Below are 288,358 nucleotides of genomic sequence, written 5' to 3'. Positions count from 1 at the left end.
GTTTTGTCACGTTTAGCAGGTCTGTAAAGGGCTCTGTGGTTTATCACAGCTCTCTAAATATTAGAAATGTGTTGAGTTACTCTTAGAATGTACAGAACATGAGCCCAGAAGAAGTTGCTGCATTTAGACACCAGCAGCATGGGGTGTGTTTGGCTCTGTGTGGATCATTAACTTGAGACTGCACATATCCTAAAGAAAGCAATCACTGCATTTATTTATTTGGCTTTGATAGGGGGGAGGAAGAACTCTAAACACAGACTCTTGGTCTGATGAACTTTGCTGGAGAGGACTCCATGGGTTGCTAGCTCAATTTTGGCTGGGAGCTGGAATGAGACCGTTGTAACAATAAAATCCATCACCATCCTGTATAAAGGAATGAGCTTGAGAACAGGGTCAGCAAATATGATATTTCCATGTTTCTACTAGAAGTCAGTGGGAAATATGAAGCTGGCTGAGATTATTTTCTGTTCAGCTACTCAATTTAGATCATAACTCCCATACAGTGCAGTCACAAAAGTGTTCATCCAATTAAACTGAATCACAGTTACACTTTTTTGTCATTAAAACCATCAATCCTTTACACTGATTTGTCAAAATTTTGTTTCTCAAAGAATTAAATATTAAAGTCAAAGCACTTTTTACTTTTTACTCTTTTTGGTAACAACTTCTAATCAAAATATCATTTGTAAGATCCTGGAGAAAACAAAGGTACTCTTTTTCTCTCTGTAAACACACAAATTGTCAGTGTCTTTCTTAAACATACACAGAATACAAACAAGATTTTACAATACCAACTAAAGAGGCTTTGGTTTTAGAGTAATTAAACAAGAGTGCTTAATCTATTTACTAGTCTTCATTTTTTACTAATCAGTCTTATACGTTTTAAAATGACTGATTTTGACAATTCTGTTGATCAACTCCCAAAATACTCCAATCCATTAATTTCATTACTCTAAAAGATCTATGCCTTTTGTGAATAATCAGTTAAAAATGTTTCCAGTGAACAAAGGTACCAGAAGATAATTTTAATATTGTTTATTTATTAGTCTTAACATATTTAGCTTGCCTACAGTAAAAGGCAAGCTAAATATGTTAAGAGTAATACAGTAAGAGCATGACCCAGAAAAGCTCTTCCAACTTTCTGATTCCTCATTTCCCAAGCAAGTAGCTGAATCCTTTATTCCCAACAGAATCCCTCTACTCTCTGCATGCAGCCATTGGTAATAGGCTCTTGTGTCATGTTTTCAATTTTCCACTAGATTTCTACTTTAATATTTTGATATGAAGCTTAGAAATAGTTAAAAGGGACAAACAAACATTTGACTTACACTTCTTCAAGTTGTAATCCTGGAGAAAGTGGCATTTCAGAATCATGACTCCACAATTCATGTTTCTGCCACAAAAATGAAAAGGAGAAAAAAGTAAATAATCTGTTTGATTATCTTTGTATTATCATTATTTATTTCCATTCAGAGTACCAGGGGAAATAATCTGATTCCACAACTATATCAAAACCACAACTATATCACATTCCAGCTCATGTGAAATAAATGTCTTGGACGTCAATCACTTATGGAAATAATGAACAAGTATTATTATTGGGTAGGTTCATGTTAGCAGAAATGGAAATCAGCTTCTATAACCTGAGAGAAAGGAGGCAAATACAAAGAAAATCAGAATTTCTGTCAAAATTGAGAATTTTTACAGATTCCATACAAATACAACAGCATTTTATTCAGAAGGACATGCAAAATACATTTATGTTTTTGAAAGAGGACATAGAAAATCAGATCAGGTCATCAAATGAAAGTAGGAGCTTGTCCAGCTCACATTGTTAATAAAGGTTTTGGTGGTTGGAACAAGGACTGAAATGGTACAATCAAGCACAAGGCTATCACATATCATGCCTATGGTTCCTTGGCTGAGCTGTGTAGAAATTCAGCATGGCTGCTGTAAAGAGGCATCAAGGAATTATACAAAACTCCTCTATCATGCATGGCTTTGGCTATTGTTAATCAACCCTTATTTTAAAGTGCACTAAAATTTCCTAAATCAATTCACCATTCATCTTAAAAATCCAGACAACTAATGGAGTCCGACTTCCAGACAAAATCTTGCATGACATGTGATTGTAGTCAGAGTGAATAGCGCTTTGTCTGGACATTTCTGGGCTCCAAGTTACTATTTGGATGGAATGAAAGGCTGTAAACCAACCAAAAAGCAAGAGTTCAGTCAAGTAGGAAAGAGGTCTGCTCTCAGAAGAGCAGATTTGTGTTGGGATACACTGTTTTCCACATCACAGTGTCTCATTTGTGTTTCTCTCTGAGACCAGTTACTCTAGCTGCTCCTATTTTATTCACTGATTCCTGTTGACCCTATCTGGCCCTGCATGCTGGATTTCTCAATTACAACCTTAGTCACTTCTCATAAGATAGTTGAGTATTTTGGTTTTGCTCTTAACAAAGATTCCCCAAAGCCACTGACTCCATTATCTGTTTCATTTCCACATAACCAGGACAGCTTTTGTGTATGACTAGTGTTTTGTGCCCTTTTTTCTTTACACTAACCTCAACTGGCTGCTGAGGAAAACGAGCAGAATGTGGTCTCATATGTGCATCCTCTAAAAATCTGAAAGATTAAAAGTTCAGTGAGAAACAGTTATAATTCAAGTCGTGTTTGAAACCAAAATGGTGTAACTTTTAGCATTGATGTCAGCACCTGTGTAAGCCTCTCTCTTTGCTGTTGATACCTGCTGATTTAATTGATAGTCTGCCCAGGGAGGAGCTCCTTTTTCTGGAAGGAGGATTGTAATACCTATATTTTACAAGAAAAGGTAGATGTGATGTCTTCAAGGGTAAAACACTGCTTCTTTTCTGTAAAGTAAATTTCATGTTTGTCAAGGAGTTCCCCAGAGTAGGCTCTATGAACAGAGCTTTGAAATGCCTTCCTCCTGTTGTGACTGCCCAAAGGCATGTGAGGCTGCAGGAGGGGTGAAGGAGATGATCTGTGGGCACTAGGACTGTGAACTGGTGTGAGACAAAGCACACAGAGCAGGATTTGGGACAGCCTTCCTTGCAGCAGGAGCCAGCCTCAGAGTCCTTGAAGTGAACTTCTGACATGATACAGAGAGGGGCTGCTCTCTCTTTGTCCTGGGATAGTTGCTCTGACCAGACAGGGGGTGACCATTTTCCAACGGTGCTCAGTTGATCCGAAAGTTAAAGAACAAAACTGACAGAAAAATTACATGAGAATTTGCTACAGACACTATTTCCAACAAAGTAGCTCACACAGGAACAATTTTAAGAACCTGTTTTCAAACGGCTCAATTGTTTTTAAGAAGTTTCACTGACTTGATCAGTTCTGGGAACCACAGTTGGTGATTAGTCTGTAAAGCCATCCTCCCACTGTGCTTGAGCTAATTAACCAGTCCTTTACCTAGTTTCCTTTCCCTTCCTTCTCTTTACTAAGCTGAGGTTTCTAATAACGAGTAGATTTCGGAAAATACAGAAATCTCATTTTCCTTGCCACGGCTGACAGAAGGAGAACAGGAGATTTTTTCTTCCTGGGGCATTGTGTATTATTGCCTATGGAACTGATGACTCAATGGCAGTCTCACAGTCCTCCTTCAATGGTATCCTCTGTTCTCTCTCCTTGTGTGCCTGTGCAGGTGTGAGCACGGCATCATCTCATGAGTTTGGAGTCAACCAGAGCCACTGCTTTCCTCACAAATACCCCAGGTGAAACTGTGATCTATTGCTATTCATCTCACTGGGAGAAAGATTTTACAAAACAAAATAATGCATGTTTGAACTGGATGATGTTTGTAAACAATATCATTGGAAATCTTATGGTAAACCCACTATGATTCTCACATTATAGAAAGCCTAACAACCTAAATATAGTCTGCTGAGGAATTTCTGCCTGAGAGAGACACTGGACTATGGTAGATGAAATGTTTTGCAATAATTTGTTGAGATGAAGTCCACTGGCAGAATTTGGTGAAGAACATGTTTACTCACATTAATATGGGGTTGTCCAGTTTCTGGTCTCTGGCAGAATATATAGAAGCAGGATTAATTATTTTAGGGTCTTGGTTTTACCAATAACTAATGTTCTAAAATTCAGGGAATACTGTAAAACAACACAAAGTATGGGAATACACAGAAAAATATTGGAATATCATTCTCTTGAAAACACTGTGTTCTCTTGAACACATTTTAGTCACATACACACAGCATAACATGGATACCTGTCACTGCAGGCCATGTAGGGACAGAAACAATTCAGTGGGAGGACAGGTGCTAGGCGGCAAAACTGAGAGCCAAATATTATCTCTGCTTGACTGGACTATAAAAAGCCACACTGAACAAACCTGCACATAACTGCTGTGCTACAGGCACTCCCCATACCACAGAGCACAGCTAACTAAGGGGAAAATGGGCTTTTTCATGTGGCTCAATGCCACCTCTGTGACAGGTCTTACGCTGTCAGAACATCACATACCTTCTGCTGGTTTGGAGAAATACTTCTGCACTTGACTGGTGAGGCAGGAAGGTCACATACAAGATCCTTCTTGTATTTATCAAGGGTTTGAATTAGTCTGTCTCTTTTCTGCTGGTCCTTGTCTGTACATGTAAATATGAAAATACAGTCTGTTCCTGTTAAGTCAATGATCAGGTCATAGAGTATCACTCTTCATTATTATTTTTGAACACTAAAGACTATTCTGTCTCCTCCTCCAAGTAGCAATCAGAGAAGGCAATCATTTTACCTTTTACAGTTGGCTCTTGCTGCTTCTATGCTCAGCATGGATCTGAATTTGAAATCAGTGTGAGCCAGGACTCCTTTACATCCCTCACAAAGTCAGTAATGAGCTACTGGAGGGATAAAAGAGCATGGTAACATTTTGTTCCCACCCTGTGCATCCTTTCCCCTATCTTAGACAGAAGCTGAGACAGGTCAAAACAGAAGAGCTGAGACATTTGAGTAAGGATTCAAGTCTACATACTAAGAGCTGAGTTACCAAAGTCAGGCTGCACTGTGGTCTGTGCAGGCACAATCCCAGCAAAGTCCTCATTCTGCACTGGTCAGACTCAGCCTGAGAAGAGCAGGGTGACCCTCTTGTTAGACCCTCACACACAAAATGAACAGAAACAGACTCAGCCCTTTGGTACTGGCACAGAAGCTGTGGATGACCCACATCTGAAGTGTCCAAGGCCAGGTTGGGTGGGGCTCTGAGCACCTGATCTAATGCAAGGTGTCCCTGGCAATGGCAGGGGGATTGGAACCAGAGCATCTTTAAGATGTCTGTCAACCCAAACCATTAGGTGATTTCATGACCTTCCGATCTTCCTGAAAATATGCAAGTGAGAGTGGAAATAAGAACACTTATTCTTATAATCATTACTGCTATATAGCATATTATAGAATTTAATATGTAATATATTATATATTAAGCATTATAAAATAATAAGAAGAAAATACAGAGGTTGGAAGTACATATGAGTTACCCAAGACTATAGAAGCCCACAGGGGCATATTTATGTATACTGCAAAGCTTCTCACAACTCACCATCCTTTGACAGAACCTTACTTTTAACCATGCAAACAGGAATGATGCACAACCAAAATTTTCAACTCTTTACCTGCTGTGTTCCTTCCATGCACAGTTCTGAGAGAAAGTATATGTTGATGGGCAATAATACATTTCTTCTTGTAGAGATATGTTTAAAAAATACCCTCCCCCCACTCCAGTTCTAGCTGAAACTAGGTACTCACACAAAATATCGATAAAGTGGGGTTCACTGAGGTCCTGGCACATGGTAGCACAAGCCAATACTGCCAGGCAAGCCAGCAAAGAAATGTGTTCTGCTCCCTCCCCCTTGGGTGCAGCTGCAGAGGCTACTTATAATTCTAGATATAATTCTAGAGAGCTGATAAGGCTTCAGGAGGGCTGGTGAAATGTGGCTTCTGTAGTGCGATGATGCTTTAATTAATAATGACTTATTCCTGTCAAAATTCACAACTGGTTCATGATTAGCCCAGGGTGCCCTTACATTGCTGCTGAGGCAAGAGACTAAAACTTGTCCTCACAATATGTTGCAATATTTTTGCCAGTGAAAATCAACAGCTCCTCCTCTGAAGGGGTGTAATTGCAGGCCATCTCACTAATAATGTCACAGAATAACATCTGAAACCTGGCAAAGCAGCATTTACTAAATATTTTTTTTTAAGGGGGAGATGCAGGAACCTGTATTTAGTATTGCAAATTTCTGAATTAATAGGAGGGTTACTGGGGAGGGTTAGCCTCCCAGTACTATTTATTTTGGAAAAGAAACAGCTGAATCTTACTTAAAAACAAAATAAAACACTTATATGCTTCTCTAAATGGGTGGTTCCTCCAAAGTTTATGAGGGGTCTTATATGGGGCACACCATCCCACAGTCAAAGCTGGGTCCTTTTCATTGAAAAAACCAAATTTCACAGACAGCTAAAACTAATACATAGTCTCCTGTGACATGTAATCTGGCTTTCCAGTCTTGCATAGACATGAATTCATAGCATCATCCTATTAAGAAAAACATGTTGACAATGCTAAATCCTATTTGGATGACCGGGAAGCAGGATTATACAACTCACTGGAACAAATAACAAAATGTACTTGCTCAATCGTGCTCATGCAGAGATTAACACCATCCTCATTTATCTCGGTTTTCATGGGCTCAATCAGAGGAACTCCCCCCACTCTGATTAAAGACTTTGCATTCTGCAGTCATGGGAAGATAGCAGGCAAGGCAGCTTGTGTGGTGTCTGTGCAACAATGCCACCAGTCAGGGTGCCGGGTTTCTTTCCGGACTGTGCCAGTGGCTTGGGAGGCCTCAGGAAAAAGTGACATCCGTGCCACTCCTCCCTTCTGTCTGGGCACAGGTGAGGCAGGACAACTGAGCCTTCAGCAAGCCTTGACAAGGGCAAGAAAATAAAATGTTCCAGGTCAAAAAGCCACAGGTTTTAAACAGCTTTTGTCTAGTATTTCACTGATATTTTGACTATAAATATGGGTTATAAACATGCCACATGGCAGCAAGCCTATTCAAATACATCCTATTCCAGTGCATTATAGTTTTATGTTTTGAGGAATTAGCAAAAGCTCCTGGGCAGAAAGACTCATAACAACTCTCCCTCGCCTTTCCTGATAGTTTCATGTGCTGGATTTTGTATGTGCCACAGCCAGGTGAGGCTGACTGAGGGGGCCTGCAGCAGATCCTGGTTTGCTGACATGTCTGCCAAGGGATTTACTTGCCTAAACACTTTCCAGCCCTGCTCTCCAGTTTCTCTGTAGGAGAAAACAACCACCTGCCCTGTATGCTTTTCTCCAAATGCTTTTTAAAAACAGCAATGACCAAGAAAAAAATAGAAAATAGCATGCAAACTTTGCTTGATGCTTGGGGCTTCTTTTTCTTTTAGAAAAGCAAAAATAAGCCTTCCCTTGCCTTCTGATCTCATGTCTTAGCTGAAGAGTTTAAGAACTACCTGAACTGCTTCCCAGGGAATAGAGTCATGTAGTGTGGCCAGCGCAGGAGTTATTTAGGCAAATGTATTCAACAGCCTTTCTCTTAAGCTCATTTGCTTGTTAATTTATTGTCCTGCCTACTGTGGCAGGCATTAATTTATCAGTGCTAGAGAACAATTTCACTGGTACTTGTACTGGTATCTATACTTGTCAACATGACAAAGCCAGAGAAAATAAAAGGGATTTGGTTGTAATCTGGTCCCTGTAAACCACAGGAAGATCTGATGCTCAAGGTCCCACTGTTTTCATGGCAGTTCTTGTTGCTCGCCGTTTGATGAAACACCTTGTCTTTCCTTTGCTGCTGTGTGGAAATCCTGTGTACAAAATGAGTGGGCGCTAACTTACCTCATATAGTAGAAGTAGCTTAGCTGATAATATTGGCTGATCTGAAGGAAATAAAAAAAATCTGAGTGGTTTTTGGTTTTTTTTTTTTTAAATCCAGCGCCTTTTAGGTCTGCTTAACTTACATAGGAAGATACTTACTATCTTACATAGGAAGAAGGGTTGTTAAACACCTTAGATTGCATGCACAGCTGCCTCTTAAAATAGAAGATTATTTTTGGGTCTAAGGCAGAACATTATGGCCCAAGTATGAGCATGGGATATAAAACCAGAAGAGGCTTCCCTGAAGTTGTTTATCAGATGTTACAAAACTCAGTGATTATAGTTAGAAATAGAATCCACACCTTGGCTCGTGCCTTCATTCTTGACTCAGAGTGGGAGTTCTTGTTTAATTCCTATCAAGAGTTTTAAAACAGTTGGCTGGTGTTTAATTCCTAATGACTTTAAAAAACCAGGGAAGTTTCCAAGGACTGTGGGGAAAAGAGAAAAGCAAGAGTGGTAAATGAACTCCAGGCTAGTATCAGTCCTGAGCATAACAACTGAAAGGCTGTTACATGGCTCATTTGAAGTAAGTTATGTGAGCAGCACCAGCCAAAAAGGTTAAACACAGAACCATGCTAACTAGATAAGAAAAAAACAGATTTTGATTGTGGTTGCATGAGATAAAGGTGTTTGTTTAAAAGACTTCTGTAAGCTCCCTGGCTTTGTTCTGTATGTTCAGCATGGCATTTTGACTCAGAAATTAGAACAAAATTACAGGTGTTTCCAAAATGGTGAATTGGGAGATCTGAAAATGTAATTAGCAGGTGTTTCTAAAGCAAGGATCACTTTTGATATTGTAATATTAAATTATTTCTTTCATTTATCTGAAAGAAAACATAAAATCATTTTTCATAAAGCTTGAATAACTACAGTTTGGGAACTCATGAATAATGAAGGGGTGGTTTACTGTAACAAAGTGATGTGCATTGCTCAGATGTAGGTAAGCAGCATACTTTTCAGCATGGATAATGGAACATCTCCACTGTGAAAAGGCAGGCTCTTACCTAAAGAAGGAAAGTCTTATCTGGGAATCAGTGTCACTGAAAAAAACATCCATAATTTCTTCTAGACAGCTACCTGCAATTTGCCACAGCAACAGTGGAGCCAAAATTAGTGTAATACCACTGGCTGTAAGGAGTGGAAACCTCATGTCTAAGTACAGGAAGCCTTCACTTCTTCTTCCTCAACAGTTGTTGCTAGAATTATACATCCTACTTTAAAACCTTACTACTCAAAAAGCATTTACACATTGGGAAGGATACAGAAAAGATCCATAAGTACAACAAACTCTGGAAAACACTCTCCAAAGAGTCAAATTTAAGGAGCTGAATGTTTTAATTTGTGCAAAAGGATGGTTAAGAAGTAACTTTATTCCTGCTTAGGATTACTTATAAACAGAACAGAAATGAAACAGTACAAATGCATCCTAAAGGACAGGTGTGTGTTCCTCATTGCAAGGTGAGTTAGCCTTTGGAACACTTTAATGAGAAGTGGGATGTAAATAAACAAGGTTTGGACATCTGAACCCTTTCCCCACAACTCTCAGAAATAACAATGAATGCAGAGAAGATTTAGGGAAAAAATAGGCTATATTACCCCAATAGTTTATTCTTGCTGTGTTTGTGAAACTCAGAGATATGTATCAGTCATCACAGATCACCTATCAACTTTTCCAAAACCTCATTTTTTCTCAATTTTTGCTGCTATTTATAATTGATGTAATATTAGATTTTGGCTAGCACAATACACAGGGATAAAAGGAGAGTAACTCATGAAGTTCACATCTATGGGCCAGGTGCTGTGGTCTGCACTGCTAACAGTTTGTCTGGTGGGGGAACTGTTTATTTTGTTTGGCATTTCAGTGCAAAGAAGACCATTTGTTTCGCAGAAACCAGTGGTAAGTGAGGCTCAAATACTTAGATTTGATTCCAGAGGCTCTTTTCTATGCTAGCTGTCCTTACAAAAAGCCTATGTTGGCACATTAAGCTACAGGACACGGATGTTCTTTAAGCCCCAAGGTTTGGTTCAGCATAAATTGTTTTGATCAATATTTAAATGCTGCAATGCTATCAGGTGAGTAGACACCACCAATTTTAAAGGGAAGGAACACTTTTAAAACATCTCTGAATACTAGATAAAGCAAAAAACCATTTCTAAGTGACACTGCCCATTGTTCTTTGCCACATTGTTTTCTAAGCATGTGCCAAATTTTGCACCTTTTACTACTGTGAGTGCTCATGTTGACATTAACAGGAATTTCCCCAGGAGGAAGGCAAAAAGTAATCATCTTTCTCCTTTGGCAGCAAAAGGCAAAGTCAGTGCACTGTGGCTGTGACAAGACTCCTGTTCTCTACATCCTCCAATAGCTCCCACTATGATCTTCCACCCTTTTTCAAAGCACCCCTTTCAACAGCACAGAGTCTGGAATTGATGGGAAGGAGGGATTGGTGATTAAAACAATATAGTAGGACTTGGAAAACGATCCCTTAATTCCCAGCACCAGAGTGATCACAGGTATGTTAATTAATCTCTGGTGTCTTAATTTGTTCCTTGTAAATGAGCATGATAACACTCATCTACTCTGCTCCAGCTGGTGCATCGTTTTGGGCAGATACTCCCAGAAGATGATCTTGGAGTGTGCAGTGGTACTGTGAGGGAACTCAATTCCCAAATGGAGTTGCCTGCATAGTGTAGGATTTGCAGTGTGACAAGGGGAGTTTATGAACTAGACAAGTTGTTTAATCATGGATAACAGCTGAATGACACAGTAGTCATACACTCGATAATACCTTCATTGCAGCTCTCTTGTGAGGGTGGTATATGTATTTATTTTTTACAGACTACAAAATTTTGTATTAAAAACCAGCTCACTAGCATTCCATAAACCTGTAATGATAGAAAATTGATGTTTGCCTATATAAACACATTAATTTTCACTGATTACCAAATGATTTGTTCAATTGCCCAAGATTAATGACAACTGAGCTTCCTCATCTGTAAGGATAAAATTATGTTTATATAGTTAACTGTATACTCTGTTAACAGAAACTGTGAATAAAATTCCAGAATTTTGTATGTCTTTGAACCATTAGGAGAAACAGCTTGTTCTTTTGCACAATTGTTATGGGCTTGAAAATCACAAAGCAACTTCATTTTTAACTGGCTAAAACCTGAATGGAAATTGTTATTTTGACTAATGTCTGTCTCATGCAGAGAATTATAAAGGGAAAAACACAGATTATAAAAAGACCAGTATGTGCCACATCTAACCACTTAAATACTCTGCTGGTGCATGGAAAAAAAAATTCCTCTTAAAGAAAGCTATTATTCCTTTTTCCAATAACTAAAGCATATGTTTCTGTACACATTTTTTTTGTGTATGTTTGGGTTTCATATTTATAAAAATGACTCACAGCATATAAAGCAATTATATGATCAGCACTTCCCAAAAGGTGAACAAGAAGCAGTCACATGGCTTCATGTACTTACATAAAATATTACTTGTAATTCCTTTTGGGTAAATGTATATCCTGTACTCTTAATAGTCTAGGGAATTGTGTAAAACATACAGTGGTCTGAAAAGCTCATCTTGCCATCATTGGTACTTGACCTTGACTTGGTAATCAAACTGTAGCTTAACAGAGAGGAGAAGGAATGTCTTTGTGTTAAGACCAAGGTTGTGGACCCTGGAAGTGTGCTCAGAGAGGCAGATTTATCTTGGGTCTTCCTTCAGGAGATTCTTTATCTTGGTGGAGTGACATGACCACTTCCAAGCACACCTTCTCCATGCTTTCCTCTTTGCTGGACTGATACCCAGTACTCTCCTAATGGAAGCAGAGCAGATTCTACAAATCTAGGATAAAAAAATACATGAGAGCAGCCCTTGGTAGACAAGCTCTCATTCCTGGAGTGGGAGAATAGGAAGAGCATTAGGGTAGGGTGCCTCAGACCACTGCACTTCCCCGTATTGATGGACTCGGTGGAGTCAAAGGGCTGAGCTTTGCTAAGAGATTTTCAGAACTGCAGGATTAACTAATGATTTGGGTGGCTCATTCTCCTGTAGGAGTTGTGGGTTACCTTTATGGATCTCCTGTTTAGGGCTGCTTTGATTAATCTTTCATGAGCGTTTTTTCCTAGTTTTCTGCCAGCTCCTCTGGGACAGCCTCATATGTACATCAGCCAAGGTTTCTGCTCCCCTTACTGAGGTGATCAGCCTCAGGAGATCTGACTCAAACCTGGACTTCCTGAATCTGGGGCAGAACATCATTGTAACATGGAAATGATGGTTAGAAGAGATTTCATGGTCAAAAAAATGTTATTCAACTGCTCAATTATTAATTATTAATCCCTAATAACTGAAAAATTTAACGGATGTTCTGGATGCCACAGCTAAGTTTAAGTCTCAGGCTCAGAGCTGTATAAATAAATAAAGCACTGATTTCAAACAAAATTACACTGGATTTTCTCCTTTGTTCAGATAGAAACAATGCCTCATAACATTTTTTTTTTGCCCCAGAACTTTCACATTTCCATTGGAACATGAATTCTTCTTTTTGAACCCTGAGACACTCTTCTGAAACCTTGTCACTGGTGCCTTCAGCAGCACACCTTATCCCCTTTCCATACTCATTAGATGTTCTTTCTAGGAAGTGTGCCTTCTGCTGAGAGTAAGAAATGTAAACATCCTCCTACATAGACACTTGGAATGGCCAAGGAATTCCTGTTTTCACAGTAGTTTCATAAATCATGCTGTTCTCATGACTCTTAAAACACCTCTGTATAATTTTATCTCCACAAGAACACTTGTGATGATGAACTGTATCTCTCATATCCCTGATCTCTGCTGCATCTCCAGATAATATACCTATTCTTAAGGCATGAGACAGACACATGTTTTTTCATTCTTTAAGGGGAGCTGAAAAATGTCCCATAATTTTTAGCATAAGAACACTGGAGATGCAGTTTTACAGCTACAACAAAGCCAGCTCTGTGTTGGAGAAAAGTGACTACTCAGGAAACTTATCTTAACTGTATCTCCCTAACTTTTGTCAAAAGTGTGTGCAATTTCAAGAGCATTTTGGATGTTAACTTAATATTAAAGAGATACAACTATTATTTCACCATTATTTCACTATTATTTCATCCAGTGATACAAATTGTGGGAATGGTTCAAAGCTTTGCCAGAGGAGGTTCAGACTGGACATCAAGAAACATTTATTTCTCAAGAGAGTGGTCAAACACTGGAACAGACTTCCCAGAGAGGTGTTTGGTGCCCCAAACTCATCAGTGTTTAAGAGGCATTGGAATAATCTCTTATTAACAGGTTTTAACTTTTGGTCAGCCCTGCATTGGTCCGGCAGTTGGACTGGATGATCATTGTAGGTCCCTTCCAGCTGAACATTCTATTCTATTCTATTCTATTCTATTCTATTCTATTCTATTCTATTCTATTCTATTCTATTCTCACAAATTGATCAAAGCTGGCATTGCTGTTCCTTACACGTCATACTTAAAGGTCATTAGAAGAATTTTTTATGTGAAAAACATCAGCTAATTCAACGGCAGCCTTGCCCACTGCAACGTTATTCGCTTCATGAAATCTAGAAGTGCAGAAAGCCCAATGAAGCAAAAAATTTAAAACAGTGTCCTTTTAAAGCTTAGAACTGAAAATCCAAAATGTACTTGAACACATTCAGGAGAAAGTCCTATCCACTGCACATCTCTCACTTTGTACTGTTCTGAATCCACAGTGCAACACTACAGATGCCTTGTGAAATGGTGCAATTTATTTATAGGAAATATTAGCAAATTCTGTACAGTGTTTTATCTGCTGTGCATTTATTCTCAAAAATGAAACAAAGTGTTGCACTCTGTATTTTCTTCTCAGAACTAATCTTTGTAGCTGTTTCAGCCTTTCTCTTTAGTTTTACAGATTTTTGTATGTCTCCATCACTACCAAGTGACCTGATTTTTCTTTTCAGCCTATCACTGAAATGTGTGGTATCCAACACAGATCAACACATTTGGAAAAATCCAACACAGTTCCAGTTCACACATTTGGAAAATGAGGTTGTATCTAACTGAGTGTATGGACTGAGAACAGATAAAAAATTACATGGATTCAGAATGTGTACCTGTCAAAGTTCTAATAAATGTCAAGGTTTTAAAAGCACTCCACATTTAGTAACCAGCAAAAGTAATAGTGGGAGAGGGTTGTGGGAGAAAATTGTACATGAAAAGAAAAAAAATGCTGTAATCTTGTACTAAGCAGAAAATTAGTTCTGTCCTTCCATTATTCTAGTAGGCTGGCAAAACAGACTTAATTTATTTTGTTTATGCAAATGATATTTGATTATGCAAATAATAAACAGAAGCCTATTTTTGTAGGCATAAAGTAATGATTTGCACATCAACCCCAAAAGCAGCAACTGTACCTCCACCGTGCCACTGCCCTACTTAATGCTTCAGAACACAGAAGTTCTGATGCACATTTTTATTGTGACTTCTAAACTTTGAGTTTTATTCCTTGAGGAATAAATTTTTTTTGGTGAGGCAGACATTTCTGCAGCTAACCTGTCAGAAAAAGGACTTAGCTCATATATAGTATCTTTTAGTGAAATAAATATTAAACAACACAGGTGATTTGCATTTCCCCAGTGGGCTACTGACAAAAATTATATTGAGCCCTCAGTTTTGCTGACTGGAGTATCATGTTGTGGCTCCCATGACCATCAGACACCTTGTACCCAGTGTGGGCTTCTAAATTAACAAAAACTGCACAAACCAATTTGATTCTGCTTAGCTCTGTAAGATGAGTATCTTCCTAAGAAAGCATTTTAAGAAACACAGATAATGTTTCCCTCTGATACATCATCTAGGAACACTTGTTATTGTGGCAAACCCAGCTGAACAAACTCTATGTCCTCTTGATATTCTCAAGGAGATGAGATTGTACTCCTCATGCACTTCTATGTCAGGATCACTTCTCTGTCAACCTAATGTTCTCAGAAAATTTTCCATGGCATTTCTTTCTATTATTAGAGCACTGTTTAATAATTATTAAAGTGATTAATATAAAATACTAATGTTAAAATTATTATATAATAGCTCTGAAAAAAAATAAAGGAAAACACTGCTGAGCATGAGGAGCTAGAAAACAAAGTTAAGCAAGTTTTGATTGTAATGTGTTATGATCTTGAACTCGTTCTCTTGCTCTTGTCTAATGAGGATTTCATATGATACATTTTTCTGACTCTTTGTGGGCAAGGGTTATGTTTGCCTTCTTGACTTGTGAGTATCTTGCTGGGACAACTGCATCTCACCACTGCCTCCGAGCTGTCTCTGCTTCCGAGTGCGTTACTCCCTGCTCAGAGCAGGTCTCGGATACATGGCTCCCACCCTGCCTGCACTCTGGGGAAACTGGAGCTTCCATTTCCCCAGCTTTTAGAATTTCATTTTAAAACAGGAGGGGTCTGTGTAGGAAGTGTGTGTCTTGCCTTCTATGTAACTATCAGAGAAAGAGAAGATAGAATAGAGATAAGAAGAATATGCATCACAACCTGGTGAATGAGGCAAAACAAACGCATTCCAAAGTGAAGGGAAATGTATGAACGGGTTCCTTTTCATCAATCTTCCTTCCTATCAAAAAGGGAAGGGCAGGAGAGGCTCTGCCTTGTCACTGGGTCCTGCAGGCTTCAGCCAAGAGGTGGCGTTAAGGTGCAGTGCGACGTTCCCTCGCCAAACCCCCATTTATCCCTCAAAACCTGCTTCAGCGGTCGTGTGCCCGGTGTCCACAGACGCACGGAGCAGCTAGGGGAATGAAAAATGAAGCGTGGAATAGCAAGGAATTCAAAGGGCCAGTGGCCTGAATTTGGACTGGAAAACTAAGGAAATTTATAACTCCAACATCCCTGCTTGCAGTAGTTGCGTCAGCAAGTGCCACACTCTGCAGGTTATCTTGTATCTGTGCAAACAGGAACCAAGTGCTAGGTACAATTAAGTTAGATACTAGATTAGATACCAGATACTATTGTCTTAACCCTGATGATGCGTATTTTTGGCACATATATGCCTTTTCAGAACACCTTTATCATAAAAGAAGACAAGTGTTTCCAAACCAAACAAATGGAGGCAGACCTATTTTCAAAACAAACCGAAATAAAACTACTCACATTTAACACTGGTATGCAAACTCTTTGGTGCAGATGAATCAACAGCAGCTGTATTAACAAAAAGTAGGTTCAGTCCAATGAAACACTGACATCACAAATAATCATAGCAAAATGGGTAGAGATGAAACTGATAATGTTTTGAATTACCTATGGGAATATAGTACCAGACTGCATAATATTAGCATTATTAATAAATAATGCAGATCTATTGACCACCAAATCCTTATTTTTCCCTACTGATGAACATAATTTTTTTCTATTATCTTTGTCCTTGGTCAGTTCTCAAACTCTGGCATAGATTAAATGCTGTGAAATTAGTTGAGTTAGACCAAATACAGCTGCAATGATACTGTTTGGGGATTTGATTCCTTGTCTCTATCTGCATAAAAGCATTAGATAAGTACCTCATCAGTGCTGTTACTGGTTCAGTATCAAATATGGATCTGATTCTTGTGGCCTTCACCCATGTCTACTTAGGTATAGAAATTAGAGTCAGCGTGACTACATTTATTAACCTTCCTTTTGATTAACAATTTAAGAAAAACTGTATTAATTTTGTATTGGCATTTACTGCTACCCAGAAAATCTATATTTAATGGACAAGTATGCAGCTGCTATCAGAGAGGGGAAACTGCCAACTGATGCTCCAAGATGTGATTAAAGATGTCCTGAGGCTCAGGGTCACCAGTCTTCCTAGCAAAAGGAGCTATTTCATTGCACAATTACAGACAATTTGCACACCACATTTTCTGCTATGTGGTAATTTGATTTTCATTGTAAAAGATTAAATGGAGTAAGCTTCGAGGAATCAAGAATTCCTCAGCCTTCATTAAGTCCTGTGTCCATACAGGAGATGTTAAGGATGGTAATGGAGCTCTATGTCAAATTGCATATCCCTGGATATAACTGAGGTACATGAGGAAATAGTATTTTTGACTGCAGAGGAAAAAGCAATCTCCTAGAAGCTCAATATTCCAGTTGCATTTGAAGGACACTGGTTTAATTTCCATCTTTTACTTTTGTGATTACTGCCAAATGTCAAAGCAAATTGTAGTTTGTACGAGTGCTCATTTTGGACATGTGGGGCTGGCCACTGTCTGGAGCCAAACAAGTTGTAGTTTAAAAAGCAGATGCATTTTAAAAAGATTGGAGAATATTTGGAAGGATATTGGAGAAGGCCTTTATACCCTGACCAGATTTTTCAAAGGAACAAAATTCTATAATCTCTTGTAAAGCTGTACAGAGCAGGTGGCAAATCAGTATTTCACAGCATCAGGTATGTACAGAAGAGAACCTTGATATCCTTGCAATATTGCAGTTTCTGATATGTATGCAAAAGTTAGCTCTACAAGTAAAATCTGTGTGATTCATGAAGCACTATAATAAGTAAAATAAGTGTTTTAAGATTAAAGGCTCCAAATCTGACTTTTGAGAATTGTAAATTCAGATTGTGAAACACCTAAGAATTAGAAATTCTAGCCACTGGAAATTTTGATTAGCACCTACTGTGAGAAGCTGTCTCCAGATTGACTGAATTCTGCTGCAGAGGAGCAGGACTGACATTTGAAAAAAGAATTGAAACCTGCTTGGGAACAAAGCACTTGGTTCCTTTTATACTAAGAATATCTTTTGTGTAGTTTCTTCTGAGCTATAAGAATGTAATTGACAAAAAGGCTGCAAAACACCTCTGTTGCTTTCCTTTTATTTTTTGACCTTCACTCCCTCATTTAGACTTCACCAGTTGAGAATAAAATTTCAATTATATATGGCAGTGTTTGCTGCTCCTAATTAGTCCTGATCCTTCTGTATATTTATCAGTAAAGCTCCAGGAGGTGAATTCTAGAGTTCCTAGAGTTCACTGTTCCTGTGACATTAGCCATGAAAAAGTGAAAGTCACTTGTGTACAAAAGCACACAGCAGCAATCCAGCCTCCACTTCCTAATACGAGTGGGATGGTCATGAACTGTAGCATGGTGGAGGTCATGAAACTTTCAAAGAGCGATTGCAACTCCACAATGAAAAGATGCACTGTATTTGAGCAAGGCTGTTCAAGATAAAGCTTTTGGCACTGCAAATTTACAAAAGGATTGGTCTACTGGCAAAAAAAACCAAAAAACCAACAAAAAAACCACCACCCCACAGCAGCAATCTCATCTATTGTTCAACAGTTTTGTGTTATTATAAAGCTCACTGCATGAGATCAGTGAATTTTTTGGCCAGAAAGCCTTTGGAGCCCAAGGGCTGGAAGTCTTGCAGGAACATAATTACAGCTATGGCTACTCAACTCCATGTGTTTCATCTGCACCTGAAGCACCTGGAGGTTTACACAGCTCCAGACAATTGACAGAGGACATTTTTTTTTAAATTTCTGAATTTTCTTTCTAGTCGTTTGTGGCTATTTGCAATACTGAGAGCGTGTGAAGAGCCCTCAGGCGCATGACTACATGTGGTTAGTGGAACTTCCCTCTAGGTTACCTGGGACTGATACTGTAGCTTTCTACACATCAAAAGCTGCAACCCCACTGTTACTTTTCAGTGGTTTCTCCCAGTTAAACAAATACCTGCCCTAGTTCCCATTTTACCTTTCCTGTTAGTCCACTGCCATATACACCTAAACAGAAACTATGAGTAAAATAATACGGGGGAATTAGATAATATTCCTCTTCCTAACATGAACTTGTCATTTCATGGAAGAGTTTCTCACCATAGACCTTACATCTTTCAGCAGTCAGAAATCTCCCAAGACAAGGTTACAGTTCCAATTGAATGTTCCACATATCTCTTAGGGTACATCATTTTATGCCTCACTTTTAAATCCTCCTACTCCTGTTGAGTTAGTGACAGAGAGAGGGAGGAAAGAAAGGGGAAGAAATTCAGCAGCCAGCCAAAAATAGGGGCAACCAACATATCCTTGACTCTGATTTCACCTTTTACCTACATAGATATTATCATAATTAAAGACTCTACACACATTCAGCAGACATCAATTTCTTGAAACAAGCAGCCATGTGGTCTTGAATGATGTACTGACGGAGAGCTTGCAGGAAGGTTCAGGAGAAAAAGCTGCAAGAGGAAAAAAATCTAAGTTTATTGAGTGGAACAAGCAATGTCTCAGGTAATAATAGTTCTGAAAACACTTAATATTTATCCTCTCCTGCTTGCAACAACATCAAGTCAGTATTCACTCTTTTATTTCAAAAAGTAAGAATAGCACAGAATGTAACACAGAATGAACAAGTGGCAGATTATTCCCAGTTTTCATGGTTTTGAGTGCCTGAGAATTATGGCTTGCAATAAGTAGTGCATGAGCCTTTGATATTGTTGAACTCTGGAGAATAACAGAGGATCTCATTGTTTAATATCAGATAAAATAAAAAGCATTTGCCTTCTGAAAGACTTAATACTAGAGAACATTAAATATCAGTAGAGAGCATTAACACTATTTTTAATGTTAATAGTGTTATTAGATAACATTACAAAGTACTGAAAAAATGCACATTGATATCTCTCCTCTTGGTGACACCAGACCTAACTTGAGCACTTTGTAGTGAGGTAAATGGACTGGATACAGACAGGGACAGAAGCAGGGCCAGAAGAGGAACAAGATCATGGAACTGAATTGTGTTATACACAGTCTGACCATGACACCACTCTGAATCTCTAATTCACCAGACTTCTCAGATTCATAAAAATTTGTCTCTGTGTCTGACCTAAGCTCATTAACCCAGAAAAATGAAGTTAAGAAGAAGATAAATATTTACTTATATTTTTTAACTTGTCAGTGTGGCTAAGATAGTTCATTTTCTTTCAATCTGCTTCCAAACAAAAAAATATTTCTTTCTCAAAACCCCCTGAATTCCTGACAGGATTTGTGGATGGAAAATTACCAGCATATAGTATTAAAAAATCAACAAAATACTGGAGATCAAAAACCTAATGTGCCTGACTTTCCATCTACAGACCCAGAATGACCCTTACACTGAGATAATCAGCCCATCCAACCCTATCCAGATTTGGTTTTCTGAGCCAACAAAATAAATGATTGTTCAAGTCCCCAGTGTACAATTTAAGCTAATAACTTTGTTTCATAGCTTTTATTGTGTTTTGAAGGAATAGGAGACTTCGGGTGGAGAGTCTGGGAATCAATCCTTCTAATCTCAGTTTGGCTGCATCCTTGCTGTGTTGCTTTTTCTTATCTCTTGCCTACCAAAGTGAGCCAGCAATACAAACTGCTTTTCACTGCCAAGGAGCTGAATAAATTCAATTTATGGTGTCATCTTTTCAACAAACACCATAAGAAAGAGCTGGACAGGATGCCTTATGCTGGATTGCTGCTCCGCTTAGTATTATTCCCTGATGTATTCCTGCAAGTGATTCTAAGTCTACCAGAAGGGCATTGACATGAAGACTTGGTTTCAACAGCTGGTCCAGGAGCAGCAGCACATCCCAGCACGACCAGCTGAAGAGAGATGCTGTTCAGCTCCAGGACCCATTCTGATGGTGCAGGGAACACACAGGCACGGCCAGAGTGGTTCCACCAGCACACAAGCAGGTGCAGAGACATCAGCAGAAATGCTGACTCCATGTTTTCTTTGAAAACGGAGAACCTGGTGCAGCATTCTGGGAAAACTGCATTTGCCTCTTGTCTCAATTAAATTGAGCATGGTAGTACAGGCACCGCAGTGGAATCTGATGCCTGAAGCAGACAAATACAAAGCTGAAAAACCTTCTTATGTGAGCCTTTACACGTCCAATTTTATACAGGGAAATCACTCGTGCGTCAATGCCATAATAAAGAAATAAAATAGCTAAAATCAGTACTATTATGTTTTAAAGCTCTTATGTGCTGGACACCTGGATTGTTCACTCCAAAACTTCTAAAAATATTTTTTTTCATTAATTTTGCCAGCTGTGCTGCAACCTCCTGCTGGCATAAACAGCTGGAACAAGCTCTTCAGTAACATCCAGCACCATCCCTAGCTGGTTTAAAGTGGGGTGGCTCTCCTGAGTTCAAGGAATGGCAAAGCCCTAAATCACAGCAGCTAGAGGCTCTTGTCACTAAGGGAATGGAAAGAGTATTTTGGTAAATGCTCCAAATCTTTTCCTGATTGGCAGTGACAAGCTGATTTCAATATATTCAGTGAAAAAGTACAGCAGAAGAATGAAGTGATAATCTAAAAAAATATCCAAAGATTAAAAAGGGAGGGAAAATCCATTTATAAAAAGAACATTCGTCTCAAAATGAATAACTGCCCCAAATTTGAAATGCTAAACATATACAAGGCACTAGTAGTTTAATCTAATTTTTGTCTTTCATAAAATCTAACTCTATGCTGCGTCCAGAAAATTACTGACATTGTGCAATAAGCAACATTGTGGTTATTCCTATGTAAGGAAAGGGATAAAAAATCAAATTCCTTTCTTCACCAGAGACTTTCTGTTGAACTTTGGCAAGTTATTTTGTGTTTTTATGTCTCAATCTCTCTGAAGAGGACAAGAAAAAGCACATCCCTTTCTCAAAGAAAAGGCTTTAAGGGTAAAAACAATGAAATGGGCAGACTTAGGAGTTTCCAACTAAGTATTTCCCACCGTTACAGAGGGCCATCTTATTTGAGCTCCCTGGAAAGTTTACACTTTCAAACAATTTTTTCTTATGTTTTCTTTGAGCAACTTCAAATTGAAGGAAATGAGAAATTGAAATCTACTGGGAATTTTAAGTAGCCCTGTTAAGAGGCTCTGTTGATGGTGCAAACACACGTCAAGTCAAATTGAAACAGCCCTTTTGTGTGCTGTAAAGACAGGCAATGTTCTTAAGCCCAGTTTTGAATAGAATCCAAGTTCTGGATTTTCTGCTGCCTTACACAGATCTCATTTGCTGCAACATTCAGCAAATTGCTTGATCCAAGTTTTCAGCATTTCAGAGTTTCAACCTTTTCAATATATGAGCACAGATCTATCTACAGAAAGTTGCCTGCTTCTGAAAATCTTTCCAAACTCAGAGGACTACTGTACTTCCAATACATTTATATTTTGTTTCTACATATGAGGAAAGACCTCCAGGAAACCAGGACCCAAGAATGAATAATAAAGAACAGTGACAAGCCTCTCAACAGTGACTCTTTTTTATTTCCAACTTCATAATGACTTTCCTAGCAATTTATTATAGCTCTGGATGTGTACTTGTGTGATGACTAATTTACCTAGTTTCCACTGATTGAATTGCAAGAGATTACCTCTGCTGATCATGTCTGGAGAATACATCATGTCTAGAGGTATAATGTCATACCATAAATCCAGTCGTAGCAGTGTTAAAGTTCGACTGATACACAATGACAGTGATAAAACATGTCTTTTGCATGTACTGGAAACCAAGAATAGGCTTTTGAAAAACACAGGAGGTGACTTTGCCTCTCACCAGACTGCTGATTCAAAGCCACTGCTTTTTGCTTCTTACTGGGGTAGAAGTCTGTTCTCTGTAACATGTCAATTATTTTACTCTTTAAAGACTGATATAACTGCAGACCTGCTATACTGAAAGGAGCTCATACCACTGTTAACTGTTAAGTCCTACAACTAGGAATATGGACTTGGAGGAGGTGCAGTGGAACAGCATTTCTGAGAAGGGAAATTTAAGGCAGAAAAGCTTTCCAGCAGCTCTTCCACAGGTGCTTGGCAAACATCCTGAACAGGAATGCTGTTTGTCTAAATTAAGACAGTGAGATATAGAGCAGATACTAGAAGGACTTATCTACTTTACATTATTTCAATAATAAAATATGTATTTTTAATAGTGTCATAGTATTTAAGCTGTTATTCCAAAATTGGAGCACTTAGTCACTTTTCAAGTAATAATGGGAATACTTACAGCTACTTTTGAGACTGATGTGTCCTCTGAAAAGTCCCATTAAGGGGTATGTAGGCACCATGGTTATCTGGAACCCTTGGCAAGGAAGGAAGATGTACTGGTTATGTGTTAATGAAAACATTAAGAATTTGGATTATCTTTCTGCAGGTCCTAATGGGGATTACTGAGCAATCATCTTCTGGCCAGAATGTCACATTGCAACTGATACAGTTATGGAAAGGCTGGAACTTTGGAATTTACTTTCCCTGCCAGATTTCTTCTGTTTGGTTTAATCCCTCTCAGTTAATAGGACCCTTTAGACCAGATCCTTTGAGAGGAAATTCTCTGTTACAACAGCATTAGCAGGGCAATTTTCTACAGGCCACAGAAATGAGCCATGGCATTGTGCAAAGGTCACATATTTCACAATCTGAAAGATCATCTCTGCTAAACATCTTCAAGGAAAAAGAAGGAGCAGCTCAGTCTGGTAGGGTGCTGCATGTGCCCAAGGGAAGCAGTGGGGAAAAAGCAGAGCATTGAAGATTTTCTACAGATACTCCACAAAATAGTATAGGCTCACATCATGGAAGCCAGACCTAGAAAAGCCAGACCCAGCACAGCAAAGAAAGCAAACAAGTCCCTGCTCATTTTGCTTTAAGGATGAGTTGCAAGAACACAAATTCTACATACACAGAATTCTACCTAGTTTATGAAGAAATCTTGCACTGCTGACAAATTAATTTATCTCAGACAAGTAACAGGGTAAATTTTACAGCTAACAGGTGAAATTCAGCAGCTGAAAGGGCCAAGTCTCAATTTCCAAAATCACATACGTACACAGAGGTCAGACTGACACAGACTCATAGGAAATCCAGAGGATTTCAGTCACTACCTGCCCAGTGGTATGGTTTTCAACCCAATGATGTTTCTAACTCCCATTACAATCAAGGAAAAGCTGGTACCTTAATTCGCAAGTCTGATCATGGAGACTAAACTTCAGTCCTCATTTTTAACTTACTTTCATCCTAGTGAAACTATTTGTCTATATGTAAAAGTTCCAGCAATAATTTTAGCCCTAATTTAAATAGACTGTCTTCAGTTTAAAGACTGATTTTGATTCATCTTAAACCTACTCCTTGTTAATGTGAAGCAAGCCAGTAGCACTGCAATGTGCATACATAATCTTCTCCACAAGATAAATCTTATCACTTTAAACCCACACATGAAATTCCATGCTTCTTAAGCAGATAAGTCAACTGGCATTCAGGAACCTGGTGCTCAGTAACTTTATACTCCAAAGGGTTGTCTGGCAGCAGAAGTTGTTTAATTGTGAACTTGGATTTGCCTGATTTGATTTGACAGTTGTAAAGGAAATATCTCCTGAGAGATGATCCTGAATGTCAAAGGACACACCAAGTGTCATCAGAACTGGAAAAATCAATACCATTCTTTCTTTGGTTTCAAGGCAACGTTGTAATTTGGGGGAGGAACCAGGGGTGTCTGTTTCTTAAACAATGAAACCTTTTATTTTGTCCTCATATACATATTTCAGAATAACTTTTGGTTTCAAAGGCATTGCTGCAAGTTCACAAACCATATGTTTACACCTTGAAGAAAATCTAAGGGCAGAGGATTTAATCAGGTTTTAGACCTTTATTGATGACACCTGAGAACCTGGCCATTTCTTTCTGAGAGTGCACTTTCAACTGGTTCTGAAATTCAGGCCCCACACTGGGAGCTTAGTTTTTAACAAAATCACCTGTCTGGAATGGCCTTCTTAAAGATAAAAGGATGCAGGCAACAGAGAGCATTAGGCAGAGAAAACAAAGAGGAAAGATTTCTGAGAAAACAAAGGCTGGAAAGAAAGATTTTGAGCAGTGCTTTTTTTTCTTTTTTTTTTCTTTTTTTTTTCCTTTTTTATTTTTTCTATCAGATTCTCTGCCACCTTAGACATAAAATAAAAATGCTATTATATAAATGGGAGCAGAGTAAACTTAATTACTTTTCCTCTGTGCTCATATTTCTAATTGTCATGGGTCCCTAAGTTAATAAAATCATCAAAAGGTCAGGGGTTTTTTTTTGGTCTTTTGAAAACATCCTTCTGTAGTCACAACAGGATATGGGCAAAGGAAGTTACTGCTCTCAAATCCAAGGTAACACATCAAAATATTTGGGTTTTTTTAATGCTATTTGTTTAGTTGTATTCCTTAAGTATTTTTAGTAACGTTTTGGAAAATAGTGGAACTTAATCATGGCTTCATATATACTCGCTAAAGATTTAAAAACAAATTAGTCCAGCTACATCTCATGTATTACTACTAATAATTTTGATTCTTTATTTTGAAATATAAATTATCTCTGGCTTAATATTTTACCTCTTTTGACTTTCTTTTTAATGTCAAACATCTTTGAAAAGCATGAAAGACAGAAGGATATTATATTGAAAAGAGGTCTTATCCATGTCCAACTTTAGAACAAAGTAATTCTTTATCTTCTTGTGTCCAATCCTACCACTTCAGCTCAACAACGACTCTACAAATATTTGAAGCAGAAAAACATCAGTGGGAAACTGCTCTGAGTGAGGACAGATAAAATGGAAGAAGCATGTATCAAAAATTGTAACTCTTTGGCAAAAGTACATTTGATTTAATAAGTGCATGCTACATGTAACCCATGATTCAGGCACTAAAAAGATGTGATGGAACAAAGTCACAGTAATGGCAGACCTTTAATTAACCAGTCCCTTGCAGGAGCATTTTCAGCAGTTGACTCATAGCAGAATGTTACTGCTGTTGTTTGAAATCTGGTGACTTCCTGAAGTCTCAATCAGATCGCTGTCCCAGGCTCCGTACAAACAGTCAGGCACTCATTAACAGACCCAAGAAGTTTATAACTGAAGTTTGCAAACAAGATAAATAGCAGTTCGGGGGAAGAAAAAGTATTGTCTTTGTTGTGGAGGCTGAAAAAGCTGGCTTTGTTCATTATAACGAGAGGAAGAGATTTAATGGAAAAGAAACACAACTTGATTTTCTGAGTATCAGATCTGTGAATAAACCTCAGGACATCTACTTTTAACTTTGTCAAAATATGCAGAATTTTCATTCTAATGAGAAGAAACACTGCATAGATTCTGTAGCTGCAGCCGTGTTTGATTTAGGGAGCCCTACAGTCTCCACGGAATGGTGTGTTTCCCAATAGAAAGCCATGAAAAAAGGAAATATTTTTGGCAACAAGTATTTTGAAAACTGATCAGATGATAGTTCAGGTTCTGAAGATCCATTGGGATGGTCAACACCACGCATGCAGGCAGAGCAAAGCCAAGGTGATGCCACTGGCAATACCCTCCAGTTAAGTGCAAGATCAGACCTTAGATGATGAACAGCCTTTTCCAGAGCAAAACGTCTGATAGTGTAACAAGGGAACTGTCTGGCAGATCTTCTGAATGTGAAAGGCTCAGCCTCTTAACAACAGTTATTTGTCAATGTTCCTTACAAGCCAAAGTCCTGTGGGCTTTACACACAGACTTTGTAAAACCATGCCTTAGCACTATCTTCAAAATAGTTCAGCACCTATTCAGATGCTATTATTTCTGCCTTTTCTTAGAATGAAAAGAAGTAGTCTGCAGCATTTGAAACGATGGTGTTAATTTTTGTGAAGTTTTTAATTCAAGCCATAGCAGACTGAGAGAGAGCAAAGCTTCTCCCTCACCTCTGCTTAAAATCAGGTACAGCAACAGAAAATGATGTGTTTTGGGATAGTTTCGGAATGGAGGAATTATTTAATCCATCATGACCACCTCTGTTAAATCTGCTTAAGACACAGTAGGGAATCTATACCACACACTCAATACTTACTTACCCAACTATAAATTAAGCCCTGATCTTTGCAGTCATTAGGTGAGGGAACAAGACCCAGATATAGCAGGGGCTCATTTCTATTTAATGATTTGTTTTGTTGTCAACACAGTCTCTTCAATTTCTTTGTGTTTTCTGCATTTCAGTAGCACCTTAATCTGTCTCCCTACAGAAACACTGCAGCAGTAACTTTCATCTGTGCCAAACTGCTCTAATTTTACTGGATTATAATAAACCAGTGTAATTGGTTAGCATTATACTTTGCTATTTTACATCCATGCACAGTTCTTTCAAGAGAAGACACAGACTGTAAATTATATATAAAAAATAAGGTCTTTTTATAGCAGACAGATGCTAAAATGCTTTACCTATTGGTTTGTATTCTATAGCAATCATACCTATTGAATATAAAGCACAGCACACCTAAAAAAGTGACAGTAAAAGTGCTGAATGGAAGTTAGAAGAAAAAGAGATGCTTTTTTTTTCACATTTTCAATAATTACAATGCACAGATAAGAAATTACCTTGCTATTGGTATTCACAGAAAACATAAGACCAAATCTTTTTGAACGTATTAAATAATCTACAATGAAATAGATTCAAACTTACAGCTAAGCATTTGCTGCTGTGAGAGGATCATTCTCCAGAACCAAGGGATTTGATTCCGAAGCTTTGTACTTTCCTCCAGTAAGCTGCTGAGCAGCATCAGCTCCTGGATTTGAGGGCTCTGTGTGTTGAAAAATTTGGCTCTCAGTACAAAAGTTAGTGACAAGTGCAGTTTTTAAGAAGGTTCCAAACATCAGTCTAGTCTCCTGTGCTATTATTCTCTATTGACAAAATATCTTCTTTCACATAGTGGTACTTTAGGATTCATCTCCACATACTACAGTGGGCTAGAAATTTGGGTATATATGAGGTCATTCCCACTGATGAGAATGTGCAAAGTTTAGAATAGTTCTGAAACAGAAACAGATTTGATCACATCCATTAAGCAATGGTATTTGTGCTTGAAATCAGGGTTTTCTATTGATAGAGAAAGGGTAAAAAGGAGTGGACCTTTACCCACAGGGATATACTCTCACCTGAGTCTATACTCTCACCCTGCAGGATAAAGAATGACTCCTATTGGGCTTCTCATGGGCCAGAGCTCATCTGCAAATTGTTATCACTTACACAGCATCCAAATGAAGGAACTTGACAGCAAGGAGCCTATTCATTAATATATAAACTGTATTTGATGAAGCACAAATTACATGATTGCCTGATGCGCTACAGAGCTACAATGTCTAAGATTTGCATTTGGCATTCAGGCCTGACCAATACACATGCATTATTTTTCAGCATCCTAAAACCCACATTAATTTCCTAGTGGACTGGGATTAGTCTGGTTCCATCTAGGCTTCTGCAGGTCTCAATACCTGCAGAAGCCTGGATCCCTTGTCAGGCATCAGCTATGGAAGCAGCATTTACAAACTTTATCCAGACATTAAAACAAACCCAGCTTGACTATTATCTGTGCAGGACTTTAAAGCTGATCCAAAGATTTCCAGAAAAATAGGATTTTTTGTTGCACTGTTTGTTGGTTTGTCAAAACATAAATATTCTTGCAGAGAAAGAAGAGGGTTTCTCTAAAGTCATAACTATGCTCTGCAAGGAATCCTGCCAGCTGCAGGGGATCAGAGGCTCCCAAGACTGTCACACCACATGGTCTCTCCTCTGTTGGGTGCACAGCCAGTCCAACATTTGTTGTTTCCAGGCCCACCAGCTTTGTGGAAGTAGCAGGACCATCCTCTCTTGTGTACCCCAAAACTACATGTGGCCTTCCTGCTGAGCAGCATGAAACCTTTGAGAGATCAGCTTATGCCCAATCTCTGAGTCTTGAAGCCCTGAGAGACCCTCCCCTGGGCTTCTTGGGACTCACTCTGATACAAATTGCTAAAAAATGTGAAAATTTGAAAGCTCTGGAACCTGGAAATCGAGACAGACCCTCCAGATTCAACCAATTAAAAAAGAAAAAAGAATGTAAAGGCACAAGCAGAGGGGTTCTAATATTTATTCTAATAAGGCACCATTTATTTTTCTTAGTTTTGGAACTTCCTGTGGAACAGTCCTGTCACTCATCTGCCTCTACTAAAGCTTATCATACTTGTAGGGGATGAACAGGGTGATATTTGTATATTGTGGTATTTATTTATCTGATATCATAAACCACATGATTAACTGTTAAGAGCTGGAGGCACATTAAGCAACTGTGACAGTTACATAAGTGATACCCTAGCAAGCCCCTTGAAGATGTGCATGAACCCAAACCCAGGCCACCCTCCCACTGATCATGAGATCCAATTTTAGCAGCGTGCCTGTCAGCTGCAAGGCCCCTCAACAGAGCAAAGACACTCCTTTTCAAATGCCTTTGCTGTCACTGGGTGGTATCCACCCAGCTACAGAGAAAACATGGAGAAGCAATGAGAGGCAGATGAAAGCAAGAAAGATCAAGGCAGTCCTTCATCAAATTTCTTTGATGTGTGAGGGAGGTGCTACAGTTTGGGTGTCTATACACCAGAAAAATAAGAGCAGGAGGCAAATAATAAGAAAACCATAAAAGCATGTGGAAAAATTATTACTCTGCTCTTTCTTTTCTATCTCTTGTCATTAGCAAAAGAGAACATGGTGATGCATATTAGGAGGATGTCTTTCTTTTTCTAAGTGCTCAGACATTTTCAACCCTGCATGTCATTTCTGCATACAGATCAATTATTTCTTCTCATCCAGGACAGATACATAATTTCCTAGTAATGCTTTCAAGATTCTGAAATAAATAGAAAGAGCACCTTAATTGTATCAGTCCTTTTATCTCAATTAAACATCTGTGGGCTGCTCAAGTACTGATTAGCCTCTACTCTCACCCTGCAGGATAAAGAATGACTCCTATTGGGCTTCTCTTGGGCCAGAGCTCATCTGCAAATTGTTATCATTTACACAGCATCCAAATGAAGGAACTTGACAGCAAGGAGCCTATTCATTAATATATAAACTGTATTTGATGAAGCACAAATTACATGATTGCCCAAGAAAGTAACTGAGCCACCTCTCAAGTTCACAGCCATGCTGTGGAAGCTCATGGATTTCAGTGTAACACAGTCAAGTACTTATTTTAATAGAGGCAGGAACACTTTTTTGGGTTTCTAAAATAAGCACAATATAAGTGAAACACTTCACATTTATCAACAAGAAAAATGGCCCCTTCCTGGGCAGGTAAAATCAAGATATAAATAAATTTATGCTGTCTCCGCTGAGGGATATGAACTTGCAGCTGGCACTTCGCTTCAGTTATTTTAGACTCCTTTGAAAATTCAAGTCCTGAAATCACATGTACCCCCATCTCCCCCATTTCTTCCAAAAATCTGTTTTTCTTCTTAGCAGAGAGAATGTTGACTTGAGAACAGTGACTGCAATACAGTCTGTCCCTTCTAGCAATGCCCAAGACTCACCTTGGACATGGTCTAGACCTTGGAGTATCCCTTTCTCTACTGCCTGAGAGGTTTGTGGCAGCATCCAGCCAAGGATGTGCAGCCTACTCCATCAGCATGCTCTGCTCTCCCCCAGAGCAAGCAAATGTTTTCTCTCTATTCCCTGTGAAGAAGGTCGAGTGCTGTGGCAATGGAAATTTCCTTGAGCTTCAAATTGCTATGAAGGGTTTTGCTGTTGTGACTGTGCAGCAATGTACTGTCTGTCAGATTTTAGGAATGTGTTTATAATTAGTGCCTAACTTAAAGAATCAAAGACCATGATGTGTGCCTTTTCCCCTTCCAATCTGTTTTGTCTAGCTAAACCAGAGGTTTAATGTTTCTCAGTGCAATGGCTGTCCTTCACTCTGTGCAGACATGTGCCTCACAAAATGATCTTGATCTGCCACATGTAAGCCCTAGCCCAGCACAGCCAGCAAGTCACGAGAAACAATTTAAGTACAAATAAGCACTGAAACATGAGATGGTGCAGTTGGAAAACCCTGAGGTTTATGTGTACATCACACTGGTCAGCCAAAGATTGAAGGCCATTTCCCCCCAAAAGGCTGAGAAAGGAAAAAGGGAAAGTATTGTGTTCTTGTCGTGTTCTTTGCCTTTCCCAGACATCTACTTATGGCCAGTACTGGAGACGTATCTGACCAAATGAACTTCTGGTCAGGCCACACTGGTAAAGTGTTTTGTCACTTTACAGCCATCCTATAAATGACATTATTTACAGTGTAAGTTATAAATGAGAAAAAGCTATTCAGACTAAGTTTCTTCTGTCATTATAGCTTGGCTGATAACTCGTCTTCATTGTTTTAACCAATATAAAGTCACGAGCTGCATCAGAGCCATTGACCTACAAGCAGAAGAAACCTCACATCTAGTAGTCTTGTATGTTTTATTTACTAGTTGCTCTCCTTCTGCCTATAAAGGCTGAAACTGGAAATAATGCCCAGTAGGAAAAAAAACCTACCACAGAACAGAGCAAATTCATTGTTAATTAACAGGCCTTCATACAACTTATTCCATTAATTTTATCCTAGTGTTTACAGGCCAAGTATGGCAGGACATGTGCGAACTACATTAATTTAGAATTAAGAATGTACCTTAAAAAAGAAATTAAATCAAAAGGTTGAAAGGGAGCACAGAAAGAAATATTTAACTAGAGCAGCTGGTAATTGCTGTCTCTTCTCCCTTGAGTTTTAGATTTTTTTCCATTACTTGACTGGATTTCCTCTGCTCATGCACATGCTTTGACTTTTTCTACATGACATGACATTGGAATGTTACTGCCTGACAAAGCAAGAAATTTTGAAGCCAACTTCTGTTCTATACAGTGACAAATTGCTGAATTTTCCTTCTTTTTGTCAGGTATAAAGCATTGTAAGATAAAACCAGTGTTCAGAACAGTTGCCAAAACTACAATATTGCATGAATGAAATACATCAATAAGTCTATCATTTATTTTGTTAGGATTTCAACAGGAAAATAATTTCATCCCTTTAAATTGTCGTGCTGTTTAGTATTATAGTATTATTTCTATTTTCCATTTTTCAACCTCCAGAACTGTAAACCATCCCTGATGTGCCATGTGGTAGGTCAAAGGTGACCATCTTGAACATAAGATCTTCACAAGGAGCTGCAGTTCCCATTTGAAACCTGCTGGCTCACAGCAGTGAGCTACAAGTTTCTGCAGTTCACAGAGGTACTACGGCCTCTTCCTGCAGCAGCTGCACCAGATAGAAATAACAGACTGACGGCTCAAGAGGGGAAAGAAAAAACCGGGAACTCCTTATTTTCTTTATGTCACATCAGGGGCCTGCTGTGCACTTGGCAGGGTGTCCAGGAAGCTCAGTCCAGCGCCTTTGGTGCTGGTGAGGCATAAGCAGTGTCAGGTGTCACAAAGCAAAGTCACCCTCAGCCACAAGTTTGGCCACAGCAGTGACACTGGAGGGTGAGCACTGGCAACTCCAGCAAACTGGAAATTTCTTCAGAATATGCAAAAAGCTCCTGGTGGCCAAAAGCCAATAAAACAGCTCTGCTCCATCGAGTCATAAAGCCTCTAGCACAAGGATAGCAGGAACAGTGATGCTTCTGTTCCTAAATGCCAAGGAAAAAAACCCATATCAGGCTGCATGAAGCACGATTCAGGGGATAACTGCAGAGCCAGTACAAGGCACTAAGGGTACAAGCACTGCCTGTTCAAGAAGCTGAGCTTTCTGTGACATATGTCAATAAAATAATGTTCCTTTGCATCAGAACTGCAGTCCATCTAGTTCAGCACCCTACCACCAGGATACTGCCTTTGAAGTACCTGAAAAAACCCCTTCAGCAAGTGAATACATAACTCAGTCTGTTCTTGTCCTCATACTACATCTTCTAACACCAGAAGTTACCTTCTGAATACAAGAAGAGATTAATTATTCTTCCCAGTAAATCTATCAGAATTTGTTATGGAGTAGTTGATACATCAGTTTGTGTCATCTTTAAACACAATTAAAAGGATGAGAAAAAAGAAGGCAACATTTATCAATACATTTTTTGTACAAGCAAACACTTCTGCAGCTGCCTTGAAAGAGTTTCAATTCCTCTGAACTGGCAAGTAGTATTAACTTAGCAGTTTAAAATTTTCCAAATACTCCTGTGAACTGTATACTGTGACACTTCAACTAATGAGGCCAAATTAACAACTTCAAAGTTTTAAATTAAATAACTAAAGACAGCCACTGGTGTCTAAATGTGCTGAGATAAAATTAAACCCGTGATTTACAGACAAATTATCTAAAGATGCACTGTCACAAATTTAATGTGGAATTGAAAGACAGGGGAAAATATATTATCAGCTATTACTGATAAACTCAGCCAAGGCTGAGACCAGCAAAGTTTTGGGAGAATAATAGGTGGTAAAGTTATCATCATATGTTTGTGAGATTTGGACTTAATCAGCTCTTGCAGGTTGAAAAGGATGGTATTTTTATATGTCTTTACTGAGTGACAAACATCAAAACTTGCAATAGGAATTCACTTCCCATGCAGAATGGGGCCAGAGTTGTTAATTACTAAAAGAGTTAAGAGTTTCTCATTATCCCAATGGATCAGGCTGCCAGCATCAGCCAGATCTCGAAGTGTCTATTTGCCTAGCTGTACCTGTATATTCCTTGGTGTGTCTTAAAAAAGATCTTTGGACTCTGCATTTTTGGGCAGCTACAGCTCTTCATGTATGAATGAGCATGTCTCTACAACTTCATAACCATTTCATTTACTTAGATTGGAACTTCTTTATATTGTTGCAATTTCTTAATATTTTCATATTATGCTAGTCTGGAAGAATCAGGACATCTTTTTTGCATATTTTTATTTCTTTATAATTAATTTAGAAAAAAACAGTAGGGAGAAAAAACACCTCATAAAACCTGTTTCCCATTTTTATCCTTTACAAGTGGCCCAATAAAGAACTTAAAAAATTTATAATGATTGTAAATGGCCAAGTGCATTTTACTTGAAATCACAATTGTAAATTTGGTTCCTACTCCAGCCCCCACTAAAGTCCACAATGATGCTGACATTGACTTCAATAAAGTCACAATTTGATCCTCTAGAAGCTGAGTAGTGTTTCCAAGCAGAAGGTATGAAGAAATGTGAAAGCAACAGAGACCACACCTCTATCTTGTATTCCAAAACTGTGTACTCAAGTAGCTTCTTCAAATAACATGAGGGCTTGGCTGTAGCTCTGTTGACTGCTAAAGACTTAACAAAATGAACTCTTCAAAATGTGCAGCTGTACTGGACCTTTGCAACTAAATTAATTTTCTGAAAAAAGGCACTTTCTGCTATCAGATAATTAAAAAAAAACCCACAAAACCAACCAAAGTATCTGATTACAATGAATCCCTATGAAGAAGGTCTGAGTATCTTCACATGCATGAACATTTGCAAGGTGGTGCTGACTGACTGCTACAGCAAAATGCTGGCTGGCTTCATCATGGAGATCAGCTCTTTTTCTCAGTAAATGACCTACAGTGGTGTGGGAAAATTTTTCTGATTCTTATGTGCTCTCTTATCTTCTCAAATGGTGCAAGGCACAGGTTAGATCCGAAAGCAAGAGAGCATTCAGTAGGAGAGAACAGCATTGTTTAAAACTGCAGCACTATAAAGCTAACAGGCTTTACTGGCATGGGATTTTTATTTCTTTTTATTATTATTTTCACTGTGCAAGCAAGAGCATTCCTGTTAGAAGGCGAAATTAGTTAACAGAGCAAGATCATACAGCGTAGTAGGGGAGCCCTGCTGTTGCTTGCAGAAAGAACGTCAGCAGTGGAAGGAGGAGGTATTAAATGCAATTCCCTGCTGCTCGCTCTCTCAAGGCACCGGCAGCTCTCCACTGGAGGCCTGCTGGCTGCAATCAAAGCTTGCCCTGAGAGACCTTCACCACAAAGCCAGAAGCACCAGCAAACATGCCAGACTAGAAAGCTCTTATAAAATTGTAGCACGGTCCTGGAAGCCTTACGTGAAGGAGAATCCTCAGTTCTGCTTTTTCTGAGCGAGGCTCTATAGGATTTCACAGAGCACTGGAAGTGGGAAGGGACCTCTGGATGTTTTTTGATCCAGCCTTTGCTCAGGCAGGGCCGCCCAGAGCAGGAGGCCCAGAGCCGTGCCCGGGCGGTTCCAGTGTCTCCTAGGAGGGTGGACAGCTCACCGGGCAGCTGTGCCTGTGCTCTGTCAGCCTCACAGCGGGCAGGCATTCCCGGTGCTCGTTCGGGGAGTGCCCGCTGTGTCCCCGGGCTGCCCATGCTGTCACTGGGCTCCTCTTGGAAGGGCTCCGCTCCCGGCCCGCGCCCCCCGCTGCCCTCCCGCAGGCCGAGAGAGGCAGGGGAGGAGGGAAGGAGGTAGGGAAGGAGGAGGGAGCCCGCCGAGGTACCCCGGCTCCGCACAGCAGCACCCGCGGATCCGCCCGGGGAGGAGCGCCGTGCCCTGCCCCGGTCGTGCCCGCCCCTGCTCCCTGCCCCGCGGTCATCCTCGCCCTCGCATCCATCCATCCATCCATCCATCCATCCATCCATCCATCCATCCATCCATCCATCCATCCATCCATCCATCCATCCATCCATCCATCCATCCATCCATCCATCCTTCCTCCCTGGCCTCCCCTTCCCCTCGGGGCCCTTCCCTCGGGCGCTCCCCTCCCGCAGCAGCAGCAGCAGCAGCCGGAGCAGCGTTGGCGGGGGCACTCCGGAGCCTCTCCAGGCGCTGCTATTTATAGCTCAGCCGCGCTATTTTTAGAGGCGAGCGCGGTTCTGGCTCGGCAGCCGGGGCTGGCGAAGCGTGTGCGGCTGGGGCGGCGCGGCCCGCAGCGCTGGAACACGGGCGGCCGGCCGCAGGGACACACGGCAGGGACCGCCTGGCACAGTGAACATGGAACCCCTCCAGCGCGGGGTTCGGCCTCTGGGGAGCCCCAGAGGGCACCTGCACCAAAATTCTGAGGTGCATGCAAAGCCAAAGTGCCCAGAAGAGCAATATTGGAGGCCAGCAGGCCCTGGGAGGGCTGTGCCTCAGTGCCTTTCTGAACCGGGCATCTCTTTGAAGGTGGCACAAAACAACTAGGCCTGAAAGCAGGAATGCTGCCCACACATCTGATGTTCAGAGTGATGTTAATGATGTAAAGAGCTGTTGGTTGAGATGAACACTTGAAGCATAAGTATCAGTCGTAAAAGTGCTTAGTTATCAATATTCGGTCTTTGGAGCTATCTTAGAAGCAGGCATTGTGGGAGTTCCTTTGCTGTTTTGAGAGCGTGCTCTCACCCTGAAGGGTATGTCCTCTCTTTGCTTGGTACGTTAAATTCACATTAAACTTAAAGGGAGCCACGTGTGTGTAATGAACCAGCGTATAGCCCAGGGCACACACTCTCTATCACTGGCCTCCATTATCTGCATTAAGTGACCAGAGGATAAATTAGACCTCATGTCAGCACTACCTTGATATTTCCTGCAGTTTTTAAAAATGTGTTTTTTCAGAACTCTGCGTCCACTCCCTGTCAGATCATGCAGCTCCCCAGGAAGCTGTTGAGAAGCTGTGTGGCAGTGCAGAGCTGGAACCGAAGAAACCTCAGTGGAAGAATACAGGTCATACGATTAGGCAAAAACTTTATACTGAAGGAAAGCATAGGCTCATGTAAATATGAAGCAAATTCTTCATGGGATTGCTAGCAGGGATAAAATCAAGCATTTTCAGAGCCCAGATAGTGTTTTAGCACTTCAACTTAAGGAGTATTTTAATTAACTCTTACTTATTGTGCCTGAGCCACTGCAGAGGAGCAGCTTTGTTTTAGCCAGTGGGTTTCACCCACTATGGAATAAGAGATGAGGAAGGGCACTCTGAGTAGAACATACTGATCATTGATGCCCCTTGTGTATACCTAAAGAAGTTTAAACATCAATACCGTGCTCCAGAAAAGAGTATAAGTTGTAGTACATAAACTGTTGCAGTGCCTTGCCAATTTTTATGTAGAGAGTGACCTACCTGCTGTTCCAGAGTCATCTTAGAAGTCCCCTCTCAGAAAGCCATCTTCAGCCTAAGTGGCATATAGGGCAAGAATGGATCTAGAAGGAAGCAGTAGTTGTACAGCAGAGAGGTTAAACTTCCAGCTTCAAAGAATCGTTCAATCTTTTCAGTCACTTCTAAAAACATGCCCAGGTGGCAAGTGGAAGACATACTCTCTATGTAGAAGTCTCCAGATTAATTAAATTGGGCAACTAAACATTTTTATATGCTAACTTCTTGTCTTCTAGCAGATCACCACAAGTCAGAAATGTTCTGAAGAGCAAGCTATGTTTTAAATTTCACCTAGGCAGTTAATTTGCATAGAAATAACTGAGTAGTCCTTTAATTATCCCATAGTTCTGTTGAAGATAGACAAGAGCTATAGCTCATACTCTCTCAGTTATGTTGGTGTAGCAAGAATGTCAAGTAGTTAGAAAAAAAGCATTTTTGTTATTGAAGTCAGGACACGCATGTCTGGATTCACACAGGGAACAGATGTCACAAGTAAGAAGACACCATCTATCCACACTCGCCGTTTGGGGTTGAACCAGGAGAAAGTTGTGTACATCACACGCCTGCAATGAAGAAAAGTTTCTCTTAATGTGCTGTTTCTTTTACAACCAAGACTAGGCTCAAAACACCTGCTTTTCTCCCACCAGTCACTGTTTTGATTAAAGAGGAGGAAAACCAAAACAAACATCTTATGTAGAAGATACAGAGCTGTTTTGAAGAGCTTCCTTTACAAGCGCTCCCCTTGAGACCCTGTCTCTCTCATAGAGTGGATCTCCAGTCTGAGCTACCTTTCTCTGTGAACAGGTATGTTTGTGTGCTTTTATTGCCTTTTCATGTAGGGCAGGTCTGTGGCTTGTATCTAATTGGCATATCTTATGCTGGCACTCTTGAAAATGAAAAAAAAAGGTTACTTGAAAGAAAACTATTAAAGAAATTCAGAATGCTGCAAGAGAGAAAGATCATCAAACAGCAAATTGCTGTTTATCCTCATAAAGAGAAAATAAGCTGTCTGCAGTTCTTCCTTTTCTTTAATTAGACTTAGCAGCTTCTCTTCGTCCTGACCATGAGAGAGTTTTGCTCACAGCCTTACTTTTGTTAAACTCAGTAACAAGATTTTTTTGAAGACCTGATTTTGCAAGAATAAGGCAGTCTCAGTCTTACTTTAAATAACTTCTGATTTGATATGTTTCTGGACAATGTTTGTCTCATACCTAAAGAAAGAAATATAACTCTTTCAAAGTGATTTGGTCAAGTTATACTCAGTGTTTGGGTTTGCAAACATTTAAGATTAAGCAACTTTTTTATTTTAATTCACAAGTGGGAATAAGAAGCTTTGAACTTTAAACTTGATTATTGTGACATGTCAGTTATGTTGTTATTTTCAGTTTTTCTGATACAATTTGGTCAGGAGACAACATAAAATGAGTAATAATAAATATTGGTCTGGTCCTGTAACCTTTTATTTGAGTGAGTAATAACACTGAGACTGGAGGGACTGCTACTTCTACAGGTAGAAGAACAGTGATGGGAACATTTTGTTTCTTAAAGATTTAATTTAATAAAGTACAAGAAGGATGTATAAAAATTTGGTGTTGCTGGACTTTTCAAGAGGCACAGCAACTAAACAAACAGCTGAATGATGTAGCAGCAGCAGGAGACCTGCTAATGCAAATACTTAGTGGTGTGACTCATAGAAAACAAGCTGAAAGAAAAACATTAACCAGCTTGCCCTTTCTCCCTCTGTCCTTCCCTCCCTCCTTCCCTCCTATCTTCTTCCCTCATCTTCTATCTTAAAAGCACAAGCAGATCAACACCACAGAATTTTTCCCTACTTGCGGGTTGTATATCCAAAAGAATTGGTAGGGAAGGCAAAAGTGTGATATCATTCCATTTTAAATTGTAAACCAATCTATGCCAGTCTCCCTCTTGCTGAATCCCCAAAAGAGGTCTGAAGAGCTTTTCTATCTGTTTTACTGCATTTGTTAGTGACCATCTCGGTGGATAGGACTAATCCAAACATGGAGAACAGTCCTGGAGTAAAAAAAAGCCATCAAGTCTAAGACTTCAAATGAAGTGGTGCTGCAAAATCTCTAGAACCTAATTTTCAGAACCATAACTATCAGACATAACTGTATAATCCCAACCTTCAGCAGTCTTAATCCATCTGGGGTTTTCATGTGAATTAATATTATCCTTTGTTTCTCTGCTTTCTTTCTCTCTGTGTTTCTTTCGGTGGATACTGTTAAAAGCTGGGTGTACTGTGATATGTTTGGAGTTTTCTCTGCAGTTGTCTGTGGCTTTATTATTTTATACTTTCTTTCCAGGAAGCTGTAGTCACATGAGTTTAACCAACATACCTCTCTCACATTGCAAAGTGGTCACATTAGCACAGGGTCACGTTTGAGTCAATGTGAGATTCAAATTATTAGAATTGAAAAGTATTTATTGATTGTAGCTGCCATATTCAATTATCACTCAGGGAGGAGACCATTCTCTTAAGGGGCTCCCTAAAGCACAGGTCTTACTTCTTTAGAGAAATTACCAACTGTCAATACTGTGAACATCAGGAAAGATTGTGCATATTGCAATGCCAAGCACACCATAAAGACTGCAGAATTAAGATGCTGCTGAGATTTTTTCCAGCATCTGTTTTTTTTAATATGGAATGTAAAAAAATCTGCATTCTCACTCACCACCAAGCTCAGCTGATGGGTACTTAGAAATGCACTTACATCTGCTCATTTTTCTCCAGATTACATTTTAATGACACAGTTATAAGTTACTCTTGGTTTTGCTGAAATTTAAAAAGTAAAATCTATCCTTACTGTTTCTCATCTAATATATAAATAGCCTGATTTGTCTCTTGGAAAACTGAATTCTCACAGAAATAAACTGGTAGAGGAACAAGTTTCTAAAATACATATTTCCAACCACTGGGAGGAAGTCTATCTTATTAGTATATTTATCATTAATCTGCAGTAATGATCCAGAAACTCAAACCAGCAGGAAGGATAAAAATATAAAGGCAAGCCTTAAATAACCTGTTGACAGAGAAGATTTAGAAGTAAATTTAACCTCCATCTCAGCTACAGTGACCACTTGCCACTCTGGTTTTGCATAGCATTTTATTCTGTGCTTTTTACTGGTTCATCAAATATCTGTAGAGCAGACACTGTGTCTTGAGCCTTCAAAGAAAGCTCCACAGCTGAATTCAGCACCATGAGAGAAGGCAGGATTTGGGAATGGTGCAAGAAGTCTATTCCCTCAGCCTGTTTGAGAGTACACCATCAGTACCTTCAGATCGTGATATGGATTTTGTAGGTATGGCTGGTTGATTCTACAGGTCCTGAAGTCATGGAGCTAATTAGGCATTACATTGATGAAGTTCCTCAGCCTGGATGAACCCATCCACGAGCCATATGGAGCACTGCAGGAATTCTGTGTCTGGAGTGACACTCAAGATAGAAATGTTCAGTCTGATGAAGGAGAGTGTCTTGAGGCCATGTGTCAAGTTAGGCTTGGAGTGGAGGAGTTAATCTCTTCACCTGAGACTCTGCTGAGTATTGCTTTTCTGTGTTTGCTGCAGAAGATGCATCTGCACAGCAAAAGGAAAGATGAACACAGATTCAGTCTGTTTTAAAAAAATCCAAGATCAAATATAGGTTTGCAGACTGAGCTTCATTTTTCCAAAATAAAACTCATAATCCAGTGATTCCAAGCCCTTCACATTCAAAGGAAAAACAATATAACTGCTGACGGATGTGCATGATATTTAATTTATGGTATTAGTAAGAATTCAAATTATTACTGTCGTTGTTAGTAATGCAATTATTTCATTAACAAGTTTAAAAATAATTAGATGAATTTGTTTTATAATATTTTTAACATATCTCAGTCTGGATGTAGATGGATGATCTTTGTCGAAATGCAGGGATATCTGCTGAAATATTTAATATTTGTTAAAAGGGCACATTCCATGGCATTGCCATGTCATGTGTTACCTTGGCTGTAACATTATATTGCCTAAATCACTATGAAAGCACAGTTCAATGCATTGTGCAAGAGACCTGGTGACTGCTTCCCAGCAATGATGAGAATGAGTTATGAGCCTCTCTGCTTCTTCCTAAAATAACAGGGAATGAATTTCATGTGGGCAAACACTTGACTCATTCTTCTTGGAACTGATAGCTTACCACACAGGACTTGGAGGCTGCTCAGTGAACCAGTCCACGGTTCACAGGAAGAAGAAGCCTCCAGAGGAGCTCAGACACTCAAAGAATAGCATTCTTGGCCAAAAATAACTCTGAGCACTGAAAACAAATTGGAAAAAAAGTGTTGGTCTACTTGTAAATCTGTTGCAGCAACATGTACCTCCAGTCATATTTGAGAGATGAATGGTACATCCATCTTTGTCTCTTCGCTCTTCTGTTTCCACCCAAAGCTCCTTCCCAACCTGACCAGCACTACATAGGATACACATAGGCTTGTGACCATGAGTCACAGGATCTGTGTCAGCTGCTGCTGGTGAAGACCCTGGTGCAAGATGTGAAGGTAAGAACGGCTGCCTTGGGGCAATTGCAATGATACAGAGATATCTGCACAGGGGCTGAGGACAGGCTGGAACTGTAGCAATGGCAGTATGAGAGAGGGACAGTCCCACATGGGATGCTGTGCAAGCAGGATGGATAGGCATCATTCTTGGAGTGTCCTGAATGAATGTGCAAAGGATGGAATGCACCACATTGTGTTGGGGGTTTCAGCAACGTTTCGTATGGATGTGTGTGAACGTGGGTGTTGGGGTGAGATGTACCCAGAATAGCAGAATCAATACATCTCTCCTATCTGTTCACACCCGCTGGTGAACTGCAGGTCACCTTTCCTCCTGTATCCTTCACAGATGCTCTCTGGCTTGCTTTGGGGTCTGTAGCAGACTGTGAGGAATGGCATGGCCAAGTTTTTGAGTCTATGTGTTTTGTCTTGACTGACAGACTTCTGCAGACACTTTGGCACAAAGTAGAAAATGGCTCACTGACAGCAGAAGGAATATGTCCTTCTTGGAGATGTGAATTCTTGCTTGGATGGAGGAGCTGCTGTGTACTGCCAGCCAGCATTCTTGCTGAATGTTAAGTTTCCAAATTAAAAAAATGATTTAACTGTACACAAGGCAATATGTGCTATGAAATGCTGCAGTGCCATTAATCTTTAGGGACTATTGTGTAGATAGGGAACCAAGCCCAAACCTACCTACGTACCTTCTTTCCTGCATTTGTGTTCACTTCATTACTCCCTGTGTAACCACTCCTTCGTGGCAGTAATAAAACATTCATTCCTTGATCACGAGTTTAAATAGGGGGATAAAGAGAGTGATCAACCCGACAAGATCAGGGAAAAGGGTCTGGAAATGCTTGGTGATAGTAGGAAGGAGAAAAATGGGTCATTTTACAAAGTGTGGTCACTCCTCATTCCCTTGCCTCTGAAAATATATAATTCCAGTACTGGTATCAGGGAAAATGTAATCTTTGCTATCCCTGGGAAAATTTCAGGTATGTCTGCTCCAAGAAGTATACTTGACATCCTTGTTTCTATGCGGACAAATCAGCCTTCATTCCAGAAATGGCACGCGTCTCCAAGGACAGAATAACTTTTCTCTTCCAGAGTACTCCTGGCCTGAGGCTCATCATTGTAAGCTGTCTACAACTGAGGTTTCTCTGCACTGGGAAATTATATTCATGTTGGAACAGGAATGCAGGAAATTAATGTGGTAACAAACACTGTGCTAAACACAACCATCTATATTTGGACACTCCTTTGTGCTAAATCCTGCCTACCTATACAGGAAGCTATAAAAGGATCTTGAAGTGGACACAATTATAAGAATCACAGCTTTTAAACAATACATGGAATATACTAATTTGAAAGACGAGTTTAAACATAACTTGCTGGTGTAAAGAGAGCATAAAAAAGTAATCTAAAGGAGTCTTATCATTGTCTAAATTGGTCATAGCAGCTTCATGCTGAAGTTGCGTTTGTACTGGATAACAGAGATAAGTAAAATAAAAAACCCTGTGAATATCTTTAGAGACTCAATGAGGATCATGTTTTTATTTTAGTATGCTGGAAGAAATATGATTGACATGGTTGTGTTCTCCTGAAGACACACGTGTCAAAAAAACCTAGGAAGCATCCAACACCATTTGCCCATTCTTGCAGAGGGTTAAGTGGTATCATTTCAAAGTGGCAGGCCCAGATTGACATGAAAATCCTATTTGTTAAATGTCTTTTAGGACCAAACTGCCTCTGTTCTATTCAGTTGCTGGTTTTGTTTGGACCTGTGCATTACTAGGAGTGCTCCCTGTTAAAATTTGTTAGTTTTGAACAAAGATAGGTTTCTCTTGCCATATGTAAGTACATGTAATGGGTTTGAACAAATCATAATAAGACTGGAAACATTAGACAGTAACTACTTAATCCTGCAATGATTTTGTTAATCCTGTCTTTGTTGCAAAGGTAGTAAAAGTAATTGAAATGTTAATCTAGAATATTTACTAGGGCATTATGTCTACTCTGAATTCAATTCATGTTGCAGTGCTGTGGGTTGAAGACAGAATCACTATTAGAAAAAATATTATATTCTTGGATCTCTGCACTTTTGACTTAAGGGATTGAGCTGCATTAATTGTACTTGTTTTCTGCCCACAGGGTGTGAAGTGATGATCAAACAGTTGGCAAGCCTTATATGGCTTTGATATTGTTGTATCCTAACAACAATGAATCTGCAAAAGTGGGAATTTCTCCAGAAGTCAGCCTATAGGGTAACTATTTTTGCAGGCAGTGTAGTGCAGGTGTAAAAAAGCTAGTGAGGGTGTGACCTTGGGGAGTTCTATACTTGGTGTGTTCGGATTCAGATCATGGGTTTTGTTGAGCTTGGATAGTTACACAAAATGTTTTTAAAATTAAGGGATATACATAGTACAAGGTGGCAAATGCTGGTGTTATTTTAAGTCTGTTTTCATGCAACATAGAAAGTGACACAGCGTTTTGGATATTGTCCTGCAAAGAAAAGCCAAGAAATTCTGTTTCTAAATCCTGATACTGACACTTACTCATAGCCAGAAAAAATGAGGTAGCTCCTGAGGCACAGTTACCCTACTTTTTCTGGAGGATTGCAAATTCCCCTGTAGTTACTGTATTTTCAAAATGTAGAAACAATTCTTGTATTATGAAGGTTAAACAGATTGTATATAACAAATTGCATTGAAGACTGAGTATTGAAGAAATTACATACTTTTAAATAGGGCTCAGTATTTAATAACCTATCAGATATCTGGCTCCTGCTCCCTCTCCCTTGCAACAATTTTGCAATTTGTTTTAATGACAGTAGAATGACCTCCAGAGTTTCTACAGTTTTCATCCACATTGTATTTGAAGACTGCAATGTCTGTTCTAAATGATTCTTTGTGTTGTCTTCAATTCCAGCTCCATGTAGCACTTTTAGTCCTGTGATGATTCAGGAGACAAAACAGCTACTTAACCCATAAGATCCCTTACCATTTGAGATATTTTATCGTGTATCCAAATTCCAACATTTTGTCAGATGCAGATTTTCTCTACTTTCATTGCTCATTATCCACTATTCAAAAAGAAAGCCAGTGGTTCCATCAGCTGAGTACTTCAGTGATCAAAGTGAAATCATGACAAATAAACAGAATAAGAAAAGCATAATTGTACAATTGCAGGCAGAAGAATCAAGCCTGCAACCACTTACTCTATTTGGACTGGAGAGAACTATTGTTTTATAAGAATAATTTCCTGGCTATGGGAAAATAAAATTTCTGGCATATCTCTTAATCTGAAAATGTAGGGGATTTTAGAGCTGCATCTGAAATTTTTGGTTAAGACCCAGCTCTGGGGAAAGAAGAAGTGTTGATGAAGTAAGTCATGGTAAAATGATGACAGATAAGTCTGTGAGATAAAAGGTGTGATAAATCTGTGAGGGTCTGCCAAGTGAGATGATTTTTGTTTATGCTGTTCTGGTAATCTGTTCTGTGTGTATATGTGTGTCAATTCTCAGAGAGGTGCTCAGGTGCTGAGCTGCCTGTCTCATTAGTCTGGGTGGAAATGGGGGTTACTGGAAGTTGCACCAGTTCCCCTATGCTTATGGGAGTAGGCAATGCTGTATGCCACTCTTACACATCCTTGACCTGATGGCTTCACTTCAGGAGAGGGGAACAGCAGGGGTGGCCTCAGGTACTTGTAGCCTGGTCCTGAGCCTCTGGCCTCGTGCCATTGGCATTTTGGGGGATTTGTAGCTCTTGCTCACTCTTGTCTACTCCCCAGCTCATTCCAAACAGCATGGTTGGATTCTGGCTTTACACTCTTGCACAAGAGTTTTTCTCAAACCTCAGCTGTTGGGAGAATGAAGAGAGAACATGGTCCAGGTTTCTTAACATGCCAGAGCCCCACACATGAGGTAGGCAGAACATTATGTCACCATAGCCTTGCTGATGGACACAGTCTATGCAGGGTATATCTCTCCTCCCAGTGCAGACATCCAGATACATTTTAGTGGGAATTACTCACTGTTGCCACAGAAACTTATAGGGCTATGATAGTACTTGAAAATTCAGGGTTGCTCAAACCTCTGGAACAGAATTTGGTCTGTATTAAGTAAATAGTATTGACTTTAGAATCTGTTGTTGACTTCCAGTTAAATCAACAATTATGAATGAGAAACAATTAAATACATTGCTTGCTAACTGCACAGAAGATGCATGTGTTCTATTACATCTCATTCTGTTATTTTTGTCCTTTGGTTAATAAATATAATAAACATGCCCAACCTAAATACATTACTGCAGGATGCTAATATACTGAGGATATTGAACATAATAGTTGTCCTGGAGAAATTGTCCAACAGAACAAATAAGAAAGTACACAAACAATTTTATATGATTTGATGTGATTATTCTGTCTTAAATTTCTAAGGACAAAAATTATCACTTTAATTACTTTCTCAGAAGTCCTAAATAGCAAGATAGAGGAACAAAGGATAACCACCAGAGTCATAGACCAGTAACAGACTTAGACCATCTATACTGAATTTCACTCCAGTTTATTTTAAAGAGTTGATTGTGCAGCATATGCATACCTAAGGGAGTCTTACCTAAGAGAAGTAAAAATAGTAATGAATAACATATTAGTGCTTTATAAAGGTATATATTCATGACCGTAATTTATCTGACCTTGGTCAAGCTTTGTTTATGTCAGCTTTGTTTATGTTATCTCATCTTTTATGAAAAATGTATTTTCTGAGAAATAAATTATTTCAGAGCAAGCCAGCTACATTTTTTCAGTGAAACAAACAAAATTCCCAGATTCAGAGCTTTCAAGCACACAAGAATGTTGAACTAATCCATCAGTATTATTTTGTGTTCTTTTGTAAAGGTTTCAACACTGTAATTTAAATCAGCAGGCTACCTGTTCAACATAATTTTCAGAGAGATTCCAGCTGAGCCCTGATCTGTAAAAGTATATACTTTAAAAAGGTTCTCATTTTTGTAGTGCAAGTACTCAAGGATTCAATGAAAGAGTGAAATCAAGGTGTGTGTGAAGACCTATTTTTAGTTTTGCATTTTCCATAGCTGGGTTGGTTACAAATAGGATGTGTGAACTCTGGAGTAAGAATTGAAATGCAGAGCACAACCATGTATTTCTTGAAATAGCACATGGTTAAATGGATATTGATACTTTTACTTCTGCATGAACAATGCTCCATGGATTTCTTCAATAAATAAATACCCCAGAAAATTGATGCTTTGAGCCTTCAGAGTCTTCACACATCCTTGCAAGACCAATGCAAGAAATCCACTTACCCTTTCTGTCATTTTTCTGTTATCAATCATGTAATTCATATCAAAGAAGTTGAATCAGAGCCTCTTATACATATACATGGAGCAGATAGCTCTGAAAACAGCTGCCTTGAAATACAAAGTTGTTCTTTGCAGGGAACAGCTCTAGTCTTGTCTGTGTTGAAGATATTCCCACATAAGTAGTATTTCCTGAGTTTTCCAGTGGTTTTCCTTAAACTTGACAGGCTCGGTTGGTTTGGGGTTTTAGGCTGTCATTGTGTTCCATTTCCAAAATGTGACTGAAAGAGGCCTGTGCTTTAATCTCCATGTGACTACTGGATTTATATGTTCCAAACACCCACCATCCCAACTTCATACATCTAAAATATATTCTATAGCTTCCTGCAAATCTCCATAGATGCTCACAAATATTAGTCATTTTGAGGAACAATGCTCTTTTCAATACCAACAACCATTATGTGCCAAATAACTTTGTGACTCCTTACCTGTGCACTTGTATTGGTAAAAAATTGTATCCTGCAGAATTGCAGAGCAGTGTGGATGAGTCCTTGTATGGCCTCATATCACTTTAAGTTTACTGCTTGAAGGCTGTGCATCAAAGCATTTTGTGCATCATTAGCTTGTTCCTTGCCAGATGATGTGGTACCCACAGAAATATTACCATCTGGTAACTTCTGCTTAAAGCAGCTGTTGTCAGAATATTCCAGAATTTTAATCAGTTTCTAGATTTCTACATGCCCAAGTCAAGATACCTTAGATCTCCCTGCAGGAGGAAGAGCTTCTTGGATGACAGAGCTGCACTGTAACTGCTGATCTCCTCCTTGAGCTGTATCCATGCACAAAAGGGCCACGTTCCAGGTGCAAGTCCTTAGATGACAATTGACTTGCTCTAGGATAACTTTCTATGGGAACATCTTCCAGGTCATACTGAAAGAACTAAGGACTACAGAATGCATGAGAACGAGAGTTGTCCACCAAATTGTGATGGTCTAAAAGTTGCTTTGTCTCTTGAGTTTTAAGGTAGGATACAACAGAAAGTATGCTGTTTATTTTTGTGTGATGCTTCTTAATGAATGTGCATTGATAAAAACAGCTACTTTTAGGTTTTGAGATATTTGGGTCAGATAAAAATAAAACACTGAAACAGCCTGGGCTAAAAAGGAAAGGAGTCTTCTATACAGCTTTCCAAATGGGAAAATCCTAAAGAGCAAATATTCAATGTGGGTTTTTTTTCACAGGGATCTATGTATAAGTTCAGAAGGACGCAGTAGTGGAAAGATATTGATCAAAAAACTGGCAAAAATAGGTCTTGGATTGCTAACATATAACAGTTGTGAAGTCTTATCCTCCATTTCCTTGAGTCACCAGAATGTTTACATTTTAGGACACAGGAATTACTTGTAGACATTTCTGTGTAATATAGTAGCAAGGATTAGTATTGATTTAGCTACAGACACTGGATGTAATTATTTGTTTACCAACACAAAAGTGGATTTTTGTCTGGTGAATTTTGTTTTCCAGGCAGTGGACTTTGGTCATTAAAGCATCATGTAATTAGTATGACCCATAGTTGTAACTGTAGAAAACAATTATGTGTTGCTGAAAATTATGATTCCTTAGAATTTTTGCAGGAGAGAAAACTGGGTGAATTACCACTATAACAGAGGGTAAAATGAAGTCCTCTATAGAAGAATTTCATTGTGATGGGATTGCTATGAAATAGCAGAATGTAGGTAAAAAGTCAGTGGGTACTTTCTTTAAAAGTTTAGCACAAAAGAGTTCAAATATAAATTCTCCCTCATCTGATTTTACTAGTTACCAAGACAAACAAACAACCAAAACCCTGCTCCCCACCCACCCTCCATAATTCTGTAATATTTTATTTCCCTGAACCTTAAAAATCTGTGTACTGTTGTTTTTCACATCCCCTTCTTATACTGGTCAAAAATTGTGTTCATGTTTGTCATGCAGCCCTTACAAAAACACCAGCTGCAAAGACTGGGCTACTCTTCTAGAAAGTGCAGATGCTAATGTTGTTCCTGGGGAATGCTCTGTGGAAGTGTTTTCCAGTCTAGACACTGGTGTATACAGATATTACAAATAGAGAGGAGAAGTGTTTTACTGTGGTTCTTATGTTCTGCAGATTCTCAAAGCTCTCCTTTCCTGCTGAATTCTTATTAAATTTTTTCCACATTTGTGGCAGCTGGAGTAGTGTGGGATTGATGTCCGTCTGTCCCCTGGAGTCCAGGAAAAGGTGAAGTACTTGCCTCAGCAATGCCACAGAGTTGCAGACAGGTGATTGGTGCCTTCTGCCATTGGCACTGCACGTTTTCTGCTGTTTGTGGAGAACTCCCTGCTCAGTTCTGGCAGAGTGGCTGGATACCCTTTCACCTGACACTGCCACTTCTCAGGTGATTAAGGGACTGTATCTCCTAGTTTTTCATAGTTATTGTCACTGGTTTACTTCATGTCAGAGCACAAGTCAAGAGCAAGCCACATTTTTTCTGTGTTAAATGGCTGCACAGAAATAGCGCAGGGGATTAATTTGGATGAATATGATGAAACCGAGTATATATGAGGACATATACTTCCTGCATTCCACTCACTCATGTTTAATGCATATTCTTTATTTTGTATGCATATCAGTCCAGGCAAGAGAGTGGGTTTCTGCAGAGCACTTTGTTTTTCCTTTTCCCTGGCTTCTCTGAAGGCAGAGACACGCTTGAGGCACCCACACTCTTTCATACATATCGACTGCTGTTCATCAATCAGAGAGCCACAGTCAGATCATCAAGGCACTTTGCAACCTTTGTCATGTGCAGTTGCTGGTGGCTTTTTTCCCCTTCCAGCATATAATTGTTCAGTCCCTACTTTATTATAGATTTAATAAGATGTTTTTCTCAACCATTCAAGTGCTGTAGTTAAAGTACAATTATAGCAATTATATTAAGGAAAGTTTTGAGCTGAAAAAATGTACAAAGACTTATTTTGAAATGAGGTAATATTAGCAACAAAAAATGACATGAAGCTTGGAATTTGACCAAGATACAGCAGATTAAAGAAGACTAGCTTTTGTACCGTGATATTTTTTGAAGATCATAGATGTGTTGAAAGAACTGGGAGTATCACAACAATGCTGATTTGGAAAAAAAAAAAAGGAATTAAATTGTTTTGTTCTCACACTTGACTAGATCAAGAGTGATTCCATTCAAGCAAATATAATTCTGCCAATAGAAAACCAAATGAAATAGGAGGAGAACTGACTTAGAGAATCCTTTGAAAGCATTATGCACAACTCAACTCCGACATTTTCTAATTACTCTCTTGAAAAAATCAAAAAATCAAAACAAAAATGACTTGTCTTTGTTTGCTTTTGTGGCCTAAACAACACAGGAAAGTGTAGATGACAAATGTAATTTCAGTATGAATTACATATATGCATGCACTCTACTGGTACAGAAATCATGGCACTTTGCAGGGCATTCTGTTGCCTCCTACTCCTCCAGTTTGACAGATTAAACTTCAGAATAAATAGTCATCAGGAAAAAGCCTGCAAAGCCATAGCATTTCATCTGTACTTGGCTTCTCTTAACAAAACTCTCCATAGGCAGAACACAAACAACAAGCTGTACATCTTGAGAACCATCTGATATGATGGTTGGTACACCAGCAGTGGTCTGCCTTGTGCATTCAGAACAGACCATGACAGTAGTCTGATTTTATCAAGCCTCCTTGTGCAACACTCATGTCTTTCTATGAGTTTTAGAGGTTGTAGGGACATATGACTTTCTGAATAATTTTTGACTATTGACTGATCAGGTCAGATATTCTGCTTTCTACAATGGCCATGACCTAACACTTTACACTTGCAAATAGGCACTACTCAGACGTTGCCAGTTTAAAGACAGAAAGAAACTTCTGTCTGCTTCTGTCACAGCTTCAAGAATTTAAATGAATTATCCATATTCCTTAATCAATAGCTAACATTCTTTTAAAGCCAGCTCCATGTACTGCCTGATCTTATGTACTTCTGTTATCACAACAAAATAATGTTATAGAAGAGTCTCTTCTTGTAAAGCAAAGAGGCATCTATTGTCTTTGAACTCCAAGTTAGAAAAATGTAAGTCCTTTTCTCCCCCTCTCTTATATAAGCATGATAATAAGATCTTAACTGCATGAATCTCAAAAATGAGAGAAGGAGAAACTGCAGCTTGCTCTGCAACACTACTGATGGAACTATTTCTGGTATGAAATTTTGTTCAGTTGTAAATCTGTGTTGGCTTGAGCCCTCAGCCACCAGCTATGGATTTAATCAATGTTTGGAGCTGGATGAATAATTCAGTATGATCTATTCTCTTTCAGCTTGTGAAATCCATCTTCAGGTTTCATCTCTCATGTATTTTTCCAGCTACTACCTGCATCCTTTGAAAGCTGTTCTTGTCTCCCTTTAGGATAATGGTTCAAATAACATGAACAGTCTCTCAAGTGCTGCAAGGACTTCTGCTTAAACAGCAACGAATAAAAAATGTTGTGCAAGAGCAAACCTGCAAAATGTAGCCCTGATGTTTTAGTCTGTGAGTTAAATGGGAACATAGGTGATCTAACATGGGTGAAGTCAATGGCACAGTTCCCATGGACTTGTAAAAGAGACTGGTTTCAGATTAGGTCCCAGTTCCTGCACATGAGAATGTGAAATTCAGAGCTGTGAACACAGTTTTGAAATGTGTTTTCCATGATCAGCTCTATGGAATGTCTTGTTGGTTTAAAGAAAGAGAATACAAAGATAACTGCAATTGTTGAATTGTAAAAATTTGTATGAATGCTTATTCAAACTCCTTTATATAAGTTTTATGCCAAAAAATTCAGGTTGGCATGATTGAAATATGACATTCTTACATTAAAGAGGTCAGATTAGGTTTTCTATTTTGAATAACCTGGTGTAAAATAATAACAGATGATTCATTTCCCCTTCCGGGAAAAAAAGCACGGCCGGACTTCGTAAATGCAATATAAACTTGGTGGAAAATGCTGAGATTTAGGGGTGGGGATAGTAATTTGCAAGTTTAGAATGTCTTTCCTGGAGAAGCTGTTCTATAGCAGTCCTATGCCTGGACCAAATGACCATCCTGCATCTGGTTGTCTTTGTATTTCGGGCTTCTGGTTTTGCTAGACCTTCACGGCATTATCTGTGTGAGTTGATGTACCTCATGTCTTTCATCCCCCATTAGTAGAAGCCAAGGTGCAGTACTCAATACAACTTCTTTCTAACAGCTAAGTAATGTTTCCTTCTTTTTTTTCCCCTGTTTCTATGTACATTCCACCCAGAACCCACTTTTTTCAGTGAACACTTTTAGCTATGACATCAAGAAAACAAACTTTTACATTTTTAAAACAATCAAGGTGTGACAGTTAATGGTATTATGCTGAAATAGGCATAATGTGGTGATATCATGGGCAGCAGTTTGATGTTCTTAATTATTAATTTTCATGCTTTTAGATGCTTGGATTTTTAATGTAATGTAATTGGTATCATTTTATCACACTGTTACATTTAGTGCCTTCAGCTGGATTTAGGGATATGTCTGATGATTTGTTTTTATCTTCTGGTAACTGGGAACATTCAGATGAAATGCAGAAACAACATGTAAAATGACAGGTTGGTGAGAAGAAAGGTCACAGATATAATTCCCACATCACAGGGAAGATATAGGCTAAACAAGGTTGTCAAACAGTTTTTCTCTTGCCACTTGTGTTGTGACAGAGCTGCTGCAAAGATTTCCAGCAATGTGGGAAGGAAAATTTATTTCTGTTGCAAAAGTTAATGGTTGAGGCTAAGACTGGAATTGGGTTAACTGCTCCTTGTCATGATTATAAGTGGTGGCAAGGAAATTGAGTTTGGTTACTTACATTGCCCTGTTGACTTATTCCTCAGCTTTCCCTGGGACAGTTGAAACCACCTTAGCTTATAAAGGATTTGGAAGGAACAAAAGGTGTGAAAGCTTCTGCAGTTTCCCTGTTCCTGTCTTTGACTTGCTTTTTCAAGTTGCTACAGTCCACACAGTGGAGAGTCCTCTCCTATATTCATCCTAGCCTGTATTTTTTCCCCTATCTGGTATGATTGTTGCTGGCCTTGAAATGTAAATTTATTTGTCTCCCACAGGAGTGGGAGAACACCTCTGTATCCCTGTAAGACTTTTTCTTGACTGTGGAACTAACACTACAGGAGGAAGTAGGAACAGGATCCATTTTTGGTATGACTCTTCCCTCACCTGGTGAATTGGCAAAGAGTAAATTCCTTTCCTCAAGCACACCAGTTAGCAGCGTGTCCCTGTATTGCTGCAGGAGGAAATGCATGCTTTCAACTATCCATGTGTAGAACCCAAATATCTGTAAGTCCATGGAAGAACCATACAGTTTCTTGTTATGAAGTACAGCAACTTTGGAGTCCCATGTCCTTTGGAATAGTTTGGGTACAGATTTAAACTGATTCACTTTTTAGCTGTGATTCTCTATGCTTTGTATAGAAATGGCTGGAAATATTTCTGTTTACTCCTTTTGCCTGCTAGTCAGGAGATAATATTATGTTTCAGATCATGACCTGAAAATATCTAATGCCCTTTGTTTCAGTGCAATGGAGAACACTTTGGCTTTCATGGATGCTAGTTTGGATTTAGCAGCTCAGTACTTATTCATCTTTCAGACCATTAAATCTGACATATGTACTCCATGGGAAATAGAAATAATTTTGTTCCTTGCGGTTATGAAATCGTTAGAATGGATGAGGTACATCTGTAATGGATGTCCATTAATATAATTATTGTATTTAATAGGCAACCTGCAGGCTTGGATTTTCTTAACGCTGTTACTGAGAGAATTACTAATACTGACCTTTTCAAAGGACCATGGAGCTTTTGCCTTCCTTCAGATGAAGGCAAAGGGAGATGTTCACAGCACCCCCACCATCTGAAATACACTGCCCAGCAGCACTGAAAGAGAAACATAGCTATTAGACAGGCTCCTGGTTCAACCCAGTTATGTGTTGATATTTCTTGGTAAGATTTTTCACCTCTCTACTATAGCAATGTAGATTTGAGACTTATATCAGAAGTTCTGAGTGGGTGGTGGGGATGTGAACAACTTAGGAAGCCAGTCTTGCTCCAGAGATGCTACTTGGATGGCAGTCAGACTCATCAGAAGGGCTCATTACAATTTCCTAATGTCACATTGCCATCATCCAACACAACAGCTTAATTGAATGTAAACGACATGTGTGAAATGTTTGACTGTCTGGCATCACCTATTTTATGTATAAATATTTAAATATTATCTTACGGGGTATTGTTTTTCTAACATGGAGCTCTGTTTTTCTAAGACAGAGCAGCCATCCATCTGCCTCAAATATACAAAAGCACACATTTTTTCTATAACTGAAATGTACTCTCATGTAATTGAAACAAAGTTTTAGTCAGTTTCTGAAAACTGACAGTAAATAACTCCATTCTCATGCTAGGGATATGGATTTATGCTGTCTCTGTCTAGTGATACAGTCTCACAGTCTTCAAATTAATCCTGGCTCCACAGATCTGCTGGGCATAGCAAGTAACTGCAGATCTAGCTGCAGACAGCATCCATCTGATTCTGTTCATCCAGCAGGAACAGAATCCAGCTTTCAAAATCTATCCTTGGCTGGGCTGAAATTGGGAGTTTGTGAGCATGTTTGAAGAGATCATCTGCTTAAGGGAAGGCTGTTTCTCTCTTCTTTGGAAGAGGATGATCTTACAAGAAAAAAAGAATGCAGTAAATAGTTGAAAGCTGTGCCAGATTAAAACAGGGCAGAATTGGATTGTTGGTTACCCAGATTTCTTTTTTCGTACTCCATTCTCTCCTCCAAATTGGCAGCTTTTTCATGAGCACTCATTCCTTCTCCTAACTGTTGGCTGAGGCCATATCTAAGGCTGCTGCAATAGCATTCATGATGAGTGTGCTTTTCTTAGAAACAGAAGTTGTCATACTCCTATCCTTTCCCCTAAAAGCCAAATACATTCTCATGCCACACTGTTCCATGCAAAATGGCTGAAATAGTTCATTTTTCCTTCCCAGACTTTAATGGCCAAAACATAAATATTAATTTACCAGCAATCTGGTGACTGCCATTAACTTACCTCATGGTACATAAATTTTTTCCATGGAGACATGGGGTGTCTTATTCTTGGGGGGAGCTCCAGCTTAGTAAGGTGAGTAGAATGATGTTAATTGTACAGTTTTCCTTATTTCGTTAGACTTCAACCTTTCTGAGTCATCTGTTGTTTCCTTTTTCCCTTGTGGAGTAATCAGTCTGTATTTTCCTTTGTTTTTCACTGAATTATGAAGTATTAATTGAACCTCCCCTTGGTTGCTTTTTTTTTGGTATCAATCGTTGCTTTTAAAACTCATTTTGTTTCTTAGTTTTTCTGATTCTGTTATTGTATTCTAATGCTATTTCCTCATATTCATTCTTGTGCTTTGTTTCCATATCCATCTTTTGAACTGTATCTTTCTTACATGTTTTGCATGATTTATAACCTTAAATATTAATAAATATTTAAATTAAGAAAGAGAAATTTTATTAAGATGATATTAATTTCTTCTGCACCTTTCATGACAAGTACATAAATCTGGATCTACTTCTACATTAAAAATAATCACATAAATACTTGCAGTCATTTGGATCTTTTAAATTATTGTCACACCGAGTGAAAATAAATTTCTCTTTATTTTGGGTTCATCACCTTTTGCTTTCACTGCAGCTGTGGTTTTGGGTCAGTATAATGTGTAATATGAAAACACAAAAAATTCCTATTGTTTAATAATACTTTTTTGCCAACAGGTGCATATAGATGTCTATGCCTTTAAAAATATGATTTTGCATCTAAAATCCACAATTTGGTTCCTGTGGATCTGTTCCTTATTCCTTAGATGAAAACAAAATCATCATTGCACATACTTTAATTATACCCGAAATAAATGGTGCTGATGCTACAGTTTTACCTGGGGTGCTACTGAAGGTGCATAGGTTCAAACCCTTATCCTCCAACAGCTTCAGCAGATCAGAATTTTTTAGGCATTGCATGACTTTTCTGTACTTGCAGTGTAAATGAGGAACTGAAGGATTATGCAGGAGCAATTTTTAACCTTAATTCTTCCAGGTCTGGCACAGTCAAAGTACCTTATTTTGTCCAATTATTTGTATTTCTGTAGTAGAATACAGTCAATATTTCCTCAGTGAAATGAAATTGTATACAGAAGCATTATTAGAGAACCTGTATATAGAGGACTGGTTATTTAGGGTCCATATGTCTTTGGCAGAGGACAAATTTTTATTTAGAAAATTAATTTACATTTCCAACTCTAAAGAGTTCTATGTGGGAATTTTCTAAAATGCTCTTTGTAATTGATTTCTAAAGGAATTCCATTCATCTCATAAGATTTGATAAGAAAAATACTTGCTTTGAATATTTTATTCATGACATAATAATATCACTCTTTGACTGGTGCAGTTTATCCCTATAAATGGCTTATCTGGTACAAATATATAAAACAATACACGTTTAGGAAAGTTGTATCTTCACAGGGCTGATGTCTTTATTTAAATAAGGAAAGCATTCGTCATTTCAATGAAGACAGTCACAGATTCAATAAAAGAGTGCACTCCTGGTTTATTTACCCACTCTTATTTAGGGCTTGCTTGCTGAAATGCTAAACTTGCACATTTCAAGGGTTAGCAGGTTTACAGCCTACCTGTGGGACAATTTTCAGGCATTGTGGCTGATGTGACAGGTAATAGCTAGAAGCTAATAGGCAGCAAACAACAGCTCACTAAAAGCTGATTACTGTAAGGCAGTATATGAGTCACACAAACTGTGAGTTTGGTTAAAATCAACACCTGCAAGTCCTGAAACTCAGCTGGTTTTGGTCAAGAGGAAAGGACCTAACTTCAGGTACCAGAGAGAGAGGAAGATGTTGATGTTTAGGAAGATGTTGAGGTCTGATTATTGAGTTTTCATCCTCTTGACAAGAACTAAATGTGCTCATGGGATGAAACTTTGAGGGAGTAACTTTCCCGTGTGCTCAGGTGTCTCTGTGCACTGGCTTTGTTCTGGGCTATGTTTGGAATTGGCTCATTTTCTCGGATACCAGGCACTGAGGCCAGTTACTCCAGATGATGAAGTGGATATCTTTAGCTTAGTAGTTTTAGTAACTGGATGGTGTGAATTGTCTTGTGGGACATTCAAGTGTTTCCTCTGTCTTTTTTTGATAAGTTTTCCATAGCTTAGGTGTGAGGAAAGCATTTGAACTTCGCTGAACTTTGTAAGCAGTAAAGTCTTTTACTACCTTCTTCAGAGAAGGGCAATTTGAGCAATTGGTTTTATTTGTTGCAATATGTCAACAGGTTTATACATCATGGTAGAAGGCAGAAACTTTGAATGCTTTCTGTCTTCTATTAGCTGATACAGCACAGTAAAAGCTTCTCTTGGACATTAGAGAAAATGGTTCTGGGATCAGTTCCAAGGTTGGGTGTAGGCACACAGTTTGTGCTCATTGGGAGTGAGACTGCAGCTGAACCTCTTTCCTAACGGGCTCCAGCTGTGAGCAGCAGGTGAGCAGCATTGAAAGCAATGAGACCTGGAGTGCCCATGTGTGCTGACTAACCACCAAAGGCAACAGAGGGCACACAGGTGCAATGCATGAGCATGAGGGGTGTAAAAGGCTGGGCTAAACAAGGAAGAGAGTGGATGCTTACAGCCTTCTGGTGTGGTATTATTTTGTAGGTAGGTGAAAAATTTTGTAATGTAGGTGTCTGAGGTCATACATCATGTTGCAAATTGTAGGATAGCTCATAATACGAACCGTGCAATGGGGAAGAAGGTAAGGGAGTAGAACTCTATTTTTAGGCTGATAGGGATTTTGAAGTTTATAATGAGTTCTCATTCTCAGAAGGTGAGGCTTTCTGTTTCAGAGTGGATGTAGATTGCTATTGGGATTAGGCTGATTAAGAAGGAGGTTTTGCCTGTGTTTGTAATTGTGTTGGGGGTGTTCTTGAGGTTGTTGGATAGAAGTGGAATAGGACTGGGGTGGAGAGGGTTACTAGGGTTAAGACTATGAATGTGTTTAGGACTAGTGAGACGACCATTACTTTCACTTGGGCTCTATATTGGTTGATGCTTTCTGAGATTGTATGATGATGCTGCGTGTATTGCAGCTGTCTCGGCTGTGACAGTGAGGTGTATTCTGCTGCTGTGCTCCAAAGCCTAGGTTGCTGTGTGTATGCATTGTGTGTGGTTGTGGTCTACCAGTCAAAACTGTGTGTTTTCATGTGCTGGAATTCTGCCAAGAGGAACTTGGAATTCATTCATGGAGTTTTTGATGGAAAAAGAGAGACAGGTAAACTGATTTTGAGGGGTCAAGAATGTTCTTGAACTCTACTGAAATGCATAATTTGGACTGTAGGGGAAATATATTCACAGCTGCAAATTGAAATTGCCACTGGAAAAAAATATAGATAAATGGACAAAATTGCAGAATAAATAAAAAAAAAAGGTAAAAGTCTTTTTATAAAGCAGATAAACTTAAGGAACCAATTTTTGTGTGTTTTCTAAACCTAATTTTCTCTATCTGAGGCGAAAATCTTCTGGACCATCTAAGTGTATTCTACAGATGAGATTAAAGAGATCCTGAAAAAATGTTTTTGGTGACAGGGTTGGAGAGAAAAGAGTAGGGAAAAGAAAGGGAGGAAATAGACTGTAAGGACAAGATTGAAATTAATATAGGATATATTACTAGCTGCAATATTTTTTTCTGTTTCTAGAAAATGCAAATTACTAAAATTGAAGATCCTGAAGAGACTTGATTTCAGAGTTATGGCTACATAGTCTTAGACTATGAATGAGATTTGCAGTATTTAATCAAAGAAAAGATAATTTCATCTGCCCTAATTCTCAGTGGAAAGCCCAGCAGAGATCCCATTCCCTTAGGAATTCCAAGAAAACTCATCAATTAGTCTCTTATTCATAGAGTCTAACTCTTCTCCTACTCTAGATTTACACGTGAAGATTTTCATTAACTGTCTCATATGAAGTGAATGTAATTCATACTTTCCTAATTATTGTCAGTCCCCAAGTGCAGGCACACATGATTTACAGGGAATTGTGGCATTTGCTCACAGAACTGAGATACACAATTTAGCAGAAATGACACCAGGCAATTTGTGTGCTTCTGTAATAACCAAATGATCAAAAACAACTTCAGTAAAGAGAATCGATCATCTGAAAGCATTTTCATAAACCTGCACCCAGACAAATGAGTTTGCCTGTAGAAAAAAAAAAGGCCAAACAATCAAAACAGAATCAGAGCAGAAACACATGTTATTTGGAAAATCTGTGATGATCATTTATGCTTTTAGGCTTGCTTTGACCACTTTTAGTGGTTCTTGCAGTTCTAAGAATTTTGTGGTTTTTTACCCAAAATTCCTTGGGCTTGATTTTTTGTGATATTGATTTTGGTTGGTTCTTAGGTGGTAGCACATACAGGTTTATTTTCACAGAGAGACTGAAGGGTGGATCAAAAGATTTGTATCACTTCAAATTAAATGGGAGCAGATGAGTATTGTCTATCAGAACAGTTGAGTTACTTACAGAGTAGATGAGATCCTCTACTATAAATGCCTAAAAGTAGCAAGTATTCTCTAATTTAAAGTTCTTACACTAGTGATTAGTAACAACATACAGATAAGTCTTGCTGCAAGGCAGATTTTCCTTGAATTTGCATGTCCATCTCCACCATAGCTGTCTGGCTCTTGGTAAGAACAAAGTTTCAAAGTCAACAAAAAATACTACTGTGTTGCTGTTTTGTTTGGTCTTTGTCAACTACAACTCATACTTCCAACTGCAAAAAAGATACAACAAAGAACAATCAAAGATGAAAAACAAAACTCTGGTGTTCTACGATGTTTGCCTGACTTCAGGGCTTTAAGCAAAATATCAGAGCTCCTAATAGGTGGGAAGTTGTAAAATTTAGGTGTGTGAAATGATTGCAGTATCTACCACAGAGACTCACACTTGGTGCTTCTCTCTATTAAGAAGTTCTATGAAAACCTTAAGGAATGACATCATATGACTGTGCATGAGCACAATGTTTTAATTCTATTGCTTGTGGTTCTGTTTCTGGAGTCTGGGTCCAGATTAGCAACCTGTGGAATTTATGAGAAAAAGTTCATTTTTCATTGAATAGGAGTGGGAATGAATTCTCTGTGATGCAGACTTCAGAAACAGGTGCTGTTGTTTTCTGATTGTATTATTTTGAGTCCATCTCTTGGCCAAAAAGACTTGGATATTAAAAAGTGGCTTGAAAATGAAGCATGCATAGTTGTTTGGCTACATTTTAGAATCCCAGAGGTCAAGCTAGACTTTCTTTTGCTGATGAAGATATTCCTTTGCTTGTGCCTGCATATATTTACAAATGGATTATATAGCATGTTTAAGAGAGAGAGCAAAGGTGATTACAGTCATTCTCTTAATCCCTTGTGACATTTTCAAGTATTTAAAATAATGTGTGAGAAGTTTAAGAATAAGGCTATATGACTGCCACATTATCATATTACTTAAAATGCTATTCTTTGTCTGCTTTGTTATGTGACTCTAGTGGCAATTATATTTTCACAAATATTGTGACTAACAGACCAGATTTTCTATGTAAGATTGCTCTGTGTTATGCTTTTCTAGAACATGGAATAATTGCAACACATTATTTTCTTTTAAGGAATTCAATGAAAATATAAGTAATATGCCTGAAATTAATGACATCTGAAATTGGCAAGTCTGTGGACAAGTGAAGGTAAGGACCTATATGAATCAGGATCCTTTTTCAAAATGTGTTTCTGACATATTTGTAATATTGCAGCACATGGGAGGGGATGGGAAAGATTGTTAGTCCCTTTTTCAAACCACTGACTCCTGTAAGTGTCCTGATCAGTAACTATTGATACTGTTGAGAAAAGATGCTTAACAGCCTATTTTGTGAATGCTCCTTAGGAAAATCATAAATAAGAAAAGGAATTGTAGCAATGCCCATCTTCCTTCAATAAACAATGAAACAAATTTTCTACTTGGAGTCACACCTGACATCCTGGGGATCTTTACCTTTAGCAACAATTAGACTGAATGCTGCATATGTTTCATGTGAATGATGCTTAAGGAAGGAAGAATTATTGGGAATGCTAGTTTTCATTTAGTAATTTAATTAAGGTATGTTCTTTCAAACCTTCTGGAACATTTCAGGTACAATTATTCAATTGTTTGAGACCCAAGTAATTTTTGTTCAGGTCTGTAGGCATTTCCTAACATGTTGTATCAGTGACCATCTGCAAAGTACTATGATGATTTACAACCTTATATAAATGCCATGTGTCCTAATTACTAACTTACCACTTTACCTTTATTTGTACATTTACTATTTTGGACAGGAAATACAGAGAGAGGCAATAACTGTGCTTCAAAAGAGAATATGTTATGAAGAGATGACTTGTTTAGAAAACTTCTTAAACACAGCAATAAAGAAAATGCTTTATCTTAGAACAAAAGCATGGTGACTCCAGAATATTGCATCACCAAATGAGGAACCCACAAGCAAGACATAACTTTTACTGTAAGTACTGCTATAAAGACAAATACATTGTTTAGTTAAGCTTTAACAGTTCTAATCAGTCTCCATTACAGATTTTCTGGACTTCACCTTCATTTTTTAATGACCATATATTCTTTCTGGAGTGTTTGTTCAACTCTGTCCTTGATTTCAAGATTTCATTCCCTTACCTGAAAGGAAGAATTTCCTTTCAGGAAAGGGAATGAAATCCAGCAATTTCAATGAGGAAATGAGGATCAATTGGGAAAGCTTTGGTCGATAGTCCTGCACTTCAGGTCATCCCTTTGGCTTTTCCGGTTTATCTGTCCTATTGGTTTTTTGTCTTTTTTTTTTTGAAGCCTCAGTTCTTCTGTTTAACATCTGTCTTGTTGTTTCCATTCCTTCCCATATTTTAGGGATTTCAATTTGAGTGATTTTGACAAGTTTTGGTCCTTCTCACTTCACCACATTTCATCTCAGTACCCTTAGTCACACCACTTCAATTTTCAGGGTGTTTCAATTTTAATTTTGAATTACCGTATCACCTTTCTGAAGTGCTTATTCAACTCTGTCTTCCCATTTCAAGATTTCATTCCCTGAAAAGGAAAGAAAATTCTTCCTTCCAGAAAAGGGAATGAAATCTTGTGATTTCGATGAGGATCAATTGGGCAAGCTTTGGTCTGTATTCCTACACTTCAGGTCTTCCTATTGGCTTTTTTGTTTATCTGTCCTATTGGTTTTTTTTTGTTTTTTTTTTTTTTATTTCTTTTTTTTTTTGTTTCTCATCTGTCTCTTTGTTTCCCTTTCTTCCCAGAGTTTAGGGATTTCAGCTGAATTAATTTTGGCAAGTTTTGGTCCTCACTTCACCACATTTCATCTCAATACCATTGGCTGTAGTCGCTTTCATGCCAAATTTTCTGGATTTTTCAATTTTATTTTTGAATGACCATATCTCTTCTCTGGAGTGTTTGTTAAACTCTGTCTTTTGATTTCAAGATTTCCTTCCCTTTCCTGGAAGGAAGGATTTCATTTCAGGGGAGGGAATGAAATCTTGAAATTTCGATGAGGCTCAATTGGGCAAGCTTTGGTCCATATTCCTGCACTTCAGGTCATCCCATTGGTTTTTACTGCTTATCTGTCCTACTGTCCTATCTTTTTTTTTTTTTTTTTTTTTAATTTCAATTCTTTTTGTTTCACATCTGTCTCTGTTTCCCTTTCTTTCCAGAATTTAGGGATTTCAGCTGGATTAATTTTGGCAAGTTTTGGTCCTTCTTGCTGCACCACATTTCATCCCTGAACCACTGGTTGTAGTTACTCAGTTTCAAATTTTCTGTATTTTTCAGTTTCCTTTTTGAATGACACTGTCCTTTTTGGACTGTTTGTTCAACTCTGTCCTCTGATTTCAATGTGGATGAATTGGTCAAGCTTTGGTACACATTCTTGGCCTTCAGGTCATCCCTTTGGCTTTTCTTATTTTCATGTTGTTTCTGTTTGGTTTTTAAAATATTTCAGTTTTTCTGTTTCCCTTCTGTCTATTTCTTTGCTTTTCTTCCCTGATTTTAAGGGTTTGAAATGGAAGAATTTTGGCATGTTTTTGGCTATTTCCCAATACCCAATTTCATCTCAGTAATTGTTGAGTAGATGTTGAACTATCTTTACGTGGTGAACTAGAATGCAGAACTAGATAACTAATTAAGAATTAAATTTTAGGAAATGCTGGAATGACATACATAGCCATTTTAAATAGGTGTGTCCTATTTTTGTTGATGGGTTTCCTTTGAAATGTCAGTTTTGTGGGAAGGTCTTTTTTGTCACTACCCTTGTGTATTTATTTTATGTTTCTTATATCTGCATGGTATTCAGGAAAATTAGACCAGTTATCCAATATATTGTTCTTGAGTGCTTACTTGAGAAGCTGGAGAGATCTGTAAATTTACCCTGATCACAAATATCACTTTTATACTGTGCGTATGCTACACGTAGCAGTGTGATGATTAATTTGAAGCTTGGAAATTAGGAAACTGATAGAGTGATCTTTTTCTAGAAAATGACACTTTAAACAATGCTTTCGTTTAAATGCCTTAATATTGAATAGTTACTATTGCAGGCAGATATTGGAAATCTGTGTTTTTATGTGGGAATTATCAGCAGGTATGTAAGTTTGGACAGCAAAGTTTTCTCAGGCCCTGAGGAAATCTCAGTCAAAATATGAGAAAGAATTAATGCTTCAGTGCTTAGACCACATGAAACAGGAAAATCTGTTTGCAGATTTGTCAGATAAGGGACAGTAATTTGTATTGTAGTTTCTGAATTAGAGATGAGTCTTATGAGCTACTAGAAGAAGGAGGTGGGTTCAGAATATTTCCCTTACTTTTCCAAGGATTTTTTTTTGCCTTTTTTCCTCCCCAAAAATTTAGAAAATGTCTGCTTCTTCCAGTGTAATGTAAGTGGGGTTTTTTGTAAGCAGGAATTTTCTCCTCCTGCTTGTCTTCAGTCCTCACACAAGGGTAAACACAATCTGGAGTAACAAATAGTCTTGGATTGGGCATAAAGAGCTTAGTACCTTCACAGTGGAACCTTTAGTGCTGTGCAACAGAACTCTATTTTCTGATGCAGTTCTGATGATTGCAGAGTTTGTGTCTTCTTTTGCATCACTGTCTGCTGTTCAAAATTTTTGCAAGTGAACTAGAATTTTTCTTTCTTTTGGATGTTTAATCATGCTGAAGTGATGCCTTCCAAAATACTTAACCCTCTTAACTGAAGGGTCACTTCTCCTTGAAATAATAGAACTGTAACCTTAGACTAATTTTACTGTGTTAATGTGTGTACCACAGAGATGGATATTCAGTTTGGAGTTACTGATTAAAAGGTCCCAGCCTGCTGGTGATTTCTCCTTATTACACTTCCTTTCCTCCACTGAGTTGTCAGTGATTATGTACTTTTCTCTAGATTTAGTTTAACCCTGCTTTCTCAAGCAATGTCAGAGGCTTAAGATAATTTGTTAATCATGAACATTAAAGCTGAAGAATGAGCTGTTTTACTTCTTTAGGAAGATAATGCACTCAGTCGTTCCTTTTTAAATACTGAAAACAGTTGTTTTCTATCAGGTTTTTTCCTATGATCAGTTTTTTTCCCCATGATTCTAGAAAGCATGGAAAACAGCTGAGGTAAGTTATACTGAAGTACCAAGATTGCTGTAGTATGCAAGTATAGCTGTTCCACTGCTTGAGGCACCGCTATAAAATCATGACAAATGAAGAATACATTTGCAAAGTCTAAAGGAGACCCTCAGGCAGGTTGAATGTAATTACATAGCTAGAATTCAAGTAAGGCCCCAGGACCACCTGGGAAGGAATGTGTTGCTCACTGTTAGTAGGGTGCCAGGCAGGAATTGTGTTTATTTACTAGATAGAGTAACCTACAGTGCAGCCATAATTTAGAATGATAGAGTACTAAAGAGAAAAACATACTGTGTGAGTAATTTTCAACCTAGTAATGAAGCATAATGGAATACAGCCATCATGCTGTATTATGCAATCTGCATTTTATAGAATGTGTGAATATAAATTCGCCTATTAGGAGAAATTGCACCAGCTTAATGTTCAAAACCAAAAAGTATTTTTCAAAAGTAAAGGGAAGGAAGTAGCACATCTGTCTTCTCTGAAATGGAAGTTTCATATAGGAGCTTGGATTAGTGGAACATAAACCTTTATCTTATGTGTGGAACTAAATCTATTTGAAAATATTGGAATATATCTCAAAAGAAAGTTGCTGCACCACAGGAATGTGGGAGTAAATACCATAAAACCCTTTAAACACTAAAAAGAAAGCATAATGCAAACAAGCCAACGGGATCAGATAGGATTTGAAGGTTGTGTGTAATGAACATTTAATATGTGTATATCCTTAGGATTATTGATGATTTTTTGGTATTTTCATGATAGTTGTTTCCAGAAAAGACATATTCTAAAATGAGAAACATGAAGCAAGAATAGAAATAAGGAAAAATCATAAACAGTCTTTCTCTGAGGATGGAGAAGCTGAGGTAAAAGTCTTTTAGGAGAATGGAAGGAAAAAATATTTCTGGTACTTCTAAATGCCTTAGAAATAGGTATTATGTTGTAAAGTGGAGGAGAAAGAATAAAAGACTGCCCCAGAACGGGGGTTGTCATTTTTCACCTTGCAAATATTTTTTAGAACATTCTAGATCATGCTCCAGCCAAATGAATGATGTTTTATTCCTGTAGCTTCTGTTTCATTGGCCTTCAACCCTTCTAGTTTTCTAGATTAGTTAAGGAGCTGCATCAATACATACAGCCATGCATTTGTCAGCCCCTGCAGTTGTACTTAGTTTTCAAAGATTATTTAAATTTATGTATGCTTACTTTGTGTGTTTGATGTTTCTCCTGGACCTTGGTGAGAATTCCACTTGGTCAAGATCTTGAATTTGGAAATATACCAGGGGCAGGAACAAGGGAAAGCTGAAAAATGTCTTGAAGAAGATAATGTGTCAGGATTTGGAAAAGATTGAGCAAAAAAACCAGATGGAAATTAATTCCCAATACTTGTCAAGTATGAAGTCAAAAAGATCTGCACTACTGACAAAGCATGTTTGAGGATTTGAGAGGCATCATGTTGAGATTAACCAGACTTTTCATACTTTTAATATGATTGATTGACATAGACAAAATAGATGGTAGTTTAACTTTCTTGTTTGTATAACCATTTCCCATCTAAACTAATCTGCAATTAAAAGAGTGGATTTACTTCCTATATCCACTTTTGGAAGAGAAAGGAATCACTCTCTGCTGGCAGGCAAATTGACATAACATTCAACACAGTATAATGCTGAAGTCTTCAGTATGATGTGGTAAGCCACAAAATAACATGAAGACAAATACATTTTTGGCTTCCTTCCACTGTTTTATTTATTACATCCTTCTTTATTTTTCACTGTTGGAGAGGAAAAAGAAGTACATGATTTAAAGTAGTTATGACCACTTTTAAGCAGTTTCAAGTTTTGAGACAATACTGTCTACATGAAACATTACTGTAAATGCATAGAGTTGTCCATCTATAATTTTCTGACTTACTCAAAGAGAACTTGTCTTTCTAAAGGGAGGTCAGAGCGAGCTGGGAGAAGGATATTTTTATTGCTGCAGTATTTCCTGTAAAGATAAAATGCATGTTCAAGGTGCAAAGCAATAAACTGTAGTCCAGGTTTCCACAGCACAATTTTGCTTGGATTTTTTTTCTGCTTCCTCTTTCATAGCCCCAAGAGTTTAGGCCAGGTGCTAAGAACTCTTTTCCTAACTGTTCTGCCAGCTCATGTTGGCTAATAAAACCCAAAAAGTTTGGGAAGGATCTGTTTCCTGTTGATATAAACAATCCAAAATTTTTGGGTGAAATTGTCCAATGTGATTTTTTTCAGAATAAGTACTGAGTAAAAATTGCCTGTGACTTTTGAGATTTTCCCTTCAAAATCTTTGCTGCATTAGCACTCTCCTAAACCAAAATCAGTGGTAACCAGCCTACCTTCAGTGTTCAGCTTCAGGTCCAGTGCTTTGGAAGGAGATGGAGTTTGGCTTTATTTGGCCACTGTTTGTTGTTTGAAATGGCATGAGCAGGACTGAGGGGACTGAGTGGATGCTCTGTTCTCCATAAATGACTGTAACTGAGATGGACAAAGCACTGCCCTGCAGGTGTGTGAGGATACAGTGTCAAAGCAAGGGGTTTTGGTGGTGGGAACAAGGTGTTCCAATGAACCAGCAGTGGCTGTGATGTTCCTTATAAATTCTCATCAGGCTGAACAAAGACATTGGACCACATGTCTGGGGGCTCCTGTACTTTGTTGTGCAGTCACCATAACTCCAGCACCCAGCCCATGTGTAGGCACAAAAGCTGTTGGCTCACTAGCTCTTAAATTCTACAGTAGACTTCCACAAGCCCTTGTATTTTGTATGGTACATTTCAATAATCTCTCAAGCCCCACAGCAACCTTCTCAAAGGTCCTGGCTCACAAGCCACCACATGCTGCCACAATCTCCCCACTCCCACAACAAACTTGAGTATGGAGCATGGGGTAGAACATGACGGCCGTGTGTGGCCCAGGCAAAGCAAAGGAGGAGAGAAATAAAAGAAAAGGGAGAAAGAACAAAGAATATCAGCAGTCCTTAGATCCAAAGTTGATCTTGCCGTGCGAATGGCCCAGAGCTGGGGATGTGAGGCAGAAGTGAAAGAGAGCAAGGGGGCCCAATCTCCTTTCTTTTTTGCACAGCTCGTATGCAGGCCAGGTAATTCATGCATTTTATTCACCTGTACAAAGCCAGCCCTTAGAGCCCTCCTCTAGGAAGTGAGTTGAGGGGGGTGGACTGAGCAAGGGCCTCAAGATGAGCAGTCTCAGGGCAGGGCACACCACCTCTGTGGGACCCCGACCTCCCATTACATCTTTCCTGGCACAACAGTCAGAAGGTTTGACCCAAAACACACTTATTTCTGGCTCTTTCCACAAGGTGGGTGGCCCAGACCAGTGGTGACAAGGCTGTGTACACCTAGTGCTCAGTCTGTATGCTCTGGAGAAAAAGAGAGAAGAATGGAGTGCTTATCTAGGCAAACTAATCTGTGCTGTCCAAAAGGGACAGAGCTTTCTGCAGGGAGCTCTTCAACTCCTGCCTCTGTCAAACCGCACCAAACTGACCTTTGTACAACTCTCTCACTTTTGACTCCTGTATACTTTCTGTGTTTAAAGTAAATCAATCCCACTTCAGTAAAATAGGAAAAAAATCTGGCAGAAAAAGTCTGGATTTTTTTACTTTAATATTTTTCTGGATCTTTACTTCCATCTTTTTTGCTGAAATGCTGATAATTTACAGAGCATCATTAACAGTAACCCTTTTTTCTTTATTAAGGTTTAGTGAAACCATCATTCCGAAAGGAAAACTGTATTTTAATTCTTGAAATAAATCCATTGCATTGCAGGGACACTGCAATCTAAATAATCAATAGTTTTTATTTTATTTTTTTAAAAAAGACTTATGTGTTCTATGTAACACTGAAAGAGGTTTTAATAATTGCAGTCTAAAATATGCTTCAACACACATCCTGCCAGAATCTGGGCTCAGAACAATAAAGACAGGCTGTTCTTACACATAAAAGCAAAATTCCTTTGCCAGTCAATAATATTTCAAGCAGAAATCCATTTTCATGACTACATTTACTTCAGAAAAGATATGAAATTAAAAAGAGAACTCAGGATGCACGAAACAGAAAAAAACATTGAATTGCCAACTAGTGAGCTTGAAACAACAAATTTTGCAAATTTCAAGTTAAAGTAAGTTTAAAAAAATCCCCAATATGTTTTTAAAAGAAAAAGAACATTGCTCCTTTACTCCACAATGTTTAAAATGCTATAACTAATGTTGAATTAAAAGGAAGATGTTTTTACCCCTACCTAGCATACATAATAAATACCAAGGTACATGGAGTACCTCTTTTTTCCTTGAATTAAAGCTAAGACTGCAGAGCTCCTTTATTTTCCTGAAAGAATAGTCCTTTTGTAGCAGACAACTTCACATTTTGTGGCCACAAAGTTGAATTTCCAGGCAGCTTTCTTGTTTTAAGTGTGGAGTCACATCTTCAATTCTGGCTTAGGAAATGGATCTACAAACAAGTGACAATGGCAAAAGTCTGCTTTGAAGTCTGCTTCCAGCAGGCAGGAAACTGTGCCCTGGAAATGTGTTCTCTGTGTAGGGCTGTGCTCTAGAAGTGTGTTGTCTATGTGTTCAAATGTGAGGCCACAGGGCTGGTAAATCTCTAGTGCCAGAAAGTGTAAACAGTAAAACCGAGTCCATGTAAAGTTGGTTCATATGCTCTGCCTGTTTTCAGTAAAAAATAGGATATTTTAAGTTTTGATTTTAAACAAATTATTTAATGCATTTATAGACCCACAAACATCACTTTCCAACTAATGGATACTCCTTTGAAATGTGCTAAAATTTGTCACAAAGAATCAAAAGTTGGTTTCATTGCTACAGGGAATTTGTGTTTTGAAACAATACCCAAAATAATTCTGATGCCTGGAAATTAGATATATGTTATAAAATGTTATCAAAACCTGGAGGTTTGGGTTTGGGGTCAAATTAAAGGCTCTTATCATCATTTGGAATGTCCTTGATAAAGGGATTTTCTGGGACATCAGTAGATCCCACACAACTTGTTTAAACATTAACCTGACTCTGTCAGATGAAGAATGCCTATTGCTGGTTACATGTAACAAAACCCCATAATTTCCATTTAATTTTGAGCTTGGCTATGAAGCAATTTAAAAGCCCCAAATATATCCTAACATCTCTTTGCATCTTGATTAAGTTTTTGTCCTAATCTTGGACTCTTCACAAGTTAAAACAGTGACTTATTTAAAAGCTTGATGGCTAAACTAGGAAAGTATTTTATTTACTTTGGAATCAGACTTCAGATTAAAATATAATGTTTTTTACTGATGGCATGTGGTGAGAAGAGAAGCCCAGAGAAGAACAACATTTTTTCCACAAAATAAATTGGTAGTTTTAGTTGTTGTTGTTGTATTGGGACAATGTATTGGACGCAAATAGATCAGCTGCAAAACAACTTAGGGAAGCTCATATGTTAATCTTATATGTTTATACTAAAAAAAAATGGTATGTGTAGGTTATTAAAGAGAAATATTATTTTGTCTCATTCTCTCCCTCACATATTTGAAGTAATATATGCTGTATCATATTATAAACTGTCTGTTAATACCAGAAAAAATTTTTTTTCTTAACAATCATTTGAATAATGGAGTGTTGCTAGCTGAACTGATTGTTTGAAAATTCATTGAGTTGCACAGTAATCACCAAATCTCCAGTTTTATTATCCTTTATGTCACTGAAAAATGCTTGCTGTTGTGTTGCTCTCTTTTCATTTTCATGATGCTCCAAACCAGAAATGTATCACTGTCTGAAAGGTTGTTGGTAGCTAATAGAGAAAGGCAAGTGAAAGGTCAAATCTCTTGCAAACTGGTGAAATTAATAACTTAAATCTAAATATAAACCACATTGCATGATCAGAGATATAGACTATATGCGTTGTAGTATGATTTATAAAATTAAGAATGTTATCATTAAGGATGCTTGGAACTATAGCAGTCATGAATAAGGCAAAATTCCCACTGACTTGGCTTTAGATGTGTGCTGGATTCTTGGTTGGTTGAGTTTTGGATTTCATCTGCTCTAATATCTCCTTCATTTGTTCCCACTCTGAACAAAAATACATGTACAAAACAAAAACTCACAGGGACACGTGCCTACATAATGATTTTGTCTTGCTAATATTGCCATTATTCCCTCAAATAGATCTTTCAATTTTCCCATCTCCCATTTGCTTTATATTTGCTCACAAAACAAGTTATCATATTGTGAGCACTCATGTACACAAGGGAAAGTTGGTAGAATGGTAAAACAAATGTTGGCACCACACTTGGTTTCCTCAGGCTTGTAACTCTACCTCTGAAGAACTCTCTGGAGGCTGCTGCAGGATCCCTTCAAAGTCTTGTTCTGCCTCAATTCCTTCATTGACAAGGATACATTCAGGGAAGGTAGAACCACCCCTGAAGTGGCAGGAGGGATGCAGGGCCTGTACCAGAGGTTGTGCAGGTTGATCTTTGTCACACAGAAGACAAGAGCTCAGATCATATCCCCAGCCATAAACACAAGGCCTGAGGTTGTGCAGCCTCAATAGCTCTGAGGGTTGAATCTTCACCCGCTTTGGGAGAGCTCTCATGAGTCAATGAGGCAGTAGCAACTGCTTGTACCTGTGAACCCATCCACGGGGCAGAACAGATCTGCCTTCACTCCAGTGTTCCTCTCATGTGAACAAGGCAGAGCCCTGAACTCATGGTCACATATTTGTATGAGATTATATTTGCTTATCGCAACACCACAGCTGCCCAAACTGCCTCTGGCCAGCTCTCCAGAAGAAAGGCAGGTAGATCAGCAGAGTCCATCTGAAACATGCATGTTACTGGCTGAGCCTTCTGATCTCTCCCAGAATAAGTATTTGCTTCTGAAGAAGTCTAGGCAGGCAGAAATGAAACACTGGAGCTGAACGCAATATTTTGAAAATCACTATTAACTTATATTACAAAATTTTTGTAAAGATGTACTTCCAGAGTAACTTTGGCTATTACAAAGAACAAAATAGAGTTTGCAGATTTAGGGATGTGATTCTGTCCCTCAACTACTCTCAGCTGAGACTCCACCTGGAGTGTTGCACCCAGTTCTGGGGTCCCCAGCATAGGAAGGACATGGACCTGTTGGAGCACGTCCAGAGGAGGCCACCAAGATGATAAGAGGGATGGGGCACCTGCAAGGAAAGTCTGAGAGAACTTGTTTTTTTCAGCCTGGAAAAGGCTTTGGAGTGACCTGATTACAACCTGCACCTGAAGGGCACCCACAAGAAAGATGACAGAGTCTTTTTACAGCAGTATGTAGAGACAGGAGAGGGAGGAATGGCTTCAAACTGAGAGAGAATAGGTTTAGATTACATGATAGGAAGAAATTCTTTATTATGAGGGTGGTGAGGCTCTGGCACTGGTTGCCCAGAGAAGCTGTGGATGCCCTGTCCCTAGAAGTGTTCAAGGCCAGGCTGGATGGGGCTCTGAGCAGCCTGGTCCAGTGGAAGGTGTCCTGCCCATGGCAGGGGGGTTGGAACTCTGTGGTCTTTAAGGTCCCTTCCAATGCAAACCATTCTATCATTCTATGAAGTGAATTCTACTACTACTAAACTTTTCCTGAGGCCTTTTGTAGGATGCTCTGGTGCTTCAGCTAAGACATTGACTACTTTCAAATGTTGTTGTAGTAATTTTAAGGAATTTTGAAAGCTATCAGTCATGAAGAGTATATAAAAACCCCACAATTTCATACATAATCTGAAGTGGAAAGGTGTACATATAGAAATAATGTGGTGAAGAATGATGAGCATTTTCGCAGTTTTGCCGCAACTGGGTATCTTCAGACCATCAGCAAACACGGGCAGGACACTCAGGAGATATCACATGCTACTGCTTCCCTTGTTCTTTGTATGTGCTGCTTGTAGTTGAGTCCTTTTTAAGCCTGTGAAGTTGCTACCTGAAGGGACAGCTGTGTCTTTACAGTGGTTCTGTGAGTTACTGAGAAAGGGCCACTCTCAGCCTGTGAAATAAAGGCCACAAAACCAAAGGAGAAAGTGACAATATTTATCCTTTTCAAGGTGGGGCAGAATTATTGCCTTTGCCAAAGTATATGATACAATAGTAAAATTAATTGTAAAACTCAATTGAGATCAGTGCTGAAGCTCAGTGAAACCAGTATTTCACTGCAGATGCTTAACAAGACAGTTCTGGGCTCTGCATATGAACTGTGATCCCATTTGCCTGTACAGCAAGTGTTCTGGGAATCTTGCTTACAACTGCTGCAAGAGCATTGGTCCTTTTGCTGAATGAATACAGCCTGATATTTAAAATCCAAAAGAAGGCGATATATAACCTCTGCCTTTTTGCCAAAGGTAATAAAAGATTAATTTAAGGAAAAAGGAATTTGTAGCAATCAGTACATTTCTGGTATTCATCAACAATACGTGATATATTAAAAAATGCATCTGAAAATCCTATTCTTTATATGAATAAGAAGAAAAAACTGTTTTAGCATAAGTAAAATCCTCAGTGAGAAGAAACCATATGTTATCCACTTTGCAAAATACACATCTTTGGTCTTTTATGTGCTTCATTCCATTAATCTTGCCTTTATGCAGCCTGTAAGGAGGCTGGGATACTTGTATTCAAGAATCTAATTCAGGTTTCTATTCAACTGAGATGAGTACCCAGCTGAAGGGGACAGCCCCATGAAAAGCTCACCCAGACTGCTATTGTGTGGTAAAAAGAAGGCACACAGATGAGGAATGAAGTCCTCTATAGTCTTCTATAAGTCACAGATGCTACTGCTTCCACAGAAAGCTGAACCCTTGTGCAAGGACAAGAACATCCCCTTCACAAGTATAAAGGCATGGAATAGGATGGCTTAAAAGATTGTATTTAAAACAGGTGGTTCTAAAATGTCTCTCAATAGAGATATAGTGACAGGAAAGGAAAATGCTTCTATATCTGGGAAATATTCTCATCAACAAGCTTTGCTAACGTATTTGGGATTCCTAGAAAAAACTCTCCAGAAATTCTGGGTTGAGGTGTGGGTGGAGAACAGCTTCTGCACAAAAACTCAAGTGTATTCAAAGGTATAGGCAGACAGAACTGTGGATGCTTCCAGCTGTATGACTGGAGAGAGTTGTGAACCAGCCTCTATGACAGATCTCCAGGCAAAAAATCACCAGCTCTTCAGCAGAGAGGAACTTAACCTTCCTTGCACAGGTTATGAATGGGGGAAAAGTCTATTGTTTTATTTACTTAACTCTCAAACATTCTTTCAAAATACTACAGCTAGGTAGGCTTTTATCTGGGAACCTCTGTTTTGGTTTCTCAAAAATGTATTTACTCATCTATTGGGCATTACTCACTATTGGGCACTGTGCGCTTTTAAGCAAACATTAAAATGGGCATCAGAAATCTGTTTCCTATAATCTGTGGGAAAAACGATGGGATGGGAACTTTGCTTTTACTGAGCATATTCAACCTTTCAGAGAGCCTTAGCCATGAACAGTTTTTCTGCATGGATGCAATTATACCCTGTACTTTAGCTATGGGTGTCTATTTGCATCTCTGCAGAGAGAGCACCTAGGGATTTACGACACTCATGAAAGATCAATGCCCTCATCCAGGTTGGTGGCAGACAGAGCAAGGCATCAGGAATGCACGTCTGGCAGAGTGGGAACAAGGCTCTGCTTCTATTCTTTGTTGCCTTGAGTTGGAGATGGTGAGAAGTTTTTTTGAGGTGTATTAAAATGTCTTTGATGACAGAAGCCAGTTCTTCAAGGAACTGACCACCTGACTACCTGCGCAGTCAGTGCACAAACTTCCTTCTTACTTTAGTGCCCGCAGTTGCCTTCCTTTTTTCCCCCTCTTCATCAGCATTGGCCTCTGATGCCCTTTGGTGAAAGAAGAAAAGGGTATTATTTATCCAAAGTGAGAAAAATAACTCTTAACAACAGAGAAAATGGAGATGAAAGAGTCCTGAAAAGAAAATATTTAGATAACCAAGCAACTTGCAGTCAGCCCATACCCACTTTCCTGATTCATTTTCCTTGCTCTATCCATAAACATCTATTTTGTTCCCTGTGGCTGCCCCAGAAAGGGTTTTCCATCTATTCCCAATGATTTTTTTTTCCATTTTCACACAGGACAAAGTACAACCTCTTCTGTATTTTACAAGCACATACTATAAAACCAGAAATATCTTGTAGCAGAAAGTAACCTTGCTAACATATGCAAATAGCAGAGAAGAATGTGAGGATGAGATTAGAAAGGGTAAAAATGGTTTAGTAATATGAAGAAGTAGCAAAAGCAGAAAAAGGGTGTTCCCTCTGCTTTTAAAATCTGTCTTTAAATTATTTACTTGGCACTTTGACAGCTCACAATTTAAATTATTTCATTCATCTTAATATTTAAACACAGTTTTTAATTATACTAGTAACTTGAGGCTACTTTTTAATTCAGCAATAGCTTCATCTTCTATTAATAAATGGCACATACCCTTGGCCTTGACACTTACTTGCTGTGAGTATTTCAGCTTTGGTAGAACATGCAGTTCAGGACACTGTTATTGCATCCTAAAGCTCAAATCTTCTTAAATTATCAGTACAGCATTTAACCCTGATGATAATAATTTAGCATAAAAATGTTCAGTCTTCACTGTAGTTCTTAATGCTACTGTTGCTAAAATTGCAGAAGATCAGAGAACAAGTACTTATAAAAAATCTTACTCTGAAAAATATTCTTCCAGATGATTTTTCTTCTCAGCCTGGAGAAGAGACAGTCTGGTACCTGAGAGCTGTGGGCTGGAAGAATGTTACATCTCTATGTGTGGCTGGCAGGGTTTGGGATGAAGGACTTGGGGTTTTTTTTGAGCTGCATGCCAGATGAACTCCCTTGCTGGGGTTGCAGCTCTTGTGTGGCACTGGGCTGCACTGGTTTGGAGGCTGCTGGGGAACAGGGCCATCCAGCCTAAACCCACCAGGGAACACTAAAAGATCTGGGGCTTGCTGAGCTATGTCTCTCCCCACAGCTCTCTGACGTCTGTGTGGTTCTGTGATGACCAGGGAATGTGATTTATGGGTTCAAGAAAGTTGACCATCTTTCCTCTGAGCCTCTGAGACCAAACTCCTGTTTTTGCAGGCAGCACGTCAGATAAATATTTTTCCTATAAATTGGCCACCCTCTATTTTACAATGTTAAGTTTTTGTTCTAATCCTCCTTATTGAGAGCTTGCTCCAAAAGTTGGCTCTTCTCTTGCTTTTTTGTGATTCCCAGCCAAAATTTATTCACAGAATAAATTCCAGTTTTGTTGCCAACATGGTTCCTTAGCTCAAAAAAGACTCTGTGATTGATCTACGCACAGCAATCAAAGCCTTCTCAGCACTCATCTTGCCAGACTAAGAGAGCTGAGCTCTTCCAGTTTCTTCTGACATGATTCATGTAGAAACCTTTATTGTTCCTCTTTGGATTAATTTTTGTGGATCACAAATGATTAGAATTAAGTGTATTTTCCCTCTGACACTTCACCAGGGCTGGCACACAGCACTCTGAAAGCACTTGCTGGCCAAACCTCACCTCCTATGTACTGTTGATACTAACAAAAATAATCAGTATGAGCAAAAGTGTGGATTTAACAGAACCTCTAATAAAATTGGTTAAATCAGGCTACAAGGGCTGAGATTATTATGTGGCATATCTTTGTATTTATACAGTGGCAACACGAGGATCAGGAACCAGGACACAGTGGCCCACATGGGCAGTGCTATTTGTAGGTCATCTGAAAGGATCAGTACCACAAATGTGTGATGTCTGGTGGCTTTTTGCTCAGGGAGTTGGCCACTTTGGGTTCTATTCACAATGTACTGAGTCTCCCCATCCACTTATTGGAGACTTACTGCCTCTGTAAAAATTTCTTTCCTGCCACCTGTAGCCACAAAGATTATCTTAGACTCAGGCTGAAGCAAGGATTTAAGCTCAGCTACACCCTGAATAGCCTAAGTCAGAAGTGTAACATTCCTTGTGCAATGTGTTGCTTTGAACCAGAACAGATCAACACCAAGAGGAAAAAGAGAAGCAGCAGCTTCCATTTCTTCCAAGCTCCAGTGTTAAATATTCTGCTAAATATTTGTTAGTTTACCTGTTAACCACTAGAAAGGTTCATCAGGGTTATAAAATCCAACCCAGGCACTTGCAGTGATTACCACTAAGAGCATGCTATGGTATCTGAAGAAGAAGCAGGAAAAATAACATACATTTGGTGTCAGAACAGCAAAAGAAAATGTGAGGGATGAAGGAGTTGGAATAGCAGGTAATGACTACAGCTATTGCCTCTGGATTTTTTATGAAGTTGATCAGACAGGGATTAAAGAAGTGGTTTTTGCCCTTCAAAAAGAAAAGTTTCTAAAGAGTGAGGTGGGAAAAAGCTAGCTACTCTTCTTTTTCCATTAACCTCAGGCCAGAGGCAGCAGATCTAATTTAATAACCTACAATTAAAGAAGAGCAGTCTAATTACCAGTTTGTGATAAAAAAACATGTCAGGAGAATCACACTCTTTGAAAGAATGAAACTCTGAGAGGATTAATTGCAAGTGAAATACCCCAAAGAGAAATTTATTTAATATTGTAAAAAAAACCCTGAATTTTGCTGTTTATGGGATCCTAATTTTGAGATCAGATTGCAGTAGGGAGATCAAAATTGAGAGAGAAATATGGAATGAAATTCTGACTCACATTTAGAAGCAGCTGTGTTAGTATGCCAGTCTGGAGAACACTTTTGCATGAGAATGCAAGTTTTCGAAAGAAAACAGGTGATGCTACAGATTAGGCTGACAAATCTTAGTTTAAAAAAAGGGTTGACAAAATAATTAAAAACCTCTTCAACGATTAACTTCTCATATGGAGCAAATTTCTAAGAAGTAATGTGAAAGTTTCAACTCGTCAGAACAAATGGGAACAAAGCAATGCCCAGCCTTTGATTGAGCTACTATTTTGCAAGAAACAAAGCTATCTATGGGAAGCTGTACCTAAAAGGAAAATAAGTAAAAGTATTCTGCACAGCAAAGAAGCTTTTCCCACGGAGATTGCATAGACTGAGCTCTATATGAGATGACTGAAATATGCCCTTGAACATGAGTGGTATTGTTGCTTACAAACTGGATATTGATACTCAGATCAATATGAAACTTTAAATCAATTTAGATACAGAGAAAAAAGCCCAGGTTGTACAGTGACAAAGTCAGTTCAATAACAGCTGTATACAAACTAAATGTAATTTCAAGGCCATGAAAACAGAATTTTACTTATTAAGAAAGATAGAAGCTGAAATATGTGTGGTGCTTCTTCTCCTAGGGAGAATGTATAAGCTAGAAAGCCAGAGGAATCTGGAGATAGAAAGAAAAACATATTTGAAAACTCTAAAATAAATTGCGATATAGGCAGCAAAGGAAAAATTAGGAGGGAAATTTCACATACACACACACAAAAAAGAAAATGAAAATTGTCATTATGGTTACAAAAGAACACTGAGAAAAATGTAGAATGGAAATTGTAAATATTTAAAGATGTGCATGATGAAAGAAATTTTCTATCCATGATGATGATATCCTTTATATGTTTTGGAGATATTAGAAACAAATGTCTGTTGCAAAGGAAAAAATGGCTCAGTTCTCTCAGAGAACTGAAATGAGGGAACATTTACACACAAAGAGATAAACCCCAAGCTGTCAAAGGAAATTCCTTATATAGTGCTCTCAAGTCACTGTTTTCTAGATCCCCTTGATAAAAATGGACATAACAGTAATTTTTCACCTCAAAGAATTAGTGAAACAGAGAGCACTTCACAATGTTTAGCATATATATGCTATTGTAATGAGGCCAGTGCACACATCTTAATACCTAAACTTGGTAGTCTGTACTAGGGAGAAAACTTATATTAAGGAATAAATTAATAACTCACTTTGAATACTTGGCATTCTAATTTAATATGTGACTGTGTTTTGGCTTGATTCATACACTGATTTTAAAAATGAAGGGTAAATGGTTTCTGTCCTAGTTCTGCTTTATCCAAACCCAAGATGCATACACTTTTTTCAGGCACAGTTTATATTAGTGTTTGCTTTTTGTACTTTCCTGCAGTGAGTATTTTCTAAGACCTGTGCTCTGCTGAACACCCATGGAAACTTCTTCAGTGGGCAGGTTTCTCCAGTGCCATGGTGTGTGTGAGTGCTTCCCGTTTCCTGGTGCTCAGAAGCAGGTGCAGGCTGACTGGCACTGCTGTACTGGGGCAAGACCCAGGGGTGCACCCATGCTTTGTCCCTGAATCCTGCAGACCCAGCTCCCATGGCAAGGGAAGCCCAGGCCCAGCTGGAGAATGAGCCGCAGCACGCTGCAGCTGGGCGTTGGTCTGCAGGATCTGTGCAGCAGGACCCTGGGGCGTGCCACGGCATGCAGGGCAGCCTCAGCACAGGCTCTGACACTCAGAATGTGAGAAACAACTGCTCCAACTTTCCAGGCTTCCTTTGAAGTCGATGGGAACTCGCCTGAGTAAGGTACACATGAAAATGGAATAGAAGCGTACGGTTTTGGCCTGTTAGGACATGGGTGTCAATAGAAAATACTTCATTGCTGAAATCATAAACAGCTTGCTAAATATTTGGGGCTTAAGAATACTCCACCCAACGGCTGGCTGATTAGAATGTTCACAGGGAGGTGAGCGTAGATCTCCTCTCCTGTCTCCTGAGTGGATATTTCAGCCACTGACTTGCACTAAGTGGTGATTTTGTTCTCTTCCTTTTTCCTCCATTTCTTTCCAGTTTTTACTCTGTCCTTGTTAAGCACTTAAAAAAAGCCCACCAAAACAACACCTGGAATTTGAAGTGTGGACACTTCCTCCCTTAAATCCCAAAGCCTGACAGGGTTTAGCGCCTTCCTTTCCTTGGTGTTGCTCAGTGCCTAGCTGCTAGCAGCTCCTGGAAGACCACTGTGAGTTCCTCTCGTGGGTGACTGACTTTCCCCACACAGGGGACACAGGAGCTCAGGAACTTTGGTCTGCATCTGCTGCGTTTAACTAAAACTAAATGCATCAGTGCAGAGCATGGTGACTCTTAAATTACTGTGTTGACTAAGCCTGAAGCCCAAAAGAGCTGAAGTGAAATCACAAGAGAAAATGACCATAAGAGAGAGATAATGACGGCTGATCTTATTTTAGTGATGTAAATAAAATGTGCTGCACCAATACACAGTAACTGATGAGATGTGAGTCTGGACTGGAAGAAAGACAGGGTCAGTTACCCCTGTCCTCCCTTATTGAAGACAACTAGACCATGTAATTCCTTTCACAAGCTGGTGATCCTCCAGCCTGACATTATACATTCTGTATAAGTAATAACTAGAGCTTATAGCTCGGGTGCAAGCGCAGTTACATGTAGATAAATATCTAGGTAAAACAGATGTCTTGTATGTGTAGTGGTATATTGAGCATGCATTGCAGTTAAGACATCAGTAATTGTTACATGCAGATTCAGTGTTACTTACTTTGAGAGAAACATGGCTGGCTTGGACTCTTGAAGTCTAAGTTGTGTTTTTCCATATATAGCTTCCTGTTAAATATTCTACACAGCAGCCACTATGCTTAGGTTCTTCCCTAAGTGGTCATTTTGAATGGCAAGCGGCTCAGCACTTATTGACAGGTTGCTTTCTTGTTTAAAAATAGAAGAATATGTGGATCCTTGTACACAGCAGGTAGCCAAGCAATAACGAAAGTGATTGATGATAAAAAGCTTGCTTTCTACTCTCCTGTCATCAACAACCTATTGGGATCAAGAGAACACTAGGATAGAAATTAATCTTCCTTGAGTTATTCTAAACAGTCAACTGATAGGAGAGTTCTTTGATCTCATTCAATTGAAATTGATTAATTCTGTTAATTACTCTGTTTGAACTGAGTTAGCAGGAATTTTCTGCGTTGCAGCATCCTTGATGGTTTGCCTTCTTGCATGCCAAACAAGAAAACTTGGTAAAGAATGTGAAAGCAGATGATGGCAACCTAGTGTTTGCTGACCTAGACTGATAATGACTAGCAGTGTTAATATCTGTAGAAATGATCAGATGTTATTTGTTCCTGTACTTTGATTTTTACTAAAACTGTCATTGTTTAAAATACATAAACAGTCCTTGGGGCAGGAACTCATGAATTCTTCTGCCAAGGAAATGCATAATCACTAAGGTAGGAATATTTTCTCTCTTTCTCCCTCTGTCCATTTCATACCTCATGAATCTTTAATCCCATAGGAAGAACTGGGATTACATTAGAGTTCTTTAATTCCTGCTGGACTATGGGATTGTTGTAAATCTAGGGTGTTCCCCCAAGTTTTATGCCATCTCCTTATTCCTGATGCCTGCTGGGAAGGTTCAGATTAACATTAATAGTGCAGGACTAACCTCTTACCTGGAATCTTTTTTTTTCTGGTTAGCAAACTGAATCTTATGAGCTAGAGGAGATATTTGGAGTGCTTGGAAATGTACAAATAGACTGATATACACTGAAGGATTTGCCACATACCGAGGACACGGCTGCTTCAGGTTTGTCAGCCATCCTGAAATCTGTTTTTGCTCTATCTAGCCTTCAGTCAAAAAGAAAACGAATTCATTGTGCTAAAATGTTATTATTAAAAAAAATTATCAGTGAGTATTTCTGGAGAGAGGTATGAGAAATGAAACAATAAAACATGTTGTAGGTACATCTTATTCTAGCTAAGCTTCAATGTGGTTTGTCTTTCCCATGTAGCTAGAAGGGACTTGAGCCAAAATAATTTCCAAAATACTTGCCACAGTTCTCTGGTGCTGGGATCCAGTTCTCTTGCATCCTGCCTGATACAGGTTAGTCTCTGCTCTGTAAAGATGCCTTTGGAGTGCCTTTCTGTGACACTGTAGCTCAGCTGGAAGTCAGCAGCTAATTGACTCTGAAGAAACCCTTTATGCAACAGGAAGGCAAAACATCCTGACAAGCTCAGTACTTGCTGTTGTAAGTAAGCAAACAGGTAAACAGGTCATTTACCTGTTTTCAGTAAAATTCTTTCTGCTGATGGCAAGGGAGGTGAAACTTGCTAAGCGCCCACGTGAGTGTATTGCTATTTATAAAACTCAAGTGTAAAACCTCTTGTGCACAAACATGTAAGTGAGAACAACAAATATAGCTCAGTAATATTTCCTAGAGATCAGATAAAATCACAGGGCAGTGCTCTGGAGTCCAGTAAAGAACTAGGATCAGTGATCTCTGAGTGTAACTTGCTTGAACTGGGCTTACTTGAACACTGGAATGATAGGCTCTGTACAGGGAGGTTAAAGATGTGGATTTAAATGCCTTCATGCAGAAGAAATGCCTTTATGCAGAATAAATAATTAGAGTTCTTTTTGCTTATCCTGAGAAAGCCTTGCAATCACTGCACTATTATGTAAAATCTGGAGACTTCTCTTCTGTTTATGTTTTCAGAGAAAGCAGTAACCATATCTACTGTTTGCATAAAGTTTGTTCTGCTTGCCTTCCAAACAAGCCAAGTGAAGAGCTATTTTCTGGACCAATTGGGCATAAGAATTGGGCATAATGCTGAGCAGCATGGTGGGAAGTGTGTTTGTGTCCAGAAGCAGAAAGCTTGTTCAAGAACACCAGTGGTGAAAACTGAGCCACACAGAAATGAAAATAAATTGCTTTCCTCGGGGATCACTATTTTGCTTCTAGACACCTCTGTCCACGTCAGATGTTACATCTTTCACCTGCAAAATGACATAAAACCTCCCAAAGTAGCTGACAAAAAGCTAACTCCAGAGCTGGAGGCAACACTTACATGCAATGAAGTACCATAATTAAGGGAGTTTGCCATGTTGAGGAGTCAGGGCTCCCAGTTTGAGTGTGCTGCTGGGAAGATCATTCCTGCCCTGCCATCAGAAGCTGGAAATACTTTTTTTGTTATGTTGCACAATCCTTTCCATGCAGGAACTGCCTCTGAATTCCCACATAGCTCCTTGTGTGGGGTTCTGCTCTGATGTACAGCAGATATATCTGAAATCCATCACGTGTGGATTGTATGTATTTTTATGGATTTGCTAGCAGGATGAAGGACCTGCTCCCTGTGACCCTGCAAGTTAGGAATAAGGGATGGGGTTTTTTCCCCACAAATATACTTTACTAGTTATAATATTGTGATCAGAGCTCACTTTTCAGAATATTCTAGGCAATTTTTATGAGTTAGTAAAAATCACCAGATCTTCTCTCTAAAATAAAGAAATTGCCAATAAGTGCCCAAGAATCTGGTGCAAATAGTCAGCCTGAGGCTTCTTTACTCACTGCTTTTCTTGTATGTCTTTCATTGAGATACTCTTACTGGATAAAGCCTTAGGTAAATTTTTTGAGTCATAATCCCCTTAATATCCGAAGCTGTTATGGGAGAGAACATGAAAAGCTAAGAAAGCAATAATTTCAGAAATTGGTTTCTTTATGGATTTTCTATTAACTTTTCCCTGGCAATCATGCTCATTAATTTGGTAGGCTCCCCTTTTTAACACACAACACACACAAAATCACAGAAAGTTTATATAAATTGTTATAGGGGGTCACTTACACTGTGTTTGTTGCCAATATAAATAATTTAGAAAAATAATTATTTTTATTGAAGAGTACATTTTACACTAACATAATGATTTTTTTACAATTTTACTCACCCTTTTTTGTGATGAGGCAATTAATCTTTTTGGGCAAATGATTACAAAAATATTAATCTGCTGAGAATTTTAGAAATAGAACAGCTTTTATGTCCAGGCTGCTAAAATGTAATGGAAATTTCATAATATTAATTTTAGCTGTTTTATGTGAAGGGATCATACAAAATAACTTTCTCACCAGGCCAAGCCCTAAGCGCATCTGGTTCTGTTTGGTGCCTGGGGTATTACATCTGGGGTATATTTATATTTGCTGTGCAAAGAGGAAAATATGGGCCAGTCTTGCCCTGTATTTTCTACCTATATTTTCCTTGGAGCCAGAGTCAAACTTTTAATGTTCCCTTTACCAAGAGAAAATAAAACATAAGACTGTACAAGCCCATGGCTGAGTTTCTTTGCATGCTTAACATCAGTGGCAGGACACAATAGAAACACCTTTCTTCCAGCAAAAGTACGTGGATTAGAAGCCACTTCAAAGCTGAAGAGGTGAGCATGAGTAGCCTGTTCTCCTGCCAACACAGTCCATAACTGCCAGTCAAAGATTAAACCACTAAGCCCTCAATTTCAAGATCACACTTTAAAGAAAATAGAAGGAAGTGCCTTCAAGGATGAAAGTGCTGAGCAATGCCAATGCATGATGCATCTGAATGGCAGGAATTTATGTTTCTTGCTGCCCAAATACCTTATGAGAACTGGGCTCTGCTCACCCAGCTTTCTGCCTGTATGGTGTTAGTGACATCTTTGTCACAGCAGAAAGAACAAGCACTAGAACAATCTACTGAATTAAAAAAAAAAAAAAAGAAAGAAAAGACTACCAAAAGTTATCTTTCTTTAAAATACTGTAGCATCCTTTCCAGACATACCTCTATATAGCTGAACATAGAGTTTGCCAAAAAATATTCTCTTGTGCATATTTGAAAATAATTCATGGATTTCATTACACTTTTATGCTTTTATGGCTAAAGCCAGATAGAGTAGAGTCTGGTGGTTTTAAAACATAGATACCTTATGTTCTCCTTTTTCATCACCTCATTTGTATTCTTTATTTCTGCTAGCAAGTTCTTTCATTACCCTGCATGATACTTATTTAGTATTGCCAGGGCTATTTTCCCTTGTTTTCTCTTTGTCTGTTTTGTTTTGTTTCTTCCAAATTTGATTTGTGAATTACTCGAAAAGAAAAGCACTAATGCTATTTTAGGTGATTTCCAGTGTCCCCTGTCTGTATTTTATTTTATTTTCAGATTGCTGTGTCATAACTCTGTGCCACTAATTCTAGAGTTCCCTAAAATGTGGATATAGTACTTTACAAATACAAAAAGTCCTCCTCTCCTCAAGGCATGATTTGAAAGTAAGCTTACTGACTCAAGGAAAATTCCCTTTACAGTCAGCACAAACTTCGGCAATTCTCATCAGGCCTGAGGTGTGCAGTCATACATATGTTTTTTTCTTTCAAAATATTCCCTGCTCTTTTCCAATCTGCAAAGACAATATGGAGATTAGGTTTCCATCTCATCTCATCCAGTAGCACCATGAAAATCAGTTGCATGGTTGCTACTATTGGGTGTGGACAGACATATATGAAATCTAGATATTCCCATTGTCAGCCTCCTTATTTGAAGAGACCACAATGGCAAAAATGGAAAACAAATTACAAACCAGTAATTTTGCAGAACATTTTGGTGATTACAGAAAAGCATTTTGTAATCATCCCAAGGCACTACTAGCTGTCCATCAAGGACATCAGTAATTCAAAGCAGTCGTAAGATTTTTCTGTGCATAAATAATCCATAATAATGGTGACATACGGCAATTCCCATTTATCATTGATGAAAATGGCACTGAAAGTTAGTTATAATCATTGCTTCTGAAGCACTCCAAGCATAATAGATTTGTGGAAACAAATATGAAAAAAACAGTGGCAGAACATGTGATAAATAAATCCCATTAGGTCTGATAATACGACACAGGCAGGGAGGAAACCCACTGGGAGATCTGCAAGTCAGTAAAGAAAAATACACATTCACAATATTAATTACAACAGTCAGTGCTTTACAGGTTCTAAAACAACTTCCCTCTTGCCGCAAGTGGATAGATAGATAAGGCTTGCTAGCAATGGAATGAATTAGAACGTAATTAAGACTGACAACTGAGCTGTATAAAAATAGATGAGCACATGTAAACATTTTTTCTAGTAATTGATGAGGTGAGAAACAATGGCTTTTCTGCTGAATAAATAATTTGTCACACTGTAGGACAGACGCTCCTGTAGGTGTAATAACTTGTTAGTGAGGTAGAACTCATTAATATTGTGTGGTGCAGTCGACACGCTGGAGGGAAGGGATGCCATCCAGAGGGACCCTGACATGCTTGGGAGGTGTCACTCAACATGAGCTGGAAATGTGCATCACAGCCCAGAAAGCCAACCAAATCCTGGGCTGCATCCAAGGGAACATGGCCAGCAGGTCAAAGGAGGTGATTCTCCCCCTCTGCTCTGCTCTGGTGAGTCCTCACCTGCAGTGCTGCATCCAGATCTGGGGACCCCAACATAAGAAGGACATAGAACAGCTGGAGCAAGTCCAGAGAGGTAATGAAGTTGAAAATAGGACTGGAGAACCTGCCCTACAAAGACAGGCTGAAAAATTTGGGGCTGTTCAGCTCAGAGACGAGAAGGCTGCACGGAGAGCTCATAGCAACCTTCCATTATCTGAGGGGCCCTACAGGGAAGCAGGAGAGGGACTCTTTGTCAGGAACTGCAGTGACAGGACAAGAGGGAAGGGGTATAACTTAGAAAGAGGGGAATTTTAATTTAGATATTAGGAAGAAATCCTTTACACTTGGGGTGGTGAGGCACTGGAACAGGTGGCCCAGACAGGTTGTGTATGCCAAACCCTGGAGCTGTTCAAGGCCAGGTTGGATACAGCTTTGAGCAACCTGGTCTAGTAGGAGGTGTCCCTGCTCATGGCAGGTGGGTTGGGACCAGATGGTCTTTAGGGTTGCTGCCAACACTTAACATTCTATGATTCTGTGATTTGCAATACATATTCTAGTTGCCCTATGTATGCTTAACTAATTTCAAAATGTGAATTAGATGAGATCACATATTTTTCAATGTGTCTGTTTTAGGGCTTTACCATTTTCAGAGGCAGAGGAGGGCTGAGTGCCACTCAGCTGCAAGTGTCTCCTGCCTATTGCCTTCTTCCCAGTGCTGGGAGGGTGTGTTTTCAGCATAGTCACTCAAGCAGCCTGGCATCCTTGCTGCTTGTGAAGAACATGGTCTGCCTTCTCCTTTGCTCCACAGAGAAGCAGGCTGTGTGCCATTAGTACCTCATTTAGTTTAAATTCCCATAGCAGGATACAGCTAATGGTTTATGGTGAAATACAGTGGCATGGCATGGCCTTAATGTCATAATTATCCATAAAGAACTGACAGAGATCTTTTAATGTCTCCAAAGAAGTCAAGGGACAAGTAATTTGTAAGTTCTGCTGAATAAGTAAAATGAACCTTAAAATTAACTTACTATGTAAGTCCAGCAGTGTTTCTGCAAATCTTTCTGCTAATAAAACCTAGCAGTAACAGAGGTTTATCCTTGACTTTAACTGGGTGTACAGTTTGGCCAAATTCTGAAGAGAGGCAGAGGTTTCCTGCTATTATGTGATGAGGAAGAGAGGATGCCGTGTTCAGGGGGTCCCAAAGCCTATAGCAATCCACTGTTTGATCAGAGGCACAGGTTCCCTGTGGCCAATCAATCAGGTGCCCACATGAATAAGCTGCTGTTGAAGTCAGCGAGGCCAATGTCCTCACTGGAACCCTTGTCGTAGCAGTCCCCTGGGAGTATAGAAATTCTCAGCAGCTAAATAAGTTTGAGGAAGGCTGGAACCTGTGGTGCCTCCCATTACACAGCTGCTTGAAGGAGAAGAGCATTTATTGCTCACCGAGGCGGGGGCTTAGCAGAAGCCTCTTGTTCTGGGTGCAAAGCAAGTGTTCTTCATGACCTCCCAGGGAGGGGATAGCTCCTGAATTAGGAAGAGGAAAAGAAAGTGTTACTGACAGGTAAGAGTACCTTTTACTTGAGACTTTCAAATTGGTCTTTATAGGGTAATACTTCTCTGGAATAACTGTTTCTCTGCAAGTGATCTTGTGTCCTATCAAAGCTATGTTTAGGTCATCTGCAGCTGTTATTGCCATGAATATGGGATTGCTGTGTCTATCATGCAACTTCAACTTCCTCTGCACGCTGCATGCCTGTCTCTTTTGGCTGAGCCTACTGTTAACATTTCAAAGAGTTGAGCAGCTTCCAGTACCCTCCGTCTGTGAGTATTGTGGTCATCCCAAATTATGCCAGTACATTTTTAGACAGCATTTGACAGTCCTGTACATTGTGAGTTTTTCTCATGTTAGCATGAAATACACAAACCTGCTTACACTTAATCTTAGAAAATTTTTTCCCAGTTTGTTCAGATAAATGTCTTTGGCTTAGCAGCAAATCCATTTGCTTGCAAGGCTGGAGCTCTGTGTTTTAGCCCCTTTTATTACTAAATTTTGTGTGTGTTGGTTAGTGGGAAGTTTTGTCAGCACTGCATTTAAGTGTGTTTGGTTAGCAAAGCTCAGGCCTGATGCGTCAAGCTGGTCGAATGTCAGTTCCAAATTTGAGGGCAAAGTGGTCACACACAATATTCAAACAATGTGTGGTATACATTGCAAAAAAAATATTGATGGGCACGACTCCATAGAGTAAAGGCTAGTGCTGTAAAAGGCCTCCAGAAAATAGGAGTTGCTGTACACAATGTTTTTTATTGTAGACTACAAAAAGAATGACTGGTTTTCTTGCTGAATTTGAAGATTGATGCTGTATGTGGAGCATTTATATCCCTGCTAGAAATGAGAATGCACAGCTCAAGTCCACTCAAAGTAAGTGTACAATGAGGATCCAGCTGAGGATTGCATCTGGGATCAAATAGGTGGAAAATATCAACCAACTGAACGTAGACATTGGAGATGTTTACTAGGTAATTATTGGAAATAACTGCTTTCCCAGAGATAGCTCTTCAGGTCTTAAGGTTAAGGCACCAATGCAGTCATTCCTGGAGCAGATCTCAAAATGGTTTCTTCCCATTGGGTGGAATCACTAAATTTAAGGCCTGCTCCAAACCCTCCCGAAGCTATTGGAAGGCTTCCCATGGATTTCAATTTGTAGGCAATAAATATGAGCCTTTTAAAGCTTTTAATAATAACTCCTTCACGCAAAGAAAAACAAAATCTCATTCCAAATATTTAGATTGCTAAAGAAAGGCATGTAGTATTTTCCACAGTATTTTATGGAGACACAGGTCAGCATGGAGGAAAATGTTCACGCCTGTTTTTCCATAGGATGTTCAAAGAAATCCTGCGAAATTACTCTTTTCCATGAGATAGGAACAGCCAGTGTTTACATAGGCTAATGATTAAGAAATCTGCTGGAAAGAACGGAGAAAATATTATTTTTTGGGGGGGACAGTATTTTATATTAAAAATATTCAGGTGTGAGAATCTTACATCTTTGAGAATTCCTTGAATGAGGGAGTATCAGCAGTCAGAAGCAGACGTTTCTTTTATGTTTGAGTATTAGGTCTATGTTGATGAAGCCAACCCTGTGACTGAAGATCTGCTTGCAAGGGGCTGTTGGATTGGGCCCAGAGGCTCTCAATACTCGACAAGTGCTCTGATGGTTCCCAGGGATGGGCAGCAATGAGCTACAGCTCGCTCTGAAATAGCAGGGGCAGCTTCCTGCCCTGCGCTGCATCTTCTGGAGACTTGTGGACACGCAGCGTGAGAGTGGTGTGATTGATGTTGCTGAAATGGGAGTCCTGAGGAACTCAATATTACACTCATTTGTATTATGTCACATTGATATGGAGAAGCGTTAAAATAAGTGACTTCTAAAGTGTTTGCTGATGGTGCTGCTGATTTAAGTGGGATTATAGCCCATTAAACACCCGATGTATGACTGTCTTTGGCCATTTTACAGATACAGCCTCTGGCTTTAAATGCTTGAGACTTATACCCATTTGTTACGGTGAGTAATTTTTTTAGACTTTTTAGAGAGTGGCTGTGGGAGCAGTTTTTGGTTTCTCTTGGTAAATCCTTTTCTAGGATTTGTCTTCATGCTCTTCACCTCAGTGTGAACAACTGACCCATGGATAGTGTCACAGGTGACAGACGACTGGGAAATAGGGGAGTTAGTCCACGGCAAAGATAGCAAGGATAATTTCAGGCTTTTTAGTGGCAGAAAGCACAGTTGAAGCAGCATTTCTGATGTATCTATCAGACAGAAATGGAAGAAGGCGGTGCGCAGGCGGCGCGTGCGATAGGAGAGCAGCTAGCATCCCTGCCTCCCAGATCCCACCTAGTTAACTCCTTGCAGCAGCACACCCGGGCTGCCGAGCACCGGGTTAAAGTCAGGCCGAGCCGGGGAGGACGGAACCGCCTGGCCCTTCAGCCCCGCGCCGTTCCCCGGCGAGGGCCGAGGTGTCCCCGCTTGTCCCCCCTCTCCTCCTAATTCGGTGACATTTCGGACAGTTCAAAAGTTCACGGGGAGTCTCGGGCGAGGCGACCGGGTTGTGGGGCCGGAGCGGGGACCGCCGGCAGGTCCAGCCTCGCCGGCGGGGTTGGCCGGTGCCTTCTCCTCCTCCCTCTGTCCCTCCCCTCTCCTCGCTTGTTTCCAGGCGAGACCTTGCTCTCCTGGAGAGAAGAGCAGGTACCGCTCTGCCTCCCCCGGCTCCCCTTCCACCTTCCCCCGGGCGCCCGGCAGCATCTGCCCAGCGGGCGGCGGGCGCGGAGGGGGCGCAGCCCCGGCGGGCCGGGAGCGGCGCGGAGCTGCTGCCCCCCCGCCGGCGGGGGGCGCGGAAGGGGCGCGGAAGGGCGGGGGGGGCGAGCAGCGGTGCGGCTTCTCGCCGCCCCACAAAAGGCACCGCCGGGCTCGGGCTGCTCCGCACGCCCGGCGCACCGGAGCGCGCACGGACACGCACACACACACACGGGCGCTCAGGCACGCACGGACACACGGACACACTCGCACGCACTCGCACACACGAAGCGCCGCGATGTGCGATGCGCGATGCGCGACGTGAGGCACCTCGCACGCCGCGGGGCCGGGGAGAGCCGGCGGGATCCGCGTTGCCAGCCCGCCCGCCCCTGCCGCTCCCTCTCCTCCAGACCCATCCATCAGCCTCTTCCTATCGGTCTGCTCCTGCCTTTCTTTTCTTTTCCTTTTTTTTTTTTTTGAATTTTTTTTTTTTGAATTTGCTCTAACTGTATCTATCCAAGCATAGAAAAAATGCCTGCCCGTGGAGCGAGGAGAGGGCACCGGGTCGGTAAATAAGAAGTGAGTACGAGCACAATGGCGTGCCTCCCCGCTCCCAGCCCTGCGGATGCTGCATGCGCCCCTGCTTCCCCCGCACCGGACACCGGGATGCTCCCCGCGGCGGCCCGGGGCTCCTTTGTACCTTGCCTGGCTCCTCTCCCCTCCCTTCCCGGCCCCGCTCCCGCCGCGCCCCGGCTCCGCCGCCGGCCGCCTCGCCCCCGCGCCGCTCCCCGCGGCGGAGCATCCCAGCTGGCGGCAGCTCCGCGGGGGCTACCGGGGCTGCACCCCGCGGGGGCGGCGGCGGCCCCGGCGCGTTGCACCGGCCGCGGGGCGGGGGCGGCGGAGCGGCGGTGCCGGTGCCCGCTCCTTTGTTCGCCGCCGGCGGCCGCGGCGGGTCGGCGCTGCTCCGGGCGGGCTCGGCGGCCCCGGCCGCGCCGAGAGCGCTCCCCGGCACCGGCCCTGGGGATCGGGAGGGCTCGGGGGCTGCCGCAGGAGAGGAGGCGGCGGCGGGAAAGGGGCTCCCCCGGCAAGGTGCGGGACGGGGGGGCCGTGCCCGAGCCGCCGGTGCCCGTGGGGCGGGGGCCGGAGCCGTGGGAGGCGTGACCGCGGCGCGCCTGGAGCGCCCGGCGCCCACCCCGCGGGATGCCAGGGGTGCCCCGGGTCCCCGCCCGGCCCCCCGGGGCTGCCGCTCTGCCCCTGAGCCCTTCTCCCGGAGCAGCGGCGTGTGCCCGAGCCCGGCGGGTTCCCGGGCGGCGACTCTGCCAAGTACCACCGCCTTCCCTGCAGGGACGCATCCCATCTCCGCCGTCCTGTGGGAGACTTTCCTCTCGATTTAGATCTGAGCTTTTCCCACCAGCGGGTGGAAGAGCTGTCGTGGCCATTTAAAATGTACTGGTCATTCAAAACAATTTAAATATAGCTTGTGTGGTTACTGCCGTGACCATCTTCCTGCAGGAGACCTTTATCTGGACTTGATGTGGAGGATTTTTTTTTAGTGCCCATGTAGTTACTGGTAGTCACATGAGTTATCCAAGTACTTGATTAACACACTCAGCCACTCTTTTCCTAACCCGGTGGGGTTTTTGTAGCTGTAAATAGAAGTACCTGCTGTAACAAATGCACGACTCTTCCAGTAAGCACACATGTGTTGTTTCGCTGTTTTCTGAAAGGTGTAATCAATAAACAATTAGCCTGTTAAGACCAGTATGATGAGCAATGTCTTATTTTTACGATTGTGTCTGGGGAGTTTAGAAGTGATCACACAGCTGTTCTCCGAGAGCATTTGTTGGAGCATAGGATAAAATAGCTGAAGGAGATGAGGTTTTGTATTTTCCTGATACTTCTGTAGTGCTGAGGTAGAACACAGCTGGAAGGCTGCTCAGCAGTGCTTGAGAGAACAGTGGACATAAAAAATCTCTGCAGCAAAATACTACCTTAGAGTAATTTAATGAAATGCAAGGATGTAGAGGAAGTATGCTTTTGGAAACTATTCCATATCATACGGTGACAGATGTAGAAAATGTTCCAAAAGTGCTTATACATGTAGGATGGACACTACTACTCAGAGCAACAGATCTGAGTAAGATTTGAGTTGTAAGGTGTTATGGGATTAAGAGAAAGATGAAGCAGTTTAAGAATTCCATTTAGAAGCAAGAGAATTTGTGTAATCTCTTGACAAGAAGTTTAGTTAGTGAAATCTGAGTGGCACTGTGAACATTAACTTTCTTTTTCTATTTTTGCCAGTGGCGGCACCTGACTTGCTGGATCCCAAATCGGCCACTCAGAACTCCAAACCAAGATTATCATTTTCCACCAAGCCTACCGTGCTCGCTTCACGGGAGGAAAACGATTCAGCCATTAATGTTATGAAATGGAAGACAGTGTCAACAATTTTTCTGGTGGTAGTCGTGTATTTAATAATTGGAGCAACAGTATTTAAAGCCCTGGAGCAGCCTCATGAGACCTCCCAGAGAACCACCATTGTGATTCAGAAGCAGACGTTTGTATCTCAGCATTCCTGTGTGAATGCAACAGAGCTTGATGAACTGATTCAGGTAATCCATACCAAACCCCTCATCACCTTGCCTTAGAGGAACAAATGATACATGGCAGTGCTGCAGTGATAAGGGGCAAACCTCTATTGGCAGGGCTCTGTATTGGCCGAGCGATGTAAAAAGTGTTAGACCAGAAGCTGAGCATTTGCATTTTCATGCAAAGCATCATGGTTGAAAAGCTATTGCTATTTTTAAGTCCAGTATGCTTGGTAGAGGGCCTTTTCACTGAAGCCTCCCATTATGCTAATTAAATGATTATTCATCAGCAATATATATAATTAATAGTTCAAAAAGGAATTGGTATATTGATTGTGCTTTACAAGTTCTGTCAATATTTGAAGTGCCTAATTCTGAGGAAGAAGCTACACCATCCATTGCCTTAAAGAACTCCTAATTTACTGTGATTTTATCAAGCTAGCGTTCCTTCCAGCTGTATGTTTCTTTATATTGATTTTGTTTTAAGTACAGGAAAGCACCATGGACTTCCTACTTTGATCTTAAATCTCAGTTTTCTCTGCTTCTTAAAGGCACATCCACAAATGATGTACATTGGTGTGTTCCTATTAACATGACTTTACCCTTGCAGGTCCCCTGCCTCAGAACCATGGTAGATACTTATTTGCAGTAGCACAGAACTAGATCTGGAGCCCCATAAATCCCCTTCCAACTTAACTCCCATGTTCTTATGAATATCCAGTGGCACTAGAGGGAATAGCAGAGGGCTGCCAAATCACATCTGTTCTGGGCATGGGACAATGAAATGGGAGACTCGAGTGAACAGTCAAGAGTTGGCAAGGATTGACTCCTTCCTTAGCAGTGGCCATGGGGCTATCTGACTCTACAGAGCCCTAGATGGGACAGGGAGAGCAGGAGAGGACGTTGGGCACCCAGACTGTGGCGAGCAGGAACTCTGGAGCATGCCAGATGCATGGGCAGAAAAAAATTCTGGAAGTGTTGTTTGTCAGCAGATATGGCTGGTTTTACCTCTCTAGACCAATCTGCATTGAGCATTAGCATGGACATGTTTTCTTTTTTCAGTTTTAAATATAGAGTTCTGATGTGCTGAGTTATTTTTATGGTACACTACTTCTGAATTTTAAAGGTAAGCTGGGAAAATGTCTTGTATTTTGTGATTTCTCCCCTGCCTTGTTGCTAAAACATATTCCAAAACTGCTACCCTTAAAATGCCTGTCAGACAGTTCCTCTCTCCACGAGTCCAATGAGGCATGCCTGAGGAGATGCTGCTGATAGTGATTTAGATGCTGTGTAATAACTGTGTTCCAGTGGTTTGACCAGCATAATGTGAGATAAGCTTTCAGAGAAATACACAAGCACATTCTGATGAAAAATAACTCTCTTAGCTACTATAAATATCCTCCTATGAAATTTTTAGGTCAGATACTGTACTTGTGAAGATAAGAAAAGAAATTTTGAAGCAATATTATCTTACATCATCTGTGAGATGGACCTTAAGGCAAAAACTGTTGAAGTTTGCTCTGGAGTAGATATTTTAGTATTTATGATTCTCTGCCCAGAAGCACAGATTGATAATAAAAAACCACTTCATCAGCATTCAACTTCCATTTGATGTTCTGCGTAAAATAAATGAGTTTCAGTACGACCATCAGAGAACAGATAACCATATCAGCATCAGCTTCCATCTCCACTAATGATCTTGCCACAACCAGAAAAACACAGGCGTGTGAAGCATGGGGAGGTGACACAGCCTCCCACAGCACATGAATGAGAGAGAATTGTGGAAAGAGTTTGCTCTGCTTGCTGGTGGGGTAAATGGAAAACTTAATTTGCCCTTGATCCCCTCTGCTTCTCTGTAAAGAGCACCATGATGTGGAGGTAGGAATGGGCTGTTCCACTCCTTCCACAGGAGCAGAGCTGGGGCACAGGGAGCATCTTTGGGTGCCTTGCTTTATGCAAAGTGTGAGTCAATGACATCAAGTCAATAACATTAAGGGTTGGGAAATTTTGTGTTCCCAAAGTAAAATGAAAAAGCAATGGTATAAGAGAGTCTCAAATTCATTTTTCCAGGTCTAGGCTACTATCTTACTCACTGGGCTTATATTTCTTCCCTAGTTGCCACTTTGCCACAAAAACTAAATTAGTGAAATTAATTTGTCTCCCTGGGATTGTGCCTGACTGCTATTACAATATAATGCAGTGTTTCTTCAGATTTTGTTGGATGTCTGTATGAATAAAAACAAATAGTGCGTGCAAGGAAAAAGTAAATGTTATTTAAGAATTCACTGAAAGCTATAAAACTGAAAATTAATATGTACTAGAGTAGAAGGGAGCTGGAATGATTAGTTTGTGTGAAGAAAATTACAGAGCTTATAGACTGTAATGTCTTCTTTAATCAAGAATTTACTTTGAGTCAAACTATAATGAAATTAATTGCAACTTTTCTTTTTGAACTTTGTGTTCTGGGAATCCAGATACTGTTTTGGTTCTTTCATGCTAGTCATTGCTGAAGTCATACCAAGCTTTTTCAATCTTCACAAACTTCTGATCTGGAGTTTAATCCTTACTCTGAAGCAGGCTTGACTACCCAAAAACTGCCCACAGGCAGTGCAATATGTGGTAGCTCATTCAGGTGAGCACCTCAGAGACCCTCGTTGGAGACAACAAATTCAGCTAAAAAAAAAAAAAAAAAGCACAAGTGGAATGACAGTCCAGTTTCCAGCACCACCCAGGAGCTGTGGAGTTTCCAGGACCTTGGCTAAAATCTTCCTTTTGTCACAAAGCTGTTTAAAACAGTGTTGTGTGTTTCTATATATACATATAGGATAGAGATTTTTCCCTTCCTGTTTACCCAACCTTATTTTATCTCACCAATCCCCAGAACCTGTCCTGCTACAACAATATATACTGTTGCCAACTCTTCAGCAGGCCCAGGTTTATTCCCTGGGTTTTGAATTCCTGAAACTTTGTATTGTCACATTGATTGTGTGGCTCCTCTGGGTGTACTAGGTGAGAATTATACTTTTACAGACATCATATATTTTATATAGATGTAAAATATGGGGCAACAGAGAGCTGCTATGCAGCCTAGAAAATGTGCAAAGGTATTGGAATAGAGTGCTTTGAGGATGGCAGTGGGGTAAATTCAGCTGCCTCAGAAAAAGGACCTGTGTTTTCCTCATAACTTTTCAGCCCCATCCAGCAGCTTTATTCCTGTGCTGACAAAAAAAACCCCCAAAAAACCGCATGATCTTTATGACTTCTTCTGTCTCAGACTTCCATGGTCCAGCATTGCAAATCTTTCAGTCTAAAGCACTTCAGTTGTTGCCTCACTGTCACAGAATATACCTGAAATAAACAACAGCAATGCACAACCTTGAGAGGTATATCCAGGTACATAACGTGATATTTTGTGAGCACTTCCATTTAGTACCATATTAAAAATGTGCACAAGTCATGCAGAGTATATCTGTACACCCAAGAGACCAGTTTTTCCAGGCAATTCCAGCTCCTTTTGCTGTAGCCTGAAGCCAGCATTAACAACAGCATTAAGTGGATCACTGGATGCTGTCCCCAGTGGTGCTGAGGTGGGCAGTGCACAGCACTCAGGGGTGGTATATCTAAATTTACAACTAGAGAAATACCCCAGGAGGGAGTGTAAAAGTACAAACACTACCTGGGTGAGTAATGAGAATACAACAGAGCAGCAAGCTGTGCATGGTTTGATGTTAGACTTCACTTTTAAAAAGTTGCAGTTGGAAGGTCTTGCAAGGATCTCATTTGGTAACGGATGAGAAAGCATTGGATTGGTTATTTGTGATATCTAATATATTATAAAACAGCAGAAAGGAATGTGGCCAGGTTCTTTCCTACTTTTTCTTCTTTTGGAGAAGAGTTCTCTACAATTCATCATGAATGGTGGTTTGGTTTCCCTGTCTGTGCCTGCTCTCAACTTGGCCCTGCCATGCAATGCAAAGTGACTGTCAGGTGACAGAATAAAAGAGTAAATGTAGTTTAGGCTGTGTGGATTTAATGAATGTGTGATGAAGTATATAAACCTGATCTTCATTTACACTAAGGATTTTTTATGTCTTGCATCCAACAATTTTTCTCTCTCCACTGAGCTTTTTGTTGATAGAAGCTGATAGAAACCTGGGAGTAATCCAGCTATACACACAAATAACAATAAGCATTAAAGAATGAAATAATTCTCTAACTGGAGCTCTTGTATCTAATTATTTCAATCTAATTCTGTTTTTCTTTAGTTTGTTGACTGTTTCCTATAGCAAGCTTGCCACTAAGCATTTAAAATGTTAGAGAAATCCTCCAAACTCAGATGCACAAAATGTAATGCTAATAACTTTGAAAAAATTCCTGCTATGTTTATGCACCTGTGAATGGTAGCAAATGGTAAAGACACCTTAGGTTATGTTCTGGTGGCACTCATGTCCTCATGCAGTGCTGTGCAGCCATGAGACACTTGTGTCTTCCTTCATGGCATCTCCTGGGGTTGTCTCTGGGAACAGGTGAGCCTGACTGAATTTGATGCTCAGCAATGTCACAAAATTGTCATTACTGTCATTTCATACACCTCATTCTTTCTAGAGGATCCCAAATATCCTATGGAGGAAATAAGGTGCATGAAAAAACAGTCAATTTGCTTTCTCCTTGCCCAGAACTCATGTTGTGCCTAGGACATAGGGATGTGGCCAATATTTTGTGTTGTGGGATGTCTTGGCAACTAGAAGCAACTGTTTGTCCCATTGCCAAAGAAAAAAGATTATTAGGAAAAAAAAGAGAAAAACTTTTTATGTAAATACCACCTAATTATATAGTACTCAGTAGTTATTTGTTCACATTGACCTTTTTAAACCAAAATGGAAAAAAAAAATTCCTTTTAATATCCAAGCAAGTTGTTTAATGCATTATAAAAAAATAGAAATAAGAAAAAATTTAGTTCTATTATTTTATATAATTAAAATGTCCCAGCAAGCTGGTGTGAATTATTATAATTATTTTAGTGAGTTAATTCTGAAAATTAATAAAGTGTTTTCAAGTAAAGGTACAATGGAACATAAGTTAATAATAGAATATCGTTAATTTCCTGTTCCTTTAGCAGAAATATCCTTCAAATATATTTATTCTGAAACCCTAACAAGTGGAAAAAATAGTCTTACACTAAAAAGCACAATCTTTTAATGTGTTCCAAGTGCTATGTGTGGTAATTCTTGTCTTTATAAAACCTTCATTTTGAAATCTGAACAAGTTTGCGGAGTGCTGCACCAAGCTGTCTCAGCAGTAATACTTTTGTGGAGTTTTAAATCCAGCCCCTTTCAGAGCATGTGGCTTCTTCTGAAAACTGAATTCCCACAAAAATGTGCTTGCATTTAAAATAAACAAACACACCAAAAGAATTAGTGAGCCACCAGGATGAGCTGAACTGACCTGGATCCCACAATCTGATCTCCCTGGGTTCTGTGCAGGCTTGTGGCTGGCATGGGGAGAGCAGCTCTCTGTGCAGGGATCCAGAGTTGTGTGCCATGCCTTTTTTCATCTCACATTTGTGTCGGCTGCACTGCCCCTTTTATTTCCATTCATCTCTTAGTTTATGAATGAAACCAAGAATGGGATTTTTAAAAAAAATCTCCCTTGAGGACAAATGCTTTTTTTTCCCCTTTATCTCTCTCGAGGGAAGCCTGACATAATTATGAATGACATGGGAGCAGTGTTTCTTTCTTCAAACTGGCATCACCAGAAAGCCATCATGGCTTCTTCTGGGATTAATTTCTTGTAAAAATATTTTACTTTAAAGTGTGCATTTGCTGCGTTTCCATTTTTATAGCTGAAGGTAGGTAACTACATTAAGTTGCACCTCCCTCAGTAACTGATTCTGTCTCTTTCACAGGCTTCTTTACAATTTGCCATGTAGCCACAAGAAAATTATATTTGCCTGAAAACAGTTTTTCCGGTATATATTTTTAATTTCAGTCAGATAAGCTCTTTGATCCCTGATTATATAGAAAACTGTTAAAATAAAGAAGTGTAAATCCTTTTTCTTCAAGTGATTATAGGGTATTTGAGTATGCTGTATAATTTTTTAAGATAGGAAAACACAGAGATGCAAAGATCTCGTTTTCAGACAAATACTACATTTACTTAGACAAGTTTAACATTTATTAACTAAATCTATTAAGCTTGAAACAAATTTTGTTAATTCTTTGAATCACAGCATTTGTAGATGTTTTCAGTCCTGTGAGGTGTAGCTTACAAGTACTCTAAGCAGGAACTTTTGAGATAATTTGAATGTATCAGTTTAAACCCTAAATATTCTTAGTCTCTCCTTTTGCAATTCCTTCTAGACTCTCCAAAAGAAAGCAGAAACTATCCCCTGTCATGATCCTAGCCTGGAAGCAGTGCTTATGCTTTGTAAAACTTACAGCCTTGAAAAGACAGATAGACCAGCATAGAAGAAATTGAGGCTGCATTCTATTTTATTTATTTATCTGAGGATCCAAAATAAGATTGCATCAGTTTTTTTAATGTGCCATCTGCATTTCAGTTATGAAGCTAATGAAAAATTGCAAATATCAGTAGCAGAGCTGCCTGTTGATGTTTTCAAAGCAATGAAAGAAGAAATGAAGGACTTCCAAAGCAGTTAAAACACGGGGCACAGGAGCTGTAGTTTGAGTTATTGTGCATGTGTCTGTCCTTGGTAACCTGTCTGCCCATCAGAGCACTTGGGCTTTATATACCCTGAGTGTCCTGGCAGTCCTAACTTGTACAGTAACATCCTGTGTCTCTTTTTCTCTTGCTGTGTCTGTGTCTCCTTTCTGCTTCACTCTGTCAGAAATAAATGTTCAAATGCACTTTGAACCCCTCCCCCTTCAGTTCTACCTGAATCTCCAGAGCAGAGAAATATTTATTAAATGAAAGATTTCTGTGAAAGACCTTTGACCACACCCTTAGCCAGACCTGTGCTTCACACAGACACCCACCTGCTGTGGCTGGGTGTGGATGTGTTGCAGCAGCCCCTGGACTGTGTGCACTCCTTGCTTAGGCTCCTGCTCTTCTCCCTCTTTTGGTTCTGTACTCAACTCCTGGAAGGAGGGATTTTGTTTTGGCCAAACTTTCTCTTACCGGGGAGCATTTTCTCCAGGGACAGGACAGCTCCCTAAGCCAAAAGGATTTTTTATAGTGGTTTTTATCCTTCATAAGCATTATTTGGGAGGAGAAAAACAAATAAATTCTAACTGCCCTTGTCACTTCTTTGTTCAAGCAGATTGGTCTCAAACTTTTATTGCTGTTTCCGGTGTTGAGACCCGTAAAGATTCCATTTCCTTCAGATGAACAGTTTTATGGACCCAGAACTTAGCTTAGCCTGATTGCATCTGAATGCCAGCTTTTGTCTTAGAAAGGGTGGCAGATATGACTCATTAGTAAGTCAGTTCTGCAGAACAGCTGTTTGCATAATTCTTCCAGTCTGTAATATCTAGGAGCAAAGAAAAACCTTCTTCTCTGAACGTGCTTGTGTAGATACATGCATATATATGTGTATGTACACACAGAGAATTTATACACATAGAAACCCATGGGGTTTGTGATGCATATTTATAATAGAAATGTTGTTCATTATGTTTCTGCATGTTTTTAGTTTAAGTAGCTGTGAAAGAGTGAAAAGAATCCTTCAGTACTTCAGTATGTGGGGTACTAGTCCCCAGTGTAGAACACACTTATATGTTATACAAACTGAAAAGAAAAACAAGAAGTCACAGAATTATAATACAAATATTATTGCAATCTCTTTCAACATCAAGGCCCAAAACCATGTGTTTTGAGGCTGAAGAGTTGTTTGTTAAGTGTTAAAAGCATCCTGGTGTGCCTTTGAACTGAGAACTAGGATTTCCATGGCTTGTAAACCAAAGCTGAAATAAAAACACAGGACTTGTGCAGTAGCTGGGCCATATGAGGTGCATCTTTACACTGTAAAGGGAGAGTGCCCTTGTCAAATGGCAGCAGAACTATAGCAGTGAAGGAAGAAATCCAGGCTGAGAAATGGTTTTCAGAAACTTTGAGGCACATCTGACTTTTTTTACACCACTTGTCAAATGGCTGCCAGGAAGCACAAGCTAACTCCTGACAAGCTGGGTAACGAAAGAAAGCACACTCTGGATCTCATCAGAAGCATAATTTGAGGTGATTCTATTTTAATCTGAAGTAGGAGAGCTGAGAGTAATGAACTGTTGTGTTACATCATTTCATATAAGTGAAGTGACTGGAAGATGGTACAAAAACATGTATTCAGAGCCTGGTGTGGAACAAGGAGATGAGCATTGGAGTGACTGGTTTGACACATACTTATTTCTGCCTGATTTCCATGTGAGACAACAGTTGACTACCAGAGGCCAGCCTTCATACTTTATAAACTCTCCCTATTTTCCCGTGTCTCTGCATCCACTTAGTGGATGTGGCTCTCTGGCCAGCAGGCTGCCTTTTCTCAGTCAATGCCATTGACTCCTTGCAGGGTCAGAGCACCAGAAGATGAAATCCCTGACCTAGAATTGTCTTCTGTTCTCAGAAAATGACTGTGCTGTTCAAAAGGCTGCTTTATCTCTTGTTTTGACAGAAGAAAAGCCACAGTATTCTATGTCTTAATCTGCAAAGTAAAGTTCAGCATGGCCTCTACAGAGAGATGCCTGCATGACCACAGGAATAACACAAAGCTGCAGAATGAATTTATTAGAAAGTGTTTCTAAATTATATAGGAAATGAAATGTTGACATTGAATTAAAATGTGATTTGTGTTCTCATGCTCCTTTTCCCCGTGTTCTGATTTCAAGCGAAAAATGTGTGGTGTGAAAATAATGTTAATGTGCTTTTGGAGCTCTGCTCATGCCTGGCCTGTCCACTCTGGGCTCAGTCATCTCTGCCTCTTTTCTCTGATACTCTGCTAAAGCTTGTTCCCAAAAGTGGCTGCAAAGCCAGCTAACTGGGATGTGTGGGTGTAGTGCAAGTGAGGACTTGGTCTCAGACACACTTCATGCCTATCCTAAGATACAGTACAGGGGAAGCCTAAGAATTCACCTAACTCAAAAATGGGAATTTTCTAAAATTTTAAAATGTGTCAAAATTTTATCTCGACTCTCTTCACTATCAAGAAAAAGGGCCTGTTTTTTTTCACCATTATAAAGATAATTAAAGAAGAAAAACACATTACTGTAAGTGTAACTTATATACTGTAATTTTAGAAAACATTGTGCATAGAGGCCTTGTTTGGGTGCCATGGGCTGGGTGACCCACCCTCTGCTCAGTCCTCACTCACCTCATATGAAACAAGTACTAGACAAAGACTCTGGAAGATTGTAAGACAAGTGAAATAGTCTGCATAGTTTATGAATTTAATCTGTCCACATTCCTGTTCTAATGCTGACCAATTCTGTAGTGTTGAAACAAGACTGATTTTTAAAACAATTTATTTTGTATATGGAAAAAATATTAGAAAAATTACCACTGAGGAGGTCAGTTAACTTTAATAATGGAAAATAATTTTTAGAAGTCAAGAAGTTCCCATGTTAAAATCACACAAAGTGTTTAAAGGCTGCAGCACATCATAACTGTACAGATTATAGAGTTTCCATGATTCTGCTTTTGGATTCAAAATGCACAGAGTTACTGTCACTAGTATTTCAGTTAGGAGAAACCAAAGGTATCAAGAAATTAGGGATGGAGGGAGAGAAGGAAGGAAGTGGCGGAAGGAAGTGGCGGAAGGAAGTGGCGGAAGGAAGGAAGGAAGTGGCGGAAGGAAGTGGCGGAAGGAAGTGGCGGAAGGAAGTGGCGGAAGGAAGTGGCGGAAGGAAGGAAGTGGCGGAAGGAAGGAAGTGGCGGAAGGAAGGAAGGAAGGAAGGAAGGAAGGAAGGAAGGAAGGAAGGAAGGAAGGAAGGAAGGAAGGAAGGAAGGAAGGAAGGAAGGAAGGAAGTGGCGGAAGGAAGGAAGTGGCGGAAGGAAGGAAGTGGCGGAAGGAAGGAAGGAAGGAAGGAAGGAAGTGGCGGAAGGAAGGAAGGAAGGAAGGAAGGAAGGAAGGAAGGAAGGAAGGAAGGAAGGAAGGAAGGAAGGAAGGAAGGAAGGAAGGAAGGAAGGAAGGAAGTGGCGGAAGGAAGGAAGGAAGAAAGGAATGAAGTGGCGAAAGGAAGGAAGGAAGTGGCGGAAGGAAGGAAGGAAGTGGCGGAAGGAAGGAAGTGGCGGAAGGAAGGAAGTGGCGGAAGGAAGGAAGGAAGTGGCGGAAGGAAGTGGCGGAAGGAAGTGGCGGAAGGAAGTGGCGGAAGGAAGTGGCGGAAGGAAGGAAGTGGCGGAAGGAAGTGGCGGAAGGAAGTGGCGGAAGGAAGTGGCGGAAGGAAGTGGCGGAAGGAAGGAAGGAAGGAAGGAAGGAAGGAAGGAAGGAAGGAAGGAAGGAAGGAAGGAAGGAAGGAAGGAAGGAAGGAAGGAAGGAAGTGGCGGAAGGAAGGAAGGAAGGAAGGAAGGAAGGAAGGAAGGAAGGAAGGAAGGAAGGAAGGAAGTGGCGGAAGGAAGGAAGTGGCGGAAGGAAGGAAGTGGCGGAAGGAAGTGGCGGAAGGAAGTGGCGGAAGGAAGTGGCGGAAGGAAGGAAGTGGCGGAAGGAAGGAAGGAAGGAAGGAAGGAAGGAAGGAAGGAAGGAAGTGGCGGAAGGAAGGAAGGAAGTGGCGGAAGGAAGGAAGGAAGTGGCGGAAGGAAGTGGCGGAAGGAAGTGGCGGAAGGAAGTGGCGGAAGGAAGTGGCGGAAGGAAGGAAGGAAGTGGCGGAAGGAAGGAAGGAAGGAAGGAAGGAAGGAAGGAAGGAAGGAAGGAAGTGGCGGAAGGAAGGAAGGAAGTGGCGGAAGGAAGGAAGGAAGTGGCGGAAGGAAGGAAGGAAGTGGCGGAAGGAAGTGGCGGAAGGAAGTGGCGGAAGGAAGTGGCGGAAGGAAGGAAGGAAGGAAGGAAGGAAGGAAGGAAGGAAGGAAGGAAGGAAGGAAGGAAGGAAGGAAGGAAGTGGCGGAAGGAAGTGGCGGAAGGAAGTGGCGGAAGGAAGTGGCGGAAGGAAGGAAGGAAGGAAGGAAGGAAGGAAGGAAGGAAGGAAGGAAGGAAGGAAGGAAGGAAGGAAGGAAGGAAGGAAGGAAGGAAGGAAGGAAGGAAGGAAGGAAGGAAGGAAGGAAGTCAAATTCATGACAAGTGAAGTTTGCAGTAGTAGTAAGACATCAGTCAACAAATAGGCTGAAGGACCATGAGTTAAGGTGGCAGACAGCTCTGACAGTGAATAACAAGCCTGTTATTTGAAGGCTAAGGCTGAGATCCTGTCCCTTAGTGAAGTCAGTGGAGCCCAGGTTTTCATTCAGTGCTAGAGAAGTGCTAATATCCAATCCCCCGGGTAGGTTTGTGTGGTGGACATGTCACAAAGATGCTGCCCTGAAATTATTGCCCTGAAATGCAAAAATGTTAGGAGTTATGCAATATATTATTTTCTTCTTAAATTTTTCTTGGGAATAGTCTTAGATGATGACCTTCTTATGATTGCTGACCAGACTAGTAAGAAGTCATCCTCTGATCCGAAGAACTGAAAATGCAGCCATCCTTCCTGAAAAAGCTGCAGGCAACATTCAAGACTTTATGAGACAGCAGTGTTGACCTCAGCAGACCAGTAACCTTGCCCACCTCTTGCCCCTGTTAGTCAGGAACATTCTCACAGATGACTCTGAAGGAATGAAATGCAGCAGCTTTGTTGGTATCTAGTCTAGCTTCTCCAAGCATGGTCACAGCCCAGAAGAAAGCATAACGTGTGTTTGGAAACAACAGCCCAGGGATGATGAAGGCATCATCTGGCCCTTTATGACTAAAACTATGCTGAAAACAATCGACAAATTTACAAATGTGAATCAGTAAATGTACAAAGAAAATCAATGAGAAATACTGGCAGTTAAAAAAAACCTCTTTAAAAAACTTATATATATAATTTTATTCTTAAATTATATGTGATGTACAACAGGTTTGTTTAAATAGGTGAATATATTATTTAATAAAAAAGAGTGTTCAGTTTGGAAAGAAAGAGGAAGCTGAGTGGTCTGTAAGATCATTAATTTCTTGAAGGAGACAGATCAGAAATTGCTATTCAAGTGTTCCTCATAACATAAGAACTTTAAAAATTATTTTGAAGTACATACAAACTCTCAAAAGGGAAATATGCTTTAAATGATCCACAAGTAATTTGAAGATCTTACTGCCACAGAACGACTTGGCTCCGAAAAATCAAATGAGCTCCAAAAGTAATTAGATAAATAAATGGCAAAGCAATTCACCCAAGCCAATCTGAACACCACGATGCAGATGCAGCCTCCTACTCAGAAAGTCCCTAAAAGTGTGCATAGTCAGAACTTAGGAGGCTGTGTGAAAAGGAAGCATCTCTGAAAGCAGCCCTGATTATTTTTCTGATTAGCAGTTGGATAAAATCAGAGACATAATAATAGTGGCTAATTGTCTTTTGAAGGCATCTGTTGTGCCTTGGGCACTTTTGGGTTAAACTGTATTTTTTTTTTTCCAGGAAAAATGTAGGTGTGGTAGATGAAGTCAGGAAATGCATAGCTGTAGTGGGTTGTTGAGCAGTTTAGATTGGAACACCTTTCATATAAAAGGCCTTGAGGTACATATGGCTTCAAAAATGTGCAGTGATGGTAAAAGCCCTGAATTTTACAAATCCATTTTACATCTGGATTTGTATAAAACTTGGTCTTGCTGGACTGTCTGAACAGGTGCATTGCTCGGGGAGCACCTTCATCCAGTACAAGAAACGGTAATGAAACAAGAATGGTTCCAAAATTGACATTGATCCAGTGCTATATGATAGAATGTTCTCACTGGAGAGTGCTCCCATGTGCAGGTACCAGGATTTGTGATGGCAGCTCTTAGTGCCCTGAAATGTAGCAGCACTCAGTGAGCCCTGTGCAGCACAGCACACTGATTCACCCTTCCTTGTAAATCAAAGGAATAGCTGTGTTGTGTAAATTATAAAATCAATTCAGCTGAGGGTTTTCACATGCCTCTTAGTCTGGTGTGTCCCTTCCCACATGGATGGAAACACCTGTCAGTGTCAATGCTGCTGCATTTGCTCCTGCCAAGCTGGACATCATGCACTAATGTGGAAGATTTATCCTTCCAACACAAAGGAGAATTAAACTCTCACCCCCCTCACTTTCCCCATGCTTACTCCTTCCTCAGTAGGATTGAAAATTCCACTTCTTTGATGTCTGTCTCTCTGTTATTTAAAAAAGAAAAGTTAAAAAAAAGAAGTTAAAAGTTTGTGTAAGGTACCCCAGCTGGTTTTCTGTTGACAGCCCTGGATGGTGGAAATGGTTTAGGTTTGGCAGGAGGATCCCTGTGGCTGCAGAGGTGCAGCAGTGGGATCAGAATGGTTCCTTTTGTGCATCTGAGCTTTGAAAGGGGCAAACTGGAAATGTTGGATTTAAGCTGGATTTCATGTTGGATTTAAGTCCCATAATAAAAAATAGATATCCTAGTTAATCCCACATTGTTACTTCATCATCTCTGTCCAGATCAAGTGACTTCTGTGGACAGTTGAGTAACGGAAGGGTTTTAATTTCCAAATAATCAATGTATTTTGGAACTGAAAAAATTCTTACTACTGTACAACACTGTTCCTCTGCAACAGACTGCCTGAAGGGAAGATGGCTCTGGTCTTTCCTGTCACTGAATATATTTATGTACCTAATTATTGTTGTACGTCTTGCCAAGCAGGAACTACTAGTCAGTTGAAATGCTCATTTTCACTTTGTGATATTGCTTCCTCTGTTTTTCTTTGGTTAGACACCAATTATCACAAGTATCATAATTAGAAATAAATCCTGTTTTAAAGTTTGAGAATTAAATGAAAACTTATACTTTTAAAAATATTTATCACAATTTTAAAAATACTTTTTCTTTAACTCAAATACCAGTGTATATCTGCAATTGTGATATAACAAAACAGGAATACATTTTGTAATAAGAATTCACAGTAGTTGAAACTGCTGAAAGAAGAAAAGGCCAATTTCTTGAGACTATGGATGTCACTAGTGGCAAGCTCGTTGATTTTATTAGTTAGGACTGAATTTTTCAAGAACATTTCTGAAATATATAGTTGCATAGAGATACATGTTTGATATTTGACTGAATTTTTGCTGCTATAGTGAAAGTTGTATAATTGTATGTGTGATTGCTTTAATTATTGAAATGTCTGTTTTATAAGAGTGTTTCATTCTTTGGAATTAATTTGATACAGAACAATGCATGGGCATTTTTTTCTTGGTGTTTAAAATGACTGTTTTTAAGAAGTCCATTTGCTTGCCTAACACAGCACAGGAACATTGTGGGAATCTCATTATAAATTTTGTCTAATGCATGTTTTCTTCACCAAATAGTTACAGCAGTAAAAATAATTGTGTTTGTCTTCTAACTAAGATAGAAATATCACAGATTTTTCATTCTCCCCAATGGTCTGGACTTTACAGCTGTTCTGAATTGCCTGGGGTGGTTGCTGAAGAATGAATTGTAGCCTGATGGAGTGAAAAAGCTCGAGTAAAGCAACACAGATCCTTTTCTGGTTTAGTGCGTGCATCAAATAAATTATTTAATCAATTTATTGTTTAATATATATATATATGAATACAATTGTTTCATGAATATTGACAAAATCTTTTTAAACTTGCAGCAAGTAGTGGCAGCAATAAATGCAGGAATCATACCTTTAGGAAACACATCTGCTCAGAACAGTCACTGGGACTTGGGAAGTTCCTTCTTCTTTGCTGGCACTGTTATTACCACCATAGGTAGGACACAGCTTATTATCTTTTTATATTCAATGAGCTGAAACTCTTGATTTCCAGTGTGTGCATATATCTGTTAATGGTAAATCTTCCAAATCTTCTGTCTTAAGTAGAGAGTTATTTTCTAGCTGCAGGGCCAGAAATAATAGCTGTCTGTAAAGGAGCCCTAGCTGAGTGATTTTTCTGTAGGAAAAAAATGTTGCTGTACATTTCTCTCAAGTAACTGGAAGAGGTTGTGGAAATATTTTCTGGGGAAAATTTGGTCAACTGTACAGTCACAAGTGTTAAATAGGGCATGATTTAAAGCACATGTGCATTAAACCATGACTGAGATGTATGGAATTAAAAGCCTGTATTCTCCCATTTGATGTTTTTACTTTATGTAAATTCTGAAAGAGTCACTGTCTCTCTGAGCAGGTGTAAAAAGAAACAGTGTTTGGTATTTAAGTTTCTTCCCTTTGACTATTGTACACATGGTATGGAGTTAAAAAAATTAATGTAGCTCATAGCTCACAAAAGGGTATTCACAAAGAGATGGAAATTTGGAGATGAAATCATGAGAAAAAAATCGAGAGTAATATATAAGGAATTGTAGCATCTTCACAATAATTATCATTACATAATATTTATATGCATATTGTGGTGGAAGAGGATGTTCTTTTCAAGTGTTGTCTGCACCTTTTTTCTTTCTTTATGTAGAAGTGCATAAATACCATATTTTTTGTGTGTTTGAGTATAAACATGTCTATATTTATTTGTATTAATATTGTGCCTATGTGATATTTTTCCACATCTAGAGTAACTGAAACACAGGTTTAGTGAAACCAGAGAAATTCTTACCTCCTTGATTTGCAGCAAACTTGCTGATTTTATAGTAGCACCTCCTCATGCTGATAAAAACCCTCAAGTATTGAAAAATCTAATTAAATTAAAGATTATAACCAAAAAGAGCAAGAACTTTGAAAGGACAGGTTTGTGATCAGTCTTATGTTATCCTCTTTGGGCAGAACTAAACTTTATGTTGTGAGCATCCCTGGTCCTATAGAAAATGCAGAATAGTTGTTTCACTTACTAACAAGGATAAAAGTTAACATATGAAACGTGTTCAAGGAATTAAAAAGTTCAAAAATTATTTTAAAGCAGTGGGACATTTTGTCTCACCATCTTTTTTTCTAAGTAAAACTAAGGATTTTATAAATCAAAACGTTTTCTGATTTAATTTACTGACCTGATTCTACCAAGCCATGTGTAAGTCCAATTTGGAAGAGAGCAGAGATCTGCAAAGGCATCCAGGCCTGTGATCCACTATTCCCAAGAGGAAAGATATCCCAATAGGAAATACATTTGAAAATTAATATTTCAGGTAGTTTCTGCAGACCAGAGTTGACAGAAGCAGGTCAAACTGGGCAACAGTAAATATTTGTTTCAAGTTTTGTGATAGCAGCCTGAGAAAAAAAAAAATGGGGAGAAAAAAGTCTCCCATAAAATATTTTGGCTTTGGAGTGTCTGGGTTTCTTTCATCATGGACCCTTTCTGGTGGGAAGCTCCCAGCCAATGGTACTTTTGAGCTTTTCTCAGGATCCATGGGAAGCAGGATTATATGGAAGCTGCAGTGTATTGGTGTTGTCTTTATGCTGTGACCCACCTCACCCCTGGCTCCCAGGGCTCGTGGTGTGACACGAGGTGGTGCTGGGGTGGAAAGCACTTGGAAAAGTGAATTACCTGGGAAAAGGGTGGTGAGTAGAACAGCTGGGTGTGCTTTCCCTTAATCTTTGGATTATTTTGTGCCAGCAAGTGATTTTGCGTTCAGAACAGTACCTTTGAGTATATGAGTAACTTTTTGAAAATGAAGGCATTCCTTCCAGCTAGAAGGCATATGGTAATAATAACTTGATTTCTCAAGAGAATCAAAATGTGGTTTATGAGCATCTCCAGAGAGCTGCCATAGGTTTCAGACAAACACTACAGATATTCTCTGTGGACAAAGACAGGTCTATGTGGATTCATAGAATAACTTTACAGAAATAATTTGTGAGACATTTGATAAATATGAATAAAATTTGTAAATATTACATCCTTTAGTCCGTATACCTTAAGAAGTACTTGCAGATGAGAAAAAGGATTACTAGCATTTAGAGACAATGATGGCTTTCCAGCAGGTTCTGTTGCAGCAGATTTTGTAGCTTTCCACACCACGTATTACTATTAATTTTACCATATCACTTAGCCCACACTCTTCCTGGTGATATGTAAGAATCTAAGACATTTAAATGGAACCAGTAGTCTATGAATAGAATTTCTCAAACCTTCCTTTAATGAAAGCAAAGCCTTTCCTTACTGGCAGTAGCACTTGCATCCCACAAATATTTGGTTTCTGGGGAGAGGATAATAAATAAAGCCTTTAGCATCTGCCTAAGCAATAAATAACTGCTTTGCAGTTACTGTTCTTGTTGTATCCCTGTAGTGAGCACTGATGTGAAAAATATTGGCTATCTGTGGCTGCTGGAGCAGACTAGAACCATCTTCTGGATCTGCTGTAGGTTTCTGAAAGGTTCCATTATGTCTCTAGAGTTCCAAAGCCAGCTCACACAAACAGAGGCAACACTTCAGAAAACGTGGCTTAGTATTTATGTAGCATTTTTTGAAATCTGTTATAATCCTTCATGCAACTCAGTAAATGTTACAGTGCCTAATACAAAATTAGCAAAATGAGGTTGAATAGAATATGATGTGATACTGCTACTAGATCTTTTCCAAAAAGTGGATTTAGTTGACAGTCTTAATCAAACAGTTTCACAAGGCTTTCTTTAGAACAGGTCCTTGGTTTTAGCTTTGCATTTACTACTGTGATGCATCACAGAACTTGTTTCAGGAAGCGTTATAGCTTTGGCTGGCTTAGTTGGATGGTTTTGCTTGTGAATATGTTTCCAGAACAAATATACCTCATCTCAACAAAGAGATGTGAAATTGCATGATTATTAGTCTGTGCATATGGAATGGTTTCAGACAGTCTCTTAGAGGGAAAAGGGTAACAGAGGTAAATAGGAATATGAAATTATCTATGAAGAATATTGTTGCATTGTTCCCTGGGATACTGTGCATGCTGCAAAGTACAAAAGAACCTCTTTTTGTCTACCTGAAAATGTCATTATCCAGTCAGTCCTTCTCCAAGACCACATGACCAAAGAAAAGAAAAAAGAGGGTTGAGGAGAAAAGCAAGAAAAATGGTAACTTAATCATAAAGCTGGAGATATCGCTGAGGAGGAAGGGAAAATAACCTGTATGCCCTTTTTTTTTTCCTTGCCTGTCTTTTTGTTCTGAGTTCATTGCTGGTAGTGTGCATGGTTTGTAACCTCTGGTTCATTTCCTTCAATAGGTAACTGAACTCAGAAATGGGCATACAGACACAACCTGTACACACCCCAATTTTCCCCAGATTTATGTTTTAGGGGTGAGGAAAGTTTTATATTGCAGCAGAGTAAAAAAACCAGACCCATCATTTTGAAGCTTGAGACTGTTTTTTCATTTTACTGTGTCCAGTAAGATGAAAAAACTAAGAAGACTTGTCAAGGCCTTGAGCTCAGCAAGTTGTTTTCCCAAATGTCTGGTGTCTCAGCACGTAAAAAATGCAGTGTCCTCTGTAATACAAGAAACTGCATTGTGAGAACCTCTGCTAGCCTGCTATGGATCTTCATCTAAAAGAGCTGCATTATTTCCACTCTTATTCCAGACAGCCTTATTCCAGTCATGATTTTTTCAAGCACTGCAAGGTAGGCATATGGGAAGAGTGTTCATTCAGGCTCCTGGAAGCTGGAGTGCCTTGGATGGCAGCTGAGAGCACGGTGGCAGTGCCAGCAGCCTCGCTGGTAGCTGTGGTTTGCCGGAGCGCATCCTTCCAAACAGAGCTCCTTCAGTACCTGAGCACTAGAGGATGCATCACAGCCCCATGGATGGCCAAATCCAACTGTTGCCAAAAACTGCCTCCAACAAATCCAAAAAGGAAGAGCACATCATTTCTTCTTGTCCTTTTCAAATGTCCCGGCAACTTTCGTTGCCACCAGCCCTTGACTTTTGAACCCAACATCTCGTGTTCCCTGGAAACTGAACCTCTTGAGAAGTTTACTTATGACTAATGTCTTTAATTTAGGGTCATGAAGTTAGCTATGGGAATATGGGCTTTTGGGGTCCAAAAGTGTAAGAACCATTATTAAAGTGTGCGAAAGAATATGAATACAAAAAAAAAAAAAAACCAACAACAAAAACCTAAAAAAAACCAATACCAGAAAAAACCCTAAAAAACCCCACCAAACCAAAAAACAAACAAACCAAAACAAACCACAAAAAGAAATAGAAAAAGAAAATAAATTTGTAAATATTTACATTTTAGGGAACTGATGTGAATAGCAAGTAGCTAAGATACTGAAAAATTGATTTATGTTTTTGACTAGAAATTTCAACCTGATTTGTCATTTTTAAAGCTGCAATTAGTTATGTAGCTGCAAATGCAATTTCACTTTAAGGAACCAATCCTTCTGTCATTTTCCCACTGGCTGGACAAAAGATTTGCTTGTGAAGGCAGGGTATTTTAGAAAGTCTTATTACATTGCTTTTTGATTTGAAACAATAATAAAATCCTGCTGCTAAAACTGTCCCTTCTGGCACCATTCCACTGCATTTTTGAAATACAAGGTAACAGAATAATGTGCTGACAACTAAAATATACAAAACACTTTCGACGTTACAAAAAGACAAATATTTTTTATAAGGAGATGTGTTACCTATTATGTCAGATAATCATAAAGCTAAAAATGTGCAAATGACATTGAAAAATTTCTTCTCCTAGTTCAGAAAAGTAAGAAACATTACATGCTTATCTTAGAACATTTACTTTTTTTATTTGTTTGTGCCACCAAAGAAGAAACAAGGATTTTGAGGATGAGCATAAAAGCTTCATTTTACAAGATTGCAGCTTATCAGAGTGTAAACACTGGGATTTCTGTTAATGTAATTGTAAGAGAAGAGAGAAGAAGCAAGCAAAAGAAAGTGAAGTGCTAATGCTGAGGTAATTGAGGAGGGGATTGGAGAAAAACTCCTGAAATTAAAAAAATATAAATACATTTGCCTGAAAAATATTCCTATATGTGATTTTTCTCCATCATGTCAGTAATTAAATCTGCATTTGTGTCCATTACTTAAATGAGCTTAACTCTTGATGGACATTTGAGTATAGGGCTTCCAAGGACCTGTTTCTTTCAGGGCTCCTCTACTAGAAATAATCTTCATCAAGGCCAGATGGAGTATCTCAGCCTCTACTGATAGCCTGGCTGCACAGGTCCAGGCTTCACAGAGCTTCTTCAGGAGTTTGTGTGTGGCAAGGCTGGGTATAAGACCAACTGCAGAGCAATGCAGGAAAAAAAAGTGGTTAAAATTTATGGTCTGTGAAAATGTGGTAGTAAGAGACATGCTACAGAGGTCACTGGGGAATGCTCCTTCCCTCTCTTGCTCTGCAGAGGACTCCCCTGAAAACTCCTGCTGCTCTCCTGAGAGCCACGTTGACTCTCAAAGTCTGTTAAACATGTGTATCTCATCTGATAAGATGTCAACAGAAAGAATTTTTAGGTTTAGAAAAAATCCCCCTGAGATCTCTTCAGAACTCATTCTTTCCTCCAGGTTAGTGTTGTGCTTACCTTCCTGTCCCTGTGCTGCTGTCCTTAATAGTTGTTGGAACTAAATTAGGGCTTTAGTCTCTCTTTGCTCCATTCTAATTTATTTCCTTTGCTTCTTTTGTTGCACTTTTGAAGAAGTGTCTGAATTTGACCCAGTTACTGGCTGTTGACAAATAGTGCTTCAATTGTGCTCTGGAGAGACCTGTTAGGGTTTGGCAACACAATCCTCCAAATATTTCATCTGAACTGAGCATACTCTCTCCCAGGGCAGTAGTGACTAAACAAGATTTCCTCTGTAATTATTTCTCCCAGGAAGAGTGAGTTGAAAGTGTATTACCACTATGCCCTCAATTTTCTCCTGCATTTGCTCAGGCAGTGGGAAAGAGAGCTTATCTGACTTGAATGCCAAAGAAATAATATGTGGGCTGGACAAGATACAGGAGCAATAATTAGGATAAGACTGCTGAGAGCTAGGGAACCTGGGACAGTGGTGGAGAAAGGACGATGTTGAAGAGCTGAAAGGAAATTATATTAGATGAAGAGCTCAGTTAGAGACATTGAGGGCTTGTATATCCCTCAATATCCCTTGTATATCCCTATATCTATTTGTATATAGAAAAATTGAATTAAATTGAATGAGCAAATCACAGAAAGCAAATTGAGCCTCACTGACCAAAATAACTGGGATTAAGAAAATACTGAAAATTGCCAAGGGTAGCTCTGAAATTGAAAAAGTGCAAGTTTATGGAATGACACACAGCTTTAATTATACAGAGAAGTGACTTTTTTTCCCCCCTACCAGCCCTGGTTTGATGCACAGGAATCTGATGTGCAGGCATATGGCAAATGGCAAGCACTTGCATGTCCTGTGGGCCATATTCAGGGGCTGATGTTTCTGGTGATATTGTTACTTTAAGTTATCAGCTATATTAGAACAGGTGAGGGTGATGTAGCCTCTTAGTTGTGAATGTTCAAGGGAGGTTTTTTTATCTGTTAAGTAATGAATTCTGGACAAGAAATTTGGCAATGGATGATATGAAGGGATGCTGTCTTTAGGGAAGGTGGTGGCATCAGTGACATTTCATATATTTGTTGACCTGATCTTTCTCTTCACAAATTTTTTTTCTTTCAGAATTTAGATTCAGAGCTAACTACTTTCTTTGCTTGTAACACTGAGTTTCTGACTACATTTGTGTTCTGGAATATTTTTTCTGACCACCTGGAATGTTCTTCTACACTGATGTGACTTCATTAAAATAAGTTTTTCATAAAAAAAGCCTTTTAAATGTCTTTGATAAGCTTCCTGCTAGGCAGCACTGACAGTTTTGTTTTGGTGTGGTGTCTATTTATTGCTGGATCTTGCCAAGCAAGAAGGCAAACATACCATTTTTGCAGTTTGATGTACTTGCACTTTTTGAGCTTTTATCTTTTTTTTTTTTTTTTCCCTCAAAACCTGAAAATAGTTGTGTTAAAATAAATTGCCAGGTTTGCAGCTTTCCATCACTCCATAGCCTTTGGTAATTTCCTAAACAACAGGCTATGCTTAAAGCAGTGCTGCTTAGAACTTCAAGTCATGTTGTGGAGTGAAAATGTCAATTTGTCAGTTGTGACAGTCCCCAATTCACACTGCAAATGAGCAGTGAAGTTTTCACAGCTTTCTCTGTTAATTCCAGTGTGCTAATGAAATTGAATTTTGTTTTCTTTATTCAGATTTCTCATCACTGGCTGATTAGAAAATGGTTTCTGAGTCTCCTGATCATGTCCATTTCCTTTCCCAGGTTACAAAAGCTTGTTGCTATCAATAAAGGAAAGGATGCAAGGAAGAATTGCCAAGTAGGGTTACACTGTGTGCAGAATGCTAGGATGAATGGCATTATTTCCTGCTCTCTTTTTGTTTATTTTTGTAATTGAATAAGGAGTGGTGCAACCAACCATGAGAACCTCAAATCCTATAAGCAAACAGTGGCACAGGATTTTGGAAAACACTGAAAAAGCCAGAATGTTTTGTGCTTTGCCTCTACATCAGGGTCATTGAGTGGGTAAGGTTTAGAGGCCAAAATAAAAGCACCTGTTCACAGTGTGTGTCCCCTCAGGATGGTCTGTTGGTAACTTTTGATCATATTAAGATGTTTATCTTTATGTGCTGCTTCATTCACATCTGTTTCCAGTTTGTGTAGTTGAGCTGCTGAGCAGAAGTGGCTTTTAAAGAGGGAAAGGCAGCTGTAATCCATCACAGATTTGTTAGTTTGTTTTTTGGTTTGTTGGATTTTTTGGGCCTTTTTTTTTGGGGGTGGGGACTCATGACATAAGACTAGCATGGGGACACGTAAGTTGTCCTGAAAGCAAAGTTCACTATCAGCTGGAATTTCTGCCTACTGATCACCATAGAAAGTAGACACTTTTTAGGTACTTCTAGCATGGATCTGGATGTTGAGCAGTTTTTGCAAATGTGGCTGAATTGCATGTGCTTTTTATACCAGGTGAGTACCTGCCTAATATAAGTCATACTCTGTTTGCCTATTGTGTTAATCTGAATGTAGGATGAGGTGGTTTATCTCCCTGAGAACTAAGATCTGAAGAAGGTTGCTTGTGTTGTGTTGAGGCTTTGGTTGATGTACACATCACCTGTACAATTCCCCAGTGCCAGGAATGTCCCTTGGCATTCTGGCTGGTGACAGCAGGGTAGGCACTGGTGCTCATGGGGCATAGCTGGGCCTGGATATTCCAGTGGTGTGCTGACTTGGAGAGCTAAGATGTGCTTGAGGAAGGGGCTAGGTAGACCCTTTAACCCATATTCACCCAAATGTTTTCATGCAAACTTGGCTGTACCATTCCCAACAGCTGGTCAGGGTTACCAGCTGATTCTGTTTCAATGATTCAGAAAGATAACCTTTTTCCCCCCTCCCAAGAATATAGAAAGGATGTAGTACTGATAGTGTAAAAGACCTGAAAGGTTTCTTGAACTGCCCCCAGTATAAAATCTGCTGCCTTGTGCCAACAGCATTATGGAGTAAAATATCATTCAAGTATAACTACAGCAAATAGGAATACCCATTAGCATTTCATGAAAGTGTTTCCTTTTTATACAATGAGAGCTCTCTATACTTTATAGATTTCTCGTTACTGTCATCAGCTTGATTCCATTAAAAAAACCTTGAAAACCAGAAGGGAAGCTGGGTAGAAATACAGCAGGCAAAGGGGAAATTAACAAAATCCATTAACATTTTTTCAGTGATTTTTGTCTGTGTTGAATCCTCTTGTGCTTTGGAGACTCTCCCCCTCTGGTGTGATCGTTTTGCAAGAGCTTTATGAGTTGGCATGACTGCAAGCAAAGTTGTAGTTTGCATCTCAGTGTGTGTTAAAAATCCGTATTTTTCAAGAGTAAAAGTTGATTTCTACAACAACAGGCATTATATATGCAGATATATCAGACGATAAAGAGGATAAAAATTGATACATTTTGATTTATCTGATTTGAACTGCTAGCGCAAATATAATTGTTCAGTACAACATTACAGTCTGATGACTCCAATTTTTCATTTGGCAGAAGCAGATGGTTACAGAAGGAATGTTAATTGCAAATTAAAAGTAAGCTAGGTAGCAGGGAAGACTTGAGGCATGCATAATTTAGGTGATGATGTAGACAAGTCCTGTATGTGCTTACATACCTTCTGGTCATGCTGAGCTTTACCAATGTATAGATGCTTTTCCAGGTGTGAAAAAATGCAGTGTAAGCTAAAGAGAGGATAATTGTCTGCTCCATACCAGCTAAAATCAAATAAATTGTGTGGTAGTACAGCTATTAGCCTGTAAAACATATGATGAGTTATTCTCTTGCTCAAGGTGTTCTTATATTGAGTATTACTGGTTGAAATTTTAGTCTGGGCTTGCACAGCAGGATTGGGGAGAACATCTTTGTCCTTCTAGATAATGTACTTTGTGAAAATCATCCTCTTCTAGGTGAGACAGTTTCTGAGGTTTTTTTTTTAATTGTTTTTGTTTGGTTGTTTTTTTTTAAATGCAGTTAGAAATACTTTGTTTGTAAGAAATTAGTATCTTAAGTGTTTCGATTTTTGCTTCTGTGGGGACAAATCTGCAGACTGTTGCTCCTTCATGGCCTCACTGGAGGTGTGATTTCCTCCCTTTCCTGCACTTGTGTGGGATTCTGATGAGTTTTGCTGAACCAGTTACCAGAGCAGGGAGGAAGTCAAGTGTAATTAAAGACAAAGCACTACTTGATTTGGACATCTTTGCTGTGGTTGCTTCACAGCAACAAGACAAACTGCGAAAGTTCAAGTCTCCCTGGACAGAAATTGGTTCATGTTTTCAGTTAGCCTGCCTTACCTGCGGGGATCCTTACTCAAAACCAGTTTTCTGTCTGAAATCAGTAATTAAATATGCTCATATACTGTGGGTATGGGAGTATCACTCTAATATTTCGAGGGATAATAACAAAAGTATTTAGCAGGAAAAAGAACTGCAATCTTGAAAACTTAAATGCTTTACAAAATTCAGCTATGCTGAGGTAGCATTTGATGCTTTGAATGTAAGCACTGTTTCCATTCCCCGAACTTGGTATTCTTTATAAATTTTGTGTTTTAAGTTCTAGTATCCAGTTTTAAACCTATATCTGGTTAAAGATGATGTGGTTTGAAAACACTGGTAGTGTTTTGTACCTGCTAGAATGTCATGAGGATTTCTGAGGTTGTAACCAAAAGGAATAACTCGATATGTTGGCTTAGCTCTTCCTTGTTTCTCATAGCCAGGCTCCAGCTGTGACTTCTGAATAATTGCTTCTTTGCTGTCATCCCATGTTGCTGTACAGATTTTTCATCTCATTTCCTTTCTCCAGGCTTATAATCTGAATTAAATACCTCTCCAGAATCAATAGACAACACTTGTTACTTGTGGGCCTAACAAATAAAATCTTCTGTCACTGGCATTAGTTGTGGAGTTTATTTTAGTTCAGGAGGGATTTTTCTTTTTGGTAAAGATAGATACTTGAAGGATCAGGTTGCTTTTAGTATTTGTTAGCATTTTGTCAACCTGTGAAAACTTCTTCTGCCTGAAGAGGCTCTGCATAGGAAGTAAATTCTCCTCTTTTCTACTTTTCCAAATTCAGAATATTTTAGTTGTCTTTTTTAACTTCTCAACCACCATCATTAGCCATAGTGAGGATTAATCATTCACCTGTGAATTTTGTAGACTTTGATTCTGAAGTCATGTTATTGGATCATGTATCAGTGGGGACTTGATCAGTTTAGCTGAATTCTTTGTAGAGTGTGGCACCAAACTGGTACTGGGGAAAACATGGATGGATGGATGACTTTGGCTTTCTTGCTGTGTGATGCATGGTGCTTGCCATCTGCGGTGCTGGTCTCTGTGCTGTTGTTTTCTGTCTTGTTTATTTTGATAACAAACTCTTGGAAGCAATTATTTTGGGTCATAAAGGTAACAATAGAGCCAAGCATCCCAAGTGTCTGGGTTGCTTAGTTTAACTGATGATGTGTTAGAGAGGTATCTTGGATTTTACAGTTAAAACTGCTAATTTTTATCTCCTAGCTCGGCAAAAAAAAAAATTTTGGCATCAAAGTTCTCTCAGATTAAGGAGCTGTACAACTTTTAATTTACATAATCTATTTTTGTGATATTTCAATACTATTTTAAAAAATCCACAACAAACTGACTTAGAAAGACTGGAACTTTTTTTCTACTGTAGTGGCAAATCTTTCATTCTTACTCTATAATCTTTTAGTTAAATAAGATAAAGTAATGTCAGGGGCTATTAAAGCTTCTCATTTCAATTTTTAAGTAGGCAACATCCTTTATAAGCAAAAGCTCCCTTTATTTTAATTGCTTAAAAAGGTCTTTGATTATACATTTTTGGCACCCACTCTAAAGTTCTGTTGGCAGTCTGAATATAGTCTTAGGTTTGGACATAAATATAGAATCATATAATTATAGAACAGTTAAGGTTGGAAGAAATGCAGTTCAAGTGTTAACCAACTAAACCATGTCCTCAAGTGCCACATTTATGTGTTTTTTAAACACTTCCAGGGACAGTAATTCCCCTGGGTGGCCTGTTCCAGTTCTTGACTGGAATATGCTGAAATCCTCAAATGCTGATATCATCAAATGCTTTTAGAAATCTGCCAGCATCATTGCTGGCTTAAACTGTTTCTTCTCTTCAGACTGGCCTGCAGATACCAATTCATGCATTTATTGCACCATAGATTGATGAATTCCCTCTGGTCAGAAAATCACAGATTACTTGCAAAAAGCCCAGCATTTGAGATTGTTGAACAGCCATGGTTGCTGCTTGGAGAAATGGGTGCATGAAAATACATCTCCTGGACTCTGGCATGTGTTAGGGCACCTAACAGAGTCGTGACAGGGAGCCTTGTGAAGGCCAAGAAACTTTTTTCGCTCTGTCTTGCTGTGGTGCTTTCCTGTTGGAAGAAAGGATGATAGATATGAAAGAACATGTACTGGGGACTGTTAACTTTGCTCCATGCTTTGGACAGCACAATTGGAAAGTGAAATACAACAGCCTGAGAAAGAACTTCTCTGACCATCTATCTGTCTACTGTCTAGTTAAAAACTGGCCAGAGAAAATATTCTTACCAGAACAAGAATCCATTATCTGATTCACTGCTCCATTATAGATCATCCAGACTGAGAAATTTTTAATTTTTGTCTCCTTATGGGATTTACTGAACTTCATCTGAGCCCTAAAGTGATGTTTTCTTAGGCTAGATAAAAATGTAATTTAGGTTTGCACTTGCCTAAAATGCCTTATTTTGCTATGAGATGGTTTGTAGATCATCTGTGTGAAGAGCCTTCTATAAATTTGTAATGACTTCTGATGAATATATTTTTCACCTTAGTCAATAGCTTTCAAATCTGTACTTGAGAGCATTTCATGCACTTGTCTGAACTTTTGACTGCTAATTAGTCATTGTTGTTAAATTGTTCAGAATTTTCACATATACAGACAAATATGAAAGGTAGATTTGATTGTTGAGCTAAACCCATAGACCCTTTGTCCACTCTAGGTCAGTGAAGGCTTGGAGAGGTTGTTATTTGGTACCCTTTGGTGTGTGGTTTTATCTTGCCATTTTCAAGCTGTGCTGTAGCTATGACTGGGGTAAAAGGAGCAGTAGCCAGTGTGGTTCTGCAGCAGTAATTAGAGAAGAAATGAGTCAGTGCTATCAGAAGTGCACACATGTTATAACTGAGCAATTGCTGCAAGTAGAATATTAAGACTAAGATAGTTGTCAGATGGGAGGGAAGATACTGAAATGCAAGAATTAAAGATTTCATTGCTAGAGTCTTGTTAAATACATAGATTCACAGGTAACTCTGAAGCTGCAGAGTGCTTTTTTTGGTAGGTCTCACAGGAAAATAATGCTGGCATCCCTGCTGGTTTTGGGTTAGTGTACAGGGTAAGATGTCAAGTTTTTCTTCTTTATTTTACTTTTCTTTGAATTATTTTAGGAGGGAGCAATGTTTGCACCACTGCTGTGGTGAGAAAGCTTAATTGCTTTGATGTCCAAGTGCACACTATCAGTTTCTCTGGAGCTTGGTGCAGAAGGGTTTTTTTGTATTAAAGATCATCAGTGTGCTGCAGAAACCAAGGAATGTGCTCTGTATTTTATGTTGTATTCTGCCCCTGTGGTAGTGAGCTTGATGAACCTGCATGATAGTTTAACATGGAGAATATTCAATCCTATACAGAGAGAGATTTACAGAGTTTAAAACACCTTTGGAGATCAATGGCAACAATAGCGAAGGAGAGATAGGCAGGAAAGAAATCGGTAATTTAAAACATTAATTTAAAATTAATTTTTAAAATTATCTATAAAATTAAATGACTTTTCAGATGAGTCCAGTGAAGGTAGTTCATAAGTGTGGGAATGGTTGTATGCAGGAGTAGATTGCAGTAGGGTAAGATCACTATTACTCTGTGATGTATTAAGAGTTTGGAAGAATGTGTTTTTTAGGGATTTGTTCTTTTATGAGCAAGTCTTGCTACATACTGATAAAAACCATAGCAAATTATGATTGAGAAAAATGGCTGTAATATGACTTGAATTCACTAACAGGTGATTATTTTGTCAGAAGAGGTATGATTTGTAGAAAAGGACTATCTTTTACTACAGCCACTCAAAACAGCTGGAAGAAAAGATAAGCTTTTTGGGCTTTGCTGAGGAAGGCCTAATTTACACAAAATACTGTTGTTTTTCTAATTGTATCCAATGTTCTACTCAAAGACACTTTGCTCGCCTATCATTTTACTCCACTTATGTTCTTCTACCATCCTGATAATAAAAGGGCTCCCTAAGAATTGTTTGAACCATCTTGCAGGTATTGAGAGGCTTATGCCTCCACTCTTACAACAAAACATTTTAAAAGATGTATTGTTCTCACTTAATTTTTAAAATCAGATTTCCATAATGACATGATACTGCATCATCATAAAAATAGCAAGTACAGATCTGACAGTGGAAGTGTAAAGACCCATCTGTGCTACTCATTTTTTTCTCCCACCATGTTTTATATTTAATATTTAGAGCACCTCAACCTTATATATTAATTGTCTAATACTTCTCTGAGTGGTTACTCATGGACACTAATTAAAAGCAATCATCCTTTCTGTAATTTGCTGAAAGTAAGAGATCAGATTAAGAATAAATTAATTTGGAGATATGATGGCTAATGAAGCATAATTACTTGTCAGTCAAGACTATATTTTGTAGTACATTGGTTTCATTTGAGATATCCCCTCTCCAGGCTCCATCTGACTGAACAAGTCCTGTCCTGTGCTCTGCAGCCTTGAGAGAGCAACAGAGGTGGGAATCAAAGAAATGCAGAGACATTTCCCTAGAACTAGAATTAGATGTTGATGGCAGGATGAGAGCCATATTCAGCTCTCATTAGCATTGAGAAATTTTGTATCTGACTTTTAGAGAAACCAACCCCTCATGAGTTGGTGGCAGTGGGAGGCTTTACACGGCGTGCTCTGTAAACCCTACGTTTGACAGACATCCAAATGCATGTGCATGGATATGGATATAAAAAGTTATCCAGCATGGAAGTGGCCTGTCAGTGCCAGGCATGGTGTGCTCCCTGCCAGCAGAGGTGCTTGCAGCAGTGAGCAGCATGTCTCTGCCGTGCTGTGTTTCAGACGAGTGACAAATATGTCACAGCATTGTTCCCGTCTCTCACAACTCCTGTGTTTGTAAGATGGTTCATTCACTGGAAGCAAAGATTGAACTACTTCATTCTCCCCCTCCAGTGAGTTCAAGGTTTTCCAAAAGATAATTTTTTTGTGATCTACTTAAAGCACCTGTTTAATGATGGGCCAGAGGAAGGCAGTACTGAAAGCTGTTGGAAGACGTGAAGGATTGCCAGATGCCTGCTAGAACAGTGTGTTGCTAAGTAGTCACACAGAGAGATGATGGAAACTTCAACTGCAGCCCTTCCTGAAAATGCTCCCCCAGAGAGCTGCTTATTAACTAACACCAAAAATTCATAACAAGGGAAGTTGAGAAAGCAGCTGGGATGGTGAATGCTTCACTGACAAGGTACCACTGGACACAGAGTAGTGCAAAGTGAGTTCTGTCTCTGGGGGTGCTGTGCCTCTGCCTGGCATACGGCTTCTGGAGAAATTGTAAAGGGGATACACATACAAAAGTGGGATGTTCCTCTGAGTTATCTGGAAACCCAAATCGGTGTTCATCATCCTGTGTTGGCTTCTTATTCCAGCCTCTTCCCTCCTCTCCTCATCTTTTGATAACATCATTTTTATGTTGGTTCAGCTACACCCACCTTTTCTGTCTGCCCCTCCTCTGAACTTATCTGGAAAAATGACCACAGAACCACCTTACCAGGGAAGGCTGCAGCCTACATCTGAATGAGGAAGGAACCTGGAGACAGCAGGGCCACCATCTGGGGATGCTTCATTTTATCACTTTTATCACCTACTTTTTGGGCTGGTCCAGTGGTAAGCGCCTAGTAGTAAATCCGTCACATAATGCACTGCATATGGCACTATCATTAAATATAGCTAGATATTAAATCAGAAAGAGATTTCTAGAGGAATTATAATCTAAACATTCCAGAGAGAAAAGCAGCTTTAACATCTGACAGTATTGATACATGCAGCTAGTAAATCTAAACATGAGTCAGATAGAATCATAGCCAACCATGGAAATTTAAAAATAATGCCTGTGTGACATGTGGTGTAGTTAAAATGCTGGGTCTTGAGCCTACAAACATCTGTGTGTATGCCTGGTTTGAGAGGCATGAGGGAGTTCTCTGTGAGTCACAGCCTTGGAGGACTCCTGTGGAAAAGGGGTGATTTTGAGGCTAGAAGACAATATGTGCATGGAAATATACCTGGATTCAGTATTTATGAGTTCAGTGATGCCTAACCCCAGAGTTTTTCACTCTCCTGTTTTGATCTGTGGTAGAGACATATGCTTCTCAAGGCTTTCTGTAGTCATGACATTTTGTTCTTGCTGTGAGGCACTCCAGGAATATTAATACAAATTAATTCAAATAGGCTGGAAAAAATAGTATCATTTTTTTTCCTTCAATCTGGGAAATACCACCAGGGTCGAGAGTAAATTGAAACTACTTCTATGTTTCTTGGATATATATTTTCTTAATTTCTTCAAATCTATGCCACTCTAGCTTTCTGTTGTTTATACTTTAGATTTTCATTATTTTATTTTGATGCTGCTAAAATATTCTCTGACAATCTGTCCTTTCATGTAGAAAGATTTCAAGTCCAATGCAATATCTCTGAGGGAGTTTTCAAATCCAACCCAAAGCTTCCTCAGAGCTACTGAGGAATTAGAACAACTTAAATGGAACAGTGAAAGACCTTCAGAAAATGTCTTTGTATGTAAGAATATGAAGACTTCTGGTATTTGGCTACAATCAGATGGATCAGCTATGCCATGGGAAGAACAGTAGGATGCAATCTGTGTACAACAAAATTCTTCGTTTCCTGATGGCACAAATAATGTATATTTAAAGGTTCAAACATATGTTTATACATATGTGTTTGCATTAAGGTGTTTTAAATATATGCATGTGTTGGCATCTCTCCAAGAAATATATGGCTTTACCTTTTAATGGTCACTTACTGTACCCACCTCCAGACAAATAAGTGTATGTTAACAGCTTCTGTTCAAACAGAAATTTCTCTTCAAATGGATTGCTCTCCTGCAAACAGGAAAGAGGCTGAACAGTTGTGAAAAATCAGAGCTCTCTTACATGCATTTCTTGCCTAAGATTATGTTCTGGATGATGTTTTGTGTGTTAGTTTACAGGCACCTGATACACCTTGGTAGTGGCTGTATAAAGTCTATTGACTGTATTTGTCTCTGGGATGCAAAGACAAAAATGATCCCCTCAGCTGGTGTATATATAAGTAGAGACACATTTGAAACCTCTGGTACCTGAAGTTCCAGTCTGAACTGGAGTGACTGATGATTTCACAGCCAAATGTCTGCACCAATGCTGACCTGTGACTTGGGGTGTTGATGTGGTGACATTTTGGTCTTCTCTTTACCCTGCTATTTCCCTGAGTGGTGGCAGGGTGAAAGCACTTCATGCTCTGCAGTTTTGACTTCTGTAGCTCTTGGCTGACAGGTGAGCTGGAGTTTCTGATCTGTAGTTTGAGTGATAGCACGGTGATCTTGGATGCGTGTCATCGGTCCCTTTGAGAACAGCGAAGTGTTATGCAATGTCTCTGAGGGATTTTTCATGAGTCTTGGGAGGCCTAGCCAGGATCTAGTTTATGCAGGTCTAATCTCTGGTAGAAAAAACAAATGTATGCATCTTCTAGAAGAGAATGTCTTAGCAACTTTGCTGAGGCGGTCAGTGCCTTTGGCTGCTTTGGCTGAGCCCTGGATCCTGGTCTTGGTTTTGGCCAGAGAGGTTTTCTTGGAGCTAAATTCTGTGGGGTTCAAGAGTTTGTCAGACTTCTCGGCAGGGGGTGTTACAAAAGAAGTGTGGGAGAAAAGAAAAGAAAATTAACTCAGCAACTGTAGATGAAAAAGAATTTTCTGCCTTTTTTTTCTTGCTCATCATGTTCTGAGGTTTCAAGGCTCTTCAGCTGGGACATCTCATGTCACTTCTATAAAAGATGCAATTCCTCATCCATTTAATGGAAGATAACAAGCAGCACAGGGGTAGCTGGTAGCTGATGCCAGAAACAGTTGTGGGGAGTAACATCTGAGGATGGTGAGTGAGCAGATGTAGCCTTTGTGCCAGCTGAGAAATGCAGTGGGGCAGAAGGACACCACTCGTGGCTTCCCTGAAAAAGAGGAATTGAGTTAGCAGCATGTCTGGCTTACTTTTTGTCACAAAGAACCTGGAGAAATTTTGAATAGCTGATTATGTTCATCAGGGAGCTCTTACAGGAAGAAGTTGTGTTATAATTTATATTCTTAATTTTATTACATGACAATCCAAAGGCCAGGGTTATTCAGTTTCAAGGTCTGTATTTTTCATATGCATGACATTAACTTTGCAGGGTGATATTTGTTCTTGAGTCTCCTTAAGAGTGCTAGGATTTTAAAATGAGTGATAGTAAAAGGGAAACATGAGCTGCTTAAAGAAGTGTGTAGCTTTTAGTTCCATCCTAAAAATTGATTTGAAGTTCCTTCTCTCTCAAGCTGGTTTGAGAGCAAAGTTTCTCTTAGTCTTGCACCATTGTTACAGGCAAGCCTGCATCCAAGAATATTGATGCCAAGTAAGAAATTAATTTTTTGTTGGCTAAATGCTACCATGTTGTCATGGCTTACCTCTGGCACAAAGCCAGTGCTCTTGTGAGAATACTCTTTCTCTGGTGTCTGCTGTGAGATGTGACTAGGAATAAGCAAAGCAGGCTTAAGTAGTGACCACAGCATCCCAGAAATCCCATTTCCAGTCCAACCACCACACATGTGCAAAGATTATGTACTCAATAGAGAAAACTTTGGGTGTGGGGATATTTTATGTGGAAACCTGCATTTCCTAATCTGAATTGTGTGGTAATCTGTAGATTCTCAGTTGACCAAAATGATGGTTAACAGTGGGAAGCAGCAGGGAAGACTGGCAGTGTCCTGGATGTTTATTAGGACTCTGCAGTGTGTACCAAGGCTTTATGAGCACAGGGCTGAGCCATGCAGCTGAGGCACTCCATGGAGTTTTCAGCTGACGAGGGCTCCATGGAAAGCTCAATTCCGGCCTCCGTATTTCTCCACTGCAGACATCACAGTATCACAGTTATGATATATATTTTTTTCCCCTCCAGTTCTACTGATATATGAAAATGAGCATCTGGAGGCTATTGTTCAGGATAGAGGAGGTAGCATCAAGTGGCTTAGTCATATCCAGTAGCCTTTTTAAAGATGTGCAGGGAAATAATTTTGGTATATAGAGCCAGTTACTCCCTCTCTAGAACTGCACACACTTATTTTCAGGTCACTGTGTTCTTTGCTTGAATTGGAAGAAGCATTGCCTATTTAGAAAGAGAAAAATATATAATTTAAATTTTTTTCTTTTTTTTTTTTTTTTTTTGGTCAATACTTACCGGAAAATATATTTAACCTCAAAGGCAGATAATTTTTTTAGAGATATTTGTTGAAAATGGTTATATTATTCTGGTAGCTGATTTACATTTTAATTGGCAAAAGTCTTCTCAAGATAAGGAAGGTGGTTTGTGTTTCATCATCAACATATTGTGATGCCCCAGTTCTGAGGCATCTCATCAGCACAGGCAACCTGAAATTTCACTTTCAGAAGTGTGTCCAGTACATGTTGGTGGTTTTTTTAGGAGTTTTATATACCATTGAAGATTCTGATCTTTAAATTTGATTCCTCTTTTTCACTTCAAAAGATAGGAGACTGACTCCTTTTTATGGAGACTCATGATTTGGTCTGTTTTCATTATAGTGTGCATGTATTTGTAACCTGTATAGGTGAATACTGAGGGCAAGAGTGCTCAAAGCTTAGTCTTACTATCTTTTTGGAAGGACATTTCTTGTTTGCTTCAATAAATGCAGCAATATGGATTCATAAGAGCTACTGTTACTGTATTTCTGGAACACTTTGATTTAGCTTGAGCTAATTTCTGAAGCAATTTTCTTGACACAAGTAACAAGGAGAGGCACATCTGTTGCACCTAATTAATTTTTGTGTGTGGACACTACATTAGTATAATTGAAGACATGAAAAGAATATGATACTATTAGGTAGAGTCTTTTCATGTCCTCTCTGTTTCCTGAGTGTGGTTGTATCCAAGTCCTATGTCTACTTGTTCTCATAATGGCTATTTCAATTAGAGGCAGCTTTGGATCATTCAGCTTTACCTGCGTGTCTTCCTCTAGAAGACATCCTTACCCATTTTATTCTGCTGAAGGATGAATTTGAGAGTAGTATTTCTTTTGAGAATAGGTTAAATTTTTAGGTATTTCATTAAGAATCTATTTAGGTTCCAAAGTTTTTATCTATATTGATCCTTATAAATCATAGAACTATGTATAAATTAAAGTAGAATTGTTTAGAAAAAATTATTTCCAGTCTGATTGTTCATAATTTTAATGTATGTAGTGCTCTAGGGTTCAGGTATCAAGGAACCCAAATTACCAGCAGTCCCTTCTGGAATAAGTGTTATGGCCATTCATGCATTTATAATTCTTATAGTGTGGGATGTTATCCTCTTTGATTTCTTTCTTTTGTTATGATTTGAATACAAAAACACTACTTTAGAATGATTTTAGGAACTACAGGTTTTTGGAAAACCTTTAGGTCCCGGGGATTCTTCCTTTTGATTTGGGCTAGCATATGTTGGACTACAGATACAGAGGACTGTAGTTTTTCAGTCTTATTTCGGGGAGAAAAATTTGTTAAATTCTTAAATGCTTAAATTATTCTAACTTAAATACCTAGGATGCAGTAGGGGTTTGATTAATGTCTTGGTAGCCAGCTGAGAGCATCGAGATATTTTGATTTTGGCGTGGCAAAATTTAAAATGTGAGATGATAAACACCATAATGTCTGTACATGATTTAAAGAAAGGAATCAGAAGATTTACACTGTTGAATCCCACTTTGGCAATATGAATAGACATGTAATGTATAGACTCATAGAATGGCCTGGGTTAGAAAGGACCTTAAAGATCATCTGAGTCCTTCCAACACCACCACCATGGGCAGGGACACGTTCCACTAGCCCAGGTTGCTCAAAGCCCCATCCACTGGCCTTGAACACTTCCAAGGATCCACAGCTTCCCTGGACAACCTGCTCCAGTGCCTCACCACCCTCACAGGAAAAAACATCTTCCTAATACCCAATCTAAACCTGCCCTCTGTTAGCTTAAACCCATTCTCCCTTGTCTCATTCCTGCAAGCCCTTGTAAAAAGTCCCTCTCAGCTCTCTTGTAGCCCCCTTCAGGTACCAGAAGGTGCTGTAAGGTCTCCTCAGGCCTTCTCTTCTCCAGGCTGAACACTCCCACTTCTCTCAGCCTGTTTACATTTTCGAGGTGCTCCAGCCCTCTGATCATGGCCTCCTTAGCCTTGCACCAGCACTTTCACATCCCCCTTTTGGAGACCCTCAGCTGGATGCAGCACTCCAGGTGAGGTCTCACCAGAGCAGAGTAGAGGAGGAGGATCACGCTGGTGCTGGTCACACTTCTTTTGATGCAGCCCAGGATATGGTTGGCTTTCTGGGCTGCCAGCACGTATTGCTTGGTCATTTACCTTCCATCTGTTGGTGTGTAAACATAAATAATTCACTTGATGGCTCTTTTCCTGCCAAGAGTCACAGAACCATACTGAAAAAGCAAAATGGCAAAAAACATTCCCCTCTCCTGCCGCGTTTTTGTGTTGACAGATTAAGCTGCAAGATATACCTAACTAACTGACAAAATGCTTTCACAAATATTTCTGGTCCCCCAAAAAACTCCAGGTTAAAGTGAGCTAAAAATTTTTAGGCTTCAGTTTGATATCTTAATTCCTTGCTGGAAAATTAATTCTTATAATGAGGATTATGGTGTTCTCTTGATGAATAGTCTCCAGTAGAATCAGACAATTGCAGCATAAATAAATGTATGTAGGCATTGGGTGGGATATTTTTAAAACAATAACTGTTTTTCCCAGTTACACCAGTTAGGCTCCATTCTGGCTGCTTGAGGAAAATGAGATCCCATAAGCAAAAGCAGCTGGAGTTGCAAAATATTTTGAGTAATATCTTTCCATGCTAATTCCATTTAGGAGTCATATTTAAAATAGGAGACAATTTTGTTCTCATATTTGGACACTAGATAGTAACTCTAACTTCCTTGTTCAAGCTGAATATAGAGCAAGTAATATTGGGGAAGTATATATTGCAGTTGTTAAGCAGGCTTTTGCAAAATCAGCTGTTGCTATTTGCCCAAAAAATTGAAGGAACTAATTTTCAGCATTTGACTTCTTAGATACCCTTTAGTATAGAGATTCTTGCTTATGTAGATTTTCAGGATCACACGTTCCTAAACAAATGAGAATCTTTGGAGGGAGAAGATGACATCTAAATTTTTTTTCTGGCAAATAGCTTCTGCATTTAAAGAAAATGAGTGCAGATTTCTTTCTCTATATAGATTTTTTCCCTGAAATATATAATGGGTAATGTTAAATTCTATAAATTTTCTTTTCCAAACTGACCCTATATGGAATACACAGTAGCTAAAATGTTGATAAAGCCTCCCCTATAATTAAGGATGAGCCTGATCTACTATTTGCTAATTCTGGTAGTAATAGAGTAGTAGTGACCTTCAGTGGGTCTAATTGGCAGATGTTATTTTCTGAAACACATTTCAGAGTGTGATAATAACAATAGAAAAATTAACATCAATATATGCTATCTGCTGAAAATGCTATTAATGCTCTTATTAGAATATATAAAAATATTACTGTTCTTATCTCCCTTTTTTAATCCACCTTAAAAAGAGCACAGGGTGTGCTTTAATTAATGTGTCTTCTCGGTGCAGGTACAATTCTATTTAAAAGTCATTAAGATTTATTGTCCTTAGCTTGAATAATTGCTGTGCTGTCTCTATCTCCATATGTACTTTCATGTTTTAGGGGAAGAGAAACAATATTATTTTATATTCAGGAAAATGTTTAACTTGTTTTTCAGTTCAAAGAGATATTGTGCTTTTGATGAAAAGGGAGCTGTGGCTTTCAGAACATGTACTGACACTTAAGGAGAGACAGAAAAAAGTAAATGGAGGCTTTTGTGATTTCAAATTGGCAGAACTATTTATTCAAAGTAGGAGCTAGATCAAACCTTCATCCATTAAACTTAAAACTTTTATGCTGAAGTACATCAATATGTACTCCTCAAAGGCCATTCCTTCTCCTTTTCTGCCTTCACTTTGCTGTCTGGCAGGGGTGATGCAATCCAGGACTTCATTAGCTTCTGGTGTCTTCCCTGGGTCATCATTTGCTCTCAGGTGTGCTCTCAGGCTCTGCACTGTATGAAATGCCCTCAAGGAATTTAGATTTAAATAGGACAGAAGGCTGATAGTGTGCCCTGGGATCTAAAGCTGGGGTTGGAGGAATACCTGGGGGTCTTTTGGGAAGACCAGGGAAGAGGTAGGCTGTACCTTGTGCCTCACAGCCACGAGGGTGAGAATCATTAAATATGTGAGCTGGTGACCTGAGGTCAGATGCTCCAGTTTGCCTTTTGATTTCACTTTGCTCAATATTTCTTTTATTTTTTTTCTCTAAGTTGGTGTGATTGGTCTGAGACCATACTCCACACTGGTCTAGAGGAGGGTGAATGCATATCCCATAGTCCAAACAAGCCCCAGAGCTGTGCTTGTAGAGGCAGATGGCTCAGTCCACACTAGCTTAGCTATTTATATTCCACCTGAGGGCTTTGGAGAGTAGGAAAAGAAGTGGAATAGTGCTTGTAAAGTATCTTTACATGTAGGCAACTTTTATGTATTTTTGTTTTAGTGTTTCTTTCCCTCATAAACTGGAATACAAGATTTTATAAATAAGAGATCTTTAGCTGAAAGCCTTCTTCTCTGTCTCATGAAGCATTCTATCCCCATTTGAACTACTTTCATATGTGCAGGTGAGGTGATTAGAGACTTCTAAAGATTCCACTTGCTTTGTAAAAGAAAAATCACAGCCTATATACTTTTTAAAAAGGTGTGAAGGTAATAATGGCTCACAATTTTGCTATGTGCTGAAATTCCTGTAAATTGTACAGGCTGTTTTCAAAAGCAAGCAGGGAATATAAACAAAATGCTTCAGTGTACCAAAAGCAAAAACATTTGGAATTTATTTTGCACTGCCTGACAATAATAATTTAAATGGCTTCACAACATGCACAGAGAAAATTTTACGTTCAATTGCTTCTCTGTTAGGAACTCCTGTTTGGAATCATAAACTTTTATAAGAAACTTCTTTTCTGTAGATCCCTATCTTTAGAGTGCTCTTTGCCAAAGAATCAGTGAGAATGTCTCGAGTGGCAGCTCACTAAGTGTCTGGATGGAGGCAAGGAAGAGGCATGGCAAGACCATTTCAGTGAAAAAGGCATTGCTGGGGTGCTGGTGAGGCACAGAGGGCTCATCCTCCTCTGCCAAGGAAAATCCCACACACCTGCATCGTTTAAAGTCGCTGAAAACTGAAAGCTCTGGAAGCAGAAATTAATTCTTGTTCCTGGGAATATTTCTGCAGTCTTGTAATTGCACTTTCTTGAATTGCTTGGATAATGACATTTTATCAAAAATCTTTTGTTACATGTTGTGGAATTCTGTGAAATTAAAGAGCTGGTGACAGTGTGATTTCTATCATGGCAATGTTGAAAAATCAGTTGAAAATTTGCGAAGAATTTCTTTTGATGTGCTTGTTCATTTTTGCAGATGTATATGCTAAAAGAATTAGTATGCTCATGCTCAGTTATTTAACCTCAATAGAGAAAAATTTAAACATTTTAAAAGTTAAACATGTTACTTGCTTTGCTGAATCAGGCATGTAACACATAATTAGTTGGAAGTCAAAGGGGAAATTCAGAGGAAGTTAGTTATGCATGGTGCTTCATTTTTTTCTGTTAGTAAGATTCTGTATTAGTCTTAATTTGAAAGATTATTGGAGGAGAAAAAAGAGAATAACAAGGAATAAGAGGCTACTTCACACCTTCATGCACCTGATGAACCTCACTGGCAAAATATTAATTTTCTTTTTAAAGAAAATAATAATATTAATAAAAATCTTCAGAGCCTTTTATTTTAGAAACTTGGTACTATTCCTTCTTTTTTAACCTTAACCTTTTTTTTGTTTTATAATATGCTGATAGAACTACATAGAGAAGCATTTTTACTAGTATTAATAAAATACTCAGCTATTTGACATTATACACAAAATAATGTGTGTATATATTTTCTCTTGAAGACATATTCTCTTTCTTATTATTCATCTTATAAATATTAAGCAGTATATTTGCACATATATTAAATATGTGCAAAAGAGGAATTTTTCTATCCTGATATAGATATCTCTGTAGGTATTTCTGTCACTGCTGCCCATCTCCCCTGGACTGCTATTTTTGTCAAGATTTTCCTGGATACATGGGCTGTGTATGTGCAGCTTATAAGGAAGGATAGATACAGCAAGAAAAAACTGATGAAGTAAAATAATGTCAGTTTTGAACACTGACTTGGGGAAAGGCCTCTTGAAGTGAAACAGGGTGTGTGAAAATTTTAAAAGCAGAAGGAGGATTGTAGTTTACCTTACAGGTCTATTACCTGCAGTCATTTTGACCACTTGTATCAGCTTGTCATGGTCTGATCCAAGGCTGCTGAGTGCAGGATTATGGGATTTGCAGTTCTTGTTTTAAATCTGTGACTTCACTGACCCCAAGGTGTGTTCAGAGTTTGTTGCCCTAAGTCTGGCATAACTTAATTTGTCAGTGCTTCTACCACATTTTATTTTTTGTAGGGAAGCTAGAAATGTGTACAGGCAGGGTGGTTTTCTGTTCTGCAGGAAAACATATGGATTGCCTTGTCCCTAGGATGGAGAGGCCAGCAAGAGCCTGTTTTACCCAGCACCCACTGAGAATTGATTTAGTTGTAAACAAATTGCAAACTTGTTTCTAGGAAACAAAGTGATTGTAAGAAAGCCATCAAACACTAGGAAAAAGTTATTTAGGATCTCCATTAAAGTTGTGGCATCAGGTTGTTTTTGTCACTCCATGTAAAATTCATCATATGTATTTTTTTGTGGAACACCTGGAACAATGTATTTTATCTACACCTCAGTATATTGCTAATGAAGTTTTTTTGCAGAATGAATGTTACTTTGTCATATTTGATATGTGTTTACACTTGATAAGCATATGTGGCTAGTAAAAGTTTCATGAAAGGGTGGAATATAAACTTTTCACTTTAAAGTGCATCATGTTTTTGCTAGCTGTGTTAGCCTGGCATCCTGCTCCCATGAAGCTATCTCACTCAGAGATAAGCAAGTGGGAATTCTGGTTTTTGGAGCTAATTCAATTTTGTTAGAATAAGAATTAGAGGTAAAAATTAATGCAAACAATAACAACAACAACAAAAAGGAAATAATTGAAAAAAGCACAGAAGTTCTACAACTGATGAGATGTAGATACTGTTTACTGGGCAAAGTGACAGCTGAATGAAATGCAGAATCTGTGCTGGGAGGCAGAGCCATCTGAGTTGATGTTTTAAGCTTCTAAGAATATTTTAATAATCATTACCCAGTTACTTTAGAAATTGCCTTAGCAACTCAGTGTAAGCTATTGAATACTGCCATATCCATACAGAGACCTTTCTTGGAATACTCCTTCACCTCTCCAGTACAGCACTTTGACTTGAAGGAAACTTACTTTCTATGAATATTTATAGCCTGTTCTTTTACAAGAAGTTTTATTGATTTGATTAGTGCTCCCACAGAACACAGATGAAAAGAAACCTCTGAAAGGAGATCAACTTCTGTCTTGTCAGTTCTTGAATATTGCACACTTTATTAATGTCAGTCTAGGCTTTCCTGTTATTATTCCTAGTTATAAGAGAAGTATTGGTAATGTCTTTTTTTTTCAGACAAATTAAAAATCAGTATTTTTAATGTATTTTATTTTTAGGACTGAACATCAACACCCTCTAAATAATCTATTTGCAGTTTTGTGACACAGAATTATGGGCTAGTGCTAAAAATCAGAATCTTGTAGTTTGGGATCCAGAGAATACCAAACACTCAATAAACAGCAGCAATTTGTGACAACATGGTTCCCAAATCCCTGACTAAAACTGTGAGAATTGGCTTCTAGAAGCTGGAGTGGGTGAGTGAAGTGGTTGAGTCACCAACCCTGGAGGCATATAAATGATGTGTAGAAGTGGCACCTAGGGACATGGTTTAAGGGTGGGCTTGGTGGTGTTAGCTTAATGGTTGGACTCAATCTTTAAAGGTCTTTCCCATCCTAAACAATTCTATGAAGAAATTACACCAAACTTCTGTAAAGCAAAGATTTTTTGATTTCTTAGCAGACCATGGTCTGAAATAGAGAGAACTTCATCTCTATTCATTGCACAGGGCTCTTCCATCAGGAAGATTCATGCAGGAATTTCTTAAATTGAAAAGTTAAATTCTTTTCTGTACATGCAATTGATGAATTAACTTGGAAGAGCACTATCTGCATATTCATGATGGGATTCCACAGGCAGCAGCTTGTGAGCAAGGGCTGTAACACACAGTATGTTCATGAGTGAAAGAATTCATGTGTATATATAGCACAGAAGTGTACTTGCAAAGCAAAAGTATTTGTATTCAATTCATTTGGGGTTTAGATTTTAATCCTTGTTCTTGTTCAACCTTCATATTCTCTTGCTCTATGTTCAGGAATGTGTGTGCATGCACATGTGTTGGCCCTGACAGGAGGGGAGCCCAGAGCTTTTAGCTATTGGCAGCACCTATCTCTGTGTATCTCTAGCTTGAGCAAGCCTGAGGGTCTTTGAGGGCTTCAGATGACAAACTTTCACTAATTAATGATCAGTGTAATTCATAGTGCTCAGCTACTGATTTGGTGTGAGTTATGGGCCTAATTGATATAGAGAATTTTGGACTTACCTCTCTTCTGTGCTTCAGTTACCTACCTGTAAAAAGGGGAATAGGAATTTTCTACCTACTTTGCAATGTTGGGAGGGAAGTCACACGGAGAACTGGAAAAGCCCTTATACTTGAACTATCCAAAGCCATAAAACCTCATGGAATGTGTGTTTGTAAATATGCAAATATATAGCACGGGCATGTCAGACTGGAAGTGTAGGAAAGAGTCAAGAGAAGGAAAGGAAAATGAATCAGTGTAAAAATGGAGATTGTTTTCCACACAATGAGCATAAACATGGAAGTTTTGCTGTTTCTGCAGTGTATGCAGGGATTTCCCCATAGTCAGTATGGGTACAAACATTGTCTTGTAGTTTAATGATTACGTCTAGACCATTTTTTATTCTAAAAGGAATATCTTATTCATCTGTGATTAAGTGCATATCTCTGCTTTGGCGCTGTTGGGCAGGGATGTATTTAATGCTAATCTCCTGAGCCCAAGCGCTGATCCAAAGGGAAAAAAGCATTTTATCTTCTAGAAATTCAATGAGGTACCTTTTGTAAAGATTTTACCAGATAGCTCCTCAGGGCCTGGAAAAAGCATCCTTTGATCTCTTAAAATCAATTTGACATTCAGTATCAAACCCCACATGTGCCCTTTGAGAAGGGCAGTCACTGTAATTGAGCGGGGTGGTCAGGCTGGATGTGAACCATGGAAACACCACTGACAGTGGCACACAGAGTTTGGTGGCTGAGGCCAAGGCCATGGCAGCTGCTTCCCCTGCTCCAGCCTCCTGGGAGTCAGCAGCCAACAGCTCTGCCTTTTCTCTGACTCTATGAAACCTCAGTACCAACTTTCTGTAATCCACTTTTGTGTAATTAAGCGTGTGCCTGTTCACCAAATCATTTATCCTCAGTATTGAGCTCTTCCATCAACGGACTGCATATCCAAACCTACTGCTGGGAGTAGTTGCTCATACCTTAAAATATACAGTATTAACTTGGGATAATTTAAACTTTATTTCTTTTTGATATCTCATGAATGATGTCTTGTTTAATCTGAGGTTTGTCATAAACACAGAGAAAACATTTGCTTGTACTTGAATTTGCATTTCCTTGTATAGAAAGAAAATGTTTCAGAACTTCCCCATAACTTTCAGTTCTACCTGAGGTACTTGAAATAAATGAATCATAGGTGGTAGGACTCTCTTCCAGTCAATTTAGCAAGTAAAATCTAGTCTTAGAATTCTCAAAAGCACCTATAATCTCTCACATGAGAAATTACTTAATAGCTAGATATTTTCAGTAGATGCCCTGCTTTGTATAGGAATTTTATGTAAAAATCATGCTCATTTTGGAGTCTCTATATTTCTAACTCCACTTTGAAAATGTGTATCCACAAGAGTTTTCTGAAGATATCGGTTAATTAGAAAGCAAAGGAATTGCTCTCTCTAGTTAAAACAGAAAAAAAAAAATTAGTTTTCAGTCTTCCTTTTTAAGAAGGTTTGAACACAAGGATGCTTGCCATCTGAACAAAAGTATAATGTCAGTTGTATGACAATTCATGGCATTTCAAGCTTTTTCATATTTGCAATATAATCTATTGTTTGTCATGGGGGAAGACTCAACCAAAATTGAAACTTCAAACATTGTTCTGTTCAAAAGCAGAAATATATAGTTATTAAAGTTACTTATATCTGCCTAACAGCGAATCTGCTTCTCGTGGAAAAGTTACAGATGCTTTCATTCTCCCAGAAATATGTCAAAAAGACTATATGAAAGTAAGGAATCCTAAAAAAAATTTCTTTCTTTGGATTTTTTTGTTTTTTGGTTTCTTAAAAATTCTTTTCATTTTTCATACCCCTGCTTCCACCTCTATAGCTGACCAAAGGGATACAGATTTCCTTTGAACCTGATTTGAATCTCAGGGATTCCTTGGAGTTTGGAGCTGAAACCCTGGAATATGTTACTTTTTTGAGTGGAGCAATTAGTTACAATCTACTTACAATGGGCTTTTATTCTTAATTCACACAGAATCAAAGAATCAGAATTGACTCAAGGGTTACTGGAAGCTCCTTGTAAAATGCACAGTTGCTTGTCAGAGACAAGTCCTTTGTTCATTAAAAGCATACTGAGAATTTAGCAGGACATGAAAGGGATTTGGTGAAATGAGGAGGCAAATCATCCTCCTGGTTATGAAAGTGAAGTGGGGAGGGTGCATTGGGGAAGGACAGTCTGAAAAGGATGCTGACAGTATTTTGGATGAAACAGATCCCATTTAGCAAGTTAAATTTTGTACTCTGTACTGCTCATGGCAGATAGCATTGATTAAAAGCTTTGAGAGAAGCTTTCCAATGAATTTAGAAGTTTAGATCCAGCAACTTGTTAATTTCCACAATCAAACCCAAGTATATTGGGTTGAGGTGGGGAATGGACCAGTTCTAGGAATTTCCCCCTCAGAAACAGGGGAAGGGATGAGCAGCACAGGACTGAGAATGTGAAGAATAAGCAGGGCACTGAGGCTGCCTGTGCAGTGGGCACGTCCTGTCCCATCCCATCCAAGCAAGGAGCTCTGGGGCAGGGAAGAGCCAGCAGACTGTGTTGTCATGTGGCTGATTCCCCAAGGTCTGCCTGTGAGCAAGGCAGACTTTATGCTGCCTCGTGAGTGGAAAGGGGAGCTCTGAAGTGAAATATGGCAGGGAGCTACTGCATTGCTACTGGGGTCAGACGTTCCTGCCCTCCCCATGCAGGAGCTCTGTGGTACTCAGGGACATGCAGCAGAATTCCTAGGGCCACGTTCTCTTCTCCCAGCCAAAATTAAGGTTTCCTTGGTTTTTATCTAGCAACAGAATTCTTCTTTTTTTTTGTCTTTATTATAATTATTTAAAGAAAGAAATAATACTTTTCTTCTGACACAAACCCCTTGGGAATTACATCAGCCATATGAAATATAAATACATTTTCTCTCCTGTTGTATAAATAATGGATTAGGTTTTCACTGGAGAAGCTGAGAGTAGGATTTAAGGACAACTTGTGTAACTCTCAAAGTAGGCTGTGGTGTACAGCAGCAGACTGTTATAAAACACGACACAGTAGGAAATGTGATTAATGTGTGATGGAAACCCCTTGGTAGATCAGGTCACTAAAGTATGTACCCTACCCATGGTTTGTGTAATGCTCAGGGAGCATCTGGGCAGAAATGAGCTGCTACCTGGTGGAGTGCTATTTTATCCAGTAATGTGTGATTGAATCATACAATTATCACACAATACCTTTTCTGTGTTTATGGAAGAAAAGCATTTGGCAGTTTTTAGGATAAAAAACATGAGTTTGAGCATAAAAGTGAACTAGGGTCCTTCCTTCAAGGAAGACATAAGTCTGGTTTAGGGAGAGCACCCAGAGCTGAATGTGAACTTGGTGTCCTCATACCAATTAGCAGCAGATGAGCAGTATGCTGCAGAGCAGCAGCCTCTGTGAGAGCTCTGGGATGCTCACAGAGTGCCTGCTTGTGTTATGGGGCCAGCCAAGCAAAACTGCCTGCTTGGCATGTGCTCCACTGGGCTGGTGTTTTGTCACCATTGCAAGACATTGCTTTTGTAGAGAAGTAAATAAAACGTGACTGCCAAATCCCCTAGCATGAGTTTTCTAAATCTGGTGCATCCAGACCCCTGATTCTGAATTGCATTAAGACCTCCCAGGAATTATAACCTGGAACAATTTGAGCTTCTGTTGATGCATAAACAGACATGTTTATGAAAACAGAGTAGCTTGGATCTGCTTGTCCCTTTTTGATTGGTGATGAGCTAATTTTATTTTAAAACTTTACTTCTTTGTGCACGAAGGGGCAGAGTGAACTCAGTGGAGCTGAAATTTCCTGAATTATAATTTTAACCCTGACTCTGGTTTAAGGAAGCATATTGGGTTGGTCTAAGTTGCTGTGACTTTTTCCCAGTTTTCTGAGTCAGGCTTTCTCTCATATATTAGTGAGAGAACATTTACGAGATTGTAGGACTCTGCAACCTGTAATTGGTATTTCCTGTGATTTTGTTCCTTTTTTTTTTTTTTCTTTTTTTTTTGAGCTTTATGAGCCAAGATTTAGGGAAAATTTAAATATCAACTTTCTTATCTCTGACTGAATTCTGTCAATATTGTATTTGTTGTTTACAGAAGTGCAGTCTGAAAGAGAATTATCTAGGAGTAAAATATATTCCCATTGTCATTTAATTTTATGGTAATGAATCATAAAATGGCCTGGGTTGGAAGGGATCTTAAAAGATCATCCAGTTCTTGCTTCCCTGCCATGGGCAGGGACACCTTACACTAAACCACATTGCTCAGAGCTCCATCCAACCTGGCCTTGAACACTTCCAGGGATGGGGCACCCACAGCTTCTCTGGGCAACTCATTCCAAGTTAAGTGAGGGACATTTTGTCTTGTGTGTTTTGAAGGGAAAAAGTAGTTTTAGCAACAGAGCTTTGGTGTAGCTTACCTACATGAGAACAGAACCAGAAATTAAGATAATAAGTTTCATAAAGAAAATCTACCATCATGCTCAGAATCCTTAAATAAAAATACTATTTAAATACAATAGTTAAGGCATTCATTAAATGCACTCTATATTGCAGGAATTTTGTCAGGTTGTGAAAAAAATGCTAAGCTACTTTAAAAATAAAATTGTTCAGATTGTTTCCAGAAAAATGGATTTTCTTTGGGGGATTTCTGTGCCTATGATGTTTTTCTTATGAAAAATTTAAGACACTAAGGCAAATTTCTCAACTACATGCCAAACCACTTTGCTTTTTATTTGCAAGTTATTTTTCTAACAAGAAGGTAATGTTAAAAGAAGCTTTTGTCTGATTTCTGAAGATAAGCCTTTTTATGTCAAGTTTTCCCTTTTACCTCCTTTGAAGGGCATGTTGTTCTGCTAAAAAGTGAAATAATGTCAGAAATTCTGGGGTGTTACTGCTACTGCTCCCTCAAAACATGACTGATCCTTTGGAGGAGAAAAACGTTTGAATTAAAACCCAGGACTTGAGCTCTTGAAACTTTATTGTAGGGTTCTGCCTGTGTGACCTTGTCCAAATCATTAAATACTGATCCTGGAAGATGTACTGAGGGCATTCCACAGGTGCTGCACCCTGTGCTCTTTGTATTTCACTTTCTCTGTTCTGAGTGGACCAGCAGCAATGGAGCCATCACAGGAATTTGGGCTGCTCTTTTACACAAGCCTCTGAAGACAAAATGATTTCCACTTTCAAATGGACAGAGCCATGAGCTGTATCTCTAAGCTTTGTTTGAAGGAACCAAGGCCTTTAATAATGAAGAATCTAGGCAGTCCCATTTATGGTAGAAATCCCTGTTTTGCTCATCCAAGTGGTTTGGGCTTTTTAAAAGCCGCTTCACTTTGAAGCTTGGCACATGTGAAGGAAAATTGTGTTGCTTACAGGTGCTGTGTTGTGCTTAAACCTGTGTAATTTACAGGTGCTTCAGCACACACTGTCAGTCTAAGGCATAGATCAATCAATTTCTATTAACTACATGTAGTAGATGATAAGAGAGTAGCTCAGAGAGGATTGTACAACATACATTTTCATTTAATTTCTCTCAATGTTTGCTGTGTCATATGGTTAACCTGGTTAGCCTGTTTTTAACTGTTCTGTTCCCACAGTTCTTTTAAAACTTATAATGTATTATGTGTAACCTATTAAACATCTCAAGTTGTTTGCAATTTAGGCTTTGGAAACATCTCCCCACGCACACAAGGTGGAAAGATATTCTGTATCATCTATGCCTTATTGGGAATTCCTCTGTTTGGTTTTCTGTTGGCTGGTGTTGGAGATCAACTAGGGACAATCTTTGGAAAAGGAATTGCCAAAGTAGAAGATACCTTTGTTGTGAGTATGCTGACTGCCTCATTTTGCTCTTTTGCTGCTTGTTCTGAATCTCACAGGTGAAATGAAAAGTCTGAAAAAAACAGGTATAGCTCATTGTTGCAATCAGATGTGCAGGAAAAGGTAGGAAGGACTTGGCACAGTCTGAACTTGCTAATGAACACCTCTGAGAATTGATTGAAGACATATTCCCTACTATTGTTATGGCTGGGAAGTGGAACAATTCCCAAATAATTTTGGTTTTGCTCTTTCCTTGTTACTCATAAGCCTGCTGTGATGCTTACCCTTAAAGGTTTTTATCTAGATTGTGATAGGAAATGTATTCACTGAGATTTTTGAAGCAATGAATGCTTAGTAACCAAGTTTTTAGCTGTTTGCATCAGCACTGCAAGTGTTAGGACTGGTTTTCCACACCAAGCCCTACCTTTGCTTGCAGGACACCTTTTCTTTATGGAAAAGGTCTGACATGGCTTTGTTTTTGATACAGAGCAAACTGGGTCTGTGTTAAGAAGTCTTATGTAACAGGCAAACACAAGCTTGAAAGCTTTTTAAGAAAAGGCATTTTTGGCTTTGAAACCTCAGTTCGTGTCCAGACAAGGTACTGGTGGATAACATAGATTTCCATTGAGATTTGCCTGAAAAAGGCAGGAACATTCCATAGGAACATTTTATAATTTCTGGGTTTTCATAGCTGATTTTTTTTTTTTCTTAAAGGTATAGAAGTTCTGAGATCAATTTGTGCCTCTCTTTTGCTTGTAGAGATAATGATTTTCCTTTTTTTAATTCTGGGTGTATCCCTACAAGAAGAATGGCCCAGGATAAAAAGCAGTATCATTCCCTCTTTTGGCAATATCTGAGTGAAAACACTGAGCTTGATGTTGCAGTCTGGAACACTCTCTAATTCTGTTTATTAGCTTGCCTAAAGAACTGGGAGATGCTGAGGGGTCAGAGCAGGTGTAACAGCTTGTGTTATTTTGCCATAACACAAGCTATTACTCTGTTTTGGGTTACAAAAGCTTGACCTTGGTCATGCTGACTGTAAACACAGTCCCCACTGAAACTTAAAAACAAGAAAACATCCATTGTGAACAACATGATTTCATTTTCAGTCGATTTCTGTGGAAGTTTCTTGTATAATCCTGTCTTTTAGGTTGAACTGATACGCATTGGATGGATGAAAAATGTCAAACTGGCTGGGCATGCAAAATGGAATTTTGCAGGGGTCTGTTCTAGCTGAAGTGCAGTTTAGAAAAATGTTAATAGCATACATCACAGCTAAATGATGTGGTTCATTAAATCTGCAGATGGTCTCAAGCTGGGGAGACAACTAAAACTTGGAGGATCAAAATTATCTTAAAATTTTTGAAAAGGAGTCTGACTAGATAGGATTAAATTTAAGCAGGACAAATTCAAAGTAATGCATGAAGGAATAATAAAATATGCAGCTGCATATCAGGAAACAGCTGTCTAGGTGCAATTTTATGGAAATGTTCTGTGGACTCTAGAAGTTAACATGCTAACATGGGTTAATGTTATACTGCCACGGAAAATAGGCAAAGCATAAGAAAGGCTCATTCCATTCCATTTTGTACTATTTTTTCATATCTACTTTTGAGTACAACACTTAATGAAACATGGGCTAGTTTGCTGGTGCCAAGGGATTGCAAGAAAATTAGGAAGGGGAGGAAAAGGAAATAAATAAATTTGGTTTAGAAAGAGAACACCCGTGAAAGTTTGCTGGAAAGAGAAAATTAACAATTTCTGTATTTGTCTTGGATAAGACCATAAACAGTACACTTAAACAGAAGGAGTTGAGATGTAGGTTAAGAATTAGGAAAATTATCAGGTGACAAGAGTATGATCACAGGTTTCCTGGCCAGTGGCTTAGGCAGGTTTATTTTGTCCTTGGACAGGTTTGGCTCTCTTACATCCTCTCCAGCTCTGCTTTGTAGGATATGGTTTAGCTGATTATCTGATTGCAGAGAACTGTATGATTAAAATTCACCTTATTTAGTGGATGTACAAAATGAGAGAAATTGCAGGTGCATGCATGTAAATCACTCAAATATCTAGACAGCCCTCAAAACTTATACATCATCAGCTGTTGGTATTTCTGAATGCTACCCGTGAAGAGTCCAGCCCTGCTCTGCATTTACTGCTGGCAAATGTTTCCTAGGGTAGTCATGCTTGCTTTGAAACCCTTTTCAGAATAAAATCCTGCTTGAATTTTCCTGTTTGTTTGAGAATTATAATGCAGTCCTCTAAAGCTGTGTAGTGCACACTGGGGGTGATGGGTGCTGATGTGCATGGGTGCAGTTTTATTATCAATGGGTTTCCTCTCTTTCCCCTTTCCTTTCCAGAAATGGAATGTGAGTCAGACAAAGATTCGCATCATTTCAACAATAATATTCATTCTGTTTGGCTGCGTGCTGTTTGTTGCCCTTCCTGCAGTTATCTTCAAGCACATAGAAGGCTGGAACACGTTAGATGCAATTTACTTTGTGGTCATCACTTTAACTACCATTGGATTTGGTGACTATGTTGCAGGTAAGAGTTTTTTCATAACTCTTTGTCTTATAATGTTTTGCACAGTGATATTTTTTCTGCATTTTTTTTCTTAGTTTTGGGACAGACGTAACTCTCTTGTGGTACTCCTCTCCCAGTTTTATCCTTCTTCATTCATGTGGTGGGGCCTGTCCTTGTTTTGGTTGATGTGGCGTAGAGACAGGAGGTGGGACAGTAAAATTTATGGTGCATTTCTCTGCCTACTGTATTTTTCTCTTCCTATCCTATTAAAAATTAAGTTGACTATCATTCAGGTCAGGGGTTTGTTTTACTTTTCTTACAGGTTGCAAAGTGCAAGCACTAACAGAGCATTTAAATCTGAATACATTTTTCAGCTGGACTTGTTTGAAATGCCTTACCCTGTGAAGTGATAAAAGTTTTGTGTGCATCCCTTACTTTCAAAATATTTCAGAGCTCTCTTTCTGCCATTGAAATGCCCATGTTCTGTAGGATCTGCTGCATTCCTACTCTGTGACTCTGTCAGTACACATTTGCCCATGTGTTTTTTGTAATGTCAGGAGAAGTTTTAGCACAACCTGTAGATAACATGTCCAATTCTTATGGTTCCATTAAGCTGAATTAGTTGTAAATAACTTTGATATACTGAGTTAAAAAAAAAGTCTGGGCCAGTTCTGTGTTAACTTTTTTCTTGAAAAGATGTCAGTGGTGTTAGTTCACCTCTTAGATTTGTGTAAGTATATGCTGTTTGTGCACACAGATCCAAGTCAGTGATGTGTAGAGGTGAGGATGAGGAACTCAGAGCTTTGTGATCCAAACCTGAGACTTGCTTTCCTTGGCCTCATCTGATGCTTCTGCTGATACATTTCTCTCATGAAATGCCTCTCCCCACCTCTGAACTCAGTGCAAGGCAGAGGTGGCTCACAAGGCCTTTTGTGCTGCTCTGCTCCCAGTGAGAGACTCTACTGGAGGGAATTGTTTTTGGTAGACACTCCCAGGCTCTGGGCTCCTCCTGTGTCTTGTGTGAGCCCGTGGCTGTTGTGTGAGTCCAGGTGTGCCAAGCTGAGGTTCTCAGGTTGGGTAACTCCTCTTATAGATGTGCCTGAAATTTTGCCTTGATGGCAGAAAAGGGTCTTGTCACTGGCAGAGGTTTTTCAGGTTGGTGAGGTGCAACAAGGACCTCTAAAGTGTTGCAACTGCTTGACATATTTATAAGTGATGTGGGAAAAATGGAGGTAAAATTAGTTGTTGTTGAAGATACTAAGCTACTCAGGCAGCCTGCATTTTTAGACTGCTTGCAAACTTGCCAAAGACTCTTGTAAATTATAGAACTGAACTGTAAAATAGCAAATCAAATTTATTTTGACTTTTAAATAGTTATTCGTGATGTTTCCAAATGTCTTTGTATGTGTCTTGACTTCTGCCTTCAATTTTCTTTCCTGTATTCTTTTTTCTTATTTTCATTTTGTCTTCAGAATTTGTGATTCTGGTCAGATAACAAGTAGGATGAAATGAAATAAAAATTTATGCTGTTTCTAAGTCAAGAATCTGGGTGTTTTAGACTTTCATTCCTAAAGGGTATGTGTATGACAGGGAATAAAAATGATAGTGTATAAAGGCCTGGTTGTATTTACTGTAAAGCATTATGTGAAATGGCCCACTTGGCTCTAACTAGAACACTGAGTACATTCATCATTACTCCCATTATAAATTTCCATAGACTTTTCTATTTGTAGACCATTTGATATCATAATTTTTTTCCTATGTTGTCTGCTTTTTAATTCTACCAGGAAACACTTTCTCTTTCTACAGAATGTCCTTGAATTATATTGTTCTATAGCTGATGGCCTTTTATGGTTCACTTGAAAGATGTTCTTTATTTAATTTCAAATCCTACTGCACTCATTATTTCAAAGCATCAGAAATGTTGTCTGGTTTCTTTGAGCCACATGCATAAGACTTGCATTTGAACTGCAATATGTTATTGACTTAAAGGGGCAATGGGATTTGTACTTGCAGGGACAGTGCTCAAGAGAGCAGGGTTAAGAGGCTGTCTCCATCACAACTGGGAGGTTGACATTCCCATGGGACTATATTCTGACAGGGATGAAGTCAGTAATATCTTTGGGTGAACTAAAATACTCTGGTTTTGACCAGTGACTTGAAGGATTTTTAAAAAATTTGTTTTCTTTGCAGTACATAATTGGCCAGTTAAATAAATAAAATTTTGAAAAAGAGGTAAGGTATTAATTGATTGAGCTTTGCATTGTTGAAGTTTTCAGTCATTGGTGTGTACATAAGTAAAAAACTATTTGAGGGAAACTGACATTGCAATTGTCAATAGAGCTGATAGAATTTGTCCCAAGACCTAGGCTTCCTTATTAATTTTGAGGAAGTAGGTAGAATTTTTTGCACCCCAACAAATCAGTACCTTTCCTTAATGATTTTTTGGTTTGTTTGTTTGTTTCTCTTTTAGGTAAGTCAAAATACAGAGTGGACACTAAGGCCACTGATATTTTTGTGGTAGGCTTTGTCTGGAGAACTCTCCTTGAAGTTTAGGAAAACTGGGTGTCACAAACAAGGGAGAAACATGAAGAGTTAAGAGCTGTAATTCTGTATAAGGCTGTATAAGAGGTGGTCATGATAGAATGTTGTGGTTCTAGAGCATGCTGGTCTTGGTTCTGGTTTGCCATGGTGAGGCAAAAACCAGCAGAAGGAATGATGCTTCAGTCTGTTTATTGCCTAGATGCAGCACATTTTGAAAAACTCCTCACACTGATATTAATTTATTTGTTTTTCTGACTTTTTTTCCTTAAACAATACTTACAATGAAAATTACCTTCTTCCAGTTAGCATTATAGTCAAACTTAAAGCATAATGGTGGGCAGTGATGGTCTGACTGGCAATTATATCAGAGTGTACTTCTTGCAATAAAAGTCAAATTGATAATTCTTTTAGCACTCTGGAGGCCCACATGATAATCCATATATGTGTGTCAGTTTCGGCCCATAAAGTTTCCTGAAAACCCTCAAAATCCTATATATTTGAAAACTTTCAAATCTTTTTTTCGGGGAACTGCCATCTCAGAGGAAAAAAACCCATAATTTTACAAGCCCCACATAATCCCATGGTTGTGTTAACATTTGTGTTGGTGTGTGGGGAAAAATTTCTGAAATACCCATCATTTTTCACTGACATGAAACTTTCTGCTTTCTGGTGCCACTGCAAATAAGAGCTGTAAAAAAGCCCTGAAGAACTTTCAGGAGGTAAAGAACAGAGTGTTACTCAACAGCTGTACCAAGAGGGAACCAAGAGCTGAACACAGGATTCAGGAATGTAATGGTATCACTGACTGTAGTACAGGCTGTCATATTAGAAATTTTTTTAGTTCTCCAGGAATTTCTTTAGAACTTTCTTTTTTGTCCTGCAGTCTATTTGCAGAAACCAGAATGAGGAAATGTTCCTTTTGTTAGTCAGAGTCTAAGGAGTTATTGGAGCCTGTGGAAACTTCAGCTGGGGTTTCCATCAGCAAGAAAAGCCTTAAGGAAAATATAATAAACTGATCACTCCTGGAGCATGCAAGGAAGGAAAAGATGAAAAGCGCTTGCAATTCATGTTCAGGAAAATATATGAACAATATTCCAAAAAAATTTACTGCTTCTCTGTCTTATGAAATTACTTGATTTTTCAAATTTTTAGAAGGGTTTCACTTTTTTGGAGGGAGAGAAATACTTTTTTTTATTTGAAGAAATATTATTGTAGCTTTTTGCAAAAAAAGAAGAAAAATTGTACTACAGCCTGCACTGCCTTATTAATATCAGGACACAGTCAAACATCCCCTTTTCTGGTTTTCAAGAGAAAACATTGACTTTAACATGACAGAAGAAAACCCTACCAAAACTATTTATTTTCTCTTGTGAAAGAGAAAAATAAATCTTTTCATGTTGAATGTGTCATGATTTCAGTACAATGAAATATATTTCTGGGCACTAAGGTTTGCACTGAGGCACATGAATATATCTGTATAATTGACAATATACTGTTCACAGGTACAGATACATTCTTTAACTTGCAGTGCAGTTTGGAAAGTATATTCAAATATTTCTAATCTAACATGTTTCAAATCTAAATTAGGTAACATGTCCCAGACTTGACTAAATTAAGTAGAAGGCAAAAATATAAATAACATATCAGTAGTCTGTTTCACAGTGGAGCAAAATGATGGTATAAGATTGTCTCAACTGGTTTGGTGAAACAGATCACAGAATTCTGAAAAGGTTACTTTAAAAATGTATTTGAACTCTTGTTGCTTTTGTGGGAGTTGGTTTTTTTGTTTGTTTGTTTGCTTTTGTTGTTGGTGGTTTTGCTTGGTTTATTTTCCATGATTAAACCCTGATTTTTAACTTACTGCTTTTTCACTGTTTCATTTTGTAATCAGCTCTGCTGTATAGCCAGTGTGATACACATACCTGCCTCTGCACTGTGTTTCTTGGCCTGAGACCCAGTTTGGAGAGAAATGGGATATTTCAGTCTCATTGAATGGCGCCGAACTGGGGCACTTGACCCGGTGGTCCCAGCAGCCCAGTTGATCTGCTGGCACTGTGTGTGGTACCACGCACCAGCAGAGAGGAATTGCTGCCATGCTGAGCCAGGGGTGTGCCCAGCATGCTGGAGGAGAGCCCTGTGCCCTCCCAGAGACTCTGAGCCCCTTTTTGGCGTTAGCAGGAGCTCTTTGCCCCCTCGGGACTTGGTGTCTGTAATAGGGGCTCTCTGCTGTGAGCTGAGCTTTAAGCTGAAGATGGAGCTCTGACTCGCCTGATGTCTGTGCAGGACAGCATGTCAGGAGTGTTTTAGAGCTGTGCTTTGTTTTCTGAAGTAGCTCTCCATTTTCCACTGAGTGGCATCAAGTGGCTTCTCTGGCCCACTTACATGCCATCTCTGACAGTGCAATACTGTCTTGGCCCCAGCCTTCTGCATTTCCACGTTGCCACACGAGCTACTTTTTCTCTGTCCCCCCCTTTTATTGCAGTCCTCAGAGGTAATTCCTTTCAAGCTGCAGGGCTGAACCTCCATGTGTTTTTGGAGTGGGACAAATTGCATCTCTGCATTAAACATGTTTGTCAGGTTTGTCCCAACAGGGATGGTTGACAGCTATTTGTTATTCTGAAGTTAAAACTGGATTATATAATTTTTCTATATCCAGAGTAATTTTTACTGCTGATGAAAAATTATAGACATTTCCTTGTTTGCAGTGCCAACTTTTGAATAACCCAGAAATTTTTTGCTGGTATGGAACTAAGATACTCAATATTGACAGCACTTTCTATTCTCTCCTTCTAATTTTGAAATAAAAATGCCCAGCCAACCAACTTTATAGAAATAATTATATGTTTCTATTTTGAGCTAGTTACTGTAGAAACAATGGGGAAAATGAGTGGCAGAAACGAAGACAATTATTTACTTTCAAAGGGCTTGTTTTACATAAATAAATAAGTTAAAAATATATACTTGAAACTGTGATTTCTTACCTGAGAACCAGAATCTGTCCTAAGGCATGCTTGAGATATTCACTAATGCCTTTCTTCACTGAAACAGAGTTCCTGACCTTAGTAAGGAATATGTTTGGGCCATAGTAAAACTTATGTTTTCCACAGTGCTGAAAATCCCAAATAAAATTCATTTGGCAGATGTGAGAATGATGGCAGCAGCAATACAGTAGCCTGTGATGTTGATGAATGGGAAAACTGTTTTTCTCATAGTCTTCAAGCAACCTTAGATCAAATCTTTACCAGAAAACACCTTGGCAGTAAACTGTGGCTGCTCTTGGTAACAGATTATGACAGTGAGACTGCAAGATTTCTTCTTCATTGTGGTTTTAACCAATTTTGGGTAGAGGCTAAAGGAAGCTGGGAAAAGCTTTGTCCCTCAGCCCACAAAACTGGGTTTGCCAAATAAGCAACAAACTTCATCTTCTGCCTTGTCAGCATTTTGCTTCCTAGAGGGCTGCATGAACCAATTTGCTTTGCAAAAGAAACATGATAGTGTATCATGTTGATGTTTTTTTATGATGTTACCAATAAAATCATTAGATTATCTCATATACTTCAGTAAAAGTACATTTAGCTATGCATACTCATACCCAAATGCATTCATATCCATTTAAGTGTGTTTGGTAGTTAATGAATTCTTGTCGTTTAAATTCAGTACAGTTGAGTTGTGATCATATTTCTCTATGAAATCCTGTTTAAGGACATTCCCAGGTAACTTCATTATGGCAGTTTGAGCATCACAAGAGACAGCTATATCAGGACAAACATCCTCAGGTATGTCTGTCTCTCTCCCTTAAGATTTGATTAAATTGCAAAATCATCCAAGGAGTCCTTGAAATTCAGAAGCTCAACAGCTAATAAAGGTTCTATCTTCAAAGCCTTATCCTAGAGTATTTCTTTGGATACCTGCTGTCCCTTCAGCTTCAGGAGAGCTGAGCTTCTTTGGGCATGGCTAGATGGAGCCATCTCCTGGCCAGACAGCACAGAAAACTTGGTTGGACATGAATTTGCTGTAACTCTTGCCCCAGTGATTAACTTTGCTGTAAATAAAATAATTACAAACTGTGAAGGAAGTGCTTCCTGCAGACTGGCAGAGTTAGTTTCCAGTTTCAGTTTATAAAAATAATATGCAAAAAATGAAAAACCAACCTTATGGATGCTTTCTATGATACTTTTTTGTGCATTATATGAACAGCTGAAGAAGAGGATGAACCACCAAGAGTGGCCCATTACTATAACAAAGACGTCAACCAGTGGTAATCAACCATTTTTTGAATTACAGTGAATTTTGGGTGAATCATTCCTAAAATACTCTTTTGCTAGATTGACATGAGATGGATGTTGTTAACAAATGATTTGGTGTTTTGTTTGTCTTGTGCTGTGACAAACTCAGCCCCTTTGGTGGCTGGATGTCTTCTGTTCTAAACAGAGCTCTGTCTTCTACCTCTGCTTGGGACTACAAAGGCATCAGGGAATATCCACTTTCACAATGTGGATTCATCTCTTGGATAGCTGATCAAACCATTGCACCTCAATGCTTTTTAAATTTTTTTTTTTATGAAAAGGTGCAATTGACATGAAAATAAAATTTCTGTCTGGGAGGGTCCATATAAAGGTAGCCATCTAAAATTCTTTGTTATTTGCATGTAATCTCAGTCATTATAAAGCTAAATAAAAACATTCTCTATGAGAGTCAATCTCAGTACCACGACAAGGTGCTTGATATTTTGGGGGCAATTTTCCTTTGATTTGCTTCAGTATAGGCTGCAGATACATAAAACAAAGTACTATGTACCTGCACAGGCTACTTTAATGTGCCTGAGAAGGTTTTACTGCAAAGTCTCCTCAATTATGGGCAGATACACCCATCAAACTTCTTGCAGCAGCCCAAACTAGAAGTCTGGTTTTATTTGTTGTACCACAGCTGAATTACAAGTTTATGGCTTCTGTTTTATTGCATGGTGAGATGTGCAATGTGAGTCATTTGGTGTTGTCAGGAGCCCTGGATGAACATAACTTGTCTTTGTGTGGAAATAAGACATCTGTTCCTTATAGCTGTATTATACCTGAAAGCTCTATTACAGACACCTCTGAAATTCATATTTTTTTATACTTTAACACTGAAAAGAAATGACTGGTGCTAATCCCACTGGCAGTGGGATTCAAAAAACTTGCCTTCAGCACACTTCTTTTATCCAACTTTTTTTGGGGGGGGGAAGATGGGGGGCAGGGGTGGTATGATCAATTCAGCTCAGTCCCTGCACTCTGGTTTCTTTCTGCAGAATGGAGAAGATAATGTTTGCCTACCCACCAGGGACACTTGTTAATGCTGGTGCTGCTCTTTCTTTACTGAGGCTAAAGGTTTTATATAAGTATTGAGATGTTTTAAAGCTCTTGCAAAAACAGATTTCTCAGGATATGAACACATTGTATTCTTTGGAACAATACTTAAAAAACTCTGGTACAGCATCATTTTTTGGAGCAGGTGGCAAGTCATTTCATTCAAGCTGTCTTCAGGGACCTCTATGTTCAATGATACTGTATCAGAAGTTGAATCAGTTTGTGTTCATTCAATAGTTATTAGGAATTATTAACAATCTTTGTCTAAAATTTGGAAACTCCAGATGTTACTTTTAAGAGTGAGCTAATTTATATAGTTTGTTCAAATTAAAAAAAAATATATTTTGAATGGGTAAAAATACAGAAGGTGTAAGAAATTTAACTTTTTTTTTCTAGGAAAATTAATTTTAAAACATCTTTGCATCTATAGCTATTAAGTGTGAATTAATTTTTACTGTATTGTTTTTCAGGGGGATCAGACATTGAATATCTAGATTTTTACAAACCAGTGGTGTGGTTCTGGATCCTTGTTGGGCTGGCTTACTTTGCAGCTGTCCTCAGCATGATTGGAGACTGGTTAAGGGTCATATCAAAAAAGACAAAGGAAGAGGTAAGAATATTTTGAAAAGGGAAGAAATATTCCTTTTTAAAAACTTTGAATACAAGCTAGGTGAGCTTATAGCTGCTTTTGCTCTTAGGGTGCACAGGTCAAAGCTGTTTGTGTATGAACTGTAATGCTGCAGCTCAAACTGCAGGAAGCTAGATAGCAGTCAATTTAAACACAGTGTTTTATTTTCATATGTCTGCAATGAAGATGAGATTAAATGTATTATCAAATTTAGTGTATATGAATGGTTGCACTTGATTTATGTGGAAAAGAGTCCTAAACCACTGTTCTAGATAGTAGAATGTAGGCCTTAATTTTTCAGGTAAAAATAATTCTGTTTCGTTTCTATAAGTGATGCAGATATGTAAGAAAGTATTTCAGTGGTTATATTTGAGATACCATGCTCTATAGTGGTAAGAAAGTAAATTTTTTATATCATGCAAGGTATTAGAATTAATTGTTTAACTATCCCTAGGTGTATTTTACAATATTTTCCACATAATTATTCAATATTTGTAGTCAAGTATATTGCTTTCAATTGAAATATGTTTTCATTTGTAAATTTCCCTTGTTTTCTCTTTTTTTCACTTGTATTTATAGTCCCATGATACAACGTTTTACCTGAAGCTTTGTCATTTAAGAAAATGTCCTGGTTTTGAAAATGCTTGAGTGTAAATAAAATTTCCTTCAATTGTAGCGTGCATAGTTCAGGTTTTACTGGAAGTCTCAGAAATGAGTTTTGTTTGAAGTAACATATTATTTCCCTCTAATTTAGCTTGAGTTCTCTTGCACGCTTCAGTTGATTTATGCTACTCAAACATAAAATCTCTAATTTGTTTTTGATGGAATGAATACGTTGGCTACTGTGCAGTGGCCTGCTACTTACATTGTTTTGAATAGTTTTCCTAGCTGCAGGGCATGGCATCAATGCTTGGATGTATTCCTGGCAATCCTGGAGTTCCCAAAGCCTTTGCTGAAGGGTGGCTTACCCCTCCTTGCTTTCAGTGGCTGCAGTCCCTCAGGGTGCCTGGCACCTTCTGAGCAGGAGCAGGGCAGCAGGCAGGAGGGTGGGAGCTGGGATCCTGGGCAGGACTAAGCTGGCTTTGTAAGGAATGTGGGGTGGAAAACCCTTTTCCACTGCCCTTGCTGTGCTCATGGTTAGAGACAGCACGGTGACAGGTCTGCTCTAAGTGCACTCTTAGCAGGCAATTCATAACCACTTAGCCCTGATGCAGAGGACAATGTTTATTCGAACAGTTTCAGTTCAAGAGTGCCATCTTTTGCCACATGCTGTACATTTGAAAGGGCATTTATGACTTCCCTTCCACAATGAGCTTTACTAGTGCCCTCCACAGCTGGGGAGCAGCAGGTATCATCTGAGTGTTCTCAACAGCTGACAGGATCACAGTTCTGTTTTCTAGAAAAGCACTGAGGCTGCCTTTAACAGCCAGGGAACCAGTGCATCCCCTCAAATGCCTGTAACCTGCATGGCTGTATTTGGTTATTTTGAAATTCAGAATTAGGTTGGTCTCGCCCATTTTCCCCTCTGCAATAGGAAGAAGTAGAGCACTGGCACAGGCTCCCCAGGGAGGAGGTCACAGCACCAAGCCTGCCAGAGTTCACAAAGCATTTGGGCAGTGCTCTCAGGCACACCTTGGAATCTTTGTGCAGGACCAAGAGTTGGATTTCAATTATCCTTGTGGGTCCCTTTGAACTCAGGATATTCCATGACTCTAAGAGTGCTGTTTCCTCTGGGCAGTCTCCTGGTGTCTAACTCTTGTCAGCTTGGGGCATTTCCTAAGTTGTCTTCAGTTTCCCTGGGTTACTTGTGCCTGGATGTTTTGGAAAAAATATGATGTGACTGAGGCACTATGACTTCAGACTATACAAAACTATTCTCCAGTCATGTTTTTGCTGTATTTTAGTTCTTCACACTACTTCCTAGAATTAATCTGATCTTTAACCTCAGTTTTCTCATATTCTTTTCTGTTATATAGACAGCATCTTATCCAGACATCTTAGTATCTTGACTAAATAGTTGACTATATAACACACAGAGGTTTTAATCTTATAATGGTATTATTATATTAAGAATGTTCAAAATTTGTAGCTCTTTGTGAAGCTTTCAATATTGACTAATTCTGGAAAGGATTTAAAGACACATAAATTGAAGAAACCCAAGAATACCTCTAACACATCAAAAGCATTCCTATTTTTATCAGGGAAGACTCTTTGCCAGGTTATGCAGTGCAGTGCTGAGCTTTCTTTTCTCAGGCACTGGGAATGTGTAACCCAGTCCATCTTTTCATTCTTTCTCAGCTTTATAGCCTAAACAAGCTTATTCATTTTGTCTACAGCAAGGAAAGTTTCATTCTTCAGATATATCAGAGTTCTCTTGACTGGAGCAGGTATTGGGAATTCTGTATACAAGTCTCATGTGTGTTAGGTTAGATTAAAGACAGACATAACATAATTGGTGCCATTTGTTAAATTAATTTTATCTCTGATAGTCAGAAATCTCCCTCCCTACTTCTTAAGCCATTGCCCAGGCATGTGTGAGAATTCATAGCAGGAATAAAATGCTTTAGTGTTTTAAAATTCAATAGTTTTAACAATGACAGATACCAGAGAGAATTGAATTATGATATACCTTGTGTAGTAGTTAGAAAGTACAAAAAAATATTCCATCTTCTATCCTGATGATGCTTTGTAGGAAGAAAGTAATATAAATATATTGCATTTTGTTATAAGATTGGCTATAAGCATTTTACAAATATTCACTTTTCTACAGGTTTCATTTCATGATAAAAACTGCTTAGCCCAATCTTGCTATCTTCCTGGGAAAATCTTCGTGAAGATGCTGAAGGAGTTTAGTGGAAATGCAGTTATCAACTCTCTTCTGTGCCAGCAGAAGCCAGATGATACTGAATGTCTTGTCTTTTTAGTTAAACTTAAATTTACAGTGGGCTGTTCCAGGTTCTATGGATGCAGATTACAGCAGAAGAACCTCTCTAGAGTTCCAATATCCATGTGTGCAATGAAAAACCCTAGTCCAAAGTATGGAGTCTATTTTTTAACTGTCAGTCCTTGGGGAAATAGTCCCTTATACCTAAAAGTAGCCTTAAAAATGAGAAACAATGCTATATATTAAAACCTATTGAGATAGAGAGCACATGAAAAAAATCTACAGAACTGTGATCAGTGCACTCTGAAATCTGAAGCAGTTTAATGTATTTCCTAGGAAATGGGATGCTGAAAACTTCCCTGAAAATTATAGGGATTACTATGGGTGTGAACAAATAAACAAGGTTTTGTATAGGACTTATATCCTGCTTTCCTAGTAAACAGTAACATGTTTTAGACACAGGAAGGAGCAGATCATTCTGTAGTGCTCAATTGGGCAGGTTTCAGCAGTTTAAGTAGCAAAATCTAGAGAATGTTACTTGAGTCCAGAGTGAGACAGAGAGGTTGCAAGTGTTGTTCTTTACTTCCCTCCAAAAACCAAAACTAGATATCATCAGAGGTATATCTCTTTTGGTAGGCAGATGTAATCTCTTTTTTGTCTTTTCCTTTAGTCTAAAATAAAAAGTATCAATAAATATCAGCATATTTAGGACATGAAGGGAAGTCCTCCTTATTCCAGGGAGGAACCATGCTGTTACCGGTTATCACCTAAAATCTGTAGTTCTCTTCATATATTTTAATGTAGTGGTGCTGTTATTAGAAGGAGTTTACATAAGACTTTGAGGTAATAATGCATTTCACTGTTTCAACGAAATAAAACATCTATATTCTTTTTAGTACACTAGTAGGAAAGTTTGCCATATGCAAGTGGATCTGAGACAAAAAAATTCTGATCAGAACTGCACTAATGCACAGAAGTGCTATATTTTGTTATTTAAATCCAGATAACCAGTATGTCAGTCAGCTGCTCTGGTGGCTTTTGTCTCCTGAAACACTCTGGAGAACTTTGAATACATCAAATGGGGAGGGAAGTGAAAGACAAGTAGGGACAGAAGTGGGAGTTTTAGAAGGATAGATCTGGAAGCAGCTCATACAGTAAGATAGATGAAATGTCAGAAAGTCACTGGAACATGCTGTGAGCTGTAATCTTAAGTAGGCGATCTGTCTCTGAAGTTCAGCCTCAGCTATACTAGCTTGCCTTAAACTCCCTCCTCTTCATTATTCTCTACACTCTGATTACTCAGAGCACTTTTAAAGTCTTCTGATTTTAGTCTCTTCGAAAGGGAAATTTTCAGCAGGATTTTTCTCTTGTCATATTTTTTCTTTTATTTCTGTATTCAGAGCTTCTGAATTCCAGAATTTTCAGCAAAAAATGCCTACCCAACCAACAATCTCAGGCATTTGGGCTATAGATCCTGGAGGAGCCTGTTCCCTTTACTGTGTATCAAGAGTCCAGGTGACAGACTTATGTTAGATATCAGCTCAGTTTGGACAAATGATTTTTTCATGCTGCCTATATGTCTTTTGAATTGAACAACATGCAGCCAGCTTTAAAGACCAAGCCTAAAATTTTATGAGAAGTAGAACATTCACTTCTTGTGGAAATTCAAGAGGCAGCTGCTATATTTGATATTTATAAACAAATTCAACAAATTTGACTCATCTGACTCATCATTCAGTTTAATCTTCTTGGCACCAGTGACAGAGCTGTCACTCAAGTCTGTCAAAACAGAATTAGACTTGTCATGATGATGCTGTGGAGGTTATTGCACTCCCTATATTATTTCTTGCCTTTTTATTAGCTTTAGGCTGAAGGTGCTCACCCAGCATAAGGGACCCAGGAGAAAGAGAACTTGAGCTCATTTCTCATACCCCCAAAGAAAGATCCTAGATGTAGGCTTGTATGCATGAAAAAATGAAAATAATTAGTGGACTCAAGTGAGAAACAGTTTTGAAGGATTTTCACCCTCAGGCAAACAGGCTGTCCTCAGATGATGAGTAGTGAGGGTGTATGACCAAAGAGGAGGAAGAAAGTGTTCAGTTGTTCAATGAACTCTTGACCTGGCTCTCCCTGTTTCAAGAAACAAAATCTGTTCACTTAGATATGAAGATGGTAGAGAATAACTCTTTAGCCTGGTGATCAGTGTCACTTGCTGGTCCATTTTACATTTATTCAAGTGAGATGAGTCAGCTTCTGTTGAAGAAAACAGCTATTTGGACTTTTCATATATCCATCCCCCCAACCAACCAACCCTCCCATCTCTTGGCAAAAGAAAACAGACAAACAATCCAAAACATAAAAGAAAAATAGGCAAAAGCATAAAAAGCCCTCAAAATAAATCCCAACAAAACAAAAACCCAAAATCCAAAAAACCAAACCAAACTGCAGCAGTTTTGCAAATGCTATATCCACAAGTTCACTGAATTGGTCAGGCTGATGTGATGGAAGTCTGTTCCTAGAAAGCACAGAATTGGAAATATATATGGGAGACAAATGCAGTGTCAAAGCCATGGTGTGCAAAGTAATTTTGCAAGGTAGTGATTAATAAAGGTAACAATTCTAAGATGTGCAAGCAGGGATTAATCAAGTTTCTGTAGGAAAGTGGTGGTACTGCTGCAGATGTTGTTAAAAGGTATATACTGGAAATGGTATACACTGGTATACTGGAAAACAGCCACTAGATTTTTGGTCTAAACTTCAGGAAGAATGCAGAGAGCTGCAAAAATGGCAAAGGAAGCACTTGAAGAGAAATCTGTCTTGCATTAAGTGTTGGTTTTTTTCCAGTACATCCAAGATGTGCAGAAAAGTCTATTTGGGAAGAAACAGCCATGTTTGAAAAGGTGATTGTTTTCAATGATTTCTATGAGATGGAGAGAAATATAATATCTTTCTACAGTCAAAACAACTGCATGTGTCCAGTCAAATTTGACTAGCAACATGACAAAAAATTCAACCAAAACAAACCCAAAATAAAAGGTGGGAGTACAATCTCTCTCTAGCAGCCCAGAGTCTCAGGGATGCATAGAGTGGTTTTAGTGTAAGAAGGAGATGGAAATGACTGGCCTGGTTCTGAAAGCAATTTGTTCTCTTCCTTTCTATGAGTTTAGGTTATCCTGGTGATGTTCCTGAACGTGCCCTAGCAACAGTCTGTAATACTGAGTTCCTATATTGATCAGTCTTTAAAAGTCTGCTGTGGCAATGTGTGCGACAATGGATAGGAAGGAACATCTTGTTCTGAGAATTCCAGGAAAACTAAACAGCTGATGGCTTTTGACACTTTTTTGAGATCTTTCCTCATAGTTTTGTGTACTTTGGACATGTGATGCTTGCTTCACTTCAGATTCAGCACACACACAGATAACATCTCCTCAGTTTTGCTGTGGTTATATTTATATTTGCATCATGCCTCTTGGCTGGGCATACCAGGCATTTAGAGACTGCTGTTTTGTTACTGCATATTGAGTACCAGGTCCTGCTGGGGTGCTGATTGCAGGAGATGTGCTGCCAAGGACGCTTCCATAAGGAGCAGCATAGCCCAGGGCATGGGGACACTGCCAGTGTCTCTCATGGCAGCCCCTGTGCCTGGCCCTGCTCTCCCACAGTGTTCAGGGAATAATTACTTCAGTGAAGGCTGCATGCAGCAAGGAGGCAAAGCCAAGAGCTATTGAATTTGCAAAAAATAAAACTAGAGCAAGAGACTTATACTTCATAATAAGAGAAATTGATTAAAGAGAGATCAGTTATAACAATGGCATTTCTTGGAGTTAATTACCCATCAAGATTCCCAGAATGTATATCATGATGATTTACATTGAGAAATCTTAATTTTTGGAGATAAGATGTAATTGATCCTTTCTTACAGCAAAAAATATATCTGTGGTTTACTTTACTGTGGGCTGAAAATATTCCAGGTTAAATATCACTGATATCTTCATGATTAATATTCCTGAAAACCTTACTTGGTTTTTTTTTTAGGATAATCTCAGTGCTTGGATATTGTTAGGAGAATACTCCAGAATGTTACTAATGCTGACTGTATGAATCTGATAGCTGTCTTGAGGATGAGTTCCCAGACAAAGCAAGTTCAGCAGAATGCCCTTGCAAGTAGGTGTGTTGATGTTGAGGAAAATGCTCTGCAATTGCAGATAAAAGGGACCAAAAAAGCTACAGAGTACTGCCTTTCACAAGGGATAGGTGCAGTTGTAATACTAGTGCTGAACAGCCAAAGTGGAGCTTTAATATTTCACACAAATATCACTCCAGTTATTGAAACTAGAAAGTCAAGAAATAAACAGTTCTTTCTGGGACTTGACCAACTAATTAATATATTCATTTCTTATTACCAAGTAGAAATTAAAAGTCCTTTTTTGTGTTTGTTCTTTTTTAGCATATGTTTATAAGCTAAAAAGAGTCCAGTGAGTTTTTGAAACAATTGTTGTCTCTTTCCTCTGGGAGAAAGTTTAGGCAGTCTTTCAGCTGCCTGTGGCTTGGGTTTCATTATGCTTCTGGTACAGTTCTTAAAATGTTTGCTATTCCTGGCTGCAGCCAAGTCATTGGCTGTATAGCACAGGCAGAGGAGACACTCTGTTCCCCTGAACCACCTCAGGCTCAGCTGGTAGAGCTTTATGCAAACCTAAGTAGTTTCCTGTGGCTAATACAGGTGCATGGCATTCACTCTCACCAGGTTGAAAGAGGGGTTGGGTGGCTCTCTGAGGCAGCTGAAACCAAATAGAACTGATTTTTAAAGGAAAATTTCAACATTTTTTAAAAAATCTTTATCATTGGAAGTTAATAATAAAACAGAACAATAGAGAATGAAATAATCAGGCCCATAACTTGTCTACACTACTGAGACTACACACATGCAGATCTATAAAAAGACATATCTGATGGGCAATATTCAATAATAGCTCTAAGGAAATACCTAACATGGAAAAAACAAAAGGTGAAAAAAAATAACTGTGGTGACTCTTAGTATATCTGCTTCTGTTTTGTAGGCATGACTTTATAGGCTGTTTTTATTTTGTTGAATCAAACCGTGATAGAGGAAAAGGCCATTTCTTGCATCTGCCATCTGTTACATCTCCACAAAACATATTCCCACAGCTGCCACCATAAATGTTCCTTCACAAATAAAATAATCAAAATTCATGGGGTCTCTGCATTCCCATTGGAGAATGTGGTTTATTTCATCCAAGACATCAGATGTGTTCATGGAAGTTATGTGGGTGAAACCAAACAATCATTGCTCACCAGAATGAACTCACAACATTGCTTATTATGGGACTCAACAATCCAGTTTCTATCAGGAGAATATTGTTCCCAAAAATTTCTGACCACCATGGCTACAAAAATACAATTGTCTATGTAACTGAAGCCTTACCCCAGAAGATGACAATTCCACAAAAGAGAGTCTTTTCCCCTCTGATATTTATCTGAAAAACAGAGGGATGTGTATACCAGTGAGTGGAACCAAAAAAGGCATCACTTACTGCTTCATGTGTGCCATTAATCTTGAAATCAAGGTCTGGTACCTTGAAGACCTGGTGAAGGAGAGCTGCCTGCCACAGAACCGAGGTCCTGACAGGATGAAGGCATGGAAGAGGGTGGTTCATCATAGAACATGGTGGACCTGGCAAAGCTCAGCATAGGTATCTCATAATGCCTGTGGTATTTCTTGCATTTGGTGGCTGTTTACCTTTAAAAACAAATAGAGCACACTCTTCTCTAAACACCTCTCCACAGGTATTTTGGATAGGTACTAATAACACTGTACTAGCAGAAATACTGACAGCCAGATCATTGGGTGGGGAATTTTAGGTGGAATATAAATGAGATGCCCTTCATGTACAGCAAATGCACAGGTCATACTAAAATTTTTTGTGAAGCTTCTCTTTTTCTCTTCTGCACTCTGGTCTTCTCTAGCCTATAGAAACTGAGGTGGTGAATAGAAATTTGTGTCAAGAAGCAACTTGCATGGGAAAAGGCAGCATATGCCTGCCCAGAATGGCAGAAAAGTGAGATGGCAGGTAGGAAACTCCTCTGATGCATTCAGGGATAAACCCACCCAGCAGCTGAGTTGTTAAACCCATCACCCCTCTCTGTACCTAAATTTTTTAAAGGAGCTTTGTGAACAATTTCTGCGAACACTGGCTGAATTTCCTGAGAGTTAAGACAAAATGTTATGCTCTGTGTTCTGCTGCCTGCATAATTTGACATGTAATGCACTTTCTAGTTTTGTCTGAGTAGCATATCATAGAGAGGTTAATTGGGTGTGTTATTTTTAAGTATCAGGATAAAGTACACTGGAGAGGAAAAATGAATCTATGAAAATTTTGAGAATGCATAAGGGAAAAATGTGAGAAATTATATACCAGGCAACATCTAGACCATTAAGAATATCTGTAAGGAAGGGCACCTGTTTTTCACCCTAAAATGTAGTCAAATGGGTACCTCCAGCTCATCTACTTGCTTTTTAAATTAATTTTTTGGCTTGCACTAACATGCTCATCATAAAATGTATGCCAAATGTATGCTCTGTATGCCAAAGGGAAACAACATAATGCTCAGCTATGACAGAAAAAGCTGCACACATTACTTTGAAATATATGTTTTCATTTTCTTGCATGACATATATATAATGCTATTTTTTTCTTATTTTCTACTCAGTGGTATACCTCCTCCTGAGTATATCATAGCTTTCATGTCATATATCTGAGCTCCATCCAAGCAGGATATATTTCTTCCCCCTCTGTAAGAAGAAGTAGATTAACTGATTTTACTGTGATTTTGGGGTTTTTCAAGAATATCCCTGTGACAGAGGAGCAAAACTAAGTCAAAGTTAAGTTCGGCAAGTGCATTTGTCTTGGTCTACTTAAGGATGTCCTTAATGATGCTTTTGATTGTTTTCCTGCTAGAGCACAGATGTGGCTTAATTCGAAGCACAGATTTCTTGTATATGGCTACACGGCTTGTGCTTTCCAGACACTTAATAGGAAGAGTTGTTTTCTTGAATGGTGGGAAGTTTTGCATGCATTAGTACTTGGATAATTTTGTGAGTGTCCAGAAAGATTCTCAAACTCTTGACAAGTATAAGGAATTAGAGCAAATGTACTGAAGGATGAAGCAGGTGCTTCAGTATGGCCAAATGTGTTTTTAGTTTCAACAGTAGCATCCCTTTGGACATTTTTACATTCTGGTTTATGCTGTTGGCCTTTACCCAAGTGCAGAGCTTGGCTGCACAGAAAGCTAAAACACAGTAGCAATGAAACTGAATAGGAGCTTTTGACCCTACTAGAGATATTGACTGAGAGCCAGTTCTAGGACATTATTCATTTAGATGGATTTTGGCAGGAGTAGGTGAAGGACTGGTGGCTTAATGTCTGTGGTTTTTTCCTAGTTCTGTCAAATTCAGTATATCTGTCTTGAAGTTATATTGGTGATCATGCAGCCTGGGAACTGTTTGGTCATTCAGGAAGTTCATGCAATACTTCACTGATGTCTGCTTGTTTTTTACTACAAAGCCCCCCCAAAAACCCACTAGTGACTTTAACAAAATGATTAGAACACTCTCCACAAACAGTTCAGAGGCAGTTTCTCATTATATCCTAAACGAGTAAATGTGCCATTTTCACCACAGGTAGACACATAAATTGGCACAGACATTTGGAGGAGTTACCGGAGATGACCTGTGGTATTTGAGACATCCTCATAGGGCTGTTGGATATGGTGCAGAACATATGGGATACCCTGGCAGTGTTAACTGGAGGCCAGGTGACCTGGGCTGGGCAAGGAATTGGGTCAATGCTGTTCCTTTGTTGGGAAAGTTGTGGGTGTTGGGTTTTGGGGGTTGTTTTGGTTTTTTGGTGTCTTTTTATTTTTAAATTTTTTTGGTTTTGTTTCGTGGTGAAGTGTGCTGTGTGGAATACTTAGTTGTGCTACTATATACCGTAACTCTTGAGAACTTGTTATTGAGACCTGTCTTCCCTGAAATCATAAGGCAGCAGGGTGCTGCTTCCTGCTTCTTAAATACATAATGCAGTTACTTGCTGTTGATGTTCAGCGTAGCTAGGTTGATACTCCTTGTGAAATATGTCTAACACCTTGCAGTCTAATTTGGATTTTGATGTGGAGGAAGTCAATTCAGGAGCTGGGATAGGGACCATGTCCCCATTACTAGTAGCATTTCTCTTCCCTGAAGGTTAAAGTGAGAAGCATCACCAAATTAGTGCTGCTTCTTGTATGGCTGAGTCAGGTGCAATCACTGTGACATGTTTTTCCTATTGCTTCTGAAATATTCTGTGACATTCAGCCTTATGTTAAATATGTAGTTGTCAATAATTTCTGTGACTAAGAGGCCTTGTCCTCATGTCACACTGCCCCCAACTATGACAGCTGCAGAGTCTACAGAGCTGTGCTGTAATGAGGCAAGAGATCTGGAGAAAAGTAAATTTTTGTTACAGTATGTAAGTATGCCAAGAATTTAATTTCTTTTCAGCAGCACAGGCAACTGGCATTTCAGTTGCTCTGCATGAGACATGTTTTGGTTGTCAGAGCCCAGATGAAGAGGAGCTGTAAAGCAGTGTGTTAAAATGTCATAATCTAAGGAAAGAAAGAACCTGAACACATTACAGATATGTCCCTATGGATCAAGGAGGGATAAAATTATATAAACAAGTTACTAACGTGCGCTGGTAGTTAAAATGATACAGTTCTTTTCTTATCATCCTTTTCTTCCAACCTTGCTTGAGTCTGTAAGTGCTATGGATTATAGAGTTTTGTTTCAAAGAGGTAATATTTTGGAATGCATTTCAGTTCATTAAAAGTAGGGGCCAAAAGCAGTGATTTGGGGCAAGCATAGTTCAAACAGCCCTGAACTCCTGGTTCCTATTGTGTTCCAATTCTCTCTGTTTTTCTACTAATGCATCTTGATTCTACTTAGCAATAGCATTAATAACAGCATGTTTCAATGTGTATTTTTCTCCTACAATTTTAATATAAACCAACATCACAGCTTTGGTGTATGGGCAGATAGAATTGTGTCCACCATGCTAGTGTTCCACACCACCTTCATTGGAATGAGCCTATCTCCAAAGGCACATTTATTGATGCTCTTCAGCTGGCTGCATAAACTTGCTTCCCCAAAGAAATCTCACTAGAATTCAGACATCAGCTATCCCAACAACTACAATTTTAAGATTCTGCTGAAAAACTTGAATGCCCAAGAACAGCTTGCCCTGTGCAAGACAGGTTCATCATCAGGAACATCCTGAGCCTCTCCTAGAGTCACATAAACTTGCTTTCTTCAGAAGCAAGGCCAGTTGCTTTTCTCTCCTGGACAAATATGAAATTACATGGGGACTTAAAAAGAAAAAAAAAATTGAAATAATAATTTTAAATCCTGATAGCATCTCTTGAATGTGATCACATACATGCAATGGCAGATATGTGTCCCTGAGCAAAATACCTAGTCTGTTAAATGCTTACACAACTGGTGAGGGGTACATATATGTATACAATAAGGAGGAAACCTGTGTACTGGCTCTTTGCTCCCCTAGACAGAGCCATTCTCCAGGACCTGGGTACCCTGCCTTTAGTAAGGCTTAGGAAAAGGAAAAAACTGCCCCAGGGTGTGCACTGATAGTATTTATAATATTTTTATTACTTGTTTGCTACAAGTAAAATAGCAGCGGAGATGTTTCAGCATTGCAGATTTCATTATTTTCAGATCTGAAGTTTTATGTGTCTGATCCTAGCTGCACAAATTAAATACTAATAATCATTCAGCTAGGTGAGTCCTCTGTGTATTGCAGATAAATACCCTTGTTTTAGAAAACAGACCTTTGTCCACATTTGTCATCTGTGTAATTCACTTAAGTGGAGATGAATGTAATAAAATGACCCTTGGGTAAAGAGATCATCTTGTTTTGTTTCTGGAGGGGGGGAAGTTTTCCTGACACTGTCACTCCTGGATGAGCTGATTAATTTTTGCCTTCATCATATTCCTGTTTTCCACTGCACTGCAAAGTATGAATAACCTTGTGGCTTTTTCTCTAATGGTTTGCCCCCTATATTTCTCTGTGTAAATTATTTTTTCATTTCTGTGCTTACCAATTCAAAGTTTGCTTGCCAGTGATTGAAATTCTGAACTGAACAGTACCAATTAGACTATTTATGTAGGTTAAAGTCTCCTGGAATGCTTCACTTTTGGAGCTATATTTAGGAGTAGTCTATATTCCCTGCACTGTACCTTCCCAATATTAAACTGTTGAAGGAGAAGAGATTTAAAGAGAAACAATCTATTTCCTTTTGAGTTACAATGAGATAATATCAACAAAAGGTGCCTCCTTTAGTTGCCTACGTAACTTATTTAATGTAACAGTGGTTTGACTGAAATACATATGCCAAAATATAAATAATAAATAAATGACAGGCCACAGTTTACCTCAGACTAGATCTGCTTAGTCTACTTTATGCCATATCTGAGGAAAAATAAGGATGATTTGAGATTCAGGCTGGGAAGCAGACATGCCACTGAGGTGACTTTTAACTGTTGCTGTGTTGGTGCTATCTTTGAGCAAGTACAGGACAGAGGATGCAAACAGCCAATGGTTTCCTTTGAAAAAGCTTTTCTGTCTAAATTTAGAAAATTCTTAGCCAAGTCTCCCAAGGATCTTTCCAGAGACAGTGAAAGTGCTCATAAATAACCCCTCACCCTAGTAACAATACATAACACAGCCTGGATTGCTGGGATTTCAGCATCCCCTGACCAGCTGGGTATTGTGCAGCTGTCAAGCCTCTGCAGCTTCCCTGTATTGCTGACTGCCTATAATAACAATAATAAAAAAAAAATCAGCAGAGAAGGTTTTTGTGTTTTTGGAACTGTTGTTAACTCTTACTAGTGCAGCATTTCTTCTTTAGCTGCTGTCAATAAAAGAGTGAGTCTTTGGCATGAGAAATTTGTGCCAGTGGCAGCGGCAGCTCTTTGGCAGCCCAGCACTCTCTCCATGCTCCTGAAGATAAACAGTGTCTGAAGTCCTTGGTGCCATAATGTTTCCTTTTTATTGCTGCTTTTTGCTGCAGGTTGGGGAGTTCAGAGCCCACGCTGCAGAGTGGACAGCCAATGTCACCGCTGAGTTCAAGGAGACTCGGAGGCGCCTGAGCGTGGAGATCTACGACAAGTTCCAGCGGGCCACCTCCATCAAAAGGAAGCTCTCTGCAGAACTTGCTGTCAACCACAACCAAGACCTGACCCCCTGCAAGAGAACACTGTCAGTGAACCACCTGACCAGCGAGAAGGACCTCTTGCCAGCTCTGACAAAGACGGACAGCATTTATATGAATGGTTTGACGCCGCACTGTGCAGCAGAAGAGATAGCCGTGATCGAGAACATTAAGTAGCCATGACTTTGGATCCCAGCCCTTGGGAAGCTCTTGGCTTAGACTAGCCATACACCTTTTTTTTTCCACCCTGTCGATGATCAGTGCTAGCAGCATTTTATATGTGTGCATGAGTTCCACAGAAAAACTCCAGTCCCGAGTTACCATCGCATCTCTTCAGAGACACATAGATGAATGGCACTGCTGTTTCCAAAAGATGCTGGAACAAGCAATGTTTTCTGCCTTTATCTGCCCAGACTGTTTTTCACTTCTAATGTGCCATATGGCCTCACGAATGAATCTCACTTGTTTATGGTAACAATGTAGCTTTGAGGGATCAGTCCTTAAAATTTCAGGGTCTACCTTACTGAGCCTAGGAATGGACAATTTCTGGACTACAACACATTTGTAAATGGCAAGAAATTCTTATGCAGCCTTTTACCTAAGAAATTTTGGTCAGTGCCTTATCTTTTGAAGAACCAGAACCTCTACAGTTCTTGTACAACTTTTGTTTGTTTGGGTTTTTTGCATGAGAAGTGTATTTCATTTAAGCCTTTTGTTCTTCTTGAAATGGTGGTGTTTCAAAGGTGTCTGTTGTGAAGATACCAACCAGCATGAATGAATGCCAAAACTCAACAATCATCAATTGATGTTGTTAGCTCCAAATTTAAAGGCACTGCAGTCTCAAAAGTTGCAAACCTGTCCCCTAGAAGCATTTTGTTTTACTCAGGTCCAGCTGATACTCATTCATGCTGACTTGTAGGATTTGCAGACCCTTTTCAGGTCTTAGTTTTCCAAGCAGTGTTCAGCAGTTGTTTTTTCTCTGCGTCAGATGTACCAAAAAAATCTGCAGCTTATCTATCACTAAATTATTTGGTAGATGACAAGAGCAAGTAAAAATTACTGTTTGGATGAGAGACAGGGGGAGGCTTTAAATTGCTGTGTTCTAATAATCACATCCAAAAAAACAATGCAGAAGAATACAGCTATTTTTAATAAACATAAACCTTCTGCCAGATATTTGGTATGAAAAGGATTCTTAATTTCCTTTTTAAGCCAAGTCACCCCAGAGGCTCCATGATATTTTACCCAGGAATCCTGGTGGAGTGCTTTCCTGAATGTCACGTGGGCTGCCTGTGCCAGAGCTGTGGCTAACGTGGGAATGCAATTGAAACTGGTATCACTGTGACTTTCTACATTTCAAATAGAAATGGCTCTGAATATCAATGCAGGCATGAAGAAGAGCTGATAAATAGCACAATCTCAATACCGATGATTGTTCAGACAGGATAGGCTGACAAGAAGCAGCTCTAAACCAGACTGTGGGTTTTCTTTATTGGTTTTAAGAAAACACATTAATTTTGTATCTTCTGTTTTGCTTATAGGTTGTACATGAGATTCAGAAGAAATGCAGGATGGAATGGATAATTTTGCATTTTTTTTCCTTATGTTTAGTCTATTGTAACCTGGCTGTACATAAAATGAATAGAACAGGCCTTAAAGAAAAATTTAGGCTCTGTAAATTAAAAAAGAATGGGACTTTGCTGATTGGGCATGATTCAAGTGGCAAATCTTACAGCATCTCTGACCATTAGACAACATACAAGATATGAATGTTCATGTTTTTTGGATGCTTAGCTTGTTTTCTAATAAATATAAGTTAATATGTACATTCAGTGTAAATATCAGTCAATTAACATTTACAGAGAGTACGCTTTTAAAACTAAGAAAGTTCCATGACACAGCACCGAGCAATGCTCTTATAACAAAGACCCTTGTCTCCCCAGCACAGTGTTCTGAATGTCCACATGGCAAGGGTTCCTCTTGCCATGTATAAACTGTGAATTGTAATGAAAAATAAAGTTTTTAATTAAAATAAGTTTTCCTGAATCTCCTGCTTGCTACAACTGGAATGCTAAGGAATAATTTGTGAAACTGATTTTTATGCTTTTGTTGGTTACAGAGTATAGCAGTTTGCCACCTGCTTTAATTTAAGCTGGTTTAGCAATAAAGGCTTGACTTACTCAGCACAGAAATTACTATTTTTTTTCCTTGATATTAAAAAATACGTTCTTTGGTTGCCATACCTTAAGTTGTGTCTCTTGCGATTTTGTTTCAACAACTCATCAGGATTCCTTTTCTTCCATCATGTGCTCCAGAGCTCCTGGCAGTTGCTCCATCCGTGCCCTGGGGGAGGCGCAGGGGGCTCTGCCCCTCGGTGCTGCTGGCTCTGCTGTGGCTGCTGGTGCCTTTCTGCACTGGGTGTGAACAGGCACCTCTAAGGACAGCAGCCCTTCAACTGCAGCAGTTTTCTCTACTGTCAATATTTTCCAGAGGCCTCTTTAATTAGCTCTTGGCCAAGGGAATGAGAGCTCACACCAGCCTGGTGGTAAGTGAGGAAGGCTGGGGTTTTTGTATTGTTTCAATCTGATGTGTGGGGAGTGTGTTTTAGTGCCTTTTGGAACTGATTTTGCAGAAAGGGACAGTTAATGTTCAAAGTTTATTGTCCTTGATTGCTTGAGATATCTTAGGTTAAAGCCTTGTTTCCTGTTACCAACCTCTAACCAGCTTGTTTCCAGTTACCAGCCTATGGAAGTACTGTGCTTTGTGGTTTCTTTCCTTTTAAAGTGTCTCAGGACCTGCTGAAAAGACCATATTTTTTGGAGATCCTGTGACAATGTTTGAGATACAAGCATAGATACTTAAACCCATTCAGGTTTTATTTGCTTTGACTTCTGAATATGATCTCTGGGGAAAAAAATCCCTGTTAATTTATATATATTTATTGTTTCACTTTTGTAACAGATCTAAATTATCCTCCCTTATCAAAATTGATTTACCTGTAGGGAACAAAGCATAAATAAATAAAATCCTTTATTTGGAAGTTTAATAATTGAAGGAGAGAAGATACCACAGTCCAGATGGTATGGGTAGGTAGAGTTATCATGATCCTAACATGTCCAGTGCCATTAAAGTTATTGGAAAATCTTTTCTTCCCACTCCACATACAGTGATAGACCGCAAAGTCTGAGGATGGCTCAGTTAATTTATAATACTTGATGAACTCAAAGATTTTTCTCTTTATTCCCATAAGAGCAGATTTTTGTATTAAAAACTCTGTCTTTCTTGCCTCAGGAACTTTTGCAAAGCTTATTTTCCCTTCCAAATATGGAGCTACCTAAGCATGAATTAAGATCCATTTGTACCTTCTTTTCTGTCACCCATACATGGAAACATTTCAGACTGCTAATATGCTTGGTACTTAAGCAAGCTTGTGAAAATGGTAAGGGGCTGTTTTCTTTAATACTGAAAAAAACCCCACAAAAAGGCATTGGAAAAATATCTTCTGGATGAGAGACAAATTGTGGCACATATGAATCTATAAAGACACATGTGCCACCTAACAGAACAATTTATTTCTCAGTATTACAGTAAACACTTCATTAAAAAAATAATTTGAAATCTCTTGAAGTGGTAGCTAGAGGTGATCTGTATTGTTTACTGTTGGCTGTGATAATCTTGTAATTTTTTTCCTTTGTATTTTTTGATGTGCTGTACCTGATAAAGTATCTATGTTGATGAAACCCTCAATTTTTGGGTAGCCCTGCATGAGAGCCAGGGAGATCAAGCTGCAGAGAATTTGTACCATACCCCATTCTTGCTTGAGTATCAAGCAAGAACTTTCTTTGGCATCCCCTCCATGTGCTTTGTAGCCCCAAGCTGCCTCTCCCCCTTTTTCTAATATTTTGGGAGCCTTGAGGTGCCACTGTTAGAGCAGTGAAAAGCGTGGAAGGATCAGACCCAGAAGCTTGCAGAATCTCATGAGCATCCCAGCCATGGCTCTCTCTCTCTCCATCTCTTCCTCATTCCCTGGAAGGAAAGCTTGGGGATAACAGAAACCCATAGAAAGGCTAAACCTCTAAAGGTCCCACCCTTGACCTGAAGTGGACCTTCCTTAGGTCACACTGTGAGACCATGATGGCAGATGGGAGATCTGAACATTTGTTTGGAGTTCTTCCTCCTCTAGCGTTATTCCTACACCAATGACCTCTAAAGAGCAGCACAACACACCCTGCAGAAGAAGAAAAGAGGCTGCTCTACTTTCAAAAGCAAAGTCAAATCTACATGCACATCAAAAGTGGATGTACATTTATAACTAATTCCTGGGAAGGAGATTTTCCTGACAGGGAAACTACCTGCAGTGCTGAAATACAGCAGTAATGCTTCTAATAAATTCCTGTCATACAGTTCTGTGATAATTAACTTTTCTTTCCTACCCTGCAGTACTGTTTGAAAGGATTTTATACATATGGAGAAATACACATTTTTCATGACTTCCACGGTTAATTATTTCATCACCATTTTTTTTTTTTTTTTAATTTCTGTTGCCCTGCAGATTTAAATGAACAATGTAACCTTATAGTGAATAAAGTGCCCCTTTTGGGAAAAGTAGACAAGATGCTGATTTAGTGTTATTGGAAATAACAAGCTGTCGAGCTACATGGAAATTAAAAATGTCAGCTTTTTCATTTGAGCAAGCATTCTCTGCTTTGCCAAATTATTGTTACAATTGTAAAAAGCCTTTGTGAGAATTGATAGGTAGAGTTTTATTGCACTTGGAAAACTTGAGTTTTTCAATTTTAGGCCATTGTTTATCATGCTTTTATGAACTTCCAGAGGAATATATTGAATAGGCTTGTAAACAAGTACATTACTTATTGTAGAACAAGAAGTCTCCTTCATGCATAGCAACTGATATAGCAGCACATCCAGCTTTATGTTCTGGACCCAGATATATTTGTGCCTTTAATATGTATTGACATTGTTGCATCTTGAATTGTCTAAAAAACCCATTTTGGTATAATGACTATACTTTCATGTAAAATCAGTGATTTGAAAATATAGCTCAATTTTCAGTCAGTATCTTAGAAAATCAATAAACTTCACAGCTTTTTATGAATTATAACAGTCTATCAGCACTGGTGATGTAATAAATAATATCTTATTGATTGCCTGTTTTAGTTATTTCTGAATATTAGCTGTTTTCCTACCATAGTTGCTGGAGACAGATAATTATGAAGAAAGCAACTCATCTCCATGGTTTGTGATCAATACACTATGACTGGGCAGCTGGTGTGAGAACTCTTAGTGGTTACAAACTAAGATATTCTGTTCTGCCTGCACTGTTACTAATTATTAGTAGTAGCATTCATTAAATTCCCTGGGTGCAGTGATTTTTCTGGGAATGTCACAAGAGTGTTTATATAGACCTCTCTAGTTTGACTTTGGAAAACAAATTTACTTAGTGAGAAAGTGCTTTAGAAGACTGTGTTAATTCAATTGTTAATAATAGCTAATTCTCAAGACTAATTATATGCAGCCAGATCTTCATCCTCCAGAGAAAGGCATATAACACATGTATAATAGAGATCCTGATGGGAATGTACTATTTGTCTTTAGCAATAAATAACAATATTCTTCAGAAGATAATCAACAACCTGAAATGATTCCTTAAGCAGCAGTTTATTGTTGGCTCCATTTCTTTTTCTTTCACTATTAATTTGATCCTACAAATTAAACAGAGTGTTCTGAGAAATTTTGCTGAAGCAATACATTTGCTGTGAAAGATGTATTTTAGTCCTGTTTGGCTCAGGGGATACTGAGACTAACCTTGCTGAGTGACTACAAAAGTGAACATATATATTGAAAACTTTCTTATGGGAACATGAGAGAATACATCACTGTACTGCTGATTTTGACTTTTATACCAGTGAAAGGTCTGCTTCTGTTTTGTGTGGATTTTGCTTTTTCTGCAAAATTACAGTATTCAGTATTCATGCACTCAAGCATGCAAAGCCCACTAGATCTGGTATGAAATGTGATAAAGAGAGGTTATGCTTTAACTATCCCAGTTGTAGTTAGCATATCATTCTCTGTAATGTATTGGCATCCAGAACCATTTGTCACCTTGCTTGTTCTGTAACAGAAGAGAAGGAATTTACAGATTTGAAGGCATCATGTTGCACATTTGGACAGCATAAATGTACCAAGAGCTGCAGGCTGGGCCCTTCTGAACTGCAGACTGATCAGTCACAAAGTCCGAATGCTTTTTTAATAGAGAATACCACAGTGGCTTGTAGCAAAAAGTAGGATAAAAAATTACTCTCTGCTGTGAGAAGTGAAAGTGGGAGTAACATGTCACATAACATTGTACTTCATGAAGTGGAGGTGGTACAGACACAAAGACCTTTTCATTTCTCAGTGTCCTCAGGGACTGTCAGCAGAGAGTCAGAGTGTAGCCTGCATTATTTCACTGTGCTTTTCCTCTTTGCAAGCTCTGAATGTGCCCCAGACGTAGAGGCACTGTACCCACTGTACCTTCATGGGTGCATCTTGGCTGGCAGTGGTGGGGCAGCTTCACTTTCTCTTACTTGTGCAGCGCAGGTGGAGTAAGAAGAGATGGGCTGGGCTGTTGTAGGAATAACTTCTTGTCCTTTGGAAAGAGCCAGGACACACCTGAACACTGGACCAATTTCACTTTCGCTAACGTGAAGTCCTTAAAACTGTTTTATCTAGAAAAATGCTTTTGGAAAAATGGATTCCTATTTGCTCTACCAAGATCAGAGCAGAGGCTGCAGTTTTGTTTCATCACTGCAGCTGCATGCTGCTTTTGAGCTTGGCTTGTCTCTAAGGGAGCAAGACTAGCACAGCATTAGCACTGGAAGTGGTTTCTGCTTGTGTTGGCAGAAACTACCAGAAAACCGTTCCTTAAAAGTTAGAAATTAAAACATTCCTCCAAATTCAAGCTGCTGGTTGGTGATCATGGAATCAGGTTTAGAAAAGAAACTTTTATTGTCAGTATAGAAGGGCTGCATTTGCACATTGCTCTATATTTACTGTCCTTTAACAGAGCTGCCTGCTCCAAGAGTAAAGGATTACAATGGAGAACATGTAAAGCCTTTAACTACACAGCACACCATAAACCTTTCTTCCTTTCTGTTACAAATCCAAAGACGCTTTCTTGCACAGAAAAGGGAGAGTGCAGAAATGCACCACTAGCTACAAAGATAAGGCAGGATATTTTCCTTTCTTTATTTTTCTTGTTGTTTCTGTTTGTCTGTGGGCTAGAGTTAAAAGACTTCATACATTTTAATGTGGCATCTAGCATATTAAATGTAAGTCGTTGAAGCAAATTTATGTGCTGTTTGCCTCTGGTTTGCACATTTTGGTCCTATTAGAAGTTAAAAAATTCTCCAGGGTAGGTGAAAAAGAGCTATTTGTGTGAGAAATGCTTAAGAAGGAATAAGCATCTGACTAGTGTTTTCCCAATTAATATGCCAGAAATTTTGAAAAAAATAAAAAAGTATGAAAGTATGTTTTTGTGGAGACCATGGCATGACATGATCACATGCAGACCAGCGTGGGGCTGCCATGCCCTGCAGTACCTCAGAGAGCTGTTGGAATTGCATGCAACAAGCATAAATCTGCTCTCCTACCTCTCCCAGCTTGTCTGCCTGTCAGTTTGGTAATTTAGCAGCAAAAAAACCTTTTTTGAAGCCAGTTAGAAGAAGAGGAAGACAGGGGCTACTAACCTGAACAATGGGGACAGCTGTGGTGATTATATCAAGTTCTCAAGTGTCCTTTTCTCCACCTGAGCTATTTGGGAGCTGTGTGAGAGACATACCTTGACAACTGAAGTGCTGTCTCATCTCTGCAGATATATAGCTTGGGTTTGAAACCGTCTGTAAGCCTCCACTAACTCAGAAATAAAGAAACTAAAATTGATTTCAAAGAAATAATAGCAATTTTTTGGAGACAGTTATTATCTTGGGGGCTTTTGATGGTCTCTCTGTATTTGAGCTATACCTAAGGGAAAGGATTATTACAAACTAGCATGAAAAATCAGGGTACTCTAAAGTCAGGTCCTTTACACCTGACTTTGTATTCCTTTGACATCTTAGAGATAATGATAAAAAATAGAATTAAAAATCACTAGCCTAAAAATGCCTTACAAAAATCCCTGAACAACAAAACCCAAAACCAAAACAGTCCAACAATGGCAAATTCATTCTTTCCTCAGTATTTTCCAGCAATATCCCCCCACCATAATGTGACTTTTTCCATCTTTCCCTTTTCCCTGTTTTATTTTACATTTTTTGTGGTTTTGAGCAGTCAGAGAGGAATTTGAGAGTTTGGTTTGTGTACTCTATTCCAGTTTGGGCCTTACTCAGGGAGCAGAAAGACTGACTTTTTTTTAGCACAGGTAACAATTGCATTGGGATGTCTCTTTAAAAAAAAAACAAAAACAAAACAAAAAACAACCAACCAAACAAAAAACCTAACATGGAAAGCATTCCAGATTTGTTTTTTGTTTTCTTTTTATTGTTGCAGAGTATGGAATGACAGAATTTTCTGAGTTGGAAGGGACCCACAAGGACCATCAAGGTCATCTCTTAAGTGGGTGTTTCATGTGGGGATGGAACCCATTTCTGTGTGTGTTATTAGCAGCATGGTCCAACCAATTGAGCTGATCTCAAGGTCTGAGTTCCAGCACATTCTTCCCTTTGTGCTTGAGAAAAACTCTCTACAAGCATTTTATCCCCTTTTCTTCAATCTCTAAAAAATTCCCTTTTCCAGTGGTAAAAAGAAAGAGTCCTTTATGGCTGCTGGCATGCCCACAGCAAATTTGTTGTGGTCACTCATTTTGTTTTGTTTCTATTGTGCTGAGATATTCCACATCTCTGAATCCTTTTCTTGTCCTGGGATTTGGAGACAAGAGTCATCTCTTTGCTCTCTGCTCCACTCTGTGGCCTGCCCAAAGACGTTCTTTGTTCATGGCTGTGGAAATGCAGATTCATGATGTGGTGATACAGTTGTTATCTTTTCATAGATACCAAAGTGTCTCATTTCACTCTTGTGGCAAAGCAAATGAGTCATCTTGAGTACCCCCACCATGCAGACTCCCAGGAACTTCTCACATTCCCTTGATTCCTTGGTTTGTTTATTGCCTTAGACCTCTAGTGAAGTGCAGGGTGACTCTAAAAAAGGGAAAATGGTTGCTTATAGAAGAAATCTTTTTGAATGAGGATATTTAAAAATTGTTGTGTGTTCATGGAATTAGGATGATGCTATAATTCTTAACTAAAGCAGTTTACTGGGAAAGATTTGTGCCTATGTAATAAATAAATAGGAGTGAGAACTATGGGAACTACAGATAAGTATGTAAATTTTGTTTGTAAGGTTTATTTGAGAGCACTCTAAACATCTGTCTAGTCATCATGATGACAGGCATGTAAAATTAAAACCAGCACTTGGGGTTTGGACTTTCCCCCCAGGGAAAGCTCCTGGCTCGCTGCAACTTCCTAGTGTTAGCCTGGAAACCAGCACTCATTAAATATCCTAATTTATCTTCAGAATAGGCAAACCTTTGAGTACAGACTCCTGAAAAGTGCATGAAGGGGAATAGACTGTGGACCCATGCTTTAGGCTGGAGCAATGGTTGTCTCCATATTCCCTTTCATGGGAATGACAGGAATTATTAATTTAGTAAAAGCTGTGCTGCCAAATTTCAGCTAAATGCTGGACATGAATCTGCTTTGATACATGAGGTAGCCAGATTGGTGGAGTGCTTCAGGGGTGAAAAATCTGAATCCATTGGCAGGTACATGAAATAAAAAAAATGTACAAGAGAAAATATAAAAGGAGAGTCTTGCTTTGAGCATTGCCTCCAAGAACCAAAAGCCCAGGAGGCAGAGTCCTGTTTTTCATGTCAAATAAGCTGTCACTAAAGGCAACACGAGAGTCTTCTCACAGGAAGCAGTTATTTAAATGGATGTCTTTGCATCTGAGCTGAATATGAGGCCACAGTCTCATTTCTATACCTCTCTGACTAACTCTATACCCCAGTCTCCTCCTAGGGTAGGGTAAAACAGGGTGGTTACTACCCAAAGGAACGGAAAGATTGGGCAAAAAATAGGAACACAGTGATTGTGGAGAGAATTTCAATGCTGTATGCCTCTCCAGGGTTCTAAAATTTGGATGAAAAGTGTTGTTAAAATGTCTTTCCAACCATTTTCTTTGATCCTGATTTTGAAATTATGCTATTGTGTAGTTTCTGAATAAGGGCAATGCCAACAAAAGTCTTTTCTTGCAGTTTCTTCTCACTTGTTTGTGCAGTTGAGCCTTGCATATAAATATCACAACTGCTTCTGCTCCAATAACCCACAGAGAGATATTGTCCTCAGAAAAAAGTGGGAGAGTGAGGACATTGCAGGAAAGGCTTTGCTCTAAACCAACAACAAGGCTTAATAATTGCAAAAGCACAATTTATGCAGTGAGTGGGAGCTTAATACCAGTGCAATTAAGTGTAATGACATCACTAATCTGCCCAAATGCTCATTCAGCTTGGCAATCAAATCTACAAACCCAAGTCACTTCCAGGTGGGTGGGGGACCTGCAGCCACCTCAGCTCACTGTCCCTGTGGCTGAGTGGCAGAAGGGCCAATGCTGCTGTGGGCAGCATCCCTGTGGTGATGGGGGACACTGAACTGGAGCTGTCCTAAGCCGTGCAACCTACTTTCCCTTCAGACCTCTTCTGCAGGCTGTGTGCTGGAAAGATGCACCCTGTGTATCACAGTGACAAACATAAATTCAGGCTGGGAGCAGAAGTCACCTTCCTGTGGCACCTCCAATCTCCTGAGCTTCTGGGACATTGGCTGGTCCAGCTGGCAGATTTCTGAATGAGTGACAGTGAACATCCTGAGCTGCCTCAATGCTCTTTTGAGGTTCTTCATTCTGCAGAGCAGCCAAACCACCTAAAGATGCTTTTTCCACCCAAGGGAGTGCTTGTCCTATCTTTGTCACTCTTGGTTTATTCCATATGTAGCAGCATAGATGGGCTGACATGAGGGGTTTGGTTTTTTTGTTTTGTTGGTTTTTTTTTTTTTTTTTTGTTGTTGTTGTTTGTTTGTTTTTTTTTAAATAAATTAAGATAGGAAAAGGAAGCGGATGAAGGGGAGGAACTCAGCTTTATCTTCACCCTTCTCCAATGTCACTCCTCACACCACCTAAAAATGTTGTCAAAGCCTTCAGGCCCATAGAGGGAAAAAAAGGTCATGGTATCATTTGACTAAAAGAAAAAAATAAAACACCCACCCTGAGAAAATATTTTCTGAGGTAATCTTTATGTATCTAAGACTCATAAAGGAAAGGACACACTATGTCTAAATTTTGCTTTGCAAGTCACATGGAGATGACAAGCACAAGAGATGAGGCTGGAATATCATGTGGTGGCACTGATCTATTTAGTCTTGCCCCATTTTTGAGTGACCTCTGTGCAGCGGAATTCTTACAGTATGTAACAGCACCTGTCAACTACTGGTTTGGGGTTTTTTGTGGAATAAAATATACAGTTAATTAGCATACATTAGAATAACTTTTAGCCCTCACTTTTATTATATTAAAAGAACATTTTCATTACAATTCATAAGTCCTCAAGTTTAAAAGATCAAGCTTGACATAAATAAATCTGAAGTGACAGAGACAGAGACCTCTGATCAAATGAGGGAATGCTAAGCTTTTCAGCTAACATGAAAGACTAATTACTGAAGCAAGACTTAATAATTGATGCCTTCATTCAGTATAGCTCTGAGATTTAGGTCCAATAAAGAATTTATGTACCTAAAAATAGTAAATACAGAACCTAATTTTCCATCATTTGGTCCCCAGATAGGGACCCAGAACCCTGTGCATATTATTGAGGCCCTAGAGCAACAAAGCAGTCAAGAAAATGTCTCAGATCATCAGATGGGGGTTAAGCTTGGTGCCCTCAGCCTGCCCACAATCAGCCAGGCTAAACGTGACTGGGTTGATGATGTGGGGATGTGGCAGTGAGGGGGGGCTGAGCAGCAACTCAGCTCTCCTGCCTTGGATAAGAAGCATCAGGGTTTGCTAAATTGCCATCTCCTTTAGCTGCCCATTTAATCCTCATGTCTAGCTTGCTGGTTTAAACAATAGAGATGCCAAAAAAGCAGAAGGAAGCCTTATATTCAAGATGTGTCTGAGGATGCTGGGACATGCTTCTTCACAGTCCTTGAACTCATGTGTTGCTGAGGTTTTTTCCCCCTCAGAGCACTTGGCAGGACTTTTTACTGTGCAGCCAAAGAAGGCTGAAGTGAGTTTTGCTACTGTCTCTTTTTACACAATAGCTCTTACCCTGGAGCTTCTCTGGGACATTGAACTTAGCGGGAGTGGATGATTTACTTCTCCTGCTTGAAACCCAAGTGGAAGATGGCAAAGGATGGAGCTGAGAGGTTGGAGGATCTGCAACTCAGGTGCAAGGTAGTGAGTCCCTCACAGCTGAGCCCCATTGCTGACTCACTGCCCATGTAAAGTGAAGGGATGCAGAGTTAACCAGCTCTCAGAACAGAGATTGGCAGAGTATCCAGCCAGGGAGACATCCCTGGGTACCAGCCTAAGGAGTCAGGCTGCAGCTGGAAAACAGCCTAATCCCAAAACTACAGTTCTTCAGGATGGAAAGGATTGACCCAAATCTCCTGGTAATCATGGTGGGACTGGGGCCTGCAGCAAGGTGTGGTTTAGGCCTCAACAGCCTCTGCTCTGGCAGCTGTGGTGGGGGAGGTGGCACCAGCTGGTGCAGGTGTTCGTGGTGCTGGAACTGATTGTGGTGGTAGAGGTGATATCCAGGGGTGAGGGTGGCTCTGGTGGTGAGGCCTCTCTGTCACTGGGTTGCATGGAGAGTCTGAGCCTGCACAGGGAAGTGTGAGGATTTGAAATGTCCTTGGGTCATCACTGGTGCATCCCAACAAAGTGGGGTGAGTGAGCTTAAAACTAAGGGGGAGGGCTGTCTGTGGTCACTTTCCCCCTGTTTTGAGAGGGAACTGACTTCAGGCTGTGTTGGAGAAAGGGGAGGAAGGTCTGTCTTGAATATTGCTGTTTTGCTTTGGTTTTCCTGTTTGTTTGCTTGCTTGCTTGGTTTTATTTTAAATAGATGGATGAGGGTTTGCTGCTGTTTTGCTTCCCACTAAGACTGCCCATGACTGGAGGGACTGTAGGTTTATGTGGCTGCCAAGCAGAGGGGCCTCTGCAGAGGTGAGCTGTATCCAGGCAGGGAATTGAGGGACAGGTGGTGGGGAGCTACACTGCTCCACAATTCAAGAAACTAATATTTCCTAGCACACCACGTTGCTGCTTTTCTCCCAACCTAGAAGTGAGAATTTTGTTAAGTCTGATGTTGCTTTGTACTTGAGCCAAGTTAGTGATGCCTGCTGCAGAAAATATTATGACTGGTGGTGACAAGTTAATGTTCTTCCTACAATTATGGCATTCCTGGAGAGCTATAGGAAATGTCCCAAAGATATTAAGTAAACTAGATGGTAGGGAATCCAGCAGCAACCCTGCTGCAGAGAGAGAAATTGAGCAGAAGCAGCACATTAATCAAATGCTTAGGGGGAAAGAAAATGTGCTGTGCAAAATCAGATGAGTTGCCTGCTACAGTTCTTCATGGTTTTTATGTTGATAGCTTGCTGAAAAAAATGCTTTTTCAAAGTTTATTGCTGAAGGTTACTTAATGAATGTGGTGTTTTGCCAGATATAATTACAACAACAAAGTAATTATCAGTGTGTGCTACTGCTCCTCAGAAGAGGAGTCAAGCAAGTCCACATTTTAGTCCATTTTCCTAGAGGAAGAAGTCCTGTGCGAGTTGGCTTTTCCATAAGTTCCCTCTATGGCCCTTTGTTTTCTATTCTCTTTTGTCTTTGGTCCAAATTCATCAATCTGATGCAGTGAGAAGAATGATACCTAAAAATACATCATTATTCCCAGTCTTATTTTTGCGTCTCTGTTTGCATATTTTGGGTTTTCAGGGGGGATTTCTTTATGGTTTTTTTTGTGTGTGTGTGTTTGTTTTCTAAATCAATCAAAATTGTAGGGCTGTCAGTGAATTTATCAAACTAGGAAAAGCTAAATGTGGTGCTGACAAAAGTGACACTAGGTTTGGGTATACAGAAACAATACTGAGGTAATTCAGGGAAGATCACTACAAACAAATATTAGATGGCTTTGTTGCTCTGGCTCTCAAAAAAACCCCATACTGTAAGCCTCCCTTTTTGGGCTGTGGTGAGCTGGCTCTGGCTGGATGCCCAGTGCTACCAAATTTACTCCATTGTGCTCCTCCTAAGCTGGAGAGAAAGAATGTTGAAAGCCATGTGGGTCAAGATAAGGAAGGGCAGGGAGGGATCAGTCTGCAATTACTGTCCCAGACAAAACAGACTCAAGGGAAAATTCATGTAATTTATTGCCAATCAAATTGGAGCAGGATAATGAGAAATAAAAGATAAGTCTTAAAACCCTTCCATCCCACGCCTCCCTTCTTACTGGCCTCAACCTTACTCCTGATTTTCTCTACCTTTTCCCCAGCAGGTCCCTGGGGAACGGGGGTTGTGATCAGTTCATCACCTGTCTCTGTTGCACTTTCCTCCTCAGGGGAGTACTGAGTGCTCCTCCCACCCTTCCCCTGCTCCAGCAGAGACAGCCCTCCTCAAACTTCTCCAGCATGTGTCATTCCCACAGGCTACAGTTCTCTGTGAACTGCTCCAGTGTGGGCCCCTTCCACAGGGCCCAGTCCTTCAGGAGCAGGCTGTGCCTCTGTGGGTCTCCTGCCAGAAAACCTGCTTTAAAACAGGTTTTCTATTGGGGTTACAGCCTTCTTTCAGGCATCCACCTGCTCCAGAGTGGGACTCCTCCATGGGTAGAGCAGAGATCTCCTCCCTCTGTGGACCTTCATGGGCTCAGGACCACAGCTGCCTCACTGCGGCCTTCATCACCCGAATCTCTGCTCTGGTGCCTGGAGCTCCTCCTCCCCTTCCTTCCCTGACCTCAGTGTTGGCAGGTCTGTTCCTCTCATTTATTCTCACTCCTCTCTCCAGCTGCAGTTGGTGTTGCACAGGTTTTTTCCCCTCCCTTCCTAAACACTTAATCCCTAAGATGCCACTGCCATTGCTGATGGACACGGCCTTGGCCAGTGGTGTGTCCATCTTGAAGCTAGCTGGATGTATGGGGCACAAGGCAAGCCCTCAGAAGCTTCTCACAGAAGACACTCTGCTACCAAAACCTAGCCTTGAAAACCCAATACCTGGTTGTAATAAACAAATATATAGATTTAGTTTTGAAATTTTGCCCCAAACAACTGTTGTTTATCACTTTGTCCTTCTGTGTTTGTTTAATCCCCTGGTTCTGTCCCACATCCCTCTGGGAAAGGGGGTGTTCCCTCCTCACTCAGAGCACTCCAGGTCTCACTTGCATGTTTGCATGAAGGTTCCAGTCCTGGCTTTGAATTGATTGTTTGTTGACATTGATGCCGAGCTATGGCAATAGGACACAGAGAGCCATGTGCAGGAGACCACAGTGTCTGGAATGGCTTTTGGATGGCCACACGGCCATCCAATGTCAGCTGAGATACTGTGGGCAAATAGAGTTAGAAATGTTTTGTTTACTTTTCCTGCAGAGAAATGGATTAAAAAGCAAACATTGCTAGGTTCTGGTTTGCATCTACCAGACGCGTGTGCTTGATTATAATATCTTCCTTTTTGCATTCGGGAGGAATAGACACTTCCTCCTCCCTTTTTTCTGTCCTGCCTCAGCCTGCTTCCACTCTGCTGCTCTCTTTGTACTGACTTCACTGTAGTTTGTGGTTGCTTTGGGAGCTGCAAATGCTCTCCCCTGGCCCCAGGCAGATCTCTCCCTGAGAGCCTCCCTCTGTGCATGTGTATGGCTGAGCTTATCCACCTTCATCCCTGGCATGAGCAGAGGCAGCCAGGAGTTGTGGGAATGCCCTTGAAGAGTCTGGGAATTTGTATTCTGTGTGTGTCACCCACTGGCAACTTCGCATTTATGTAAACCTGCAAAATATTTCTAGGGTCACTACTCCCTGGTTGTCTGACCATGTTCTAATCTCTGCCTTTAGAGGTTTGCAAGAAATTTTGCATTTTTGCATGAATGAAATAAGAATTGAACCATGTCTCTGAAAGTGCTGGAAGAGGCATCAGACCAAGGACTAAAAGAATGGCCTGTGCCCATAAAGAAAGAGGCTGCTGCCATGTTGCTGTTCCCAAAAATAAAATTGAGAAATGAGGTTTTTGTGTTGCGACTGTGCTGGCAAGATGAAAGCACAGATGACTCCTTGGTGAAAGATCCTAACAACAGGAGGCATGTGGCATTCTTTTCCATGGCAGCTAAACAATAAAACAAGCACTTCCCCACCTTCACTGCCTTTTTTTTTCCACCTCTTCTTCTTTTTTCCTTTTTTTTTTCTTTTTCCCTTCTTTTTTCTTTTTTTATTTTAATTTTTATTAATTTCTATATCCCTCTTTCCCCTTACCAGGAAAACCCTCGAGCAGCAAATTTTGCTGGGTTTTGTGCCATGGTCCTTTCCTCTCATTCCAGAGAGGGCCATTCCAGAGCAGATGTAAAATTCTTGACTGCAACACTGAGCCACTGCCAAATGCCAAAATCTTTTCTGCATTTATTCAAAAGCATCTTAAACTAGACTTCTTACCAGAAATATGCAAATATTTTTTAAATATTTATAGACTTAACAGGTTTGTTTGTTTGTTTGTTAATGTGTTTCTCTGGTAAATTTTAAAAGATCTGAGTGTTTTTGGGTTTTTTTTTTTTTTTTTTTTTGGCTAGTTGGTCTTAGTCTACAATACTCCTTCAGACAATTTTCTTGATCATATATTATATATGTATTTCTATTTCTTACTCCTGTGGTCTACTCCCAGCCAGCAACTGAGTACCATGCAGGCACTTGCTCACTTCTGTGCCCCTGGTGGGATGGGGAGGAGAATAAGGGAAAAAAGGTAAAACAAATGGGTTGAGGTTAGAAAAGCTTAATGATTGAAATAAAGTAAAATAGAGTAATAGTAAGGAAAAGGAGATAAAGAGAGTAATAAAACGTAAGAGAAAAAAGTGGGGCATGACCCAGTTGCTCACCACCCCCTGACTGATGCCCAGCCTGCTCCCAAACAGTAATCAATGGCTCCTGGCCAGCTCCCTCCTGTTTATGTACTGGGACTGTCTCTCAGATGAGTAGTTAGACTGTTTAAAGAATCACCATCAAAAGTATTGGCAAAAAGCAGATTCTAATATGAATTTATGAATCCATGGCCAGGCTCACTCTATTACTTACTACATAGAGGAAGGACACATAAGAAAATGGAATTAGAATCGATTTGGAATGATTTACACAAGGACTGGGAATGCAAGAAGGAAAGGGTGCAAAGAATATGGGTACAAAAATATAAGGGTGCAAAAGGGTTTATCAGCACTTAATCATCAGCAAATTTGACATTTAAAAAACAATTCTGTAGGATTTGCTAGTTATAACCATGACTTCATTATATATTCACAATAACAGCACTCATACCATAATCAAATCCTAGGCAGAGAAGTGTGTGTACATCTATATAAAGATAAAGGCTCCTATCCCAAACTCCCCTAGGGCTCAGGGAATACTCACATCCAATCCCTTGGTGCTTTTCACCAGGCATGGGTTGCACTTGGAGCAGTCTCTGTGTGGCAGGGGTGTCAGCCTCTGCCTTGCTGTCAGTGGTGGTGCTTTGAGTGTGGCAGACCTGAGGGCTCCCGGGCTCTGAGAGGTGCTCCAGGCAGGGGAGGTGCTGGCACAGCCAGCTGCAGTCCAGGAGAGCTCCACGGGCCTCATTTGGGACTGCTATTAATGAGATCTCGAGATGATTACCTTCAGTCATCAGTAAGTTTCCATCCTTCCATATCCCAAGTTGGGAACTGCTGGAAACAATGGTCCTGTTTCACCTGTGCTGTGATTTGAGAATGTCCCAAGGCTGTCAGGGGATGACTGATTATCCTTTGTTCCCCACCTTGGTCAGGCAGCTGATGTTCCTGTTATGGCCAGGGCTGTTTCCTGCACTGTCTGTATCCTGCAGGAGCTCCCTGTGATGGGCAGGGATGCCTTGCTGCCCAGCTGCCCTGGGAAAGGGGCACTTCAGTGCCCAAATCGTTCAGCCAAGGTCTGCCAGGGCTCCTGTAGTGCTGTAGGCTTGGGGAGAAGGATGCACCATCTCAGTGTGACACTCTGTGGAATGGAATACCCCCTTGGTGAGTTTGGGCTGCTGGCAAGGCATGGGGAACTGAAAATGCCTTGATTTAGACTATTTCTAAAGTATTTTAGGAATTCTTTTTTAGCATTACTCAGCAACAACTGAACCATCAGGGTGTTACCAGCATTATTCTCATCCTAAATCCAAAACACAGCACTGCTCCAGCTACTAAGGAGAAAATTAACTCTACCCCAGCAGAAGGCAGGACACATATATTAGGTTTAATATGTAGTCAAACTGCTGGCAAACAGGACTTCAAAATTAGATCAAGATTGTTTAGAATAGGCTATGCAGAGCTACACTCTAAAGAAATTAAACTGTATGTTGGTTCTGTCCTTCTGTAGCAATGACCTGAGGAAACCCCCATTTTCAGCTTTCTGATATCCATAGGGCTGCTTTGCCCCCAACCCTTTATCAAGTAGTTAAATATTTTTGGACTGTGTGGTCATACAGAGCTTAGTTTTGGAATTAAGTGAATTTAATTTCTGCATATTACTTGCACAGCCTGATTGGCAAATCCTTCAACAGGATCAGGTTAAACAATAAAACCTGAATTTTTGAATTTGGTGGCTCTGGCAGTTAACGATTTTGGGATTCCAAGCAACAGGCTCTAGCACTAAAACGTGCATTGTAAAAAAGATTGTCGTTTATTTTCAAATTGTGCTGTAATCTTGATGTTAATGAAGAAAAAGAGGGGTGGATTTTGAACACCTGCACACTTTTCCCTTGGTTTTTGATTATGTATAAGTGCTAGCATCTCAGGATAAAAATACAGCAGTGTTCAGGCCAGCTCTGAAGGATGTTAGCACATTTAAAGATATAATATTTGTTGAGAGAAGAGAATAAAAGAGGAAACACCACCAGCAAAATGGCCATATGGTCTCAATAACAGTACAGCTCCAAAAGGAGCTGCAGCTGTGTTAAGTGTATCTGCTTTGCACAGACTCTCACAGTAACTAGAATTCAGTGTAACTGAACCACCTAAGACGGTAATTGTACTTGTTGGATTTTCAGCAGACAGTCTCTCTAAATGCAGCTCTATATAGTTCTATTTCTGCCAATAGTAAGGAAGGTATAAAAGACTGAAATACTGAAGCTTTTAGTAAAAAACATCCTCTATGGTCTCTTGATTTTCTAAACAATATCCAGCTAATTATTCATTTTTATAACCTGAAGCTTGGCAGAGTTTCATCCAAATCTCAGTGACACTCTTATGCTCTGGAATAATTATCCTGTTGCACTCACTACAGGTAATGATGAAAACTGAAAACCTACTCTGCTTGCTGCTGTCCTGGCATGCTGAGTCTGGCTTCCAATTTTTGTCTTTATTAGCTTAGGCAGACAAGTTGGTAGGAATTAAATGCGAGATCAGTTACATAATGCATTTCTGGGCATTCAAAAGTGCTGATAAAATCTATTATGAATTATGTGGGTCACATGTCAATAGGTGCCAAACATCTTTCAGGTCTGTGAGCTTTACATCAGCTTTTGGAAATCTGCAATGCCTCTGAGAAATCTGCACCTTCATTTGGAGCTACTTTTAGGATAACCAGTACCAGAAAAGGACTCTTGAAAAGCAGCAGTCCATTTTCTTGCAAGTCATACCTTTATTCACCCACTTTCCTCAGTCTGAAATGACAAATGCTTGGATGGGACACTAACTAGAGAGATATCTGATCATTTCATCCTACCATTATAAATTAGATGACGTGAAACCCAAACTAAGGTCATGAACAGTTGCTTCTATCTTTACCTGGTCTTAATTTTGTTGTTTCTGAATGATGTGAAAATATCTAGATATACTGGTCATTTTTCTTTTTTGTGGTGAAGGCTCTTGGCTCTATGAAATCTGCTTGGCCTCTGAATATCATTTACAGCTGTCAGAGAAACTTTTGAAGCCAGATGAGAGAGCAAATCTGTTCATGGGACACCCACTGAAGCTGAAGCAAGTGACTGGAGAGACAGTCAAACCTTATCATGTCCCTTAGTGCTCTTGGAGCTGCTTTCTAAAACAATGAAACATTTCTGAATACAGAAGTACTGGAATACAGAACACTGATTACAGACACTTAACTGTTACACTAATTTTCTCAGTCTTCCTTACCTGAAGAGAAGACTTCTTAAAATTAAGGACTATGCAGGAAATTCTTTAGGTTTAGTATAGCCGATCTGAGGATATCAAACATTTCAAGCAAAAGTTTCATACCTCTGAAATCACCACCAAAATTTCACTTAATGATGTGATTGACCATAAATCCTGTGTCTACCCTTCTTAGTCCTTTACTAAGAAGAGATCTTTGAGACAGGAAAGACAAAGACATTGGGGTTTCGGAACAGGAGTACTGTTCTATGATTTACTGCTGTCTATAGTGCTTTGGAAATGATGGATCCATTATTTTTATCAACATCATCATTATTTGGAATGTTATTTTGGGCACTCAAGATTCATTTGAGTGGGGAGAATATGAAGTTGAAATCCATTGGAATAAATAAACAATGTGGATTTTTTTCAAAGTTGTTTGCTGTTTCAGTATTTTCTGAGGGGCAGGACAACTCAGGAAGCTTCCAGCACCTGTCTGTGCTATTCTTGCCCTCTGGATAATGTGAGGCTTTTCATCTCTCTGAGTATCAGTATTCTGTCAGGGTAGAAAATAAAGGTATTCTTCAAACTTGCTTTTTATTCTTTGAATCTTCAACTCCTTCCAGGAGGGGATGGTAATATTTGTATGTAGGCACCTGTTTGATCTGAAAGGGAGCCTGGGTAGTTAGTGAGAGTTGAATCATGTTCCCAGTGCTTTTGGGCATAGCCAGCCTAAAAATATATCCTTTCCTTGCAAAACCTGAGGTTTTGTGAAACAGCACAAAAGATCTTGCAATGGAAAACAAATTCTGTTGTCAAACAACAAAAATTAGGATTTTTTTGTTTCATTTTTAATGACCAATATTCCTTAATATATTTTCATGGTTCTATCTTCAAAGTGGCAGCACCCCATCCCTTCGTAGCTGGGTTTGGTTTGATGTTGTAGTAGCAAAGAATCCCAATGTTCACCTTGTGCTGCAGACAGAGCTGTCCTTCTACAGCTTGGTCTAAGGCAGCCAAACTTGTCTTATTTGAAAATCATGCTGAAGTGACAATGGGGTTTTGTTGTTGTTGACTGGTAATGCTTTTGCATTTCCCTGATTAATGTCAAGATATGATCCTCTGAACCAAAGAGGTAGAAGTTCATCTGAGAGTATGTGCTTTTCTCTGTGGCACGGGTGGCATGTCTGTTCTAATCAAGGATAAAGCCCACAACGTATGTGGTTCTTCTAGAAACGTTAAGAGAGTTTTGATGCCTACATTTTTTTTTTTCTTTTTGCTTTGGTTATTTTCCCTGACAATTAAAATATAAGTTTGGAGAACATTTCTGTTGCTATTGAGATGGGAAATAATTTGCTGCCTCCTAACGCTCATCTCTGATTAAACTTAGGGACTTTATGTCATTGGATTTACCAATTCAGTGTCTAATTCTGCTCTTAATTTAATTGTAGGGAAAAGCAGTACAATTTGAATTTGGGTTTTTATTTTTATATTTATAGTTGGTAATGTTAAGAGCTGTATTCTCCAAGGATATGCAGGCCTTTTCTTCATCAGTTGAAGTCTATATTAAAGTGGCTATTGACAATTTTATAAGTGACTTATTTTTTCTATTGGCTTTCATAAGTAGGCAGTAGAATAATTTATATCTGTCTGTTAAAAAATTAGTTTGAATTCTAGAAGTGTGTGTCCTGGAGATAAATTTCAAGTAAACTGGGCATCTTCTCATTTTTCTTCAAGTAAGTAAATATCCTATTTGCCTTTCAAAGAAATCCAATTATTTCAGCCATTTTTTGGAGTGGTAGATGATCTAAACTTTCTAAATCAGTGGTATGGATCCTAGATACACGATTTAGTTCTTTCTAGAAATAATTTTAAGCAAGTGTACTTTTGCTGTTTATTTCTGAGAACTGAAGTTTAGTTAGCGAGGGTTTCATTTTGTGGGAATTGTGTTTTCGATCACTGTGGTACAAATTTAGAGAACAGAAACGTAATGTCAAGAGTCTGCCCATGTGAGATTTGAGATGAAGGTGGCAAGAGGAAGAGGCAAGTGTCCCACTCTGTTAGGAATCAAAGGATTTTGGTATCTGAGCTGGCTAAGGCCATTTGTGCACTGTGGACCTCATTGAAGGATCTGTGCCATAAAAGGGCTTCACCTTCAGGTGTGCGTCTAAAGATAGAAGTTTTCCAGCAACCCTCTAAAATTAGATCAAGGTTTATCTAACAGTAAATGAGGCTACACTATTAAACTTACATGGAAGTACTATTAAAAATGAAGGTTTTGAAGATTTATTGTGTATTTTGAAGTAAGGACTTAAAAAAGTCTTGTGCTCTTCATCACAGAGGGAAAAGAATCTGAAAGAAAACAGGGGAAAACTCTTCTCAGGAAGACAATGCCATTTATTTGGCCTGTATTTATTATATCAGGTAGAGTATACCTCTTAACTGTACTAACCTAAAGTTACATGGTTTTCTTTTTAAATGTTGGAGAGGAGAGGCTTATTTTGAATTACCCATCAAATTGACTTGGGTGCAAATTTTACCTATACCATATGTTACAACTGTGATGTAGGTTTTTTAAAATAATACAGTATATGCACAACATGCAATGTATTACATAGTTATAATAAAGCATATAATACTAATGTAATGTACATAGAAATAAAACATAAGACGTTCTACTTTGCTCAAGAAGAGAATAATTCTCTCCCCTTCACACAGTTAAAATTCTAATCCTTTACAGTTGCTCAGTGGGAAAAGGTCATGCTTTGTTTAGATAGAGAACTTACCTGGATGTGTCTGGATTTAAATTTGAATTCTGCTGAATTTTGAAACAATACAAATAGGAAAATATGTTTCAGATGTAGTTCTAGAGCTTTTCTTGAAATACAAAACATTTTTTAAAGGCTGAATAACTGCTTCTAATTAAAGCATTTCTGATTTTGGGCCTGGGTTGTTTCAGGCTGATTTTTTGCTAAGTTAGTATTTCTCGAGGTCCTTCAAGGATGACCACTTAGTAAAGCTGGTTATTTTCCTTGTTGAATTGCCAAAAGCCCTCCAGACAGTTTACTGACTTAGTTGCTGAGTGCTCATTGCAAACCAGTAAGCCTAGTTCTTTTGCAGTCAACCATAACTTCTGCTGGTTGTCATCTGAGGAACTAAACACACCATGTTTAGATAGGAAAGATATAAATAAAGCTGCAGATTTGTATTTATTTATTTTGTTTATATTATGTTATTCTTCAACAATTAAGGATTTACTAAAAGGCATTCTGTTCTTGCTTTTTTTAGCATATGAACAATGTGCAGCTCTCCAGGGCTTCATGAACCTACTGTCTTCTATAACTTTCAGTTCTTGAAATTTTAATTTTTTTGAGGTTTGCTGACATTCTGTTGAGATCAAAACATAAGAATACCACCAGCATAACCCCATGCCTTTGCTTGAGGGTAGCTAAAACATTTTCTTTTTTTTTTGTCTTCTAACCCAGAAAAGAAAGAATGATGAAGGAGGGTTAATTATTTCTGAAAGCAGATTTATTTTTAAAACTCATTTACAGAATTTTACACCCACATATATGTAGATATTTTACCCATGGTGGTAATCTTACCCCTAGGGGTAAAAAGTTAAGGTGTAATTTCAAGCAACTCGCTTCAGAATTTTTCCTGGAATAGAATGCCTAATAATTGTCCTCTTTTTCTGCCACATACAGTGGTGAAAAGGGAGCAATAGAATGCTCCAGTTATTCTATCTGAGATTAAATTGGAAATTAAATGTTCCCTCCTCAAAGAAAGCTACCCTTAGGAGCAGGTTTCTTACCATTCAGTTCCTACTTTTCTAATAAGCTAAAAGGCATTGTCAGTAGTCACTATACCAGTGTAGCTATTGGCCATCCAAAAAAGAACCATCAGAGCAGTGGTGACTATAAACTTTGAAATGTTTGAAATTGGAAAACCTCCACCTTTCTTATGCAAAAGAATAAAAAGCAAGGGATATGCACTGAAGGAGGTTATTTTACTAATAGTGGTGTACTAACATTTCTGAAATGGTGCTTCTTGAATGAGCAGCTGTAATGCTAGAATTTAATGTTCATTTGTGAAAGTTTCAATCATAACAACTGATTTTTGGTGCAAGTGGTACAAAATGAGGGCCTGAGTTCTGTGGGCAAAAGGCTTTTTCCTCAAAGCCTTAGCAATTAAAAGCGCTGTAAATTGTGTCATTTGGGAGTCTGAGCTGCTGTGTTTACAATCCCTTCTGGATGGCACAGGGGAGGAGATGGAGATGAACAAATTTGCTTGGAAAGCTGTGAGCTTGGAGCTTCCACAGAAGAAGTTTTCCTACTTTTGTTTTTCATTGCACATCAATACGACAAGGCACAGTGAAAATTAATTTAAGAAGCATGAAAACTGCACAAACATTTCACTGCTCTGGGAAGAACACATGGAGGGGTTGTAAAGGGCTAGGGCATGCTCAGCTTTGTTTTTATCCTAATGAATGTGTGAGCTCTTCAACAGGAAGATCCCTGCATGGTCAGTCTACACTCAGCAAGGTTTATAAACATGGTGGCTGTCAAGGGCCAGCAAGTCTGGACTAATTACCTGCAAACAAATGATTGTCCAAGGTACTATTAATAGGATCTAGGGAGTCTGCCTCCTTGACACAAAATCCATAGAGTGATTAGGGCTTTGCAAAGTCATAACTAACCAAAAGAAGGGTCTTAGGACACTTTCCATTATAACAGCTAGAGCTATGCAATTCCATGAGCAATTTGAGTTAGGAGGCTTGTGAAAAAAACCTACAGTGCTAAAGACTGGAAAAATTTGTTTGAAGAAGTTAAAATATATAATGCTCTGAGAAATTGTTTGTTTGTTTTTAGTTAAGTCTCAGTTGAGGAAATTGCCGTTACTTTTCCTCATTAGTAAATAATTCTTTGATCCCTCACTTCTGTCTCTGGTCACCAGAGAAGACAGCAGCAGTGGTGGTGCTGGAGGGGAGCCAGGCCTTGCTGTGGGGCTGGGCTTGGAGCTATTGCCTTCCAAAAACCAGACCTGGCTCATTCAAGACATGTCTTTGAGGAACTGTCAAGGTAGGTGGGGATGGCTCCATTTCCCACCTTGTATCAAATTGCCCTTCACCCTACACTGATGTGTGAAATGCTGGCTGTGAGCTACTGTTTGAAGGTATCACTGTATTCTGTACATTTTACATTATATTTTAAGTAATAATAGTCTGTAAGAGTAACTGATATATCATTTACATTATAAGTAACTCTAAGCAAAATTGTGCCCAAGCAAGTAGACTATTTCTTCCCAGGTGTTGATGAGAGGAAAAGACTTCTTCTTGCACATGTAGAAGGGCAATAGAACTGAATCCAACACTCTCTCATTAAATGTAGGACAAGTAGTACCTTTTTACTGAAAGAGATTTGATTGCTTGGGGCTACAGTAATAATCACTAAAACCCCCCACAAATATGCTCACATTCTTGGTCCTTTTCTGAGTTCCATTGTATAGTGGAGGGATATTTTCAAGGTATTTGCTGCAGACCAGAATATTTAGATGTTTCATAAGAAGCTTCAGTAGTCATCCATTGCATCAGCCTTGCTTTTAGGCCCTCTTATCCTGTGGATATGGATGCTGACCATCCTTAGATCCAAGCTGGCATGATCCTTGTTCATTGTATTAACTCAGGAGTTAAAGCTGTTGTGGTATTAAAATCTGGTCTAAATGTATAAGGATCATTTTATATTCTTCCCAATTCTACAGCTTCTCTGATTGCTTGTTTGTTGGGTTTGATTTTGGTTTTAATGCTGATCTCCTCCTGCTGTTCAAACAATAAACTGAGTTATGTAAAAAAGCACCAAGTAAGGGCAGAGGTGCTTTACATAAACACCTGCACACACAACAAATCATGTTAAGCAGAATGAGGACTGAAACTGATGTTTAAACTCCCTCAACCATCTCCTCTCCAAAATTAATATTATCTCTCCAGGGAAAGCTTCTCTGCTATTAAGGCATACTGGTCAGAATAACAGTGATTTCAGAGGTAGCTGGTTTGGTTCCTTGCTGTAATTTGCAAATTAGAGGAGAAAGGGGGGGAAATGAAGGAATCAGTACCTTCTTTCTTTGCTGTTTTGTTTTTTTCTGAAGTGCCAAAAAGATGAGAGGAAAACATTAAAAACTTAGAAAAGGGACAGATTTAGCTTCATTCTGAAGGAACCAGGCAGTAAAGGAAAAAGGTGTAAAATGTGTTTGTGAGCTACCCTGGCTTATGATATTCAGATGTGTGTGATTGCTCTATTGACGTCAGCTGGCAGGGTGGGTTGCTGTTCTTCCAGAGCACTTTTTTTTTTTTTCCTCATTAGCAAGGAAGAGCTATTAACCTTTTTTTTTTTGTATTTTGTCTAATTGAAGCCACAGCTTCTGCACCATGTTTTCATTTCCAGCTACTTGAAAGGATCAAGGACAAACTAAAGAGCCTCCTGTGACCTGCAGAACATTAAAGCTTATAACCTCTGGGACTGATCTGAGCACAGGATAGGGTTTGGTGGAGATTTTTTTTCTCTCCAAATGTCTTAATGCTTTACAGAAAAGTGTTTCAGGATCCAAGCTGATGAGTCCTGTCTCTTTTCTTTCCTATTTATTTTTTTTTGTGGTGCAGTTTTTTCCTGATCAAAGCATCTCAGCAGAGTTTCTTTGATGTCTCCCTAGCTCTAGCTGTATCATAAGCAGTTTGACACAGTAAAAAGGAAAAAAGCCTTTGTGAAAAAATAATTTTCCAAACAAGACAATTTTTCATTCAACCAAGTAAGAAGATAACAGAAGCAAAGGTTTATACAATTGATGTTGTTTTGATTCTATGCTCAGCCTTCGAGAAATGGAGCACTTATCCAAGATAATTTTTTATACTCCTGCCGGTTTTTCTTCTGGAGGTTCTTGTATGGCACCTCTCGAGCTCTCCCCTAGCACTGACCACAGAAAGCCTCCTTGTTCCATCCCAGCTGGGACCTAAACAAGCATGAAGCCTTTTGTGTGGCAGAGGAAAATCAGGCCAAGTGTGTTTATATTGTAAGTTGTTAATAACAGCAACAGCTCTTGGCTTTTGCAAAGCACACACCAGGCAAGGAAGGTAAAGTGCTTTTAAAACAAGCATTAATTAAGGTTGACAAGCTTCACCTTCCCTCTTCCCTTGCCATGAAATTAGTAATGAGCCAGGAATGCTGATTGTCTTTAAATCTCCCTCCCCAAATGGTGACCTGCCCCTTGCCTGGCATGGTGGTTGTGCCAGGGCAAGGTGAGGGAGGAGATGGAACTTTTCCCTCTGTTGCTCCAGTGAACACGTGCCCTGCCCTCTTCCCCTGCCCAGAGGGGCTTCTGGCACCCAAGAAGTCTTGCACAACCTGAGACACAAAGTGACTTTGAGGGAAAGGTGTCTGAGGTATGTTTTGGACTGTCTGTAGAAATGGCTGCTGTTCCTTAAATCAGTTTGCCCTTGCTTGGTTACCCATGCTGGGAAACAACAGGTTACTCACATAGTAATAGGAATGGTGAGGAAAACTCGTTGAGCAGCTGCTCTTCCCTAATGGATTTCACCATCCTGTCATTTAGTGTTAAAAATCTTCAAGCCAAGTTGGAATCAGAAAAAAATCCAACCAAAACTGCCACAAATAGTCAAACACTTCCCCTTCCCCAAACCCCCAAATCATACACCCCCACTGAACCAGTCACAACACCTCCCAGCCTTTTGGACTTGCAGTGCTAGAATTTAAAAATACTAATATAGGGGAGCTAAAAGCCATTCAAACTATTTATTGTACCCCCTTTCTGTAACTGCAGAGGGAATTTTGTTCACATACACCTAGAGAAATGTAGAGTGACTACTTTGTAAGTTACCTGTTGATGCTCTGTGAATATGATACTCTAATCTTATATATAAAATTATGACAATGTTGTCTGTAGACTTCAGCAGCCTTTGAATTGGACTGAGATTTCACAAACTGACCTCAGAACAGTTCTCCCTATGCACAATCCATGTGCTTTTCTGTGGACCTGAGCTTTCCCTAAAGCTCAAGTTGGACAAGTTGAACCAGGTAACAAATCCAGCAGAAAACTGTGCTGGAAACTGTCTGATTCTTTTTCTGCTGAAACTTTGACCTGAAATGACTTGAGCAGGATCTAGAGAAACTATATTTTGATGCATAAATAACAAAGAGAGGTTGTACCCATTTGTTTACAAACAAATAGGTCCCTTGAGGTATGGTGGCATTCACCAAAGTGTGTTTGGTTTTGCATGCTGCCAATTTTCCCACATTTTCACATTGTTTCTGTTACTCATTCTTCTCTTTACTCAACAGCTGTTCCTTCATAAAAATCAGCTTGTTGAAAAATATGTAATTTAAAAGCTGTTTTGAAAGCCTGCTCAGTGAAACATCAGCCAATGGGGGTGTTAAGTGTCTCTCAACCAGATAATCTTTTGAAGGGCCATTTGTCACAGGGTTTCAGTTTTAAACACAAAATAAAAAGTTACCTTGTAATAAGTAGCTAAAAATACATACCCCCACAGAAATACAATTACCTGGATTTACTGTCTTAAATCCCTCAGTAGAAAGTCTTACTGAATTGAGAAAATCTGTGAAGTATGGTAACGGAATGCAAAATATATTAAACTGCATTCCGCCTTAATCAAGAGGTTCTTTGCTAAATAGTCTGTAAATATTTTAGCTGGAGAGCAGGAGCAGTCCATTGCTGCAGAAATGGCTTTTTTTTTCTTCCTGTGCCATGAACATAAACAATAGTATGCTGCAATTCCTGGCTCCAAGTCTAAAATCTGATTCTATATCTCTACTAATTTCATCTTACTCAGAGGGAGTCTTATTTAATAATATCAAAGTTATAATTGATAGACTAAATGTCTCTATCATTTTATGATAGAAAATTATCTCAAATATCAGTTTAGCATCTTTTGTTCTAAAAGGTCTTTGAGAGTATCTTTTAACAGCCTAATGTAAAATTAGTGCTATATAAACTTCCAGATGAATTCAAATTTTCTAATATGGCAATTATTTTAACATACTTATGAATAATACACAAGGGTGTATAATTGTTAATCTTCCAAGCAGCTAGGGATCCAAACTGTGGCTTATAAATTAATGCCTTTCTTGGGAAAAGAAAATATGGTGTTCAGTGGCATGAACATTGGACCACTGCTTTATTAAATAGAAAGGACAAGGAATTAGTAAGAACTATATTTGACAAAACTAGACTGATGTGAAAACATAAGGCATGTATATTTAGCATTACTGGGCATGTCCTGGTCTTCTCTTATAATTGTGTTCATGTTGCAATCTTTTGCTTATATGTAATTTTGTAGTCAGAATACTCAAGATCCATTTTGTCCTGCATCCTATCCCTGTGGTGGGCCATTGCTTCTTACTTCCAAGCAGAGTGTTCCAGTATAGAAAAGGGTTTTCCTTCTGTCTTTAATCTATAACATCATTACAATCCATAGCTATCCTGGGGCTTGGAGTTCCAAGTTTTAGTTGCTATGACTGATCTACCTTTAAGTAAAAAGAGTTGATTCCTTCTACTGCAGCTGAATTATAGATGCAGTGTTTGTGAAGTATTTTTTTATTGTTAATTATCTTAAATGCCACATTACCTACATGAACCAGTTCTGGATCAGATCTTTGCTGCATTAGGAGCTTTGTAAACATTGAATAAAAAGAGTTTTTCTGCCCCAGAAAGCTTGATATTTATTTAAATGATAGGCAGGAGGTGCTTATTGATAGGCATAGGTTGCAGTGATGTGTGGAGACACACACAACACACAAAACCACAGCTGGGAAAAGAACACTTAAAATACACAAAGGATTCACATATGAACAGTGCAGGAACATAATTACTTGGTTGGGAAGGCATGACTCCTGGAGCAGACTTTCACTGACTGGAATTATTTTCATTAAGTTCTTTCCTCCAAAGTAACTTTAGATTGCAAGTAGCTGCTCTGGAGTTACTCTGAGCAGTCTCCCCATTTCATATTTCCTATGTGTGGTACCTGAGAATACAGAATTTTTATTGAATTGTCAAAAACAGCAAACATGCTAACAGTGAAGGATGAAGTCTCTGTGGCTTATTTTCTGTCATTTACTGAGTAGCAAACTACAATTCACAAACCCGTTTCTCTGCTCTCAGTGCACAGTGCCCCATGTTACTAAAATCATTTGGTTTCTCAAATCTGATTATGTTCATACTATTTCTGAAACAAGACATTTCCCTTTCTGTTATCTTGGTTAATATAATTTCCAGCATGCATTTAGAAGATCAGAGAACATCAATGACTACAGATGCTCCTATTTTTATGGCACATATTGGTCATGGTTCTCCACAGCCAGAGATGACTTAGTTATGGGCTTCTGATTATTAAACCTTGTAATAACATAAGGCATGCTATACAATCAATTACAATAAATGTCTTAATTGCCAATATCTACCAATTTCCTGTTATTCTTATCTCAATTATTTCCAAAAGAACAAGTTGCCTAAGGGCGATTATGGGTGTTTTATGAGCAGAGCTGCATGACTTGAAGGCTGCAGGGGCAATGCATGAAAAGGGGCAGAGGAAACCTTGGGGATCCTCAATCATACTCACACATCGTTGTATCTCACTGTGGGAAGTGTAAGGTCCCCACCTTGGCTGTGCACATCGTGGTCCTGAGCCCCTCTGTTTATGTGCTGGCTGGTTGGCAGCCTCTGGTGGCCAAGGAGAGAAGATGATGATGGTGGTGACAGTAGTGTCTACCTGCTGAGCACCTTTGGGTTGACTCATAAATCATTATATGAGAAAAACATTCAATATTCAGTCTTTCTTTTTTAGCTTTCTAATCCTTTGATTGTTCCTCCATAGCAATGCAAGCTAGAACAGTCTTTGAGAGAGAATTGAGATTCCTCTGCAAACCCTGTGTGAAACAGCAAGTACAAAAGATCACAGGGATGACAGTGAAATTCAGCTAACACTTGGCAACATCTCAAGCATTGCTGGCTCTGAAGAAACAGGCTGAAGTCACAGAAGCATGCTGTGAAAGACCATCTTGTAAATGCAGGGAGAATCTATAATCTGAACTGAGACTGACAAACTATGACATTCATTCAATGAAAGAAATTAAAGTGAAGAGCAATGAAAAAAACATTGGTCCAAATCTTGTATGCAGCAGGAATTAGAGCCCAAAACATCCTTATTTCAAGTTCAGGGAATTAACTAAAAAAAATCTTGTTTTCTTTTTGGCATGTGCTCAAGAACATGGAGAACATAGATCTAGGGATCTTCCTGGCACTCACAAATCCACCCCTGTTTGTGACTTCCACATGTTTTCTCTGCTTGTGTCCCCCTATTTCCTGTGTTTATGTATTGCTGTTGTGATCATCACCTGTTAACAATTCAAGGTGTTTTCTCCCTCCTCCGTATTACCGGCTTCCACTGGTATGGGATGTAGCCACTGAGTTTAGTTGATAAACAATCTTTGCATGAGATATCAAACAAGTCAGAGATCCAAAAATAATTGAATTCAGACCAGATTCTTAGATGGATATCCAAAGTAAATAACACTTGCTACTCTCCATAAGGAGCAACACTGTCTTCAGTAGATTATTCACAACAAAAAGTGAGTATTTGGGAAAAATTATTGGACAAGGATTAGCATATCATTCACTATGGAGAAAAATATAAAAAAACCACCAAGGATATCTTTGAAGCTATTCAGCTTTCAATTTGTTGTCAAAAACAGGACACTTATTTCAATGAATTGTTACTACAAGGAAGAGATACTCAAGCTTTCCTGCTCATTATTTGAATACTTCAACTGGCTCTTGTGCAATAGAAAATTAATTAATTAATCAATTAGTGTGACAGGTCTAATTGTGGGAACTTGCTAGGTTTTTATAGAGTGATAATTGAGGATTGAATATACAGTACAAAGTGTGTTTGGGCAGGTTTGAACAGGTTTGGAAAATATGCCACAAGAATATAGGGCAAGCTGACTAGAAAGGGCAAGGAAAATTATTTGTTACTCTTCTAGAAAGATGAAGAAATTATGTTTCCATTGGTAAAAAGTGGAGGGGTATAATTATTAAATGAAGCAGGAGACAGTAACGCAGTTTGAAAGTAAACAATTTTGGTGACAGAAGGAAAATTATTGTTTGCTTTCAGTTTTCTGATGCATTTTTCAAAATTGAATCAAAAGTCCATTCATAGGAAGCTTTTCCTCAATAAGGAGCTACTTAAATGGGTGAAATATTTAAGTTCAAAGGGTGTTTTTCGAGTTGTTGTGGGTTTTCTTTTTTTTAATGTTATTTCTTTACATGAATAAAGTTTCTGTCATAGAAGAGCATTTCGTGTTCTGAAAATTGAAGCAGAGACCAGGCAAGCATTTAAATTCTTTTTTTTGGGCAGAATAAATCATAATGAAAATTATTAAAATATTATTTGCCAGTTAGAAGGCTGCAGAAGTCAGGAATCACATCCTGGCTTGTGTATTTGGTTAAAAGTTTGTTCTACTGTCCTGAGGGCCCAAGTTCTTTGGGCTGTGATTGACAGAGAGATGCTGGGTGGGATAAGTGGTGCTGAGCAAGCTCTTCCCATTGGCTCTAGAAGCCATCTGAGCAGATGGGTCCTAGGCAATAGGGACCTGAGCCACGGGCTTCAGAGACCAAGGACCAACTCTGAGAAGTCCTGATTCTCCCACCTTATCTTTAAATGGGCAGCTTCAGTGATTTAAAATTTAAAAATAACTTTAGAATTTTTGGTATTAACACATAAAAGTGTCAGTCTTGCTTCAAGTTGGAATTATTTTCTGAGGCTGTGGCTTCATGGAAGTCTTAGGCTTGTTCTGGTCTTCTACACAGATGGCAAATTAATAAAGTGCTTGTGATAAAATTTCTAAGAATTTTTCCTTTTCCCTTAGGGGTTTCTATATTCAGACTGATCTGGTGAGAGGAAGTTCTTGCCCTTGATTAACAACAGGAGTTCTTTATTTATCCATCTAGGTCTCTTGCCCCCTTTACACAGTTTCTTGCTCATCAGGATGCGTCTTTCTTGATTCTGAAGGAAGTGATCCTTGAATATCAACCAACTCTCTTTCTTCTATGAAGGACTTTTTCCCATGGGATTACTCCAAGAAGATTCCTGAAGAGCCTAAGCTAGCTGTCCTGAAATCTGTGGTTACAGTCTCGTTAGCCTCCTTCCTCCTCACCCAATACAGATCTCCATGACCTCAAGGTCACTATAGCCAAGGACTCCCCCAACCTTCACATCTCCAACGAGGCCCTCAGTGTTTGTTAATATGAAGTCAAGGAGCAGGCCATTCCTTGTGGGATCCTTCCATCAGTGCTTTCCATTAATGTCCTGGACTGTTTGTGCTTTTCCAGTGGACGTCAGGGTAGTGAAATTTCCCCACAAGAACCAGGGTCCGTGACTGTGAGGCTGTTTCTAGTTGCCTGTAGAAGTTCTCACACAACATAGCTTCCTCCATGTGCTTGGGTGGCCTGGAGCAAACACCCACACCAGTGTCACCCTTTCCAGCCCGCTCTTTTGTCCTGACCCATGAGCTCTCACCTCGCTCATCACACACCCTGAGACAGAGCTCAGCACACTCCAAGTGTTGCCTCATGTAAAGGGCAAATCCACCTCTGTGTGTTCCTGGTCTGTCCCTCCTGAGGTACGTGTGACAGCATTCCTGTCACGGGAGCTCCCGCCACATCTCTGTAATTGCCCTGAGGTCAAAGCCCAGTGACTGTAAACAGATCTCCTGTTCCTCCTGTTTGCTCCACATACCACATGTGCTGGTGTATAGGAACTTCACAGAAGCGTTTGACTCTTTGTGTTTCCCAGAAGGGTTGCAAAGAGGTGTCCCATGGTCCTATCATGTTGCTTTGGGTACTTGTACTCACTGAAGGTGCCCTCTCTAAAGTCTCCTTTTGCTGCTTGGGTGGTCACTATGACTCTCCCCTTTGCACAATTTATCTCTGTCAGGTCTGGTTACTTGTCTCTGTCATGGTTACATTCCCAACCCCCTTCAAATCTAGTTTAATGCTCTCTCAATGAGCCCTGCAAAGAATTTTTCCAAGAAGCCAATCTCTTTATTAATCTCCTGACCTTTTTGTCTTGTAGGCAATAATAAAAAAAAAAAAAAATCCAACTTGCCAGGAGCTCTCTCTGAGGTTAAAGCAAAAGGGAAAATGGATTGCTAACAATAGACCATCCCCTAGCTAAACAGGTTCAAATTTTGATTGGATATAAGATGGGGACATATTTTTGACACATGGTTCTATGCCAGACCTTGAGCATTTTGGAGGACCAAGAGTCCTTGAAAGTATTTCTGTGTATGAACAGGAAGGAAGTTTTTTCTCACTCAAAATCATGTCATTTAGTCCTGTATTAATACTGAAAAAACTCTGAAACAGTAAAAGTATGAATATATTGAATGCTCAAAACATATGGATGTAGCAATGAACATAAGCACTTCTTTAATACTAAATGTTGAATGAGGCTTATTTCTTTGCTGAAAATTAACTCCTTTCCAAATATTTTGTTCATTTTGGGCCTAAAATTTTCTTTTATGCTTGAATACAGTGTAATCCTGATTAGGGAAATACTAATTTCATAGTCTCCTAATGTAACCTGTCTTTGTGAGATCCTGCTTCTTTGAAATATGTTTCCTGTGTGCTATTTTTGAGAGCTATTGCCTAGCTATTTTGTCAGTTCTTTTGCTTAAATGTGCTGGATAATGCCAATACATTGCACGTTTACAAAGTGGATGGATCAGTGTAGATGCACCTGCTGTGGAATCCTGTGGGACTCAGTCTGCCACGTTTGTATGTGACAATCTCCAAGAGGACACCAGGAAAACTTTTTAACTACACCCCATCATTGAACTGCCTGCTTGCCTCAGTACTTTTATGGCTTAAAACTGCTGTTACTGCTTGGGAGAGAACTCAGTGGAAAATGAGTTTTACCAACACTTACTTACTTTACTGGGAGGAAATGTAATCAATGACACTCTGGTCTTTAGCTTGTAGGGTCCAGGACATGAATGCTTTATCAGAAATTTTCCAAACAGGAAGGGACTTGTAGACCATTATCAAGGTCCTCAGTGATAAAGTAGAAAAATGTGGGAATGTTTCACTCTAAGAGTTGCACCTGGGCATTGAGAGCTCATAAACAGATGGGGTTTTTTCCCATTTTGTAATTGGCAGTCCTTATTAATCCAGTTTAGACATCTGGAACACCTGGTATGGAAACAGCAGAAGTGCCAGTGGGTCAGCTTGGATATATCAGGACAATTACATTCCCTGTTGGCAAGTTGGGCTTTTTTGGTGTTGGCTATCTGGTGTTTATTAATGTCTCACGCTGCTGTCTGTAAAAGCACTCAGAAAAGCTCATAGGTGATCAAGCAATTTTGCATTCCTGGGAAAGTGGTGTATCCAGTGTTAATTTAATTGGACATCTGCAATGCAGAATTGAAGCTGCACAGGACATAAGAGCAAGGAAAATACATTCATACAAGTTCAGAACCTTTTTAGTCACTTCCTTTTTAACTCGGTGATCTCACTGAGCCTTAGGAGAGAGAAACCACCCAGGTTTTCTTGAGTTAAAATCTGCCTAGACCTTGAGTATTCTATTTTGGCATTGTTTTTGTTTTATAACCATATAAATCTGGTTTTTTGTAGTCATGATATGCAGGCACCTTTTCATAACATTTAAGAAACATGGGGCTTAACTCGGGTAGGAAACAAACACAACTATGATAAAGCATGCTTGTAGTATTTGTAGCAATAAATAATGAATCTTATAATTAAAGGATGCTCAGCACCTCTCTAAGAGCAGTCAGCTGACAATACTGTAGCTGATAAAATTATGGTGTGGGTATATTGGTGATAACATAATAAACTTGATTACTTCTCAACCTCTAATTTTTCATGTGGGTTCCAGCACAAATCTCATTTTCTTAACTACTCTCCTTGCACCAATATAGGCATCACTTAATGCTTGGCCACAGTTGTGTTGGCAGTTCTTTACAATTAATAAAAGGTAAATCATAACAATTGTTGGATGAGTCCTGTGGCCCAGGGTAGATTGCAGTGCACTTATTAAATATTAAACATGACCCATGGTCAGCATAATAACATCCATTGATGGATTCATAGCATCTATCCTTGGCCCAAAAGGTGGCCATTTGTAACTTCCACAGTAAATGTCCCAGAATAGGGACAATGTCCCCAGATGACACCTTGCAATCCCATCTGTTCTTGAGATACTGTGCATGTATTGTTACCATGAAAACAGCACAGTTCTACTTTCTGATTTAGCAAACCCTGAGAACTACTTGGGCTTAGCTGCTTAACTTCCTAGTGTTTTCATATTTCATATTGTGCTAAGGGAACAGAATTGGTGCCAACAATCAGGTGTAAAGGGGGCTGTCAGCACAGACAAAGCCCCCAGCTCCACATGAGACCTTTTCCTTAGAAATATCTGAAATAATGAACTCTTTGCTCTAAGTCAGCAGCAAAATTTCTACTTTTACATGCATAAAAGAGTGTAATCACATGGAATTTAAATATATTTAAATTCTTACCCCCCAAATCAATGTTCTGGCCCAGTTTCTATGAGTTTAGGAAGGAGTTACCAGAAAAGAAATCAGTCTTTCAGTGTGATAACCAGCCGTGATACATAGGCCATGAAAGTGTCCCCAAGTGTACCACAGTATAATCAAGAATATTCCATTCGCTTGCAGCATATCTAGTGAAATCCTCACCTTTCTGAGGCTATTGCAGGTTTTGCAGTCAATCACAGTGATTCATCCACCAGACTGCCTCAAAACCAATAATGGAATATGTTTCATTTATAAGTGCTGGGTAGAGAACTATATTCAAAGGCCATACACTGCAGTTTTCAAAATTAAGTTATTCAACAGGAACAAGTACATTTCTGTTGGAAGAATCTCAGAGATGAAAGTGGTTTCTTTGGATTTTATATGCATTTTATGAGCCAAAATTTTTTGCTAATTTTCAGTAAGCAGCCTGACTTTCACATTATAACTAGAAACCATTGGGTGCTTTTAAGATGGTGTTGCGAGGCAGTCAGAAGATCTCATCTGGTTTACATCCCTGGAGGCTGAAAGCAGGAAACTTTGGAGCCTCTGAAGGATATCTGGAGGATCAATAATCTGTAGACAAAATTCACAGAGAATTCCTGTTTCAGGAAAATGTAGAACATGCCTTTTTCTTCAGTGAAAGAAGGTTTCTGGAGGCAGGAAGGCATTTGTGTATATTCCCAGGTTCTTGATGTGGAAAATAAAAGGAGACTTGTGCAGCTGAGTTGGTGTGCAGTTTTAAAAAGGGAAACAGAAACCCTAGGTGAAATACTAGACTTCCCATTCTTATGTAGGAGAAAAATTCATGAGTCAGACACTAGTAGATGGTAAACTTCCATAACCCATCAGTAAGGCTTTGTATTGCTCACATTTCACTGTGGATGGCTTAAAAACACACCTTAGAGCCTGAAGTTAAGGCAGTAATATTATAAATATCTATCATCTTCCTCTGTGTTTCAGTGGCAAATATTCATCTTTTGAGTCATCCTGTGGTTTTGCACATTTTCCTGGGTTGATATCAGCCTCAGGGTGGGATGGGAAGCCCAGTGCTGTTTTACTGCCTTGTGTGGTGAGGTGTGTTGCTCCATCTCCATCTCAACCATGCGCAGCCTGTGTTGGGAAAGGAGAGAGATGGGAAGTCCAAGCCAGGAAACACCACTCTGTTCAGATCTTGAAGGTGGTACTAAACTCTAACAAATATTCTGCAGTTTCAGGGCATCATTGCATCCCTCAGTGACACCTGATGAATTTAGGGCAAAGTCTTACTTTTTTGAGAGAGGGCAAAGAGTACAAACTTTGTGATGTTGTTGTGCACCAGCAGGACAAGACAAAGCAAATAGAAAGCAGAGATTGTATCTGGAGGGTAGTTTTAAAGCAATTTTGTATTAACGTGTCCACCAGAAAACCCTGGTGAATATGATGGCATATGTGGGCAGATTAAAATGTACAGACATTCTTCAGGAAAAATCCTCCCCACATTAAGCATGAAGGAGAACAAAAACATAATGAAATTTTTGGAATTTGAATGAGAATAAAATAAAATTATGTTGCTTTTGTAATCCTTGAAATCAAATCCAGACCACTCCAAGATAAAACTAAGGAAACAGGTCAGAGCAGAAGCAATTTGGGCAAAAATGGGATGTTGCTGTTAATAATGTGTGTTATTTCTGATTTGGAGTTCACTTTTATCTGAAGTAGGATTTTTTACTTTGATATATGCTGTGGTATTTGTGGATTGTTGCTCTTAAGTTACATATACTGATTAAGAAGCTGTGGATCCAACAACAGATGTTGGATCTGTATTGTTACAGATGGAATACAAAAGGTACTTCTGTTTATTTAAACTTTTATTCTGTGTTTACAAATGTGTAATTAGGATAGTATTGGGACTTCCTACTGTACAGATACATAGGAAACAAGCTGATATTTAGCTAGCTTTTAGTGAGTGACTGTACCTTTGACAAACAACAGAAAGGTTTTAACAGTTCTCTTACCAGGGAGGCTGAATAAAATCAAACTGGGAGAAGCCTGTACCAGGCATGGCTGAGGCACAAGGTGAAAAGTATATTTCACTTGTTCTTTAATTCTTTCCTGGAAATGAAAAGGACTTTTCTATCCACAGTGATTAATTAGTCTTCTTTCTCACAGGTTTAAAAGAAAAAGGAGTAAGATCTTCAGAGGCAAGTGTGTCCATAAATTGTCAGCAGCAATTTGCATTGTTGATGTATTTTGTCTCACAGAAAATGATGTGTGAGAGGCTGACCATGTGCTAGAAGGAACTTCAAGACATAATGATAATTTATTTGAAGGGAGGAGAATAACTATAATTAAAATACAACCAAAAAATCCCCAAACCCCTACAACCTGAAAATAGCTGTAATGACAGCACAAGAGGTAATAGAACATGCAGGATGTGAGTGTTTTAATGCAATAAATCCAGGATCCTTAGCCCTGTCCTTAAATTTGCTGCTTTCAAGTTTCAATCCTCCTGATTGCTGGGAGAACCTTGAAGCATAGAATATGAATGAGTGGTGTCTTTTCAGTTTAGCTATTCCACATGGAAGACAAAAGAAGAGCAATACAATTTCAAGCACCGATCAAGTTGCAATCTCAGTAAAAGGAAGAATTAGCCCCTTTCCTGAGCCTTAGGCTAGCTGCTATTCTATGTTTAGAGGGCCAAAGTCTGATTAATCCTGGCAGAGGTACTGTGGGAGGGAAGGATGTTCTGAATACCTCATTTGGCCTTTTCTGGCCTTCTGTACCAGTATGTATCAAAAATGTATAAATTCCAACTCTTAATGCTTGATCATCTTTATTTGTGAGTGAAATAAAAATGGGATCCAAGTGTAAATTAGGATCAGTCCTGTCAATGCTCACAATTCAGATTTGTAAGCATAACGGTGATATAAATGTTTTTATTGTCTCACTCCCATGGACTGTTGAGAAAGCAAAGAGCGCTTTCCATCAGCACAGAAAGATAACACCACCCTAAAGGGAGTCAGACAGACTCTCCTTGAATGTCTCTTGACATTAATCTCCTTCAAAATCCCAGTGTTTCATTTGTTCAGTTTGCAAATGGATGCTTCTATCTCTCCCCAGATAACAGGAGATAATTTAGAGTGAAATTCCATTTGGATGTGATGGTGCCCCTTGAAGTTTTATGCAGGTCCAGGTTCAAGAATGCAGTATCTCAGAGCTGAGGGAAAGACAGAGCAGACAACAATACTGTCCATAAAATGGTCCTCAAGAGACAACCATAAACTTTAATTGGTTGTCTGCAGGGATGGGCATTCTCAGTCTCTATGAGGCACTTTGTTTCAAGGCTGAACCAAAACCTTTTTTTCTTATGTCCACCTGGAATTTCTCCTGCTGCACTGTTCAAAAATTGCCTCTCATTCTTTATTTTCATGCAACCAAGAGGAGTTCTGCCTTCTTAATAGTTCCCATTCAGCAGCAGATTGCTTCTAAACCTCTCTACATCTAGGGCAAAGTCCAAATTATGTAATGATTTGGACACTTAGTGTCTCTTTATCTCCACAAACATTTTAATTAATTTATAAAGTAATTATGCACACATTTTGTGTATTGTTAAGCAGGCTAGTATAAACTGGGTACAAAGAAGAGTTGTGCCAGATTACCTGTTCAGAGTGATTTTCATTATTTTCATCTTTAAAGTTTAAATTCACACGGGTCTCCAAGAAAGATATATTATTGCACACAATGTACTAGTATATTTTGCAAACATAGTGTTTGCACTCCATTGAGATGAAAGTCTGGAATAAATATGAGTAAGTGGTAAAAACTAGCAGTAAAATCACTCCATGCTCTATCACTCCAATTTTGGATAGATTCTGACCGCTATGTAATCTATGATTGCAGTTGTTTTTAGTCCTCTAGACCTTAAGACTTCCATCAAAATGTAAGTTCAAAATTATAAAGAAATCACATCAAAATGAGAAAAAAAAAATCTTTCACTCAAAATGAAATATTATATAAAACTACACTTCAAACCCAAATTTCATCAAAGTTTTTGGGGCTTCTTGGGCAGCACTGGCAAACAGAGGCAGGGGCTGTGCTGTTCCCTGTGCTTTATGGGGCCCTGTGATTTAGTGAGCAAGCTGCTGCAGCCAGTCAGCAGAAATCTGCTGGAGGATGCCCAACACCACGAGATTATATCCTTACATTGACATGCATGATCATCTGGGGCATGTGAAACTGCTCTGTGTGGGTGGCCGTGCTGCTGGATCACATGGGAGACATAAAAGGGGACAAAAAGGATCCTCCCTGCTTTTGTCTGTGCCCTGTTCTTTCTGGTCCCTTTGCCGGGGGCAGTGCTGGGTGAGGGATGCAGGACAGGAAGGTCAGGCAGGGAGCACTGAGGCAGTGGCCATGCTCAGTGCCATGGGAGCAGGCAGAATGCACAAGTGGGGAAAAGCCCATGGGAAATAGCCAATGTCACTGTGAGGCCACTGCCATTGTCCCAGATGGGTTGTAGCAGTCAGGAGAGGTCTCCCACCACTGGAAAAGAACAGCCATATTTAAGAAAAGAGGAAGCAGGAAAAACAGTGGAACTATCAGCTGCTCCCCGGGAAGATCACAGAGCAAACTCTCCCTTCTTTAAGGGAGAATATGTCTGGGAACAGCCTCTGTGGATTTGCTAAGGAAAATGTTGCTTGTCAAACCCCTATGCCTTCTACCATGAAGTGTCTGTTCCAGTGGATGAGGTGGGAGCAGTGGGCAAAGCTCCACCTTAATCCAGCTTCCAGGATAATCTCCCATGGTTTCAGTGTACTCAGACTGGATGGGTGAACAACCAGGCCAGTGACAAATGGCTGGATTGCTGGGCTTCAGAAGGAATGGTCTGCAGCTGTTGCCTGGATACCAGTGATACTCTAGGTTTTAGCAGAAGCAGCAGTAACGTGCATTGTCTTTGTTTCTAGATGATGGGACAGAGCCAACTTTTACAAGCTCACCAATGACACTAAGCCAGGGACCAGGGCAAGGAGACTCAGAACCTGGACATGCTCAGAACTTGTGTGTTTGAGGATCTAACAACCTAATCAAACTCTGGAGGAAGCCCTGGGGAGCAGGGGTTGGACCAGATGATTTACAGAGGACCCTTTATTATCCCACATTTCTAAATATTCTGTGAAAGAAGCTCATATGGTATATACACACACAATATATCAGTTTTTTTTTAGTTAAGGAATGTTCAGCTTGACTGTAGGGACAGAGCTGCAGAAAGCCCTTCATTGACTGAAACTGTGTTCCTGTGTGAGCAGATGTATAAGATTTATCATTTTAAACAGGCTTACTCTATATGTGCAGAATCTTCTTGTCTTTAAATTACAAAGTAATTTTGTTCCTCGCAGAAGTAATGAACCACAAGAGATGTCATTAATAATGCCCCCTTTCAGATGTCCTAGATTAGAAACAGTATGCTAAAACAATATTTTTACCTATCGATCATCCTGGAGGCAAGAATTTATCATACTTTTACAAATAGTCCCATTTGGCATTGCAGCTCTGTCTAATACAAAGTCTAATATAAATTTGCCACCTCTGTCAGCTTCTACCTTCTCTATGGTAAAATTTACTTTTATTTGATGCCAATTTGGGCTATGGACTTTGCAGACAGAAGTTCAAAATGGTTAGACACAGCTTGTGCTCGTCTAGGAAAATGAAAACACTAGTTTCGGGAAACTTTGCCCAAACGAGCACAAGAGAAATTGGTGGAGATTTAAATCAGGTGTGACCGTATCTAGCTCTTAGTCACCAAGGCAAGCAGCTCTGGAAAACAAAAAAAATAAAAGAAAAAACTAATATAAAAAATAAAACTAAAACAAACCTCCCAAAGAAGTTTCCCTCAGCTGGTTACTGAGAACTGTTGGTCAAAAGTGGACGAAAAGAGGGAAAAAAGTGTTCCTGAGAGATGTGTGGAAAGTATCCAGGGGAAAATCCAGCCTTTAGTACTGTGAGTTCCTGAAACCATGATGGTGACATGAGGCCTCAATGTAAATGGAGGAGTGAGGTTTTGTTTGGTCGCTTTTTTGGGTAAGGTGAGGTTTTCTCTGGTTGCTGCATTTCCCTCTCCAGAAGGTAAAAGCTGGATGAGTCCACCCTATTTCATATTTAAGAAGGGTGGAAGGGCAGCAGTAAGAGCCTGCCTACATGCCTGGCAGCACCTTTTGGTGACCACAGCTGCAGACCAGGACTCCTGGTGGGCTGGGAATGGCAGAGGCAGAAGAAGGTGGGGGTAGGACACGGTAGGACATGCTGCAGAGTCTGCCCACAGAATGAGCAGCCCCAGGCTGCTGAAGGCAGTTTCCACTGATGATTTGTGGCAGAGGGGAGAGTCAGAGGGCTCTCACCCCCTTCCTTTCTGCTCAGTCCAGAGAGCTGGCAGCTCTGTGTTTGTGTTAGATGCTGTTTCCCGTATGCAGGGGGTGAGAAAAGGACCAGGAAGCAGACAGGTGGTGAAGCTGCCTTGCATGGCTTTGATAGATGTAAGCACCTTGTGTGCTACCAGGAGGCCTCACACTCTTGGTTACTGACAAAGAAGTACTGGATAATCTGCTGAACTTCGATTACTGCTAATTAGGTATCCATACTCTGATTCATTTGGAACCATTTCTGTTCCTTAATTCCTTCAAAAATAAAATGAGAGGCTCTAAACCAAATTATTTTGTTCATAATGCAGTTACCACTAATGAACAGCTGCCAAAAAGACAATTTTGTCTTAATAGTGTAATAACAATTTGCCAATGGGCAGCAATGTAAATGAGCTGTCCATCATGCAGCACTATCTTAAATTGAAAACAAAAGAAGGAGATCTCTTCCTTCTCCTGATTTTGTTCTTACAGAGGCTGAATTTGACAGGTTGTGGAAGAAAATCCCTGCAAGCTTATACAAAATATTGTCACTGATATATGTCTTGGGAAAGGAGCCAGAGATCAGCCTGTAACTACTCAAAATTGTCTAGGTGCTTTATGCTACCAACTTGCTTACAACTCACAGTAAAGGAGGTGACAAACAGCTTTCCCTAGCAATGATTGTACAGAGTTTGAAGCTTAAATAGCTTCTCAAAATGCTTGTAAGCCTGTGCCAGAGGAGAGAACCAGAACCCTGCAAGCAGACACAGGGCTGTTGCTTAGTGCTATAAGCCAGTTCCCAGCTAGTCCTCTTGACCCTGAAACAAAATGCCTAAATTCTTATCCCTAAAGCCAAGCACAGGAAGCAGGTAGTTGGCTGCAAAAATTGAGTGGTAACACACTACATTTCAGATATTTGTTATGTAATTACTTCAGAATTTATTTAATCTGAAAAAAAAATCTTCTCTATGCTGCAGGGCTGATTTCACATTTTCCACATATTTCTTTTCTGCCTCAAATGTATCAGCTGTGTTGCTAGAATGCTTGTCTCCGTATTCTGCTGGTAGCATATGTTTGAGAAAGTCTCAATAAAAATCCATAAACAACCTGAGAAGAAATTGGCTCTTCAGAAGATCCTTCTGTGCTACTGTTCAGCTGTCATTTGGCAAAGGGGAGATGACAGAACTTCAAGGTGGTATAGAGTGGAGACAGGTTGAGGTGCTAGATCAAAGTCCTTCAAAAAAGGAAAAAAAACTAAGAGCAAGTGAACAAAAATCCCCACAAAACAAAACAATCCCTCTGAGTTATTTGAACTCCATTATTCTGACTCAGGAATTTCTGTGTGTGGGTGTTTCTGATCGCAGTGAACATTTGGAGGGTGGTGCTTTCCTGCATGCTGGCAGCAGCTGTGCCAGGTGTCTCCAATGCTGGGGTGCCCCTCCAGCTTGCTGCTGACCGCCTTGCACTGCAGAGCTTGCCAGGGCACATCTCGAGGGCAGCTGCCAGCCTGTCCTTTATTTTAGGTGGGATGGACAGAAACTGAGTGTGCATTAGCTCATCCCTGTGTCTGCTGCTCCAGCACGGTGTCAAAATAAACACTGCTGTCCCTGCAGGAGTCTGGCAGCTGGCTTGCTCCGTCCTTCCCTTGGAGAGCAGGAAATCCAGAATGTCTTTCCCAGGCTAAGCAGAGGAAGATATACTGATATACTGTGGCAGTGCAAGGAGAAAGATTTATGTGATTGCAAAGGACAAAACACAAAGAAAGCAGTACCTTTAAAATAAAATGTAGGGGAATGTGTGTGTGTTTCTTGTCTCTGTGATTTCTGCCATGGTTAGAGCAAGCCGTGTGGCAGGAGGCAGGCACAGCAGAAGGGGGTTGAGGGGATACTCCTGCTTGCAAAAAAGTGCTGCTTGCTGGTACAGGACTAATGCCAGTTCACAGGGCTGTTTAATTCAGCATATTAGCAGCAGGACTCTTCTTTGCAAGTCAATCCTTTTAATAATGTCCAGTATATGACAATTTAAACTTTTTAATAGAGTCCAGACAGTGCTCTACATATACCTTCTGCTGTTATAATGTAATAACATTGTGCACTTATTGATTTACCATGCTATCTTTTAAAGAAGACAAAACGCTTATCTGTGTAAAAATGATTAGTTCAAATAATCTACATAGCAAATGCTTAGGCTTGATTTTGCCACCAGATCCAAATTGTCATATGATCTTTAGGAATCCTGCACTGAAGTCCTGACGGGTATAACCAGGGGCAGAAGCAAAGGGGTGTGAAGAGGAACACAGGGCAGCAGAGGATGTCTGTGCATTTAAAAATTTCTGGGTGCTTTTCTACATGATATGATGAGGATGACCTAATTCATTTGATGTTGTGTTATTTTTATTCTACCAGTCTTGAGGGTTTTTCTTTCCTTTCCTTTTTCTTTTTTATCTTCTCCACTCTGAGAGGTAGGAGGCTTATCTATGCCTTAACCATGCTGTGCAGGACTGATAGGCTTCTCTGTGCTTCCATTCCTTTCTGAGAAGCTTTTTTAGCTTCTTTCAGTACAATTCAGTTGCAATTTCAGTACATCAGTTACTTTCAGTACAATTTAATAGCAAGGTTTCTCTGAGGCCCATGAAAACAGGTGGGCAGATAAAGATGCAGACTAACTGTGGTTCTCTCACTGCTTAGTTGGAGCTCCTGCTTCATTAGGGAGTCCAGACAGGAGAGACCTCACAAAAACCCCCCTGGTAGTGATAGGTTCAGTCAGAACTTGTAGCTAAGACAGCAAGCAGGAGGCAGAAATCAATAAGAAAGCTGCCCTCATTAGCTCCCCTGCTCTGCAGCTCTTTGTTTTCCCTTGACATGCTGCACGAAGGCATATTTACACCACTGTTTCCTAGCAAGTCTTGACTTCTCATTGACCTCATTTTGTCTCCCCTTTTTTCATTTTATTTATTTATTTTTTTTATTTTGGATACAGGGTCCTTTCTCCTCCATCATTCACTCCAAGTTATTTTCTAGTCTCCTGGAGTATTTTCTACCTTGCCTCTTATTATAGAGCTGATTATAATTTGGTGCACATAAACAACTTATTTTCTGTGAAAATTAGTTAAACTGGTTTCTAGAGCCTAAAGAAAAGTTCCTTCTAACAGGGTGGTGGAAAGAGGCAAAGAGCCTTGAAAAGCAGGCAGACATGAGAGACAAGCAAGACAAATGGCCCTGATTTTGTTCACAAGCTGTATGGGATTTGAGGGAAGGCAAATTAACTCTCTCCTCATTTAGTTAAGGGTTCTCAGCGATGGCAACAGGAGTGTTTTTCTCATCAAATGAGGAATGAGTAAAAACATAAGATGATTTGGAACTGAACATACTTGCAGTTGTTTATGTTTTTGTCTAGCCAGATACTTCAACATTCACTATCATTTGCTCTACAAGCTTAAATTATGAATTATTTAAGGTAGAGAAAATATTTTTCATTTCATTAGTGCCGTTCATAGTACAGTGTGATGCTGATCATGGCTGTGGCTTGTACATTGCACAGATGCAACATAAGGGAAGAAAGCAGAAATTTTGGGGTTTTCTTCTTCTTTTCTTTTTTCTTCAAAAAACAAATTATGTATTGGGAAGTGCATGCACACGCACAAGAGTCTGGGTGCTGAAAGACATTAGCTTGCAAAACCAGAAAGTCTCCCCAGTGGCTTTGTGAGTTAAGAACTGCTTTTCATTTTTGCTATTTCTTTAGAAATTGGAATTTCCAGCTTAACATGCGCTAAACTCTACAACATGCAAAATGCATCTTGTGTCAGCCAGGAAATAAGTCCCCGGGTAGTTGTTAATATAGGAACCATGAAAAAAGGGGAGCTTTTTGATCTTATATTTGGCCTGGAAAAGTTTTTCACATGTGAATTGTCCTAGCACTACCTTCTGCATGAGTGTTCATCCTGTAGAAGACTTTAAGAGGGCTCAAGAAAATTATGCAAACCCCTGCTTTGTGGGTTACTTGTAGATAAACCAATCCCAAAGCTAGTGTTAGATGAAATTATTTTGGAAGTAGCAACAACATAGGAATATTGTGTCCAAAAAATTAGCTTTTCTCATTGGAAGGACAGTAGATTACTCTGTTTTAACATATTTTTATTATTCTAATCCTCTGTTTACAGTTGGTCCTGTTTGGAGGTAGGGGGAGAATGGTTGTGCATGAGGAACATTCTCCTCTTGATCCAACATTCAGCTCTCTTTTTGTGAACTACTGCAGACCCACCACAGATAAAACAAGAAAAGATGTTCCCACATTTTTGTGGCACCACATGCTACATTTTTGCTTATATGTTCATGGTTAAACTGATTTAGGGCCAAGATCAAGCTGTCTCCCCAGACACCCCTAAGAGCCGAGCAAAGATTGTTGAGAAGGTTTTTGCTTGTTTTTAACACTTCTTTAGATGCCATGGTGCCATCTGTTCCCAAGGTCCTCCTGGAACTCTGCTTAGGAAATGTGAGGGGGTCTGAAGTGTGGCAGTGCCCTTGACATGGTTGTAGCAGATGACTTTCTGCAGTTGAAGCATTTGGTAAAATGTGCTGGGAAGGTGCTGTATATTGAGAAAAGCTTCAAGGCACAAATTGTGCCACTTTCAGCTCTGTTACTTTCGAGGAGGCTGCAGCAGCTCTGTGTGACAGTATGGTCGTGTATGTAAGTGTGTAAGCTTGTTTAGATCTAGATCCAGGATATTTAAAACAGCATTTTGTTCCACTCTGTGAACAGACCCTGAGTTTAGCACTGTTTTAGTTGGGTCTTTTGTTTGTTTGTTTTGGTTTTTAAATTGATTTATATTTTAACTGAAGTGGAAACAGTTTAGCAAACCCAGACCCTTGCAAACAGATTGTGCTGACTATGAGGATAAGTTTGTGGGCTGAGTTTTGTATCTGCTGAAACTATAGAAAAATCTTAGCGTGAACTGCAAACTAAGACGATGTTGTTGCTCAATTTGCTTTAACTGAAAGTGTCTGCAAAAGATCAGACTAATTAAGGCTGTCTCTGAGGGCCTAAAAAATGCACATTCTTATTAAACCACCCTTGAGCTTTTAATTATTTTCAGGTGGAAATGCAATAAAGGATTGTGCCTGGATTTTTCTATCTAAAGCCAGGTGGGTGTCTCAGAGACCTGGCTGGCAAAAGTGCAGCTGGTTCTAGAGGACAGAAACAAGAGTTTAGGCAGAAGCTGGGGCACAGCATGAACATCCAAACATACACGGTCTCTCTTCTTGTGGAGATGCTTCACCTTGTATAAATTACACCCAACTCCTGCAGACTCTTCTGGAGCCCCAGAGGCCCCAGCCTGTCTTGGTGGCCCTTTCTGTCACCCTCCATCCAGTGTCCTGGGGAACCCACAGCTGGACAAGCACACAAGGTAAATCTGTTGCTTTCTCTTTCCAATGAATATTTAAATTCTTACAGCAAAGTCTTTTATTTCTGTCACCCCTCTGCTTTTTTATTTCATTTGTGTCCATATAATGTGGTTTTCAGCATTTTTTTTCAGCTCTGAAGTATAGATTTATTAGGAATACAAACAAAACTATTCATCAACACTTATTTGGGTTCAATCCCTGAGAAAAGAAACAAAAATCTGCTCGTCTTTGTGATCAAATATAATTTGGGCACAAACAATTCCTGTAAGGGAATGCTATGCTGATTCTTCAAGAGTTATTTCCAGCTGGAAATAACAACAATCATGAATAGCTGTCAATGTACAATGTGTGTTTTTTCTCTGTGATTCAGTTCCCAGCCTCTCACTAGTCTGGAATCTAGGCAGCTCTAATAATCTTATTCTATAAATCTGGGAGATGAAGAAGACATAGATATGATTTTTTTCAGGTGATAAAACATAGTTTACATAAACCCCCCATAATCTTTAATAATAATCTCCATTATCCTGACAACTTGCAAATATCTTGGTTTTTTTGGCATTTCAGAAATATCGAAGTGATATTGAACTAATGAAAATTTATTGAAGTTCTAACAAAACATGAGGAAATGGACTTTATTTTGATGGACTCTGATCCCTTCTAAAACATAAAAGAAAATATCTACACTTTTAATGTTGCTTAACATACATTCTCACAGAAAATGTACAAATGTGAAAAGGAAGAATTAGCAGAACTCCAGTTCTGCTGATCAGATCAGGAGATCTGATTTTGGTGGTGTTTGTTTAGGCTGAAAAACAAATCTGAGGTGGTCAATGATGGGAGACTGACATGGCAGGGAACACTGTGAGACTTGAGTGCCCCAGAGTTGGGCAGCTCAAACACCTGCCTGGAGAGCAGCTCTGCCTCTCCAGTGCTTGCAGAGTTCTGTCAAAATTCAACACTTCTCTTTCATGAAGCCTCAAAGGGCTGATACTTCTGATCTGAGATTAATTCCTCTGTGATATTACCTGGTCTTGATGATGCAAGAACTGGAGCACCTCTCCTATGGAGACAGGCTGAGACTCCTGGGGTTGTTCAGCCTGGAGAAGAGAAGGCTCTGGGGACACCTTACAGCACCTTCTAGTGCCTAAGAGGGCTACAACTGAGCTGGAGAGGGACTTTCTGTAAGGGCATGCAGTGACAGGACCAGGGGGAATGGCTTCAAACTGGACTAGAGAAGGATTAGGTGTAGAGAAGGGTGGGGAGGCACTGGAACAGGTTGCCCATAGAAATGTCCCTGGTTCAAGACCAGGCTGGATGAAGCTTTGAGTCTGGTGAAAGGTGCTCCTGCCCATGCCAGGGGGCTTGGATCTAGATGATCTTTAAGGTTCCTCCCAACACAAACCATTCCATGATTCTATCATTTAGGGGCTGCAGTTTAAACATTATTGGTATTTTCAGGCTTCTAGAAACTGAGGCTGTATTTCTTTGCATGTCTTAGCTATCTCAGCTGATGAAATACAAAGATAAAACAACCAATGAAAATAACTTGTTCAACATGGATTATGCTTGAAATTAACTTTCATGCTAGCTGTATTTGAAAGTTTTATAGCATCTGCTAAGAGCCAACATTCAGCAGTTAGCCTAAATTATGACTAAGCATAAGGATTTAATGGTGTGGCTTCTGTGCTTGTCTTGAGTGAGGTGAAACCTGTAACTTATGGCAGATTTGCCAGCTCTTCAGCTCTAGAAAGCTTTTCTAATTTTCAGGTGATAACATGAAGAAAATCCTTGGTTGTCTTCAAGTGTGTATCCAGCTTTAATCCTTTAGGACTACTAGAAAATACTCCAGGCCAGAGTGCTTGTCCTGCATGTAGAATCCAGTTTGATGCCTGTAGCATCAAATCTGTGTCTCCTGAGTATGAGATGCTCTAAAGTCCATCAGGCATTCTGCCCTGTTTTTACTACCAGCTGAGTGGTACATGCAAACATTTTATCTCAAGAATTGCTACACTAATATATAAATCTGACTAATATATAAATCTGACAAAAATATAAATCAAAAAAAAGTCAGGAGCCTTGTAGATTCCATAGGCTTTCCTGAGTGCCTGTTGGTGCTGCAGATAGACATCAGCATTAAAATTCAGGACCCTGTGGTGCTCTATGTGTGCAAATTTCTGCCAGGATTAGCAAATTACTGTGATCTTTTGGATATTCTGGGAAACGGTTTTAGGAATAGCCAAGAATAAATATGCATGCGGGTCTGAAACTCTGCAAAAAAAGGCCTTCATGGAGGTGTGTGCTTGAACTGAATGCAGATGGATGTTTCCTGATGGCTCTGCAGACATACGTGGGTTATGGCTGATACACGATTTTCTCTCAAAGGTTGCTGAAACTGAGACTTATTTGTAATAAGGCTGCTTCATTTCACATATAAGTGGACTCTCAGCATAAATAAAACCATCGAGATAGGGCAAAATCAGAGAAAGACCAGATTTAGAATTGCACTAAAGTAGGTGTCCTGATTTTAGCTGGGACATTTTTGCTCTTAGAAGCTGGTACATTGCTGTGTTTTGGATTTAGTATGAGAATAGTGTTGATAACACCCTGATGTTTTGGTTCTTGCTGAGTAGTGCTTGCTCTGTGTCAAGGGCCTTTCAGTTTCCCGTGCTCTGCCAATGCAGAGGTGCACAAGAAGCTGGGAGGGCACACAGCCAGGGCAGCTGATCTGAATCTGTTTGATCTGAACAAAGGGATATTCCAAACCACAGAGCATCGTGCCCAGTATCTAAACTGGGGGTAGCTGTGTGCACAACTGCTGTGCATCACTTGTTTGTCTTGGGGTGAATTCTCTTCCTCTGTCTCCTGGCATTGCAATTATTCATGTTGTTGTTGTTATGAGTAGGAGTTTATTTTACTTTATTTCCGTAATTTAGTTGTTCTTTTACCTTGTTTACCTTTTTTTTCCCCAATTCTCCTTCACATCTTACATGGGGGTGAGGGGAGGTGAGGGAGCAGCTGTGTGGTAGTTATTTGCCATCTGTGCTTGCACTACACCACAAAGTTACAGAGGAATCCCATTCTTTCAGTCAGGAACTTCAGACAGCTCATGCCTCTCATCTTCAGAGAAGTTGAATTACGATTATTATAATTTTGGTCTTTGATTTATTGCATAACTTTTAGCATTTCAAGGTAGGATGTTGCCTTTTTAATCTAGCAGAGAAATAAATAAAATCATTCTGGCCTACCTGTTGATCTGGAGATTACAATGATGAAATACATTAAGGTGTTTTAGTTTGTTGTTGACCTCTGAACAAAATGGCAAGTAGAATTTTAAAAAATTGATAAAACTATAAGCTACCATTTTCTATGGCTTCTTTTTTTTGTGACAAAAACATTTAAATAATAATATACATTGAATCAACAGTCTGGGTTTTTTTTTTTTCCCAAGTCTGTAGGAAAAAAACTGGGTGCTGTTAGGCCTTATCATAGGACAAAATAATGCTGACAGTAGACTTGTGTGGGTGAAACCAGAGCTGAGGCAGAGAAGTCAGATATAAAAACTGCAGATTTTGTCTGTTGTTTTATCTTCTACTGCTTTGTTATGCCAATAAAAGAAGCACCCTGTGTTGGGGGGGAGGAGGATGATATCAGTGTTTTCTCAGAAACACAGCCTTTAAGGTTAAATATCAGCAGAACACTAATCCAAGACATTATTATTCCTTGCAGACTTGAAATAATTCAACAGCCCTGACTGTACAGAATGCCACAGGAACAGAGAGCTAAAGCAGGAATTTGGCCTATAAAAATGCAGAACATAAAAACATCAGCATTCTGAGTAAGCAATTCACAGGGTTATTATGAAGGATTTAGTTCCCCTCCTGTAAGGGAAAATAGCTAAGTTTTTAAGAGGAAATGGAGGCAAATGTATTTTTGAATTAATTATTTAACTAAAAAATTTGCTGTAAGTGGGGAGAGATATGTCTTCATACTTTTATAATCGTTTATATTCAATTGGTTTTAGTAAAGCATTTTTTGACTACAGTCTGTCTTCAAGTCTTCTGACTAACTAGGTAATATTTACTAAGAGGAAAATAGTTAAACATGAGATATGTGCAGATAAAATCCATTACTAATGTGCTAAATGACATTTAGCATCAGGGAGACTATTCTTCAGATTAGAGAAAAAAATGGTATATTTTAGATTAAAGAAGAAATATTTTTTGCACCCTTGAGAAGGCTTCACTGAAAAACCTGATAATTAAGAGTGCAGAATTTTTGATTTCTGTTTGGTAGTCATTTTAACCTGTCTGCTCACTTCAAAGTAAATCTGCAAGCAGGTGTCAATAGGTGAGCGTGGACTGACAGCCAGCAGTTGCTGAAATGCCACCAGCTACTCTCTAAAGCTAACTGAGCCTGTCACATCGTGACTGTGAACTGAAGTGAAAATGGCTGAACAGGGAAAATATTTTTCATCAGAGTGAGCATTTTCCAGCAACTTTCGTGACTAGACCTCCAAAGAAATAAATACTAAAGCCCTGCATGAAGGACAGGCGCTCCTGTTTGCTTCGTGATGTGAGCTCTGCTGGGCACTGTGAGCAGGCTGCTCCTCCCAGTGAAACAGGGTCTTTAGAGCTCTCTTTGAAAGCTCTGCTGTGCAGCCAAGGAAGCAACGTGCCAGGGATTATAATGAACCTGCCCCCACTCCCCTCCACCCAGAACATGGTCAGCACAGCAGATTTAAAAAAAAAAAATTAAATCAATCTGGATAGTTCAGGCACTTGAACTATGTATTTGCTAGATAAACATTTGTGGTAGATTAGAACACAAAGTATTTTATTTCTTGTTATTTCTCGCGGTGCTGTTTGTTGTTTTACTGCTCTGACAAAAAAGCGTGCTCCGTGGGAAGGCATGCCTTGCATTTATGCTGACTTCACCCAGGAACCCTCCCTGGCTCCAGTGTTTACCTCGTGCCCAAATAAAGCACATCCAGATTTGAACTTTTGTCACTTGGATTCGGCCGAAAAGGAAAAAACCAGGGGGCTTGGGCCTGCTCGTGCCCAGAGCTGTGGCTTATTTAGGCTCTCGAGATGTGTGCAGTTTATTTTCTGGGAGGTGTTGTCAGATTGTCTCAGATATAAAAAGTGGAAGAGGACACACATTATGCTGTTTGTCTACTTTGCAGCTTGAGAATTGCCACCTGTGCTTGCTTCTTCTTTTTTCCCCTTGATCTGCTTTGCCTTGAGTTTTCTTGTGGCTTTGCTTGAGTTTTGGTTTCTGATCTGCTGGTGCAAGAAGCAGAAAATATCCATGCAGTGGGCCTGCCATGAAGGGATGCACTTTCCCACACAATGGACAATGTCATAGTGGCACTCATTACTGTGGGATGTTGTAGAGATCTACCATATAAATGGATTCAAAAGGTTACAGAGGGCATGTCCACTTGGGGTGATTATATGCAGAAACTTGATGTCTCCTTGTCTCAGATGTTTCTATGCCTATATATTTGCAGAAGAAAGAAAGAATCTTTTGATATGTGCTGGTTTTGGAATGTTTTTCTGAACATCTATTTTTTGGCACCGAAGGAGACAAAATAATGGCCTAGGATGACTGTCTGATCTGTCCCAGTTTGCCTCCTACATGACATAAGCTTTCTATGTCACTTTTCCTAATAATTCCCTGTGGTCTGCATGGGATAGCTTCTACCCAAACATGCTGCCCTCTGAAAATGTTCTCCATTAAGGGCTCAGTTCCTGGGTCAAAGCTCAAGATTTAGGTGTAAGGATACCAAATGTTAGCAAGAGCAGGGCTGCTTCAAGAGAGAGAATGATGTGGGAGCCAAGAGTGGCACAAGAGGGCAGTCCCAAAAGATATGGGGACATGGATGGGTTGCTCTTAGCGTCTATTAAGGGTTCCAGTCAGGGTGTGGTTCCAATCAGGGCTAACAGGAGATGGGGCTGGACACACAGCATAGGGCTTGAGGTTAATCCAGGAAATCCAGTCAGCAAGTCAGGACAGCGAAGGACAAGGCCAGGTGTGGGCCACCTACAGCACAGTTCTGGGGCCTGAGCTCCAATAAACCATGAGAAGTTGGCTGGGAGGAAGATCAAGGTGAAGGTGGTCATAACAAAGGCCAGCTGGTGGCCTAAGGCTGTTCACGGATTTGGCTTTTGGTGTCAGGTACTGTATTGGGTTAGGGTTTTCTGGGGCGAGGGTTTACTATATTTTCTAATTTTCAGTAGGTTATTAATATAAGTAGAGGTGACACATGAATCTCTGGTAAAATTTAAGAAATAGATCACAAACTGAGTAAAAATTTCAGGGGGTGTGCAACACTCTGGAAAGAGAAACAGGAGAATCCAAGCTCCCTGTTCTATTTAAGCAGACTCAGTTACTAGTGTCTCACTCATCAATAAAAGTTAACAGACATTGTTAGGATAACAGGCAGAAGGAAGTCTGGAGTAAACAAATAATTTTACTCTCTGGGACTTTGAAGTCAACAACTGTAGCAATAATAGGCAAACACCATTAAAAAATGGAAGAAATAAACTAATGAAAACTGTAATCAATGCAGAGGGAATGTGCTAAGCCAAGTTCTAGCCATATTTGCAGTCAATGGATTTTCAGGAATGTGCATTAGCTTAAATCAGAGTAAATTTGGCTTGTGTTTCAAAGATAGAGCACTGCTGCATATTTTGACATAAATTTTAATGCCCCACTTACCACCTAATAGAATAAGATTAACTTCTTTGTAATGAGCAGAATGGTTTATACATCTGCTGTAAAGCAAAAATAAGCTTCTGTCAGGTCCACTAGATGATTATTGATTTTTAAAATTTCTTTTAAAAACTTCATTTGCAAATTTCTGCCAGTTTCAGAGTCATGGCAACTGTGTAACTGCTTAGATTTAAATCTTGATTGATTATGTCATCTTCACTGTATGCACACCCTCTAAAACTCCTGTTTATTTATAAATATGAATTTGGCTCTGTAAGATGTAGGATTGTCCTGCAGAGGGAGATTGTGGTTTAGGGGATTTAGATACAAGACTGGGAATATTCTCTGGACCAGCCTGGCCTAAAATCAAGCTGCTGCTTTGCCAATACCTCAGCAAAAATGCATTGAATAAAGTAGATCTGTAAAAACACAGAAATATGTTTCTGACGTTTTTCCAGAAAATCTAAAATACTTCTGAAATGGAAATGCTGCAAATCTTGAGTTAATATTTTTTTCAAATTGACTGTTTATTTTTATAGGAATTGATATTATGCTTTTCAGTCACATAGGAATGTTGTATTTACTATGCAAGGGTATAATAGCAACCTTTAGACAAAATTACTTCTGAGAATGGGCTAAGAATGAGCCATCCTGCTGGCAGAGAAACTGATCTTCTCATGAATAATACTAAGCAGCATCCTTTCTTGAGTGCTTTAAAGTTCATTTATAAATTTTCTGTTATTTTTCTCTTTATAATGTGCAATTTAATCCTGACTTTTCATGATGCTCAGGCAAAAATGCAGATACCACAGCACCAGTATAATGAAGTAAACCAGAAAAAGTAAGAGTTTAATCATGATAGGCATCTCTCACATGATATATAGAATAATAGGAAACCAACCATAAATTGACTTAAAGAGTAGGAATTAACTGCCAATTTAAAATCCCTGCCCCAATGCAGATATGAGGGTTAGCTCCATTACTGTAGGCTGAGCAGAGAGGATGAAAAGGCAGATAGAAGCTGAGAATTACCTTCTTTATTTTTTGGAGGGGCTGATGGAGGAAATGGGAATATAAATTAGTTTTATCAGTATTAGTGTATCAAAATTTCGATCTCTGTCTTAAATATATGGCATATCCAATAGTATTGGAGAAGGCCAGTTAGATTGTCTTGCTTGCTCAATCTTGTTTCTCAGAAGATATGAATAATGGCTCAAATATATAGTTTATGAAGAGCCCCTGATGCAATTTTCTTGTTTCACATAAGCATCCTTCAATTTCCTGTGCCACTTTAGTTCTAAAACATTATATTTCAAAGAATTTTCATATATTTTGATAATATCATGGTCAAGATTGGCTTAACAGATGAGATGTATTGACTGGCTAAGTGTGGAAAAAAATCCCACGGCTGGTATCATGCACCAACTCCATTGCAGACTTTTCATCTTGCATGAATAATAACAATTAATGATTATCTATGCCAAGAGAAAGCATATATTGTCAGTTTATGTAACAATCCAAATTCCTGATGATTTACATGACTCCAAATTTTTGCATCTATAGCTATTCTCTCTCCCCTTTGTTATCCACATACAAGACAGTTTCTCTTTTCCTCCATCATTCTGATATGCCCAAGTAAATTATCCAAAAGGAAAGCGACCCATTTTGTCTAATAGAAAAATAGGCATTCAAAGTTTTCTTTGAGAATTTATGTGCTGAAAATTGAATACTAACAATTTATTGGAGAAAAGAAGAAAAAACTATTTCATAAGGCATGCATTTTATGATAAAATTGAAAATTTTCAGAGAACTTTTCTGGTGGGTGAAGAAAAGGAGAAAAAGGGTTCTTTTTTTCAATGTCAAGTTGTGGTTACTTCTGAATTTTCCCTACTCCAAAATTTTTTTGTGTGGTTTCCTTAGCTTCATCCCAAAACCACAGCCCCCAGTGGTGCTGTGGGTGGGATGGAATAACAATTTAGATGCACCTGCACCACACTAAGCTCCTCCCCCACCTCCACAACCAGGACACTGAGTCACTTAGAGCTCAACATACAAAAATACATAATAGGCACCAACATTCTCACTAGATTTGTTTAGGACCATGTGCTGAAACATCTCTGGAGACCTGTCCTCCATTACCACTTCCTGCAAAGGTTTGAAATGAGCTAAAGCTGTCAACACCTGATTCCCTCACCCTCAGGTTGGACCAGCACCTTTGAGCTCAGTATTTGGGTCCCTGTGTGGTTCATTAAGACAATTAGGCAACAAAACCATTATTTTTTGAAGTCAGGATGCTCAGCAATCACCTAAACTAATCAAAAGAAATCGCTTAAGTAAAATGTATCTTCCACCACTTAAAATACCACTTGCCTATCAGGAAATGACTGCTCCTTTTGCTTTTCATTATTGACTTCTTTTGCTAATATTGCCTTCCTTTTTGTTTTGTATATGCAGATCCAATATTGACCCTTCTTTTCTGCCCCATTTGCTGTTTTTGTCACCACAACCTCCCTTTTCCAGAAAGGAATAAAACTAAGAGGGAGCACCCAGTCACAGGTCTGACCTGCATCGTGGTTTGACATTTCATCAATGATTTGGCTGAGTGTAGTGATCCTTACAAAGCTTGGTTGCTGCTGGTTTTAGCTCTCCTTAGTTAAAAGCCTGCATGTGGGCTCACCAGCAGTAATGTTTTGGTCCTAAAGAAAGTTCCCTGATGCCACCAAATGAAGCATTTTCCTTGTGGGGACCATGGTTTTGGAAGATTTTATTGCTGATTAAGTGAAGCATGTTCCTCACTTAATGGGGAAATTTTGACTGCAACTAAACAATGCCAGATAGAATTTTATTCAGAAATGCGCATTTTAACAATTTCTATAACAATTTTTTCTTTCAAACAAGCAAATAGTTTGTTTCAAGCTCTGTGTATTATTTTGAACTCCAAACACGTTGAACTGTCAGATCCTACTTTTTGCATCTTCTACTTCATGGCAGAAAAACCAAGCCTTGCCAAGAACTCACGAGCAGAACTGAGATCTGAGCAGAGAGCTGGGGGTTTGGATGGCTCTGACCCTGACCACAAGGGCATTAAAAGCAGCATTAGCAAACAAGAGGATAAAGGCAGAGCACTGATAATTTAATCTGGAGAAATATATCTTTGTATTAGGTATGTCAGCCTTTGTGTTAAAAAAAGAAGAAAAAAGAATCAGAACTGAGGGAGTAATACTTTGTTTAACAAAGCTGTCCTCATGGTGGGAAAGAGAGGAGCAGAAGACTGTCATCCCCTTGTTTGCCTTGATGCCTGCTACAAAGAACTTGTCTATTGTCTCCTACACAAATTTGGAAAGAATAAACCCTTCTCAAGAATATATTTTTATAGTCTCAAGTCTATAACTTTGCTAAAAACCTTTTGGATCTGTGTACAGATTAATCCCAAACTTTCTTTCTCCAACAATTCTTTTCCAAACATGTAACACTGAGACATCTGTGGCATTTTCTGCTGACAATAATTGCAGCAAATCACACAAAAACTTCTGCATAAAACCTTTATTTCTGAAGGCGATCAAATGTTGGCAGCTCAACCTCAGAACTGTGTATTTAAATCAGCCTTGAAAGAGTAATTTCATTACTAACATCAAGCCTTGGAACAGATTCGAAAGAAGAATAGCACTGCAGTGTGTGGAAGGTGCCAGCAATTAAATTCTGTTCTATTGTCCATGGGATAGAGTAAAAGAGTGGTCCTTTGAGCAGGGTCTAATGCCTAATGAATGACCAGATGGGAGTTTGAAGGCTGTTTCCTTCATGAGGGTTTCTACTTTCTGTGCCTTGATTTGGACATGCAGTGATCATCTGGCACCACAGGACACTTAAAAATATGATTCTTCTTTGTGTGTCTGCAAGTAAAACTTTTAGGTGTTAAGGATATTTTATGGCCAGATATCTGCAACAGCAGGATCAGAATGATTCTAGGTTGGATATCCAGGTGGACTGGAGACTGCAGGACAGTAACTCCAACTTTGTGTAAAATTTGCTTCAGGCCCTGTTTAGACACCTATCTCTCCTTTTTTAAGCTCTGACTTTGCTATTTTTTGCTTACTTTCCCCACTAGAGAAATAAGTGTAACAGGGATTCTTTTCTACATCTATTTCAGAGTGTAAATTCTTAGATGTAATTTTGTATTTGTATGACCTTAGATTTCAGTAGTAAGCTGTGGATGTACTTCTGGTATATTAATATGCTGTAAAGCAACAGCACATAAAATGAGAATAATTAACATTTTCCACCAATTATTAAATTTAATCTAAATTAAATACAGTTTTAACAATGAAATACTATTTCACCTTATCCATATTTTAACATAAGTATGAAATATTAGCATCCCCAAGGCAAAGCAGCTCCTGTAATTTAAACCACTCCAGAAAAAAACCCCCAAAAACCTGCTAAAATATTCTTCCAGGGTAATTTCCTAGATTAAAAATATACAGTTATAACTTATCTATAGCACTGTGCGTTAAATGAAATATATTGTTAATGAAAACAAACACCACTGCTTTACAAGCACCACTCCTGCTCCAGTTAGAACTTGGTCCATGGATGAGAATTTCAGGGAGACACTGTTGAAGCACAGGGTCAGGGTTAAGGCTGGGAGAGAGAGCAAACCTAGAGCTCCATATGGTGGTGGATTAACAGGAGTGAAAAAGGACACTGTGTGTTGTTCCCTTATTGTTGTTATCATATTTCTAGAGTCCCACACCTTCTGGGTGGTTTTCTCACAAGCAGCTCTTCACAGCAGTGCTGTTCCTGCTTCTTTGTCAGGGCTCCTCCAAGGCTGTCCCTGACTGGCCAACCCACCCCCTTTTATCCCAGGTATCTTCATTAGCCACAGCTGCAGCCCAATTAAGGACATCACAGCTGCAGCCCATCTAGAAAAACTAGGATCTGGGCAAGGCCACTTATACAATGCATAGATTTTACTCATGACTCCTACTATAGCTGTGGACTGCAAAAGCAATGCTCCTCAGACAGCTTGTTGGTGCAGATCACGATGCTGTTCCTTGGCTAAGGCTTGGTCAAAACCTAGCCCCTGTTTCTGAGTAAATAATTGGGTAGCTGCAAAGTCAAGAGCTTCAGTGTGGGGCTGGAAGGAGCCTGGCAGAGGAGAGCACAGGCTCCTGTAAGAGCTCTCCCCTGCCACTGTCCTGTTTTTCACTGCTGTGGGTCCTGGGGCAAGGCTGTCCAAGAGACATTGAGCATTTCAGGTGGCAGCTGGAGGCTGCTGAAAGGGAGAAAGCTGCAAGGTTTGCTCACTGAGGACTTGTTTGTGCCCTAAGGGTGGCCTTGGCAAAGCCTCTGACGCAGCCTAGAGCTTGGGTTGTGGCTGGGGTGCAGGGATGGCCCAGGCTGCTGTGGGAGCTGCGCTGCACCAGGGGCTGCCAAACAATGCTTGGGTGACAGAAGGATTTCCCTCAGGAGCTGTTCATGGGCACCAGGGCTGGGTGTTCTGGGACAGGCCAAGGGTGTTTGTGAGGGTTTGAAGTTAGAACAAGGGCAAAGTTGAGAGTTTCAGGTAGTGTGGAGATGCCAGAATTCTCCCCATAATTCCAATGCGCCATTGCTGGGCTATAGTAATATGTCTGTAATATGCACCTACCAGGAGAGTGCTTAAAATAAGAATTATTTAAGTTGGTGGGGAAATGTAGAAATTTACTATTATATGGGGTTGGTTAGTTGGTATTTTGTTGGGTTTTTATGCTTTCTCTTTTGGTTAGGTTTGGTTTCCTGGGGTTTGGTTTTTTTGTTGTGGTTTCTTTTGTGTGTTTGGGGTTAGATTTTTTTGGGGGGGGGGGGGATTTTTTTGTTGTTGGTGGTGATTTTGGGTTGTTTTGTTTCGGGGTTTTTTTTTGTTTTTTTTTTTTTTTTTTTTTTTTGTTTTGTTTGGTGTTTTTTTTTTTTGAAAATAAGTACTCCAATAGTTGAAAACATTTTTAAATTCTTGTTTTTATCAAGCTAGAAGACTCTAGAGGAGGGAAAAAATATGGATATTGCAAAATAGGATATTTCTTTCTGGAACTGAAATATTAAATAATGAAACCTACAGTAAAAAGTGACCAAAGGCCCTTTAATTTTCACAACTTAGGTACATGGTGTTCTGTGGTATTCCACGTCTATATAGTTGAAAAAAGTATAAAAATATTTTAAATAAAATAAAAAATCTTAAGTTGCACCAGTCTAGTTCTGTGTGTGGAGTCAGGGGGAAGAGAAGTGATAGTAAATAGAAATTTCAAAAGTTATTGAAGGGCGTGTCACTTCTCAATTGGTATAAATTGGTCTACAGAGAAACACTCACCACAGTAATATTCCTTAATTCCATCATTTTCCATCTCGTCTAAAGCCCAGTCAATTGCTGAAAATTGTAGAGAGGGACTTAGCAAAGTAAGTACTGATGATGCATTCTGTAAGTCTGGAAGTGGATTTCTTTCTTTAAATCTCCCGTCCAAAGCAAGTATTTTATTAGGAATTGGGTCCCCTGTAAGAGGATCAAAACCATCAGTTCACCTGTCTGCATTTCTTGTGACAATACTTGATTTCTAATGCATGAAATGAGAGTTCAGCCTTCGGTATGGGCTTGGCCAGAGGCACAGAAAGGCTGTGGAGTGGCTGCTGTAGCTAATTTACCCTGTGGGACAAGAGGCAGCATGGCCAGAGATACAATTTTTTGAGTCTCTGTCTTTTCCCAAGTGTAACCCCTCCCTCCCCACCCAGGATAAAGAGACAAGGATTCCAGTCCACCCTAAGTGAAAGTTCATGGACAAACCCTTAATCTCTGTTCTTGTGTCTAAACATAAAGTCTTGTTTTGACATTCTGAAACTACTGGGCGAGACCTGAAGACCAAAATTAGCTTCAGTTCATGTGCTTTTCCTGAATGTCAAGAAAGAAAGGTGAAGGAAAGAGAAGGCACAAGTAGAATTAATTACATTTTTCATTTGTTGTAATTCCTTGCCTGGGAGAAACTTATCAAGCAAAGCATTTAATGCATTTTTCAGGGACAGCAAAGCTGGCAAACAGCAGGTCCTCTTGGCTACAATTCCCTCTCAGCTCTCCTTCTTCTTCCTGAAGACCAGAGGCAAGTAAAAGTAAAAATACTTGTAAATAACAAATTCCCACAGTCTGAATCCACCCTCTGCAGTAATGCCAGCAATCCTTCATTATTTTCTAAGGATGTATCTTATCAAAATATCTGGTATATGTTTAAATTCTACTGGAATTTTTACAGACCAGCACACGGTGGAGAGAAAAGTGGGAGCACTTTTTTGCACACTGATAATGTGTGTTGTCAGCTGACATTTGGGCAGTTCAACCCATGACCAGCTATGGATGCAGACATAAATTGCTTTATCCCCAAGCCAAAACAGACTTTGTGTTCAATTCCTAAAAGGCATGTCTGTGTAGACATAGCAAGCAGGTTTAAAAGGAGTATAAGCTGAAGCCAAGGAGATTCCCAGGCTTGTGCTGCTATCTGGTGGAGTTGGCTATGCCAAGGTAGCAGACTGGAAGGAAGGGCTTCCTACCCTGCCTAGTGCAGTAGGTATGCTCATTCCTGCAGTCCCAAAGGCAGAATCCATCACAATAGTCATAATATCATGTCAGATGACATCTGATCCTTGGTCATGTGCGTAGTGGTCAGCAGCCTCAAGGGTGAGATGTGAGCTTTCAACCAGAAGTACAGATTTTTCTTCTTGCTTCATTGTGGTGTTATGAGAAAAAAATTTCTGAAGAATTCAGATAATTTTTGGTGAGTAGAGGACTCCAAAGCCACACCAGAAATGTAATCTTTCCTGCCTTCTTCCATTGCTCTCAATCTGTGCAGCTATGCACTGATCCCTGCTCCTCAGTGGCCAGCACAGATGAGATTTTTGTGTGCATGGTGGCTCTTAGGTTGCTGCTCATGGCAAATTCTGGCCTGGTGAGGTGTAAATCCCTGCTGTGCCCCCAGGTTTGGTGTTTCCTCTCCTCAAGCCTTTTCATTTCAAAGTGTAAGAGATGTCTCTTGTAGCAGGTGTCCCTTCACTAGAGCTGTGAGAGAGAAGGAAGTATAGAGTTTTGAAAGATAATTTCTGTGCCAGTGTACTCAAAACCACTAAGAATCACTTGGAACTGGGAAGGGGAGGACTGAAGAGTCAGGATCTAAAATAACATCAAGCAGATACCCTGAGAAGCAAGGAGGACATGGGCTGTCACTCAGAAGATCAGGCAGCAAAAAGGCATCCTGCCTTGATGTTACAAAAGCCAGATGGCTTCTCATGAATGTCATACATATTACTTAAACTCAGCTTCTTCAACTGATGAACTGCTTTAATACAGAGTAGCTAATATAATGATATTTTTGATGATGGAAGTGTGATAAAAATTATGAGCATGCAAACTCCTAGATTGGTTCAAATTATTTATAACTTTTCACAGTCTAAGCTTCTGTCAAGTTTAGTTTCATTGCTTCTAAAAATTATATTCTAGACTAGAGTGCTAAAATGGGGAAAGCTGTCAGGGAAGGAGAAATTTCTGCTATTCAGCTCCCTATTCTTTTCTAAACAAGTTTTATTTATTCTGCTGGAGCTCATGTCATTTCGTTTTGAGGGTCTGGGGCATTCATTTGTTATGACACTGAAAACACTTCATATATAATGAAAGACTCCCTCTAGATTCCCCAAATATCTTGAATAATGTTGGGGGTTTTTTGTTATGAATCTTCACTCACACTGAAAAGCTCATGGTAAATTCATAAAGAACTGTTTCTCATTTTCTGAATTTATGTAGATATAAATCTAATAAGAGCCACAATAAAAAAGAAACATTACTTACATTTTATTAATTGTGATATTTGGAGAGTATGTTCTTATGTTTTGAGTTATGAATTCACCATTTATGCTACATTGCATAAGATCTTTTGGTGGAATGGCTACTTTAACAGGAAAAAGCTCCGACAGAAATTCAGGACCCAGCAATGAGAGAGGAATTTTTAAAAATAGTCAGTGATTGACAACTACTGACAGTCCTGTAGGCTCAAGCAGATGTTTCAGAATATCTTCTTGTAAAAATATTGCCTTTCTGGATGGACAGATGAATACATGAAAATAAGAGCTCTTTCTGAACATGCTAAAGTCACGAAAACCAGCATTCCCATGCCTTCAGTATCTGCTGCAGCAGCCCATGGTTGAGGCACTTCAGAAGAGACACAGCATTTCATTCTTCTACTGGAAACAGACATTTGTGCCTCTTCTTTCTCCTTCCTTTGCATTCTGCAGCTGCCTTATTGCAACAGTGGTTTCATCTTGCTGGAAAATAGTTACTAAATGTATCAAAGTTAGATCAAATATTAATGTATGCTCTTCATTGTATTTATAGGCACATTCTTACTTTGCTCAGAGTGAATAAATGGTTAAGTTTTACTCCTCATCCCCTTTTGAATAAAAAATTTTTTAACGTAGCTTGCTGAGGAATCTGGCTCCAAAATATGTATGAATGCATGTATGCTTGATATGGAGACTTGAACCAGTTAACTAATTTAGGAGCTAGTGGTTTTGAATGTAAAAATAAAATCTCAGGTGTTTTAAATGACATCTATTATTTATATTAGAGCTTTTATTTATATACTTCTATAGAAATATTGCTTATGCTTTTATGCTTTTATATTCCTTTAAGAGGTAATCCTTCATTTGCCTGTGTAATTGGAAAGGAAAATGTTTGCTAGCAAAAGAGTCATTACTTTGGTTCTTAATTTCCTGTTTATGTTTGAATTGATAGGTGTTTCCTCATTACCACCAAGAAAGAAGAAGTTGATCATGTATGAATAACTCATTTACACTGTAATCAGAAAGCTGCAGCAGATTGCAACTCATGATTCAAAAATCAAAAGGTACCCATAGGTTTGGATGGCCCAAATCTTGCCCATAAACTCAAGCCAGAATGAACCAAAGAGCAACCCAGCAATCTGTGCGGGATAATCAAGACTTGGCTGGGTATTCAATACAGGGTAAGATTTTATTACTGTAGCATTATTGTTTCATTTTGTAATCTCATTATTTCCTACCAGAATTCACTGACAGAAGTCTTTAAGAATATAGTCAGCTTTATGTGATGTTGTATCTAAGTAGAATCTTGACTTTCATTTAAATATTCATGTTTCAAGTGTCATTCTCTTTTGCTGTAATTTACTTTAATTTTTATTTGGTTTTACACTTGTTTTCCCAAAGATAGTACTTTAAATGAAAGGTATTTGAGCACCTCATTCTCATTGATTTCTAAGGAAGAAAGTAGGCAGGGATGCTGGAGAATTTGGCCAGAAGCCCTTTACATGTTTACAGAAGACTTAGAAAAGCATTGAGGAGAAATTCAGTTCTTGTCATAGCTGTGCTGTGGCAGCAAGTCTGTATTGAGCAGACCATGTCTTAAAAAAAAAAAAAGAAGACAGTTTCATCTACATGCTAATTTTGTATTTAGCTTTTAATTATTGTTTTGCACTGGTGTCACAAGTAAGAACCAAGATTTCTTTGATGAGTCAAAAGACCATTCATTAGCAATCAGATTCAACCACATTCAGTAAATCCTATACTCCAGTCATCAAGACTGATACAGCTTTCAGGATAGAGCTGAAGCTTTTCATAATTTTTTTAAACCTCTCTTTTTTTTTACAGTAGGATAAACCTGATAGTTTAACAGATCAGCAGTTCTCTGAGAATCTTCTACCCAAAAGGCAACTTTGAAAAAACGTGACATCTAGTTAGTACAAAGTGTCACCTGAATCATTTATGTAACATTCCTCCCACCATACTGCTCATAATATCTTCAAAAAAGTGGGTGAAGAGCTACAACAAAAGTGATAATGGAAGAGAAAAGCCTGAGATGTGAAATGACAGCACAAGAGGTACAATTTATACTTCACCTTGTCTAAAGGATAAAGCCAAGGCATTTTCAGGTCGTAAGCAAGTCAGAAATTTTTATGCAAGGCAAGGACAATCACTATGGTTTTATAATGTAGAAATTATGCATTTACACTGTTGTACACATATTTGCATTAGTCAAATAACCACGGTGTTTACACACAAATAATATTGGACAAAACCAAACTAGGTTCATGTTCATGAGAAATTTTTTGGTCATCATGTTTAGTAGCAAAATTATGGCATCTGGAAAAGACAAATTTGTTCTATTTGTCAGCTTCACAGAGGAGGAAATAGACATTAGTGATTGGTTCTCTGTTAATGTTATGGTCACCATATTAATGGGAGCTGGAGTGTCACTGGATCTTACAAAAAGCTCAAGTGCTGTTCTGTGTTAGTTATCACTCTGCCAAAGAAGCTCTCACTGTGCTCTGCATATTTAATTACATGTGCTTGTGCAATGCTGGGCTTACTTAGATTGAAACAGGAATTAATCATAAGTAATCTCAAGACAACTGAAAATTAAATTTAAGGACCTAAATCTTATCTGTCTTCATATTCATATAAATTGAGATTAATACCTTGAAAGTCAACATACTCATGGAAAGAATGTACCTTTTAGAGGTCTGCACAAGAGTAAACTGAGAGGTGATTTTGCACTTTGGAAATGCCTGTGCTGCAATATCCATGTCATTGAAGGCACAGATTTTGAACAAAAAAGGCATCAGACTTCTCTGCACTGTTTTTCAATGAGTTTTGTTGTTATACCTTCTCCATCCCTGTGGAGATAACTTTTTCCATTCTTAGAACAAATCTCTAAGACCTCCACCACAGGACTGGTGCTCTCACTCTGCACATTCAGCATGGAGGTTCTTTTCAGAGCCCTCACCTGCCACACACCACAGGTCACCCAGTCTAGGAAGTCCTGAATGAATTTATCGCACAGAGCTGGGGACACACTTAATCTAGAGCAGTACTTCAAAAAAAGCCATTTTGCTCAGCCAGAGTCTGAAGCTATGGGGCCTCTCCATCATGCCACTTGTGACTGCATGTTTGGTTGATGCTTATTTTGATGCCTATGGGCATTTATTGTTAGGGACCCTTCAATCCTGGAGCCCATGGGCTCCAGCACCTCTGCCTGAGCCCAGCCCTGAGTTGCTGACCTGTCTCTTGGTTAAGGCCATTGCTACACTTATTTTTAGCCCTGCTGCCTCTGGCTGGCAGAGTCCTAGGGTGCCTGGGCTCCCTGAATGATCCCTGGATTTGATTCATCCCTGGATGTGCCTGGGTGTGCAGCACATGGCTTTGTTTGTCCAGCTGAGCCCCTGTGGGACTGTAGTCTGGTGGGTGAGGACACTGCCCTGCCAGGGTCACCCTCACTCCTGCCTCATCCTCCATCATGGAGCAGCCCTGCTTCTGCTGCTCCTTGGGAGAAGAAATGTATAAGTTTCTCCCCTCTTTCCACACAATAAGCTCTCTCCAGAAAGAGATGGAAGAAGCCAGAATGTTTTAAAGTTATTTCTTTGATATATGGCTGCATTACAATGCCGTTGTGATGTATGTTTTAAATTACATGAAGGGATGGAAAACAAAATAATAAAACATAGCTGGCATGTTTTAGTGTGCACTGCTGTGATCCATGGTTTGCAGACGAAATAAGACCTCAGGGTGAGGTGTTTATATTAATTTAGCTTTAATACCCGTTTGTACTTTACCGTTTTGCTTTATTTCCCTCAGTTAAGTTTTGTGCTTTGTCACAATGTTCCTTGTCTTCCTCCATGAGCTGTAGTCAGGCGTTTATAACCAGCAGGTTTTTCTCCTGCAATTTTGCCGTTCTGCGCCAGCATTGTAAAACTAGGAGATAACTTAAAGCAAAATAGCATTTTTCTGTATGCCACATACAAACTCAGTCTACAATTAACAGCGGAATGGATTTCCATGGTCTACCCCATAAATAAGAGCTACTCACCCCAGTAAGGATTTTCAAGACATTCCCCATTTATACACATATAAAAATATTTTTCACAAACTTCCACCACCGATTAGAGGATCCAGAATGTCTGGACAAGATTGAATGTGAGAGTAAATATACCTGACCTGCTGAACAACATGGATGTAGGAGCATTCCACCTTTTTGGTACGGAAGAGACAACTATTTGTCATCAAGAGGCATTGTGAAGCTCATGGCAGTGGCTGCCCTCCTGCACCTGCCACAACTTGCTTCACAGCTGGCATGACACATGCAATGGTGTGTTTTCTAGCTACTGATATACAGCTATTGAAAATAATAAATTTATTTCAAAACAATCATTCAGTGCAAAGTATGCAGGCAGGGTAGTATCTGTGCTGACAATGATACCTTATCCTGTCACAGAACAGGAATCTGTTTTTTCTTATGATTTGTAATGCAGTATGATGTACTCAATAAAACTACTCCTTGTTACATCCTTGTTTTCCTAACAGATGAATCATTAATATCTATCTATACTGATCTATAAATCTAGCATTTTATGTGACAGACATCATTAATGGTGAGCACTCAGTATAAAGAAGAGCTGCATTATATATCAGAAAGGTCTGAGCTTTAGATATTAAAGCAACAGTCAATTCAATCATGTTTTCAGAGTTTAACAACAATTTTAAAAAACACCTCTACTTTTCCTTACTGTGATTTTGTCTTGGTGATCAATCTGTTTTAATACATATTGCTTACAATCTCAAATTTAGAAACTGAAACAAAGTACAAACTTTGACTGCTCTGTGTTTAATAAAATCCTTCCTTTGATTGTGTAATAGAATATTCTTGACTGGGATATGGACAGTTGGCATTTCTGGTGAAGGATTTTTGCTAATTAAGAAAAATTTGATCTGGTTCCTTATGGCTTGGATTTACAGACACCATGCAGAAGTTTCACCCGTCAGCTCTTTTCTGATAACAACTCTGAAGTGAGAAGTAGATTACAAGAGATTCTTCTTATTCTTCTGCTTTCTGTTGGTTATTGGAATTTTCCAATCTTTTACTTACTTCACATTTCAATAAATCTGACACAGTAAAAGGCAATGCACAGTGCACTCAAATGTCACTGTCATTTTGCTCTTTTCAAGCCTGTGTTGTAAAAGACCTTGAGAAAACCTTATTGCTTGTTTATAAAATTATAAGATTTTTCTTTTAAATACACTTGTATATATACCTCAAAAACTTTATAACTATGAAAAATTGATATTATTTTAATGATCTAAGTCATGAATCCCTTTGGATAAGAGAATGGCTATTCTCTCATCATAATTTATACTATGCTGGTATGCTTTCCTCTTTCTTTTCACATTTTTTTCCTTAACTTACAGCTTAGTTTAAGCTGCAGCACTGACAGGTATAATGTTGATTACTGGAATTTTATACTGCTTCAACATGAAGAACTGTGAAACTGTGCTCTATTTTGGGGTCTTCCCTGCATGGGCTGCTTTTTTTTCCTATTTTAATTAAAAATATGAATGTATTATAATACTACACTGAGGTCCTTTAGAAAGTTAGAAACATAGAAAAGTAAAGAAATTATTCTAAGTGTACATTAGAAATAAATACATATTTTTACTAAAAAAGACCCCAAATGATTAAGCATTAGATTGGTTGTTTTTTTTCCCCTGATATTACTTGCCACTTTGCATTTTCACATATCAAGGCTGGGCCAAAACACTTTGAGTACAGGTATCCCTGAAGTAACAGGATTTATCTTACAGATGTATCACTAATTTTGGCTATGGTGGATTTGATGTTTGATTCTGCATTTTTTAATTTATTGTAAGTAATGTACACTCTAGTTAGAAGTGCATAGATGTACGATTAATGCTTTCAAAAGGAGTATGTTTTATTTGAATGGTTATTCAACTATGTGAGAAGGCAGTATATGAATTGCCTGTGTTTGGTCAGAACAGATGGTGTTTCCTGTTCCATCTTTCCAAGGAGAGCACTAAACAAAAGGTTTCTGAAATTATTTCCATAAGCCAAGGATACAAATGTTAAAGAGACCTTAGGCTCCAGTTGACTGGGACCACAATATTGCTTTTGAAGTTATTCACCCAAAGTCAATATTTTAACTGCTACAGTACTTATGTGAGTAATCAAGTATCACTGCCCTAATTTATGTCTTTGCTATAGGCAAATTTTAAATATTCTAAAGTTGAACAGACAATCTAAAAAAGTTTCTACAAGTTGCAAGTTCCTGCAACCAAAGAAAAATTATCTAACTTCATAAAAATAAATGTCTAACATTGAGAATAACAGCACAGAAGCTAAACTAATTCTGGGTTTTTAGCAGCACTTGACTCTGACAAACAAGGGAATGGTAATTTGGTGCAGGAAAAACTGTAAAACAGAACTTGTGAAACTTCAGGAACAGGTAAAACACTTTTGGGACATTTTCTTGTAGAATCATTAGGTAGGAAAAGACCTTTAGGATCATCATGTCCAACCATTAACCTAACACTCAAGTCCACCACTAAAGCATGTCCCTAATTACAACACCTGCATATCTTTTAAATGCCTCCAGGGATGGTGACTCAACAACTTCTGCCAGTTCCAGGGCTTGCCAACACTTTATCCAATCTAAACCTCCCCTGGTGCAGCCTGAGGCCATTGCTTGTTTCTTGGGAGAAGACAAAGATCCCCATCTGGATACACCCTCCTTTCAGGGAGTTGTAGGGAGTGATCAATCAGAGGTCAGCCCTGAGCCTCCTTTTCTCCAGGCTGAGCACCCCCAGCTCCCTCTGTCATTCCTCACAGGGCTTGTACTCCAGACCCTTCAACGGCTTCATTGCCTTCTCTGGACATTTTCCAGCCTCTCCTAGACAAAAATATGTTGTAAACTGCCACTTTCTATAGTGATTCTGCTCTCTAATGGCCTCTCTTCCCACACAGGTTTCTTCCTGATCTTTAGCATGTAGCGTGGCATGGACAGCCCAGAATGAAAAGCAAGTTATGGTCCAGCTGGGTCTTTACCATTTCGAGCCAATAATCAAATCAGATTTTACAAATTGCGCAATATCAGACCTCATCATGTGGCTAGAAGAGTACCAAGAAACACACAACATTACAGCAGTGGTTTTAGTGACTCAGTAGCTGGGACTCCTCCCTTCGATGTCAGTAGCAACCTGCTGATGGGGCCTGGCAGCACAGCTATTTTACACCATTTTGTTTCAAGAGGTCTGTCTGTACTCTGTCTCAGCATCTTTTATAATGCCCATGACCGACAGATATGACTTGAAAGAATTTATTTCTTCATAAAATTGTTCCCAGAGTCAAAAATATTTTGCTTTCATTTTTTTTCTCCAGAAGTTTGTGTGCTCATCTGAAAAGAATAAACCCCCCAAACTATTACTGAGTTTACAATTAGCAACTTCTTGTCTTATAGCAATGAAAAAAAAGGATATTTTTGTTCGTGTTTTGTTCGTTTAATGCAAGCCTCTAAAATTTAGCAAACACAGAAGTTTTCTACTGAATTTTATGTTACACAAAGGAGGTTTTAAATTAATCATTTTGGCCATAAGAACTCAGAGTAGGTGCCTATATGGAGGAATAAAATTTATTGTGCTTCCAAAAAATAACAGTCTAAATCAAAAATGCTTTAGCTTCAGGGCCTTTTGTCAAGGCTGTTAATCTAAATGCTGATGGAGCTGTGACTATTGAGTATAAAGGACATCCTGCCTCTAGATGCTGGGATAGTAAGTACAAATAGAACTTTGATGTGTAAGATCATTATAGGTTACCATTTCCTTGTCAGTGTTTCGAAATACATGTGGTTTCTCTTGAGGTTACCACATTGCTAAATACATGTTCTCATAAAGCTTGGTTATGGTTTTATTAATGTTTTTTGTGTTATTGTTTGTCCTGCTTAGGATCAACATTATGGAGGATAGACAGTAATACTTCTAAAAGAAAAGAATGGTAGGAAAGGGCCACGCTTTTAACTCATTTAAAAACCCTAGAAAAGATCTGAAAACTCAATCAATTGTTGGACAAGTAAGAGTCTGTTTTAAAACCCAATGGGGCACTCTCAGGAGTATGTGTTCAGCATCACTTTCAGTAATACTAATATTTAGGTGACTCAGAGGTAAAAGATTCAGACATTTTATCCTAAGTTGCATGAAATTCAAAGTTTGAAGTTATGGTTTACTTGAAGCAAAGGTAGGGAACGGGGACCAACACTTCTAAAACACAAGGTTATTTTTATACAATGCTTTAAACATGATTATCTCTGAATCCATCTAGAAATACTACTGCCTTCTTGTCCACATTTTGCTTTCTATCTGCATTGAGCTTGAAGAGCTGTTCTAACAGAAATCAAATACTTTGACCCTTGCTTGGTTTACAGTGGTAGTTTTTGGACCTTTAAAAGGTAAACCACAATCCATGCTGGATAGATAATAGTGGGGAACATTTTCCCTGTGAATAGATACCTTAATCGATCCTGGAGAGCTCAATCCTACAAGCTGACTTTTATTTTTTTTTTTAAAGAAACATAATGTTTTATGTTTTTGCTTTTAAAGATCACTTTCTGGGGAAACACATCTTTGAATATTCCAAATTTATTAATATCCTAAACCAGTGAAATAGAATGTAGAGTTTCTTCCCTATTTTTTAGGGGGAATACCTTAAACTGCTTGCTTCTCCCTCAGTTTGAGGCTGATGGCCCAAAGGTCTAATCATTGCTAGTAAAAGAATATAAACTTTGGCAATATTTGGAAGTCAAAGCCAATAATTTTTCCTCAGTGGTGAAAAAACTGAAAGAGGAGATCTGTTTCTCTACTCCTCCTCATGGAGGGGCATTTCACTTCTTGTTGGCCACCAGAACTAAAAAGGGAGGCTTCTCTAAGACTGTCCTAACATTTTATAAAGAATCACAGCTGATTTTCACTACAAGAGAAAGAGAAGGAGGAAACACAAGCTGAGTGAATTAGAACTGTATAGTTCCATGATTTGCCCTAATCTCCAGGACAAGCACAGTTGAGTATCCCTTACTGTAAAATGCTTTTTCATTACTCTGGATTGTGCTCAGGAAAGGATTTCACTTTCTGGTGAACTTTGAAGAAAGGTTTGTAAATTAAAGGTTAGCTGAAAATTGGCATCTCTGTGGATTTGCATTTGAAGGGCATCAGAGAGAAGCAAGTATGATCATCCCTTTAGGATTACACATACCTTAAAAAAGTATTTAAGATTATAAGCTAAATACTACCTAATAATAAGGAAACTCCCTGAAATTTACACTTATTGTATTCTTATCAGTCTCTGGGGTTTAGTTGTGGGGGCTTTTTTTTTGTTTGACTACATAACTCTGTAATATCTCTTGCTACCTGCAATATGTTTACATTAATCACTACAGGCACCTGATGAAGACTTGATAAGGAGCAGTGTTAGGAATCTGGAAATATTCATCTATATATAGAAAAAGAATGAGAAGCTATCTTTTCCTTCAGATACTCCTATAGAGACTACATTTCCATGGTCTCAGGATATTAAAGTACCAATTCTCAAGCACTTTTAATTAATTTTTTTAAGGGAGAATGATATGAAATGCCACATAAACAGTAGCAAAATAGCCCTTTTTAAACTATGAAAACAGCTTTATGATTTCTCAGTTTTATGAGAGAATAATAGGGCAAATGCCTGAAAAGTAGATAGAAAAACCAATTTAAATAGAATGTATGCAGTTTTCTTGGAAACCCAACAAACAATAATTTTGTTTACAGTCTTATACAATGTCTTAATGAGGACATTTTCTCCTTTTTAAAAGAAGGAAAGAACAGTATTAATATTTTATTATTTAGAGTAAAGTACATTAAAAATGTTACAGTTAATGCCATAGCCAAATGCTCAAAGAAAAATCACAGAATTTAAGCAAAACTGTCATTCAGTTTTTGACGAGTCTCAATATAACTAATGAGATAGAAGAAAAGTGCACTCAACTCCCCATATCCTCTTTTATCACCCTCTTGACTCAAACACTTTTGTTTTCCAGGTTTCCAAAATGTGCACTCAAAGCGTGTAGAGCTTTTACTTTCCATTAGATTTAATTTTTTTCCTAGGGACTAAAAAGAAAACCAACCTCAATGTCAGATGGTTCTCAGATGAATACCTAATCATTCTCTCCATATCCATTTAGATGGATCATAAATGCTGCCTATTTTCATGTTACAGCCGATCCATTAAAATGGGTTTATCTTTTGACTGGTTAAAGTTGATCATCCTTTTTGCTTTTATGTATATATCCTTTTTAATTTGAACAGAGTAGCTCTTAAAAAACAATATATTTGTCATGGTATAAAAAAGTCAATGATGAATTTACAAGATTTGGTTTAAGTAATGTCAGTATTCAGCTAGTATGCAGCATTTCAATATTGTTAAGTAACTTTCACTTTTTTTGCTATATTTTCAATAAAGAAAAATATTACTATAAATATATAAAAATTTAAATATATTATAAATTCCTTTTTTCACATATTACTAAATCTGTAAAGGCTTTAATGTCCTGTGGTTTAAAAGTCCCAATTTTAAGTTTCTTTTCAATTTTAAGAGACTTTAGCACAATAAGAAATAGCTGTGAGTTTTCTGTAAGATGATTCATCACCACAAAATGTTGCTAATGAAATTAAAACTATGTATTTTAAGTAGGCATCAAGTTCAGATCTTTACTAAAAAACAAACAATATCTCAGGCTTTATATTGCTTCTATCATGAAGCAATTTATCACACATTTACCACACACAGGATGATGAATTTTATGTCTTCCCTTAATAATTGGCATGCATTTCATTGGCCTTGACTGAAAAAGAGGAAAAACCCTCCTGAAGCCACTAAATTATATAACTCATGGAAAAGGAAGCTCCACAGGAATTAGACATGAAGAAAAAAAACCAAACCAGCACATTTTTTTTTTCCATAGGATAAAGTATGGTTGTGCTTCCTGGCATAAGATATCCAGTCAGTGACAAGCTTTAGGAAGACACATTTTTGTTGTTTAACTTTGGTCACTACAGCCTGGATGTCAAGAAGGACCATGACAATGATCATTGTCATCAGCAGGGTGACAAGAAGATATTGTGGTCTTTAAGAAGGCCTGAAAATTATTAAAGCACATGCACTGTGCTGTTAGCAAGCCCACTATAACCATGACATTAAGTCCAGATCAAATTCAAGTATTCCTTTTCTCCAGTTTGGGCCTCCATTTCATCTCTGTGATCCTGAATAGGAAAGAAATTATTATTTTGTTGGTTGGAAACTGGATTCTTTCTCTGGAACACAAGCTGGTGGCCAAGGGAAACAGTAACTTGAATGTTTGTGTGTGGCATATGCCAGTAAGAGGTTTGGAGTAGTTGCTGACTGAGAGGGAAACCTGTGCTGGATGGGTGGCTGGAGAAAAGAGGTGGTCTGATAAATAGGCTAGCATGGGGCAAATGGAGAGGTGCAAGCCTGGAGAAATGCAATGAACTTCTTTTGTTGTTGTTTAAAATACAGTGTTTCTGATATCAGAAATATGCTAATATATTGTGTTTAATTGATCAGTTTGAAGATCTACAAACCAGAAATGTCATCCCCAGCTGTTTGAAAACAAAAGTACATTTCTTAATCCTCTGAATTAAGAATAAAAAAAAAAGACAAAAATACAGATAATATTACGTGAAGATACAGTTTATGTATTATTTATTTATATATGATTACATTAAAACATTTTAAATTTAAATATTTTCCATATCAGGCGTGAATTTAATTTAAACAGGAATAGATTACTGAATGTCATTAAGGAACACAGTTCTGTGAAGAAGTTTGGAGTGAAATCACACTGCTGCTATTATTCCCAGTGAGCTGCTTCTGGCATTTTATCCGATATAGTGTTGACTGTCTTTTCACATCTTGTGTTATTAAACTGACAATTTAACAAAAATCAGAAAAACCCATGATTCATAAACTGGCACGTATATTGTAGTATGTGAAGCATTTTTCTGGAAATGTAGGAAACCAGAGATATAAAGCTAAAGTATCCATTTAAATCAGAAAGGAATAAGTAGAAACATTACTCATTAAATGCATTTTATAAAAGAAATGTCTCATTATTCTTTTGTGTGACTCATGAAGTCACCATCAACCATCTTGTAACCTGTAATTATAAAGCATTTCTCTGCCAACCTGGGGGTGAAAAATCCATAGCGGGAATTTTATTAACTCTGAATTGGGGCACTGCTAAAGGATATTGGACTTTATGGTAATGATTTTGAAAAGAACATACCAATTTGCATAACTAAATATTTGGATTTTCATATGGGGATATTTTTAAGCCAAATTTAAAAACAGCAAGGTTCCCACCTGTTGCAAGTGAGTCTCTTTCAAGCCAGTTCAATGATTTCCAATGTCTAAAAGTAAATCTATCATAGAACAATTCAGAAATCCTGTATCAGAAATCAATTGAACAGAATTATGTGTTTCTTTACCACCATGAGGTGATATTTTGCTTATAATAAACATGTAGTGTAACTATGGGAATTTTCATCATGCACATGCATGGCTAATTTTGTATAAAAGCAGGATATATTAATCTAACATCAAAAAGAATGTTATATTTTTTGTTACATTTCAGATGCATTTTCTTCTGTTTACTTGGGTTACTGACTGCAAATGAGAACAGTCATCTTTTCTTCTATTTGCTAATTTATGTCTTTGTATTCTTGTTGCTGTCACCAAAGTTTGAGAGATCCTCTCAGTTGTTTTTTTTTAATACTGACTTAAACCATGGAGCTTTCAATATTAACTGTTATACTTTCTCTTAAATGTAGCTTCCACTCTCTCAGAACTCATTCCCTCAAACATCTTCTCTAAATTACTTTCTCTGCCTCCCTAAACCATACCCCCAAGGAAATCTTCCACATTTCTATTTCAATATCTGATGACAAGTTGAAAAGCAGTGTGCAAGGTAAGGATAGAACACTAATTGATATAAATGTGAAATGACAGTAATGGTCTCTGTCTGAGCCATGGCTGGAGACTTCTATGTAATGAAAAACCCTCCATAGTTAATATTTTTTGTCCCTCTAGTAATATTAGCTAAGATAATGTTTTAATAGATTTTTGAACAGAAGTCTTAGTTCTGCTGTGCAAAGTTGAGATACACTATGGAAGACTCTTTTTACCTTTGCAGCATTTCTAGGGATTTATTTTTTCCAGAAACATGAAAAGAAAAAAATATTGGCAATCTTCATTGCAACGAGTCCATTTCAAGAAGCGCTGAATGGTTTCTTTATTATTCATTTCTAACTTCTCAAGAGATTTCAGAAGTTTTATTCAAAATTAGATTTTTTTTTTCCATGAATACGACTTCATGTGTGTATGTAATGGTAACACAGAAAGCAGAAAATTACCTTTCCTGAGTCAAGCACTGTGACTGTAATATGAAAAGAAAGATGATGCAACACTAATTACTTCTGTGGTAAGAAAAAATTGTTCTGGCAAGGTGTGAAAATAATGCAGTTTTGCCTTTTATTTTATATATTGTTAGAATTGGATTTTGTATTTTACATTCTTGTTGTCTGACATACTGCTAATGAACCATTCCAAAATAACAGAGGTTTCTGCCATGCAACTCTGAGATGTGAGAGACAAAGGAAATCACATGACAAAACAAAATAACCCCACCACTGGATATCAACATCAATGAAGATGAGAATAGGGAGAACACATAAAGGAAAGGTAAAATTGTCAATAGTCTTCCAGGTGACCTGCAAAAGTTTGGCTGTCCCCCCTTTTTACTCTGGGTCTTTCTACTTATGCACCACCCAGGCCAGTTTGGAAGAAGCAGCTGGGGATGAAGGTTCTCTCTACCTGCATGTATAGGCATAATCACTGCTTCCCATTTCCTCCCTGGAAGACTCTTAATTACACTTTATTTCAGGAGGAAGAAAGGGATAGCTGCTTCATAAATGAAAATTTGTTTAAAATGCATTAAAATACCTATTGGTCCAATAATAATGTGCAAAGGATGTTTTTAAATTTGACAAGTCTTTCCAAGTGATCTTTCTCAGAGTATGCTTTAGAAGTTTAGGGTGGTTTTTGAACAGCTTGGATTTAGGTTTTTACCTTGGCCAAATTTCAGTGGCTGTTCATTAGATTATATTCCCTCATATTAAAAGAAGATTATCTTGCTAAATTTGAAGTCATGCTCAAACATTTCAAGTAAACCCAAGAATTGTTAGCTTCTCTAAAATGACATCTTGCCTCTCTATTTTAGATAACCAGAAAAATTTCCAGTGTTCTTAGTTTCCAAACAGAGACCATGGAAGAAACACACCCTGGAAAATTTCAGCCTAAATGCCTGAAGATCAGCAATATGATAAGCAACTAGAGAACATCATCCTGCAAGGAACAGAATCTGGTAAGGTGAAATTAGGGATGCTGTAGCTGCGCTGGCTACTACAGAAAAAGTCACATCCCCATTTTAATTGCATAGAAGGTTTTATGAGTTTCAGCATTACCCAAACCTCATTATTTAAGATAAATTATTTTAAAATGTGTGTTAGGAAGATGCATTGTCATAAAGAATGGTGAGGAAGTCCACTAGCTGCCAAAGGAAGCTCAGAAACCACACTTCTCTGTGGTTTGAAAAGCCAAAGCCATTCTTAAAATACACAGCCATATTCAGAGAATCACAGAGTGGTTTAGGTTGGAAGTGACCTCTGGAGATCATCTGGTCCAGTCCCCTGTTCAGGGCCAGCTATGGCTGGTTGCCCTGGGACATACCCAAATATCTTTTGAATTGGTCTTCAATCAGACTTCATGCCACTGATGCCATCCCCTGGGTTTGGCTGTTCAGCCACTCGTCAGTCCACCTCCCTGTCTGCTCCTGCAGCAGCAGCAAGGATGGTCGTGCTGTGTGAGCTCATTGGTGTGCTCCACCTCCACTGCTCTGCTCAAACGACTACTCAAACTCTTTTTGGTATAACAACCATAAGCATGGCTTAATTTGCTTTTTTTCAGAGGTTTATTCTGCTAGTGATGTAAATCAAAGAACCTGTCACTGAACACACCTTTGAAAAAGGAAATTAAGTTATATTTGTTCACTCACTCAAGGGAAAGCAGAATATGCAGGTGGCAGCCAACATAATTAAAAAGTTCTCATGAAGAGATGTACAGGGAGTACAGACAATTCTCTTCCTCCAATAATTTTGGGCAGAACAAGCAAGAGCAGTCTTCCACTCTAGAGACAAAATTTTCACACACTAACTTAGCTATTAAAATTATTGTAAATAAAATATTCAGTAAAATTACTTTTTCTTACCCATCTAGAAAGAAGCATGAAGTGTATACATATATACATACACTCACGCATGTTTTGCCAGGTGTTGGTTTACAGCCACTTAGTAAAGGTGCTGACATTATAGGTGTTGCCATTTAAAATGTTAACAGTGATGAAGAATAGATTGGTATTGATGTTTAAATTTGTATTTTGAACCTCCAAAAGATTCACCAAGGTGTTCACACAGATATGTATAATTTCAAAAGACCAGTGAGTAAAAATGGAAGCAGCACAGTTTTGAACTCTTTGCAGTAAATGAGGCAAGGAAAGTTCAAGGCACTTTGCTCACAGGTGAGCTTTCTGGATGTCTGGGCTTAAGTATCCATCAACTCGATGAGTATACAGAGGATCAAGCTGGAAGGACTTCTAGGAATTAGTGTCTCTTCCTTCAGGCAAAGCCAGCAGTGAAAACCAGACAACAAAAAAATATTTTGAAAACCCTTGCCCCCTTGTGCTGCTGTATGGTATGAGACTTTGGTTTTTAAATAGCAGTGAGTAAGATCGGCCACCAAATACCCAGCTGAACACCCACTTCACCATTACTTCATTAGGAGGCAATCTGATGGCTGTAAAATGAATGTGGACAAGAAGGTATTGCGGAGATGGCATGAATTTCACATGGAGAGGTAATTAAATGCTAGACAGGTCACCTGCTGATGCAGAGGCTTGCATTCCAATGGCTGCCATCAGCCTTTCAGAAAGACATCCAGATCTGTTACCGACATGGGGTAAGAGTCACTGAGGAAGAAGGTGTTACATAGAGTTATTTTGCTGGTAGTTTAGACCAAATGACAACAGATTTTTTAGCTCACAGAAGGCAAAAAGCTTTTTGGTGTTCCAGTATCAACTTCTCATACAGAATATGAAGTGTCTGTCTCTAACACTTCAACTGTTACAATTGAAACAAGGAGCCACAAAACAAGTGTTAAAATGCTTGAGCATGATCGACCTTGATGGGCTGAAAAATGACAGAAGGAGCATAAAGAGAACAACATAACTGAGTTTATCAAAATCTTTCACAGATATGTATGATATATTTATATTCAACATTTGTGTTTTGCTCTTTAGAAAGTCTCATGTTGTTCAGTCCTCTCTGTGGCTCTTACAAACTCAGACTGAAGAACCAGGAGGCCTAATGCACAGCAGTCCAACATAAATGAAGATCTGCTCCTTTACTGCAATCTAACCCTGTTTTTGTAGGATAGATTGCAGTCTTGGGGAAGATATTTGATTACTAACTACATCTTAAGATCATAAACAGACTACAGCTCCATACAGAAATGTAGAAAACTGAAGCTGAATGATTTAAATGATCAACACAAATGCATCCATTGCACACAAACTTCAAGGGGTTTTCAAATCAAACCAGAGTCTGCAGCAGAGGTGTTCTCCCACTCCCCTGAAAGCAAAAAAGCCTGGGCTTCCACAATAGACATGTACTAGCAAACAGCCCCACGCTGTGGACACTGCATGTACTAGCAAAATCACTTGTGAATTTACTGTACTTTAGCTGTCTCAGCTCACCCAGCCCCACCAGAATATACTGAAAATTATTAAGTTGTGATTATTTTAACACTTACTTGCATACTAAATTTGTGTAGACTACTATAACGATGAACTTTTCAAAAAGATAGAAGACTTGAATTTTTATTGTTTTTTTAATTTAGCAGAGGAACATATCAAATGCAGAAAATCTGTTGAGTGGCATGTGGTCCTGGCAGTCAGATGGGGAGCAGAACTCAGTAGTGCTCTGTGGCAGGAGTATTCAACATCCCACACTGGTAACTGAGAACAAATGCTGTGTGGGGCCAAAATAAAAATCTCCCCTAGAATTGCTGAACACAAAGATATTAAGTCTTTTTTTAAATTTTTTTTTCTGAAAATGAAGGTTTTAATAATTTTCCAGGGATTCAGCACACTCAGATACATAGTTCTTTACCAAACATTGATGAATCTTTCTTCCCCTTCTAGGAAGCTGCTTCTGACCTGATTCTGGATCATCTCCTTCCTTTCATTTTATTTTAAGATGGGAAAAAGAGGCCTTTATAGACATTTCTGCTAATATCCGTTTTATTCAGCTGTGGGGTGGAGCTGCTCTGGGCAAAGGGAACGTCCTTGGTAGCCACCCACTGAGCAGCACTGCATCTGCACGCTGAAAATAAAGGTTGTTTCCTAATTTGCAACAACAACCATATGTTCAGGATGAAGAAATGCATACTCCACCTAATCCTATGAGCTTCCTCTCTCCCCTGTGGCCTATTTAAAGTTATTCTAGCACTCCTTACTGGATGCAGCTACTAAATGAATTAGCTTCAAACTTTAGGCCCTTCAAGCAAAGTGATTGTAAGCAAAGCTGAGGAAAAACTGAGCGTGCATGAACCATTGTTCCTAGTGACTCATGGCATCATTTTCCAGAGTGACTCTGCTAGGGAGGTTCCAAGGCTCCTCCCTTTAGAGCAGATGGTAGAAAGGTTTTTATTTGGCATTGTTGTTGTGTAACACCAGCAATCAAGACTGACTTTTTACAGGAAGCTATAGAGACAAGATCCCTGTCACAAAGGTCTCAGGTTTCATGAGAAAATCTCCCACTCTATGGACCTTCTTAGGAGGCAGAGAAGGAATTTACTACCAAATCTCCCTTGGCTTCTTGGGGAGCCACACTGCTTCTCAGTTAATAACTAAGCAAAACAGGTATTTGCCAAAGAGTATCAATTCCTCCCTAGCCTTTTATTTTAAGGAGCTTTAAGGGCATGGGTATCCCTGGGGGAGGTGTGTCTTGATACAATTTATACATCAGAATTTGCTTTCTTTTGAAGAGAATAACTATCTTCTTAGCCAGGATACAGGGGGTTCCACAAGATAACTGCACTAACACCCAAGTGGCAAAAGAGGGTAAGAAATCCTTCCTTGTACTCTTAGCTTGAATTATTGCAATTAAAGAAATTGAATTTCAGTGTGCACCCCCACAGAGCCAATAATCCATGGCATGGGCCTCCTTATTTCCAAAACTGTACAATCATTACTCAGAAGTACATATATTTTATTCTAATGTCTACTTTTTGCATATGGGTCCATGTGTGACCCTTCTATGTCTGGTTGCTGGGAGAGGGCTATGAATTAATTAGAAGGCCACAGTTGCTTTGTATATTCATATTGTATAAAGCTGATGTGATGTGTGCTTTAAAATGGGTTTGGGGATTTTTTAGTGATTGCAAATCATGCACTTGAGCTGCAATATCAAGAGAAAAGGTCTTGATAACATGCCTTAAATAGTTAGACTAAACAGGAATTACATTTTGGAAGTTTAATAACAATAGAGGCATCTAGTGGAAGCGTTGGAGGACTGCAGCTGCCAGGGAATGCATCAAAGCACAGCTGATTTTCTTGCATTACTTCTCCCCAGAAGGACTTTCATTAATTGAGTGACAAATGTCAGTGATGGTTAAGTTTTATTTAAGAATAAGCAAAACTAAAATTTCATAGTATTTAGACATTGTGAGGCCAAACATAGTGTAGGAGCCAAGATGAGGGCTTGAAGTAGGGAGTCTTCCTCTCAACAACAAGGAAAGAAATATGCCATCCCACTCTTTTATCCAGTGTTTTAATGGTTAGAGGACTCCACCAGGACATAAGAGAAGTTCAATCTCCTTCTGTGCTGATAGCACACCAGAAGATTTATTACTTCCTGTTATTATAATTTCCAAGAAAGAAGAGGATAACTCAGCAGAAATGTGAAAGCATGTCTCTTCTTGAGCTCAAGAAGAAATGCAAGCTACAGGCAGACTCCAAAGCATACAGAAAGCGTGAAGGCCTAGGGCTTGGTGACACATTCAGCTGCTTTTTAATTTTCCTCTTCTCTCGGGCTGTAGGGCAAAACACACCACAGAGGTAGCTGTGCTAACATATTCAGAACACATTACAGAAATATTTGACTTTTACACACTATGCTGGTTAGACACTGAGCTCCAGACAGCCAGCACAGATTGTTTCACTGTGACAGCGTAGGGTCTTGTGAAAGAGAAGTCATTCCTCAAAAAAACTTCTGACAAGGATCTGACAAGGGCATCTTCACAGCCTTTGCCAATTTGGCTCTACAATGAGTAGAGGAACAAACCTTTAATTTCCAAGGTATGCAAGTGAGGAAGTAGCCAGGTAACTTCAAGCAGTTTACTCCTAGGCTCAAAGTGTTTTCAAAACACGATTTTTGAGCATGTTTGAAGTCTATCCATTCAGTCCTATGGAAAAACATTAGATATAAACAGAGCCTGGATCCTCCCTGTGGATTTTCAATGTCTAGGGCAAATTTCACTGAAAATTTAGGCTCATATTTGCTTATTCTTTTCCCTAAGTGTAGGAATTGATCATAAAGCCTGCCCTCGAAAATATAAACCATGATTTTATGACTTCCTTTACTAACCACACCATCATCTATTTCCACCTCAATTTTTCTTTATGTGGTGATGTGATGGATTTTTTTTCCTGAAAAGCCTGCATTGTGGACTTGGATATGTCATGTCTAATATTTTTGTCCTTTAAATGGTGAATTAGATTAATGATTGCAGGCGGCAACCCAGGCTCTAAACTCCACAGTCTGCTCACTGCCTTCTCATTGAGTTTTCTAGGAACTTTCTTTTTCCATGCCTCTCTCATACAGAATTGACATTTACCAGTGGCCTGAGCTCCTACGCCTGGGGTGCCTGTGGGAGGGAGGATGCAAGGCCGAGTAAGACCTCACTCTAGTCATGGCTTTCACAGAATTAGGTTGGAAAAGACCTCTCAAGTCCAATTCACGACTGAGCACCACCCCATCAACTAAAGCAAGGCACCAAGTGCCGCATCTAGTCTTTCCTTAAACACCTCTGGGGATGGTGACTCCACCACCTCCCTGAAGAGTCCATTCCAATGTCTGATCACCCTTTCTGTGATGGAATTCATCCTAAGGTTCAACCTCCCCTGCTACAGCCTGAGGCTGTGGCCTCTTGTCCTGTCACTCGTTGTGAGACCGACCCGCTGCACCCTCCTTTCAGGGAGTTGCAAGAGCCATAAGGTCACCCCTGAGCCTCCTTTTCTCCAGGGTAAACCCCCCTCTCCCTCAGCTGCTCCTCACAGGACTTGCGCTCCCAGATTCTTCACCAGCCCCCTTGCCCTTCTCCTTATTTTAGACGGGGGTCACTGGCGGCTCCCTGTTCCTTTAGACGACAACACTGGTGCCGCGGCTCCCGCGCCCCGGGCGTGACGCGGCTCCCGGGGCGGGGGCCCTGCCGGCCCCTTCCGGGCGCGTCTGCCCGCGGGCGCTGCCGGCTCCTCCCGCCGCAGCCGGCCCGGCCCCGCCTCCCGCACCGGCCGCTTTCCGACACCGCGGCCTGTGGGTCCGCGCCGGCCCCTCTCCTCCCGCCGCTGCTGCCATGGCCTCTTCCGCCCCCGGCCGGGCCTGAGCGCCGGGAGCCCGTGCGGCCGCAGCCCGCCCGGCCGCCGACCCTGCCCCGGCCGCCGCTGGGCGATCCCCCGCCGCCTCCTTCCCCGCCGCCTTCGCCGGGCTCCGCCGCTGCTTCCCCCGACCGCGAGGTCCCGGTGGGAGGCGGCGGCGGGCGCCGGCTGGAGCAGGCGGTGGGGAAGATGGCGGGGAACGGCGGCGGCTTCGCCGGCGCCGGGAGCGGGGAGATCATCCAGCTCAACGTGGGCGGCACCAGGTGAGCGGCCGGGCCGGGCCGGCGGCGGGCGAGGGGCGAGCGAGGGGCAGCGCCCAGCGGCCCTGCCGGGCCCGCCCGGCCCTGGAGAGGTTCGGCCGACCCGGCCCGGCAGGGCGGCGGTGCCGGCCCGCCGGGGACTGCCCCGCGGGGCTCTGCGCGCTGGTGCTGCCCCGGCACGGCCGGGATGAGGCTTCCCCCAGCACTTTGCGGGGCCGGGGGTACCCAAGGCGGACACGGCACGGCCGGGAGGAGCCTTCCCCCAGCACTTTGCGGGGCCGGGGGTACCCAAGGCGGACACGGCACGGCCGGGAGGAGCCTTCCCCCAGCACTCTGCGGGGCCGGGGGTAGCCGAGGCGGACACGGGGTTGGCAGCTCCGCGTGGTGTCTGCTCGCGGTGCCAGGGCAGCCTGCTCTACATACACATTAGAGACTCCCGGAATCCTGCTTCTTCAGGGATAGAAGCTTTGCCCTGCTGTCACATGCGTAGGCTGCTAGTGAGCAGTCTGTGTAGCAGCCTCAGAGACTAAAATATTAAAATCGCTGATGCGATGCCGCTGGTATCAACGAGAATAAAGAGCTGTATTGTTTTCAAATGTACGCTGGAAGTGTGGAAGCTGGCAGATGTAGAGGTTTGGCAGGCTGAGGCAGAGAATTGTGGGACAGCTGTAGTCAGAATCTGCGTGATAAACAGTGCAAACATTCCTGTCAAAATGCTCAGGCATGAAATCATTCAGATCACTGTAGCTCGTGGAAACTGAAGTTATGTGTTTTCCCAAGTAGTTGCTTGGAGCACAACGTGGAGACGGCTATAAGTAGTAAGAACTACTACTGCTATTTTAAGAATTTTCTTGCATTACTCAGAGCATGGACTCGATCTTTTAACTAAATTGTGTGCTGCAGCCTTTCTTAAACCAGAATGCCATAGAAACCCATGCAGAATTTCTTTGCTTTAGTAAGACATTAAGAACCTGGTTCAGCCCAGAGAAACTCCTTGTAACCTGCACAGGCGAAACTCACCTGTAATGATTCTTTCAGGATAACTTTGATGTAGGCTTGGACCAGATTTCATGTTATGCTGCATAAGGTTCTTCAGTGAACTCTGTATCTGAAATTACAGGCCAGTTTAACTTTTAGGATTTTATTACCTGTGTAATCTTAAAGCTGCTTTCCTTATTAAATGCCTCTGCAGAGAAGAGAGAATTATGGAAAGGCAGTAATCAGGGAAGAAATGCGCACCCTCAGAAGGCTTGCCTACGCAGAGAGGTGGGAAGAATAAGGCAAAATAGTCAACATTTGGATGTATGCAGTAGGAAATGTGTGCATGGATATTCCCCCTTTAATAGAGAGACTGTACTGTAGTACTCCTGTGTGAGAAGTTTTGGTCTTTTGCAAGCTCAGCTTCCCTTGTAGTGCCCATGTCCTTTGGAAACTACACCTGAGCCGTGTTTTTCAGTTTGCAAGGGCCGGTGACTCTTAGCTGATAGTGGAGTGGAAGATGTGCACAGCAAGTGGGTGAGAGCAGGGTACTGTACACGTTTCCTCCTCTTCAGTAGTTCTCATTACTCCCACTAGAAACCTGAAACTCTTAGTGTTGTTTGTAGAATTGTATGAGAGGAGGAAATGAGCACTCCCCTCTGTTTCTGACACAAGTTATACTTTGGAGCAGCTTTTCCATGCTCAGACACGAGGTCCCTGCTGCTCCCTGGGACGGTCAGGTCTTCTCTCGTGTGTGTGATGGCTCCGTCACTTCCCGGTCACAACTTCAGTGAATTCCTTTACTGAGAACAAAAGTCTCTTGCAAGTTAATGTTCACAGAAATTATTGTATCAATTTGGGTGAATTATTTTGACTCTGTATCTCTGGTTATAATGTAACCCTACAAGGAAAATAGACTTTGAAAATGGTTGTTTTGTAGCTTTCACTTGTCACGTCTGTTTCCAGTTGCCTATATTTTCTTTCAAATAACTTTAAGCTGTCATATGCTAAGGGTCTTTTGAGGATTTTGCCCTGGGTTTGCCTAGTTTTCCTTATAAGAGGCCTGTCTGACCGCTGCATGGAGCTGCAGACACACTGATGCATGTAAATGTTGCTGGCTGAGCTTCTTTCTGCATCTGGAAAGGAGGAGTCTGGTTGTTTACATAGATTAATGCCTATGGATTAAAAGTTCTAAAGTATATGTTAGTATGAGCTATTGCTTACTAAACTGGTACCATAGTGCTAAATTATAGACAGGAAATCCTGGGGCTGTCTGAACACACTGATAAAATTGAAAGAGGATGATGGTGATGCTGCACCAATCCTTATAGTAACAAGTAGTATCTGGATTAATTCTGGATAAAATTAATGTAATTCATTGTTTTCACATGCTATAATATCGTTTAATCTATCATCCCTTACTCTTAGACAGAGTTAGTGACCTGTATTACTGATAAGAAAAGCTGAGCAAAAGTACTTAGAACTATATTAGAGAAGTGTTTTTTATTTTTTTTCAGAAAAGGCTTTGTGCATGCTTGTGCTTAGAACACTGACACTGTAGCTTTTCTGTAAAGAACAGATTAGCCATTGTTATTTTTGCAGTGAGCAAATGCACAATCCATGTTTTATATAGTTCCACACAGCCTCTGTGTTTCTGTCTCTTTTGGGGCATAAAGTAATGGGGATGGGTTTGTTTACTTCCCCCCCTCCAATAAACCTGGAAAATACTAGCAGTGAAAATTATATAAATTATGACTATTTTCATTCAAATATTTTGTATTTTGTAATCCTGTACTAAATGGCAAGTTGCAATGGAATTTTACTTTTGCATATCCTTTTTGTTTTCCATTAATGAAGAGGTCACCAGAGGTTTCTTAGTCTCAGCACTAGTAAGAGGATATGTACAGCCAGAGAGTGATGCAGAGCATGAGCTCATTGTCCAAGCTGCCAGTTCAGTTGTCTTCCTTCATGTTAAATCCAGACCCAGAAGTAGTATAAAACAATCCATAGTTATTTATTATGTAAAGTAATGTCTGGCATCACAAGCAATATTATCATTTGTATTATTTCACAATATGATTCAGAGTCAAAAATTTTTTTTTCTTTTAACTGTTATTGTTATTGCCCCTCCCTCCTCCCCAAGAGGGGCCCAAATACCAAAATGGCAAATAATTCATGTTCCTATAAAATATTAACTTGAAGCTCACTGTAGTCTTTTGCAGTGCATAATGTAGCACCCTTTCAGTCCTAAGAGCAGCAGAGTAGTGTGCAGTTTTTGACAAATAAAGCACACTGATGATAAATATATATTTTACTGTTAGGGTTTTGTGTGTGGAGCAGTGTTTGGGTTTTGTGGAAGGTTTTTTGCAAGCATTAATGTTGAAGTGTGGGAACCAGGAAATACAGGATGTTTGGGACAGTGTGTTACAAACATATAAGGAATGTTACTTTTGTGGTCTCCAGATGGTCCTGCTTCATGCTTAAGGACAATCTGTGCAAAGAATCTGCAACTTCTGACTTGTTGCAGGTATTTTAACCATCTCAAACTTCCCAAACCTGTTTGATATTAGCTTTGTAGGACAAATCAAGGAATTTTAGATATAGCAGTCTTGCTTCCAATTTTGCAGTTGATTCTGAACTTGTAACTTTATTTTCATAGGTTCAGCACATCAAGACAAACACTGATGTGGATTCCAGACTCATTTTTTTCCAGGTATTTGTAATATATCATCACATTCAACAAACACAAATTAAGTCATTAAAAAAATGTTCTCAGTTCTTAATTTATGTTGTAAATCGTATTAATGCTTTTCTCCCCATCTCAGGCAATGGGACAGATTAATTTGAAGTAAGCTATTACCCAAGAGGCATCTTCTTGCTTGAATGTAGCCATGGCAGCTCCTCATATGTGCTGAGGAGCTGTCATTTTATCATTTTTAGATGGAGTATTGTGGAAATAACTTCCAGTTCTGCAGGAAAGGGACATGCCACTGGCTGTGACTCTGTTTCTAATTGTGATCTTACTGGCCATATGCATTAGCAGTGCCTTTAACATTTTTGGTTTGGTTTGGGGTTTTTTTGAGTTATTGCTCTACTCTGAGAGTTATTGCTCTACTCTGAGTTACCTCAAAGTTTTGAGGGTTTTAACTTGTGATGCAGAAGCTGTTGAATTATTGAACATCCTCTATTTACATCAGTGCCATTACTAGTTCTGCAGGTTTGTATTTTGTTCTGCAGCTGCTGTACCTCTATCACCCCAGTTAATACTAAAGCCACAGAGGAAGACCTAAATGCTGGCAAATTTTCTTCCTTACATTTAATTTTCATATTCTAGATGTCTTTCCCAATAAAAGCCTAGCAGCTGACATATGCAACATTTCCTGTTCCTATTTTGCTGAAATGTTTAGATAAATGAAATGCCAGGGAAATGTCACCTTCTTTGAGGCATGCAAGGAAAGGAACAAGGAGGAAGTCTCATGCTGCTCCCCAGTCTCTCAACACAAAATATGCTAAGGAGGTTGTTCTGAAAGTTATCCAATACTGAAAAATCTCAGATAATTGTAATCCAGAATCAAATGAAATATGTTGGTGTTGATGCCCATCTTATCTGTAAAATGAGATTTTGACATTGTGTTTTATATGGATTTGGAGAAAAAGTACTTTGATCTGATGGGAGAATAACTTTGAAGCAGAATTGTGTAAAAATGAACTCATGCCACTTTTGTCCAGCAAGTCCTTACAGACTGGGTTGTTTACTCATCATTTTTGCTTCAGCAGCTTTTACCAATTTAACTAGATTTTAACAAACTACACAGCCCTCTAAGGGCCTGGGAAAACTTTTTCATCCTTTCAGGCTTGTGTCTATTTTCTTTGGAGATCTGAAGGTCATTATGATGCAGCTTTGAGACTTTCCTTAGGTGTGCATACACTTCTCCTTTGTCCAGGAGAGATATTTCACTCCTCCAGCATTCTGGCTGTTTTGTTTGCTCTGATAAACTCTATTACCAAAAACTAACCAAGGAGAGCTAACTGACCCAGAGTGTTCCTACCCTATGTTTGTGTCAGTACACTTCTGGGGGACATCTAATGAAGGTTTCCTGTTTTTCAGTTTGCTGAGCGGAAGAATTTCAACACTAAAGGATGAAACTGGTGCTGTGAGTAATGAACATGCTGTAACTCATTAATTCAGTGTTATGCTTTTGGTTAGGTTCTCTCCTAAAGCATTTTCTCTGTGGGTGCTAATGGAATTACACTGCCTGAGTCAGGCTAAACTTTCATTGAAAATGAGTGACACCTCTGGCTTTCTTGCTTCTCATCTTTGTTTCAAGCTGAGGGAAACTGAACAATGTTCATACTTCTATGCTAATTATGCATTATGTAGGTAATGCAGAAACAGCAACTCTGCTTTTCTTAAACAGAGCTAATGCCAATTGCTGTATTGCAGTGAGGTGTGATTTTCATTAGACAGGCATTGCATGTGTAGTTGAGTAATGCATGGAAATGTAGCACTTTTTTTTATTTGGCAAAAACATGTAACCATGGCCATTTCAGTCTGTGGGTGATATTCTTAAACGGGAAACTATAGTTATAGTAATCTTTTTATGCAATAGTAAGGCACACAAGTACTTTGCTAAAATTGTAGAATTTTGATGGTAATTTAATTTTAAAAAGCCAAAACCTGTCTTGAGATCTTATTACAGTTACTGCATATTGAAGACATGCTAGAAAGTGAAAGCATCCATTGTCCATTCTAGATACTAGAACCTAAAGAACAAATTTATTAAGTGTCATTTATTTGTGTTCATATATATATATATATATATATATATATATATATGCAACAGTGTTTGTATAGATGTCCTATAGGAAAGTTCAATAACTGGACAGTAGAATAATGGGAACAAAGAAGATGCTCAAAATCTTTGAATTTTTTTTGTCTGCTCACTTTCTCATCTTCAACTCCTCTTTCCCACATTGAGCATAAAATAGCACTTTAGCTGATGGTTGCTCCATAACAGTACTCAAGGACAGAAATTTTTCTTTGCAGATATTTATTGATCGAGATCCAGCAGCATTTGCACCCATTTTAAATTTTCTTCGCACAAAGGAGTTAGACTTGCGGTAAGAAGTGCATTTCAATCCAAAGTGTGTCTTCAAGTGATGAATATTTCATCTTACTCATCTGGTTGGGTGCCTGGTATGTGGTTCAGCTCCCTCACAGATGTTGGGCCAGGCCTAGAGTATATGTATGTTGTGGTGGAAGCAGAAATGGTGACATTCTGTTTTGTTAGTAGATTCTTGTAATGTAGGCCACTTCTTGCAGTATATTTCTTTATTGTTTCTGTATCTTTATTTTAATGAAAATTGAGTCAAATTAAGATTGCTTTAAAATCTCAAACATCAACATGATGAATGCATTTTGTGGTAATTCTATAAACTGTTAGGTAGCTTGACATTTAGATTTGTAATATCCTGTTGTATGCAAGCATTTATATTCAAAGTATTGGCTCACTTTGTTCATGTTGGTTTTTGTTTTTTTTTTCCTATTTCTGTAGGGGAGTGAGTATTAATGTTCTCAGGCATGAAGCTGAATTCTATGGAATCACTCCTTTAGGTAACTTTTTTTTCTCAATTTGGGCTCATCTTATAATTATTATTGTAGTAATTGTCTACTGACAAATCCTGGGCAGTTGTGACCCTGAAGATTTTCAGAGTAAAAGTTTTTAAAAATGGAAGGATATTTGAGATAATGTAATGTTTTCAAGGAAGTGAAAGCTGTGGTCATATCTGGGTTTCTTCCTTAGTGAGAAGATTGCTACTGTGTGAAGAACTGGAACGCTCATCATGTGGCAGTGTCCTTTTTCATGGCTACCTACCTCCTCCAGGTATTCTTGTAGTCATGGTCTGCTGTTGCTTGCTGTCACTTGTGATCTCTGTGCTGTAACAAACAGCATGTTTAGAATAGTGGGCAGGGGATGTGCAGGCTCTGGTTGTAGGCTAGAGCAGAGGTTGTTCAGGAGCCTTTCAGTTTAATGTCATCAGCATGGGGTGCTTTCTTCTTTCTGAACATAAAGTACCTTGGGTGTCCTATTGCCTAGTGACAAATCACCACTAGTGAGCTTTCCTTTACCAACATGAGTACTTGTTAGACTTTTAAAATTCTCTCTAGAGATGAATGCATTTCATGTATTAACCAGGAGTCTAAAGGATATCTTGCCAATTACTGACAAGTTTTCTGAAGATAATTCCTGAGATGATGCATGTCAACATAGATAGCAAAAGCATTTCCTGTCTAAGTGTTACAGTATTGCCTGTTTCTTGTAGCAGATAAATTAAATTTTCATCGAAATGCACACATGTTAACGCTGTATTTCTAAAGTGAACTAACATCTGTTATATTGCTGACGTTTAAAGAGGAACACAAACCATTTTTTTTTTTGATAGGCATTCCCAGCCGTAAGATAAATAATACTACTGGACCACCGAGTGACATCAGAACGGGCCAGAGTGAGAGTGAGATGCATGGAGGTGGTGTCCAGCCTACGCTTGCTGGTACGGGGGAAGGTACAGTCCGACTAGGTGAGGAGTGGCAGTTTTAAAATCAAAGCAAATTGCAAAGATGCTTGTCTCTGGGAAAAAAGAACTGTGTGGCTGTATCTGGTTTAAATCTGCTATTCTGTGTTTGCCTGGTTAAAATTGCTGAATATATAGTTAAAGATTACTCCCTATACAGTATTGAAGGCTCACTGCTTCACAGTCCAGGTGCGAGGCTTGAGAGAAAGGCAAATCAAAGTTCTTCATGCAGTCTTAGCATGGCCCCTTAGACAAATGCCTTATACTGTACTAAAACCATAATAAAAACCAGAGTGGCCACTGTCTCTTTGGTCTTTTTTCAGGGCCTAATTCCTGCTCTTCTACCTCTTCCTTGTTCTTGGTGCCTCACTTGCCCTGAAAGAGTCAAGTTTTTAGAGTAAAGGTAGTCTGCACAGAAAAATTGTAAGTGAGATAGACCTGAATTCTGTCATTTTCCAGCTTTTGACTTTGCAAGCAAAATGATGCTGTTAAAAGTGCCGTATTTCTGTCGTAAACCTCTAAATCATAGCAGTGTTAGGAAAATCTACACTATGTTAAAGGCAAATCTATGTAATATGAAAGGATATGAATTGCTGATTCTTAGTGAGCTGCTAGAGGTTTGCAAGCAGGCAGCCCTGGGTAAAAGGAGGTATAAGGTGCATTCCTCAAGCATTAGTTCTGTAGCATACCAAGGCTGTGAGGAGCAATACTGCGAACTAGAATCTTGCTGAAAATGATTCTTGAAAATTTAATTATCAAAGTTTCTGTTGCACATCCTAGCAGAGAGCTCTATCCTGCTAGAGATGTCTCTGCTCATCTAATACTTGTCACTTGCCTAACTTCAGCTTTGTTGTTTTCAGGATTTCCTGTGGACCCACGCAAAGTCCTAATAGTAGCTGGCCACCACAATTGGATAGTAGCTGCCTATGCCCATTTTGCTGTTTGCTACAGGTAGGAATAGAGTTGCCTGTCAGTTTACAGGAAGCTAAAAAAATCATTATTATTGGCTAAGAGCAAAGCAAAATGCTTACTCTGAAATAGCAGTAGATAAATGCATTCAGTCTCATCCTACAAATATGAGTTGCTACTTGTTTTTTGGTGAAAATAAAAAGCTTGATAGGAAGTCAAAGTTTGCTTTGATGTCAGTATTGATACTGTTGGAAAAGTTGCAAATTGACTCTGATACAACTGTTTTAAAGCAGGCCTTTCAGTTGAAAATTAATTTAAAAAGTTTTCCTGCTGTGAGTTTGGAAACAGTCTGTGATGTTTCACTGTCAAGGAAGCTGAAACAGTTAATGAATTTTTGCTACATAATTTTGCTACCTTGTCTTTAGCTTTTTTTAGCTGAGCAGATGTGTTAAATACTTGCTACTTCACTTGGATGGCTGAAAAATTTCATCAATGTCTTGAAAACAAACTGATTTTTTATTAAGATCAGGTGAAGTAAAGCAGCACCTCCACATTACGGAAGCTCTCTTTAGTTCACGTCTCATAGTCTTGATTTAATTGGTGGCTGTCTTTTGGATGGAAAGTAATGTTTTAACAAGAACGGTTGCCCAGACCAATCTAACATGGCTGTCATACTGTGGTTCAGAAAAAGAGGGGAGAAGACTGTAATGTGAACAGCTTCTTTCTGCTCACTGCCAAGCTAAAGCTATATTTGCTGCTTATTCACTCTCTAGAATATTAACTCAGTTCCTTAAACTTTGTAACTTTAATCACATCTAACTTACATGCACCACTGCAATTCTTTTTGGCTTTAATTTGTATTAAATGTGTATTCCTTGCTCTGCTTAATGTTTTTTTTCTGACAGAGAAAGAGGCAATTATTGGCAATTGGTTTTGTGCTAATTGTCCCCTTTTTAGGATTTTATCTCTGACTGTTTTCCTTGGTTGCTAGCTCCCTTTTGAAAGATTCTGCCTCTTTCCTGCTAGGTAAACTACTTAACAAGACTTTTTGCCATTGAAATTATGTCATTAGTGATGCTTTAGATGAACCATGTCAGACTTGAATGGCTGGTGAGAGAGAGTGCAGGTCAACATGCCAGTTTAATGTGCTGCTTTTCTTCTCAGAGACTCAAGGTAGCAGTCTTGTATTCTTTTTGTCTTCCAAAACTTGAAGGAGCTCTAGGAATACAATGGTGGAATTTTCCCTTCTTCGTTCTTCTAGATCAAAGTACAGGGCATCTTAAAGATTTTTTTTTTTTAATTTTGAAGTATGAAAAAAGTCTTTTAAAATTTGATCATAAGGTTTGCAATAATGTCTTGGTTGCATTCAAAGTCTTGTTACTGCAATTGTGCTCTTAAATCTATTCATTACAACTTCTGCATGTTGCATGGTGGATGCTTCAGCTCCAGGCAGGATGCAACACTGAAGTGAAATAATGGCAACACTGCTAAAAAGTACACATATCTTTTTGCTTTTAATTTTCTATAACTTGACTGCAGAGATCTAGTCTGCTTTAGCTCCATTGCAAAGTATCTAAATTATTGCCTGAACTTAAGTAAGATAAATTGTGCCTACACTATGTAAGTCTTAAAAATGCACAGGGAATTTATTCTCTAAAAATAAAGCTTGCAGTCAATTCAGTATTATCTGCTTACAGTACACCATAAATAGAAAATGTGTCTGGAGAGGAGAGTTTTATGCTAAAGCATGATTTGATTTCTTGCATGATGTATAAGGAGATTAACAGAGTTTTCTTCTAAAGTCTTACACTGAACATCATTATCTAGTGTTTGTTAGCCCAAGCTTTTGGCTTCATCTTGTAACTTTCATATCAGATGTGCTTATGTTAAGAACAAGCCCAGTAACTGCAAAGCACTGAAGTAATATGCAATATCAGACTTCAAAATGGGGGAAAATGCAGCTCTTGTAGACTGTAGTTCTTCACTAGAATTTGAAGTTTGTGGCTTAGACTGTAAGACTGAGTCATCCACACTGGTTCAGGATTAGCCTGGGCCATCTATTCCTGAGTCTCTGACATCTGCTCCTGTTCTCCCCTTTGCCCTTCCAGAATCAAAGAGTCATCTGGGTGGCAGCAGGTGTTCACCAGTCCCTATCTGGACTGGACCATTGAGCGGGTGGCTCTCAATGCCAAGGTGGTTGGAGGACCTCATGGAGACAAGGACAAGATGGTTGCAGTTGCCTCGGAGAGTAGCATTATCTTGTGGAGCATTCAAGATGGTGGTAGTGGCAGTGAAATTGGTACCTATCATTACCTGGTTTGTTTTTTCTTTTGTGTGTGTTTCTAACAAGAAGGAAGTCTGAGACCTTGTTCTCAGGTATGTGTGATTTCTGGTGTTCAGTATTCACTTTCACAGATGGACAAAACAAGCTATAGTGCAGCAACCTGTTAGAGTGTTTTAACTTCCTTCAGTTCTGCACCAGGAATCCTGTCTCAAAGTCAGAGATGGAGAATAAAAGAGCACTGAGTAACCAATACTTACTGTTCAGTTTGAGGATTTGTGTATAAATTCAAATTAAGAGTTTAAGTTTTCCCTAGACTTGCATTTGAACTAGGCCATAACACAAAGGAACTAAGCTTTGGAGGTGGAAACCTATAGATACAAAGTGATTTTGCTCTTTCCTTTGTGTTATTAAAGCCACATTTTTACACAGAGATGACAAAAATACTTCAGTTCTCTGTCAAATGTGGTTCATAAATGGAGTGTGGAAGATGAAAATTTCTTGAGTTTATAACTTGGGTGTCAGGATAGGAAAAAAGCCCACACTATTCCTTTAAGCATACAGGAATTACTGCTTATACACCTTGGCACTGAAGGACACACAATTGTACACTTTAGAAACAGCAAGAAGACATTTCCTGAAGTAAATATTCCCTGGTATTATCTGAAGGCTTGTCTGAGTCATTGCTGTTCAAATATAGGGCAAATTTGGGAGGCACTGAAAGGAACAGGATTTGGAACTTCCTCTAGCCTAATCCCTGGTGTTTGAATAGCCACTGCTATGCCAGTAATGTCTGTTTCCTCTGGCACTGGATACTGCTAACAAAGTGTGACAGCAATCTGGTTATGTGAGCACTTTTCTCTGAAACTTAATGCTGAGCTAATTTATTATTAGATGTATTTCCAGAGTTGAAGCCTTGAGAATTCTAGTAGCCATAAATTAAAGCCAAAATTACCAATTTCAAGTTTTGACCCATGTGCCTTTAAAGAAGAGCTCATTTGACAGATTCTCAGGCAATTTCCAGCTATGTTAATGGATGTTGCATTTTTTTTCCCTGCATGAATGTGTGAAAACACTAAGTCACATTTGAAGATGGGGAAAGGCAAAGGTCTTGTATTAGCTGTGTACTGCTCTTTTACTTGTGACTCTTAGAGTTCTTGTATATAATCATGGTCAGCAAAATGGAAAAGGAGATTCCGTTGTATTTTTTAAAAAAATACAAAAGGTGTGTCTAAGAGTTGAATATGAAATTATCTCTAATAAATGCAGTGAGTAATTATCAGATCTGAGAAGCCTTTTCTTTTCCTTTGCTCCCGTTGACTGAATCTTAAGGACAGGGAAGAGTTGGTGTGACAGCTGTACTCCTGTAACAGGCATTGCTTTAAGCACTCTGCCATTACATTCCTCCTGCATTTTCTGGTTTCATTAGCTGCTTGTAGTACCTTGGGATTTGCAGTAAGATACAAGAAGCAGCATCTTGGATTTTTTTAAAATCAAGTGCAAAGAGACACAAAAAACCATAAGTGGATTTTTAGTTCAAATAAAAACTCTAAAATATGCCAGTATCATAAAGTTCTGATAGCTTAGACTATGACTGAAAATGGCAGCAAAACTCAAACAAGGACTTTTGCTAATCAGGCTATACTGCATTCAAGTGACCCTGTGAAACAGAGTAATTCCACTTGGAGCTTGAGGAGGGGGGAAGCAGACAGAAAGTGCCTGCAGGATGAAACTCCCAGTCAGACTGACATTGACCAAAATGTACTGCTGTTCATGTGGATAATAGGTCATGTTGATTGGTTTAAAAAAAATGCTTGTGTTTAATAGTTGTAACTTGAATGTCGCTGTTTTGTTTCCTTGTGGAGACAAATGCTCACAGTGCTGGTTTGTGTTAGAGATACAGTGCAGTGCTGTCATCTTGTGAAAGAAACTACTTGTTCCAAACAGTTGCTGGAGCCTGGCAACACCATCCCCAGCAAATTGTGTGGGCTGGCAGCTCTGTGATAGAGCTCTCCCAGAGCGCTTTCTCCCCTTTCCATATTACTTACATAAGACACTGCTGCTGGCTTGCTGCTGTAAGCACTATTTTACTGAGAGGGACCCTTAGGACAAGAGGCTGTCATTACACATAGTGTTGTCTCCCCTGTGGACAAGTCTCAAGATTGTTGAGCCTAAGCAGGACTGACACTTCAAATTCCTCCAGACCATTCAAGCTGTCTTCCTTGATTTCCTTGAACCTCGTCCTTCTCTGGAGTAATCAATTCTAGTTGTTTCTGTGGATTTTTTATTACTGCCTTTTTCATGTGCCCTGTACTGCTGAATCTTATCTGCATTGAATGATTGTATTGTGCCCTGGAAAATAGTTTAGCACCATAATTAGAACAACTTCCTCAGATTCCTTCTTGGGTGTTACAGGGGCTGATTCTTGTGTGGGAATGACAGTCTGTTCATTTGAGTTTGTCCTAAACAATGTTGAGGAATTTTCCAGCTATTGGATACTCTTGTTTAGACAACATCTAACTGCTACAGTTAAGGTATATTAGTGAGAAATAATATAAATATCTAGAGTGAGCAGGATGCAATAGGAAATGAAGCTTGACACTTTGGTGTGGTAATGTATCCCCAGTATTTTTGTACTTACAAGGCAGAAAAACATAGCCTAGAAGTATTTACAAACCAAGTTAATTACAGGGCCAGTTTGCTGGACTTCATAGCTGGCAAACTTGGACATTACCTCAGACCTTTTGAGTATGCTGTAACTTTTAAATGCATGGCCAATAAGTAGTACAAAATGTGGTATGCTATCCAAGGTCACAGTTCAGTTAAACTTATTCATGTGGGATCTATGATGAGACTTGGAAGCTCTAAAGAAAGGATCAGTTTTGTGAAAGGCCTCAGATGTCAGGGTCAACTACAACCGCAGCCATCAATGCCTGTCAGGAGCTGCACTGTGCTGATTTTTATTAAGTGAAATGTTCTTGATGACACATTTCGCTTACTTGGAAGGCCAGCATTTATTTGCTGGTAAGTTTTATCTTCCAAATTTGAATAGTATGTGATGATTGGAAACTTCTTCCCTGTGTAGCTTCAAGTTTTAAGAGCCTGTTAGCCTGTACTCTCTGCTTATGGACTGCAACCAAATAATGGATCTGGGAACGAAAAGAAAGTAGGCTTTTGCACGCTGCTTATTTTTCTGAGTTCAAGTATTTCTACTAAAAGAGAAATTTGTAGAAATATGGTCACATTTGAGTTGTTCAGTCTTTTCGAAAGAATAAGGCTGAAGCCTTGTAGTCATATTTAATTCCTGAAATCCATTTTCAAAATATTTTTACTTTACTGGACTTACTAAAAAACCATCATCAAGAATTTTAACATTTTAACAGGTAATTGCAAACTAGTATGTCACAAATTTGCAAAACCCATGATATTACTGCTTCTTAAATGATGCTTCATAGTCACAGCTAAATTAAAACCCACAAAACAAAAAAAATTTCTGTTTGCTGTAATATAGTTTTTAAATTTATTTTAAAGCCATTGGAGAACTTGATGGCTGTAGAAAAATGTAAATTTTATAAGGGCTTTTTAGCTTCTCTTGCCTCTTTTCTCCTTTCCAAACAATGATGGTATTAGCAGAGATGGCATCACAATACCATTCATTGGAACCCAGTTTGCTGCATGCATGGTGCCTCACCTAGCACACTGCAAACCCAGTTTTGGCTGTTCTTTACTTGCTACTGGAATAAATGTGATTTGATAATAATGGAAAGATTCCATTGTTACTGTGCTTTTCTCTTTATTTTAGATGAGCTTCACAGTCTCTTCATTTTTTGCAGGAGTGTTCAGTCTTGGAGTGCCTGTAGATGCTCTCTTCTTCATTGGCAACCAGTTGGTGGCTACAAGCCATACAGGGAAAGTTGGAGTGTGGAACGCTGTGACTCAGCACTGGCAGGTCTGTTCAATGTTCACATCACTTTTTACACTTTTGCCTCTCTAGTAAAAGGAGAATAAAATCATGTAAAAGTGTGTGGGAAATACTAATCACAGTGGTTTCAGCCCAAGCTTGTGTTATGGAGTTTATCACCTGGGTATTGTGCCTGTGAGCAGAATGTTGCCTTGTTTGGTGTTGCTAAGAAGCATGCTTTTTAGGCTTTCAAATGAAAGGATGTGGTGTGGTTTGGGGTAATAAATGTCAAGTACTAGTGTATTTAAACTTCTTTATGGATTACTAACTTTGTAAACAGTTCATTAGCATCATAGGAAATCAAATTGTGGGAATGTGTGACAGCAATTTCTGGACCATCTGAAAGAAAACAAGAAGGCAGTTTAGTATCTGGGGATCTTCAAAGCTGCTTTACAATAGGAGGCTCTTTGTCAACAGAAATACATGACTGTACTTAATGATGCCTGTCTTGTGTGTGGATGCTTCTGGCTGCACTGATTCCTGTTGTCAGAATGCACATTAAATAGAGAGATCCATGGAGTCAGTATGAGTTTGAGAAACAGTCCAGCATGCAAATAACAAAGCTTGTAATGCAGCTGGATGTATGCCTGTATGGCACAAAACCTGGATGCACTGAAAATCCCCAAAATGTCTTGCAAATCTTGAGAGGCAGAACTGGCCTGAGGCTGCTGCACTGTTTGCTGACTGAGTTCTGATTTGACCCTTAAGTGACAGTACTGGTACAAATAACATAGATAAAAGGTGTGGGATAACTCTGCTTCTGCATCAGAGACAGAGAGATTAGTATGGCCTTGAATAAAACAAAACATTATTTAAAGTTCTACTGATGCCTTTGAAATTTTCTGTTAAGGAACAACTTAATGCTATGTGGCAAGCTGGTGTTTAACATTATTTTCTAAAGGAGCAAGTCGTAAGAAAAAAACTCTGCTGTCCCATTCATCATCTTTGTTTTTGGGGAAGCCACAGAAATCTTTCTGATCACCTGAATAGTTTCTTAGTTTGACTGACTATTCCTTTGGTGAAAGCATTTCTTATTGGAGAGGAGGAAATCTTTGAGAGGCATATACCAGTCTATATTGTCTATATATATACCGGTTTATATTGTCTATAAAACATTTTGGATGGTTTTTTTCAAGAGGGTGAGAATAGCTCCTTTTTTAAACAAACAAACAAAGTCAACCAAACACAAAACTAACAAAACGCACTCACACAAAACCAAACCAACAAACAAAAATCCCAAAACAATACAATTTCAAGGTGCTTTCTGTATCTTGGGCTCTTTTGCTAGTAAAAAAAAACCAACCCACAAATGTCTTCCTGTAGATTTTAATATCCCTTTAGAACACATTTTTTCTTGAAGAACCCCATAAAGATGTAAAGTGGCAGGGTTAATCTTGAAATTCCTAATGAGAATATCTGATATTTAACTGAGTGCTTTCCATGAGTTGTCCACAGCTCTGGACTTAGGATGCAATCATACTTCCTTCAGTGAGAGAGGTTTTTGTAGAACAGTGTGCTGATGCTCCATTTCAGAACAACAACTTCATCTTCTTTCAGGCTGATGTCTTTCTAAGTTCTACTTTTATTTGTGCAAATCTATTCTTACTTATGTGGTGATCTCTGATGTATTACACCCTGAAGATGTAATTCTGATCTCTGCATCTTATTGGTTCTTGCATCTTCTTCCCTTCTTGGAGATTTTAGCAGACTACTGGGGTGGCTTCCCTAATACTTATTCCTCTGGCAGAGTTCAGTTGCATGCTAAAAGGAGGAGGAGGAGGGTGTGGGTGCTAGATACATTAGTAATAGAATTCTTAGCAAAGGAGAGCTTAAAGGAAGCAGAATATAAAGTGTTATAGAGTAAGAAGCAACATAAAGCAGAAGAGTGGCACAGAAAATCCTACTAGGCAAAGTGATGATTCTCACTGGCCATGCTTTACCAGTGACTGTTGTACAGGATTGCTCTCATGTTGTTTCCTAATGAAAGTTCACATCTTGGCAGATGGCAGCTGCTGAATCATCTCTAGTGTTCCTATCTAGGAACACTAAGCAATTCTTTCTGCTGCAGAAGGAAAGAAGATAAAATGTTCTAGGGGCTTACAGACCATCCTTAAATTAGGAAGGGGTACTGTTTTAGAGTCCAAGCTCTTTGAGATGTGAGGAAATTTCTTTGGTTGGTTTATTTTGCTTTTATCCGGCTGATTCATTGTAAATATTTTGCAAATTATTTTTCAAGTCTCTATAGCAATTGGAAGGCTGATGCTGGTCATAGAGAAATGAAGACTTGGGCTGAAATGTCCATTAATTAGAATTCAAGGTCTATTAAGTTAACTGACTGAAACACAGAGTACAGAACAAGTACCATGACACTGTGCGTGTTTGACTGCTCTGGATAAAATGGCTTTTGGCTTTTTCCTCCTCAGGGCTGAAGTAAAAAAAAAAAATGTTTGAAATAGGACACTTGACCTAGGAGAAGCTAAACTTTTTCTTTGCTTGAAATCTCTGTCCCACTTGGAGGAATAAACACTCCTTTTAATCCTAGAGGGTAAAGAAAGGGCACATATAATCCCTACCTTCAGTTGTAGATCAGTAGGTAAAATATGGCAGGGCTGTCTTCCAGTTTGCTTGGTGTCATTGTGTGTTGGAAGTGAGAAACTGTAATGGAACAAGAATTTTTACCCCTCATTTTATATCTGCTAGAGGCAGAGATTTCCATAGTTTGGCAGAGGGATAAAACTTGGGATAAAAGAAGGCATAGAGTGGTAACATCTAGTTCCTTGGTCCAGAAATCTCTTAAGGACTTGTCAGAAATGGAAGAAGGGAGAGGACAGAAAGGGTGAAACACACTCACTGGCATATGGAAAAAAAATCTACTTTTGAAGACATGGTGTAGGTGCAACTCTCAAAGCAGTGTTCCTTCACACAGAGAAGGATCTTCCAGAGCAGTTGTGCTGATTTGTCTGCTGAGCTCCAGGACTTCAGATCCAGTTTGGTAGAGGAATACTTCAAGAATGCCATTGTGCATGCAAGTGTGTGCACAATGGCTTCAGTCCAGTTCCAAATTCAGATGATGTTCAACAAAATACACCAAAAATGTATGAAAACTGAGGAAGTAACAACCTAAAGTCTTGATTTATTATTTTTCCTTTCTATTTGTGCTAGGTTCAGGATGTTGTTCCTATCACAAGCTATGATACTGCTGGGTCTTTCCTGCTGCTGGGCTGTAACAATGGTTCTATCTACTATATAGGTAAGAAATGGGAGCAAGGTGGAATAAAAAGGAGATGCTACTGTTTTTTGTCACACTCTTTAGTTGACTTAAGTTGCATCACAACAACTCAGTCTAATGAGAGTAAATGTCTCTTCCCCACAGACATGCAGAAGTTCCCACTTCGAATGAAAGACAATGATCTTCTTGTGACAGAATTGTACCATGATCCCTCCAATGATGCTATAACAGCTCTCAGTGTCTACCTCACACCTAAAACAAGTCAGTATTCTACCACTGTCTCTTCACTGAGAGTTTGTTAGAAATGTGCTTTTCTGTTTTCTAAATGGACTTTTCCTATTTCCTTTTCCGTGATGCTTAGCAGGGTTAAAGGTAGGCCTTGACATAAACAAAGAATTTTTCTTCATTTATCATCTCCAAATGAATGATGAACACTAGTCAACTAGTCACAGCTGTTTTGCCTTACACCTGTAATCTGTATAAATAGGTACATACACTTCCATGTATTCCTATATTAATGCTTGTGCCTAATATATCTTGGTAGGTTTTAAGCTTTTTGCACCAGAGAGGCACTTAGGTTATGAATTGTACTTGCTGAAATAGTTTGTGCTGGACTGGGCAAGGGAGAGACACAACCCTGCTGTTGTGTCTGACTTTATAACCAATAAGCTAAGAAACATTTCCATATGTGGCTTGATGATGCTTTTTTAAATTATGGTGCAGTTATCTTTTAAATTAAAAAGAGAAACAATAGCAACAACAAAAACCCAAAGCAAAGTAAAACTCAAAAGAGCCCTGACTGGGAGAAAGTGGTTACTTTCACATAATAATATGGATACCACAGTGACTTTTTAAATTGTAATTCTTTCTGTTTTGCTTTGCTTTCCCATTTGCCTCCAACTAAAGCAGAAAAATAAATGTTACATGGCACCTATAGACCATATCACTGTGAGGAGTGCCAAAACATCTGACTATATGACTTCATCCATTTCTTCTTTCACGAGGGAGGAGAGAATGGGAAAAGAAGCTTTTGTTAAGACACTGTTGAAGCATGTAGTATGGAATCAAACAAACCTGAGGTCATTTTAGTGGCAAAGTGTTTATGGGAAAATAATGAGTAAACAGTGTTTAAAAAACATAGCTTTCTTTCTGTGGAAGCTTGGAAATACTGTTTTCTGCTGTCTCCTTCCCTGGCCCCCAATAAGCCTAGCTTTTATTCCTGGGGGAACAACTGTGCTCTTGCTTGTTGTAGGTGTAAGTGGCAATTGGATTGAGATTGCATATGGCACCAGCTCTGGAGCAGTGAGGGTGATTGTGCAGCACCCTGAGACAGTCGGGTCTGGCCCTCAGCTCTTTCAGACCTTCACGGTTCATCGAAGCCCTGTCACGAAGATCATGCTCTCAGAGAAACACCTCGTGTCAGGTAATGTGTGCACAGATGGGTACTGGTGCTTCTCCCTCCTCCTGAGCAATGCAGTGTTTGTATGCTGTGCTCTATAACCTGCATCATTCCCACATGTGACAGAAATGAGTTGGACAGATCTGGGGATAAGGCAAGGGCTAGATTTGCTTGGATCCTCTTTCTTAAAGTAAGCTTCCTTCAAAGCTTTTAGCAGCTGAAAGGACCAAGTTTTATTTGACCACATACTAGAACAACTCACTCTTTCATTTGTGTCTTATTCCAAGGTTGCCATTTGTAGAAATAAAAGGGCTTGTAAACAAATGTATCTATGTCAAGTTTTATTGTTTGTGTGCAGGTCCTTCAGCACTAGTTTTTTTTTTAACAGCCTTTAAGGAGCTTTCAGGGCCCCAGCAAAATATGCACCATCTCCTCCTAGGCCCTAGAAAAAGCCTTCCTGTGACTTCAAAGGGCTCTGTTGTTGACTCTGTTTCTTTTCTCTGCAGTCTCCCAGAGTCTGTTGTGCTATTCTTCTTGTCCTGGTCTTATGCTTAGGAACATATCTTACTTGAAGAGAAGATGCAAGTAAGACACGTTCCTGAGCATAATCAATCCTTCCTCTGTAAAAATCTATTTCATCTAGAATCCAGCAGCCAGGGCATGGCAGAGAACTGGTTTACATCTTGCTGCTATCCCGTTATTTTAAAAAAAGGATCAGGAGCATGGTATCTGATTATACTGCAAATAAACAGCCCAGAGGTCATCTGCTCCCCTGCAAGTTGCTGCTAAACCCTCAGTACCAGGAGAGGGCACACCTCTATGTACAAAACTGAGCTAATGAATTAATTCAAGGGAATAGGGCTGTTGTGTGAGGAGGGTTCTGCTGCCACGCTGCTGTCATGACATCTTGTCCTAGCATCTGCACACAGGGGACTGAAAGGGGCTGTAGGATGCTAGACCAGACCTTAGTCTAGTGTTGTGCCTATCTCAGTTTTTTGAATTTCTGAGTAAAGAAACAAAACTATTAGAAAACAGGACATCAGCAAGAATTTGTAGACTGTTAGAAAATTGTCTGGAGATGCTGTGTGACCTCACATTTACTAAATTGTTGATCACTCAGTCTTGAAATACTATCCATATAGATGATCATTAGAGAAGTTTATCTGAATGTTTTGTCATCCCTTGTAAATGCCCATCTTTTCCGTTCTAGTTTGTGCTGATAACAACCATGTCCGGACATGGACTGTGACTCGGTTCCGGGGTATGATTTCCACTCAGCCAGGCTCAACCCCTCTTGCATCATTCAAAATCTTATCCCTGGAGGAAGCAGAGAGTCATGGCAGTTACTGCTCTGGAAATGACATTGGTAGGATGTCTCTGGTTTGTGCTGTGCCTGTACCTTCACTAGTCATATAATGGTTTAACAGACCTTCAGCCCTATAACATGCAAGATGATGGGTGTAAGCTCTCATACACTGCTCTCCCTTTGAAATGATGGCAAGGATCTGTAAGATTCACTTGGAGTTATTATTTAGGCTTAGAGAGTGAGTATACTTACTCTGAATGACAGAAAAAGAGACAAAAAATTCTTTAGAACACAGACACTATACCTCTCCCTTGAACAAACCGATGTAGCATTTCAGTTCTGATTTAACTAGAAAATGAGAGAAAGCACAGGAGACTGTATTAAGCAGATGAGCATAGCAAACATTTGGTCTACTGCAAATTCTAGTTCACTGTTCAGCTGGAGTTAAACAAAGTATGGAAAAAAATCTTAAATGACTTTGAAGTGGTGACAAAGTTCACTGAAGCCTTGCAACTGCAGAGGCAAAGAGTGCTAGCACTTGCTGTAGCAAGGTATACTGAAGGAATTTGTGTTGGTAAATATGGGTAGACAGGTAGTTTAGATTCCTTGGTGGTCTGAGCCTTGGAAATGAACCTTTGATGAATAGGGTGCCCTCTGAACACAGGCTGGGATCAGTTGCAAGAAATCTGATTAAGCCTTTAGACATGTAGGAGCTGCAAAATAACAAATTACTTACTGTTATTATAGAGACCTAATGTAGGACTTGTGCTAACATAGTAATTCCTCCAGGAACACACAGCAAACTTAAGAATGTGTGTCCCTTAGAAGAATAAAAACTGATTTAGATCTGTAGAGACTGCTAACCATTGGATGGCTTTTGCTAGCTACTGGTCATCTTTGGCTTCCTGCTCTTGATACTTTAAAATTGCAGTGGTCATACTCATATGAGTCTGGGTCTTCAGAACTGTTTGGGGAAAAATTTGAGGGGACTGAAACAACCAAGTGATCTTTCCTTTTTTTTTTCCTCTAGGACCCTTTGGTGAACGTGATGACCAGCAGGTGTTTATCCAAAAAGTTGTTCCCATTACGAATAAGCTGTTTGTAAGGCTGTCTTCAACTGGGAAAAGGTACATCCATGTTTTAAGTGGGAAAGAGTCAAGACTAGGCCTGTTCAGGTGGTGATGTCTCCCTGCTCCATGCTGATTGTGTAACAGTCTTCTACTATGCTTGACAGCTCTGGCTGAGCTCTGTGTGTGTGCCAGTAACAGAACTGTTACTTAACGATTACTATAACCTCAAAGGCTTTTTGAGAAGTCTGATATCAGAGACTCAATTCATGATGGAGCTCACAAAACAAACATTTCTGTGCCTCTACAGAATATGTGACTCTCAGCCATGGTACCATGCTAACATTTGATTTCAAAACTAATGCTGAAATTACTGGTGGCAGGGATTATGCTGCTCACAAATGGACTTCTCTCTTTTTTTGCACTTGGCCTTGAAGATATTAAAACCTTTACAATGGAGGTCCTGTTTTCTAGGTTATCTATTCAATTATTTTCTTAGGCTTGACTTCATAATATTCTACTAACATTGCTGCCAACATAGTAAAAAAAAATGTCAAATCCACAGCTGATTTTCTTCCTGTTAGGCTAGGAAGATGACAAGAGATCAGAAAATGACAATGCATCTCAGTTCTATGCTTCATTTTTGCAAATCTTGCCTAATAACTTTGAATCTGGATGAAAACATTAATGCCTCAACACTATGACTTACTTTGGCACTGCTTGGGTGAAAAGTTCACTACAAAGGGCCAGTAAAACAAACTACCCAGAGCATAAGCAGCTTAGTTTTGGGAGTCCTCTTCTTCTCATCACTCCTCATAAGCTTCTAAAATAAAGGGGAAAAAAGCAATAGAGGTCTGCCATCACAACTGAAATTGCAATTGTGATATGACAAAAGTTATCTTTATAGATAACATCTACATTATAGATATATCATCTTTGGACTTTTTTGTATATCTTTTTGTATAACTGTTGTGGTTAAATGGACTGTTTCTGCAGGTTAGTTTCCTAGAGTGTCCAGCATATGAAGGGGCTGCTTTCTCTCATTATTGAGAGAGCCTTAGCTTTCTTATCATTGCAAATAGCAAATAGACATAGAACATGTGGGGGCTGCCTAATAAACAAGCAGTAAGAGTGCAGATGGACTGTGGGTGGGAAGGGATTGTCTGCAGCTGAGCAGTGTGCCAGTCATGCAGGGGAAGGGAAGGAATTTCATCTGGAGAAAAGGTCTTTTTCTGATGGCAAGTTTGGTGCCTTCTCAGACCAGTTGCCAAATTCTGCCAGGTGCAATTGTTCAGGTAATTTGGGATTTCTCTTCCTGTAGGATCTGTGAGATCCAGGCAGTTGACTGCACTACCATCTCATCGTTTACTGTGCGAGAATGTGAAGGATCCAGCAGGATGGGCTCCCGGCCACGCCGCTACCTCTTCACTGGACATTCCAATGGCAGCATCCAGATGTGGGACCTGACCACAGCTATGGACATGGTTAATAAGAGTGAAGACAAAGGTAAGTTGTGTTATGCCAGGACTGTGGTGTGGTTCTTTTTCGTGTCCTCAGATGTGCCTGACTGCAGTAACTGGACTTGGCCTCTAAGAGCTCTCTCTCTTGCAGATGTTGGCGGCCCCACAGAGGAAGAGCTGCTCAAGCTGCTTGACCAGTGTGACTTGAGTACATCTCGCTGTGCCACACCCAACATCAGTCCTGCCACCTCAGTTGTTCAGCCAAACCGGCTTCGGGAATCTAATTCCAGGTAAGTCACCAAGGGTGGCACCGGCCACAGACACTGAAGGTTTTGCTTTTCAGGTAGGCAAACGGGTTTGGTGAATTGAAGGCTGTAGCTAAGCCTCTGAATTCATGCCCTAAGTAGCTTAAACTACATACACATACTCCTTGGTTTCTACTGCTTTGTATGCATGCAGACTGAAGTATTCTCTGAGAATCTGAAGTGATCTGGAAGCCTTTGTGTGGTGGCTGTGATGAGTGTATTGCTATTGTAGTGGTAATTGCAGTGGTAGGTGGGAGCAATGGTGTGCAGAAGCACTGGCTGCTGTTCTCAGCCTAACATCTGCTCTTCTTGTGTTTTCTGAAGCCTCCAATTGCAGCACCATGAAACAATCCATGAAACGGCCACGTATGGCTCTGTGAGGCCATACAGAGAAAGCCCCCTCTTGGCAAGAGCAAGGCGGACAGAGAGCTTTCACAGCTACCGGGACTTCCAGGCTTTTAACTTGTCCAGCAAAAGCCCAACAGAAAAGGCAGCTGCTGCTGCAAATGGGAATTCAAGCCAGACAGAGGCCAGGAAGGCATCAGCTGAGGGCAGTGCAGCTGACAGGAAGGCAGTCCAGTCAACAGCACTTGAAGTGCGAGGCACAGGCATCTCAGATGCAGGCGGGTGTTGCAGTACAGAGGTTCACCGCCTGCCAGAGAATTCTCTGGATCTCAAAAGAAGAGGACCAGAAGAAGAGAATGAAACCAAAGCAGAAAGCAAAAAGAAAATGGGATTTGAAGGAGCTGGTTTCCTGGGAAGAAAGAAAGTGCCTCTCCTGGCCTCGGCACCAGTCCTTGCTGAAGGTGGGCCTGAATTACCTGGTGCAGCTTCTCCATCACCTACAAAAACAGCTGCTTCACCACGGCACCGGAAGAATGACTCATCCTGCCAAGACTATGGCTTGTGAAAATGTGTCTGGTGGCTAAAACAAGGTGCAGGTGCCCTCTGGCTAGTAGTAGGCATGATGTTACATGGTGTGGGTTGTTTCCTGAGTGAGATTTTGTTCTCGTATAAATATTCTGTTTTATTCTGTTCAGAATAAAACTTGTAAGGTTATGAGAAAGTTCCTAGCTGCTGCCAAAGCTTTGAAGGGTTGTCCACATCCATGTGTGGCTTTATGTAATGCTCCAAAATGTAGTACGGTACTTGGTCCAAAATATTGTTGTGCATTCTTGCGTAAACGTGGTCAGGCATGTGATATGTTGTCATTATTTTTGTTTTGGGGAGAGGGACAGTGCTAAAGAAAAACTTGGTTGCTGAGCAGAGGATGCCCTTTAGATGCAGCTGCACGTTGCTCTAGAGCACTGCTGCTGTCTTGGGCGGATTTTGCCTAATTCACAGAGCTGCCTCTGTAGTCTTGTTTAATGAATGGGATCCTTGCTCTTTATGCTGCTGTCTGATATCTGAAATGTTTTGTGCAGGTTAAGGAGGAAGCTATCCAAAATAGCATATGATTTTGCCTCTTAGTCCAAATAAATTGCCAGAGGAGTGTTGCTTATACTTTCTGAAAATGTGTGGTATCAGATGATGGATTTTGCTGATTGTGACTGAGAGAATGCATAAAAATATGCTTGGCAGAATACACACAACTGGCAGTCTCTTGAGGGCTTCCTTGTCACTTTCTCTGGCAAAAGGACAGAGATGAATATGGGAGTAGGTTTACTGTCATGGTGTAATAATTCTCAATTTCAAGTGCCTTGACATGGTATTTCATACCTGTGTCACACTGGCTGCTTGCTGTTTGCACCTAGTTTACTGTGAATGGTGAACAAGTTTTATTGCCTGTGGATTACTAATACATAAGGAGAAAGGAAGGATGTGACAGCAAGTGAAAAAGCATGCTTGGAGTTCAGCATTTATTAATGACCTGTTTTGTTGGGTTTTTTAACTTGAATTGAGAGGGAGGGGAAGACGGAGTGAGAGAACACAAAGGTTACAACAACTTCATAAGAATTCCTTTAGTGCTGTTTATTCACCTGTACATGAACACAATTTTGTGGTGGAGCTCTGTCAGGCCAGGAGAAAACATGGACATTTGGCCATGCAGGCCCCTTTTAGCCACATGCTGGTTTTTGGACATGTAAAAGACTTTTCCATACCAAACATGCTGCCCTGCCCCCCCTCCCTCCCTCCCCTGCCCCTACAACCCTCCTCAGCTGGGAAAGCTGGACGAGAGACAAAGATGGGAGCCTCTACCTTCAGTCTTTTGCTACTGTATGACTGGGGGATTGTCAAACTACTCTCTTACCTTTCTGAGGTGTCAGTGCTAGCTCACAGTTTTTACTACACAGTGAAAGGGATGTTGAAAAAAAGGCCAACTTACCCTCCCTCCCCAGTCCCCTCCCAAAAACCAGTTTTATCTATTAACTCCAGGGCAAGGGGTGGGGAAACAGCAGCCCTATCCCTGCCTGCAAAGGCCATGCAGGCTGCTTTTGGCAAGTTACCCACTTCCACTTTCTAGAAAAGCTGGTTTAGTTCTTCAGAGGTGGGTGTCAGTGAATGTGGTGTGCTCTTTGGTGACAGTGCTGAAGCCTTTGATGACATTGACAAGATCTTCTTCATCTACATACTGTAAGGAAGGGAAAAGAGAAGAATATCAGCCAAAGCTATACCAGACTAAAGGTGATTCCTTCATTTCTCTTTCTTCCTCCCCACTAAAACTGGTTCTAAAATAGATAAATAAGTGCATTTCTTATGTCCTACTTTTCCTCCCAGGATAAGATAAGAACCAAAAGCATTCAAGCACTTGAATCCATGGCAATTAGATTTTCACAATAAGCAGTAAGTTTAAAAAAAACCACAATCAATCCCTTTAATTACTCTATATATCTGATGAATAGTCAATAATATAGTGTTTGTTACAGTGTACTGGGGAACTTGGAGCCATGAAAAGAAAAAATACATGTTTACATTTTTGTTTTGTGTAACAACCTCCTCACATATGATTTAGGTAAAATTTTGTTCTTCAAGATTCCAAGGGAGTGCCTGACTTTGCACTTGCACTCCTGCATTAGGAGAAAGTTGAAAGCAGGAGAGAAATAAACATTTCCATGGCATAAAGAGGGCACTAGCAGTGTTAGTGCAGGTTTGTGTCCTGGGCCACTGCAGCCATTGACTAGATTGATTTGCAGGCTGGACAAACCAAACTTGAAACCACCATTCCTAAGATACTGTGTGTAATAAAGATAAAGAACTGACTCAAAAACATTGCAGGAGGTTTTTTTGCAAGAGAGTAGCTGAGCAACACAGGAGCAGAGTCTTGTCTTGGGTTTGTTCAGGGCAATGTAAAACAATGCACTGATAAGACTCTAACTAAAAATGAATAAAAGAAACACCATATTGTAACTAGCCCAGAAGCCCCATGCATTAGGCATGGACTTCCTCCAAAGTAAGTATTTCAAAAACCCAAAAAACCTCAAGTAAGTGTTTGAGATACTGGCTATAAAAACAAAGAGCATTAAGCAATTAAACACCTTACCTAAACTATCAAAAAGCCCATCTACAATAAAACTCCTAAAAATAAAAAAAACAACAAATACCAGTTGCCACTTCAACAGTGCACTGCCAACAGTACAAAACAGCTCAAAATGCCATAATCCCCATCCACAAAATAACCCATAAACTAAAAGCCAAAAAAATACTCAATAAAACCCACTCACCCTTCAACAACTCAATTTAACATACACAAATCTAAAAAACTAAAAATTAATTAGAGACTATCATACCTTAAATAAAGTAACTCCACCACTAACCACTACCACACCAAACATACCAAACTAAAACTCCAATACAAACAAAAAATCCAAAACAACAAAGTAATGTACCAGTAATAGCATCGCCAAGACATTTTTAGACATCCAACACATAATCCAAAAAAATAAAAAACCTATACTAATTATATTTTAATTATACTATTTCTATAATAAAAAAGCAATCAATAACCATAAAATCATAATCTCTCAAAACAAAAACCTTCATCTATTTCTAATCCCTAAACTTCTAATCCCTAAACTTTTAAAACATTTTAATACCTTTTTAATCCCTAAACTTATTCTCTTATCCAAAAATAACTCAAATTTTATCCCTAACACAATTTTTACAATAAAAAAATATACAATACACCTAACTACCCCAAAAATAAAAACACAATCTACCATAAACTAATCCAAACTACACAAAAAAAAATTAAAACTCCAAACCATCTACATCAATAAGATCATTATATAATAAATAAAACAACAAAAATATTTTAAAAATCATCCAAGTTCTCCAAAAAACCAATTTCACCATAAAAAAATAAACAACATTTAAAAACTTAAAAAAATCAAGCTCCTAAAAATAAAAAACAAAATGAACAACATCAAATTCCCACCAACATCAAACTCACATTTCCACCAACCAACAAAAACAACCTACAAACTTTCCTAAACACTATAAACATTTAAAAAATACATATTTCTAAATACAACCAAATTATAAACCCTCTCCACCTAATCACCCACAAAAAACTACTTTCCAATTAAACCCTAAACAACAACAAGCCTTTACCCAAATCAAACAAAAAATCACTCATACAATAACCCTTAACCCAATCAAATCAAAACCAAATATAAAAAACATGCTCTACTTTACAAATAAAACCCATAATCTATCTTGAAGCCTTTACCAAAAAATACCTAATAAAACTCAGAATCAACGAATAAAATTCCAAAACCAAAATTACAAAAAATGTAAAACCAACTACACTCCAAAAAAAAATTACCCTATAAAAAGATCCAAGCCACCTCAAAAATTAACAACATCAAAATACAACTCGTCCTAACATCCCAACTGCCAACACTAAAATAAATATTCGAAACAAAAATTCCCTCTACCCACCTTATCAGTAATACCACATAAAACAAATAAATTACACTCATCACACAACACACTCATATTAAAAAAACTAAATCACTCTAAACTTTCAAAAATAATTACAATTTAACCTAAATATAAAACCTTTAATCTCATAAACAAAAAAAAGGCAAAAGAAATAACACAAACTAAAAAAACTCCACCATCCAACCAATCACCAACAAAAAAATTACGCTCTTTCTACTAAAAGAATGTAAATAAATTCCTATCACATTATAAAAATAATGGATTCTTATTGATATGATAATACTTATCACATTATAAAAATAAAACAAAAATTAAAAACAACCATATAAAACTCCACCCAAGAACTTACAACAGCTACTAAAAAAACATAAACCAAGTTACTAAACTCAAAACCTTTCAGCTAAGCCTAAACATTATCAAAAAATCCCAAAACATTACCTCTACACTAATTCATAAGTAATAACCAATACTCTGTAAAAATAACAAAAGAAACCCTAATTCAAATTAAAAAACCCCAATTCAAACTACTAAAAAATAAAAAAACATCACTACCAAAATAAAAAAACTATCTATAAAAATCCACCATATAAATACCCATATCCCCAAAAATCAAACTAATAAAAAACACCAAAACAACAAATAAACTACAAAATAATCAAAAACTTAAATTAACAACACAAATAATTATTCTTAACTCAATAAACCCATAATACCTCAAATCCTAAAAAAATACCACCTGTAAATAAATACAAAACTAAAAAGTAAATTTAATCATAAACAATATTTTTCAAATTATCTATAAAATATATACTACCATCAAACAAACCAAACAAATAAAACCTCTGCAATATAAACAATAATCCGAATATAAATATAAAAAACCTAACAAATTAACTCCATCACACTACCCCAAACACCCCACAATAAACACTATATACTAACAATAATAAAAAACACCACAAAATAACTAAAGACCTACCCTATACCTCACATTGCAACCCATAACACCTTAAAATAAACCTTAAAAATAAGTAAATTAAAAATATAATACCCTTAAAAAATTAAACAACAAAACTGATTTCAAAAACAGTCTTATCAACATCTAAACTAAAAACCATATAATTAAATGATTATACCATATCCCCTACCATATACCAACTACAAATAAAATTTTAAACATACATTAAACTATTAAAAACCACCAAAAAAAATTAAATAAAAATATTTTTAAATTTAAAAATATTAACAAAACCCACCTAATTAACAACCAAAATTTCACCAACACAGCAAACTCTACCCAATCTAAATCCCTATATACAATAAACAAAACGGAAATCTCAATAACACATCTCAAAAATTTTTTTTAAAAAGTTTAAATCAATTCTACCTCAAATATAAACAGACCCATTCATTAAAAACCAAATTACACATTTTAACTAATATAAAAAAATAAAATTACACCATATATACCCAAAAAATCTAATTATTAAATAAAAACTATATATAAATATATATAAAACTATAAATATCACTAATTACTAAATATTACTATTGTTATCTATCTATATATAGTTATATATTCTGTATATAGTTAACAATATAAATATAAAAAATATTCTGAAGTAAGTTTATAATACTAAATTATATTCCCATTCATCAATTTAACCCAAAAATAAATTTTACACCTTTTAAACTAATTCTAAAAACAAAAAAAACCCCAAAAATACACCACACAATTTATTTTCAAAAACCGCACTCACTTCTCCACATTCCAACTCCTAAATTATATTATCTACAGTGCAAACAACAAAATGAAACTCTCCTTTACTTTTAACTACGTTTTAACTAACTAAACAAAACAATTTCCTAAACTATAATTTTTTTCCTTTTCTGAAAACTATTTAAACCTACTCTAAACATCCAAAAAAACACCAACTCACCCACATTTTCAAAACCAAAAAAACGAATAAAAAACTAAATGAACCAAATTACAAACCACAAAAAACTTTCAAAATTTATCATCTCTTTTAAAGCCACAAAAAAATTTTATTATTATTCTTCATTTTTTATACTAATAAATACTTTACCTATTAAATAAACTTTTCTCCAAAATATCTTTTCCCAAACTACTTAAAAAAACCAAAAAATTAAATCTACTTTCTAAAAAATCCTCTTTAAAATTTTCCTGTCAAATTTATCCTAAACCAAAACAAATACATTTTTTGTATTTGTTTTGTACACATATCTAATGTGAGGTTGATAGACAGAAAAGCTGCTGACTTGCTAAAGCAGCTGAGCTCGTGCTGTGAGGGTTGTCTGCCACCAAAAGGAAAATGAAAATTTTTGTTGTCTGGCTTCTGCCACTCCTGAAACTCACTGCAGTATTTTAAACTCATTCTAATGTGCACATGGGGGGGGTTGCAACCTCAACCAAGTCCTGGTGTCAGCCCAGGGTAAGTGGCTGGAGCAAGAGCTCCCTCTGAGCAGCAGGAGCTGTTCTTTTGGCTAATGAGAGCACAGAAAGGGGCACCCTGGTGAGCTGTTAGTCCCCAGGGAATTAAATCACAAGGATTCGATAGCTCTGAGAAAATGGGAAGGCTGACTCATGATACCCCTGGATTGGGAAGTCCATGAGCTGCAGAGTGCAGGCTGGAGGTTAAGCTGTACCTAGAAGGGTTTTGCCTACAGTTATCACTACCCTGTTGGCCTCCTTGGTCCTGCTCTTGGGGTCTAAGTGGGTTTGACAGTGATGGAACCAACACCCCTGTTCTGGGGTAAGCCCATATGTTCCAGCCCTTCCAGGTGTTTGGTGAACTGAAGGTGAAAGTCTGAGGAAGCTGCTTGGATTTATGTATCAGACTATCCTCCAGTTCATTTGCTTTTTGGACAAGACCCACTCACTAACTTGCACTCACTAACCATCTAATCCTGTTACTACCACATAGGTCCTTCACCTCCATTCTGGGTTCTTTTTAGGAACCTTAATTTTCATATTTTTTAGGAAGGAAATTCATGTCTCACTGATCACTGCAGCCCTTCTCATGCATTTGGTCAGGGAAGGTTGGAAGTTAAAAAGCCTGTTTCCTGGTGACAAGGAGGAAGGGAGGTCATCACTGTCCTTGGCTTGGAAATCATGTCCTGTATCTGTGTGTTCAGATCCCTGTTGACGACACTGTCTAGTTCTGCCCTGTATTAAAAGAGAAATACTTTGCCTGCCCCCCTAACCTTATTCTAGTCCCATGTGGGCAGAATTTGAATTAATTTGTCACACATGCCAGGAGATCTGAGCACTCACATAATCTCTGCATTGCGACTGAGCAGAGGACAGAGAGCAGATCTCATCAGCACCTGAGTCCCAGTTAACAGAACAAGAGTCACTGGAACACAACCTCCTGCCTCTGGCTCTAAATGTGCAAAGGATGCCAAGACATCCCACCTCAGACATGTACATTTGCTGAATTGCATGGAAAGAAAAAAAACACCAAATTGAAGGGAATTCTTCAAGGTACATTTCCTTGGTAACCATGGAGTTAATAGTTCAATGGAAACCATAAAGAGATGCACATGGATCACTTGTATCCTGTAAGAGCAGTGTGTGATCACCTGCAACTCTAGAAGAGAACAGTAGACTTGAAGAATTTTGAGGATCTAAGCTATGGCCATGTCCTTCTAGGCCTTTTGGCTGCATCTCCAGGCAGTCATGACATTTAGACATGTCATGATTCCAACAGAGCAGACAAATCTCTAGCAGGTGACACACAGCAGCACCCCAGGGGGGCAGGAGGCCTTACCAAGCCCCGGCCAGTAGTGCGGTGGTTGTGAAGGATGGCATCCCAAGGTGAGTCATCAAAGGTCTTCTTGTCGTAGAGGTTGAGCAGCTGGCTGACACTGCGGTGGAGAGAGGCGGGGGAGTACGTGCGGCTCAGCTGGCCCTGGCTCGGCCTCCTGCCCCCGGCTCCCAGACGGAAACTGCGGTTGCTCGTGGGAGAACCTGCCCCCGGGATTTTCGTATCTGCCAGTCCCTGTCAGGTAGACACAAAGTAATAAATAAAAAAAAATATAGGGCATGGTTTTAAATAATTTAGCTGAGCAAAATGAAAGCAGGAGTGGAAGAGAACAGAGAAAACCATACCTCAAAATCATGCAGTTATAAACAGAAGAAAAAAAGCCCAGACCTTTCACTACTGTAGAACAATCATATCATTAAAAACAAACAAACAAAAAACCAACAAAACAAAAAACCCACCAACGCTAAACCAGAATTTTCTCCATTTTTTCTCTTTTCTTCTTCCTAATTTTTTTTAAAGTACCAACAAGCAGAAGTCCAAAGATTTTTGTGTTAGTCTAGACTTGCACAGCAAGAGGATGTTTGCAGATCTTTTCATCACCAGGGGAAAAATCATCACCACCAGGAGAAACATGCAGTGTCAGATGCTTTTGTGCATGCTTGGGTCATCTGACACACCACACGTCTGGCCACTCTGCAAGCTGAGGACTCTACCTCAAAGTGCGTTGTGTATCTTTTGAGAGTGACGCTGCTTGACGAATCGGACGTGTCAGCAATAGTTTCAAACTGAGATCAAAGAGAGGGAGGGAAAGCATTAGGGCAGGGCAAGCTGCAGTGTAGGGGTACCTGACAGAGGGTGTGAATTAGCTGCAGCTCTGTGAGGGAGAGCAGTGCAGCAGGATGTGGGGGAGCAGGGGAACTGGCAAAGACCAGGCACCATTTAATTTTTAAGTGGTCAAGTACTGTGTGCGCAGCCAGCATTGCTTGCCATGACCTCACTAACAATTGTAAAATAAGCAAATTTGCCACTCCATAATAGCTCTACCCTAACTTCTCAGATCAGTCCTTCAACTGCTGCACTAAAAATCTTTCTTTCTATTAAGTCCATGAGCTGCTGGAAAAAGAAAAATAAAGAAAAAAAAAAAGAAAATAAAAGAAAGAGCAGGAACATGGAAAAGAATTGTGCAGGCATGCCAACAGCAAAGACATTTTAAAGTCAGGAGGAATAACACAAGATGACAGACTGTAGAAGAAAAGGAATCAAAACCATGAGACCAAAAAAAAAAGTTTCTTATGCTCTTAGCCTTTGCCAGGAGAAGGGGCACACTGGAAATCCCATTGTTTCCAAGAGCTTCTTGGTTGAGGCACAGATGCAGTGTCTTGGCACCAAGACAAGAAGGAACAGAATGCGTGAAGGATGCAGGAGTCACTATGCTGCTTGATGGTGCTCACGGGAAAAAGAAGCTGAGAAGTGACAAGAAGAATCATTTCATGGCCTGTGCCTGGAAGAAGCATGAAAATGGAAGGCATGGCTGCTCCCATTCTCAATCCCATAACAACTGCCATATTCCTTTTGTTGTGTTTTTTCAAGGGGTAGGATAGCGCTACTTCTCTGCTACATGACGGAACATGTTTTTTATGTGTTCTTTTTCAGAGTTATAACTTCTCAGAATAAAAAGAGCCTTCCTCTTTATCACTTCCCAGCAGCCCTCCTCCCACCACTCTGATGGCCACAATGTGGGTCCATGTGCAAAAACACACATTCATTTTGTGAAGTTTTCAAGCTTTTTCCCTGATTACTCTCACTTTACTCCAAACCTTCCTGGCATGCAGCTTGTCCTAGAGCAGTCCAGCTGGGTGGTAGATGGATACTGGCAAGAAATAAAGCCTCTCCCTAAGTCTTGTTCTTTGCAGGCATATCTCCTGGATACCTGACAAAGACTGCCAGATTGATCCTGGTTAGCCATGCACAGCAGGAAGCTGGGAACTCATGAAAGGTTCCTCTGAAAAAGCACATTTTGTCATCTACCTTCTCACAGCATGCCAAAGACTTCTCAGACCTACTGAAGATGTCAGCTAATGTGAGGTGACAGCAATGGCATTGCATTTCCTGTGACTCCAGATCCAAAGTTTGTCTTGGGCATCAGAAGCATTTCAGGGCCTGCAGACCAGGTGTCCCAGAGCTCTGTTCGGACTAAGCTCTTGTAACCCTGCTTGGTGTGCCCACATGGAACCATACGGGACCAGACAGCCCTTTCCCTACACTGAACAGCCTCCACTTGGTAACCAAGTGTTCAACAAACTGCTGGAAGGAGGAAGAAAAAGTGTGTGTGTGTGTGTGTGTGTGTGTGTGACAGGGCAGGTATCAGGGATATACACTGGTTGCATTTTTCCAAACATACCGGATGGGTTTCACCTGATGAATACACACTCATTGGTGACGTTCTTTTCTGGAGTGGAACTAAAGGAGGCCTGTCTCGTGCATAGGGTTGCTTGTGGACCTTCCTCTGAAGAATTAAGGAGAGAAGAATAGCCAAGAGGATCAAACCTAGAACTACCATCAGCACTGCAAACCACAACTCGTTGTAGAATTTTGCATGTTTGGACTCTGCTTTGTCCTTCTCTCCAGGTGTTGTCAAGATCAGACCTGTAAAAAGAGGGATTAGGGGAGAAAGGGACAGTTATTTCAAGAAGCATTTAACAATATGCCATCCCTTTCCTCGCTAATAAATTAGGCAGAAATTTAAGTAATTTTGTCGTCATGTGCTTATTTGCACTTATGTTCAAGGTGGCATAATGGTTCAATATGCTAGCGGGCTGCAATAAAAAACTTACTGCCCTCAAGAGACCCTGCTTAAAGCTCTGGCATTGCTGCTTAGGCTGGAAATCACCACTGCATCAGCAGCTCTTCTGAAAGGAGGTGGTGGTGGTGGAATGTGAGGAAAAAAGGGTTCTCCAAGTAACCTTGAAGAGTGGAAATTACTACAGTAATTTCAGAGCAGTACAGATAGAGGACATTCTCTACAGAACAACTGTGCAGTTACAGGCCTGTGCAATTAACAAAAGAGAGGGAGGAAGGTTTTAACACATTATACAAATGCAAGCAACATGAAAAATTTTACTAGTCCTTTGCCTCACCTGCCAGAAAACAAACCAGTCACTTGGTTGGCTTTGCTTATACACAACAAAAGCGTAAGAAATCTCAGTGACAGTATTTCCTGGTTAATTGGAATCCTACATATATAACCAAACTCTTGGCCAAGGAATTTTCAACACCTTTGCTTGCAAGCCTCCTCTGCAAGTTGCCCACAGTGCCATTCAAGTTTTCAATAGACTCTGGGTAAAAGCAGCAATCAAAAGAACAAAGGGACAGAGTGTGGAAGGTGGCGGATGCAGAGCAACTGGGAAGATTTTATAATGCCTTTAAGGCAGCCTTGCCTGAAATTCTGCAGGATAATGGAGTGAAAGCATGAAAAGGGATATAAGGGAAATGCAGAGTAAAGACTAATTGCAAATATAAGGCAGATTTATTTTAAAAGGCTGAACAAGATGCCACATAAAAAAGAACTTAATTAAACCAGTTAATTGATTCAGTTAGAAATAGCTCAAACAAGAAACTTAGCAGAAAAAAGCATAGCATTTTGGAGCAATATACTTAGGTAAAAACAAAAGAAAGAATAGTACATATCTTAGGAGAAGATCTGAAGATAATAATGAGAATTGTCCTACCCCTGGAAGTGTTCAAGGCCAGGCAGAATGGGGCTTTGAGAAACCTGGTCTAGTGGAAGTTGTCCTGCATGGCAGGGGGCTGGAAGCTCCAACCCAACCATTTTATGATTCTATGATAGTTGGACTCAATGATCTTAAAGGTCCTTTGCAACCTAAAGGACTCAATAATTCTGTGATGTAAAGAACAGAAATCCATATAAGGCAAAAAAAGCACATTACCTACCTACATACCTCATAAACAAGGCACTAAGGAAGCTCCTGCAGTGAGATGCCATCCTGCCTGGCATGCACTAATACCAAATTTCAAGCACAAACACATCAAATGAACAGGTGCTAGGTAATTTCTTCATGTATTTACCAACTCCCTCTCCAGCGTTGTACTTGATGACTGGTGTCATGGCACTCCCTTCATCAGTGATGCAGGTCACTTGAAACAAAAAGGCTGAGCAAAAGAAATTAGAAAATACTGTCAGCAGCAGAAATAAAAATTATTTAGGTGCTACTTTTCACCATTATTTACCAGAAAACAGGCAGGTCTAAAAAAACAAGGCAGGAATAGCACATAACCCATCATAATCCACCCAAACCCCGTATCAGAGCTTCACAATTC

The 288,358-nt window shown here is 39.3% G+C and overlaps 3 protein-coding genes across 5 annotated transcripts in view; 2 read left to right on the top strand and 1 right to left on the bottom strand.

The window, feature by feature from the left end:
• The first annotated feature begins 54,889 nt into the window (after positions 1–54,889).
• On the top strand, positions 54,890–168,446 carry KCNK2 (potassium two pore domain channel subfamily K member 2). Of its 3 annotated transcripts, none has more exons than XM_059469550.1 (9): positions 54,890–54,985; positions 60,546–60,620; positions 61,249–61,430; positions 92,396–92,706; positions 107,424–107,541; positions 141,047–141,207; positions 143,565–143,751; positions 152,087–152,226; positions 166,271–168,446. In XM_059469550.1, exons 3-9 carry the CDS (start codon positions 61,397–61,399, stop codon positions 166,586–166,588), a joined length of 1,269 nt encoding a protein of 422 aa, XP_059325533.1. In that variant the 5' UTR covers positions 54,890–54,985; positions 60,546–60,620; positions 61,249–61,396; the 3' UTR covers positions 166,589–168,446. The 3 variants fall into 3 exon arrangements, with proteins under 3 accessions (XP_059325533.1, XP_059325534.1, XP_059325535.1); XM_059469551.1 differs by lacking the exon at positions 54,890–54,985 and adding an exon at positions 59,377–59,586; XM_059469552.1 differs by lacking the exons at positions 54,890–54,985; positions 60,546–60,620; positions 61,249–61,430 and adding an exon at positions 90,534–90,673.
• An 83,118-nt stretch (positions 168,447–251,564) lies between these two features.
• On the top strand, positions 251,565–278,558 carry KCTD3 (potassium channel tetramerization domain containing 3). The gene is made up of 18 exons (XM_059467735.1): positions 251,565–251,883; positions 255,518–255,571; positions 256,967–257,012; positions 257,906–257,979; positions 258,414–258,472; positions 258,663–258,743; positions 259,303–259,437; positions 260,292–260,382; positions 262,449–262,639; positions 266,455–266,570; positions 269,745–269,832; positions 269,956–270,072; positions 271,064–271,234; positions 272,421–272,576; positions 273,547–273,643; positions 274,905–275,089; positions 275,195–275,333; positions 275,673–278,558. The coding sequence occupies exons 1-18, from the start codon at positions 251,810–251,812 to the stop codon at positions 276,256–276,258; spliced, it is 2,460 nt and encodes an 819-aa protein (XP_059323718.1). The 5' UTR covers positions 251,565–251,809; the 3' UTR covers positions 276,259–278,558.
• The window catches only part of USH2A (usherin), a 372,326-nt gene continuing 361,798 nt past the window's right edge, over positions 277,831–288,358 (bottom strand). Inside the window, exons 68-71 of the mRNA XM_059467734.1 lie at positions 288,107–288,190; positions 286,422–286,666; positions 284,024–284,254; positions 277,831–277,920 (exon numbers count right to left, since the gene is read on the bottom strand). Coding sequence (XP_059323717.1) covers positions 277,831–277,920; positions 284,024–284,254; positions 286,422–286,666; positions 288,107–288,190 — 650 coding nt within the window. The remainder of the gene's footprint in view (positions 277,921–284,023; positions 284,255–286,421; positions 286,667–288,106; positions 288,191–288,358) is intronic.

This window comes from Ammospiza nelsoni, chromosome 3 (genome assembly GCF_027579445.1).
Source record: "Ammospiza nelsoni isolate bAmmNel1 chromosome 3, bAmmNel1.pri, whole genome shotgun sequence".
NCBI classification, from domain to species: Eukaryota; Metazoa; Chordata; class Aves; order Passeriformes; family Passerellidae; genus Ammospiza; species Ammospiza nelsoni.
The sequence above is the reverse complement of the archived record's forward strand: the minus strand, read 5'-3'. Positions and strand labels throughout refer to the sequence as shown.

Excerpts from the sequence above, each read along its gene's own strand:
- KCTD3 (XM_059467735.1), top strand. The coding sequence starts at position 251,810 with ATGGCGGGGAACGGCGGCGGCTTCGCCGGCGCCGGGAGCGGGGAGATC. Across the intron at positions 251,884-255,517 it reads CTCAACGTGGGCGGCACCAG|GTTCAGCACATCAAGACAAA; the intron begins GTGAGCGGCCGG and ends TTATTTTCATAG. Across the intron at positions 275,090-275,194 it reads TAATAAGAGTGAAGACAAAG|ATGTTGGCGGCCCCACAGAG; the intron begins GTAAGTTGTGTT and ends TCTCTCTTGCAG.
- KCNK2 (XM_059469550.1), top strand. The coding sequence starts at position 61,397 with ATGAGGAACCCACAAGCAAGACATAACTTTTACT. Across the intron at positions 107,542-141,046 it reads CACTGTTATTACCACCATAG|GCTTTGGAAACATCTCCCCA; the intron begins GTAGGACACAGC and ends TTTGCAATTTAG. Across the intron at positions 152,227-166,270 it reads CAAAAAAGACAAAGGAAGAG|GTTGGGGAGTTCAGAGCCCA; the intron begins GTAAGAATATTT and ends TTTTTGCTGCAG.